At 33.7% G+C, this 288,358-nt stretch overlaps 1 pseudogene across 1 annotated transcript; it reads left to right on the forward strand.

Moving 5' to 3' along the window:
• The first annotated feature begins 13,463 nt into the window (after positions 1–13,463).
• Positions 13,464–179,908, forward strand: LOC149533974 (MADS-box transcription factor 23-like; annotated as a pseudogene). The gene is made up of 7 exons (XR_016356909.1): positions 13,464–13,591; positions 13,967–14,179; positions 84,495–84,552; positions 125,373–125,434; positions 125,534–125,633; positions 179,475–179,519; positions 179,604–179,908. The product of XR_016356909.1 is annotated as an MADS-box transcription factor 23-like (transcript).
• The last annotated feature ends 108,450 nt before the right edge of the window (positions 179,909–288,358 follow it).

Here is a 288,358-nt window from a genome sequence, read left to right on the forward strand (position 1 = left end):
GCTCTTATATTGAATCTCTTAGTGGTCCTAACCCTCCCCCCTTGTCATCCTCATCTCACTTGGAAGATACTTGTATTTTATGATCTAGAGAGCATCTTAGAGCCCTAAAAACACTTACTAACCCTTCCTCTTCAAAGGAACTAGAAGACAATGAAGAATTTTTTGAAGAGTACAACTGAAATATAGTGGATAGAAAGAATAAGAAAAAATATGTAAGATGAACCTTCGATGGGAGTTACAAGAAGTCAAAGGTCCCATTAGTGCTACCTCTAATCTTAATAATAGTAATCTTGAAAGGAATGTCAAGGAGAACAAAAAAGGGACCCACAATGTTAAGATGACACAAGAGATTTTGAAACTTCCTATTAGTATAGTGTTATAGAGGTTGGTTCCAATTATTTCTTCTTTTTTAATGAGTGTATTTTCCTAGAATATGAGAGGCCTAAATAGCACTATGAAGTAGCATATCGTAAAGTGTGTTCTTCAAGAACCTAAAGTTTATATGATACTTTTCCAGGAAACTAAGATGCAACAGGAGGGATTTAGATGTATAGCAAGTTAGGTTTGGCCTCTGCTGAATTGGATATCTATAGATTCTTAAGGGGCATTGAGAAGATTAGATATAATATTGTACACAAATAAAATTATGGGTACTTTGATCTATTATCTTCTGACTCTATAGTCTTGTGTTGTCATTATATTTTATCACGATGGTCTTGGAATTATTTGGTTAACATTTATGCCCCTAAGGACAAAGGCCAAAGGAAACAATTTTGGTCTTCCCTAGCTAACCAAATGGATAATAATCTAAACAATAAATGGATGGTTTTTGGGGATTATAAATCTCCCCTCTACCCTTCCCAGATATTAGGGGGTAATGAGTACTACTCTAATAGTGTGACTGACCTTGGAGAGTTTTTTCTTGATCAAGGTTTCAATTATTTAGATCTTGTTGGTCATAAGTTTACCTAGACAAATAGGAGACATGGAAATAGGCTTATACATGTCAAATTGGATAGATTTTATCTTTCTTTTAACTAGACCAACCTGTATGACTTACTCCTTTCTTCTAAAACCATATCTAGTTTTGATCATAATTTTTTATTATTTAAAAGGAAAATGGGTAAAAGAGTGGTCAGCCCTTTCAAATTTGAAAATATATGGTTCTCCTATCCTAGTCTGAAAGACCACATATAGAATTAGAGAGATACTAGAGTGGTTACCTCCCCTTTGATCAGCCTTTTCACTAAACTCAGTGAGATGAAAAATAAAGAGCTAGAACATAAACTATTTTGGAAATCTATTTGAAAAGAAAAAAGATCTAATAGAAAAAATGGAATTGTTTCAAAATTAGGTGGGAAAAAATATGAAGATGAAGAGAAGTGAAGATTTAAAGGAATCTTAAGATAACATTGGCTAAAGTTTTCTAACAAGAAGAGGTGTTCTAGAAAAAAAAAATCAAGGATCCAATGGCTCATTAAAGAAGATACGACTACTAGAGTTTTTCATCAATCTACTTTGAATCATATATGTAGGAATGAAATTATATCTCTAAATGGATAACATGAAACAATAATAATAGAGGAAGATGATCTAAACATGGAAGGTGTTATTTATTTCATGAATAATGGCTATTCTAACTCTCTCTAAGACGCAAGAAACCTCCAAACTATATTCTAGAGTTGGTGTCAAATGAGGATAATCAAAACCTAATGAGTAAAGTTACTAAAGATGAGTTTAAACTATCTTCTTTCTTATTTAAATCCTTTAAGTCCCCAAGCCTAGATGGGTTCCCTCCAGTCTTCTTCCAAGATTACTGGGATATTATGGAAGATGTGGTTGTCAAGGTTGCATGCCACTTCTTCAAAACTAGTCACCTTACAAAAGACTTAAGCAATACTTGCATAGCCTTAATTCCTAAAAAAGATAACCCATGTCTTCTCTCTTGGGTTATAGGCCTATAAGTCTTGGCAATATTGCCTATAATATAATATCTAAAGTGATGGTTAATAGACTTAAACCCATCCTTCACAAGATGATTTCCAAAGAAAAAAAAGGTATTGTTGCTGGAAGGAAAATTATGCATATGGTTATCACTACTCATGAACTAGTTCATACTATGGATTCTAAAGGGCTACCTATGATGGCACTTAAATTGGATATTTCTAAGGCTTATATGATAGGGTTAGCTTGACCTTTTTGGAAGAATTGCTAAAGGGATTTAAATTTAAGGGGAAGTTCCTCAACATGATCATGTGTTGTGTTAAAACCACGAAGTGTGCTATTTTTGTCAATGGGGCTCCTACAAGATTTTTTCTATGGGTATAAGCCTAAGATAAAGGGACCCGTTATCCTTGTATCTTTTTATTTTGGTGGCTGAGGTTCTTGCTAGGAATACTTCCAAACTAAATGATGAACAAGCTTTGAAAGGTATTAAAGCTTCTCCTGCCCTACCGCCCTTTACTCACCAACAATTTGTGGATGATGCTATCATGTTTGGGGTAGCCCAAAAGAGGGAAACTAAAAGGTGGAAGACTCTTCTAAATGATTATGTTACTATTTTAGGAAAAAAAAATCAACTTCAAAAAAGTAAGACATTTTGGTTTAATACACATACTTCTCTAAAAGATGAGATATTCAATATCCTAAAATGTGACATATCCTTTATTCCAAACATCTATCCTGCCCTCTATTTTTCTCCTAAGAATCCTCCCTTGTCCTTTTGGAACAAGCTTGTAGAGAGATTTTATAAAAACCTTGCAGGTTGGAAAGTAAAAACACTCAGCCAAGGGGGGAAACTTCAACTCCTTAAGGCCTTCCTCCAAAGCATCCCCGTGTACTTCATATGTATGTTAGTTATGCCAATCAAAGTTGAAAAAGCCTTAGAAAAAATACAAAAACATTTTTATGGGCCAGTACTAAGGATAAAAAGAAAATGTCCTGAGTAAATTCAAAAACAATTTCTAAACCCCTAGTTCATTGAAGCATACAAGGCCCCATGCCTTAAAAGAGTAGGACTAATAAAGACATCATTAATGTTGACAAACATGTTAGTGTGGATGAAGAGAGTAAAGGTATAGTTACTTTGGGGAAAATTGGATAACAAGAGGCTACTTTAGTCAAGAGAATATAAAAGAACAAAAGTAATAAATGGATGCAAAGGATACCTTCATGCATTCAAGGAGTACATATTCCTTGAAGCAAAGACTGAAGAAGAAGATGATACTGATAATGAGGACACATAGGATGTAGACTATAAAGAAGAAAAGGATGTTAACTACAATGGGGAAGATGAGGAGGTGAATCATGGCTCAATAGGAGGCACTTATTAAGGTTGACCTTAGAGGGATTACTAAGAAACAAACTAATCCTATTGAGATTAATATGAAGAAAGAGGATGATAAATGCCATAATGTGGAAGATAAGGACAAAACAATAGATAGGGATTCCCTCATCAATAGGGTAATAGAGCTTTAAAGTAATCTTTCAAGTAGACTAGATGCTCTTCAAATCAAAATACAATCCCTAGATAAAATGTACAGAGAAACCATCACTGACCATGAATTGGGGGTCTTCATTGAAACTATCTATAGTATCCAGAGGGAGATAATAGAAAGAATAGTTTTTTGGGGTGGTCACCAATAAGAGAAGGAGGTTGAATAACAAGGATTGGGACTCCACTATGAAGGAAAAAGATCAGGAATAGGAGGCTAGAGATGTCGCAGATTAACATGGGCAGCTTGTCCAGCTAACTAAAGAATGGAATGATGTTTTAAAAGCTTAGTTTTCTTTCCTATTTTAGTTTTTCTATCACCTCTTGTAGAGGAGTGAAAAATTATAAGAAACCTAAGTTAAATATTCTTTTTATTATTTTGAACTTACAAACTTTAAGAGCCATAGGTTTTTTTGATTTAAGTACTTCTATTATTTTAAGACTTATTACTATTACAACATTGTTATCTACAAATAGTTTATGTTGAATCCTATTTTTTAGTTTGATTTATATTATTGCATATTATTTATTAGGTTTACTTTGATGCTATATTTGATCATTTATCAATTCTCTCATGATGTGTATCAATTTGTTTTGCAGTTGGTTTGATTTTTTGATTATTTTGTGGGAGTGATCTCTTTCTTGGTTCTATTTTTTTGGTAACATACTTGGTTGTAATGGCCATGGGCTTTCCGTTCTATATTTTTACCTTTGGGTTTAGGGCATTCTCCTTACCTCCTTTATCAAAACATATATTTTATAGGCAAAAGATGGTGGGAATTGAAACAATCAATTTTTAAAATGTCAAACTTTGAATAGTTGTAACAAACAAAATATATAATTTTTTAAATATTTATATTTTATAGTTCTAGATATTTAATGTAAAAAAAACTTTAAAATTAGATTCAAAAAGATTTTTTAATAATTATTTTTGTGGTGGGAACTACAACTCCTGATTTTCAACATTCTTGAGAAACTAAAATATGGCCATTGAAAATTTAAACAAAAAGTCACTATTTTTACTTTCTAAAAATTAAAAAATATATATAAACATAAAATTCATCCTTTTATACATATTTTATCAATTTACACCATCTTAACATTTGAAACAAAAATATCACTTTCATGTCATTGAACTTTAACACTTTTTATGTTGTTAGTCTTTTCCTTTGTAAAAGGGTGACACATGTTTGTGCTTTTACCAAAAAAAGAGTAAAGGATGATGTCCATTTGACATAGAGTATAGAAATTATGATGATACATGGCACACTTTGTGGGTTATCTCTTCTTTTATGAGGCTTCTTAGCAAGTGAAATTTAGCAAAGAGTATTTTGAGTCTCTTTGTGTTCTAATTATTTGTCTTTTCTCTATATTGTGGGTGAGTAGTATTTTCATCATTAGAGGTAACAAAAAGAGAAAGGGTTGCTTCTTTTATATGTGGGCTATAAGAAGAAAAATAGGGTTTGAGAGATTTTAGACACTAGATGTATGACTCCCTTCATGGAGTGCCTATATGGATCAAACCCAATTATTACTATGTTACTCAAGAGGGAGTAGAAAGAAGGAAAAATGGTAATAGGTAGGAGTAAAATAAAAACTATTGAGGGAATTATTGCAAAATTTATGGGAATATCATGTGAAGGTAAGAAATTCTACAAAGATAGGAAGTTGAGAAACAAGGCTAATAATAAATTGGTGAAGGAGTGGAAGAAAAAGGAAAAACTTTTGAAAATTGATAAAACCTACCATTACCTATCATCTATAAAGAAATTTTAGTGAAGAGTGCTATGAGGTGTCATATTGTATATCACTTTGGATGATAGATACTTGTGTACTTATGGTTAACACTTCATTCTTCTAAAATATTTTTGCCACAATCAAAATGTATCTCTTCCTTTAGTTTTCTCTAGTATTCTAAATGCCAACATTAAATGTTGAGGATAAGGAGGAGAGTAACCTTCTCTCCATGAAGCTTTTTTTTATCTTGATTGTTGATTATTTTGAGGAATTTCTGTAGAGAAGAAAATTTATAATTATATTTCCCTCTAAGGAGGATACTGAGTTGTCTGATGAATCAAAGAAAGAGGGTGATTCTAAACTAAATTTGGGGGAGTATTTGGATTTAAAAGTTTCTCAGAAAAAATCTTTTAAAAGTGAGGGAAAGGGATAGATTTTGAGATTTTGAAGTCAAAAGTCCCCTTAAATACCAATGAAGGAGGGAAGCAAAATTAAGATGGAGAATGGATAGGAGTTGTCAAATGAAGATGATGATGAGGTGGAGGAATAAAAGGATGCATATTTGGAGGATAGTGGTAGAATACCCCCCCTAAAGAAAAGACCCATGACCTTTGAGAAGGATAAAATACATATGAAGATGTAATGTATTCTACTGCATTCAACCCCACCCCACTTGTGCCTTAGAGCCCACATTAAACTAATAATATGAACACTTCTATCTTCATAGAGTTTTTTGCCTTCCTATTCCTTTTATGGATTCTAGTGCTAATAGGGACTCAACTACCCCTTACCAAAACTTGGTTAATAGGAAGAAATTTGTTTAAGCCTATATCCAACATCCATTTTTTATTATATTAGTGTCTCTCTTAACCCTAGTTTCCACCCTACTTTGCTAGTGCTAGATGATTTTAAGAAGGAGATAGGTATTAAGATTATTGAAACTAGAAAAGATGGGGTTGTGAATTTTTATAGTGTTATTGAACAAACATTTCATGAGATAAAGGAAATGGAGCTGAAATAGAGAGCCTTAAATAGAAAGATGGACTTCATGGACATTTCCATTCAAGTAATGATATAATGACCTCACTTAAAGAGAATATTAAAGACGTTGGTTTGTGCTAGAGACCTATATTTCTCAGTTTAAGGAAACTAATGAGAGGATCACAAAAGTGGAAAAAACAAATCTATCTTGGAAAAATCACTTAAGAAGGTTGAGGACTAGAGCTATAAAATCTTAAAGGATTCAAATGAGCATCTACAATCTCTGACTACTACGTTGGACAACTCTAGTAGTGAGAAGGAAATAAGGACAATCTTTGGGAGGCTCCTACTAGTCATAGCAAGAAGACTCAATCTAATACTAAGAAGGTGGAGTAGAGTGCTAACAAAGAGGTCATCAGTATTAAGAAGGATATTGATACTATTGAACAAATTGAGCTTGAAACTACAAAGTTACTCAAGAACCTTATGTAGATTGTGGTGTGTTGTGGTTTTCTCTATTTTGTGTTGTTATGCTGATTTTAGTAGTGGCTTTAGTATGGGTCTAGAATTTGTTAAATTTTTTAGTGTTTTGTCTGTGTTGGGATGTAATGTTTATTGTTTATTGTCCTAGTGCAAAGGGTTTCAAAGTCATATTGTAATAAATGTTCACGTAATAAAATAATAGGAATATTCTTATAGGAAGTAATGTAAGGAATGAGTTCAAGAACAAGGACTATTCTACTTCAAAACATCTAGAGATAATTCATATAAGCCTCTATGGTCATACAAGAGAAAGATGAATGAATGTTGAAAGATATTTTACATTGATTATTGATAATTGCTATAGAATAAACTAGGTTATGTTCTTAAAATAAATTAATAAAATTTCTAGATGGATTTTAACTATTCAAGTATATCATGTTAGAAATTTTATTATATTTTAAGACTGAATATGTTTCAGGTCTAATAGAGGTAGGGAATTTACATCAAATCAAATTTGTTGATTTTATTATGGATATGACATTGGGATTCAATTATTTCTACAGAACTCTTCATAGTATATTAGAGTCATTAAAAGGAATAATATAATTATTTTTGAAATTTCTAGAAAAATTTTGAAATATGCTTTCCTACATAATATTTACTACAAATAATTTATACATAAGACTATGCACATTCTTAGCATATTTCACACATGAGATGTTATTCTTGAAAAAAACACCGTATGAGATGTGGTATGAAAGAATACCTATTGTCAAGTATTCTAGAATCTTTGGAAGATTTCTATATGATGAGAGATTAAAAAAAAGGAGTATAATTAAATAAATAATTTTTATATTTAATAATTGAAAATCTACAAAGAGAAAGCAATTTCAAAACCACAATAGTGGTCTTGCTTGCCTGTAGAGGTTCTCATCTAGGGGGAATTCTCTCCTAAATAAAGTGGATTGTACAAATATTTTTTTTATATAGTACTTATGAAAAATAGAATCAATTTGTTTTGAAACTTGAGATTCAAATTGATGATGCTTCATTTACTATAGAATCACAAAATAATATATGGAAGACAAAAGTGATTAATTAGATGCAGAAGAGAAGGAACTTGAACAAGAATCTAGGCACCTGAAATAAATGTTCATAATAATGAATCATAGGATCATACAATTAGAGATAAAGAAAATGGAGTTCAGAGAAGACATGAAATCATTTTTTTCTTATCTAAGGTGATTAAAAGAAGCTTTCTAGAATCCAAAAAATACGAGGAATAAATAAAATAAATTGAAAAAAATTTAATCAAATAAAACTATATTAAAATATGATTAACATATATTTATTAAAATAAAACTTACAAAATTAAATAGTTTATTAAACGTTTGTTTATTTATTTAAAAGGTAAATATTATACTTAAAATTATATGATTTAAAGAAAGTTATAATTGTCATTCTCAATATTCTAGTATTTAAGTTCTTTCCTTGACAGAAAAAATATAAAGATAACTAAATTGAAAACTAAAATATTATCTTAACAAAGGAATACTTAATGCTTTTGTATTGGATATAGTGAGGTCAAAGGGAAAGGAAGATATAAAACATCAAGAAGACTCGGGAGGCGAGGCCTCACATCAGGTGCACCTAAGAATCAAACTGAGTTTAAAATAATTTAAAGAATATAACATAAGCACCAAATAAATGAAAAAATATAGGATAAATGCCTATCCAATGAAGAATATCGGAGTAAGAATTCATCCAAGTTTTCTACCTTTTCAAGCCTTCCATCCAAACAATGTTAACTCTATCCTGTATATGATCTACCACACAAATCATATCATCTAGTGTATTTTTATTCTTTTTGATCTCCTAGTTCAACTTCCTCATTGCATCTTGAAAGGCAACAAAGTTTTCTATGGTTTTCCTCAAGTCATAGCCATTCTTCATTTCAAAGATAAACATCATTGTGTGTCCCACTTTCAAGAATCTCTTCAAGCTCTCCTAATCAATCATCATGTTTATCATCATCTGCAAGGAAATTTTAAAATATATGAGTCTTTTAAAAGACTTAGTAAGGGTTCTAGGAATTTTTTGATAGCTATCTTTGTCTTTATTTTTTCATATTTGCCACAAAATATAGGAGGAAAGAATATTCCATAAAAGATTACAATCCTTTTTTAAACTAGGAACATATCCCACAATAATTTCAAATATAGTAACATTTTGAGGATAAGTAATGCCAAATAATAACCAAATATATTTAGAAATAGAGAAGTAAAAAAGAATATGTCTACAAGTATCAAGAAGTCTACAAATATCACATATTTTAGTGTAGGTAGGATCCTTTCTCAGAGGTACTTTATCTAGTAGCATAAGCCATTTAAAGAATTTAACTTCGGGATCAATAGAACTTTTCCACAGAAGGTTTAAAAGCTCTTTCCAAGAAGTATTATGGAAATTAGTGTACCACACATTATTAACAAGACTGATGATGAAATTATTATAACCAAGAACACTGTAAATACTTTTAGCTTGAATTTTAGTAACCATAGAGTTGTTTGACCACTTCATATCAAGGAACCTGTTAGAATTCATGTGACAAATAGTAGGAAGATCTTTGCAAGATTTGATAATTATATTGTAAGTTTTCTTCTAAGAGTGGGGGATGTTATACACGTATCTGAGAATATCGCAACTTATAAGTCTACCTTGCTCACTTAGACATATAACTTGGGAGATTTCTAACCCCATGTCAAATATGGCCAAGAAACCTTTAGAGAGGGCAAGGGGCTTACATGAGAGGTAGAGGTTCCACCAAATTGAATTCTTGCCATGAAGAATGGTATTATCATGGAAAGCCCTGGTAGGGAGAAATTCCCTAACATACTTGCAAGCTTTCCAAATAGATTTAAACAGAATGGATCTATGTCACAGGGAAATTCCCTGCTATATGATCCCCCATAGGGAGATTCTTCCAATTTATGCCATTTTTAAAGAAACCTCATTGAATATTAGTCCTAACTAGGACTTTCCATGGTTTAGAGCCTTCTAGAGAGTGAAATATCCATTTGGCAGCAAAGACGATCCCTTGAATTTTAAGGTTTTAAAGCCCCAATCCCCCCCAAAGTTTTATCAGTGTGACATCAATACCATTGGCCAAAATGCTTGTTTTTTTGGCCCTTACCTCAGAACAAAGAAAACTTCTAATGGCCTTTTGAATATAAAAAAATTGGTAGTTGCTAAACATCCAAGCAGAAGAATAGTATATCTTGTAGCAAGAGAGGATCTTCTGAAAAACTTGAACTCTACTAGCTAGAGATAGAAACATGTTATGCCATTTGGATAATTTTTTATTAATTTTCTCTTTTATCCATATCCACATTTCCTTAAGCGAGGGCTCCATAGAAAATGGTATGCCAATGTAGCATACAATTTTCTAAGGATCCTCCCATTGATTTCCAAATTTACCAATCTAGTCCAGAGGCTGGTTATCCCAGAAAAGGATGATTGATTTGGACTAGGACAATTGGGAACTAGAAATAGAGAAAAAATAGATTAAGTTTATTATGAAGGTTTTCAAAGTTGGTTTCATTAACCTCAAAGATCAAAGCAATGTCATAAGAAAATTGGCATTGTAACTGATCAGAGCTATTAGGTAAAGGGATGCATTTAACACAAGGAGACAAAGAATTATCTCTAAGAATGTATGAGAGGGCATCAGAGGAAATCACAAAAAAGGTTAGGGCAAGGAGGTGCCATTGTCTAATAGATCTGCCAAGCAAAAAGGGGGTCGAGAGGGAAACATTCAAATCAATTTGGATAGAGGCATCTTTATTTAACATCATGACTAGCTTGCAAAAGGGTAAGGAATACTTTATTTTTTTTTTTAAAGATCTTTCCTTTTATAAGTTTTACATTTAAGTTTGTTAATTACGCACTACCAAATATTATTTCTAATACATAGGTTGTACCTTCCTACCCAAAAGAAATAATTATGTATACAACCCTATATACTAGCTTAAGAACTAGTACTAAGACTATAGGCTATTTGAGGTATAGTTACCTAGAATGAAAGTTATAAAAATATTTTGTGATATATTATTTTAATGATATATGTAAAAAGATATACATTATTGAAGTAAGAAATCAAAAACATATTTTATGTGAAAAAAAAAGATTTGTTAAAGCAATTAGAAATTAAGAACATGCTTTCACATATATGTGGGAAACACACACACACACACACACACACACACACACACACACAAATATAGATAGATAGATAGATACATACATACATACATACATACATATGTGTGTGTGTGTGTGTGTGTGTATTCAATATATTGTTGATTTATATAGTACAAGATAATTGGATCCTTTCAGATCAATTTAAAAGTATTTATCTTTATTTTATTAATATTTTAATATTTAATTTATTTTTAACATTTTTATATTGTCCTTCTATATTCAAAAATTTAGAAATCATCATTCTATTTGAAATATTTAAATATATAAAAATTAGTATTTTTTCATATAAAAATAATAAGTAATTAATCATATTAATGTTATGCCACTATTATAGCTAATTATGTTGTATCTTAGAGCATTAGTATTTTAAATAAATATTATAGAAAATATTAGTTATAAAAAATATTATTTTTTTATAAATTTTGATTCTTCATATTCATAAAAAATAATTATATAATATTTTCATAACTAAAATATTTAAAGAAAAATATAGTATTAGTATTAGTATTAAAATATAGAAATTTTAATCTTAAATTTTTTTTATCCCAATAACAAAATCTATACTCTTTGACATTATCAAGGTTAATGTGTGTGTGTATACTCTTTAACATTAAAAAATTAATATATTTATTTTTCATTTATCTAGTAATGCATAATATGAGGTAGTGCTTCAAAATACACTGTTATATAATTTTATGAATATTGATTGCCTATATATATAATACTATTAAATTATATTATTAAACTATATCAATACAATTAAAAATATAAATCTCATGATCCCTTTTTGTGAATTGTATCTAAGTATATATTTTATTAATAGAAAATGACTATTCATGAAAAAAAATGAAAAAATGATATAAATATTGTTTAGTGCTTTTTTTACAATAGTTATTTTAATTAAATTTATGTTAGGTTTATTAAAATTGTGGTTATCTTTAAGATTTATATCTTAGTTAAATTATGGATAAGAATTGATCTTTTTATTAAGTTAAGATTTAGGTCACTATTAGAGATAGAGATAAAGTTTGGTTTAGCTTTATGAAAAAAAAAATGATCTGATCTAAAATCTAATTTTTTAAAGTTTTGATTTAAGCACCACAATAAGAATATATTTAAGAAGTGCTTGGTAAGTTATAATCATTTAATTAAGTAGAGTAATAATATTTAGCATAGTGTAATTATGTAGAATATTGATAATATTTAACATAATTTAATAAGTATTTTAATATTTTCTTATAAAATTATAATTTTAAATCTATGATTTAAAATTATTTCATTTTAAATAATTTTTAAAATAACATAATTTTTAATACAAATGATATTTATCATAAACTATAATTTCAAATTTTTCATATAAATATAATATTACTTGTATTTATTGTATTACTATCTTATTTTATTTTATTAAAATTGAGAAATTCTTATTTATAAGAGAATATAATTTTATTGATTTTAGAAATTAAAATTCTCATATATGTACATTAGAAAAATGAAAAATAAACAATCAAAATATAAATACTTAGATGTAATTGGTTGAAATAATAATGATTAATCACATGATTAGAATAATATTAGCAAAATACAATAATACATATTATTTATATCTCATTTACTTTTAGATGTAAAATATAGAAACATTAATATATTCAACCTATTTATTTTAAATATTTATTCTTATGAAAAATTGAACTTTCTCATAATTAATTTTATACAATGTCTTAAATTGATTATAAATTTTGTTCAGATTAGACTTTTTAGTTTAGATTAGTGTTCAGATTAGCTCCAAAGCGCTTACCCCACATTTCTACTCGATGCAAATAGAAAAAGTGAAAAGAGAAAGAAGAAAAAAGTGAACAACACCAAATCATAACCCCACTATCATCATTTTGAAAAGTTCCTCTTCCCTATGACGTTGAACACATACAATGAACCGATGGGACCACAACAAAGATATATTCATTATGTGGTATTTCTTAAGTGGCTCTAAAACCTAATTGGCGGATTCAGTGCACAGGGCAATGGCTATGCAGCCAAGAAAATCAAAAGGAATAGTAAAGTGATATTTTATTTTATACTTCATATTTTAAATCATAAAGCATACTAAGTGGGATATTTAATTTTATACTTGGTTTTTCTTTTTAAAACTCTCCTTAGAGCCGCTCGCAATTCTTCCCCAAATAATGATTTGTTTTTTAAAAACTCTCCCTAGAGCCGCTCGCAATTCTTCCCCAAATAATGATAAAATCAATCTTTTTTGTTGTCTAATTACCGCTGCTCCGGCGGCTACCGATCAATAAGTATAATTTTTAGGGTAACCCCCCCCCGTGCATATCGACTTCTTCCCCGTTAATGGAAACTAGCGGTACAATTCCAAACATGGATGGCGACGATTCGATCCGGACAACTTGGAGTGCATTCCTTACAGCTCAATTTGACATTATTTTGCCGTACATCATTGCCTATGCGAAATTTTGGAGACTTGAGACAGATCCGGAACAATACGTTTCGTATACTACCCTGCGAAAGAGATAAAGCATACCTAAAATAGCATCCACTTTTCGTATCCATCTTTGATGGAATGCGTAACGCTACAGTTTGGAGGTTTCAGGCCATAGTCAGAGCATAGCGCAGTTGCCGGTATGAACATTTTCTTTATTTTAGTTAGGGTTTCTAAAAGTTCTGCTTGTTCTGCACATATTTAAGTATTTTAGAAAGCTCTTTGCAAATATTTACGTAATATAAAAAGCTCTTTGCAAATTTTTGTGTATTTGGAAAGCTCTTTGCAATTATTTGCGTGATATGAAAAGCTCTTTGCAGATTTTTGTGTATTTGAAAAGCTCTTCGCAAATATTTGCAAAATTTGAAAAGCTCTTTGCAAATTTTTGTGTATTTGAAAACCTCTTAACTAATATTTGCAAAATTTGAAAAGCTCTTTCCAATTTTTTGTGTAATTGAAAAGCTCTTAACAAATATTTGCGTAATTTCACAAGGTCTTTGCAAATAGTTGTGCAGGTTCCAAAAAAAAGCTCTTTGGAGGTATAAAATGGGAAAAAAACGAGTAGCACTGAAGAAAATAGACAAAGCCGCGGCGAGACATGTGAGTTTCTCGAAGCGGAGGAAGGGTCTGATAAAGAAGGCGAAGGAGCTTTCTGTTCTATGCGACGCGGAGATCGGTCTCCTCGTTTTTTCCGCAACAGGGAAGCTCTTCGAACACTCCAATACCAGGTATTCTTCTTTCTTCGTGCCTGCTTTTGCTTATTGAGGAAAATATCTAGAGGTTTAACAAGATCTACTTTTAGGAAGATCGTAGAAAGAACGAATTCACGACAAGGCAGCTTTTACAATGTATGAGTTTTCTAAGTGTAGGTTTCGGAGGGTTTACATTTTGAAAATTGTCTCGAAGTATTTTCGTTAAAAAGAAATTGAAATTGTTTGAGTGTCTAAAGCTGTAATCATTTTTTTTCCAAGAGTTCGTGTTTAGTAATTTACTCTCCAGTGGATAAGTTCTTTCAATTACTATTTTATTTGTATTTTATTACTAGTTTTCCTGTTTACTTGATTGTAGATTTATGTTTTTTGTTTTTTTTTGGAAATATTGGTCAATTTATATTGCTTGGGTCAAACTAGTAATTTTTTTTAGAGTGAAGATATTAGATTTTATTTTATCTAAATATAATATTTTTATAAAAACAAAATACTTAATAATATATTTTTAGAAGAGCACTTCTTGTTGGATTTCATTCTTCATTTCAAATTTATTTTTTCCTTTTTGATGATTGAACAATTTTTTTAAATTTTATTTTATTTTAAAGATGAAATGTGAACTTAAAGTGTCAATATTTTTAAAATAATAGATCTTCTTGGATTAACATTTTTATAATATAAAGAAACATAGAGAAAACTAGACATATTCTTTTAGATTTTTTTTGGAAGCATTTGAATTATAGAAAAAATAAAAGAGTTAAGAAATATTTAGAATGTATAGATTGATAGTAGAAGCGTTGTTGAAAATATTATAAGAAAAATCGTAGATTAGGAAATACTCATAATATAAAGAAGGTTGAAGAAATTTCCCCAGCTTCTCCAACATTTTGTTGAAAATGTTTGGGTTAAGAAAAAAAATGAAAGTAAAATATCTTATTATGTCACTTTTTGTTGGCATACTAAAGGAAAGTGTACAACCTATCCTCAAATTTGATTGGAAACATGTGTAGTAAAAAGAAAGTTAGGTCAACTATTACATCACCTTTAAACTCAAATGATATCTAGTAAGGGACTAGAGAATGATCCCAACATTCCACAAATGCAAACCAATTATTCTTATACAATTCTATAGAGAAAAACCTTCAAAATGGATGCAAAACATTAGGCTTATGAATTTTACCTTTACATCTTGACTTTATTGTTAGGTTCGTGTCAATCATAAAATGAGAATATATTTCAAGGTATATGTGTGCTCATAACTATGCAAGAAAGGTAATTGTACATAAAAAGGATATAAAGTCTACATGAAAAAAATTATGTTGAGATTAGTGTGTAAGTATGGACATAATAGCTACATAAATGATGCTACCTAGTTTTAAATACAAATTGGGCCTCAACAATACACTTTGTCATTAAAAGAATATAGTTTTAAAAGGGACCTAAAGCCCTAAATACATACACTATACTACCAAAAAAATAATGGAAAGATACTTAACAATAACTAAATAAATGCTAAATAAAAGTAAACATTAGAATTAATTGTTTAAAACGTTACAAACTTTATTTTCATAAGAGTTATTGCTATTATTCTTGCTATAATTCTTGCTAGAAGGACTAGGAATAAGACTTGTATCCATATCAAAGTGCATAGTTATATCTTTCTTTTCTTAATTGAAGAGCTTCTGCTTGTATAAACAACTATCTAAGCCCATTTATGTTGTTATTGCACCACCATTCGATTTGTCTCCATTATGCAGAATATTTTTGTGTGCACCTTATCAAATTAACATTCCAAATACTTTGATACCTTTGCCTCCCTAATAAGCTTGGCATATTTACCAATATTTTGAATTAGAGGGAGCATTTTACCAGCATTCTATGTAGAAAGAGAATTTCTCACATTGCCTTATTCTTTCTTTGAATTATCAATCAGGGAACTAACTGTCTATTTTAAGGTATAAAGATTTGATACCAACTACATGAAAAGGCTAGATTGGCCATCAATAATATCTTTAAAAATTTTTCTCATATATCTCTTGTAACCATAATAGATAAACTATTTTTATTATTAGTTTTCCTTGGTATTCTGAACCTCTATACCAATATGGTCTTGTTAGAGGTAATTGAACTAAAGAATAAGGTCCATTTGTACCAATATATTATGATGTGTAGATTTTGGAAAAAAATTGAGGGATGGGATTTAGACACAAGTTTTTTCCCTTTTTACTAATTAGATCTCTATAAAGCTAAATGATATTTGACAGATTATAGTGTTGGAAAATTTGTCAATACTCCCCTTGTGATTTGTGACAAGGGACTAACTATGTCAAGTGGATTCTATAAGTCTAATGGTTGTATTGAGCATTGACATTGATCCTTTGATGATGCAACAACCACCACTCTAACAAGTTGCATTAGAGCTTGGTTGCAGGTTCAAATCTTGTCATGTAACACTGTAGGGGAGATTGTGGAAAAATGGTTAGTGCTCCCCTCAACATTCATGAGAAAGGACTATATTCCTCTTGCGAATTATATAAATCTAATAGTTATATCAGGCATTAATAGGTGATACTTTTGGTACAACTAAAAACACCACTCTAACATATACATGTCCACATTATGGGTAAATGCTTAAATAAATTTGTATACCTCAAAGCTAGAAAATATTTGATATATAAATATTAAAATGTAAGAATAACACAATTTGAAGGAGTATATATAATAAGGCATGACTAGTAACCATGATATCCTCTTTTGTCTTAAGTTGATAAAATTATTTGATGTGAAAGAACGAGATGAAAATGAAATACTAAAGGAAAGAAAGTTAGTGCCAATGGATTTAGAGACATGAATATAAAAGAAAGGAATCACTAGGAAGGAAAATATTGAATACTCAAAGGCAATTGTGGATAGGTTGCTAGGTTAAGAGAATTTGTTGGTGGAGGAAATGATGTGATTGCCAATATTATAAAGAGCATATGTAGCTTAGAGGGTGGACACTAATTCACTATGTTAAGTCATGGTGAACTATTCATCAAATTTAGTATGAATAAGTGGGTTGATAAGTAAATCAAGCTTAGCCTATTACTTCTCTATGTTCTTTAATATGATTCTTTGTATGGATTTTATTACCATCATATATGAATGAAATTATGACCATTGGGTGTCTTATATAGCATAAGAAAACCCTAGAATAATAGGTTAAAGTGAGATAGATAAAATTTAATGAAATAAACCACTCTTGGATATAAATAAGAATAAGAATTATCGGATAAAAAGGGGTTTAAGAGTAGAGGATCTCACCAAAATGAAAGAGGGAAGTAAATATTTTATCGGGATGAATCAATTAGCATTCAAGATCTATCAAAAAATAAACAATTGAGATTCAATATATTAACCTTTTTTTTTTGAAATAATAGAAAGAAATATTTTTTCTAGATAAAAAGTAATAATTATCAACTATAACATCCTTATTAGACAACTAGAGAATACATGAATTTTGTTAGTGCATCTTGCATTAATTATAGCTTAAAATAATGATAGATGAACCAACACTTACTAAATAATATTAAATACATGTAGCTATAATTTTTTTCAATATAAAATATCTCAATTCCACTCATTAATAAAACTCATTGGACAAGGAAATATACTAGTAAAAAAAATCCTACCTAAAAAATACAACAATAATATTATGCTACAAAGAAAACAAGTGTCAGTGGTATAGTACTTGTTGCATAAATTATATAATGGAAATAATAAAATTATATGTGTCTTCTTAATATTTAATTTTAGTTATTTTGAAATATAAATATTTAACTTAATTAATTATAGTTTTAATTAATAATATTTATAGTGAGAGAAAAATTTAAGAAAACAAATTTAATTATAACCCTGATAAAAATATAAATTATTACTTCATTTTAATAACAATCATTAATTTGAAGGTGACACAATAGTTTGTGGATTCCTTGAAGAATTGTTGGGTTAGAATTGATGGGCTCTTGTTTGAAGTCACAGGGGATTTGATTGCTGACACCATGAGTTTGGTTATGGAAGGAAAAAGCTGGAGGCAACAACCTAGGGTTGCAGATGAGATGAGTGTGCAAAAAATTTTATAACCCAATGAAGCTCCTATCTATTTATGTGGGGGATTTCCTATCTATTTATGTGGGGGATTTTCTCGTGAAAAGCTTCCTGAACCATGGAACATGGTTTATTATGTTATCATGATGTATATAATGATGGAAGACAAAGTTAAGGTGTGTTACATTACCACTTCCCTGTCCTTAATCACTTTAGGAATAGGGAATGCATCTCTTTTCCTTACTTGTTAATGCACTCTATAGAGGATTTATGTGGAATATCTATAAGAAGAGAGAAGAAGGATTAAGCTATAATGTTTACCACCAAGCCCTTATTTTTTGTCTATTTATATATTTAACAAAGACCTTCACCCATAGATTCCAAGCTTGATCCCTTTCTTGCTAAAAATCATTGAGATTACACAAACCTTGTCCCCCTCTACCAAAACCTAGATTGATAGGGAGCCTTTGACTATTGCCAAAAAGATAAAAATGGAAAAATTTGAGGTCCTAAGTGTTGAAAGTATTGGTACTACTATTAGGAAGGGAAATAGTAGGTCAAGGAAAAGACAGAGAGAAAAGGGACCCTTGGCTACCGTTGGTAAGGAAATACTTGACAATTCTAAGTCCACTGATAATTTGGGAAAGAAAAATGGCACTAGACCTAAAAGGAAAGCCAATAGGAAGAATTATGCAGAATAAGAGGAGGACAAGACTAGCAGTAAAGGGAAGGATGAGGAGGTTATAGGAGGAAAATATGGTAGCCATTTTCTCTCTCGGGTGTCTGATACGTTTAAAATTGAGGCCAATACATCGGAGTATATGAAGGAAGGAGTTGTGGGAGAAGAGGGTATGACCACATATCCTATCAGAATTGGTAATTTTGAGTAGCAAGACTTAAGGGGAGGTCCTTGTGGGATTTGTTGATCAAAAGGAGGAGAATACTAGGGCAGACTAGATATAGTCAAGTTGGAGGAAACCATCACTAGATTTATTAAGAAAAATTAACACCTAGAGGACAAATTTGATAGGCTTTCTAACTTTTTTGTTAGGGTCGTGCATTTGGCTATGACTACTCTTCATTTATGGTAGGTGCACAAGGAGGAAACCATTGAGGATAATGACATAGAAATGACTTGTTCATTGTATGGTTTTTTGGTGATTGATTAGTTATGTCTACTATTGGAGAACCCAAGGAACAAAAGTAAGGAGAGGTAGCTCTTGCCTCTATGCTACTTTTTTGGTATTTTATTATGATTACTAGTTTTTATTTAATCTAGGGGGCTTTCTATGTTGATATTTTCTAGACTTGTTTAATGCCCAATGATAAATTTTGGGCCATTCTTATCTAAATTGATGACAATATTGTAGATATTAGTATAGTAAATTTTTAAAAATTTGAGTTTGAGGGTTTTTGATATCAAGGAAAGGGGTTGGTTAATATGTTGGTAGTGACTCTTTCAGCTAATTTTTTGCATTTCCTTTTTGTTTTGGGTCAGTGCCCATTTTGGTTTCATTCTAATATTAAAAAAAATCAGCTTTTAATTTATTTATTATTTGATCAGTAAATGGCCGAAGCCTAGATTAATTATTATTATTTCTTGGAATTAATTATTATTATATTTTAAGCGAAGGTAGATTCGAACCCAAAACCTCCCACATGAGAGGTTTGCAAGTTACCATTGCATTGTAAGCTTTTGCCTTAGTTTTTAATTTTTAATTACATATATTTAAATAATTAAAAATCACAAATAAGTAATTTTAGGAGAACAAAAGTTTCTGAATTTTTTTAATTTTGTAGTGCTTCCAAACCCATGTATAAGAGGCTAAGTTTTTGTAATAACAATAGGAAAAGTAAAACATCAATGGGGGGGTGTGAAGTGGGGGTGAATCAGTGTTGTAAACTTTAATCCATAAAAACATTCACCACACATCCATCTCACATATTCAATAAGTAAACTGAAATACCATGTAAAGCATATACATCTAAAGCATGTAAGTGAGTAAGCATTCACACATACATGACACAAGATATGCTTACATAGAAACCCTCCAATGAGAAGGTAAAATTGGGATGGGGATGACACCCACAAATCTTCACTATTGTAGTAATAAAGTGTATCCAATGAAGTTTACAATGTTTGATCATGAAACATGATATACCCTATAAAAGGTTTGCCCTGTTAAAGGCTTAGAAAGACTATTAGGTCTTATAGTGGTAAAGGATTTGAGCACCCTATTAGAAGTGTGCCTGGTTAAAGGACTTCAGCTAACAATTAAGTAAGTACCTTGCTAGAGGATTTCAATATAACCTGTTAGGACTACTTTGTTAAGAGATTTAATTGATTCACTTGTTAAAATATCTCAGCAATGATCCTGTAGTTAGCACTCTAATGCTTGATGATAGAACACCTCCATTTTTCTATGTACTTGATCCTTCTTGATTAGATGTCTCTCTACTATTCACTATTTCCTTCCTCTATTCTCCATTAACTTATTATGTAATTCAATTCAGATCATAATACCTTTATCACCATGAATGTCTTGGTTTGCACTCGCAAAAATCTCCTTGATCATTCATTCACTCCCCTACTCACACGTATATGAAGTTTAGGGTTTGTCCTCCTTAAGAAGACCTAGGTGACTTAGGGTCAAGTATGAATCAACGGCCATGATGCATCCATATTACCACTTAAATCTTCACTTTATCTAATTGGGTGCATGTAAGACATAAGGATTCCCACTTAAAACTCATCCTTATCAACAAAATATTGTATTTGAATCCTTAAGTTGGCTCAAAAGCTGTTTGCATAGTAGTTTGTGCCACTACAAACAATTATGAAAAAACTATGTTACTTAGCATCTGAAGTTCCAATGAGGTAAGAGTAAATTAATTTTATTCATTTTTTAATCATAATAAATTTCTATACTAGGTTTTTTTTATCAGTAAAAGGTCGTGGCCATTATATATATATAGATATATATATATATATATATACCCAAGTTTATAATGGGTACTTTCATCTTAACTAAACATTGATCAAGTAATAACTTTTTGATTATCAGCTCAGTCCTTCCAAAAATGAGCAAAATGACAAAGGATATAACTCCCTTTATAATAAGTAAAGATGGGTAGGTTCAGAGGTCCTCATGTCCTTCATGTTGCAATCACTTTTAAACTTATTTAAACACGTTAGCATTGTTAGAAATCTAAACTATGTTACCCTTCTTGGCTACAATATATTTCTATATAGATTGATTTACTTGGTAATATTATTAAGAAAATCATATGTAATTTTTAACTTTAATGGCTGACAATTTTAGTTTATGAACAATAGACATCTTAATTTCTATCAGAATTTAAACAGGAAAAGCTTGAGCTCCATATAACTGGTCTTTAGGAATAAGTTTTATCAATTTTTAAATTCAAAATTACAAGAAAATCCAGCTAGATAATGTTATAAATCATAATATAATTATTGAATTAGAGACACCACAAAAAAAAGGAGAACTAACACCCAAGCTTACCAAAAATAGAAGAGAAAATAAAGTAGCTCCCATTTAGATGGGTTACCTCAAAAGACATAGTCAAAACCATAAGGACAAAGATCAAACAAAGAAAGGAGATGGCAAAACCAAACTAAAGAAAATCCTTATTTACTAGAAGAGAGACCTAGGAAAAACCCCTCTACGTCCTCATTTATAGGTTGGTCTCCAACTTCCAAAATACTAAGATCATCATCCATTAGAGAATTAAACAAATCCAGGACAGAGCCAAAACTATGTTAAAAAACTAGCTTTGATTACTATAATATAAATATATATGTAATTGGGTCTAAATATACCAAGATAATAGGAATCAAGATGAAAGCGGCAATGAAGACATCCTAGAAAACATACTAAACCTTGTAATACAACTAAGGATCACCCTACCACCATATAACCATATACAAATTTTCTTACTAGCCCAAGCCGATCTATAGAAGGATTAAACCAATGATAATTATAAGCCCAAAATAATAAAACCTAGATACAAAAAAGAGGGCCCAATGAGTACAGAGGATTAATTGAGCTCCTCAAACTTATAGAAAACCATGATCAGGTCATCAACTTCTTCCAAATCAGTAGCCATGGCTCCTAGAGCCAAAACCCATGTTTTCTTCTCCCTATTGGGCTTAAGCAAGTTAGGAAGGGAGAAATCTAGTTTGTTAAGGTCCTTGAAGGTTACACCAGGCCCAAAAAAGTAGTAAAAATGTGAAGGTAATGAAAAAACCATCCTTTATCATGAGCTTCAACTATTCCCCTCCAATTCATTAGAAAGTGGATGCTTGCCTCCATTTTATGCCAAAGGCAGATACAAAGATTGACATCCCTGATTGAGAGAATTGGATGCCTAATCACATCAAAATGCTCCAGGCTCCTAGGAGGATTTTTCATATAAGATTTCACAAGGGGAATTTCCATATGCCCATTGATACCCTATACTGCCTTATCTAGCCCTACTGACAAGGTGGTGTCAAAAATGTCATAGCAATGACACACAATTTCCCCATGACCACAATGTGCCCTAAATAAACATGCTATGAAAAAACCTATAACATCACTATTTGAATACCATAAAAAGTTGTAATCAAAGGACCTTTCCCCAAGCCATCTACTGATGGCCACCCTATTCATGTCATCTATAGGATTCAGACTCCTGTTCTATCATTCTAGCTTCACTTGACCCAAAAAAGCCATGGTTCTAACCTCAGATGCATGAAACAAAGTAACGACCAACTCCATAGTGCAGAAAAATAAATCTATAGACTAAACTAATGATGCCTTGGATGAATAGGAGTCTAGAATTAAGACTAGTTATATCATAGCTCTGAAGTGGATGACACAAATTTTTGGAGAGAGATCATGCGAAGTGCCTCGAGACTACATACCTTGGTTAAACATAATGACATTGAGTACAAGACATCAAGGGGTTAATAACTGGGACATCTTTATAACATTTCATTATCTTATTAACTAATCATATAAAAGTGAGGGTATAAGTACTAGACATAGGAGCTAACTAGTTGTATATTTTGTTAAATTTGGGGAAGACACTAGGGACATGCTGCCAAATAAGTGATATTTTCAGCATCTGCACCCTTGTTGGTCAAGTAGTCTACCATTTTATTTCCTTCGCTGTAAATATGTAAAAAAATATTTCTTCAAATTTATCTATGCTATTTAAAATTGTCTCTAATTTCAAATTAATGATCCAATTCAGTGTCCTCTTCCTGAGAGCTTTGACAATGATTTGAGAATCCCCTTCTATGATAAGTTTCTTAATTCCTAATTTTAAACTTTGAAAAATCCCTTCTAATTGGCCATATTATTTCTTGTTGTCCCAATTGGTTTATCTCTCTTGAGTATCTAGTTTTTTTATGAACTAATGACACATCCTATCCCTACCACTTCTGGATTTCCCCTTGTTGTTCCATTGAAGTTTAGTTTTTTCCATCCATTTGGAGGTAGAACCCATCTATACTTCTTTCAAGCTTGAGAATTTTTCTTGGGGTAAATTAAATGTGGATTAATTAAATTTACCTAGTTCTTTTTCATGTCTGCATGCCAATCCAAGAAAGATCCCTCTTCTTTAGCCACCCTTCTTAAATGACTATTCATAACTTTTTTTATGTACTTGTTTCTACTTTATTAAGGAGGGAGTGAATATTTAGTTAAGTATTAGAAAAAATGTGCCTATCTTTTTCTTTCCAAATTTAACATAAAACGATTGAAGGGGAGATATACCATAATTTATCATATACTGAGCTCCTATTTTTAGTAGGCCAGTTCAGTAAGTTTTGATCTAAATTCTTCATTTGTGATGACGAACAATTTAACATCTTACTAAGTCATCTCTGGCATGATTATGCAAAGTGACAAAGATATAATATATGTTGTGAAGTTTCTGAGTTTTTTTTTGCATAACAAACACCAAGATGGTCCTTCGAAACGCATCTTTCTAAATCTTTCCACTACGAGAATCCTTTTTTGAATTTCTGACCATAGAAATAATCTTTTTTTTGGTAAATGTGATGAATAGGTATAGATGTTCTTTCCCAATTTTGGAATGAGGTAATAATATCAGATCCTCTCTTTATCAAAACCATAAGATGAGGGGAACGAACATTCTAATGAGGTTTTGGAAGAAGGGGAGATTGCTACTACCCTTAAGGTAAACAAAAAATTAAATTCTAATCTGAATGGGGAAGAGTAGTGTGGATCAGAGATCTTGAAAGAACTTTGTATTAAGGGTAGTACTAATTCTCGAGTTCCCTTCAATCCAAAGAGTAATCTAATGAAAATTTTTATTTGGGTTCCTAAGAAAACTTTTTTAATGTCCTTGGATAAGGCTAGGGTCCCATGGATGCCAACTTCCTTAAAAATATCGCTGTAATTGCTGAGATTTTTTAGGAAATTCTTAAGCTAAGCGGTCCTATGGATTTTGTTATTTGTTTCACTTTAAAGTTTCAGCTCCTAAGTTTATGGGAAAATTTTCTAAAATTTATTTTATGATAAAGTCTTTTTTAGTTTTATAGTGTCAGTTTTTGACAAATGGCTAGATTTTTCCCTAAACTGGAGGGTATATTTCCAGCCCCACGCCATTTTCATTCGCTTCCTAAAAAGGTGGGGCTCCTATTATGAAGGAAAATATTGTACTTAACCCTATAGCCACACCCCCCCCCCCCCCCCCACCAAAAAAAAAAAAAAAAAAAAAAAAAAATTCTTTTGGGACCTCTTGTACCTAAAATATAGACCTGTAGCCCTCCCTCATGGGACCCCTACCTAAGACCCTTGGAACCCAAAAACATGACATGCATAAGTAAAATCATGATGGTCATGCTAACAATCTACAGGTAATTCCACAGTGAGATTCCCATCTTCACACTCACGTACAAAATTTAAGGGCATGTTCTTTGTTTTGCAAATTATGGAAATCCAAACTTAAACTAAAATTTTGAAGAAAGTGTCTGCATGTGATATGGGAGGGAATTGAGAATGTTTTTTTATATCAATAGTAAATATGGTATTTTTTGTGTTGTTTTAAATTTTTTTGGATCATGAGATAAATTTTATCGTAATAAACATTGATATCTCTATGGCTCTAGATTTCGTGGTAGACCCTAATTGACCAGTAAGATTTTGTGTGATGATGGACACACATGCTAGTATTCTAAACCAAATAAAACTAATCTCAAATATAGGTTCCAAGGATGAAAAAATTTCTTTCAAATGCTCAAAGAAAATCTGTCATATCTCACTTATCAAGCCAAAAATCTTCAAAATTGATTGGATGAAAGAAAATGTTTAGCCATGTGTATTCAAAAAAGGACACCTTGTCTAATGCTATGCAAATTGATTCACCAATTCCCTCTCTAAAGGAAATTAATCCACATCTATGTATTCAAAGTTATCATAGACCCCTTGTCCAAAATGATCTATCTGAAAGAAATATTCATACGGTCAACTTGGTAGGTACTACATCTCTTCATGCTAATCATTAGAGCAACATGAATAAAATTACAATTGCAAAATCTGCATTCCCTCCTATTTTACCCATTGCTATTAGGTGGGATAGTTTATGTGATATGCCAAGGGAAATGATTGTAAAAGAGAGATTTATTTATTTATTTATAAATCCCATTGTCAAGTCTAAGACACACATTTTTTAGAACAACTTGGCTTTTGTTGCCCCTAAATCTACCTTCATCAATTATATGGTATTGGTAAAAGAAAGCCCTTTTAATAATAAGATGTTAGTTGATGGGAAACAAACATCAACTAGATTCTTGTAATTCTCTTCCATATACTTTAATCCCTACTATTTTTTTCAAAGACAATTAGAGAGTTGGAAGTAGGCCTGTAGAATATATAATTACATAGGAGAAGACCAATATAGATAATGATACTAGCTTTCAGTTGTTGCCAAAACTAAAAGACATAGTTTTAAATGAGTGTAACATAGAGGAGATGGAAAATGAGATAACTGAAAATGTTGAATTTACTGGATTAGAAGATGATGATATCTCTATCTTATTAAGGAAGAGGCCCTCTAATCTTCATTATGCTATTTTTGGTAGTATTATTAATGAACATGAAATTGTGGGTTTAGAAGAGGATTATAGATTGAAATTATTAGGGAAGGGGAGTGTAAAGGGATACATTGATCTTACATCTAATCTCGAAGTTCAATTAGAAATAGAGGAATCAAAAGGAATGGATCAAGAAACTCAAGGCCAAGTTGGGGACCTAAACATAAAATTTGATCATACTCAAGTATATTCTCTAAACCAAACCCCATGGGTGATAATGACCTAGTCAAAACCCCAAAAAAAAGGGGTAGAAAGCCCAATGCACAAAAGGTTATGGAAAAAACTGATTCAATAACCCAAACCACTCTTGATGATACATTTACCATAAGAAAAAGGATGAGGAGAGCAAGATGCCCTCCTCTAGGGAAATGAATATTATTTCGTTGAATATAAGAGGCTTAATGACCTCTCAAAAAAGGGATCATGTCACAAAACAACTTGATACAAATGGGTTAGATGTGTGATTTATAAGAAACAAAAATTTAGATCAAGCATGTGAAAATTCATTAAAGAAATAGAGTCTATGGAGATCTTTACATACTCAAGCATAGGGTGCTTCATGTGGGTTGTGCATTTTATCATCTCCAAGTAGATGCAATGTCTCCTTAATCCACAATCATCCAAATTGGCAACAATTAATTAATGTTTGTTATGATTTGGAATTCACTCTCTTTATTGTATATGGTCCCAATTCAACAATTGAGAAAGAATATCTATGGAATTCTTTATCATTTCCAATATCTTCCATGTATGCTAAAATGTTTTTATTAGCTGGAGATTTCAATGCCATCACTTCCCCATTGGAAAATACTGGAGGCATCTCTCTCCCTGCTAAAACAATTGTAGATATTATAAATTTTATTGACAAAAACACTTCAATGAATGTCATATCTTCAAATGGTTCATTTACCTGGACAAACAAGAGAAAGGACCATATGCAAAATGTAGTGATGTTGGACCACATTCTTTTATCTCACAATTGGTTTCTTTCAGACTATCTGATTTCTTCAAAGACTTTGTCGTTGGTAGCATCGAACCATTTTCAATTTCCCTCTATTGAGGATAGGTCAAATGATTTAGATCACAAACTATCTTTCAATTTTGAGAAAATGTGGTTCAGACACCTAGTCTCTTCCACCACCTCAAGTAATGGTGGTTAGATGCACCTTTTGCCAAGGGATCTTGGATATAACAATTTCACATGAAGATGAGTCATCTACAGAAGAAGATCATTATATGGAATAAAACTATGTTTAAAATTAATTTTGAAGAAAAATCAATAATCAAAATAGAGCTAAAACAAACTCAAGAAGTCATCTTTAAACATGGGATGGATCAGTGCGCTTATTTGTGTCAATCTCATATTGGTTTTGAAAATTGAGTGTTAACACAGTTAAGAAATTTAAGTTCATGCCAAGTATAATATAGATGCCAAGTTGCAATGAGTGCCAAGTCACTCATGTGTTGAGTAAATAGTAAGTGCTAAGCAAATAGACAGAGCCGAGCAGGTTTCAAGTGCCGAGTGAACAATAGATGCCGAGCAAGTTCAAGTGCTGAGCCAGAAAAATTATAGTATGTGCCGAGTATTCACAAAAATGACCTAGTTGTAAAGTAAGGCATCATATTAGATCATATTAGATCACTTCAGATAAAGAGTATTAGAATAAAGACAAAGAGTATCAGCAGAGGCAAATCAATCTACTTAGAGAGATTTTGGATACAGAGAAGACATATTAACTTAAGGGGAGTTATAAAATTTTGAGGTATATAGTCCTTTACAAAATTTTGAATAATTTTGAAGTTTTGTATATATGCCAAACAGGATGTACATTATACTCAAGGAGATTAGATTCATCATGTATAGTTAAGTGTTTTTGCCACTCATGTCAAAAGGGGAGATTGTTGATCTCAGATTGGTTTTGACAATTGATTGTCAACACACTTAAGAAATTTTCTAAGTGTATGTCAAGTATGATATAGATGCTGAGTTGCAATGGGTGCCAAGTAAATAGTAAGTGCCAAGAAAATAGACAAATCTGAGCGAGTTTTAAGTGTCAAGTGAACAATAGATGCCAAACAAGTTCAAGTGCCAAGCTAGACAAAATTATAGTATGTGTCGAGCATCAGTATTAACAAGTGTCGAGTAACACAGAAATGACCTAGTTGTTTGTGATGGCACAAACAACTATGTAAACCATTTTTGAGCTTTCATATGGATAGATCTTGAAGCTTTGAACATAGGATCAAATCTATTTGAATTCCCTATGCAGTCAACATGCAATCAATCAGAAAAATGGAGGGAATTGAGCGAGAAAGTTGGATGAATCTCAATCGTAGTTTCATACCTAACCCTAAGCCACCAAAGTGTTTTTTAAAGGGAGACAAAGCCCCTTAATTGATAGGTAGAGAGTATGTATGAGAGAGCATTAGAGAATGCATGGGAGAAGGTGAAAATAACTGTGAAAGGAGTGAATTGATCAACATACATTCAAGGTGACTTAGAAGAAGGACAACATTGCAAAATCAATTAGCAAAATAGAGGATCAAGGTTGCAGCAATTTCATATCACATCAGAGAGGATCGAGATGAACTAAATTGGGATCTAAAATCAGCGATATCAGATTGTAAGTGTATTAGATCAAACATTCTACTGTACTTTCTAACAACTGTGTCAGCAGGATGAAATCCTTGTATCAAGGTTGATTTAACAGTCATAGTGAAATCCTTTAATAGGGTGACATTCCAAGTGACTATTCTAAAGTCCTTTAGCTAGACACACTTCTAATAGGGTGTTAAAATCCTTTAACATGGTAGGATCTAACAATCCTTTGGAAGCCTTTAATAGGGCAGGCCTTTCACAAGGCAGATCATGAGAATGGTTAAAATATGTAACCTTAATAGTTGAACTTTATTGCTGCAGTAGTGAAGAATTGTGGGTGTCATCCCCACCCCAATTTTACCTTCTCATTGGAGGGTTTCGGGGTAATCATATTTAGTGTCAAGTGTTTATGTAGATGTATTTACTTTACATAACATTTCAATTTGTTTATGCATGCAATGTTTTAATGATTAAAAATTTTATTGGTTAGAGTTTAGTACATTTGATTCACCCACCCCACCTTAGAAGTATACATTTCCCATTTGTAATTCCAATAATTTGAGACAAAAATAGTTACAATCTCAATGAGAAGAATTATGTTCCAAAGAAGAAATTTAATGGCAGTAGAAGTCTCATGAAACCTAGCTACAAGCAGGTGACAAGAACACAATTATTTTTCCTCATTCTAGAATTGAGAAATGGGCTAAACAGTCCATTTTATCAATACTACACTTTGAAAATGGTAGCCTCCTAACTAATAAAAAGGGAATGGCTTAGGATGGTAAAGACTTCTTTCAAAATTTATTTTCTCCTTGGCCCATCTTTGATGGTAACTCTATTGAGGGGGAGGAAGAATTATTGGTAAATAGTCATTCCATTATAGAAAGGGATGATGAATTTGGATTTCTTAAACTATTCTCTCTAGATGAGATTAAATGTGTTGTCTTTTTATGCCATTAGATAAAGCTCCAAGCTCAGATGGTTTACTATAATATTTTCTTCAGCGATCTTGGGAATATATTGGTTTGGTCCTTTTATTATCTTGAGAAGAGTCTAGGAAGAGAGGGGCTATGTTGACCCATTTTAATGATACTAATATTGTTTTGATTCGAAAGGTGCAAAACCCAAAATCTTTTGTGGACTTTTGTCCTATTTCCTATGTAATGTTATATATAAGATATTCTCCAAGGCTTTATACCTAAGGGTACAAGGTTCGCTTGCACATGTTACTCCATTACAACAAGGGGGACTTATACCTAGAAGAGAGACCACATATGGTGCTATTGTAGCTCATGAGGTTTTGCATTACATTAAACAAAATTTGTTTCCAGCATGTGTAATCAAATTGCATATGATTAAATAATATGATAAACTCAAGTAGTCATTCTGATCAAGGTTGTGCTTAAATTTGTTTTTTGAAAGAAATAACTTGAAATTAGATTCTATCTTTTCTAAAGGGCTATTTCTTTCTTATTCTTATCAGTGGATCAATATTTGGTAAGTTCAATACTTCTCAAGGAGTAAGATAGGGGAATCCTCTATCAGCTTTCTTATTCATCATCATGGTGGAAGTGATAAGTTGAATGATTATTCTTCAAATCAGGAAGGCTCATGGTTAGGTATCTCAATTGTGTGGATGAAATAGCTTCCATGTATTATTTGTTTGTAGATGACACATTGTTGCTATGTAGAGCTTCTATATTGGAAATCCACCAAGTCAAAAGGGTTCTCTTATTATATAAGAAAGGTTCAAATCAACAAATTAACTAGCTCAAATCATCAATTTTTTTCTTCAATAAATCTCCAAAGATTAAGGCGACAATTTTATCATGTAGTGAATTCTTAGAGGCCAAGTTATCCAGTTCCTATTTGGTTATTCCTCCTTTTCAATGCAGTAATAAGAAACAACATTGGTTCAATATAATTAAGAGGCTCAGATCAAGAATTTTCAATTGGATAGCTAGATGGCTACCATTTTTTGGTGGACTAACTTTGGTAAAATCAATCCTTGCATCAATCCCAAAATTACTTTTTTTGTTATTTGAAAAGCCCACAAGTCAATTATAAAGAAAATTTTGATATTGCTTAGGATATTTTGTGGAATAATAATATGGATGGGAAATAGAGTATTTCTCTAATCTCACTACAGGTGATGACACCATCTAAAAATTGTGGGGGATCAAGATTACATGATATTGGCAAGAGGAATTCAACATTTCGAAAAAAAATAGTATGACACCTATATATCAAACCATACCTATCATGGTGTAGGTTGATGATGTAGGAGCAATTTGGGTTTTCTTGGTGACTACTTTGGAGTTCATGGGAGGAGGCTCAGTAGTTTCTTGGGAGGGTTCTTGGACTAGTACTTGGTAAAAGAAGGATTGGAACTTAGCATGCTCTAGGAGCTCGACATGGTCAATGGAGCTCAGCATGTCTGAGAGCTTAGCATGGTCTTGGATCTCGACATAGTCTTGGAGCTTGGCGTGGTCTTTTGTGCTCAACATGTGTTGGAACTTGGCAATGCTTGTGGGAGCTTGGTGATGCTTGCGAGTTAGCTATCACTTGGCAATTTGTTGGTTATGACTAGAGTTCTTGGTGCATTTAATGCATGTAGCATGTGATCGTGATGTGCATTGATCTAAGAGTTTGTGTGGACCTATTTCAATTCTTGGTTATCTCTCCTATGTGCATTGAAACTTATGTTGTAAACCTGGGGCTTGTCCTAAGTATTTTTGTGTAATTTTTGTGTGTTAACTGCGGGTTAATGTTTTTATATTTTATTTTTTTTGTGAGCTGACTTGTGGCTTAAATATGCATTTAATGCAAGGGGTTTATTTAATTTGTAATTGCTAGGACAACTTATGGCTTAGTTGGGTATAACTAGGGGGTATTGTGGAGTCTTTTTGTCATTCATTAATGGAGTGACTCATTCATTTCAGAGGAGTGAGTCTAGAGAGTAGCTAAAGAGCGAGTTTGCCTAACTCTATGGATAGAGAGCCAAATATGAGGTAGTTTATAGGAGGTTTGTGGTGGAGTTGCGAGTTTGTGAGAAAAGCTAGTAGCTAAGGCTTTAGAACCAAAGAATGGCTTGGTGGACTTGAGGGTACAAGAGTAGATTCTTCTTCGTGTTCTTATCTAGTTGTTGATTTTGACTAGCTAGGGTTTGGATTGAATCTTGTTAGATCTTGTAGAACTATTATTGTAATTGTTGTTGTATTTGGCCCTAACCTAGAAGGCCTTACAGAGAGACATATTTCATGCAAATAGTTATTTTATAAATAAAGAGTTGTAATTTGGTATCAGATCTTGCATTTATCTTGTATTTTTGTTATCTTGTGTTGTGTTTTTACTATGTGGTTATTTGCTAGGGGCTAGGACATCTCCTTTGGGGATTCGCCTGCCTTGCACTATGTCAAGTGGTATCGGAGTGAAGATTATTCCTGAGTGTGTAGGAAGATTGCCAAAGTTGAGCTAATTTGTAATAGGACTTGGGTTGGAGAAGTAGATATGAGAAGATCTTGATTTGGTGGAGGATTTTTCTTTCTAGAGACCTAGATCTCTTGTTTGTGAGGTGGTAGATCATGTTTCTGACTTGCAATTATAGAGGGCTTATAGATGGATTGATGGATGCAAAGTTGGAAGACTAATCTTGTTGAGGCATGATCATAGAGAGTTTGTGTATTGCAGATCCATGTTCTTGGACTCATGATTTGGTTCCTGATTATTTGTGCGAGGTAGTAGGTTGTGATTTGACTTGCAAACAATTCAGTTTATCACAAGGAGCATGGGAAGGATTTGTTGCAGAGAATCTACAAAGATCTTGGGAGATGGCTTCAAGAGGATTAGAGCCTGAGATGATTGTGAATCTCTATGATATGGTAGAGAGTTGGTTTTTTGAGATGTCTGCTCAGTTTGAAGAAAGCTTGGCTGATTAAGTTAAGGATGGGGTGAGGAAGGCATTCCATGGATGTTTGTGGAGTTGGAGTCTACCGATCTGAAAGAGAGTTGTCATGTCAGTGAAGAGACCTGTTCATAAGAGAAGATGGCATGACAAGGTTAAGGTGGAAGAGGTTGGTTTTTTTGATCAGTTTGTGGAGTTTGATACAGAACCTACAGAGAAACTTGAGGTTTTTGCTAAGGATATTCCTAACCTTGTTGATTTTGGGATGGAGATTGGTTTTTGTGACTAGTTGGTTGAGTTTGACATGGAGATTACAGAGAACTTCGTCGTGGATGCTCTAGTTGCTTTTGGTGGTAAGTTATGTGTTGTAGAGAATCTTTTATTGAGCGATGGGATTGCTGGTATTGTGTGTTTGGCATGTGTTGATGGATATCTACATATTGCTACTAATGTGGAGTTTGTTATTGCTGGTGTGGATTCACTAGTTTCTGTTGTGGATGAGGATTTAATGTTGAAGCACTATGTTTAGTTTGTTCCTGGGAGTGAGCATGTTGATTAGATGGTTGAGATTCTAGTGTTTGACAGAATGATGCATATATGGATGATGTGTCAATTGGTTTTCTTGTCCCTGTTGGAATGGAACCCTTTGGTGAAGATGAAGATGGTTATTGATCTTTCTTTGGGCATTAAAGTGTGGACACACTTTTCTATTTACCTGGGGAGTCTGATGCAGGATCATCTTGGGTTTTCTCAGTGACTACTTTGGAGTTCATGGGAGGAGGTTGAGTAGTTGCTTTAGAGGGTGTTTGGACTGGTACGTAGTCAAAAGACTGGCACTCAGCATGCCCTGGGAGCTTGACATGGTCTTGATCTTGGCATGGTCTAGGAGCTCGACATGGTTTTTTGTTCTCAATATGTGTTGAACTTGACAATGCTTGTGGGGTCATGGTGATGCTTGGGAGTTTGCTGACATCACTTAGTAGTCTGTTAGTTTTGACTAAAGTTCTTGGTGTATTTAATGAATGTAGCGTGTGATCATGACATGGATCAATCTGGGAGATTGTGTGGACCTATTTGTGATCTTGGTTATCTCTCCTATGTGCACTTAAATCTATGTTGTAAGCTTGGGGCTTGTCCTAAGTATTTTTATGTAGTTTTTGCATGCTAACTGTGGGTTAACGTGAGGGTTAATATTTTTTGTAGATAATGTTTGTATTGTGATCCGACTTGTGGCTTAAATATGCATTTAATGCATGGGTTTATTTAAATTTGTAATTGCTAGGATGACTTTTGTCTTAGTTGGGTATAAGTAAGGGGTCTTGTGGAGTCTCTTAGTCATTCATTCATGGAGTGTTTCATTCATTTCCAAGGAGTGGTTCTGGAGAGTATCTAAAGAGCAAGTTTTCTTGAGTCTATAGATAGAGTGACGAATGTAAGGCAGTTTATAGTAGGATTGTGATGGGGTTACGAGTTTGTAACTAGAGATAGTAGTTGAGGCTTGAGAACCAAAGAATAGTTTTGTGGATGTGAGGGTATAAGTGTAGATTCTTCTTGGTGTTCTTATCCAGTTGTTGATATGGACTAGCTATTGTTTGGATTGGATCTTTAGAGATCTTATAGAACTATTATTGTAATTGCTATTTTATTTGGCCCTAACCCAGAAGGCCTTACAGTTGGGCATATTGCATTAAAAAAATTATTTTATAAATAAAGAGTTGTGATATGGTATTAGAGCTTGCATTTATCTTGCATTGTTGGTATCTTGTGTTGCATTTCCACTATGTGGTTATTTATTGGGGGCTAGGACATCTCCTTTGGGGATTATCCTGCCTTGCACTGCGTCAATCGATGTGTGCTAAATATCTAGATTCTATGAATCCAACTACAATTTTTACTATTTCCAACCTTCCAAATGGTTCTAAAATGTGCAATTTCATCATTTCCTCTTGCCATCTCATTAGAAATTCTATTTCATGACAAGTTTAGAATGCGGAAAATGTACTATTTTGGTTGGATTCATGGAACAACCATGTTCCATTAATCTAAGATGCTCATTTCCTTGATATATACAAGAGGGTCTCTGAAATACAGATTCCTTATTTGATTGTCTATGTTGACTATGTTGAACTTAATTTAGGGAGGGTTCATTTGAAGGATTTTGGGTCCCTTACTTTCGGTGATGATATTAAATTGTAGCTGTGAAGTGTTTTGGATAAAACAATTAATCTTCCCTCTCCACAATCAGATAAAGTTATCACATGCTCTCTTCATCTTGACAATATTCTATTAAGGTTGGTTACTAGGCCCTTTTGGAATGAGATCTTTAATCTGGTTTACTTTGTGCATACAAGTTTTGTTTGAGTAATGACATATCTCCAAGGGTTAGCACATTTACTTCTCTAACTCTAAAACATCTTGTTTTGACAAGTGACAAATAATGTAAATAAAAAATCTTATCTCCTTTCAAATATGTAATATGTGGGGATTCATTTGAAGATCTAGGTCATCTTTTTCTTGTATTAACTTTTTCTTATGAATGCTAGACTTCTGTGCTTGCTAAGATGCACTTGATGTCTCCTCTTTTAGCTAGGCTTTAGGACCTTTAACAAACATGGTCAACTCTATTTTGAGATACTCTTTTTACAATCCTATGGGTCATTATCCTTGATATTGTTATTTGGTCTATTTGGTAGGAGAGGAACAAATAAGTATTATAAAGCACCCCTTCATCCTTAGAACATGTCATGGGTAGAGTTTAGTCATCAATAATTTAATCATTAAATACATTTTGGTAGATAAAGTTTCAAGTAGTAAATTTTTCTTCATGGGATAATGAAATGATGAAAGTTTGGTTTGGAATTAAGATCCCAATTCCTAGTTCCACTATTCCCAACCCAAAAATGAATAGAAAGGAGATTAGGTGCCATTATCACTCACCTCCTTTGGTTAAGATGAGTTTTGGCAATTCCTCAAGAGGTAATCCAGGCCCTTCAGGGCTAGGTTTTTTCTTTCTTAATTCCAAAGGGCAAGTAACACTGGCTAAAGAAATTCCACTTGTTCAACGTACTAATAATTAAGCAAAGGATTTTTCACTTCTTCAGGGTCTCCAATGTGCAACCCTATTAGGCAGCTATGCAATTCATATCAAGGAGATTCTCAATTTATCATTCAGGCTATGAAATAAAGGACATTGTAGAATTATAAATTACACTATATTCTTCAATAGTATTGGGTTATAATTGAGAAATTTTCTTCTTTTGTGATTTCTCTCTCATATCGAGAAGGTAATTCGCTTGTAGACTACATGGCTAATTTGGTAATTAAAAAAGGTTGATTGGTTATTAAATATAATTTTTAGAACAAAGACTTCTTTTCTGATGCCTTCAAAATTGTGGATAACGAGGCCCTAGTTAATGTTTAGCTTAAACAATGTTTAGGTGAAAAGTATGTCAAGAATGAAAAGAATATTGTTTGGGTTTGAGGTTTCGTGATGAATGACACTATTGGTTTTGGCATCCTCTAGAATTCATTTTTTTGAGGAAGTATTCAGCGGTATATATATATTTCATTACTTGTTCTAGTACCATAAGATATGTCACCTCTTGTAAGTTGGTCTAAGATGGTAGTCTACAGTGACGCTTAGTTGCTTTGCATAGTTTTAGTTGTCAAAATTTTTGAATTTCTTTCATGCTGGAAGTATCAAATTAAATGAAATAGTTATGTTATGTCAAAATATGCTACTTTAGAATGGGTTCTAGGCTCTACTAGGGTTTTCTTGCTACATGCGAACGTTTAGTTTTTTTAACATACGGCCTTTCACTTGCACTCCCCTTCTGTCGGCACTTGTCATACCACATTTACTACGGGAGCTTTAGGTTAGGATATAATGGCTTTGTCCAGTAGTGAACCAGATGTTTCTAGTGTTCACACTACTGCTCCGGACTGCCATTACGCCGCCATCGAACAAATGCCCGCGCAAGTTTGTCCCGAAGGTTTTCCATGAGGTAATCTTGATATTATCTTTCCTTTGCAAGAATTTGATGCTGCATGTGACTAGTTAGAACAACATACCTTGATAGGGTATTTTGTTGGTAGGACTCCTCTTGAAGCTATGCTCAGAGAATGGGTCAACAAATGCTGGACTCCTCATGGAGTCCGCCTTGATGCTGTGGAAAACCTTACCAAAGGTTTCTTTTTATTTCGCTTTGCTAACCCGTCGCAAGCAGACGCGGTCTTTACCATGGCCCTTGGTCTATGCGTTCCTCTCTGCTTGTTTTTCAGAAATGGTCCTGAGACTTCACTGTCTCAGATGATAAAAAGCTTAGGGTTCCTATTTGGGTCGAATTCCTAGGTCTACCCTTGCCCTACTGGCCTTTCATTGAGTCTATTGCCCAAGCCCTTGGCTAAGTTGTTACCAAGGAGCCTGAGAAATTTTTTAATGCTCGCCCTCAGCGGCGTGTTTAAATTGAAGTTGATCTTTCCAAAGATGTCAAGGATTTTTTGGAAATCTAGATTGGAAGTCAAACCTTCTCACAAAAGGTGCTTTACTTGAACCTACCTAACATCTGTTATAGGTGCTAGTCTGCGAAACACAAGATCAGGGATTTCCCTTTGGCTACACCTAGGGTCAAACACTAGCCTAAAGCGGTGCCTGTCAAACAGGCCGAAGGAAAAAAAGAAGAATGGGTTACTGTTGGGTGCAAGAGCAAGCCTGCCTTGAATCCCTTGGCCCGTAAACCATCCTATGCAGCGGTTACTGTGATTCCTCCTACTTCCACAGAAGTGTCAATGCCTACTAGCATGGAGATGCCAGCGGCTTTCATTGCACTTGTTTCGAGGGTTTTGCAGGTTTCAAACCCTGCTGGTTCACAGGGGATCAAGGCAGCCGCCAGGGCCTCGCCCTTGGCTGGGGATCGTACTCCTCTTGCAGTTTCTTCCATAGTACCACCAGAAACAAGGCATTCTTGCAGTCCTCCTAGACGTGCGGGGATATCAGGGGTAAAACGGCAGGCTATAAGTCCAGAGGATTTCCTCTCTAACTTCCACCCGGTTTCTACCTTTCTGTAGAATAGCTACTCCTCTTTGGAGGACGAGGATGATATGGAAGAGTTCTCATGAACTTCCTCTCATGGAATGTTTGAGGTCTTACAGGCCTCCACAGAAAGTTCTATGTCCGGGATACCCGTCAGAGACTTGGTAATTTAGATTTTCTTTGCCTGCAAGAAGTTAAGATTTCTGGTTTCATGCTTTCTGCTGCATTCTGCATCATTTGGCAGGATAGCATTATGTTTTCTTCTCAGCATGAAGCTGGCCAAGGTGGTGTAGTTACTCTCCTGTCACCTCGCCTTCATTTTGCTATTATCTCGCACGGTTCTGACCCCACACACCGTATTATTTGGCTTTTGCTTTCCATTAACAATCATTCTTTTAGAGTCATTAATGTTTATGCCTCCAATGATGCTCTAGAAAGGGCACAAATGTGGGTTTGGCTTGCTGACAACTTGCCGCCAGCTACTTGGGTCCTATGTGAGGACTTCAATATGGTTGAAGTGGCCTTTGACAAAGATGGCATTCTGCCTTTCCGTTGGATAGCTGGGGAAAGAGAAGCCTCATTTTACAGGCGACATAAATTGGGCCTTTTTGATCCCAATACAAACTGCCGCCATGGTAGTGGGGCCTGGCACACTTGGTCCAATTTTTGAGCCGGTCCTGACCGCATTTTGAAACATCTTGATCGTGCTATTATCTCGGCGCAATCTTTTTTCTCCTTTTTTGAAGATCATGATTTACCTATCATTCCCCTGACAGATGTGATGTTGTCAGACCACTATCCCATTTATTTAAGCATTTCTTGGCAAACAACTATCCCCAAGGTGGCCAAGTCTCAATTCTTCCTCAACACGTTTGTGTTGTTTCATGCTTCCACCATCTCCCACATCCAACGTGTCTAGAATTTGGAGCCATGTTCACATTCCCATCGAGGTTGGATTCAATGGTGGAATGACGTCATTACTAGAGCTGCTCAATTTTTGTGCATCTATGGGCGTCAGCTGGCAATCTTCAGAAAACAATCTTATGAAGCCAACACTCTTGCCCTCAAAAAAGCCTCTGAAGCTCTCACCTTCAACCCCTTTGATGTGGATTTACAAATTCAGCTTGCCAAGATTCGCCATGATAAGCAAATTGTTGATAGCTATGCTACCCGAGGAGCCCAAATCAAAGCTTGTCTCCACTGGTTGGAGGTTGGCGACGAAGCCTCGAAGGAGTTCTTCTAGGCTCTCTGAGCTTGTCATACCAATGTTGGGATTAAAATGATAAAATAGGGAACTGATGTTCTTTCCAGTTTGTCGGACATCCTGCAAGCATTTGATCTTCACTATGAGAACATCTTTCCTTCGCAGGGCAATTCGGTTGCTCAGGAGGAGGCTCTTAGAAAGTGTATCGTTGTTACTCCAAACTGCCTTGCGGTTGAGCAATGCGCTTTCTGTGAGCAACTTCTTTCCCACGGAGACCTTAAAGAGGCAGTTTACTCCATGGCGGATGAAAAATCCCCATGGGTGTGATGGATTTCCCTATGAATTTTACAAACATCTTTGGGAGCAAATTGGTCCTGATCTGCACAAAATCTATTTTGAAGCATATCATTCTAAAAGCTTAGGAGCGATCATAAATAAAGGCAATATTAAATTCATACCTAAAGCTGGTGATCCTGAGGACATATGCAACTGGAGGCCCATCACCCTCCTGAATGTGTCTTATAAGATCATTGCCAAGGTGCTCTCTCTCAAAATCTTCCATATGCTACCTTTAATTGTGCGGCCTGAACAAATTGGCTTCATCAAATCCAGATATATTCTTGACAACATCATTGATGTTTGGGAGGGTATGGAATGGGCCTGTAAGTCCAAGCAACAGGCTATCTTTTTAAAGATAGATTTTGCTAAAGCTTATGATTGCATTGAATGGCTTTTCATTTTGGCTATGCTTCAGGCTTTGGGTTTTGGTCCCAATTTCCTTCAGTCTGTGGAGATGCTCTTTGGTGATGCTAATGCTTGCATCACCATCAATAATTCGCAATCTGAAGCTTTTGGACTTTTTCGCTTCATTAGGCAAGGTTGTTCGCTAGCTCCAGTGCTTTATGTCCTTGCTACTGAAGGTTTTGATTATTTACTTGCTCATTCTATGTCTTCAAGCCTGGGCCGTGGCATTTCCTTGCCTGATTCTTCCTCCCAGTTAGTCAATGGTCATTTTGCTGATGATTCTTTTCTTATTCTTCTTGAAGATGAAGAAAACATCAAAAATGCTTTAAATTGTTTGGACACTTTTTGTGAAGCCTCTGGCTCTGCCATTCAATGGCATAAAACGCTCTGTTACTGCCAGTCTTTCTTGCCAGCTCCACCTTGGCTCAGCCAGTTTCAATGAAATGGGTTACTCATGAAGAAATATTTTTCTTTCTTGGCATTTCCTTTGCTTTCCAAGCTTCCCTTGTGGGACTTTGGAATGTTGTGCTTGCAAAGATTAGCAAAAAGATTGATTATTGGATCACTAAGCCGCTTTCTCTTGCTGGTAAATTCTAGATTTGTTCTAAGATTTTGGCTGCCACCCATGTGTACTATTCTTCCTGTTGGTCTCCTTCCAAAGCTTCCTATCTCAAACTAGAACATTTGCTCAGAGATTTTCTTTGGGCCTCTGGTTCTGACCATCATGGGTTTTCACAGAGTTGCTTGGGATTTATGTTGTCTCCCAAGGGAATTTGGGGGTCTCGGTCTACTTTCCACTTGGAAGCAAGGCCTTGCCCTCTGTGCTAAATGGATTATCAGAGCTATTTCTGGAGATGAAACCTAGAAGATACTAGTAAGGCATTGCATTTCTTCTAGCTTCCCTGTTAACAGACCGGCGTGGAAGGGGATTGGTTTTCAGACCCTTCTCACTATGCGTGAACTAGTGGTCATACAGGGCTCTTTTGTTATAAAGAGCATCTAGAAAGCCTGGGAAGCTGTTAAACCTTGGCTTCGTTGGGCTGGTGATGCATTTCGCAATGGGCTATCCTTAAATCAACAGAGCATTTGGTGGTCTCCCCTGTTTTCCATCCAGGGTACTCTTGCCAAGACTCAAGGTGCTATTGCTCTGCGTTTCTTTAAACGTGGCATCCGCACTACCAAGGATATTTTTTCAAGAGTCACCATGAATTTCAGTTAATGGGAGGATATGCAAGTTCAGTACTGCCTTGTTAGTTTCGATCACTAGACTTATGACCTTCTGTTGTCTTCCATCCCTGTGCACTTAGTTTATAAAGTGGGGATTCAGTCTCTTCATCCTTGGTGGCATGATTGGAATTGGTATCCTACCACTCTATTTACCAATTATAAGCCCAATATGGGGTACAGATGGCTTTCACCCCACCTTCCAATGGTGGACACACTTAATCAACGGTGGCATTTGCAATCTTCGCTTTCTCAATGGAGAAAAATTTTTGACACCATTTGGAGTGCCATAACAGAACCTCAGATTGCCCACTTTGCTTGGTGCCTTGCCTTCCAAGGTCTTCCCCTGGGGCCTCAACTCAAGCACATTGGGGTTCCTAATCCCAGATGCCCCTTCTGTGGTCAACCTGATTCCTTTTTGCATATTTTTTAGTTTTGAAAGCGTGCTCAAAATTATTGGGACTGGATTCATGATTTTTTCAAGCCTTTTAGGCCTGAACCTTTTTCATGGCACATGATCCTGCTGGGTGATTCCCCCAAAATTCCTCGAAAGTTCTCCCAGATTTGGCATACCTTCAGGATGGAAATTTTGTTTTCTCCGTGGAAAGATAGGAATGCAGTTTTATTCACTCACAGTTTTTTGGATGTTAACATTGCAATGTACACTAAGGCATGCATTTGTAACAATGTCATTATGTAGATATAGGTGCAAGCTAATAAAGTTGCCCTAGAAGTTGCACACTTACAGGAATTGTTAAATCATTGGGGCAATGCTCCATGTACCATTGCCAGAGTGCCTTCGGATGCCTCGGTCGATGCCTCTTCATCTCGCGGTCGCCGTTCCCAACGCTAGTCCTCTGGCCACCATTCACACATGCCGCGGTCCCAGGGTCCCCGCCACCGCTCTCGCAGTGGTGGACATGGCGATTGGAGGTGCCGTTCTGCTTCCCCGCCGCGTGGTGGTTCTGGCTAGTCCCCAGCTCCTCCCCGTGGGCGGGCTTTCGGTCGGTCCCCGGCTCCTCCCCCTGGACGGGCACACTCTGGCAAGTTAACTCGATTGGCCTTGGCAATTTCTCCTCTGCGGCTAGACAAGAAGGATGTGGAGACTGCGACTACCCCAGATATTGCTGATGCTGCTGATGGCTAGACTATTCCCAGTCCGCCCCACAATCCCACTGATGTGTGGGGATTCCCTAATAAAGATGATCCTCCCTCTGCTGGTACTACCTTGGCAGCCTGAGGTTGTTAAAAGTTTTTTTTTTTTTTGATGAATAGTTAATAGTTTCTAGCTGAGGCCATGCTATTTTTTCCGGCTCCGGCCATCTGAACTCTTTCACGAGGTGATCTTGTATCCCCTAGCCCCTTTTTTGTGAATTGTAATCTTAGTAAATTTTATTAAATGAAAAGGACTATTCATTAAAACAATTATGCTACTTTAAGGTGTATCAATAACTTCTTTAATACAAATCTAGTAGTTTAGATTTTTGAAATCTATTGTGGCTATGACACATTATGGATCATAATGATTTCGTCCTTGATTTGTGTCATACATGGCCATTTCTTTATGATGAAGATGATGAAATTTATTGGGAAGATTTTATTAATGCCTCTCTTTTGTTGGATTTTTTGAATCAACTTAGTTTGTTCCTGGAGCATTCTATTCACCTACCTATCATAAGTTGGGTTCCCCAAGTCTACTTTGACACTATTGCTCCATTAGAGACATTAAATGTGGTATGTAAGTTTCAATTCAATAATAATAGGGAGGTTTTTTTGTGGACAACAAGAGACAAAAGGGGGGAATGTTAGTTCATTCTGAGAGAGATACCGAACATTTTGAGTGATTCAGAAGAGTTTAGTAGAGCAGCTGTAGCAGAAGGTTTTATCAGAGTGCAGCAGCATGGGTGATTGAGTTTCTGAGTTTTGTGAAAAGTGATAGTTTGTTTTGTATGAGTAGTGATTTCTCTAGGCTTATTAAATGCAGCCATATGTTGCTGTTTGATATTATTTTTTCTAGGTTTTTAGTTTTACTCTTTAGATTTCTAATAGTTTGAATCAGTTAAAAGAAAGTAAACAAGGAAACTTTCCCATCTCCAGTATGAAATAACCCTCTCTAATGGTCACCAAAAAAAACAATACTGGATTGGAATAATTTGTTAACGCTTATCTTGTAATCTTCTGTTTGTATTAACTCAGTGAAAAACACAAAGTGATATCAATGTAAATGGGTAATATTAATAATAATAAGAAAGAATTCGTATTGTCATCAAATTCTCAAACATTCATTAACAGTTCAAATATCGAATATCAGAGCCCAAACGGAGGAATAGATCTCAAAGGAACCTAAGTTTGCCATCAACAGGAGATTGTTGAATTCGATCAGAATCTGCCTTCAAGAAATGACGCCGCTATCAACCTTATAACCCATTTTCGGGTCTGTGTGCAACCATTCCCAATGTTGACAATGTCTGCGATTTTTCTCCTTTCAAATGGTGACTGAACGGGTCTTGGAGCATTGTACAGTCAGGCGCTTGTTCTTCACATATGGTTTTCCCCTCGGATCAGCTCACGTTCTCGCTCTTGCAACCACCGCATTCTCTTTGGCGCCAAATGGTGAGAGGATTTGGGTCGGGTTCCGATCTGGAGAGATCTCTTAAACCTGCACTACCCAAGGTGAATGCTGAGACGACGAATTTGCAAAGGGGGTGAACAATTCAATGCTAGACCCAATGTTTCCTTGCCCGCGCAATCCTGTTCTTGGAAATCAGATATTCTGGTTGAAGTATTGGCTCCAGTTAGAAGTTGGGGCGTTCATTCTAAGCTGCTGCTTGCAATGCGGACTTTCTCCTGGTTACAGATCCGCCAATCCTCAAAATTCAAGATATCACCTTATCCTTAAACTTGAATATGCAAATTATTACAACATGAAATGGCTGAGTGCCATCTCCAATAAGCAACCCTTCGGAAGATATCCCACCTCCTCAGTTATGCAGATCTAAGAGAGTTTTCGTTCTCAGAGATCTCATGGGAACTTGCAGACCGATGGCTACAAATTGCCTCAATTGAAAAGGAAATTGAATCCACAAAATTGCTTGCTTCAAAGGGAGCCCTATGTCCTCTATTTATCTCTTTGCCGGGAAGTATCTGGAAATTATCCGGAATCATCTTGCACTACAAATATTAACTTTATAAAATTAAATAATTAACTTTATAAAGTTAGAATACAACCTTTATTTAATATTCGAATGAGTAGGCCCCGCTTACTTAATTGGAAGACAAAATCGACCCTCTTCCCATAATTATTTGCCTACGAGAGTCAATGATAGGCAAATCCCCTGTTATAATTATGTTGCTAAGAGAGGGACATGACAGTCTGCCCTTCCGGATATTGCTTGCCCTCAAGCAATCTCATAGCTGGATGCTGCAAAATGGTCTCATTCTCGCGAGTAGCATCTTCGACTGGTAGATCCTTCTATTTAACCAAATATTCTCTGATTATTCTTCGGCGAAGCTGTTTTTCTCTACTTTCTAAAATGAATTCCGGTACCATGATCAATTTCCCTTCATCATCCAGAGGCAGCAAGACTGCAGAAGGTATCACATTCTGTCCCAATGCCTTTTTGAGACGTGATACATGAAACACATTATATACTTTTCTGTCTGCTGGAAGCTCAAGTTCATAAGCCAATTCCCCTATTCGCCTACTGATCCTGAATGGTCCATAATACCTGGGTTTAAGCTTCTCTGACCCACTCTTTTTGAGAGTAGATTGTCGGAATGGTTGGAGCATTAAGTAAACCATGTCGCCCACCTCAAAGCTTCTCTCCATCCTCTTTTGATCTGCATATTGCTTATACTGATTCTATGCTCGAGCGATGTTATCACGTAGAGAGCTAATGATATCTTTACTTTCTTGCAGTAAATCCCCAGCACGTGGGACCCGAATATCACTCATCAATAAGTTAATGAAACTGGGTGTATCATAGCCGTATAAGGCTCGAAAAGGTGTCATTTGGATAGACATGTGGAAAGTGGTGTTATAGCAATACTCACACAAATAAATCCATCTTACCCAAGCCTTCTGCTGATCAGCTACGTAATTCCTTAAGTAGCCTTCCACCCATTTGTTAACTATTTCCGTCTGACCATCGGTTTGTGGGTGATAACTAGTACTGGGTGTGAGCTCGGTGCCGCATAATCGAAACACCTCTTGCCAAAAATGACTCAAGAATCTACTATCCCTGTCACTGACAATACTGCGGGGTATCCTGTGTAACCTGAAAACGTCCCTGAAGAATACTTCAGCTACCTGTACTGCGGTATGAGTAGTGGTGATGGGAAAGAAATGAGCATATTTTGTTAGCCTATCCACCACCACATAAATGCAATCACGTCCTTGAGCCTTGGGCAACCCGATAATGAAGTCCATGGATATGCATTCCCACTTTTGACATGGAATGGGGAGTGGCTGTAGCAGCCCTGCTGGAAAAGTGTGCTCCTGTTTATTCTGTTGGCAAATGGAACACTCACGAACATACTGCAAAACATCCTTCTTAAGTCCTTTCCATGTAAACCATTCTTGCACCTGTCTATATGTTTTAAAGTACCCGGGGTGACCAGCTGTAGGTGAATCATGAAGAGCTCACATAATGAACTGCCTCACCTTCGATCATGGGACTAAAAATACCCTGCTCTTGTAAATAATCAATTCATCCACAAGTGTATACCTGGTATCAACAAGTTCTCCATCAACTATCTTGGATGCCCATGAATCTTTGGCATATTCTGCAATAATCAAATGCTTCCAATCCTCAGAGTTCTCAATCATTGAACTAAGATGTGGTCTGCGTGACAAGGCATCTGCTACCACATTTTGTGTGCCCTTAACATAAGATATATTGAAGTCATATGCCTGTAACTTACTGACCCATTTCTGCTGCCTATCATTGAGATCCCTTTGTCCAAGGAAGTGTCTTAAACTGTTGTGGTCAGTTTTTATGCAGAATTTGCCACCTACTAAGTACTTCCTGAACTTAGCTAGTGCATGCATGATAGCTAACATCTCCTTGTCGTAAATGCTGAATGATCTCTCGGGCCCACGGAGTTTCCTGCTTTCATATGCAATTGGGTGTTTATCCTGCATTAAAACAGCCCCAATACCATCTCCTGAGGCATCACACTGGAGTTCAAATGGTTTCGAGAAATCAGGCAATGCTAGTACCGGACATGAAGTCATGATCTCCTTGAACCTGTCAAAACAAGCTTGTGCCTTTGCTGTCCAAACGAAAGGTCCCCTCTTAAGAAAATCGGTTATAGGAGTCGCGTGTCGTGAATACCCACAAACAAATCTGCGGTAGAATCCACATAAACCAAGGAATCCCCTTAACTAAGTTAGGTTCTCAGGAGTAGGCCACTCTACAATAGCACGAATTTTATCAGGATCCATCCGTACACCTTCTCGGCTGATAATATGACCTAAGTATAACAACTCAGTCATTCCCAAATCGCATTTGGATTCTTTGGCATACAAGGATTCTTGTTGCAAAGTCTTCAATACTGTTTCTAGATGCGCCATGTGCTCCTGCCATGTTCGACTGTATACCAAGATATCATTAAAGAATACCAACATGAATTTTCTCAGCTGATGATGGAAGACCTTGTTCATGGTAGACTGGAAAGTAGCTGGTGCATTGGTCAATCCAAATGGCATCACTACAAACTCAAAATGCCCACAGTGGCACCTGAATGCCGTCTTCTCAATGTCCTGTTCTCTGACTCTAATCTGGTGGTAACCTGATCTCAAATCAATCTTACTAAAGTAGCATGCCCCATGCAGTTCATCTATTAGCTCATCAATCTGTGGAATAGGATATCTATTCTTAATGGTTTTCTTATTCAGCATCCTGTAATCTATACACATCCGTAACGAACCATCTTTCTTCTTAACCAAAACTACTGAAGAAGCAAAAGGAGACTTACTAGGTCTGATGTGTCCCATTGCGAGAAGCTCCTTGATGGTTTTTTCTATCTCATCTTTAAGCCTTTTGGGATGCCTGTATGGAGTAATCATGACTGGTTTAGCGCCTTCTTCCAATTCGATGATGTGCTCGATCCCTCTATCAGGTGGTGTACCAGGTGGAATATCGCTAAATACCTTACTATACTTTTCCCTCAATATCTATATGTCGGGATGATATTCTGTCTTGGGTTGTTCCTCCTGTGTAGGCATGAGAGTACACATAGCTGCCCATTCAAGATCCTCATGTCTCACCAATCTTTCCAACCGTCTAAGAGAGATCGTTCGGATATCACTATTCCGAATAGCTCTCAATACATGCGGCCTCCCATCCACTTCGAACTTAATCTCCATGTCCCTGAGTCGGAAAGTAACCTCACCCAACAAACGTAACCATGTCATTCCCAAAACGATAGCCAAATCACCCATGTTGACCACGTGGTAATCCGCTTTGAACTCATAATTATTCAGGCGTAAAGGCATGTCTCTGACTATCTTGTTACACTTAAGAGTGTATCCGTCAGCAACCTATACACGAAGGCCTTCAAATTCTTCCGTCTTAATACCACGACGCTCGACCAATCTTGCATCTATGAAGTTATGTGTAGCTCCGGTATCAACCAATGTAATCACCTTTTGCCCTGTTAGGAAACCACGTAATCTGAAAGATTCTTCTTGTTGAATACTAGACAAACGCCCTTGCTGTAGATGCAATTCAGGTTCTTCTTTCTGTTCTGGCTTTCCCGTGTCTTCCTCAGATTCTGAACCAGTGTGTTCATCCTCTTTTGCCCTACCGTCGGAGTCTGATCCTTCGTAATATGCCCACATAACTCTATTGGCTTTTCCTTTTGGTCGCAAGGGACAATCATGATCCCTGTCATATGGACCTTTGCAATAGAAGCATAATTTCTTCCTTCGCAAGTCATTTAATGCTTCTGTATCTAGGGATGTGGTAGGTTTCCCTTTGGTTTCAATGCTTTTCCCTTTATTTTTATCAAACTTCCTATTGTCTTTGAAAGAGGTAGTACTTCTGGGAGCGAACCGGCTAGAAGGGGCTGTAAGTTCCATACTTCGTGCTTTCCTCATGGCTTCCTGCAGTGTTGGTGGGTCAAACGCCTTAATCCATCCCTTGAGGGGTTCAGACAATCCTTCTATAAATAAGATAACTAACCTCCTCTCCGATACATCTGGTACCATGACTGACAACCTCTGAAATTCACTAATATAAACCTCGATATTGCCAGTCTATTTTAATTGTGCAAGGTCGTGAAAATAAATTTCTGGATCCTTCTTATCAAAACGTTCAACTAATCTATCCACGAAGTCCTGATATGATGTTACCTGATTGGGCTGCAAAGTAACCATTCCATGTGACCACCAGTCATGAGCTGCGCCTTCCAGATGCAAGGTAGCATATCTGATGGCATCTATTTTAGACATAGGCCTTAATGCAAGAAAGGTGTCCAACTTATGAATCCAAGCTTGTGCCGTCATCTGACCACTTCCATAAAAAAAGGGTAAAGTAAGTTTACTGACAGCTCGTTGTAACTCGCTATCATAACCTCCTCTAGGTCTCCTATTTTGGCGGCTGTTCCTCATATGTTCCCTTCTTTGGTTTAGATATTGATCAAAGTTTAAGAATTCACGCACATGCGGGGGTAATGCCTGCCATTCTGCTGTAGCAACCCTAAGATCATCCTGGAAATCTTCTGGTGCATCGTCTTCTCCTATCTCCTGAGCCTCTTCCCTTAGGAAGGTGGGACGAGTAGGCCTATTTTCTGTCCATGATCTGCGCCTAGGAGCACCTTGTGATCCGGCCACACTCCTATCATCGTGATCAGATGTGCCTCTTCCTTGATCTTGAATCCTGGGCTGAATAACTCTTTCCATTATGGTAGTCAAAGCCTGTAGTGTCTGAGTTATTTCTTGTTGTCCGGTAGTCATGGTTCTGAAGAATTCTTTGGTTTCATCCTCGTGGACTCTAGGAAATCTTGGCGGACTCTGTCTTTCACCCATATCCCTGTTCTTGAATATGGTTCTCGAGTACAACTCCGAAAATTAAAGTACTTTTACCCAATCAGGATGGCAGGACTACTGCTCTGATACCACTGAAATAACCCTCTCTAATGGTCACTAGAAAAAAACAATACTGGATTGGAATAATTTGTTAACGCTTATCGTGTAATCTTCAGTTTGTATTAACTCAGCGAAAAACACAAAGTGATATCAATGTAAATGGGTAATATTAATAATAATAAGAAAGAATTCGTATTGTCATCAAATTCTCAAACATTCATTAATAGTTCAAATATCAAATATCAGAGCCCAAACGGAGGAATAGATCTCAAAGGAACCTGAGTTTGCCGTCAACAAGAGATTGTTGAATTCGATCAGAATCTGCCTTCAAGAAATGACGCCGCTATCAACCTTATAACCCATTTTCAGGTCTGTTCGCAACCATTCCCAATGTTGACAATGTCTGCGATTTTTCTCCTTTCAAATGGTGACTGAACGGGTCTTGGAGCATTGTACAGTCAGGCGCTTTTTCTTCACATATGGTTTTCCCCTCGGATCGGCTCACATTCTCGCTCTTGCAACCACCGCATTCTCTTTGGCACCAAATGGTGAGAGGATTTGGGTCGGGTTCCGATCTGGAGAGATCTCTTAAACCTGCGCTACCCAAGGTGAATGCTGAGAAGGCGAATTTGCAAAGGGGGTGAACAATTCAATGCTAGACCCAATGTTTCCTTGCCCGTGCGATCCTGTTCTTGGAAATCAGATATTCTGGTTGAAGTATTGGCTCTGGTTAGAAGTTGGGGCGTTCATTCTAAGCTGCTGCTTGCAATGTGGACTTTCTCCTGGTTACAGATCCGCCAATCCTCAAAATTCAAGATATCACCTTATCCTTAAACCTGAATATGCAAATTATTACAACATGAAATGGCTGAGTGCCATCTCCAATAAGCAACCCTTCGGAAGATATCCCACCTCCTCAATTATGCAGATCTAAGAGAGTTTTCGTTCTCAGAGATCTCATGGGAACTTGCAGACCGATGGCTACAAATTGCCTCAATTGAAAAGGAAATTGAATCCACAAAATTGCTTGCTTCAAAGGGAGCCCTATGTCCTCTATTTATCTCTTTGCCGGGAAGTTTCTGGAAATTATCCGGAATCATCTTGCACTACAAATATTAACTTTATAAAATTAAATAATTAACTTTATAAAGTTAGAATACAACCTTTATTTAATATTCGAATGAGTAGGCCCCGCTTACTTAATTGGAAGACAAAATCGACCCTCTTCCCATAATTATTTGCCTACGAGAGTCAATGATAGGCAAATCCCCTGTTATAATTATGTTGCTAAGAGAGGGACATGACACAGTATATTATGTTTTTGATCTTGTCTCCTTTCTTTTATATATTTCATTGTACATTTAGTGGTTTGGAAAAACCAACCAACAAATTCTAGAACGTTTTTCTTCTTTCTCATTAAGGTTAAAACACTCCATTATTGAGTGTTAGTTTATGTTTAGTGTCCATTTTTGAGTGATATTGACTAAGTGACTTGGTCCCTATTGACCAAGAAACTCGACCATAGCACTACTGAGTGATTCGGCTATTACCCATACAAGAATTTGTTTGATGACTGAGTAACTGGGCCTTACCTTGTCAAGTAAGCCTTTGTCGACTGAGTATCTCAACACCTTATGTTGTGGAGTAAACCGATTGACTTCTACCGATTGTCTTCCCCCTCATTTAATATTTTTTGACACAGTATCAAAGGTTTTAGGCCCCACATCCCTGTGAGTTTGGGAATTTTATTTAGGTGTCGAAGTTTGTTGTGTACAAGACATGGTTGGAGATGAAGGAAAGACTTGACAGCAACCATCGTCCTTTAATGAAAAAAATTATGACACTTGGGAAAAGAAGATGAGAATCATTATGGTTTCAAATGACGTGTGGGAGTTTGTAGTTAATGAGTTTGATGATGTAACCGATCTATCACAATATGTAGCTCTCACCAATAATCAAAGGACTCAATTGAAGGAGTTAAGAAGGAAGGATGCTAAAGTGTTAAGGTTGATTGAAGTAGCCATGAAAAAGGTTATTTTTCTGAAGACAATATAAGCTTATTATTCAAAAGAAGCATGGGATATCCCCGAGACAAATTTCAAAGGGTCTAACAAAGTTCAAGTGGTAAAGCCACAATTGATTCGAAGGGAGTTTGAAAACCTTCAAATGAAGGAAAACGAGTCTATTGTAGACTTTAGCTCAAGGATCTTTGGTTTGATAAATCAGTTGAAGTCATATGGAGAAGATTATTTGGAGCAGGGAATAGTGGAAAGATATCAAGAAGTCTACCTCCAAAGTATGATAATCTTGTGATGACCATTGAAGAGGCAAAGGAGCTCACTACTTTGATAGCAGATGAATTGGTGTGTACTCTCCAAACACATGAACACCAGATCAATAGACCAGAAACATCTTCCCAAGAGAAATCTTTAAAAGTTTAGGCAAATGTAAGAGGCAAGGGGAGAGGCTCTAGAGGCAGAGGTTGTGGAAACTCTAGATAAAGAAATGCTAGAGGAGAAAGCACAGGATGAGAAAGAAGTCGAGAGGGAGCAAACAACTCTCAAAATAGCTCTAGAGGAGGCAAGAAAAATTATAACTCAAACAAGAGTAACATTGAGTGTTACTATTGCCACAAATTTGGACATTATGAAAGTGCATGTTGGAAAGAGAAATGTCACTAGTCAAGGCAGAGTGCAAATGTGGTTGATGTGAATGTGGGTGAAGCAAACAATCCCATAGCCTTCATCATGTGCACATTGGTGAAGAAGGCAGCCTTGACATATGGTATTTAGATAGTGGTTGCGGCAACCACATGAGTGGCATTCAAAAATTATTTTCATTTATTGATAAGAACTTCAAATCTGAAATTAAAATGGGAAACAATTGAACCATCCCTATTGTGGGCAAAGGATCTATTATGGTCCACACCAAGTAAGGTGAGATGAGATAGAGATTCAAAATGTTTATTTTACCCCAGGCATGAAGCACAGTTTGATAAGTGTTGGACAACTCATTCAAAATGGTTACAAAGTGTTGAACAAAAATGACTAAATGTGTTATTCATGAGAAAGATGGGATTCTTGCAGAAATCCAAATGACAAGGAACATGATGTTCCTCTTAAGAATAGAGACATGTTTCTCTTCATAAATTGTTATTGCTCCTCCCAAGAATGCATGTTGAGCATGAATAAAGACCCCTCCAAGCTTTGGCATCTCAAGCATGGACATCTTGGTTTTGTTGGTTTAAATTTATTGTGAATGACTTGCCTAATATTGTAGAGTCATGTGACACGTATGAGACTTGTATTTTGGGGAAGCAACATAGGATTCCCTTAAATTTTGGTAACTCTAGAAGAAAAAGGGCACTATTAGAGTTGGTGAATGCTCATTTAGTTGGCCCTATGCAAATCACTTCTATTAGGGGGAGTACATATTTTATGACATTCATAGATGATTTCAGTCATAGGATATGGGTGTATTTTTTGAAACATAAATATGATACATTTGATAGGTTTGTAGTGTTTAAAGACCAAGCTAAAAAGGAATGTGGACATTAGGTAAATTTTCCACAATTAGATAGAGGGGGGAGTATACCTCCAATTATTTTATAATTTTTTTCAAGAAAAATGGCATCAAGAAGGAGCTTACAACTAGTTATACTCTACAGCAAAATGGAGTGGTTGATAGGAAGAATAGGACCATTATTGAGATGGAAAAAGAAAAAGGAATCCCAACTGAATATTAGGGAGAGGCTATAGCAACAACAATAAATTTGATAAATAGGTGTCCAACAAAGGCAGTCTGTGACAATATTCCTCTTGAGGCATGGGCAAGACATAGATGGATAGTTGAGCACTTGAGGGTGTTTGGGTGTGTAGCATATGCATATGTGACAAAGGAGGAAAGACAAAAGTTGGATGACAAGGGTGTGAAGTGCATCCTCACTAGTTATAGTGCAAAATCAAAGGCATATAGATTGTATGACCCTGTCACCAAGAAGATAGTTATCTTAAGAGATGTAGAGTTCATTGAAAATCAATCATGGAATGACTCAATGGATAAATCAGTAAGCACTTCAAGTAAAATGCCAATAATTTATGAAGAAATTGAATTTGGTATTCAACATGTTGAAGGAGGAGAAAATATAGACAGCTCCAAATAGTTCCAGATTGCTCCCAATAGAAATAGGTAGAAAGGCAAGCAGCCATGGATAGTATCAAATTCAGCTCCAAGTGGCTCCAAACAACTTCGGATTGGTGTACAATAGGTATTGAATAGTAGCAGTTGTAGTAGTGAAATTTTAGACCCCACTCTTGCCTCCCTTGTGTCAACAAAGACCAAGAGTCTAAGGGAGATATACCAAGATGAAAGGTAGGATGAAGAGTTTGATGAGTGTTAACTTGGCATTATTTTCTCATAGTGATCCAATTTAGTTTGAGGAAGTTATGCAAGAAAAGAAATGATGTAAGACCATGAATGAGGAAATAGATGCAATAGAGAAAAATGAGACATGGGAGCTAACTAATTTGCCTCCCAAAAAATATGTTATTGGAGCTAAATGGGTCTAAGACCAAGTGCAACTACTAAAGTAAAAATAGATAGGCATAAGGCATAATTGGTGGTCAATGGGTACAAATAGTAGTATGGTAGAGATTATGATGAGACTTATTAGCTGTTTGTAAGAATGGAAACTGTGCATGTTGTCATAGAAATTGCAGCCCAACACAAATGGAAGGTGCTTCAAATGGATATGAAGTCCACCTTCTTGAATGGAGTATTGAAAGAAGAGGTGTATGTGGAGCAGCCACTTGGTTATGAAGTTTTGGGTGAAGAAAACAAGGTGGATATGCTAAAAAGAGCTCTTGATGGGCTGAAGCAAGCTCCATAGGCATGGTATAGTAGGATTGACTCATACTTGATGAGCAATGACTTTAGCAAAAGTGATAGTGAACCCACTCTCTACATCAAGGCATTTGGTAGTAAAATTTTGACTGTTATCTTATATGTAGAGGATTTGATGTTTACTGAAAATGATTTAATTTCCAAATTGATGATTTCAAAGATGCCATGAAAAGTGAGTTTGAGATGATAGATTTGGATATCTTGAAGCACTTTCTAGCCATAGAAGTAAAAAAAATGCATGATGGCATTTTTATCTCTCAATAAAAATATGTAGAATAGATCTTGGAGAGATTTAAAATACAAAATATTAAGGCAACCCCAACACCAATAGCTATAGGTTTGAAGTTCAGCAAGGAAGATTGCAGCAGCAATGTGAATCCAGAATTGTATAAAAGTATGTTTGGAAGCTTAATGTATTTAACAACAACTCAACCTGATATGATGCATGCCGTAAGTTTGATTTCCAGATTTATAGAAACTTCAAAGGATTCCCATTGACAAGTGAGAAAGAGGATCCTAAGGTATGTGAATGGCACCAAGGGATTTGGTATACTGTATACTACAAAAAATAAGTTTGGGCTAGTTAGTTACACATATAATGATTGGACTGAAAGTTTGGATGATTGGAAGAGTATTTTGGGTTATGTATTTCATATGGGTTGGGGAGAAATTTCATGGGCATCTAAGAAGAAGCCAATTGTTAATCAATCTATAGCAAAACTTGAATATATAGCAACAAATGCAATAGCATGTCAAGCTATTTGGCTGAGAAGAATCTAGGCAGATTTGAAAGAAAAATAAGAGGATGACACAACAATCTATTGTGACAATATTTCCTCAATAACATTGACAAAGAATCCAATCTTTCATGAAAGGAAACAGCAGATCGAAATAAGATATCATTGCATTAGAGAGCTAGTTGAGAATGATAAAATTAAGATGAAGTAATGTAAGTTTGAGCAATAGCTAGTGGACATATTCACTAAGCCATTAAACAGAGCTAGTTTTATACACCTAAGTAGATGACTAGGTGTAGTTGATTTGGATCAACAGTGATCCTTGTATTGTTGGCTCGGGACAAAGAGAGTGATGGATTTTTTGAATCGATTCAGTTTGTCCCTAGAGCCTGCTATTCACCTACATGTTTGAAGTTGAGTTCCCCAAGTCTGCTTTGACACTGTAGCTCAATTAGAGACATTAAATGCGGTAGGGAAGTTTGAATTCAAAAATGAGAGGGAAGTTATTGGGTGGACAACAAGAGACAAAAGAGGGGGATGTTAGTTTATTCTGAGAGAGTTCCTAGACATTCTGAGTGATTCATAAGAGTTAAACAAAGCAGCAACAGGAGAAGGTTTTATCAGAGTGCAACAACATGGATGATTGAGATTCTGAGTTTTGTGAAAAGTAATAATTTTTCGTGTGTGAGCAGTGATTGTTCCAGGCTTATTGTATGCAATCATATGTCACTATAAGTTTGTTTAGTGGTTAGATATTTTACTTTTTAGATTTGTAATTTTATTCTTTAAATTTGTAATAGTTTGAATCAGTTAATAGAAAGCACGCACGAAAACGAACTTTCTCATCTCTATTATATTGTGTTTTTGATCTTGTCTCCTTTCTTTTATATATTCCATTGTGCATTTAGTTGTTTGGCAAAACTGATCAACAACTTCTGGAATGTTGTTCTTTTTTCTCGCGCAGGCTAAAACACTTCACTGCTGAGTGTTAGTTTCTGCTCGGTCTCCATTTCCAAGTGATATTGACCGAGCGGTTCGGTCCCTATTAACCGAGGAACTTGGCCATAATATTTGCCGAGTGATTCAACCATTACCCTTGCCGAGCATTTCTTTGATGATCAAGTAATTCAATCTTACCTTGTTGAGTTACCCCTTTGCCAACCGAGTGTCTCGGCACCTTACATAGCCCGACTGCATGTCTTTCCCCTGGTTTAGTTGTTTTTGACATGTTTTTGGTGACATGACACTTAGCTCATATTTGGTAAATCTTTTTACAACTTTCCTCTGTTTTGAAGTATGTTGTTTCCCAAGGCCGTAATTATTCTCACACAAAAGCCTATCCTTATTTTCAGTAATTGCCATGTAGCCTCTTGAAGGTACATTCAAATTGATGATTTATTATCGCATGCTTGGAGTTGGGCATTTCACACATTCTGTGACAGTTACCACTTCTTCTATAATTCATAATTTGGCTTCTTTCAGAATCCAGAAATGAGCTCACCAAATTCATCTGTAGATCCTGAACAAGTGGACGAGAGGGACTCCATGCAATCGTGTGAAGATTGTTGCCTCTGTATTCACTGTCAGACGGAACATCGACCGTTGAACTTGCGGATTTGATTTCAAGCTTTATAAGATAATGAACCATTCATTGAGATGTCTTCGACGAAGAACTTAGCAAGTATTTTGTTGTTTCTTGCCTAACTTTAAAAAATGTTGTCCATGGTATTATTTGTGCGAAGATCGTTACTGCCATTTCATGGCATGCACTCTTTACTTGGAAAATGTTGTCCATTTTCGCTTCAAATGTTTATGATCTAACACAAAACCCATAATATGTTCTTATGGTTTGTATGAAGTGTTTCCTACTAGGGATTGTGTCTGAGGAAGTGATCCGTTCAGAGCTGTTGAAGTAAAATCTCTGGAAGGAGAATGGGTTTGTAGGGGCAATTTTCGCAAGGGACTTCAACTTACAGAAGTTACCATATTTATCTACATTTGATAATATCAAAGTGTCATTCCAGGCTCAGGATATGGAGCATACATATGGCTTCCTTACAAGGAGTTGTCGGACCCACTATCTCATTCAAGTATCCCATAAGTAGCTCATTTTTCTTTCTCAAAACCACGATCTCTAAATCACCTTCATCTAGGTGCGGAAAATTGGAAATACATGCTTAAGGCTTGTGGTGATTAAAACCTTAGATGAATTCATTGCAGGTTTTCTTAGCGTTGTCTCTTTTATTTGATAGTCTTTTGGAGTGAAATATTTTGTATTAGCATGAGTAGGAAAAATGGAAATGTGTGCCAAAAGATTATCATTTTGATTCTTCATGATAAAAGGTAATGTATTGGTATCACCCTTGGGCGATTCAGGCTTTCCGACCACTTTTAATAATTCTATTATACCCTCTTGTTCAGTAAGCTCTACATGTCTTCTTTTATTAATTATAGCTTCCCTTTTCAACCATGTTGGAGTTGTTCCCATGGGTTACATATACTGTGTAGAAGTTGTAGGTTCAGATTCTATTCCTTTCCCTTTTATCACCTCATTCTAGAGTTTTTTCATGTTGAGGGGGACTACAAATTGAGTTGATATAGCTTGTGAGTTGAACACCTGGTATCTATCCTAGGAAGAGTTTGTTCTCCTTAATCTATAATTTTTCCTTCTTCTCATATTTGATTTGTGTGTAATTGGATATATTCCTCTTCCTCTAAGGTCTGACTTTCAGGTTCTACTATCGAAGGAGGTAAGACAACTAATTCTTTCTCCAACTAAAGAGGTACACACAAAAGGTCCTCTGATGGTGTGGAAGGTATACCAAGGGGCCCTAGTTCAGGTAAAGGAGGTAATTTTTTACAATCCTATCCTAATGACTCATTCTGAGGGATCTCATATCCTGTCCCCTACCATCTCCATAACTAGTGGTATGAAATCAAAGTCTTAAATGTTAAAGACATCAATTCCTTTTACTTCCATTTATGTTGTCAATCCCTCTTGTTCTTCTTTTGAGGTCTCTATATGGATGAGATCTCAAGGAATAGAAGGTGTTATCTGAGTCAAACTCCTCCTCCTTTCTTTTTCTATAGTCCTCATTGAGCGGGTCCTCTTGTTAAGTGGGACTTATTCAATTTTCTCTTCACCTTCCTCATCTTGTACCTTAGGGATGGTTTCTTGAACCTAAGGTGATGGAGTGTCTTTCTTATTTAACTTTCTTCTCTTCTCACTTATCATCGTCATCTCAGTTCGAGCTCTTTTAGGCATTGACAGGGATGCCTCTACCAAGGTTATAAGATCTTCTTGTATTGGTACCCCTTCTTATGTGGGTTGAGTCTGTTCTCGCTCTGCTTGAGCTTCTTGTTGTGTGGTCAACCCTTCTTGGGCCTACTCTTGTTGATATCTCACTCGAGTGACCCCCTTTCTCTTCTTGCTCTTCACCCTTTCTATTTGAAATTATTTTACCTCTCATTCATGCTAATGCACCATTTCTAACCTTACCAATGACTTAACATGGTATATAGGAACTATGATCTTTGTTTTGTTTCCTTTCTTTGGTTGATCAGTTGCTTGTAGGGTTGGGGATTGAGATATTGGGTACTAAGAAAAAGGTTTCCTAAACCATTTCCCTTGTTAACTTAATAACATGTTGAGCCCTATTATGAATATCATCATTCTCTTCTTGCCCGATTTCTCCATTCATAATGGGCCACTCATATATCTTATCCTTATTGTATAAGGGATTCAACACCTTAGGGGTAGTCTTGTTCCATTTTTTGAGGGGTCTATTTAGGTTAAGCACCTTTTTCACAAGCTGTAGACTCCTTCTATAAGAGTCCCTGATCTAGACATCATACTCATCTACACAATTTATTCAATGATCTTTAAGAGCCATCTTAGGTACAAAGTTTTTTCGTACCAAATGTTGTATCATTCCAATGTTGTCAAAGTATGGGTGAGGTGATTGATAATCCTCCAAAGGATTTTGGTTCCATTCCTAATCAAAATTAGTAATGTCTTGTTTCTCTTTGACTTTAAAAGCTCCAATGGTGATTGGCTAGATCCATGTCTTCTTATGTTGTTTTCTCACCTTAGCAGAAGTAGAAATCAATTGCCTTCCTATCTCTAATAGTAGTAGTCTATTTGATTGTTATCATGGGAGCTTCTTCAGGTATAGTAGAGTACTAGCTACCCTAATATAATAAAATGTGTTGAATTGAATGAAATAGGCTCTAATCTATACTATCTGTGCTACTACTACTACTAACATTTTCTTGGCATAGTCTCCTTCTATAAACTAATTGATGGCTATGATGAATCCATCATTGACTAGCATATATTTTAGGCTCTTGAAGGGAAGAGTATTTTTCACAAGTTGTAGATAAACTATATATAACCATGCGTTTGCATCCTACATACTCACCTTCCTAACCAAACCTAGGTAATTTTTTCATCTTGCCTCTAGAAGATATACAATATAAAAGGTCATGTAGAAGTGGGGATCATTCTTCACTAAAATTAGTTCCTCATCTATATTGTTCCTAAGGATCATAGTCCATTCAATACGAATCTTCTCTGTTTTGATAGTCTCTATGAAGTGTACCGTCCATGTTTCTAAGTGACTGGCTATAGGGAGGCCCATGACTCTACTCAGAAGGACTATAGAGTAGCTAATCTTATCTATCATGTAACCTTGAGTCATATCAGCCTTTCCTCTTCTCTAGTTCAAACGTGTCCTATCAATGAGGTACTTTCCTTGTACCATTTCTTTCACTTCAGAATCATTTTCTCTATACCACCTAGCCACCATGTCATAAGAGATCTGTAAGTATTGATCTACACAAGGTAGATGGATCTACACAAGATGATTTCTTTAGTCACACTTTTAACCACTTTCTCTTCTGGCACATAGTGGTGTAATAGAGTCATAATCATCCCTGATGATTGGAATGATACTAGATTAGAGGCCATGGTCACTAGTCCGCTATTGATCAATGCAGATACCATAGCTCACCTCTCCTTAGACTTGATGTATAGTAGCAGGAAAGCATTCCATTTGATATGTCCTAGCTCTGTGTCTTGAATTTCTAAGTGGCTGTCTCCAAATTTGGATTTCTTGGGTGCTCCTTGATATTTGAAGGAAACTAGTTTCGATGCAATCTTTGCACTCATAGAGGATGAAGATGATGCCATTTTCTGCACAAAAGATAAAATTCAATATTTATTATTGATGAAAAACTAATTCAACCTTAGAAAGATGACCTAGCTAGAAGAAAACTAACAAAAATGAATAAAATTTCTCGAAAGCCGTAATAGTGTCTAAAGTGTGCACTTATGCACATGCGTATGTCTGTAAGGTGTACAAGTGCATGTATTTTTTATTACTACAAAATAGTTTTAAAATGTAGTGCACATATTATGCATTTAGCGCACATGCACATGTGTGAAACACACACACTTTGATGTGCCTATGGGGGGGTAATTGTCTCTTCACATAATGTGTATGTTATGAGGGTGTGCACATGTGCATGTGCATATATATGTGCACCTTCATTTTACCTTAGATAAAAGGTTAAATTAGTACTATGAAGGTGCTTCTCTAGAGGATCTATGCATATAAGTGAATAGAATGAGGCAAGAGGAGTCATATTTATAGGTGGAGGCTCGAGAGTGTGTGCACCTCTAGAGTTGTGCACTTGCGTATGTGTGCCTCTAGGATTGGAGGTGAGCATGCATGTTGTGCACTCAGTGCACATGCATATGTACACATGTATGTTGGTGCACACTTGCACTTTTGGAATTCGTTAGGCAAAACTTTTCCATTTTTTCCGCTCACTATTGCATTGACCTGAGTGACAAGATATCATAGACTCTAGACTTAGAGGGAGATCATGATCCATCAAGGTGCTTGACTGGGTGCTTTGAAAGAGATCACATTAAAAGAGTGAGTCCCAATAATGAGTCAAAAATAGGGCATGCATTGTGAAACCATAACAATTATTATAATGTATTATTGTAGGTCATGATTAAGGTCAACTTAGTTTATATTGGTGTATTGTAAATAAGGTGAAATCTTTTTTATAATGGTGTGCTCAAGAATACTTATATGGAAGGATCAATTATAAGCTAACATATTTGTTTTTGGTAAATAAAGTATAAAATATGCTTATATCATCATAAATTTATCATAAGTAGAAGACTAAACAACTACGAAGGATTCTCAAACTATCATTACTACGATACATTCATTTACCAACAACATAAATAATATACAAGATTCATTCCAATATCTAGAATTACATGAGTTAAAGCATTCAATTAAAAAATACAATATACAAGTTTCTTAGAAAAATTAACCATACAAATTCATTTTCAGCATTAAGTGTAATTTAAAGAGGGAGATTACCTAACCTTTTCTAGAAGGGTGTGATAAGAAGAATATTTTGAATTGGGAAGATATAATTCCCAAATGGGTATCACAAAACCCAAAATTGAATCTGTAGAAAGGTCTAGAAATTCTCACTAAATAAGGTACAATGAAACAAATAGATTATTATGTGATAAAACTGATCTAGAAGCCATGTGATAAAATATTCTATTGCATGATGCAAGAGTCAAATCCTTCACTAAGATATCACACACTAAATTCATTTATAAATTAGAATAATATTTTTGAGTATGAAGATATAAAAGATTTTGATTAGGTCTAGTTTGTGAAGGACAAATTGATGGTTCATGGAAAAAATTGGTGGTAGGAGAATTAATTGGAGGGAAAAGGAAGATGAAAAAATAAAATCCAAAGGTGAGATCATATGGTGGATAAACTAAATTGATAGTAAATTACCATAAAATATGAATTTGATTTTCTGGAAAAAAAAAATGCAAGGGCTAAAGCAAGCAGGAATATTGATTCAAGAGTATACAAAAGAGTTCTATCAAGTCCTCATAAAAATATACCATACACAAGCTAAAAAGGAGAAAATTAGCTATTATCTTAGTGGGTTTAGGCCAAGAATTCAAGAGGAGATGAGTTTGGATAGAATGACTAGAATTGAAGAGGCATACCAATTTTCTTTAAGAGTAGTGGAAAAGTTGAACAAGAATTTTGAGACTGGGAAAAGTAGAATAGATTATGTTAGCATATCTAGTAGACAATCTTACAAAGGCAAAAATAAACATTAGAAAAAGAAGGATGCGGCTAGTGGTAGTAAGAATTAGAGGGGAAATAATTTCAATTTTTTCCATGATCAAAATAATAAGGATAAAAGAGGAAGAGAAAGATGAGAATGACTAAGAAGAGGAACCCTTCATGGAACATGTTTCCACTGTGAAGAAAAATGTCATTAAGCTTATGCATATCCTCAATTCTAAGGAAGGAAAAATAGGAGAGATGAATTATATTTAAGAGTTGTACATGTAGATGAAAATGCCAAGTCATTATATTCCGAAGATGTTGAATTAGGAGAAGTCCTAGTTAACAAAATAGTCTTGTACAAAGATGCTTCTAAATAAAGGAAGCTAGACAAAGGGGAAATAAGTAGACCCAAAACTGAAGATTTTGTCAAACACTTAAAGAACAATCATGAGGAGGTGAGGAAGCACATTAGTCAAATGAATACATATTACAAGGCTAAGGAAAATGAAAAAAAGAGGTATAAGTAATTTTAGGCTATAGATGAAGTCATGGTTTATTTGAGGAAGGAGTGATATCTAGTAGAAACAAATAAAAAGTTGAAAGAATTTTTTTGGACCATGCAAGATATTGAAGAAGCATGATTTAGGAAATGCCTATGAAGTAAAGTTGTCAAGTGAATATAATATTTCACTAGTATCTAAATTTTCAAATATGATAGAATATCATGAAGGAGGTTTTGTAGGTGGGGACACGTAAGTATAGTGGAGTATTATGACAAGTACTTCAACCACAAAAGACATTGAAGATATACTACATAATCATATTGGTAGAAGTCCAAGGAATAATACATATGAACAATATATGGTCAAATAGAAATGATGACCTATTGAGGATTAATCTTGCCTAGCAAAGGAGGTAGCAACCATATTAGTTTCCCTCAGAACACCCAAGTCATGATAGGGAAACTTGTCAAATTACTCTAGGTATTTGATGTAGGGGAATTCTAGGTGAAAAGGAAATCTTGTATCAGCCAAAAATATTTCTTTTTGTCATTTTCAATAAGGGTTGTATCAGTGCACAATTTCCTTTTTGGAAAATTACTATTTTTAGTAAGTCTATCATTCAAGCTTAGAATATTCTAATTTTATAAGGGGAGGTTCACCTTAGACATATCATCCTATTCGTTTAGTTTCATTGCAATACCATCTATTTTGGTGAAGTATCAATAATTTTTGGTACAAAATATTTCAATTCAATTTTGAAGGCCTTAGAGGCTTTAAAACAAGGTTAATCCTTGGCTAATTTTGGTTATGTTTTAGAGTATTGTAGTTTAGGAGATGCCATTTTCGAAAAGTGGTTATAATAGCTAATCAAAGCTATGACTAAAAAAATTCTTCAAAAGTTGGGCTACCTAAATTTACAAAAAAAAAATTAAAAATTGGGCCAACTCTAATGTAATAAAATTTTAAGATAAAATAATTTAGGTTTGGGAAGCATCAAGGTTAGGGCTAAATTTTTGGAACCTTCTTGGGAATTGGAAAATTTCCTATATAAAGAAGGCATGTAGGGTTGTTTGAAATAGTTATGGGTGATAGGTGGCTTTAGCTTATAGGATATTGTAAGGAGCATACCAATGTGGCTTCACATGTGGTATTTCTAAAATTTGTGTATACATACAATTAGAGATGATAAGAAGTCCATTTTCTAATCTTGCAAATTGTTTCTATTTCTCTATTTCAATTATGTGCTTGTGATATTAAGGGGGAGTTTCCTTAATTTCATATTATTGTTAAACCACATATATATGTATATGTACAAGTAATGAATGATAGTATTATACATCTACCATCTAATCTTGTCACAGACTAATTCAAGTAATACAATTTATCACCATAAGAATAACTTAAATTAAGAAGAGGTTGCACCAAAGTACAAGTAAAAAAGTGAAGTCAAGAGGACAAGAGAAGGTGGGATAGAATCTTTAGGCCCATCCTACCATGCTTATGGAGATAGAAACCAAACCCTAGTTACATAAGACACACATGCAAAATTCTTTGCTAAACAAACTTGAAAAACTCAAGAGAACAAAAATGATCAATAATGAAATGTAGGTTTTTAGGTTACTATTCAAAAATATCTATAGGATACTATATAGGGACTCTAGTGGAGTGTAGTCACTTGTCAAATACTATCCCAAGTAGTATATGGGTTTGGTAACTAAACTCCCTTGGGTGGTCTCACATTGTACACTTGTATTAACTTTTGCATAAAAATGACTATGGTTAAGACATATAGTCCTTGTATCACCTCCCTCAAAAGGCATAACTACCATATGGATTTGTAGATTGTTAGAGTAAATAATTAATTATTAATTATTTATTTTATTTACTTAACTTTACTTAGATTAATGCATTGATTTAATAGTTGTAGTGATGAGTTGTTGACAACACGAGAGTTTGTTCCTTTCTAGCATGTTCCACCTTTTTGTGGAAGAATGCTTAGTTGTCAACCTTATCTTCTACCACTTTCTAGCTGCTTCTACAATCTTCCATGAGGCCTTTATATTCATTCTCTCTCATTGTATTCTCACATCTCATTTTCATTGTAAATACATTTTCATTGTTTTGCAATATGTTCTCTGTCAAGTCTGTTTAGGGTTTTTCCAAGCTCCACCTCTTCCTTCTTGGTTTCCCTTCAACATGTTATTTGCATGCAGGTGAATTTTTGCGAGCTGTGGAGTTGGATTTCATCAACTCCTACATAAATCTTATATCTTAGATTAAGTTTTATTAGCACATCTTTTATTTCATTATCAATTTTTTAAACCTCTCCATGTTACCTTATTAGCTACTTCTAGGATTGGATAATATATTATGAGAATCCACTCGAAAAACCTACCCTACATACCCTTTCTTATTATACATTGACTTCTATAAGGCCATACAAATTCCAAACGAACCTCAAAAAGAATAATTACTCAACTGGTGTATAGCCAGGAGTTTGGATCTCACAAGATCTCACCATAACACACTCATGTACATGTTGGTGGGAACAACGAACTCCAAAAAATATAATAAATAAAAATGTCCAAGGGGCTAGACCTAGGAAATGCAATATCAAAAAAAAAAAAAAAAATCACTTGGGAAAGCAATTGAGAAGAAACAAAAAGGAAGCACAATATCTTAGAGAATACAACTACAATTAGAAAACTCAATCAACCACTATGAAAAGAAAAAAGATTCCCAAGGTGGTATAATATAAATAATCATGGGATGTAAACATCCCTACATGATTTAGAGTAAGGCACACCATTTTTATTAATCCAAAAGGAACTCAAGATCATAAAAGTCATATTTTCACAAAATATAATAGGATTCTAACATCAAAATTCTAACTTAAAAAGGCAATTTCGAGCTCAAATATAAAAATTCCCAAACATTCCTATGACCATTCTAATATATCCATTTTATCCTTCTAGAAAAGACCAATTATAATAAAATCTAATTCCTTCTCAACATGACAAATGTCATGCTCTAGATAGCATGCAAAATGGTTTGGTGAACAAAAAACCCAAAAATCAAACTTGGAACATGGCTATGAAATTACCAGCTCTTGTCTAAAATCTATCCAATAACATACTTTGCAAATAAAATTTGGAATTTGGGAACCTCACAAAAATTTGGTCTCATAACATTGTAAAATATTTCAAACCCCACATGGGCAAACAAGAAATACTCACACCTACCCAACTAGGTAGAGGAAAGTAATTGAAATGTGGGGGAGCACTTGTTTTCATCCCACAAACTAATAAAAAATTACTTCATTTTGATGAAGGGGGATCCCCTTAATACCACAAAAACATAGTTGAAACCAAGGAATAACAAGAATTTGTGAGAACAAAATATGGGCTTCTTATTAGGGTAGAAGCAAGAAGTTAGGTCTCAATTCTGTAGAAGTTTGCAGAGTGAGATCATGATTAGGCTCGGGTGCCCGATCCAAAACTCATAAAATGGGCACCTTCTTTTTTCAAATTGAGCATCCATTTTTATTTTCAAAAAATGGGTTGCCATTTTTCACCCCTTTTTTTGAAAATGGGTGCCCGTTTTTATTTTCAAAAAATAGGTACCCATTTTTGGAAAAATAAAATTTTAAAAAATGGGTTCCCATTTTAAAAATATTCTAATATTCTATTTTTTTGGGGATTTTTAATGCATTTTAAAAATTGATCTTATTTTTTAAAAATGGGCACTCATTTATTACAATATGAGGCGAGACTTTTTTCTCTTGCCTCAAATTTTGGTTCGAGATAGGCTTGGTGAGACCATTCCTATGCCTTGACCTCTCAAGTTTTGGCTAAGGTATTAAATTGACAAATTTATGCCTTAAAATATTTTTTAGAGGGTCTTCCCAATCAAATTATTTTACAAAACAAAAACCCATTAGAGTTCTCATTGGCCTAATTTCAGAAGTATAAATTTTATAGTGTTGTGATTTTATTTACTATTTTTGCATTATTTATAAATCAAAGGTGGTAACTAAATGTAAAATAGATAGAGGTTCACTAAAGCTTTAATAACTTTTGTATTTTATATTTAAAAAAAAATTAATTTAGATGTTATCAATCTACATAAAATTCTTTTGAAGTTAAAATAAAAAATAGATTTTTTTGAAAAAGGTGAAATTTTGATCAAATTATGGTGTCAATACATGAAAGTTTTTAAGATTTACCTTTATAGTGAATTAAAAATTAATAATAAGAAAAATATTTAAGGAAAAGTTTAGGAAAATTATTTTCATCAATCTTCGGTGTGTTAGATAACTTCCTTTAAAAGGATTTACAAAAATTCATTTATTTGTGTCAAATTATATTTTCAAAAAGTAGATTACGAACACTACAATTTTTATTTCTGATTTTTAAAAAAAATTTCAATCTCTAAATGCGTCAAATTTTGACATCAATTGATGAGAAATTTAAAAAATAGGAAAAACACTTTGAGTTTATGCCCAAAAGTGAAACCCAACTTCTTGTACTTACCCATTATTTCCATAAATGTTGAAACACCAAATTTTTAAATATAATATTCAAACCCTCATGAGAACCTTCTTTACAATCATTTACAAGACATAGCTTCAAAGTACCACCGAAAGCTATCCTAGACAATCTAAAAGCTTTCCTTAGACAATCTAAAAGCTTTCCTTATATGTGGAATCACAAAATTTTGAAATACAATATGCAAACCTAGATGGCCACCTTCCTTACAATAATCTACAAGATAGATCTTCAAACTATCACCCAAATCTATCATAGACAATCAAAGATTCTTTCATAAATAGGAAATTTTACATTGTCTCGGAAGTTTCTAGATATCGAACCCCCTCTAGGCTAACCAACCTTAAAATTAATTACAAAGTTGGGTCAATTCAATTATAACAATTATTTTTGGAAATTTTAGTTGGCTGGGCAACTTTAGAAGACCATAATTTGTAAACCACTGACTCAATTGTCTCTTATAATCCCATTCCACAATCATAATTATTGATCTATATGGCCTTAGCTCACACAAGCTCAAGTTAGCCTCACTTGTAAGGGCATTTGGAGCCTGTAAGTCCTCCAAAACTATAGCTAAAGTTTTATACCAAAATTTCACACAAAAAATTCACAATAAGTGCATGAATACTCATGATATAACATTGAGCTCAATAGTGAGGCTAATATATCCAAGAAAAACTTTCATGTCTCAAATTAGGATATTCATAACATGTGTGGCCGACTTACTAAGTAGCAAGGCACCATGGAAAACAACTCTGTATTGAGACAAACCTTATTCACTAAATAGAAAAGAATTTTTTTTGAGTGATGAAAGATTCCTCTAATACCTGAGATGCTCTTACATCTGACACGTGAGGTAATTTGAGAAGTGAACTCATCATGTCTCATGTAGTTAGAGGAAAACCAAGACACTCAATCTCCTCCCAAGAAAGACTTAATTACTATTCTACTATCCTCCCTTTCCATTTTACTAGATACTCTTCATATGTTATGTTCCTTGTACTTTTGCTAACATGACTATCCACTATCACCTAAATCTTCTTTGTAGTTAAATTATTTGCTAGAATACTCTACTACACTTCTGCAACTTAATCTGCAACCCCTCTTTCATTATATTCTCTCATATTTGAAATGATAAATACTAGTAAAATATTTAGTTCAATAGACAACTCTACTTCACATGCACTTCAAGGATCATTATTTTTATTATCTTCCATGAACTCTTTATTTTTAACTTATTATATGTACCCATTAAAAAATGTTCCTTCCTCAAATGAATCACAACCTCATCCCCAACTTGAAATTCCTTATACCTCATTTTTTCATCTTCCTTAGCCTTGTAATGTGTATTCATATTTTTAATGAGCTTCCTCACCTCCTCATTGATGTTCTTCAAATAATCTACAAATCTTTAGCCTTTACACTACTTATATCACATTTATCCAAGTTATTTAATTTAGGATCATTTTTGGGACTTCTCCCATATACAATCTTGAGTGATGATTTATTAGTAATTACTGTTGATAGATTTAGTCTATGAAATTTTTTCCTATGATAAAATGACATCCTAGAGTAAAAGTACAAACCTCTGTGACCTTTTATAAAGAAAAATGATATCATGATACAACTTTTCAACTTTGATGACATAAAAATGGTATTTCTATTTAGAATTTGAAGATGATGTAAACAGATGAAATGTGTAGAATTGGATGATTTTTATTCCTACAATTTTTATAAATTTTTTGAGTAAAAAATTATTCATTTAAAAAAAAATTGAAGTCTCTTTTTCATCTATAAGAAAGGGTGTAGTTCTCATCAAACAAGTATATGAAAATCATATTTTTTTGTTCTGATTTAAAAATATCTTAAAGATGACATGTAACGTTAGGGAACAAAAAATGAAACAATTATTTTTTATGTATGTTTTATTTGTTATAAGTACTCAAGGTCAACCTTACTAGAATCGAAACGTTTTTTCTTCTCATCAAAACTTCCCTATCAAATCTACACCTTTTAAAAAAGAAATTACATAATCCTAAGGAGGACTCTCTCTTTGAGAGGTAAATATATTTTTTATTTTTTGATATGAATTACTATTTTTTCCATTTTTGAGGGAGCATCTATTGAAATGTTAAAATATCAACTTATAATATTTTGAAATTATAAAAAATTATAACTAATCAAACACTTTGAAATTTATGTAATAATGATATTGAATCTAAGATCTATAAAAGGGTGCTTTTAGTTTTTGAAAAAATGAGTTTCGATAGAGAAGTAAGATTTGACCAAAATAGGTTTTGGTATTCTAAAAGGTGATATAGATCTTTGGTTTTATCCCCCATCATTTTGTCTTATCTCAACCAAACATCTCGACAAGTTTCTAAAACTCCAATTCAAAAATTAAATCTATCCATCATTTTATGGATGGTGTTATGAACTAAACTTCAAATTTACCTTTAATTTCTTTGTTAATATATAAATACCCAACAAACATGATAGCTCAATCTGAAACTATGATATTTGGTAGACTATGTAGTCTCACCAGCTCTCTAAAACATAATTCTTCCACATGAATATCACTAGTCTTCTTGTACGGAATGAAATAAGCTACCTTTGAAACACCTGTCAACCACCACAAATATTGAATCATGCCCTCTATGAGTCCTTGGTAATCCAAGAATGAAATCTATGTTGACATCATCCCATGGATTCTTTGGTATAGGTAATGGTTGTAACAACCCCATATTCTACTTAACTCCTTTTTCCATTTGACATAGTTTGCAACATTGAATAAACTTTGTGACATTTTTTTGAAACTATTGCCAACAATAATTATCGACAACCAAATTAAGATTTTTATCTCTACCAAATTCTTCAACCAATCCACTACTATACTTCTCTTTAATGATATTCTCCCTCATTGAGATTTTGGAATGGAACTAGTTTGTCCTATCAAGCACAATAGGTTTTGTACAATCTTTCCAAGCTTTACCAGAATTAGGATCCTCTAAATATAAATTTTCAGTTCCTTAATCATACGACCTAAATATGCATCTCCATGAAGAAAAGTTGTCTTAAATTAAGAGTGTGTACAACTCTATTGGGCTTCCCACTTTTGTGTTCCAAAATAATGTATAACTCTATATAAATTTGACCCATTTGAAATGCCTTTGGTTCAACTTTCATTGACTATTCAAATATTACAAAGATTGATGATTAGTAGACAAAGAAAACTCCCTAGGAAGAAGATGGTGTCTCCACTATTTCAATGCTTGAACTATAGTATAAAATTTATTATGATAAATAAAATAATTTTCTTTTGGCATCATTCAACTTCTTACTTAAATAGTAACAATTCTACCTTCTTGACTCAAAATAGATCTTATTGGTGTACCACTAGCATCACAGTCTACATGAAACGCGTTATTAAAATTCGGAAGTGCTAGAACAGGGTTTTTTTTTTCACTTTCTGTTTCAAAGAATTGAATCTCTTATCTACTACTTTAGTCTGCTTAAACTTTATTCAATCTCCTCTCATTATTTTAGTCAAGAGTCCACAAATACTGCTAAAACCTTAGATAAAGTTTCTATAAAAACTATAGATTCCATGTAAAGATCTCACCCTCGTGGTACTCCTTGGAGTAGGCCATTCAAGGATAGTCTTCACTTTATTAGGGTCCATTTTTGGACCTTCTTTTGAAACTAAAAATCCAACGTATACCAATTCATTCTTCACAAAACTACACTTCTTCAAATTTATTAGCAAGCTTTTCTCCTTCAACTTCTCAAACCCCTTACTGATATGGATGATATGCTGATCTAATGTGTTACTAATGATAAAAATATCATCTAGATAAATAATGATAAAGCTACCCAAAAATTCCTTTTGTACTTCATTCATGAGCTACATGAAAGTGCTTGGTGCATGGCTTAGCCTAAAGGGCATGACTAACCACTTATATAACTCTTCCCTTGTCTTGAAGGTTATCTTCCATTCATATCCTTCTCTTTCCAAATTTAATGATACCAAATCTTCAAATCTATCTTTTGGAAACACAAAGCTCCATTAAAATAGTCCAGAATGTCATCCATCCTTGGCAATAGAATTGTGATCTTGTTGATAGCTCAATAATTTACATATACATTCTCCATGAGCCATTTGTCTTTGCTTCTAGAATACTATTGGTACAACACATGGACTCAGACCCTCTTAAGTCAACATCTTGTTTAATAACTCATGTACTTGTCTATTCAACTCATTGTTTTGTACAAGCATCATTATGTGCATTGCCTTATTTGGAAAACTAGCTCCTAGAATCAAGTCCATTTGGTGACTGACCTACCCCATTGGTGGTAATCCTTCAAAAAAATTATTGGATACAATATATGTAAACTCTTTCTACAAATATTCAACTTATCTAAGTGTCTCTTGTACTTTATTTTTATCATCTTTTGGAATTAGAGAAAATATATATGCTCACACCTTATATGCTCTAAGAACTACTTTTTATCAACAAAACATACTCTGGGAGCACTGTAAATCTTTTCTTCTTTCTTCTTCAATGGATCCATATTATTTTTCACTCAATCCTTTATCATTTGAAGTATAGGTATTGTCATGAACATCATGTACAATATTCCTATTAAACTACCATGGAATACCTAGAAATATATGGCATATGTCCATAGGTATGATATCACAAAGTATATTATCCTTGTAGCTTGCAATCTTTAACTCCACTAGGCCCTACTCATTGATAGTGATATTGTGGTTATCATGGACCCAAACAATATGTTAGGGATACACGTATTCTTGCCTCTTTAGTTTTAACTTTGTGACAATATTTTTTGACATGGGATTGTTGATTCTACGACCATGAATGATCACATAAAAACACTTATCTTCACACTTATACTTTGTACAAATAGAACCCTCCTTTGATCAAGTTCATTCTCAACACTCAACAAATCTCTTTATTTAACTAGGACTTGTCCACTTTCAACATCTTTAGAATGTGATGATTTGGCATCTTCATGGACATCCACAACTTTGGACTAGCCTTTAGGTTCTCCTACCTATCCACCCTTGGTGTTGGGGACATTCAAAGGCCCTATGACCTTTTTCTCCATAGTGAAGATAGGTTCTACAAAAACTCTTCTAAATCCTTTCCCTCTTCCTCTTCCTCGTATATTGAGGAAATTCAAAGATCTAAAGGATTTGGTGCCTTGGATCTTGGGCACTCACTCAAGATATTGATATAGCTATCTACTCCCCATAGCCTCCTTCCACCCCTAGGGCTATGCCATTAGAAGAGTAGGGGCGTAGTTAAGATGAGCTTGATTGCACTCCATATAGGGTCATATATACGACTCCACTGAGGGAATAAAGCAGAACAACTAGCAACATCATAATAATTGGGGGGGGGGGGGGGGGGTAAGAATGATCTTGTTCACCTAGAGCAATGTTGAACTTGAAAAGGAACTTGAGTGGCTTTTAGACCAATCACGACAAAGGAAGCTTCGACGGGGTGGGAATTAACTGCTTCTCTTTAGAATAGTACCTAGCATACCCTATAGAATGGTAGGGCACCTAGATGACCATGCACAATATTGAATGAGTTTGGAATGGTTGCAAGGGGATCTCAAATAATAGACAGGATAATGCAAGCCTTAGTCAATAACTAGATCTAATAATGGAGGTTTGATAATTTGAGTTGGACCATAAATTTCAATGTAAAATTATATTTCTCAAGAACCTAAGTTAAAAAAATCTGACCTTAATGAAAATATGACAATTGTGATTAAAAAGAAAAATGTCAAAGATTCTAGACTAGCAGAAAACATTTTTTATTTAAGGGATTAGCGCAATATTCATTATTGATTATGAAGTTCAAGAAGAAAGTGATAGCCAAAAGGATAACTGAGAAGAACTATATTAAGAAGATAAAGCAATAGTAGTGATAAGATGATGAGGGAGTAAGTGGATCAGCTAGAAGGGATCAAAAGGAAGAAAAGTAAAGAAATAGAAAAGAGATCGAGAGACACAGAGATCTTAAGAAACAAGGTAGTGGTAAAACCTAATAGGTCATTTCATTATTACTCTCTAACTATTGTAGATAAAAATATCTTAACCAAGTGGACCTCATAATATTATTTGTATATCCATTGTATGGTGATATTTTGTTGAATATTTTGTATGACCTTTAAAGTGTGCTACTGTTTAGATATTTTAAGGAGAGATAAGGTTTAGATGTTCTTTGGTAAAAATCCCCTAACAAGGTTACATTAATAATGTATATGTAACCTTTAACGAGGTTGGCTCCTAATAGAGGTTACTTTAGAAGAGTGAAAATTTTGAGTATCTAGTTCCTAGATGGGTTTTTCTCCTTAACATGGTTTATATGTTAAATGCTTGTGTCAAAATTTTGTGCATACTAAATGTGTTGTATGTATATTTCAGGTTTATTATTTATTGTTGCAACTCAGTATAAGCTAGATTTTTTCTCTAATGCTCGATAGAAGTTAAAAGTTATTTGAATGCTTAAGTTGAATGATTGTTTTACTTACTAGGCTAATTATCTTAAATACTAAATATTTTAAGATAATTTAAAAGTGTTTATAAGGTTTGTAGCATAATTGGTTATAACTAATTAACCCCCTCCCCCAAGTTACCTACCGACCCTTTTCTATCTTTGAGTAGTAAGCTCTACATAGTGAGATTAAATGTATCCACATTCCCACAATATCTTTAACAAGATGAATGTGATACTACATTATCTAGTGGGTTTCATTCCCAACATGGTATTTTCTCTAACATAGTTTTGACATTAAAATATTTGGTGTTATAAGTGTTTCTTTGTTGTCTTAAATAATTACTATTACAACTTGGTCATCTTTTGCAAGCTTGACCAATTGAGATCTATGAGGGAAGCCTTTAAGAAGGTCAATCTCATGTTTGATGTAACCAATTATGCATCATAAAATAGAAGGACAATTATTAATTTAATCCAAAAGCAAATAGAGTGTTGGAAAATTATAAAGAAGGATTACTAATGTTGAACCTCCCACTCACATATCTAAATCTATCACCAATGAGAATTAGAAACTTCGAAATAACATGAGATCCTTTAAAGCATTATATAGTGGCTTTTGAGGTCCTAAACACATGAATGCCATGGAATTGGAGAATTCTCATAAGATATGGGTTCAATTAGAATCATTACATGCAAGAGACAATTGTGAAAAGCAAAAAATGATACAACATTTGAAAGAGAAGCTTGAATATTTAAGGATGAGTGAATGTGAGAATTTTAGTAGCTATGTGCAAAAGGGGATAGATAATATTATGGAATTATATGCATTGGTGGAACCATATTCAAAGATTAAATAGTCTAGAAGCTATGCATACCATTTCCATATTCCTGTGGTAAAAATGTTTGTGAACTTGAAGAAGTTAGAACAATGGATAAGGTGACTAAATATTCATTAGTTGGTAAGTACTATTCTTTTTAAATGACTATATAGTATAAAACATGCATGTTATGTACCCTATGTCACCCTTTGCAAAGGAAAAAGGCTAACAAAAGTTTAACTGTTCACCTTCAATGACATAAAACTTGTATTATTATTTAGAATTTGAAAATGAAGTAAACTAATGAAATGTGTGGAAATTGATGAAGTTTTGGATTATAATTTTTAAAAATTACTTTGAATAAAAATTGATATATTTCTCTAATTTTTATAGTTAAATTTTTATCTGTTGAAAAATGCTGAAAATTAGGGGTCTAGTTCGCACCACAAAAGTATATGGAAATAAACTTATTTCCCTTTGATCATAGACTATGTTATAGATGAAATATATAGCTAGAACAATCAAAAATTATAATTGGCTTTAGATCTATATTTTCTCTTTTATAATGATTGAAATTTTAACTCACTTGGAATTGGTAGTTTTCATCTCCCACCACATTTTTCAAAATGAATCTATTCTAACAATAGAAAATGTCACACATTCTTGGAGAGGACTCCCTCCACTAGAATTCCATATAATTTTAAATATTTTTAATATGATTTAATATATGTTTCTTTCTCAAAATCAACATCTATTGAAGTGTTAAAATGTGTGCTTGTAGAATTTTTAATTACAATATACTATATCAAATTAAAACACTATAAAATCTATATCACAATATTCTTAAATTTGAGCTCTATAAAATGGTGTTTATATATTATTAAAAAATATCATAAAAAATAGTAAGAGTTATTGAAATGCCAATTTTTTAGAGTAATTTTATTTCATTAGTAATTGGATACAAACTAGTATAAAACATGCATTTAATAGATATTTTCAATTGTAAAAGTGTGAGACCATATATAACTTAGACAGAATGAATTTATTTATATCATATGTTTGAAAAAGCCTATTTTTTAGATTGAAATACTCAAATTTAGTCATTCTAATAAGTCAACCTGAAACGTGACACAACTTTGTCCTTTTATGCATATTCAGTAGAATTTTTTCTATGGTAGTATCCATATTTAAATATACTCCTTGCAAGCATAAGATAAAGTGTGAATTTAGTGAAATTTCTTCAAATTTTAATTTTAGTCTAGCTATGGATCTAGACATGCTAGGGATTTGGAAGAGATGAAAGAATATTAAATGAAGTTGTAAGAGTTAGAAGCCTTAATTGCAAAGAGAGCATCTAAATATGTAGATAAGTATGAAGGAAAATTTCCATTAAAAAATCTCTTTTTATTTTTTGTAATAAGATTGGTCATTTTTCATGTACATGTACATAGAAAACACCAACACAGAAGCCTACAATGATACTACTTAAATATCATGAAAAATATTACTATTCTAGTGTAGGCGTGACTGATGATGATTTAAAGAAAAGAAAAGACAATATTGTATACATTACTATTGGAGAATTGAGTCTTATATGCCTACATGAGGATATAGGTCTAATTAAACATGTTAAATATAAAGATGAATTTGATAGATAATGCATGATAGGTATGATGGTGGTGTTGTTAGATTTGGTGATAACACTCCTTTGATAAAAGGAAGAGGTTCTATTATAGTTGATGGTAAGAATAAAATTGATGGTGTCTATATGTTAAATGATTAAAGTCATAATCTTTTGAGTGTTTGGAAACTTGTCCATGAAGTTTAAAACTTTCAATACAGGGAAGAAATATGCTCATGTGATAATGCATATTATGTTGAAGGATTGAACTACAACTTGTTGAGTGTATCATAGTTAGGCAATGTAGGTTGCAAAGTTGAATTTGGAAACAAAACTGCTAAGATCTATGACACTGATGGAAAGATGATAGAAAAAGGTGAACAAACTAGGAGTAATCTGTTTTACTTAGATACGGAAGATGCAACATGTCTTGTTGTTAGATTTGATGATGTGTCACTGTGGCATAAAAGGTTGTGTCATGTTAACTTTGATAATCTAATCAACATTAGCAAAAAGAACAAAGTCAGAGGGTTACCAAAGTTGAAGAAACCTAAAAACACAATGTGCAAACAAAGTCAATGACTAAGTCTAGTTTCAAAAGAGTTAGTCCATACAGACTTATGTGGTCCAATAGAAGTGCAAAGCTACCTAGGAGATAGATACATAATGGTATTTGTAGATGGCTATTCCAAGATGATGACTGTTATGTTTTTGAAGCAAAAATCTGATGCATTTCAAATATTTAAGTGGTATTTGGCTAGAATTGAGAAGGAAATAGGAAACAACCTGAAGTGCCTAAGGTCAGATAGAGGAGGTGAGTTCACATCAAAAGAGCTTGAAATATTCTGTAATGACAAAGGTATCAAAAGGAAAACTTGAGCACCAAGAACTCCACCACAGAATGGTATTGCTGAAAGAAGGAATAGGTCAGTGATTGACTATGCTAGAACCTTGATGATGGAGAAAAATGTTGCACTAAAGTATTGGAGAGAAGCTATAAGTACTGTAGTTTACACACTGAATAGAGTTCAAGTCAAGAAAGGTACAAATGCAACACCTTTTGAATTATGGTATGGTCAATCACCTAATGTTAAACATTTCAAAGTATTTGATTGTAAATGCTATATTCTAAAAGATACTAGAAATGGAAAGTTTGATGCAAAAAGTGATGAAGGCATATTTGTTGGATACTACAGTAGAAGTAAGGCATATAAGTGTTTGAGCACTAAGATTAATAAGATTGTGGAAAGTGCAAATGTAAATTTTGATGAGCATACAAAAGTTTAGGTTGATGAGTCCAAACAATCAGAGGATTATAGATCCTTTGTATACTTCTATGAAGGAATGACTATTGAAGACTATGCTACAAATTAAGTTGGAAATCGGCAACAAATTTTAGTATCTTCCGAGTCTTAGTCTATGAATGCTGAGTTGCATTTAGAAGCCGAGTTGCAGAATGTAGAAAATGCACATTCTAGTCCTGAAAATAATATGCATGAGAGGAATGATGAAGTGCCTGATGAAGAAGAACAAAATGACTCTGAAGCTGAAGGATCAAACATGGAAAGAAGAATAGAACCAAGATTAGCCAAGTATGTGAGGAGACATCACCTTGTAGATAAAATCACTAGTGACAAGGATGCTAGACCAATGACAAGGAATAGACTCAAGAATGAATCATGTCTGCTGAGCAAGGTTGAACCTAAAATAGTGAAAGATGCACTACAAGATGATGACCAGTATAAAGCCATGGAAGTGGAGATAGATAAGATTGAGAAGAACAAAACATGGACCCTAGTTCTTAGACCAGCTGATAAGAATGTGATTGGTACCAAATGGGTGTTTAGAAACAAACTTGATGAGAATAGTGGGATAAGAGAAAACAAAGCCAGATTAGTATGCAAAGGCTATACACAAGAAGAAGGACTAGATTATGGGGAAATATTGTCCCCTGTTGCAAGAATGAAAGGAGTAAGAACATTACTCTCATATGGTGCATACAAAGGTTTCAAAGTTTACCAAATGGATGTTAAATCTACTTTTTTGAATGATATACTAGAAGAGGAAGTCCACATAGAAAAACTAGAGGGATTTGTTGATGAGAAGAACGGGGACATGGTCCGAAAACTACACAAAGCACTTTATGGATTGAAGCAAGCACCAAGAGCATGGTATGAGAGGTTGCACAAATATTTTGTGAAGATAGGATTTTAGAGAATATATGACAACAACAATTTGTACATCAAAGCTGAAAAAGGTAAAGATATTTTGATATTAGAAATCTTTGTTGATGATATAATATTTGTAGGAAAAGATGTTCTTTGCAAGGTTTTTTTGATCAAATGAAACATGAATTTGAGATGTCAATGTTTGGCAAAATCAAATTCTTTGTTGGATTACAAGTACATCAATTGAAGCATGGCATATTTGTGACCCAATCAAAATACATCAAGGAGACTCAAAACATTTGGGTTAGAAGACTCAAAACTAGTTAGCACACCAATGGCAATAGGCCATAAGCTATTCAAGAATGATGAGTCTGCTAAAATAAATTGGACATTGTATAGATCAAAGATTGGAAAGCTAAAATATGTTGTACATAGTAGACCAAACATTGCATTAGCTGATGGAATAGTGGCAAGATTTTTTGCAAATCCAAGAGAAAATCACTTAATGGCAGTAAAGAGAATACTGAAATACCTGAAAGGAACTGATGACTTTGACTTGTACTACAAGAGGAGTGAAAAATTTGAACTAAGAGCCTACACTGATGCAAATTGGGGAGGTAACATTGATGATAGAAAAAGCACCAGTGGAGGAGCACTTTTCTTAGCAAAAAGGTTGATTACATGGACTAGCAAAAAGCAAAATTGCACCTCATAGTCCACTACTGAAGCTGAATATGTTGAAGCTGCTATAATTTGCACCAATATTGTATGGATCAAACATTTGCTGCAAGGTATGAAGGAAGAGGTAACTAAGCCTGTGATACTTTATTGTGATAATACAAGTGCTATCAACATATCAAAGAACACTATAATGCATGCTAAAACCAAGCACATTGCAATCAAGTATCACTATGTAAGAGAGTTGGTTGAAGACAAACAAGTGAAGATGGAATATGTTAGCTCAAAGGAACAGATTGCTGACATCTTCACAAAAGCACTACCTAAAGATTCTTTTGAGTATTTTAGAGGCAAGCTAGGGGTGATACCCCTAGCCAAGGCTACTTGAAGTAAAAGACAAGACTGGCCTACATCAAATGAACTGATTATTGAAGATTTTATGGATTGATGTAGAGGATGCTTACTTTGGGATTCATGCCTAAAGTAATAGAAGTAATGAAATTCCAAGCAAGGTGATAGAGGGAGAAATTGAATGAACCTACAAAAGCTACACTTTCATACTAGGATGCTAATATGTCTTTGGCATTGTTGTCAAAGAGGGAGAAATAGCAGAAAACTTATCAACAACTATTGAAGATAAAGAATTAGAAAAGAGGGAGAAGTTGCGAGAGACTAACTACATGCTAATGATCTGGTGATCAAATGAAGATAATCAAAAGTTGATCAGAACAACATAAGATGAACAATACAGAGAGAAAAACAAAGAACAAGGATGCATCAACCAAGAGGGAGAAGTAGAAATGAAGCAATCACAATAGTAGGAGATGTGAAGTTACAATTACTTTTTGGCATTTGACTTACTGTTTTAACCTTGTTAGCGTGTGGTTGAATAGTTTAGTCTGATGGTTGATTAGTTTGGTTTTCCGTCAATGCCAATGAGGGAGATTTTTGGAAATCTGATTGAAAAGATCATTGTTGAAGATCAAAGAGGGAGATTGTTGCAAAGAAGAAAGATTATTGTTAAAAGAATTTTTTCAATCATTTTTTTGTCATTGATGTCAAACCTACTATTTGTAGAAATGACATTTGCTTATAAGATCCAAGTACTATCACTTAGTTGATTGATGAAGATGATTTGGTTAACAAGATGTAACAAGAGCACCTAAGGGAAAGGTTGAGTTATGATGTTGTAATGAAGTACAATGATCAATTAAGACCATGGTTAAATGATGTATTGATAGCATACTCAAACATATAGAGGTTGGTCACACTTAGAAACATTAGAGGAAGAAGTTGTAACAAAGGTGAGTTTAAAGATTAAACTAAGATCATTAGTGGGTGCCAAGCAAGTTAGTTGAAGGCAAGAAAATTCACAGTTGGAGCCGAGTGATCTTCAGGTGTCGACTGAAGTTCAAGTGCCGGGGATCAAAAAAATCTTGGTGCCGAGTGATCTTCAGGTGCCAAGCATTAGGAAAAATATAGTTGATGCCGAGTAACACAGTGTGTGCTGAGCACCAATATTTCAATAGTGTCGAGCTGCTACATTATTTCAAATGATGAAGATTCACCAAATCTGAGCCGACAAAGTGGTTGCCTTGAATTTTTTGAACGAGTTGGAAGATAAGGATGATGAGCTGGTGGCATAGAATTCTATGTAAACCATTTTTGGGCGAATTCTAAAGGATTATTCAAGAAGTTTCTAAAGGAAACAAAATATGGGTTAGATGCAATGAATCCTACCTAATCCATATGAATTGAAATTAAAGAATGGAAGAATCAAGTGGGAAAAGGAACTCAAAGACTTATATTTAAGGAGTCATAGACCAAGAAGCAAAAGTTGCCGATACTGTTGATGTTGAAGAGCCAAATCTGTGAAGTGGTTAGAAGGGTGTCAAGGAGAAGACATCTAGGAGAAGGAAGAGCATACAGGCTCTGCTTCTAGAAGTGGTCATGAAGAGATGATTGCACTGGTACATTGAGTATGGAGACTCAAGGAGACTAAGCTTGAAGGAGGGCAAGCTGTTAGAGTTGCAGTGATTGAAGGCCAAGCAATGGTATGAGCTGAGAAATGATCTGAGATCTGCAAGAAAAGTTGTATGTTGTAATTAGGTTAAAGATTTTCTAATACTCTCTAGCAATTGTATTAGATCTGAAAATCCTATGGACTTAGGTTGGTTTAATAGCCATTTGTAAATCCTTTGATAGGGTGGCATTCCAAGTGAATATTCTAAAGTCCTTTAACTAGGCCCACCTCTAATAGGGTGGATAAATCCTCTAAAAAGGTCACATTTGATAGTGTGTTGTAAGTCTTTAACAGGGCAGGCCTTTCACAGGGCATCACTTCAGAAGAGTGAGAATGGAGTAGAATGTTACTGGTGGTTTTTCCCAAATTGGGTTTCCACATAAATCACTATGTTATGTGTTGATTTCTTATGTGTAATGCTCGCATGTTGATTTATAGTAACTTGCTTGTTAGAAAAGTTAAAGCTTGGATGAGTGAATGGTTGAATGGGCTCACTACAGTTAGTGAAAAGTTTGAATAGGACATTTGGATCTTGAATAACTAATTCAACTGCCCACCCCCCCCTCTCAGTTATTCTAAAGCATTTCTAACAAACTATGATTTTCATTAAGTTATTCAGATTGGTTTGATTTATTTGACTTAGTGCATGTATATGTTCTTTTTTCATTGATTTAAAATAGGTAGAGACATCCTTCTGTAAAAAATAAAATGTTTCAAGTTAGACAATAATGAATTTTTATAGTAACTATGAAAGATATATCATTATTTAATATTTATACACTTCAAATTGAATAAATAGAATTTAATAAAATATAAAAATTAAAATTGAATAAGAACCATAATAGAATAAAGACCATACACTACAAGTTGATAATGAGGTTCACCTTTTAATGGATACAATTTTTAGTCAACTTCAAATGTGTGACAAATCCATTAATATTGATTAAAAAAATACATAAAAATATCTTTCATACACAATGACCTACAATATAATATTTTGTATTCTTCTAAGAATATATAAACTCACTTAGAGTTCATAACATTCTTCCTAAAAATAATCATAATATTAAGAACATTTACTTCTTCAAAACTACTTATAGATAGGAATATGTGTATTTCTCTCCAAAAATAGACAAATGTAGCAATAAAAATACTTATCATCTATATCGGCAAGGTCACAAGCTCACTCCATCGCATTTTCTTTCTCTTTCTAACAAGGACACATTGTGTCTAGTTCCTACCTTTAGTAATTTTTAAAAAAAAAAATATAGTAGGAAAAAGTAATATTAACATGGTTTACTAACTTATGAATATAAAAAATGTCCTCTCAAAATGACCATTATTAATTGAAAATGAAATTAGAATAATGAATATCTTAAGACACAACTTCGGGAAATAGTAATGAAAAATTTGTATTGAATTTATGTCTAAATAGATGATGAAATTTTTTTTTACTTTATGCATTTAATTGCAACCACCTACTATTAATTAATTTTATCGTAATTTTAATAGGAAAAGGCTAAAGTTGAGGAGAAATATATGACTTTTATTTCAAAGTAATTATTAGAAATTGTTGGGACTCATGACAGTTCATTATAGTAACTAATAAGGAATGAAATAAAAGATTCATAATAAATTTTATAAAAGAAATAGAAATTATAACATTACAAAGGTACCAACATTTGTAAAAACTCTATGATTTGATTGGTTAAAGGAAAAAATAAATTGACATTTCATGAATGCTATAATATCCTGCCTATGGCAGGAACTAATAAGGTGTAATTTAAATATGCTTCAACCCATATCGAAACCTATTTTTATGTTTTATGTAAATGATAAGTCTTATTCTCATATAGGTTATTGGGTCAAATACATATGTGAGTACTTTAATCAACATTTTATCGAGCATTGGGTCACACAATAAAGATACATTTCCCCCATATATTTGCACTGTGCACGTGTGTATTTTATTGATAAAGGTATTTAATGGAATGGGGTCTGTTGTGGGGGAAAAATCCTATTGAATGTACCTTTTCATTAAATACAACTTTATGATTAACATCAAATTTAAATGAGTCCATATGCCTATATGTGAAAGCATGTAGATTAGTGATGAAAACATTAAATTACCTTGTTTAGTTTGTGTCACCATTTTTTTCCATATGTCATAAGTTTATAGGACATGCTCATCTCTAGACAAAATGCACTAAAGACGAATCAATGTCAAAAAATTTATTTTTTCCAAATTCATGAAAATATAGTGATTTTTTGCAAAATTTTTGTTGTTTTTGACTACAAACTATATAGATCATGAAGATGAAATGCTAAAGTTTTTAGAAAAAGCCATGATGTTTTTGATTTTTCGAAAATTGGTCAACTATATAAAATGTAGGGAGGATGGCCACATCTTAAGTTTACAATGTCATGTGTCATCAACATCATACAACATGACAGTCTATGAGTACCCCATGTATAAACTGACCTTTACAATGCCTTCAAACTTGTGAGGGCCACAACTTTTGCTCACGACATTCATTTCAATCCAATAAAAATACATTGGAGAGCTCTAGATAATATCTAAAATATTAAGGAATTCTAATCAACTGGTAGGTATGGGGGTCATTAATATTAGTCACACTACTTAATATATTGTTCAATTTTTTCATATATTAAGGGTCCTATAACACCTAATGAAATCAACCAATTATCTTTCACATAAATAATATATATAAGACATTAAAGTAAAAAAATATTATAATAACTTTAAAAATATTTGAAATTATCATAAAAATAGTTCATTCTTATTGGTTGATTGATATTGAACTAATTCACTAGTTCGACAAAGTGAATGCCATAGTACTAGCCTACAATAAGTACAAAAAAAATTATATGGTCTATATGCAGATGTAATCTATGTGCCCGTTAGCGATTATAGTATGATATGATGATATTCTTATTTTCAAGTGTTATGAGATAGACCAATTAATTATATATCAAATGTCTAAAGAACACTAAATAGGAACATGTACAAACATGTGTTATTGTAAGAGCCAGTAAAATAGGATGAGCAATTTAAGAGTTTAATTTAGAAAAGCTAGTTTCACATTAATTCATACTCAACTAAAGATTGAGCTGAGGTGACCTTGAATATATTTCAATCAATGTGAATTAAGAAATAAATAAATATTGACAAGGTATCAATTATGAGAAAAAATCACATAATATCATAACACTTGATGATATGTTATTACAAAAACAATCACAAACACACACACATATTATTGAGCATGTTTTATTAAAAATCTTATAACTCTTACAAAATCATAAATTTTATTTTTGTTTTATCAAAAAAATTATCAAAATATATAACTTACATGTTTAATGATTACAATTATTCTATATTCATACTTATATCATTAGTAAGAGTACATATGCATTTTATATTTGTGTGTTTATTTTTATATTGAAGTGAAATTTTCGTTATAATTTTCAATTTTTAAAGTTTTCTATATTATTTGTAATTGTTTTATGAATTTTGTACATGATACTATTTGATATCTAAACATATTTAGTTAATTATTTTATAAGTAACTTAAATAATATAATTTATTTGTAAATTTTTTTCTCTATATTAATTTGAATTTTTGTTTCCTAAAGCATGAAGATGATCTTCATCAAGTATTGTGAAAGCTTTGGAGAAATTTTAAATATTGAGGTAATTGAATCCTATGCTTTTGCATATGTATAAGATATCATTTACTTGAATAGTTATTGAATGTGTATTATATTTGCAAAGTATCACTAACATATTTAGATAAATTATTTTACATAGGCTTATTCATAGACCTAAACCAATTAAAATATATATAAATTTAATCATATAGATATCAATATCTATTTTATGTTTAGATATTTAAAACATTAATTTTATTTTTGGTTAAATGGAATAAGAGGAAAATGAATGTATGTTGGTTTAGTGCTACTAATTATGCAACGAAATCCTTAATATAGACTTGTGAGGCTATGTGTGATATTGCATTCTACCATTCCTAACTTAGATGCTAAAAATAATTTGATTAATTAGTTTCTATATCAAAGGGGGAATAAAGATAATTGTAACATCATTATCAATAGAAAAAATTACTATTTCTCTTTTGATTAAGTGAAATAGGTTTTTAATGGTGCCTAGAACCCAATGGTTACAAAAGGAATAGACATTAAGTCCAGAACCATTATAAACAACATGAAAACAATGGGCCTAAAAGGATAGGAGAGCCAAAAAAAAAGGGAAAACATCTAAAAGAGTAGGTGAGCATCAAGATTTACATTTTGGTCCCATCTTTTGAGAACATAAAGACATCAAACAAAGGTTTTGATAACTTGACTCTTTTTCCTTTTATTGTTGTCTAACCATCCTCCACCTTCCTAGTGACATTCTACTAGTGAAGGCATTCAGCCTCACAACCATCCCCCAACACCCTTGCTACAAGAGATAAAATAGCTAAAGCAGCACCACCACTTGAAATCTAGACAGTAGCAGAAGAAGGCATAGTAGCATTGTTGTAAGATAGAGCCACAAGAGGGGCATCATTTGAATAAAAAATTTTGGCAACCAAAGAAGGGACAACTACAATATTCTTAGTCACCATGAAAGGGACATCATTTTAATCATTAGAGATAGCAACACAATCCTCCACCAAAGAATGATCTTCTTGAGAAGAGCCATCCAACCCATTCCCAACTATAGAAACTTTCTGAACTGTGTAGTGGCCATCTGAAACCGCCAACCACCAAGAAGGTGATTTCTTCAGTCTAACCTTTTTAGAGGAGCATTGTGTAGCGAGATGGCTGGTCTTATGACATTTTCTACATTTGAAGGGAATACCCTCATAATCAAGAAGTTGAATCCAATAGCTTTTTGGAGAGGCCAACTTGATCATTTCAGGGAGCCACTTGGGGACGTCAATCTCCACAAGAATGTGAGGATACATCATCCTAAAAACATTATAGGATGCTAAATCAACTAGCAAGAAGTCCCCAAGGGCTTCCCCCATAGCCTTGAGGACTCGATCCAACCATAGGTGAAGGGGAAGATTTGGCAACCTTACCCAAAGAGGAATCTAATCAAAGGATTCAGTCGATAGGTCAAAATCCTTATACCAAGGGAACCTCTCCTCTCAAGAGAAACCATGACACAGGATGATACTCCTATCCTCAACATTAGAAAATTTCACTATTAAAAAGACCCTTGCCATATTGTAAATCTAAACTAAATTCAAAATGATAGGTTCCCATTATTTAGATATCCAAGCATGTAGATCTGCTAGAGAGGGCTTCAATCCCCTAAAAAAAAAAATGGAAATTGTAGCAAAGTAGTTGTCCACATATGTGGAAATATCATCAACTATTTTAGAATCCATTTACTTACAGAGATAAGTACATTCGAATGGGGCCCCAACTTCATAGCATGACCCTCGATAGTTGCCTCGTAGATAGCCATGCTAGAATAAGAGATAGCAAATCTTCCCACAACAACCTGAGATTGACCAGCAGGGGAAAGAGCCTCAACACTAGGAGCCATAGAAGTAGAGGCCATAGCGACCCTAGCCACTACAGAGGGACTTAAAGCATCCACCAGCTTAGCCAGAGATCGACTTTAAGCCCCAAAATCATCTAGAGATAAATGGGCAAGAGAAAACCTAGTTTGAAACCTAGCAAGAGTAACACGGGTAGAAGCAGAAACGGGAGGGGACACATGCGCAAGAGACATTTAAAGCACAACTTCAAAGTTCATCATGAATTGATAACTTTGGGGGAAAAGTCTAGTCCTATACCCTAGGCTAGTGGAGCAAGTACTTGGCATGAAAGTCCCATATGGGAAACTGGCGTACAACCATTCTCCACTACAAAGTAAAAGTAAAAAGATTACTATGTCCATTGGTAGCATAGTTCAAACTTTAATTACCGTGTCTTAAAATTTGGTCAAATATATTTCTATATGTACATTAATAAGATCACTTGACAAGATATTAGTTTTGGATGATCAATCAAAAGAGTTAAAGGTGATTTTGTTTACACTTGGAACCTCAATATTATTTTAACTTATTCTTTTATTGATGATTGATTATTGACAACAAAATGAATCTAATCATTTAGCTTCAATATTAGCATACCTTGATATTTGGTTGAATAATTATCGACAAATAAATGAATCTAATGATTTTGGTAGATTCTCCTACATTGTACTATTGGTCCACTCCTAGATGCTTTACCCTTTTAAAGACAATATTTATCACATTTGAGAAGGGTATTAGTCCATCAGTGTTATTATCATTTCTATATAATTTATTTTGGATGATTTAGCACTATAAACCAAGAAATATCATCTTTAGAACTTATTGTGCCTTTACTAGGACTCATAATGTTTCTTAGGCAACACCCAAACCTAGAATTAATTTTTTTCTTAAAATCAAAATATTGTCTGCATTTCTTGAGATACATATCTTTTTTTTCCTTAAAATTAGGACTCTTTATTTATTTCCTTTTTTTGTGCCCCATTATTATGCATTGCATCAAATAGTGGTGCATCCTCTAGAGGTTTTATTTCCTCTTTAAATTACGAGACAATCCAATGATATACTATTTTATTTTAGGTCACGTATCATAAATATTTCTAGAACTATAATAGACTTGTTGATTTAAAATCACGTATTATAGTGGAAAAATAATGAACTATTACATTAAGATCATAAATATTCATTTTTTCTAACCAATTTCTCCAATGAAAACTTCAAATGTATTTTGGAGGGCCTTAGAATCCAAGGTATGGACCAAATAATATAGATTAGATTTCTTCAATATATTTTCATTGATGTATATAAAATTACAAATTTCAATGGTACCTTCCTTTCAATTTTGGAACTATTTGGATGTGATCTTGATACCGCAGTTCCAGTTCTTCGTTAAGAGTTTAGTTGAAAATTGTGGAGTCACCCACTTCTTGAGTGACATCACCATCATTGCTTGAGCTAGCTTCCTTAGTGGATTTAGGAATCCATTGTTGCCTTATCTACTTTCGAATGTTATCTGCTTTTGCTTTCTTTTCATCTTCAATTCTACTCGTATTCATGCAATTCTTAGCTAGGCAACCAAGTTCTGTACAAGTGAAACATCTTATTGTGGTATCTCTCTTACTTGCGTGATGTTCAACACACTTCATGCCAATGTGTCCATATTCTCCATAGTAATGACATCTACATCAAGTGTTATAGTCCCAATTGCTTTCACAGTTTGCTCTACTAGGTTGAATGACTTGGTTCTATAGTTTGATGCCTTGTGACCTTGTTTCTTGCATTTGTGACACTTTCCTTCAAATATTGGTTTCTCTTTGCATTCATTAGCCTTGTGACCATGCTGATTGAAATTGTAGCATTTACCATTGAATTTTTCTTTACCATTACTCCAACATCTATTTGATGTATGACTTATCTTACCACAGTGATTGCAAGTGGGTCTTTGATTCCTTTGAACACCTTGTTCAGAGGATTCACCTTCTCCTTTGTATCCAATTCCTACTTTACCTTTTTGTATATAGAGATTTTTCTCATTTAGCTGATTCAATTTATTCATGTCTGCTTGAGATTTCATCATTCTTTAATTGATTTTCTTTTCAGTGTTTAGGTCATTTTTCAATTTTTCACTGATTTGCTTTTCAGATCTCAGCTCACTTCTTATTTTTTCATTGATATGTCTTTGTAAATTTAGATCATTTCTTAATCTTTCATTGATCTGTCTTTGGCTCATGATCTCCTCATTTGCATTGGTGATTTGATCCATAAGATCTGCATGTTGAAGGCATTGGTTCTAGATCTCATTGTTTCTTTCATCCATTTCTTCTTCCATGTTGTTCGTTTGTTCCAAGATTTCACATAGCCTTACTGACTAAATTTATTATTCTCTTTTGAGCTTTCTTACTTCTTGCAGGAACCATTCTTCTCTAAGAGTTCTTTGATTGCATCATTTACTTCTTTTGAACTGCTTGAAGGGAAAAATTCTTCAATATTTTCTTCAATGTACTGATGATCATTCATTTGATTTCCAGGTTCCTTCCTTCTTTTCAGGGATTCAAAAAGTTTCTCCTCAGCTTTATTGAGTTGTGCAATAGCCATTTCTAGATCTAGCTTTTCATTGTCAATGCCTTATCAAATCTAAATATCTACATCATCCTTGATCTTTGCTCAAGCTATAAAACTTTATCCTGAGAACCACAAAGCTTTGATACCAATTGTTGGAAATATTCAAGACTATGCTAGGTTACTAAGAGGGGAGCATGAATTAGTAACGTTAAAAACTATACCAAATTTAGATCTTAATTACAATAAGCCAATTTCCATTTAATTTATTAAATCTGATCTAATTGCATGCATGAGAAATTGAAAACATAAAGCATTCACAACACCTGAACACAATAATTTGGTGACCTAGAAACCTTCCAAATAGAAAGTAAAACTGGGGTGGGGATGATACCCAAAAAACTTCAATACTATAGCATAAAGTTTTCCTACTAAGGCTTACAATGATCACTTCTGATGATCTGCCCTATTAGGAGCAATTAGGACTGCTAGGTCCACCTTGTTAGAGGTTTTACAAACACACAATGAAGTATGCACTCAGTAAAGAGATTTGACAAAAGACTATTAAGTCTACCTTGTTAATGATTTGGACTAGTTCACCCGTTAGGATGAAACAATTGATCTTTGACTTATAACTAGATTGCTGATAGAGATTCTTTGAAGTACTGATCACCTTTATGTGATAGATATGACTCTCTTGCTCCTTTGTTGATATGGCCTTACAATACAGTTTGTCTTCTGTTGATTAACATTCTCATGCTTTTATTTCACATTATTTTCACTTTCATACTTTTCATACATACATACTACCTTGGATCTAATACAATATATTACATATATATAAATCCAATTTACATAATTACAAATTAAGCCAATATGCAAGTTAACACCAATATTACAAAGTTGGCCCAAATGAAGACTCTCAAGTTCTGAAGATTGACTTTGTGAAGTTTCGATACATGGCATCCACTGTCACTACTTGACATCATCATACATTCAGTAGGCATAGAAGCTTAGTCCATACTAATCATCTCAGAGTATACTTGAACTCAGTCTGCACTGGTGACTTGGTAAATACTGTGTAACTTAGTATAAACTGAATTACATGTTTACCATGACTGCACTCAATAAATACTAATCATCACATAGCTCTGTTAACACTAACTTAACTTCACATGAACTACTAGCTCGGTAAAAATTGCAAAGCTTGGTAACCACTGAAATGCTTGGGTTGAACTACTGGACTTCACATTGCCTGATTCCACTGGGTTTGAACTGTTTCACTTCACACTAATTGAATTCCATTGGTAACCATTGAAATGCTCAGTAGGAACTGTAGAGCTCAGTGGCTACTAAATTACATGGCAAATACTGTAGACTGTTCAATGAGCTTGGTAGCCATACAAAATCTGAATAAGTATTGTCACTAATAATAAACTTGACTAAATGTCAACAAGTCAAACTCTATAACTATAACTATAATTAAAAGGAAAATAATGTTGAAATTAAAAGGGATAACTAACTAAGTGGACCTCTTTGGATAAGTATATCTAGAAGTTAATTACTAACTATAAACTAAAAATGTAACATTGAAATAAACTTTATTTTATTTGGCTAACCTCTCAAGAAGTTCGATATTTATATTGAAAATATTTTTGTAACTAACCATTAAATAATAACCACCTAGAGGAATAGGTGGTTAAAAATTAGTGACAAACCAAGAAAAATAATCTCAATCTATGAAATCAAGAGCAAGTACCTCTCCAATTATATTAGGAGAAAATATAGCTTACCCACTACTTCCTAGATTTATTCATAGTAAAAAGTTACCAATAAAGTCCTTCACTTGTTACATTATTTGTCACCAATTCATCATTTTTCTTCTTCAAATGTTGATCCTTTTTTAATTGATTTGACTTGGTCCCAGAACATAGGCCTTCTTGAGCTTCAATTCTAATTATTTTTCTCCATCAATATAAGATTAACATATATGATTACATATATAATTATACACAAATAACTAACCCACAATTATGATTATTATATATTACTGCATTTATAACTATATAAAAGTGTCTATAATGCATCTATAGGTAATTTAAGATGAATTCCATGATACAAATTTCATAATGCTGGCCAAGGATTCCTATAAACTAAGTCTGTTACACTAACTTCTAATATAACCCATGGCCATAACAGAGGGAATGCAACACCTTGAACAAACATTGATCCATTATTTCAGTCCATCGCCTTCCTTCTAAAAATTCCTTAAATGACCATGTGATTCTTTTCTACAAATCTTTGTATTTTTTTTGTTCTTATGGCCTTTTTTTAATTCTCCTATGATATCTTATTGTTGCTAGTACTTTGGAATAGTCATTTATCTATTTTCTCCATTTATAATATGTGATTGACTTTATGTATTTTCTATTAACATGGAAGATTCATTATTATTTTTCTTGAAATCTATTTTTATAATAACTATCAGTTGTTCCTTATGTCCAATGTCATCATTATGCTAATATTAAAAAAATCATCCTCTTTTTTTTAATATTGTTATCATGAAGAAATAGTCATGTAGATTGCTACCTTTTTTTATTTTCTTTAAGTATCTATCACATAATGTAATTTGTTGACAAGGTATATTTATATATTCTCTAAGTTACTTTGACCGTAATGTACTTTACTTTGTCTAGATTTTCTTATTAAATATGAAGTCTTCCATGTTCATGTTATCCATAGCACTTAAAGGATCTCTATCCTTTCAAAGCTACACAAGAAAATTATTAACTATCTTGTAATCTTTTGTCTTTATCTTTGTATCCTTGAGGTTTCCTTTACAACTACTACACAACTCACATGCTTTATATATCTATTAGTCGCTAACCCTTTCTTTATATTTGGTCTTGTTATACATTGACTGTTAGTTAGATATTCATATGTTTAATTATTCTACTCTCATTGTTTTTGATATTAAAAGCAGACAAAATTTGGGTGACTAACCCAAAGAATACATATTTAGAGACAGAGTCACTATCAATAGACACAAAGCTCATAGACCCATACTAGTAGCTTATACACCCATAGATAATATCAAAAACATAGTAGTAAACCACAAACTTACTATAAAAATTAGTCTTGGATATAGGAAAAAGAGAAACCATCCACTCTAAACTAACAACTAAACTAACCATAAGATAAGGAGGGTCCATAGTTACAATCATTAAAACTAAGAAAGTTACAAATCCATCCATGCAAGGCTTAAGAGTTACAACATAGCAAAATAACATAAGAGAAATAAAAATAAAGAGATATAAAGAGGATAAATGCTCAATATTTTTCCTCCTCGAGGTTAGGCTTAGGTGGCAAGACATCCATCAAGTTGTCAACCAAGAAACAATACAACTTCCTAATGAAGGGTGATCCCCTTAATACCATAAACTCATAACAGACATAAAGAAACAACATTAAATCCAAGAACAAAATATGCACTTCTTATTTGCACCACAAATGTGGTATTTCAAAATTCACTAGTACAATATGCTAATGCACATGGGCGCCTTCATCACAATAATGTACAAGACAAGCTGTGAACTATCACCCAGAGTTGTCTTAGATAATGTTAAAGCCTTTCTTAAATAGGAAATTTTATGTCGCTCGGGAAGGTTCTGGACAATGAAACTTAATACCTAGGGCCGACAGACCCTGACAATACATATAGAGTCGGCTAAATACATCTTTGACAATTATTTTAGATATTTCAAGTAGCCCAACTTCATAAGGCCATATCTATCATACCATTGCTTTGATTATCTATTATGACCACTTTTCAAAAATGCCAATTCCTAATCTATAGACTTGGAATTGCGCAAGCGCCCTTCCATTGAGTTTTTGGACCTCATCCGGGCACTCTAAGGCCTCCAATAGTGAGCCTGAAGATTTTTTTGCAAATTTTTCCATAAAAAATCCACAATAAGTTCTCCAATACTTAACCTAGTGCAATGAGATTTTTATGGTAATCTTATAAGTCTAAAATGAACCTTCCTGTAGAAAATGAGAACATTCCGAGCTCATATAAAAATCTTACTAAAAAGAGAAAGTTCTCGTAAATAGTAACTGTCCTATCTACTAGTCCTTGTTAAAATAGAAAAGACTAAAAATAAAATATTTTTGGGTGATGCAAGATTACTCTTACACCTAGGATGCTCCTACATTAGACACTTGGGGTAATTTGAGAAGTGAACCCGTCACATCTCAGGTGTTTAGAGGAAAATCAAGATGGTTAACCTCCTCCTTTGCTAGCCATGATGAATCCTCAACTAGCCTCCCTTTCCATTTGACTACATATTCCTCATAAGTTTTGTTCCTAGAAAATTTTCCACCATGACTGTCCAGTATCCACTCAATCTCCTTTGTAGCCAAACTAGCTACTGGAATACTCTACTATGCTTCTACAACTTCATCTTCATCACCTCTTTCATAATATTTTTTTAAATCTAAAAGTTTAAATACTGGTGAAATATTCAATTTAGTAGATGACTCTACTTCATACGCATTTCCATAATCGATGACTTCAACTTATGTTTCACTCCATCCTTGGTCAGAGTGTAGGCATTTGCTTGCCCATTATGTACAACATGCCTATCAAATTGTCATGGCCTACCCAATAATATATGATATATGTCCATAGGTATGATATCACAAAGTAGCTCATCCTAGTAGCTTCCAATCTTGAACTTCATTGAGCATTACTAATTGACCATAACCTTGTGGTCATCTTGCGCCCAAGCAATATGGTATAGATGTAAGTGCTTTTGCCTCTTTAGCTTCAACTTGGTGACCATTATTTCTAACACTAGATTGGAAGTACTTCTACCATCAATGATTAAATCACAACACATATCTTTACATCTACACCTTGTGCGAAACAAGCTCCTTCTTTGATAAGATTCATTTTGACCACTTAGTAGGACTCTTCTATTAACTAGGCCTTCTCCTCTTTTAGTATCTTCAAAATGTGATAATCCAACATCTTCATCAATATGTACAACTCTAGCCTAGCCTTTTTTTCTTTGATCTATCCTTTCTTGGTGAAACTTATATTCAAATGCTCCATGCCCTTCTCCGCAGTGAAAACATTTCCCACAGAAACCTCCTCTTCTAGATCCTTGTCCTCTACCTCTTCCTCTCTGATTTCTATTATTCTGATCATGGCAACAATTGGAATTGTTTCTCCTCTAGTTCTTACTTCTACTTCTAGCCTCATCCTTGTTCTTTTTATCATCATTAAGACCACTATAAGTTCATCTGCTAAATCTTTCACAGTGGCATCTTCCAGTATTCTTGTCATCAAATTTATTGTTCAATTTCTCCTCAACTCTTAGGGAAAACTAGTATGCCTCCTCAATACTATTGATTTGAACTAGACTTAGCTCATCCTAAATGCTTGGCCATAACCCATTAAGATTCACAGGAAGCTTTCTCCTTATCAGCTTCTACATGACCATTTCTAATGAGATCTTGGTAGAACTCTTCGGTATACTCTTGAAAAGATTTTTCCGCTTGCTTCAACCCTTGCATTTTCTTCAAAATATCAAGCTCATAATCCATAGGAATGAATTGTTGCTTCATTTTAGCTATCATTCATTCCCATCTGGTGATTTTGTCCTTTCCCTTTCTATTTTACTCCAACTAAAACTCATGCCAGCAGATCTTTGCATGTCCCTTTAGTTTTTCCTTCGCCAACTTGACCCTATTAGGATTGTCAATATCTTCATCCTCAAAGTTCTCCTCCAATTCATTGATCAAATTGATCAACTCCCCTAGGTTAAGATTTCTTGAAATTTTGGGAACTTCAAACTTAGGTCTTTTTCCAATCTTGGAGATGACCATAAAAAGTCTCTCTTCCTTTGGGTTTAGGACTACCTCTTCTTTGGCATTTTCTTCTACTTCATCATCATCCTCACTTTCATCTCTTATAGGAAGATTTATTCCTCTATGCATTTTTTCTTCTAATGGTTGCATTTGTCTTTGGAGGACTCTGAAACCCTGAGGTGTAACACCTACAACTCTTCTACCATGCTCTCTTCATGGGGGCATTTTCACACTTCTACTAAATCCCTAGTGCAAACTACCTCACAATCGGCGATCTGTCTATACACTTAACCTAAACCATGGTTTTGGTGCAAACTACCTCATAGTGGGTTATCTATCCATACAGTGAAAAACTCTAGCTCTGATACCACTTGATGAAGGGTGATTCCCTTCATACCATAAACTCATAATAGAAACAAAGAAACAAATTAAATGCTAGAACAAAATATTGACTTCTTATTTGTGTCGCAAATGTTGTATTACAAAATTCACAAGTATAATATGCTAAATCACATGGGCACCTTCATTACAATAATTTGCAAGACAAGCTACAAACTATCACCTAGAGCTGTCCTAGATAATTTTCGGTTCTTTCTTAAATAGGGAATTTTATGCCAGCTGAGAAGGTTCTAGACAATGAAACTTAATACTTATGGCTAACAAACCCTAACAATACATATAGGGTTAGCCAAATACATCTTTGACAATTATTTTAGATATTTTGGATAGCCCAACTTTGGAAGGCCATAACTCTCGACCGATTGCTCTGATTGGCTATTATAACCACTTTTCAGAAATTCTAGCTCCTAATCTATAGGCTTAGGATTTCACAAGTGCCCTTGAAACAAGTTTTTGAACCTTATTCGGGTACTCTAAGGCCTCCAACAGTGAGCCTAAAGATTTTTTTGTAAATTTTTTCACCACAAATCCGTAATAATTTCTTTGATACTTAAACTGGAGCAATGAAATTTTTATGGTAGGCTTATAATTGTAAAATGAATCTTCCTATAGAAAATGAGAATATTTCGACGTCATATGAAAAACTTACTAAAACTAGCAAGTTCTCATAAATACTAACCACCTAGTCTACTAGTCCTGATTACAATATAAAAGACTAAAAAGAAAATACTTTTGGGTGATGCTCCTCCATCACTTCCCCACATCATCATCATCTTTATGGTTTTCCTTTTCCATCTCTTATTTTACAATCAAGAGGGTAGTATCAATGACATGAATGGTCTGGACCCAAAAATCAACCAATTTCATAAAATAGGAATCCAACTCAATTGTTCCTGTATTCTAGTTTGCTAGCTCAATCCATAGCTTCTTCAACTTTTCTTCTACCTACAAGAAATAATTCATATCCAGACTAGGGTGGGGGTGAGTATTTTGGATAAAAGACTGAGGTCGGTGGACAACCATAGGAGGGACAAGAGTTAAATTGATGTCCATAGCTTCTTTTGTCGTAGTCAAGAGTATGATACCCATGCTAAAAGTGGTAGAGACATGGGAAGGTTCCTGAGAGGATTCTTTAGTGTTATGAAGGGACTTGGCCAAATCATTATCTTCCTCCTTAATGTAGTTATTCCTCTTAGCCTTTTGTTTCTGATGGGCATGTTGCTTTTTTCCTTACTATCATTGGACTCGGTCCAAATAAACCTTCTCTATGCCTTATTTTTTATTCACCTATTTCTTTTCTTTTTGATTGTTAAGCAAGTGGTGCAATCTCCTGCTACCTCCAATAGACTTGGTACTAATATTTGCAAGGAGCACCTCTAGCATAGGGTTAGATTTAAAGAAAAACACCATGTGAGGGCCTTTAACTTTCCTACTGCTAGGTAGAGGGGATGCTTGAGACACAACACATGAATTGGGTACGAAGGTAGCAACAACTAAAGGAGAAGTGTTAGGTATAAGGGGTTGAATTAGCATAATGTTTCTAGATGGGTACATTGCTTTTATGAAATTAAAGAATTTAAAAATCAACCCTTGGTGAAGGATGTTGTAATTTTTCCCTCATTCATATATTTCCTTACATCCATAACCAAAGCTCCTAAATCTAGTAATAGGAAGAAAGAGTAACCAATTTTATCATGATAGTGGAAATAATTTAGTAGAGGGAAGTGATAGTAACAAATGTTGGCACTATGACTAAGGTAGATATTGAATGTTGTCATTTATAGCAACAGATCTTCAGTATGAAGAATGCAATTAAATGAGGCATTGGTTGCATGTGTGCAATTGGGTATAGAAAGAACAAAATGTTAGGATGACGTGTTCAATAGCACGAGTTACTATGGTCAGTTTGGAAGGAGATATAACAGTTTTATTAGTTGCGACAATATATAGAAAGGAACAAAGTATGATAGGAATTATGGATTAAGGAATTTTTTTCTCTACAAAATAATTACCTAATTAATTAGAGATGACATCCTAGATGCTAATCCTAAGATAAAAAGTTGTAATAATATATTTTGTCAAGTGCGTGAAAGCTTGAAGGTCGACTAGACAATATTTTGAGAATTACAAATGTATAAAGGAAATTATGTAAATACAAAGTTAAGTGTGTTTCTATGGAATACTATGTGAAATTTATGTGAGGCATATACTGATGTATGATCAGAGGTATGTGAGTTTCTATGAAGATCAACATAAGTTATATCAAATATTGAAGATATCAGTAGCAAGCAAACATGTTTTTGTATCTATCTTTTTGTATCAAGGATCTACTTTTTATATTGCATGTTAGGGATGTTGGAATTAAAATAGGAAAGGTAAAATTCTAAGAGAGGGGGAGGGGGGGGGTGGTGAATCAGTAGTTTAAACTTGGACCCATAAAGCTTTCACCACTCATCCATCTCTTACATTCAATGAGTAAAATGAAATAACATGTAAAGCATATACATATAGAACATGTAAATGCATAAGGAATCATATGCATATAACACCAAATATGATTACCCAAAAACCCTCCAATGAGAAGGTAAAATTAGGATGGGGATGACACCCACAAATGTTCACTACTACAATAATAAAGTGTATCCAATGAAGGTTACAATGTTTTGACCATGAAACATGATCTACTCTTTGAAAGGTCTACCTTGTTAAAGGCTTACAAAGACTATTAGGTCTCACTTTGTTAGAGGATTTCAACACTGTGTTAGAAGTGTGCCTTGCAAAAGGACTTTAACTTACAAACAAGTAAACAACTCATTAAAGGATTTCATACAGGCTGTTAGGACTACTCTGTTAAGAGATTTTGACTGAAGTCACCTGTTAGAATGTCTCAGCTTTAATCCTGTGGTTAACACTTTCTTTCTTGATAATAGATCACCTCTAAAATTATGTCTTCTTGATCCTTCTTGATTAGATGTCTCTTTTTTGTATCCTTTTGCTTTCCTCTATTCTTCTCTAATTGATTCTACAATGTCATTTCACTTTATAACTTCTAAACCATCATGAATGCTCTGTTTGCGCATGAAATTTTTTCTCTTCACTCCTTCAATTCCTTACACACTCGTTAGAGAGTTTAGGGTTTATCCTCCTTAAGAAGACTTTTTTGACATAGCGTAAGGTATTAATCTACGACTAAGATTCATCTATTTTGTCACTTAGTCCTTCCAATTTTTTGATTAGCTACATGTAATTGCATAGGAAACCAACTAGATTCATCCTTATCTCCAATATATCAAAATTCAATCTTAAGTTAGCTCAAAAATGGTTTACATAGTTTTTTGTGCCTTTACAAAAAAATATGTCAAGACTTTGTTACTTGGCATTTAAAGTCTCTGACGCTTGACATACACTAATCTCTCTACTATTACTAAGCACCTATATTACTCGACATCCACTATGTACTCAACTCCTGTGTCACTTGACATATACTATCTACTTGGCACTTGGGTGACTTGGCACATGAGTGGCTCGACACTCACTATGACTCGACATGGTCTAATATATACATATTGTGCTCGACATGTACTACTAGTTCAACATGAACTAAGTAAATAAATTAAGTTTTTTGACACTCATTTGTCAAAACCAATTTGAGATCAACAATCTTCTGCTTCGACATGAGTGTCAAAAACACTTAAATATACATAAATATCCTTGATCTGAGGAGCATAACATATGTTAACTCAACTTATACAAAAAGCTTTGAAATTTGAAAAAAATTGTAATCACTTAGATACCACAAAATTTGATGACTCCCCCTAAGTTATTATTTCTATTCTATATCCAAATTTTTGTGCTCTTGGTGAGTAAATGTGTCTCTATTGATTCACTTTGACTTCATGTTGTTTTGTTCATACTCTTTCCTCTGATACTTTTGATATGTTTTGATGCTTGCTCTCCTTTAGTTGATTCTGGCTTTTCTTTGTTCCTCTTATTTCTTACTCTCCTTGTATCTCCCCAAAGAAATATCTCCCTCATTCTCTTATGTCATTCTCCCCCTTTGCTCTATTTCTCTCACAAAAATATGTCTCTCTTTTTAACACTTATGTCAATGGGTTATACACTTATTGTGCATTTGTCTAGAAATGATTTATGGACATCTAATATCATCTTAAAAGTTGCATCCCAGTTCTCACATGCTACATCTAACGACTTGATTTGGATTGCTAACTACGCAGAAAGGTGGACTAGACCATCTTGTTAGTTTGTGGTGACCGATCAGGAAAGTACTATACATACTTCATAAATTCTTTTGGGAAAAAAATTGGGCCCTATTTTATCAAGATTTTGTGCCATGCAATTATTAATTATAACCCTAAAGTGATAAAAATACTTGTATAAAATGGGTTAGGGTTAGGAATTCTTTCGTTGTTGTGATGCAAAAATTGGTTCTTGTGGTGGTATTGAGCTATAAATGATTATAGATTGTAATCAGGTTGTAATCATTGGACTGTAATAATATTGGACTTTTTGTTTGTTGGACCCAGCCCAGTGATTGAGTGAACCATGTTAAATCTTTGTGTCTTTTGTTCTTTCTATGTGATCTGTTATTTTTTGATATTGTTTATATTTGCATATAATTGTTATTTCTGTCTGTGGTTTAATTCTAAAAGGTGGTATCAAAGTGAGATTATTTTTCAATTATCCTCTGTAGGAAAGTCTCACAGTTGAGTCAGAGTCTCATGGTTGAGTGGGAGCAATAGAAGATGAGGGTAAGCTGAGGGTTGATAGGTTAAATGGGCTGAAATTTCAGCTATGAAAGATGCAAATGGAAGACTATCTTTATCAGATTGATTTATGGAAGCTATTGGAAGGGAAAACCAAGAATCAGAGATTTATGTCAAATGAAGACTAGGATCTTTTGTACAAAAAGACACTTGGAAACATTTTATTATGCCTAGCACCATTGGTGGCATTTAATATTACAAAAGTGAAGATGACTAAAGAGTTGATGGAAACCCTAGTGAAATTGTATGAAAAACCTTCTACTTCAAACAAGGTATTTCTCATGAAGCATTTATATAATATGAAAATGACAAAAGGTGGATCTATTGCAAATCATTAGATGAGTATAACACAATTACTAGTCATTTATCTTCTATGGGTATCTATTTTGATGAAGAAATTATGGCTCTCTTGATTTTGTGTTCTTTGTCTGAAAGTTAGATTGGCTTGGTAATTGCTGTAAGCAATTCTATTTTCGGATCTAGTACCCTAAAATATGATGATGTGATTGGTGTTATTTTGAGTAAGGAAATTCGTAGGAAATCCTCAGGTGGCTCTACATCAGGAAGTTCTTTGAATGCACAAAGCAGAGGTAGAATGACTAAGAGAGGAAGTAATTCTGGAAATTATGGGAAATCAAGAGGAAAGGCAAAAGGGAGGAGGTCTCAATCAAAAGGATCGAACAACTACTAGAACTACTGGAAACCATAGCATAAAAAGAAAGATTCTTGGACTCAAAAGAAAAATGAAGGAGATAAACCAGATGTAGACAAGGAGGCAAATGTGGTAAGTAAAAAATTTGAAGAGAATGCTTGTTTCTGTCTTCAAAAAGTATTGGTGATTCATGGGTTTTAGATTATGGTGCTTCATTTCATGCTACACCTCATAGAGGTTATTTCATTGATTATGTCCTAGGGGATTTTGGACTTGTTTATTTGGGGGATAATGAATTCTGTTAGATTGTTGGAAAGGGAAAAGTTAAGATTAAGTTGTAGAATGAGAATCATTGGCTACTACATGAGGTAAGACAGGTTTCATGGCTGAGTAGGAATTTAATTTTAGCAAGACAACTTGGTGATGAGGGTTGTGTAGTTACTTTTAATGATAAAAATTGGAAGGTTTCAAAAGGTTCCCTTGTAGTAGCAAAAGGTGTAAAAGTAGGCACCTTGTATCTTTGTAGAGGTCATATTGTTCCCTCTATTTTAATTGTTTTAGAGAAAAATGAATGTTAAAAAATAGTTGGTGGAGTTGAGCAGGGAGAACAAATAGTTGCTGTAAATTCTGATACAACGTTGTGGAACAACTTTGGCACATGAGTGAGAAAGGTATGAAAGTACTTCATTCAAAGAAAATTTTACTAGGTTTGAAATGTGTTAATATGGATTTCAATGAAAGTTGTGTGCATGAAAAACAAAAGAGCATGAGTTTTGTGAAGACTTGGAAGGAAAACAAAAGGGAGAAATTAGAGCTTATGCATACCAATGTATGGGGACCGGCTTAAGTATCTTTGGTTGGTGGCTCTCATTATTATGTTACCTTTATTTATGATGCAACTAGAAAAGTATGAATTTATTTCCTTAGACAGAAATATGATGTATTATGAATTTATTTCCTTAGACAGAAATATGATGTATTTCAAACTTTCAAGAAATGAAAATGCTTGGTTGAAAATGAGACTGGTAAGAAATTAAAATGTCTTAGATCTGATAATGGTGGTGAGTTTTGTAGACATGAATTTGAAGATTATTTCTCCACTAATGATATTCGTAGACAAAAAACAATTCCTAGGACTCCACAAGAAAATAGAGTGGCTGAACGCATGAACAGGACTATAATGGAGTGTGCAATGAGAATGAGGTTGCATGTTGGGTTGCCCTTACACATGTGGGTAGAGGCTGTCAATACTACTATATATTTAATTAATAGAGGTCCCTCTACTCCTTTCGGTTGTGGTATTTAAGAGGAAGCATGAACTGTTAAGAAGGTGAGTTATTCTTTTTTCAAAATAGAACCAAGCTAGAAGCTATGATATTAATGAATTTGGTTATAGGTTTTGGAATTTTGAAAATCATAAAATTATAAGAAGTGGGGATGTCATATTCAATGAGAAAGTGTTGTACAAAGATCTATTGCAGCAACATGAGAAGAAAGAGGATGATTATGTAGTACTGAATGATACTCCAAAAGATGATGTTCCAGCCATTCCTCATGATGTGCACCAACTGCAACAACAAATACCACACACACTAGTGAATGTTAGATGGTGAGCAAGGATGAGTGGACCTCTAGAAATATTTTCTATCTCTTTGTATTCTATTTTACTTACTAATTTTGGTGAACCTAAATATTAGATGAAGCTATGCAGGTGGATACTAAGATTCAGTGGGAGTTTACAATGAAAGAAGAAATGGACTCTTTGCTGAAAAATAGGACATGAGATTTATGGAAGTTTCCTATAGGTAAAAGGGCTTTATAGAATAAATGGATTTATAGGTTAAAAGAAGAGGATGGAGGTAAGAAAATATTTAAAGCCAGGTTAGTTGTAAAAAGATTTACATAGAAAAAAGAAATTGTTTTTGATGAGATATTCTCTCTTGTTGTTAAAATGACTTCTATCTATACTGTTTTATGTATTGTGGCTAGTAAAGATTTGCATTTGGAGTATCTTGATGTTAAAATAGCCTTCCTTGATGGTGATTTAGATGAAGAGATATATATATATATGGCTAATCCATAGGGATTTGAGGTCAAAGATAAGGAGAACTTAGTGTGCAAATTGAAGAAAAGTTTATATGGCATGAAGCAAGCACCTCAACAATGGTATTTGAAATTTAATTTTTTTATGCATGAGCATGGATATAGTAGGTGTCATTCATATCATTGTGTTTAATTTAAGAGGGTGGATGATGATAGCTACATTATTTTATGTTTATATGTGGATGATATGCTTGTAGCTAGGTCTAACATGGATTTGATTAAGAGGTTGAAATGCTAGTTAGCACATGCATTTTCTATGAAGGATTTAGGAGCAACAAAACAAACCCTTGGTATAAAGTTTTGTAGAGATAGGAAGAATAAGAAATTGATGCTATCTCAGGCTGATTATGTTGAGAAGGTGTTGCAATGTTTCTCTATGGAGAATGCTAAATAGTCAGCACACCTTTATTTGGTCATTTGAAGTTGATTAAGAAGATGTGTCCCAAGACACAAAAAGAGGAGGATAAGATGTCCAAGGTACCCTATGCTTCAGCTATAGAAAGCTTGATATATGTTATGGTATGTATAAGGCCAAATATTGCACATGCAGTGGGACTTGTTAGTAGTTATATGAGTCATCTCAGAATCAAGCATTAGAATGCAATCAAAAAGATTCTTTGATAATTGAGAGGAATATCTAGTAAGTGTTTATACTTTGGGAGATCTACTACTAACTTACAAGGCTATGTTGACTCAGATTTGGCAGGGGATATTGATACCAGGCATTGTACTACATGTTATGTATTTACTGTTGGTGGGGCAACCGTGAGCTCGGTGTCTAGGTTACAGAAGGTTAATGCTTTATCCACTACATAGGTAGAGTATGTTTCTATTATAGAGGTAATCAAGGAAATGGTATGGCTTTAGTTCCTCTTGGAAGAATTGGGACGCCCTTAGAGGGATAATTATTTGTTTATAGATAGCCAGAGTGCCATTCATCTTGCAAAGAATTTTTCTCTTCATTCAAAGACAAAACACATATATTTGGGTGTTTCTGCATTAAGGTTTTGGGATAGCCTAGCTCCTTGTGCAAAATTTCCATATGGGGGGTGAGAGTTGCCTGGATGCTAGAAAGTTTGGCCCTTAGGTTTGCCTCATTTTCTGTCAATACAACTAACTAACTATATGTTCAAAGCAATGTCCTGGAATGCTTCTCAATCTGAGCTGGATTCATTGGTAGTTTTGCACTTGATGCTGTAATTTGGCTATCCAGACTCAAAATGTGACTTTTGGTCTCTTGGGTGAAGAGTGAGGGATTGCACAATTTAGTGTACAATGAGAATATATTCTAAAGTACCTTCTTAACATACTCAATCGCAGTTACTAATGCAACTTGTGTTAGTGCTATATCACTTAATATTTTCTCATTGACTTTGCTTTGAAACTTCTTTTTTGACCATTCTAACCATTAATGTATCTAGGTCTTCTTTACTGATCTTTTCCACTATGTCTCTCAGCTATTCCATTAGTGGCTTCATCTCATCAGGAGTTGGTAGACTAAATGTATCTAAAAGGATGTATTTAATATGATGTAGTTCCCACTTCTGCATCTACTCCCTTCTAAGCATATTCTGATGCTTTTTCCTTGCTAGGGCCTATTGCAATATGCCCATTTTTTATATAGTCATGGTATCATAGTCATACTTGGGCAAAATGATCTCTTCATCAATGCTCACATCTCCATATTGAATTACTTCTTCAGCCTTTAATGAACTTAGGATCGACATTGAGATCTGCAGTGGAGTAGCATCTATGCTTGGCTTACTAGGGCTTCGATGGTAGTTTTCTCCTTCAGTTTTGGTGTCATCTCACTCTCTGTAGGCTTTCCTTATTCTACCACAATAACTTGACTTGCTCCTTGTCCTTTTGTTGTAGGTGCAGATAAGTCTATCTAACCTATTTCTTGTTGTTCTACATTAGCAACTTGTGTTTCCACTATGCTATTCTCTATAGTATCAATCTTGGAAATTTTATCAACCTTGTTAGATGTATCTTCTAGCATTCAGAAAAAAGGTTGTACATTAGTGACTGGAGGGATGATAGAAGGTGGTTCTTGTGGATTCACCTTTTCCCTTGCAACATCAGTCACTAACTTTTTTAGCTTATCCATACTGACGAAAACAAGATTATCACAAAGTTTGTCCTACAATGTAGATTGCTCTAATATCGTCTTCAAATGATCTTCAGTAAGTGGATTCATGTTTTGAGCTGATAGATCAGAAACATCCTTGACATTTACTATTTCAGTAGTCTCACTTGTGATATGTGAAGGACTAACACTTGGCAATTGTGTGTCTTACACATTCTCGTCTTATGGCTGCTCTACCTCAGATGTTGCCTTGTTATCTACTTGCATTTCTATTCCTCCTCCAATACTATCAACTTCATCATTATCTTCTTCATCATCCTTCACTTCAATTGCTGCTTGTTCTCCTTCCTTAACTATAGTCAACCCACAAGTGAACTTCCACATCTGTGTGGACTTCTTAGCAATATCCTCAATATTGTTTTGCAACATTCTAAAAGCTTTGTATTTAGGTGTGAACCTTTTTGCATATTTCTTTATAGCCTTAGCAATATATACCTGATTTAGTTCAAGCATCAATTGGGCTAGAGATGTTTCTCTAATTTTTTTCTCCAATTCTAGACAATAGCGCCATTTCTACTCAACTCTGTCATATAGACTCTTTGGCATTGAGTTGGCAAGTGCTAGTGGAGTTGTCTTGAATTTTTCCATCATGGCATATATTCTCTCCTCCACTTGATTTTTCTCTACCTTACACAAATCATCAAAATCTACATGTGTAAATCCTGATAGGTCTACACTATTCTTAACATTTTCACATAAATTTTCAAGATCTAAAAGAGGAATATGACTCACAACCTTAAATTGGCTATTGTCATTTGACTCTATTTTATCCTCATCAGAATCTAGTTGTGCAACATATTTTCTTCTTTCTCTTGACCTCCTTGTTCTGCTTGTTTTGTCTTTTCCTTGGGCTTTTGGGTTATTGAACATGTACTAGCTCTTTTAGTAGGTGCAGTAGGCTTGAGATGGCTCGACTTAGCTACCTTCTTAGCTTTTTCATTGGTTAAGCCTTAGCCTTCATCTTCTTTTGCTTGGTAGGAGTAGGTTCTTCCTTGGCTTCTTCTCTCTTGGCACCTTCAGTCTCCTCCTCTTCTTGTTCTTCTCTCATACCTTGAGTTAGTGCAAGTGATGCTTGTGGTTGGTTTTCTTCTTCCTCTTCATGCTCCTCTTCTTCTTCTTCCTCCTCAATGCCCTCTTCAAAATTAGCTTTTAGTTTCTTTACTATCTTATCCTTTTTCTTCACGGTAGAGGCAGTCTTTAATTCCCTGGTAATTTTGGACTTTACCATCTCATAATTTCCAAATACCTTTGCAATTTTATCTACCTCTTATGCCAGTAAAGTTGTTGTAGCTGCAGAGGCCTCATCCACATTTATTTCATAACCTGAGGGTCTCAACCATCTCACCCTTGGTGTAGTAGCTTGTACAAATGTATAATTAGCATCCACGAGAAAACATACATCATCATAGTGTTTCTCAACTAAGGATAGTGGTATTCTTAATCTTTCCTTCATTGGCTTCTTGAAGTCTTCAAAATAACTTGTCATCAAAGATTCAAAATTCTCTCCTAATTGCCTCAATGTACTCACCAATCTGTATTGCTACTGATTTGTCGGTTTTCCATTCCATAGTGTCAAATGAGGGGAATGTGTTTTGCACATAAAAGAATATAAAAATCAATATAGGGCACACTATCTAATATACTAGATTGATAGAACTTGTGTGATATAACCCTTACAAAAAAATTTATCAGAGGATCAATTATTGTGGAAATTGTCATGCATCTCTTGTTCCAAACAGCTCCAATATTTTTCTCAATCACTTCCTCTGAATCACTTCTCAGTGTCTTAGGCCAATCTAGGGTTTGGTAAATAGTAACCCTATGGATTATTTTCTTAACAATTTTGATAGGTCCATTGTCTAGCCATAATGAACCATCATAGAGATGGCTAAGGACTATCCTAATCCACTCTTTCTTGAATACATTTAGGAAATCTAGGTCTCATGTTAATCACTTCCTCTCAATGATTTTGAACTCTTCCTCCAGAACACCAGTATCACAGAGTTTGTTGTATGCTTCCCTAATCTCCATATGACCAATGCTAGCAATTTTACAATTATATCATTTTCTTACATCTTGTACCATTATCACATTTGGTGGAATTATCGTCAATGCACCGGAAGGGACTTTCTTGTATGCAATATTAGGAATAACTTTGAAAATGGGTTTCTTGACCTCATTACTCACTAATTGAACATTCAAAACTTCCTTTCCCTCTACTTTCTTTGAACTAGATGCCATATAATGTGAAACTAGAGTTTATGAAATTTAAACTACGTAGCTTGGCTCTGGATAAATACCTTATGAAATCTGATGAACTAGTGTAGAATTAGTGCTAAAATCTTTTGCAACTACTTGGAATGGATTTCCAGATCGCCTTCTTCTCTGCTCGCTCTTTCTCGAATTTGAAATCATAAAAATGAGATAAAATTGATCAAATACCCTTTGAAAACCTTGTAATTAATGCTTGAGTGCTTACACAACTGTAAGCTCAATATCAACCAATTTGAGGCTCACTCGGCAACCAGTACGAGCTCGACATCTTCTAGAATTTCACTTGACACACATAGGAAATATTTCATGCTTGGCAACAACATGAAAAACTTAAAGATTTATCTTGCATTTCTAATAACATCCTGCATCTTTATTTAGTTTAATGTAATATTTTTAGTACTAAGTCATTTTGGAACTGATGTATGATATAACCTTTAAGTATCAGTCCCACATACCTCTTGATTTCCTAGTTTGATGAGGTATGATCACTTGGCCCATTGGGTGAAGTGATCCCTTCTCCATTTGATGTACTGCAATCATCCTTTCTCTTCCATTTCTTGTTCATTTCATCTTTGATGTGTTCAAAATCTGCCTTGCCTTTGCCTTTATCAAAGTCACAACTTGGTACTTTTGACCTAGTTGGACAATATCTACTGATGTGACCAATCTTCAAATATCTAAAACATGTAGTTTGACTCAACCACCTTTTTTAGTTACCACAGAAGTGTGTCCTAATACAATTCTCAAGAACATGTCCATATTCCTGACAATAATGATAGCTATATCTTGTATTATAATCCCAGTTATAAGAGTTACCATTGTTCCTTACCTTTGTTTTCCTATTTGATGACCACATGGGTTTGGATTTGCATTCAAAAGCTCTATGTCCATACTTCTGATAGTTGTAACAATATCCTTCAAATTTTTGTGTATGTATGGTCTTGGTTTTTCAGTCATATGCCTGATGACCTTGCTTGTTGCACTTATGGCAGTGAACCATGTTCTTAGGCTTGACATTCTGATTTGTAGACGTGCTCTTGCACACATTTTTAGTATGTCCTTTCTTATGAAAATTATGGCAAGTAGGTTTAGAGTTCTTACCTTTGTTGTTCCTTTCTTTAACACTTTTGGATGACTCTCCTTCTTTAGCTTGTGTATCGCAGTCCAAATGTATCATATTGGATCTTAATAGTTGCTCAAAGTATTTGATGGCTTCATTTTTTTGGTTGAAACTTTTTGAAAAAAATTTCCCCCTCTTTAGGTCACTCTGCAATTGTTCATTCTACAAATTTAATGTAGTTATCTCAATGTCCTTGACATTCAATTGATAATTGACATTCATCATTTTCCTTAGAGTATCCAATTGCATGTTAGAAATCTTGGTTAGTTCTAATGATTTTTATTCCAATCTATTGGCCAAAACTCTTTTATGTTCTTGAATCATAGCTTTGTAGTCCATGGCTTTCTTCTTTTGTTTAATCACCTCACAATGCAGTATAGCTTGTGATTCTTTCTCTAACTTGAGATTTTTTATTTCCTCAACTTGGGCTCTATTCTTTTCCATTAGATCTACAACTACTACATCAAATTTGTTTGAGTCTCCATGTAAAAATAGTTTAGTAGTGTCTATCTCTTTGTATTATGTGTCATTCTCCACAATAGCAGTTTTCTTTCTTCGCTTCAAAGAATTATTTAGCTCTTCTCTTGCATGATTTAGTTGATGTAGATTGAGTTGTATTTCAACTCCCTAATTCTCAGTAGCCTTTCCCAACTTGTAGACTTCCATTTCAAGATCTTTCCTCAAAGTTGCAAAGCTTCTCTTTCAAAGAACCAAGCTCTGATACCAATTGTTGGAATTACAATAGGAAAAATAAAATTCTGGAGGGGGTGAATTAGTAGTTTAAACTTGGACCCATAAAACTTTCACCACACATCTATCTCATACATTCAATGAGTAAACTAAAATATCTTGTAAAGCATATACATCTAAAACATGTAAACACATAAGCAATCATACACATCACACTAGATATGATTACCCAGACAGCCTCCAATGGGAATGTAAGACTAGGGTGAGGACGACACCCACAAATTTTCACTACTATATTAATAAAGTGTATCCAATGAAGGTTACAATTTTTTGACCATTAAACATGATCTACCCTATGGAAGTTCTACCCTGTTAAAGGCTTACAAGACCATGTTAGAAGTGTGCCTTGCACAAGGACTTTAACTTACAACTAAGTAAACACCTTGTTAGAGGATTTCATATAGCCCAATAGCACTACTAGGTTAAGAGATCCCTATGGCTATGGCACTGTTATAGAAGAACCTAGAAGAATCTCTTGTGCAGATTGATATCGTCACTTAGGAGTGACATAATTTGAAAGAATGATATGAAGATGCAAAATACTACATTGATAAGATAAAATGACAAGATTGGCCATCTCAAATCTAGAAAGGTATCTAAAGATCAAATTAAGGATAGTGATGAAGTTTCAAGATTGATGATAGAAAATATGATTCTAAAACATGAGTTGAAGATCACTAAACTAAAGTTAAGTTTCAAGAAAGATGATAGAAAAACTTGTGAAAGGAGACAACCTAGATTAAGAAACAATTAGAAAATTTATGTTCTAGTAGTGAGAAAATTTATGTTAAGACTGGTTTTGGATATTTTATTGGAGAAAATTCAGCCAAGAAATGTGAAGTGAGAAAAGAACTAGATCTACTTGTTGGACATCTTGAATGTAAGAAATATTACTAGAATAAGATTGATAAAGTGAATTTGAAGATGAATCAAAAGAAGTTGAGAAAGAAAATCAACTTGAGAAAACTAATGAACCTAAGAAACTTGAACAAACTAAATCACCCAAGGAAGCAAGGTATGCTTTTAAGGTTATATGCTTTGCATGTAATGAAATTGGTCATATGAAAACAGATTGTATATATAATTCATTCAAACCTATTTCTAATTTCTATTGTTATAATTTTCATGGTTTTGATCATAGAGAAATTGATTGTAAGAAACCTAAATTTGATAGTAATAGTATAATAGTAGAATTTTTAGAGGTACTAACCCTGTAGGAGAAAGGAGATCCAATGAAGGAACTAATGAAGAAAAGAGTAATATTATGTGTTATAGATATTAAAAAATTGGACACATTGCAAGAAATGATAGAGCACCTGTTAACCAGCTTGAAACTAATTACAAAAAAAATGCACTAGTATGTCAGTTAGATAATAGCTTCAGTCATATAGCAAGATTTTGCAAAGTGGATATGAGGAACATCAACAAGGATCCAAATTTCAAAAGGAACACCAACATAAATTTCAAAAGTAATGATAGTAACAATAACACTCAAAAGGAGGAGTTGAGTGACCATGCAAAACAATTCAAAGAAGTATTTGTCAAAGCCAAAGATCCATCCAGTTCATATGTATTATTAAAAGAGAAGTCACTTGATGCGCTTGAAGGAAGACTGAAGTCAACAATTATATAATTACTCATCCCATTAAATTACACATCCTTTATAACTAGAATAGATTTAGAATGACAAAAAATGTAGATGGAAAATTATGAATTGTGTAGTTAGTATGAGGTACTTCATGGTGACTTGAAGGTATGGTTAAGAGGACATGATTTGGAGACCGTATGTTTGAGCGTAAAAGAGAAAAAGTTTACTAGTAATTAGAATTGACTTTTTATAAATTTTTTACTGATGGAAATGTAAGAGGAGTAACTGAGAGGGGAGGGGTGAATAAGTCACCATAAAAAATAAATACAAGTCCCTTAGATGTCAACAAATTTTTTTTACATAACAATCCAAATTCTTGCTTTGCTTAGTTAGAACTAGATATTTATTGTAACTTGGTTAACAAAGCAGTTTTGATATATTATTGTATATTAACCTTTTGTAACTTAGTTGAAAAACAATAAACCATAATAAAAATAGCATGAACACATGAGACACCAGGATTTAATGTAGAAACCCAATTTTAGAAAACCACCAATGCAATTATTTATAATTTTTCACTCTTTTGAAATGATCCCTATTTGGAGCCAACCCTATCAAAGGTTACAAAATACACGGTTAAGTGTGACCCTATTGGAGGTTTTAAATCAACCTATTAGAAGTTGTCCTATTACAAGTCTTTATACACTTCAATCAAGAAATGACACCTTGTTAGAGGATTTACAAAATGATTATTAAGCCAACTATTTTAAGGGATTTCTTCACTACTACAATTGTTAGAGAGTAACAATGGTTCACCTAATTGTTTGAAATAAATGACTTTGTAAATTTAGATCACTATTCTAGCTTGACCTCAAGATCCTTCTTGATAAGATCTTTCTTTACATTTTAACTTTGACACTTCTTGCTCTTCCTTGTTTGTGTTCAAATATCCATCTCTTTCATACTCAACCTTACACTCATCTTGTCCTCATGATTTGACCTTTCTTATATATGATAAGCTAAAAAAATCTGTCTTGAAAATGCTTTCAAAATATTAATAGAAATCTATTTCTTCAGCTTGTATTAACCAAATAATTAACAAAAGTAATTTGTTGCCAGTCAGCTAATACTAGACTAAAGACTTGGTTAATACTAAACTTTCTTTGATGACCAACCAAACTTAGTTAACAATATCTACTTTGATGACTGACCGAGCTCGCTTATCATTCTTTGAAGAAATGAGGAAAGAATTTGAAATGTATATGCCTGGAAAATTTAAATTCTTTTTGGGTCAACAAGTTAATTAGATGATGAATGGGATATTTATCACTCAATCAAAGCATATTAGGGAAACATTGAAAGTAATTTGAATGGAAGAGTCCAAACTAGTTGGTACACCTATGTCTATTGGACATAAGATCTCAAAGGAGGTAAACCAAACTATTTATAGATAAATGATTGGAGAAGTTTAGTATGTGGTTCATAGAAGACTTGATATTGCATTGACAATTGGAATAGTTGAAATATTTTCTAGTAATCCTAAAGAAAATCTCATGATGACAATCAAAAATAATTTTGAGATATCTAAGAGGACTTGGAGATTATAGATTATGGTACAAGAAAGGAGGAAATCTTGAATTAAGAGCCTTCACTGATGTAGATTGGGCATGAATCATTGATGATAGAAAAATTAGTGGAGGAGCATTCTTTCTTGGAAAGAGGCTAGTGTCTTGGACAAGTAAGAAGAAGAATTGTATTTCTCAATCCATAGTACAATCAGAGTATGTTGTTACAACAATAAATTATTCTAACATAATGTGGATCAAGTAGTTAATGTTAGAAATGAAGGACAAAATCAAGGAACTAGTGCTTATCTATTGTGATAACATAAGTGAAATCAGTCTATGCGAAAATCTAGTGATGGAATCCAAGACAAAATACATTACAATCAAATATCATTTCCTAAGGGAATTGGTTCAAGTCAAAGAGGTGAGATTTGAATATGTAAACACCAAGGAGAAGATAGCATAGGTATTCACCGAAGCTTTATCTTAGGATGCATTCATTTATCTTAAAGGTAAACTAGGGTTTATTCCTCTCTCCGTTGCTCACTATAGAAAAAGTTAAGGAGGCATCAAACAACTCTACTGAAGATCAATCAAGTTGATGCAATATAATATAGAGCATATTGCATATGAATCAGTGCTAAAGGTGCATTATAATTTTAGATGTCTGAATCCTTTGGAAATTGATGTCAAAGATGAGATTTTAGTGTCAACAGAGAAAAGTGATAAAATTGAGGGGAAGTCTTAATAATGGAGTCTACAGCTAAGAGGGAGAAAATGATAGGAAAGAAGCAAAGACAAATCCAAGTAGAATCTCAGAGGAAGGTAGTATGGATTATGAATCAGAATCAAAATAAGGATATTACAATTGCTCATACTTTCATCTGTTTATATTGATATATTGTGTAGTTGTCAATGCTAAAGAGGGAGTTTGTTGGAACCAATTATTCAATTGTATATTATTATTGATGGTACACAAATGCCAAGATTTAACTCAGCATAATTAATATAAGCCAAGCTCAACCAAGCACAAAAGAAGATTCTAGTTTCAACCAAATATAATAAAGTTTCAACTTAGTTTGGTTAGTCTACAAAGTTAGTGTTAACCAAACTTGGTTGGTCACCAAAGAATATAGTGTTAATCAAGTTTAGTAGATCATCTGGAGCAAACAAAGGGATGAATAACTAGGGCCAAAGACTCACCTAGCTATTCAAACCACCCTCCAAGAGTTAACAAAATGAAAGAAAACACAAGGAACGACAACCAAAGGAGGAGAAATACTTTTATTGATTCTTCAAATATTCAACATACATGCCCAACTATAAGGCCTTCTGGGTTATGACCAATTACAAATAGATTCACATTCAAAGATCCAACTGGAAACTCACACTTTTAGTTATGCTCTCCCATCTACTCCCCCCAAAAACTTGCCTAACTCTAGGCCTAAACACTCTATATATACTTGCCAAACCGGCTTACAAATTATTCTAGAACATTACATAAGAGGAGGGCTGACCCAACAATGGTCTAGACACCTCCCAAGAAAAGATCTTAACATAAATGACATGATCAAAATAAATCTTGCAAGTCGGCTTATAGAGATCACATCCAAATACTGACACTCGGCATACACTGGATAATTTGGCACATGAAGAGTCACTCACCATACACTAGATAACTCAGCACATGAAGAGTCACTCGTTATACACTAGATAACCTGACACATGAAGAGTCACTCGATATACACTGGGCAACTCGACGCATGAAGGAATTACTATAGTAACTTAGCACATGAAGGAATTGCTACAGTAACTCAGCACATTAAGGAACTGCTAGGAACATGAAGGAACTGAACTGCTAGGCACATGAAGGAACTGATAGGCACATGAAGGAACTGCTAGGCACATGAAGGAACTGCTAGGGAACTACTAGCCACATGAAGGATTTGCTAGATTCTTCATGTAGTACTAAGTGTCTTTTCTTTCCAACCTGCTAATTTCCTTTGGAGCCTTTCAAGTATCATGTTCTATAACTAGTTGCTAAATTCATGCACAATGAGAGGAAGGCCTAGATAAGTATCTGGGAGAGGCTACCTAACGTCGTAGAATATAGGTGACCCAATTTCACAAAAGACCTTTTGTACTAAAGAACTAGAATTTTATTTTCTTATAATTGATATGTTGGCCTCAGGCTTCGGCATACTAGTCAAAGATAACATTCCATTGTCTAGCCTTGATTATAGAGGAGATATGAAACAAGAAGATATAATCAAAAAAAAATTGGATGACCTCTGAGGGGGGAATGCAATCAGCTTAATTCCTTTAAGAGAACCTTCCTCAACTTTTGATGTGAAATTTCTTGCAAGAACCTCCACAACCCTGATGAATATGTAAGATGATAAGAGGTCTCCTTTCCTTAGACCCCTTCCTGAGGAGAAGGGACCCCAAGGAGTTCCATTTTCAATAACAGAGAACTGAACCATGCTGATCATATTTTTGACAAGATTAATAACCTTTCTATTAAACCCAATCTTTTCCATCTCTTTGAGGAGTAAGTCCCAATTTACATAGCAATAGGCTTTTGATATTTCTAGCTTTAGAGCCATCCCAAGTTTCCAACTCTGCTCCATAGAATGAATTATCTCATTAGAGGAGATAGCCTTTTTGAGAAGGGCTTATAAATCTATTAAGTAGTGGTTTGATGTTGTTTGTTAGAGTTTTAGAGAAAACTTTGTAGACCATGTTACACAAGCTTCTTAGTCAGAAGTTTGCAAGAGTCTTAGGTTCTTGAATTTTAGAAACTAAATCAATGAATGTCTTGTTGAAACTATATAGGAATTTCCTCATTCTAACAAAGTCCCTCACATCTTTGGTGAGGTCCATTTCAATAAGCTCTCAAAAACATTGGAAGGAGGGAGCAAGGAAGCCATCTAAACCAAGAGCTTTATAAGCTGTCATAATAAAAACTACTACCCTTAGATCCTGTTCATGAACTAGGGTAATGAGTAGCTCATTTTCAACATTGTTTAAACTAGCAGGTTCTCCCTAACCTCACCAAAAATATTCATATTCTGGTTTCCCAAAGTATCCTTAAAGAATAGTGCATACTACATTCCAACCTCTTCAAGTTTGGAGAGGGGTATTATTGCCATCACTTAGGGTGGTAATAGTATTTCTCTTATGGTAGGCCAACACTGATCTATGGATGATCGAGGTGTTTCTATCTCCTTCCATCTACCACTTAATTTTGAAGTGTTTCTTTGAATAAATTTCCTTCCGCTTTATGTTTTCCTTCCATTTTTTCCTCCATTTTTCTTCCTCCAGGTGGTCTTCAACAGTGGACCTCAGAACAGACTTGGGTTCCATAAAGTCACAATACCTCCTAAGGCACCATTAGCTTCTACATAGTGAAAGTACGCACCTGGCCAAATGTTTTTGACAATGTCAGCAAAATTATTATACCTCATCTTAACCTCCTGCAAGAATAAGATGTCAACTCTATTACTGAGCAATAGTTGTTTCACAATGAACTGCTTCTAGGGGCTATTCAATCCTTGAATGTTCCAGTAGACTTTCATTTATTAGTTCTCCTTTGAGATCTTTCCAAAGTGGAATTCTTTCCTCCAAAAATTTCCATATCTATAGCTTTTATTCTTGTTGATCTTCCATTATGTCTTCTCACCTTGGATTTATTTCCCAAATATGCTTTAGGGTTCCCACGCTTTTTTCTTTTGTGCTACTAAAAAGTAGAGTTATTCTCCTTAAAGAGCAACTCATACTTGGTTATCATAACCGAGTTAGGTCATCCCTACCAGTGGTGTGAACTATAACATTCTCGATGTCGCTGATATCTATAACCATAACCATGGGATGTTACAGAATCCCTTCCTCAACTATTTCTCTTTGTCCCTGGGTAGTTTGTAGTCAAGCATAAATTTCTATTGTTTCATCAGTGTGCCCTATTGTTTTGCATTGTTTTATAGAAATTATTTGATATATTGTATTGGAGCACTTGTAGCAGTCACACCTTTTTCTTTAATTTCGTGCTTGTAAACTATCGTGGCTCTGAATATGCTATAATCATTATCCTCAAAACTGATAATTTTAAGGTAGAAAATAACATTGAAACTCATCTCAACTTAACCCTGTGGTCTTTCTTCAACCTTCTCTTTTGTGCACTCATGCACATGAAATTTTCATTTCTCATTAAACTCCATTGTCTCGGTACATCTCCCTTTGATGTCCATGTTACAACTGTCATAGCTTCTCTATCTATATTGATTCATTTTTTATTACAAGGACACCAACGCATCCTTTTGTATTTCCTATGATAATGCATGTTTTGTTGAAATTTTTAAATTATTAAATGCAAATAGACATTTTCCCTTGGAGCCAAACGCCCACCTACCACCCTAACCATTTCAGAAATATTAATGTTCGGCAGGTGAGTTTCAAATTTGGAAAGGAGGGGGAAACATTTTGAAGGGAGACAAAAGGAATGTTTATTGATTCATTCGCATGGTTCAACAATTGAAGAAGTTAAAAGAGTTGCAGAGTAGAAAAGGAAGAAAAAGAAATCGATCAGCAAATCCAGTCATGAGAGTGCAAAAGATAGAAGGAAGGAAGTTCTCATGTCTGCAGTTGCATGTGTTTCCTTTGATCATTCTGTAAGTTCATTGTTTATTGGTTTTGTCTTGTGAAGTAGTGATTGCTCCAGGCATTGTTGTATGCGGCCATTAGAGCTGCAAGTTTAAAGTTTTAGGTTTTACCAGTTTGAAGATTTTAGGGTTTTCTAGTTGAAGCTGAATGCTCTCAAAATTTTTAATAGTTTTATCATATTTGAATAGAAAGCAAGCAAGCAAGCAGGCATACATATCTTTGTTGTCCTTCTCTTATTCATTATTGCATGCTTTGCATTTGAAAAGTTCTTTGTTGAAATCTTCTTCCTTCAGCTCTCTGCATTTTAATGGCATTTTATCATTTTGCTCACTTGGTCTAGTCTAAGACTGAGTTTCCTCTCTACAGTTGTTACCGAGCTCACTCAGCATCCTCTTCTTTCAAGCACCACTTTGTAGTGGCTACTAAGCTCACCTGGCATTCCTTGCTACCAAGCTCACTCTGCATACTCTTGTGCCAAGTTGCCCATTGTTTGCTAAGTTTAATTGGCTTCCTCTTGTGCCAAGCTTACTTGACACCCTCCTATGACTCGGCATCCATTTGTGTCAAGAAAAACTACCAGTCAGCACCTTCATGTGCCGAGAAAAATTGGCACTCGACAATAGTTGTTGTAGACTGAAATTCTAGGGTTGTGATTTTATTTTTCACATAGTATCAGAGCTTTGAGGCCCCACATCCATAATGAGTTAGGGCATTTGTTTTTATGGGATATTTGACATGGTAGGAGATACAAGAAAGATATGGAAGTAGGCATCGTCCTTTAATGAACAAAATTATGATACATGGGCAAAGAAATTGAAAACCATAATGGTTGCAAATGATTTGTGGGAGTTTGTAATTAATGGGTTTAATGATGTGACAGACCCAACTTAGTATGCTGCCCTTACCAACAACCAAAAGACTTAGTTGAAGGACTGAAGGAGAAAGGATTCAAAGACATTAAGTTTGATTGAGGCAGAAATGATAGAGACAGTCTTCCCCAAGATTGCAGCAAAAAATTATGCAAAGGAAGCATGGGACATTCTTGAGACAAACTTCAAGGGAATTGATGAGGTGAAAGTAGTGAAGCTACAGATGATCAGAAGAGAGTTTGAGAATCGTCAGATGAGGGACAATCAGCCTATTGCAAAGTTTAGTTCATGAATCTCCACTTTGATAAAATAGCTCAAATGAAATGGAGAAGACTATGATGAGCAGAGAATTGTAGAGAAGATACTGAGGACTTTGCCTCAGAAATATGACAATCTTGTCATGACCATAGAGGAAGCAAAGGACCTCACCACATTGACCATGTATGAGTTGAAGAGAACTCTTCAAATCGATGAGCACCAAATAAATAGATCAAATACTACTTCCCAAGAGCAATCTTTCAAGGCTCAAGAAAATTCAAGTTGTACGGGGAGAGGTAGAAATGGCTCTAGTAGAGGCTCAAGAAGTAGAGGTCGTGGAAGAAATGGTCAGAGGAATGCTGGTGCAGAAAGCTCAGAAAGAGAAAGCAACCAAGAGTGAGCAAGCACCTATCAAAATAGATCTAGAGGAGGTAGAAATAATTATAACTCCAACAAAAGCAATGTTGAATGCTATTACTTTCATAAGTATGGGCATTATGCAAGTGAATACAGGAAGAAATAGGGTGATCAGTAAAAAAAAAAAATGCTAATGTGGCTGATGTGGACATGGGAGATGCAAACAATCCCACAGCCCTCATCATGTTTAACATTGGTGAAAAAGGATGCCCTAAGGTATGGTACCTAGACAATAGTTGTAGCGACCACATGAGTGGTAATGAAAGTCTATTCTCTTTCATTGATAAGACTTTTAAGTCTGAAATTAAGATGGGAAATAATGGAACTATTCCCATAGTGGGCAAAGGATATGTCATGGTCCACACCAAGCAAGGTGAGAAGGAGATACAAAATCTATATTTTTCCCCTAGTATGAAGCACAACTTGATGAGTGATGGATAACTCATTCAAAATGGATACAAAGTTCTGATGGAAAATGACAAGTGTGTCATTCATGAGAAGAATGTGATTAATAGATTACTTGCAACAGTCCAAATGACAAAGAGCCGGATGTTCCCATTGAGAATAGAGACATGTTTCTCTTCTCAAGTCAATGCTACACCTCCCAAGCATGCATATAGTAGTACACCAAAAATCAGCTCTTAGAAGCATGATTGAGGACCCCTCCAAGCTTTGGCATCTCAGGTATGGACATCTTGGCTTTGCTAGTTTAAATTTGTTGTCCAAGAAAAGAATGGTAAATGGTTTTCCAAGCATTGTAGATTCATATGACAAGTAAGAGGCTTGCATATTTGGTAAGCAACATAGGCTTCCCTATAATTGTAGAAATTCTAGAATGGCTAGAGCACCATTAGAATTGGTGCATTCTGATTTGGTAGGCTCTATGCAAACTACTCCTATTGGGGGGAGTACTTATTTTATGACATTGATAGATGATTTTAGTTGTAGGACATAGGTGTATTTGTTAAAGAATAAATCTGAAGCATTTAACAAATTTGTAGAATTTAAGCCCTGGCTGAAAAAGAATGTGGACACTATGTTAAGGTCCTTAGATTAGATAGAAGAGAGGAGAATACCTCCAATATGTTTGTAAATTTTGGCAGGAAAAATGGAATAAGAAAAGAGCTTATAGCCTGCTATACTTCGCAGCAGAATGGAGTGGCTGAGAGAAAGAACAAGACCATTGTTGAAATGGCTAGAAGCATGATGAAAGATAAAGGGCTCCCAATTGAATATTAGGGAGAAGTTGTGGCAACAGTAGTATATTTGATCAATAGGTGTCCTACAATATCAGTTCGCGACCAGATACCTCTTGAGGCTTGGTCAAGGAACAAATGGATTGTTGAGCACTTGAGAGTGTTTGGATGTGTAGCATATGCACATGTGCCAAAAGAGAAAAGGAAAACGCTAGATGACAAAGGTTTGAAGTGCATCTTCATAGGGTATAGCTCAAAATCAAAGGCTTATAGATTGTATGATCCAATTAACAAGAAGATAATTATTTCAAGAGATGTGGAATTTCTTGAAAATCAATCATGGAATGGCTCGGTAGATGAATCCTCAAGCACTTCAAGTAAAGTGCCTACTATTTAGGAGGAAGAAGATGACATTGGTGATCAGCAAGAAGATGGAGCAACAAACATGGATTGCAGATAAACGCAAAAAGGGAAGCAACCCTTAACATGTTGAGAAACAACTCCAAGCACATCAAGACAACCTCGAGCTAGTATGTAAAATAGTAGCAGCAACAATACTGAAAATTCAGATCCCACTCTCACCTCCCTATTGCCAAAAAAGACTAGAAGTCTAAGGGAGATATACTAAGAAGAAAGGTATGGAAAATATTATGATGAGAATGTAAATTTTGTACTATTTTCTCATAGTGACCCAATTTATTTTGAGGAAGCTGTGAATGAAGAGAAATGGTGTAATGCCATGGATGAGGAAATAGATGCTATTGAAAGAAATGAGACATGGGAGTTAACTATATTGCCACCCAAGGAACAAGTAATTTGAGTGAAATGGGTGTATAAGACTAAGTGCAATACTGAAGGAAAAATAGATAGGCATAAGTCACGTTTAGTGGTCAAGGGGTACAAGCAGCAGTGTGATAGAGATTATGATGAGACATATGCCCCAGCTGCAAGAATGGAAACCGTGCGTGCTATCATAGCAATTGCAACCTAACACAAATGCTAGGTAAATCAAATGGATGTGAAGTCTGACTTCCTAAATGGTGTATTGAAGGAAGAAGTTTATGTGGAGCAACCACCTAATTATGAAGTTGCAAGTGAAGAACACAAAGTGTATAGATTAAAGAGAGCTCTATATGGGCTCAAACAAGCCCCAAGGGCATTGTACAATAGGATTGACTCATATTTGATGAGCAACAGCTTGAGAAAAAGTAATGGGGAGCCTACACTTTACATCAAGGAAACAAATGGTAATGTGTTGATTGTTTTTTTTTATGTAGATGATTTAATTTTCACTCGAAATGATAATTTCCTAATTGGTGAGTTCAAAGTTGCCATGAAAAATGAATTTGAAATGACAGAGCTAGGTCTCTTGAAGTACTTTCTAGGCATAGAAGTAAAACAAATGCATGATGCCATCTTTATCTTTCAAGAAAAGTATGCAAGGAAGATCTTGGAGAGATTTAAAATGTAGAACAATAAGGTAGCCCGAACACCAATACTAGTAGGTCTGAAGTTGAGCAAGGAAGATTGCAGCAAAAGTATGAATCCAACACTATACAAGAGTATGGTTGGAAGTTTGATGTATTTGACTACAACTTGGCCCAACATAATGCATGCAGTAAGTCTAATTTCTAGATTTATGGAAACGCCAAAGGATTCCCTTTAGCAAGCAGGAAAAGGTATCCTAAGGTCTATGAATGGTACCAAGGGATTTGGAATTTTGTATAATACAGTAAATGATTTCAAGTTGGTGGGTTATATAGATAGTGATTGGGTTGGAAGTTTAGATGATAGGAAGAGCACTTCTGGATACATGTTTCATATGTGATCGGGTACAATTTCATGGGCATCCAAGAAGCAACCTATTGTTGCTCAATTTATAGCAGAGGTTGAATACATAGCAGCAAATTCAACAACATATCAAGCTATTTGGTTAAGGAGAATCTTGGTAGATTTGAATGAAAGGCAAGAGGATGGAAACACAATTTATTGTGACAACATCTCATCAATTGCATTGTCCAAGAATCTAATCTTCCATGGTAGAAGCAAGCATATTGTGATCAGATATCACTTCATCAGAGAGTTGGTGGAGATTGGAGATATCAAAATGGAATTTTGCAAATCTATGCAACAGCTAGCATACATTTTTACTAAGTCATTAGGCATTGGAACTTTTTTACACCTAAGAGAGAGTCTTGGTGTAGTTGATGTGGATCAACAGTGATCCTTGTTTTGTTTGGCTTGGGACAAAGGGGGAGTGTTGAAATATTAAATGCAGATAGATGTTTGCCTCTAGAGCCAAATGGCCATCTACCACCCTAACCACATCATAAATATTAATCCTCGATAGGTGAGTTTCAAATTTGGAAAAGAGGGGAAAATGATTTTAAAGGGAGACAAAATGAATGTTTATTGATTCATTCACATGGTTCACCAGTTGATAGAGTTAAAAGAGTTGCAAAGCAGAGAAGGAAGAAAAAGAAATCGATTATTAGATCTAATCATCAGAGTACAGAAGAGAAAAGGAAGTTTGTTCTCATGTCTACAATTGGATGTGTTTCCTCTTATCATTTTGTAAGTTTGTTGTTTATTGGATTTGTCCTGTGAAGTAGTGATTGCTAGAGGGATTGTTGTATGTAGCCATTAGAGCTACAAATTAAAATTTTAGGTTTTACTAGTTTGAAGATTTTAGAGTTTTCTGGTTGAAGCCGAATGCTCCTAGATTTTGTAATAGTTTTATCATATTTGAATAGAAAGAAAGCAAACAAGAAGACATACATATCTTTGTTGTTCTTCTCTTATTCATTATTTCTTGTTTTACATTTGAGAAGTTCTTTGTTGAAATCTTCTTCCTTCAACTCTCTGCATTTTAATGGCAGTTTGTCATTTTGCTCACTTGGTCTAGTTTTAGATTGAGTTTCCTCTCTATAGTTGTTACCGAGCTCTCTTGGCATCCTCTTCTACCAAGTACCACTTTGTAGTGGCTATCAAGCTCACTCGGCATACTATTTTGCCGAGTTGCCCTTTCTTTGCCAAGTTCACTCGGCTTCCTCTTGTGCCGAGCTTACTTGACACCCTCTTGCAACTTGGCATCCATTAGTGTCGAGAAAAATTGCCTCTTGGCACCTTCATGTGCCAAGAAAAATTTTCACTCGACAGTAGTTGTTGTCGAGGGAAATTCTAGGGTTGTGATTTTATTTTTTCACAAAAATGTAGTGTACTTGCTCATGAAGTGCCCACATGAACACTTGTGAGTTCTTTCTTCTGGGTACATAGCAATCTTCTAAAGTTTGCTTCATTCTCCAAGGTCAAATGGTTCTTTATAATAGTAGTTTAGCATGATGCATCTGTATGTCCATGCTTCACATTGGTTTTATATTCATTCACCATTTTTATTTTGTGTAATTTAAGTTTTCTATCCTTATTTGTGTATATCGAATGTCCCTCATGTTTCAAAGTTTACATTTGATAGGAGGTCCATCTTTCTATTTTGTCTCAATAAGAGCTTTCTAGGTCTCTCATTATTATTGCTTCATTATTATCATGGCAGCCATGTATCTGTCATTTTGTAATATGGATGCAGAATTCTACTGTAAATTGAGAAAGCTGTCATTTTATTTTTTAAATATTAATTGTAGTTGACATTTGCCCCTGGAGCCAAACAGCCACCTACTACCCCTGATGGATTGTAGGTGACTTTTCAAATTTAGAAAAGAGGGGGAAAATATTTTTTCAAAGACAAAAAGTATGTCTCTCTCTCATTCAGTCAGTAGAAGTTGAAGTTCAGCGGAGTAGAGAAGATTAGAAGTTGCAGAGAGAAAAGAAGTGATTAGTAGATCTAGTCGTCAGAGTGCAGAGAGAGAAGGAAGTTCATTTCGTGCCTGCAAATGCACATGTTTCTTCTCTGGTCATTCTATAAGTTTATTGTTTGTTTGATTCGACCTGTTGAGGCAGTGATTGCTCTGGGCATTATTGTATGCAGCCTTTGGAGCTGCAAGTTTAAAGTTTTTAAGTTTGAAGTTGTTTAAAGTTTTAGGGTTATTTTAGGGTTTTCTAGTTGAAGCCAAATGCTCCTAGATTTTGTAATGATTTAATCAAAGTTGAATAGAAATCAGGAGGCATACTTGAATCCATTGCTCTTCCCTAATTTGTTTCATTTAAGAAGGTTATTGTTGATTGTTTCAAGCTTTGGGTGTTTGGTTTTAATGGTGAATATATTCATGTCATAAGTCTTCTCTCGGTCTTGTCTTTGTTTGAAGTTTTTATCTCTGTAGTTTTTGCCGAGTTTACTGGGCACCTTCTTCTACCGAGCTTCACCTTGCAATGGTGACTGAGCTCACTTGGCATCTATTGGTGTCGAGTTGTTCCTCTTCTACCGAGCTCCACCCTTCTGTGGCTACTGAGTTCACTCGGCATCCACACTACCGAGCTCACTCGGTAGCCATTGGTGTTGAGTTGTTCTTCATTTTCCAAGCTCACTCGATACTCTCCAGCCACTTGATTTATTAGGGTTCCGAGTGAAAATTTTAAGTTGTAATTTTATTTTATTTTAATTTATTCACATTTATTACTATGGATACACACATGTTATCAAAAAAATGTCAACATGATTGTCTTTTTATGCTTTTCACTTCAATAATATGCATTGGCACTCAATGCCTGTCATTTGTCTAGTTTGCTAATGGCTTTTGTCGCTTACAAAACTTATCCTTCCATTGACAGTGTGGTTTGTCATAAACATTCTTATAGCAATAAAGATAATAAATTTCAAAACAATATTTAGTCGAACAAAACTCTTGAATGTATGATAAAAAATATTGTATGAAGTGAGAATAAATGGAGCTTCATAAACCCCGCCATGAGCCAAGATGGAGTAGACTAGAAAAAACAAACCAACTACCCAATAAAAGTACAGCACAGACCTGGAAGTTAGAGAATGACTGTTATATTAGGCGTCTGATAACAATTACTTATCTTTGAAACTTCCTACAAATTTGAAGGTTCCAGCCTCTCAACTTCCATGTACATGTGGCCTTAAAATTCTGGAATAGAACATCAACTAGTTTCATCCTGCGATGAAGGCTTTGCAGACTAGTTCAACATTATAACACAAAAAAACTCTCTCATTTCATGCTAAGTGCCCTCAAACTCCAAGATGAACTTTTCAACATAAAGTACGAATTTGACCATGTGATATTTCATTTTCCCAATTATCCCTAATGGAGCCAAGTCTAGAAAAGACCTCTTTAAAAATATTTAGCATAACTGAAAATTAGCCTCATGATTTAAATTATTATTTTTTCCCCAAAACAGCTTTAGTGGCTAAATTTAGTAGAAGCTAAAACAGATCAACAACCCTTGAAAAAAAATTGTTTGATAATCAAGAGTGACACCCCACAAATCCATAGCTTAATAGGACTAAAATTGGGTAAGAATGATTAGTTAATTACATCAAAATAATAAATACAATAAAATTATACATTATACTTATTATAATAATTTATATAAAAAATAATATTTTTTAATATTATCAAATTAAATCTTTTATTCTTCATTATGTAATAGCATAACTTTTTATTATCATGTTATATCAATAATTTAAACTACAATATAATTTTGATTCGTTTTATTTGAATTTAATATCTTTATATTGATATGTAATAGAAATCCTAACATAATATTTCATGTAAAATTACAAAGTATATGAGCCTTTAAGATTTTACTAATTTTTTGAAATTACTTTCAGCTTGATAATCAAGATTTTGGAAGGATGAAACAAGAAAAAGAAAACATCAACTAGATGTTAAGGTAAAGCATAAGAAGACATTATTAAATATCATGAACTTAGCTTTTATCGTATGAAAACAATTTTCTTTAACCTAAGTTTTGTTTGTTGGTTTTACATAGGCATATGGATGGAGAGGACCTCTGAGAGTTAACTCTAAAAGAGTTACAAACACTAGAACAAATGTTGGAAGGTGGTTTGCATAACATTCGATCAACAAAGGTACAATATTATTGTATATTATTCTAAGCTAAATTAATCAATTAATCTAGAGTGGTCAAGTAAATGTGGCTTCACATTGGGTTAATGTCTAGTCATGTAAACTAATAATGTCTCTAACAAACTACTACATACTAGTAGAGAAGGTGGTCAAAAGTGTAAAAAGAGAAATTGTGTTAGGTATGAGGCAACTAAATATCAAGGTGGTCTTAAATCTACCAAGGGTGGATCAATATTTATAAATTACTTATGACATGGAAAACTATTGGTATAGGGAGAATGATTCATATGCAAGAGAACTAGTACAAGGGAAGTACCTCATCGCCAGGTCACCATTGAGCCGAATTGGTGGGAAGTTCAACATGACCTAATGATACATGATCAACGATATTGGCTACCTATCTTGGTATTAAATTATGTCTGTTAGAGAAAAATTTGTTAAGAGGATTAGGCCAAGAGAAGAACCACTAGATGATTACAAGTTCAGTGAAGAATTTGTTTCATTTTGAAGATATCAATGCTTTGAAAAATAGGAAACGATGTGGTAGAGTCTAGATGGATGCTTGAATAGTTTGAGGTACTATAGGAATGGAGAAGCTATACCTTTATAAGGGCTATGAGGCATTTCATGTGGAGATGGTGTGTCCAATAGTTCAGGGAGATCTGAAAGTTTCGAAGCTTGGCATCGTTATGAGAGATTTCATGTGGATATGGTGTATCCAATGGTGTTTCAAAGCTAGATGATAACTGCATAACTATGAGAAAGTCTTACTCATCTATGACATATTCTCAAAATATAACTTCTACATAGTGTTTCCTTTAGTTTTCACATTAAGTGGGAGTGTTAGATTTAATGTTCCAACTAGTCAATAAATAATTGTTGGACATGTGGCAAACCTTGTTGATTTGCTAGCAACACAAGTTAAGTTTAGGTGTGAGTCAAAGAGTTCTAGTTTGAATCAAGCTCTTCTTATAGATGTGTTGAGTTAGGTGTCTATAAGTTTTAGTTAGTGTCAAGTTTATGTGTGTGTTGCCAATCATGAAGTAGTTTGTTGTCAATCTAATCAGTAGTCTTTTAGGAATATTATTGAGTCAAGCTATTGTATAAATAGGAATCTATTATTCAATAGAATAACAAGTTGAATGTTCTTTCTTCTCGTCATTTTTACTACTATTCTATTTTTTCAATACTCCTATGTTGTGAACCTCCTAGCTGCAAGGCCAACACATTATTCTAGTTTGGTTAAAAGAGGGAGTATGCAAGATGAAAATGCATGGTTGTACATAGTCTACCACCAAATTGTCAAGAAGAGGCTTCCTTTTAAAAGGCTCAAATAGATATCAGTTAATGATGGATTCATCTTTTCTATCATTTAGGTTGTCGATGGAGACTATGCTAAGAGAATGTTAGTACAAGTGGAAACTCATCACAAATCGATGCTTACTGCATTTAGTTTAACACATTCTATTATATTCAGGTAGTTAGTACTCTTATGTGCCTGAGAATGCTCCCTCCTTATCCATCAGGAAGATTCTTACTATTGGAGATAGCAGGGCAACTAACCTCAACTTATGAAAAGGTGTAGACATAGCCACTTTCAACTCTAAATGGGATCAATAATCGTTAGATGATTATACATCAGGTAGCCCCTACTTCAACAATATTGGTATGGTACATCTTGTAGGGAAAAAATTCATACCAGAGTGGGTAATTGAAGATCACTAGATGAACTATGTAGATGACTATGATGTGTAGATTAGGGACTATCATAGGATGAGTCTACAACTTGCACAAAAGCTTCTTAATTTGGAGTTACCTCTAAAAGTGTGGAACAAGGACACTCATGATTTATTGGACCCACTATAGAGTAGGGAAAAGACCTATGAGTCAACCATTAGGAATCCAGAGATCTATCGAGAGGAGAATTATGATATCCATCATAGGGCTCGACATGTTATACAATTAACTAGGGAGTGTGTTAGGAAATTAAACCTTTTCTCTTAGATATAATTCCCTAAGCTTTGACTTTACAAGCCATAGCCTAACCAAAGAAGAGTAAAGGAATGAAGGTTATAGTTCTTATATATGTTTCCAAGTCACCCGTAATTCCTGAGATAGTACATCAAGACAAGTGGAAAGTGGAGTACTTCCAGAAAGAGAGGGTAGAGAGAAAAAAGAGGAGAAGCGTTACTCAAGAAAGAACCTAATAAGAACATGCTCATACATAACCAACCCAACAAGAAGGGGCTTAACCTAAGGAGAAAGAAGCCCGAACAACCCCTGTAGAGGACACCCCATTAGTACCAAAGAGACCATGAACTGAGATGATGGTGGTGGGAGAGAAAAGGAGTAAGTTAAAGAAGAAGAGTACTTCAACACCTTAGGTTCTAGAGACCATACCTGAGGCTCAAGATGAGGAAGAGAGGGAGAAGACTAGGTATATCCCACTCAATAGGAGAACCCATTCAAGAAGAGCTACAAAAGAAGAAAGGAGGAAGAGTTTTAACTAAACAACACCTTCCATCCTAGAACAACAAATTTAGATAGAAGCCTTCGATAAGGAACAAGAAATATAGATAGTGGAGATGGGAGGAGAATGGATCGATGTCTTCAATGTTTCAGACTTTGACCTCATGTTATTAGGTGCAGAAATGGTAGGAGAAAATATACAGGATGCCCTTTAGTCACTAGGAGAATATTTGGAATAGGTGCCTCCCTTACCATAAGGGCCACTTGGTATACCTCCCAAACTATCACAAGACCTTCAATCTATCCCTCCTTAGCAAAAACAAGAACTAGTTGTTATACCTCCTCTAGTAATAGAGCCAGAAAGCTAGACCATGGAGGAAGTTGAGTATGCCCAGTTACACATAGATGAAGTATCATAAGAAGGACAAGTTATCAAGGAAGAACAAGTTCCTCCTAGAGTAGAGACTAGGTCCTTGACACAAGTAAAAATAAAAGCTCAATCTGTAGGCCTCCCATGACAAGGGAAGAGGGTAAAAGCACAGATCTGTGCCACCGTTTGTGATACCAAAACCTATTTTGGTCAAATCTCATTTCTCTATCAAAAATCAAATTTTTTCAAAAACTAAAAAGACCCTTTTATAGATCTCAATTTCAACATCATCATTATATAAATTTTTGAGTGTTTTGATTAGTTATAATATGCTATAATCTCAAAGTATTTTAAGTCGATATTTCAACATTTCATAAGATGCTCCCTCAAAAAAGGAAAAAAAATAGTAAATCATATCAAAAAATTTAAAAATTATATTTATCTCTAGAGGAGAGAATCCTCTTCATGAATATGTAATTTTTTTTCTAGAACATATAGATTTGATAAGAAAGTATTGACGGGAGGAAAAAATTGTTGTTTTCTGATAAGGTCAAACTTGAGTACTTATAACAAAGAAAATATACATCAAAGATAATTATATATTTTTTGTGCACTAGCTATACATGTCATCTATAAGATATTTTCAAATGAAAACAAAAAAATATGATTTGCGTATACTTGTTTGACGGGAACTACACCCTATATTTTTTACAGTTAAAAAAGGGACTTCAAAATAAAATAAAATAAAATAATTCCTACTCAAAAAAATTATAAAGATTATAGGCATAAAATTCATCCAATTCTACACATTTCATTAGTCTACATCATCTTCATATTTTAAACACAAATACCATTTTTTTTGTCACTAATGTTGAACTGTCACATTCTGATATCACGTTTCTTTATAAAATGTGACACAGGTTTGTGCTTTTAACCAAGACTCCAAAACAAGGTGATAAAGGGAAAGGACCAGCTTCATAACCTACATCATATTCTTAGTACATGTACCCCATGGGAACTACTTTGGCATGGTTAAAAAGGGAGGCTTTAACATAAAAAGGGAGATATATGGAGTTCACATAAGAGGAGAGTCTAAAGGAGTTGATAAATAAAATCAAGGTACCAAAACACATCAAAAGTGATGCTAAGATATTGGATTTTATTATGAATAATCAGAATTAATATTTGATGGCACACAGTGCCATTCCACCTCATCACACTGATATTGAGGAAGTGTCTCCAAAAGAATATTATATGTAGGAGATAGTGTTAGGAAAGCCCATAGTTGATACAATAAAGGTTCTAATCACCACATGCCTCAAGCAAGTGTTTACACACTAGGATCAAGGTGAGTTAGAGATTTTTCGTACTAAAAAAGAAGAAAGAGCTACTAACATGATATGTAAATAAAATAGTAGGCTCGATTGACTCTAACCATCTAGAGGTTTCTCTAGGGGCTTCTCTAGAGAAGAAAGAGTGAGGTTAAGTCACAAAGGAAAGTGATTCATTTTTGGATGCTTGCAAAAGGTGGTGTCATAGTTTTGAAGGTAGAGAGAGGGGTACATATAATTCAGGATGATTTGAACCTTCTACAGAGCATCCAAAATAATGGCAACAAATTGGTTACAGTAATAAACCATGATTTTGGGTTGACGGATGAAGTACATAGATGAGCCAATGATTTGGAAGAAATGAAGACCATCAAAAGAAAAATGTATTGATGTCGATGGAGATACATACAATAGAGAAATTAGATAAAATAGATGATTGGATAGAAAAGGTATCAACTGACAAAAAAGTTATGGTAGGGTTATATAAGGATATTCATGAAATAAAGAATAAAGCTCAAAGGCATTTGTGGAAGTGGATAATTACTATAATGCCTCTAATTTAGAATTTTTTGTGGATGAGTCAAGAACTCATCTATCTTTGGTAGAAATAGTAGTACAATATTTAAGAGCATTATTTGAGGAAGCTTTATCCAAAGATGATATTAGACAAATCTTCAAAACAAAAGAAGCATTACTAAAGTTAGATTGTAGGTTGGAAAATTTTTTGGATAATAGGTTAGAGATTAGTAATTACCGCCAAGTCATGCATAATAGGTATGAGTCCTTGGATTTTTTGAAAACACAAAATATCACTACTATAATCCAAAAGTTCAGAATATCACATCAAGAAATCATTTTAGTCCAGAGGGAAGAAAATCAAGATGCTAGAAATTGAGTTTCAACACTTGTAGAAATTTTGAGAATTTTTTTCTTGTCATCCAAAGGTGCACTTTTCAAGAGGTGTGCTTTATAAAAAATGCAACAAATTAAGAGGTGCACTAACAATTTTGAATTTCAAGTAGTGGGCTAGGAGTTAACTGTCAATTGCTACTTTTGAGAATTCCATGCACCGAAAACACATTTTAACAATAGTTCAACTCCTAGAAACACCTAGAGAAGGCCAAGCTTCCATTTTAAAAACTTCCAGCGATTCCTAGATCAATTCATCACTTCTATCTTATTATATTCTTATTCTTTTATTGCTTTAAGTCATGTAAAGGCTTTTGCACCAATTAATTGATATAAAAAAGGGTGAATACCTACTTAGCAACATTTAGAGAGTCGGTTTGTATATAATTAGCTTTATTTTATTAGTTTTTAGCATAGTGTTTACATTAGAAGAGATCTCACTCCTAACTCAAAAATAGGAGGGGGTTTCTTATAAATATATGAATATAATATGTACTCTAGGACAATAGTTGGATCCAATAATTAATGCTTTTGGTGCTCTCATTCTGAGTGTCGTAAATCTTGCTAGTGTTATTTTTGTGAATTTAGGCTCATGAATAGTAATGAAGCTAATGGTTTTATTATGTTGTTATAAATGTGGTGATCTTTTAATTCTTATGTTTTCTTTAAGTTAAGAAATTTTATTATTGTGACAAATTCTAGAAAGGATCACTATTGTTCTTACATAGCATTTTCTGTCATGTGCACACACTTCCTATGGATGGATGATTTGATGAATCGTGAAACATATTTCAGTTTTAATTAAAGCTCCAATTGATGATAAGTTAATTCATAGATGTGTTCTTACTTTGCCTTATGTTCATTAGGAATTTTTCTTTTAGGAATTTTCTTTAAATATCTCGTTACTCTATCTTCATTATTTTCTTTTGAATTATGTCATTAAAATAGGAATTCATATAGTTGCATTCATAATAAAATAGAAAATATGTAAAAATATATTTTCTTTATAAAAGTTGTGTAGAATTGGTAGATACCAGAAAAGGCCTCATTGCAAATACAAACACTTATCTTTGATTGAGTTACCAACAGGTTGAAAAAAATTCAACCAGAAACTTGGAGTTGGTCATTGATTAACTTTTGAAGAAAGAAATTTGTTAGAATTTCTATCATTAGCATCATGCAAATGACCACTCAACACATACTTACATTAATTAAATTGGCTTGAGATAGCTTCTTTTCTTTGAGAAATTTTTATTTGGGTGTAGGAGATTTTCTACAATGGAACACTTCACATCACATTGTGAAAAACAACAAGTTGCATGGTTAGTTTAGCATCTTATTGAAAACTGTCCTAGTTGAATTAGGTTGATCTTTAAATGATGTGACAACTAGTCTTGCTCCAACCCTTGCTTCCTCTAGGGTCATCTTAGGCCTTTGTCTAACCTAATAGTGTTTTTAGTTACCCTATTCTTCTTAGGATCCTAAATATGAGGTCTTAAGCTATTCAACTAGTGCACACATATTAGTAGGAATGAAAACTCCCCAATACTAAAATTAAATCCAAATGCTCAAATGAAACTCTAATGGATGAATGGTAATTTAGGAAGGACTTTTGAATCTCTCCAAGGTTCACAACCACAATCACACTTGAAACCTTAATCAATTTCAAAAATTCATGCAAGATTTCACCAAAATACTTCAAACAGGGCTACAAGAAATTAGCCCTACTAATGAGGAATATCCCAGATAACTTGCAAAAGTCCATAAAAAGGGGTCAAATAAACCACTGATATAGATTCTCTTTTTAGAGAAGTCAAATATTTTTTTGTCTAGGATTCTCAACCTGTCCATATAGTATGACCACAAATTAAACCTAAAACCATAGGTTTTAAGGGTTTAACAGGTTATCTGGTAAAAAGATTGTTTTTCCTTCCATACAACTTCCCTCAATGCCTCCCATTGAGTTTGGAGCTTCACCACAACATCTTCCAACACATTCGAAGCTCTGGTTGAAGTATCTCAAACATTCAACCACTCCAAACACCTCTGCTATAGATTGTGATCCCTAGCCATGTAGCTCTAGCTCACCAAGGGCATCACCTTAAAAAAAATTTCTCAAATTTCTAGGGCCTTTCCTTCATTGTCAAACATGCAAAAGGAGTCATATCCCCATTCCCAAGAGTCTATGCAAATCCTAGAGTGGGAGAGGGAGTTATGACTCCATCTTGCTCCAATATTGGATTTAGAACAATAGGCAATAAAAAACCAAAATAATTTGTACAGGCAACTAAAACCTCACAAAAAGACAAAATAGCACTGTACAGAATCAATAATCAATCTCTTCTAACTCTTCAAACAATAGCAATTCCTATTGTAATCCAATAAAGTACCAAGATTTTCAAAAACACAAAACTATGACTAAACACTTGCTGTTCAGTTTGTACACACTAGGATTTCTCAAGCTTCCAACCTTGGCAAAAGGTTGAGGATGACCCTATAAACACATCCCAACCCATCAAACTTGCTCCAAAGGTTTTCAAACCTTTCCAAGAGCATCAAATGGAAGAAAAGCATGTATGAAGCAGCTAAAAACACTCATGACCACTCTACCTACTAAACAAAAAGATGCTCAATTTGACCTTATTGAGCAATTATGAGCAACTTAGACCTTGCTAATGGATTTCTTTCATGGTTTTAGCTAAGTCTTCTTGACTTGATCATGTATTTCTTTCATAGTTTGAGAAAAGTATTTAGAATGTCCACTTCTATGCTCCACTCCTCCAAGATCTCTCAACTCACCTACACCCCTTTGATGCATTTCCTACACAAGTTCAAAGGGACTTTTTCCTGTGGTTCTATTCCTACTATCATTGTAGGCATACTCTACTTGGGGAATGATTACATTCCATGTTTACCCATGCAACTTAGTCAGGCACCTCAAGAGATTGCCTAGCGCCCAATTTACCACCTTAGTCTAACCATCTATTTGGGGATGTTAGGTTGAACCAAAGGAAAGGTTAGTACAAAGTCTACTCCATTAATTCTTTCAAAAGTGACTGATCAATTTTACATCCCTATCTAAAACTATGCTCAATGGAAGTCCACGAATCCTCACAACCTCTTTAAAGAACTAATTTACAATGTGGCTTGCATCATTGGTAGTCTTACATGGAATGAAGTGCCCCATCTTGTTGAACTTGTCAACAACTACATAGACATTGTCATAACCCTATTCTGTCTTGGGTAGTCCTACTATGAAATCCATGCTCACACACTCGCATGGCTTATTTAGGACTGGTAGGGCCTAATCAAGACATGTATTACTCATTCCTCCTTTATCTTTCATACATACCATGTATTTTCCTACATACCTAATCACATCTTTGACTAGTTTAGGCCAATAATAAAACCTTTGGACTAGTTCTAGGGTTTTGCTCACACCAAAGTGTCCACTTAGACTTCCATTTTTCTTTTTTCATATTATGTTCTCCTTTATTAAACCCCTTGATACACATAACTAGTTACCCTTAAATAGAAATCAATTTTGTAAGGTAAATTTAGAGAACTTACTATAGAAATGGTTCTCAAAATCAAAACATACCTTAAATGCCTCTACGAAGTCTTCATCCTCCTTATAGAGAATATTGAAACTCTCTATTCTAATGCTATGCAATTGAATGTCTTGGATTGTTAACAATATCCTATTTAGTACATCTTCCACCTTGTTCATTTGCACTTTGTTATGCTTGATTGTGAAGTTGAAAGCTTGCAAGTACTCCATCCACCTCAAGTGCCTATTACCCAACTTTTCCTTAGTTTTGATATAGCTAAGAACTTTATTGTCTATAAACACAACAAATTCCTTGGGTAACAGGTAGTGTCTCCACTTACTAAGAGACTAAACTAGGGAATAGACTTCTAGATCATAGGATGAATACTTCTTTTTGGGGTCATTAAGTTTTTCACTAAAGAAGGCTACTAGCCTACCTACTAAGCTTAACACTCCCCCTACTGCTATGCCACTTGCATCATATTCTATGATTAAAAGTTTCTCAAAACTAGGCAATTGTAAAATTGGTTGGGAAACTACTTGCTTCTTTAACATTTTGGACGACATATTTGTACTTCTAAAGTCCACTTGAACTTAGAATTGACCCCACCCTTTATGGTATCTAGCAAAGGTTCACATATGCCATTAAAATTCCTAATGAATTTCCTATAAAAATGGGCTAAACCATGAAAAATTCTTACCTCATTGGATTTAGTAGGTGGTGGCCAGTTGAGGATAACAACAACCTTCTCTTGATCCATCTTCAAGGATCTCTTAGACATTGCAAAGTCTTTGTCGAGCCAAGTTACCTTGTGTGGATTCACATGGAGTAACTTATTTGATTTCATAATGTAATGGTGATATTGTAGCTTCTTGTGGTGTATTGAGCTATAAGGGATTGTGGATTTTATTCACTAGATAATGATAATATTGGACTTGATGTTGGTGGATGTAACCTAGGGATTAGGTGAACCACATTAAATCTTGGTGTCTTGTGTTCTCTTTTGTGTGATCTATTATTTTCTGATATCGGTTATATTTGCATGTAACTATTATTTCTATCAGAGGTTAATCCTAACAAGATATTGCATCTAATCCTAAATAGAGCTCTCCTATGCTTAGGCTCATCAAGAGCTGGTTGCTTGACCAATACCCTTCTAAACATAAGATTTAACTTACCCTTCTCCTATCTTCTTCTTCCTTCTTTGCTCCATTGGCGACTTCATCAAACTTTGTCTTAACCTTTTCCAAGGCTACTTCAACGAGTTTTTTCTTCTCCTTTTTCTCATCAACTTCCTTAACTATCTTTGCATTAGTCACCATACTCTACTCACCTACTGAATCTCCAATAGCTACAAACATACACCTTCTTCCCAACTCTTTAACTTACTCTGATACCGCTATGATGTGATAACCAATTTTCCTCCAACCCTAGCTTTCTTAAGGGTCACCTTAGGCCTTTCTCCTACTTAATAGGGTTTCTATTAACCTATTCTTCTTAAGATCCTAAGTAAGAGGTTCTAAGTCATTTAATTAGTGAACACCAATTAGTAGGAATAACAACTGCCCTATACTACAATCAACTCCAAATTCTCAAATTACACCCTAATGGATGAATGATCATCTAGGAAAGCCTTTTCATTCTCTCCAAGGTTCACAACCACAATCACACTTGAAACCCTAATTGATTTCAAAAAATCATGCAAGATTTCACCAAAATGCTTGGAATAGGGCTAAAAGCAATTAACCCTCCTAATGAAGAAAATCCCAAATAACTTGCAAAAGTCCTTAACAAGGGATCAAATAAATCACTGATATAGACACCCATTTTAGAGAACTCAAATATTTTCGTAGTCTAGGATTCTCAACTTGTCCGTATAGTACGACCACAAATTAAGCCTAAAACCAATGGTTTAAGAGTTTAACAGGCTCTCTGAAAAAAATATTGTTTTTCCTTCAATATAAATTCCCTCAATGAATCCTATTGATGTTGGGGCTTCATTACAACATCCTCCAACACATTCCAAGCTCTGGTTGAAGTATCTCAAACATTCAACCACACCAAACACCTCTGTTATAGACTGTGATCCCTAGCCATGCAACATTGGCTCGCCTAGGGCATTACGTTAAAAACACTTCCTCAAATTTCTAGGGGCCATCCTTCACTATACAACATGTACAAGGAGTCATCTCCTCATTCCCAAGAGGCCATATAGATCCTACGATAGGAGAGGAAGTTATGACTCCATCTTCCTCCAATACTGGATTCAGAACAACAGGTAATCAAAAACCAAAGTAATTTGTACAAGCAACTAAAACCTCACAAAAACATAAACTAACACTCTAAAGAATCACAAATCAATCTCTTCTATCTCTTCAAACAATAAAAATTCCAATCTAATCCATTAAAGTACCAAGATCTTAAAAAGCATACAACTATTACTAAACACTTGTTATTCAGTCTGTACACACTAGGATTGCTCAAAATTCTAACCCTTCCAAAATGTCAATGATGACCTTGTAAATGCATCCCAACACTAGTCCCAATTGCTCCAAACAATTACCAAGCTCCAACTGAAAATTTTCTCGAATGCAACAAAAAGTTTTCAATGTTCTCAATGACAACATTGACTAATTTTGAGCAATTTTTGTATTTTTTAGTGTTTGAACCTCAACTTTCCCCCAAGGTTGCCAAACCTTTCCAAGAGAATCAATGGGATGAAAAAAATGTAATAAGGTCCTAAAAACACTCATGTGACCACTCTACCCTACCAAATAAAAAGATGCTCAATTTGACCTCATTGAGCGACTATGAGCAACTTAGACCTTAAGACGCTTTCTCACCTTAATATACCTCACCCTAGGACTAGATTAGTCATATTATTCACCTAGTGGTGTGTCTAGTACCACTGCAAGATAAAATAATCTAGGAGCCCTAGGTCTTACTAGTGATTGTGGATACTAGTTTTTTCATTTTGCCTAGAAACATGTTGAGAAGAGAAACGTTATCATGTGATAATGTTATAATAGTTCCTTCAATGAACTCATATCATGATTTCTCCAAGTAATGTTTGACCTTGGGAAGATTTTGGTTGGAAAAAAAATCTTTCTTATTGCAATTTTGGGATTTTAGTATTTTTAATCTTGTTTGAGGTTTTATTATGTGCTGGAAAAAAAGACTGATAATTAAACTAGATGGTTATTTGATTTTGGATGTTCAATTATATATTTTGATACTTGCAAAATTTATTTTTTGTTAGTTTTATGTTGATTCAAATTTGACTATTCTCTATAGAGTCTTTTTAGTTTTGGTTAATATTGAATAAGTTAATGGTGTATGTCAATTTGAGAGTTCATTATCCTATAACCCTGTTATATTTTTGTGTTAAAATTATTTTTTGTAATGGATCATGTTGAAAACTAGCTCTATCAGTTGAAAGCAGTCAAGGTAAAAATTTGTTGCATGAATGTTAAGTTATGAGAAGTTGATAGATGAATAGGTATCTGTGAATACTTTTTTCCCCCCAAACTTTAAAGATGCATGCACAAAATTTTGTAAAAAATATATTTGTGCATAGGATCTTGTCTCTATAATATTATTTTTAAAATGAAGGGGTGGTGGTGTACTATGCCAAATTATAGCAAAAAAATGCATTTGAAGGTTAAGGTTGTACAATTTATTGAAAATGTTGTAGTAAGTAGGTAAATGATTTGGCACATCACCACTAGTTAATTTTATTTCTTGTTTCGTATGTTACTAGCTATAAGAATTTGCTTTACAGAAAAATCACCCAAGATCAAGAAGCTCAAGCACTAGCACAATATAGACTGGAATAAAGTATGATCAGAATAATAATATGAAAATGAATTTTTGTGCATACACACTAGAAGTGCCTGTATATAAAGGCCTCTAGATTGACTAGGAGTCAGTGAAGTGATAAGACTCACAACCAAGCACATGTCCACTAAGAGTGGATTATCCTCCATTGAGCATAGAAGTTAGTGTGATGATGAGAGGATAAGCTTACATAGGTGTGTCACATAAAAAGATGTTGTAGATACCATGTACTTAATTAGAGTGCAAACAACTATGTTTTCTACATGACAACTCAGATAAATATGCAAGCTCTTATGTTGTAAACACCATGTGCTAAATTAGAGTTGCTAACTCTTGTGTTGACAACAAGATGACTCATATGAGTATGCATACTCCTAGGTGTCTAACTAATAAATAATAAAATAATGCATTAACCTAGGTAAACTTAAGTATAGTGTAAAAATAATAAATTATTTACACTAACACTCCCCCTTAAGTGCAACTTAGGGGAATGCACTTAAGCTTATGAAAGCTAGAATGAAAATGCATGATGTGTCCCAGCTACTAGGCCATGTTAGGTACCCATGTACAAATACAATGCAATCTTTCTGAAAATGGAGAAAGAGGGAAAACCTCATGGGAAAAAACCTCCCCCAAGAAGAGAGATGAAAAAACAAGATGCATGGATGGATGGAGTAATTAAGACCCCCCCATTACACAATACATCATGTATATACAATAGAGAAGTATGAGAAGGACAAAATGCTGCGAGGAAAAAGTCCCCTTGCCCCCCCCTCCCCCCAACATAAGAGAGAAGAAATAAAAGAAGAAAGGAGACAAGTTACCCCCCCTGACCCCAAATATAGAATGTCAATCAGTGATAGCTGCTCAGAGATGAATGTAGAAGCTAATCATGACTTCTAAATAATGTTCCTCCCTTTAGGAAGAAACAATGTTATAGGTACATATCCCAAAGAACCAATTGTCTCCTTGAATCATAAAAAGACCTCTTGCAACTACTATACATAAGGATCCACAATCATATCAACCTTGTAAGACCGATCATGTAGAGAATGGACAAGAGGGTTAGAGTGTTCCCTCGCAACAACTAAAGAAGGATCTTCTTCATCAAATAGAAGATGTATATCATCAATAATGTCTCCCAAATTTGCTAAATACGACTCCACAAACAAGCCTAAAATATCTATTATGTAGTCATCCCCTGATTCTAGAACTAGAAGACAAGGTGTACTCAACTATACTGAATTACATGGACCTATTACTGTAGCAATCTATGCATGTGGAATTTTCTGATGTTGTGACCTCATCCTACATCTACCAATAGGATCCCCCATATCTGAACTTGTTGAATCATTATCACTATTGTCACTACTAGTTTCCAAAATGTATGAAGTATGGAGAGGATAAGAGGATAGGCTAGGTGAACTTTCCTCAAAGTGAAAATTCCTCACTACGAATATCTCATGAGGCTTAGGATCCATAAGTCTATATTCCTTAAGATTTTCATAATATCAAATAAAAGTACAAGGTCATGGTGGTGGTGCCTTGCATTCCCTTGAAGATATATGCCCATAGTAGACAACCAAAAACTTTGAAGTTATTCACAACTAGTTTTCTTCTTCACCATTCCTTAAAAGGAGTCATTCCATCTAAGACATTATAAGGAGACTTATTAAGGATGTGATTGGAACTACTTATACCTTCTACTTCAAGTGATGGATTAAGAGACTTAGCTTGAATCATACAACTTGCCATTGACTTAAGAGTTCTAATCCTCATTGCTGCAACACTTGTCTTTTGTGGACTAAATGTAACTAAATTCTGAAGATTGTTACCCTCAAGTTCACAAAAGTCTCTAAGTCTTGAGTTAACATATCTACTTTCATTGGCCATACAAAGAACCTTGATGACCTTACTTCATTGCTTCTTAACATGACTCTTGAAGGCTAGAAACTTAACAAACACTTCATTCTTGTGATTAAGAAAGTAGACCCATGTGTAGCGTGAAAATTCATCAATGAAAGTGAGAATATAGTTACCCTTGCTAAATAATGTCACTACAAAAGGGCCTACTAAAACAATGTGAACCAACTCAAGAACAACTAATTCTCTCCTAGACTTCACTTTTTCATACTTTTCTTCTAGATGCATATCCATAGAACAAGTTGAACATGCACACATAGAAAAGTTGATTATAGGTAGACCTTTGACCATATTTTTTGAGCTAAGTTGATGAAGATAGTGTAAGGAAAGATGTCCATACCACTCATGCCATAATTTACTTTGTGATTGTGAATGTGTCAACAAGGCATATGAAGGAGACTTAGGCACAAAGTGAGAGAAATAATTAAGCCTTGTGTCATGATTAACTTTACCCACTGCAACCAATGAATCATCCCTAAGATTTCCCACCATTACCAAATTAGGAAGGAAGTCAACTTTATTTCCACCTCCATATTGAGTTATCTATTAAATTGATCTGTTATTTCCACCAATGTTATAGAGTTGGATGACTTGAGAATTCCCATATCTATCAACTTGGATTGTTCCAACATCAACATTTCTGCAAATGCAACAAATGAACACTTAGTGAATGCAGTTCTCATGGTCAACCTGTGAGTGTTGTAACCCAAAACAAAAGATGCATACTCTAAAGGTAGCCTCTTCAAGATGTAATGAATCAATCTATCATCCTTCATGGGATTACCACAATCCTTAAGTAGTGCTCTCAATTCATTGGCTTTGTTGACATAGTCTTGAATTGTGTCAAAATTCTTAGGATCCAATAGAAGTAGATCATACTCAATTTGGAATCCCTTTTCTTCATCCACCTTACCATACATCCCTTCATGTTTCTCCCAAGAACCCTTGGCATCCTTACAGCTAGAAATGTGGAAGAAGAGATCTCTATCAACACAATTCTTAATAATTCCTAAAGCCTGGTTGTCTTTCACTTGCCAATCAACTTGTGCATTAGAATCAGTGGGTCTTACAATTGTACCATAAACATATAGATTTAAATCTTTTTCCATTAGGTAACTCCATACAATATCTTTCCATGTAGTATAATTGTGTGAAGTTAAAAGTGGAGTTTGAGGTGAACCCATGATACAAATAATTAAAAGAGCATAAGAGAGAAAGAGAGGCACAAGACCACAAGACGCACAGCCCCCCCCTAATTCACTCAATCAAAGAACCCCCCTAAAAATGATGCTTTTGACACGTTATATGTAGTGTATTTACAATAGGCCACTTGTCAAAATGAACAAAAGTGGGCTTTTGATTTTTCTGTTTACAACCTCCTTTTGGAGTTAAAATATGGTACTTAGCAATGTAGCTTAGATGTACAACAATTTTTATGTTTTATCAAAACAATACAATGCAAAAAAAGACCTATTTCTGAAAGTGGTATTTCTATCTACACAAGCCTATAATCTAATTATAGATCTAGAAAGTAGACAAAAAATTAAGCACTTTCAGAAAAAACAAAACCTGAAAATGTGTCCAGATGAGCCCGTATGGAGCATTTGAAGTTGCAAAATGTAGGACTGGATAGGTACAATCACCAAAAACTAAAATTGCTTACAAATCCTTGCACCAAAAGTAGAAAATAATATTGACTACTAAAAATGTTAGGAAATTTTAGCCAAAAAAAAAAAAAAAACTACAGCTGATTTGAATTCTGGATGACTGAGATATGGCCTCTTGAAGTTGGAGTGTCAAATCAAAACTATATATGGAGAGGGGTCTGATTAGGCAAACACTATGTTAAATTTGATGTCCAAATGGTCTATATGGAAATGTAATCTAGCTTGTTTATGAGGGTCAAATAGGCATCAAATTTAGGCTCATGAAAAGCTGATGTCAACAAAAAAGGCCAGCCTGGCTGACATGGTAGTACGGTCAATGATTTATCAGGTCATACAGAGGATGTGTCAATCTGTATAGCTGATGTGTCAATCTGTACAATTGACTTGGTAGATGTCGTGGTCGATTATTTGGTAGTACACATGGATAGTGATTGTGTCATAGTTGATGCTGATGTGGCAGGCTGAGTTGTCTTAGTGACTATGTCAACTAGGAAGGGGTGACAAGGTGCCATGTTGGATGCTAGTGTGGAGAATGGTTCTATGGAATCATGGCACTAGAAACTGAACAAATGGTGACTAGAGAATTTTAGTGGCAATTGAGTTTGGGGTTAGTGGAAGCGGTGACACTTGTGGAGGAGAGGCAGAGCACCAACGGTGGGTCTGGGACTTTAGTCCTACATTCATCATGTGGTGAATATTGCGGCAAAATAAATGCCAGAGCTCACACAAATTAAAAATGGCTTAGAGAGCCATTAAAGTTTATGAAGTTTCTACTGTGGGTTTGTTTCACTAGTTTGTGGAAGTTGAAACTACCGATTATAAATAGAATATGCCAGATTATGATTGAATATTCTATGGGTGCCGAAATTTGACCAGCCAGTTTCTGCAAAAAAATGCTTCTAAGTTCTAGAGAAAATAAAAAATTTGCAGAGAAATTTCAAAAATTGCAAAGTCAGAAATTAAATACAGATCTAAAAATGATCATAACAAATTCGCAAATCAGACCTTTGGGTGCTGATATGCAAAAAAAATTGCCTCAAATTTGACTATGGCTTAGGGTAGGCAAATTTATAGTCAAAATTCACTAAATTGATGCTTTGGATGCAATCGTGATGTTTGCTTTGGCTTTAGATTCTCCTAGTAGCTACAGATACTCTAAATGTGAATCAAGGTCCCCCAAGAGGTGAGGCAAAAAATGGTCTCCAATGGCTATGAAATGACACTCCCTCAAGTCTGATACCATGTAAGAATTTTCCTTAGGGAAAAATCACACAAGATCAAGAGGCTCAAGCACTAGCACAATATGGACCAATAAAGTATGATCAAAATAACAATATGAAAATGAATTTTTGTAAATACACACTAGAAATTCTTGTATATAAAGACCACTAGATTGACTAGGAGTCAACAAAGTGATAAGACTCACAACTAAGCACATGTCCACTAAGAGTGGATTATCCTCCATTGAGCACAAAATTTAGTGCAATGATGAGAGGATAAGCTTACATAGGTGTGTCATGTAAAAAGATGTTGTAGACACCATGTGCTTAATTAGAGTGCGAACAACTATGTTGTCTACATGATAACTCAAATAAATATGCAAACTCTTATGTTGTAAACACCATGTGCTAAATTAGAACTGCTAACTCTAGTGTTGTCAACAGGAAAACTTAGATGAGTATGCATACTCCTAGGTGTCTAACTAATAAATAATAAAATAATGCATTAACCTAAATAAACTTAAGTGTAATAATAATTAATTATTTACACTAACACTATCCTCCCTTATTCATACAGAGTTGGCCCAAACTCTTGGAGATTGTTTTGAGTATTGGAAAATTTAATATCATGATAGTTAGACTTGCCCTAAGAGTTGTTACAGTTCTAAATTACAAATCAGCTATTCAGTTTTCTAGATCACCCATCAGAACTATCCATCATTGATTCTAGTTAGATTAAGTAAATGAGTCATAGACCTATCAAAATATCCATAACAACTTGTTATCTAGGATAATTGTTCTCTCTCCTAGGTGCACATTTTAGATATAAGGCTTCATCATGCTCATAAAGTGTAATATTGGCCTCAAATAAAACACCTATTGTTACAATAAACTTTTGAGTTGAAATTCTAGGATCTGAATCATTCCTCCAGCTGCCAATCTCAACTAGGATGCCGTACCCTCTAATTATTCAGAATATTTAGCTAAAATTAATTAACAAGGATGGAAAAAACCCTTGTTGAGCATATCATTGACTTAGCTAATACCTACATGTTACACCATATTATTAAGCATAATATATCCCTTAGATTGCTCATGGCATCTTTAAAATGGAAAGTGTTTCATTAGTATAGATCCCTTCCTCCAAAGATACAACTACTTCACATGACTCGAGTTACTTATTCTACAATCATTTTTGTGAAAAGGGTGATCACTCTTTCAGACTCCACCTATTTATCAATATTATGAGAGCTCCTCAAGAGGTTGTAGTGGATTTTAATTTTAGGCAGACATGTGCTAGATCATGGTCTACCAAAAAGTGGCAATTAGAAAAGTATGTAGTTCTGAAATGCCTTAAAGCATTTCAAAATCTATTCCAACTTTTTTCCCACACATCTTAATACCAAACCCAAAAATTAATACCTTTATAAGGCCTATTATATCTTTGGATACCACCCCTACATGGTCAACTTAAAAGACATCCCAAAAATGTGTTTTTGGCCTATTCTTGTATATATTTTACTTCAAACATGTATCTAATGATTATTATTTTTTACTCAAATTTGATTAAACAAAAAGGGTTTTTTAATAATATTCTTAGCTTTCCATAAATGTAATGTCTATCAAATTATGAGGTTAGTTAGTAATTATTACTTATTTTCTAATGGAGATGTATAAAGTGTTGATTGACACACTGATTGAGAAACAATTATAACTTTCAAATAGTACAACATTTTTGAAATCCAAAAGATGCATCACATTCTACACTTCTTCTACATGAGAGTTTTTTAATTCTAAAAATACTATAGTTGAAAATTCATAATTATTATTTGTCAAGAATAAAATACCCAAAAATATGTGTCACATCTGGGCATGAGTCTACTTCTTATATCTAGAATCTTGTTAGAAAATATTATTGCTCGGTTTTTATTAAGGTGGTTAGACATATGTCTACTTCTTATTTTTGCTCTAAATTCTTTTTACTATTGCATTAAAATTAAAAATTTTGACCAATCAATTTTTAATTTTAATTTTTTTTTTCAGATAATGCCTAGCAGTTTAGAAACCAAATTCAATTTCCTCAAGATTATTTTCTCTCAATTTATTGATAGAAAGTTCATAACAAGTTGAAAATTGCACGTCAAGTTGACATAACCCGGATTTGCTAATTTTTCATTACCACTTAAGGACATAGTTTGGTTGACTATGATCCTACACATACCTAGGATGTATAGGAAATAGAACTCAATTCTCAAATATTCTCACCAACGAGTTCCAATGGTCTTTCCTTCTATTTAAAATATTTCAATGCTGACATAAGTAAACTATACAAACCTAGGAAGTGTAAGTTTCCTAACTGGCTATATATTAGAAATAAGAGATAAGAACAACCTTATTGAGGCATAGGAATTTCTACCTATACTTCTATTACAAGTGTTCCTTGATTTTTCCTTACAAGTGTAAGACAATCCCCAAAGTAAAGCCTATACTAACTCAGTTTGTATCCTATAGTCTACAAACATGTATCTAATTTCTTAGGCTCACCAAGGGAACAATTGCCAAAACAAAAACACAACCAAAAATCCAAGTAGTTAGGTGGTGTTCTCCATCCTACAGTGTCATTATAGTCATTTTCACCAAATTCAAATAGAAAAATAATGGCAAGCTAGAAAAACTTTATAGAGGATTGCTCCATTATAGTGATTGCTCCAAAAAATCGTGAGAGCTCAAAGAATCTTAGTTTGTTTTTGTTTTCTTATTTTTTATATTGTAATCTATAACTAGTATTTCAGTTTTGAATATAAAGGCAAGCAAGATACTTGTACAGATACCTCTTAGTTTATTGTCTCCATTTAAATTTCATTCCACTATAAAGTTGGATAACAAAACAACATTCTCTATGCATCTATTAATCTTCTTGATTTGGGAGCATAAATTTTGTTGTTTTTGACTATGTCATTACTTCTAAAATTATGCCATGGTATTAAAGCTATTAAACCCTTAATCCTAGTGAGCTTGGGAACTTGTATTTGATGGGTATTTGAAGGTATTATGCAAAAGACATGAATGGAGATAAAAGGAAAGTTGGCAGTAGTCACCATCTTTTAGTGGGAAAAAAATTACATTTGGACATGGAAGATGAAGACCATTATGATAGAAAATGGTTGTGGGATCTTTTACAAAATAGTTTGACAAATAATCAAAACCTTCTCTATTTTATTTTCTTACAAATAATCAAAAGACTTGTTTGAGAGAGACAAGAAGAAAAGTTGCTAGGCCGATGGGACTAATTGAAGCACCCTTGACAGAGCCATTATTTCCAGGAATAACAACAACTAATTATTCCAAAGAAGCATGGGGTATTGTTGAAACTACATTCAAAGGGACTGATCAATTTTTTGTTGTGAAGTTGGAGATGCTTCAAAAATAATCTGAGTCTCTTTTTATAAAAGAAAATGAACCTATTTTAGAGTTCATCTCTAGAGTCTTTAGTTTGATAAACTAGTTGAAAAATAATAGAGAAGAGGTTGAAGAATAAATAATAGTGGAGAAATCTTAACAAGAGAAGTTAGTTGTGAGGGATGAAGTTGTTGTCAAAGTAACCCCCAAGGAGGTAGAAGTAATAATAGGTGTAATAAGAGAAATGTTGAATGCTATTATTGTCACATGTTTGGAAATTATGAAAATGAATTCTGGAAGAACAAAAATGATCAACCATTACAAAATGATAATGTAACTAATGTAAATATTGGAGAAATAAATAACAATACAACTTTCATCATGTGTAGTATTTGTAAAGAAGGAAGCCCTAAAATTTGGTATTTGGACAATAGTTGTAGTAACCTCTCATTGATAAGAATTATAAGTCTGAAATTAATATGTGGAACAATGAAACTATTTTTACTATACGAAAAGGTTATATTATGATCCACACCAAGCAAGGTCAAAAGAAAGAAATTCATAATATTTATATTTCCCTTGGTATAAGGCACAATTTTATGACTATTGGATAACTCATTTAGAATGGATAAAAAGTGTTGCTAGAAAATAACAAGTGTATCATTTATGAGAAATATGAGAGTAAGAATGGTGCTATTGTAGGGAAAATGACAAAGAACCGAATATTTTCATTGAAGGTTGAGACATGCTTCTACTCTTAATTTGATGTTACACCATCCAAGAAAGTATGTACAATAGTATAGAAGGAATCAACTTTAAGAAGTGTACGAACATGTTTGCAATGCTGGTGTAAATTTATTATCCAACAAAATAATGGTGGATGGTTTTCCAAGTATTGTTGAGTCTAGTAGCAAACATGAGGATTTTGTTTGGGTAAGCAACATAGGTTGCCCTTAAATTTTGGTAACTCTAGAAGGGAAAGAGTACCAATAGAATTAGTGCATATTGATTTGGTTGGCTCTGTGCAAGTTACTTTCATAGGAGGGAGTAATTATTTTATGATCTTTATTGATGATTTGAGTTGTAGAACTTGAATGTATTTTTTGAAAAATAAATCAGAAGCTTTTTATAAGTTTTTAGAGTTTAAAGCCCAGGTTGAAAAAGAAAGTGGACATTGCATCAAATTCCTAAGGTAAGATAGAGGAGTGTATACCTCCAATATTTTATAGGTATAATGGTATAAGGAAAGAGCTTACAATCACTTACCCTCTATAACAAAATAGAGTAGCCAAAAGAAAGAATAGAACTATCATTGAGGTACAAAGAATTGTGATGAAAGCCAAAGGCCTCCCAACTGAATATTGGGGAGAAGTTGTAACAAAATCAGTTTACTTGACTAAAAAAATTCCACAAAGGTATTCTAGGATAGGATACCTCTTTAGACATGGGCAAAGCATAGATGAAAAATTAAACACTTGAGTGTGTCTGTGTGTAGCATATGCACACATAAAAAAGGATCAAAGATAAAAGTTTGATGATAAGGGTGTGAAAGTGTATCTTCATGAGTTATAGTTTAAAATCTAAGGTATACAAATTGTATAACCCTATTACCAAGAAGATAACCATTTCAAGAGATGTTGAGTTCATACAGAATGAGTCATGGGATGGCTCAATAGATACATCATCTAAAACGTGAAGTAAAGTCCCTATTATTGATGAGGATGATGAGTTGGATGGTCATCAAGATGAAGCAATAGAAGATATGGATGGCTATGGACAACTCTAGATAACTCTTGATAGAAATGGGTAGAAAGCGAACAATCAGAGATATTCAAACACTTCACTCTTGATAGCTCCTGACAACTTTAGATTGATAAACAAAGAGCTCTTGATAATCCCAAATAGCTCAGGACGTAGCCTACACAACACAACAATACTAGTGAAAATTATAGTTCTACTCATGCCTCTCTTTTACCAAGAATGACTAAAGTTCTAAAGGATATATATCAAGATAAAAGGTGTAGTGATATTGATGAGAATAGTAAATTTGTGTAATGACCCTTTCCAATAGGCCACTAAAAAAACCCTAAATTTAATACACTACTGAAAGTATATTGCTTTATAAAGGAAATTGTTGTGCCACAAACCTACTTAAATAACTGATGTAAAATAGTGCCAATGTATTAATTCAATGATAACCAAATGTTTTTACATATGATATCTAATTTTTAGCATCAAAACATTACAACATGGCACATTACAAACAAACCCTAATTGGGTGAATACAACTGAGAATTTGTTGCAACTACAAACTGAAATGAATAACCTGGATTGAGAGAATGCTGGAGACTGAATGCTGAAGATGATATGATGAAAATGCAACCCCACTTGAAACCCCAGAGCAGCAAAGAACTTGGCCCTTGGCCTCCAATTAAGCACAAGTGAAATAACTAAAATATCCTTCCGACAACGGCAATAATTCAGGTGATCTTTTACTGCCTCAAAATTGTGTACCAATTGAGAGTTTTCGTTCTCAATGGCCAATTGTGACTATTGCAGAAACCCTAGGTTCCACAATGCACATCAACAAATATCAACATGAATGACAAATCTAAATTCCAAGAATGAAGCCTAGGATGCCTATTTATTCATTTTGCTCAATAGGTCGGCCTCCCTCTAGAACTTCTCAAGTCACCTTCTAGAAGGAATATTATTTTATTTTATTTTTCCTCTGCTTCTTCCACAAAATCCTAAAACATTATTTTATTCAGTGACTTTATAAAATATTTTATAAATCTAAGTCACTTTATTAATTTCAATTAATTAAATAAAATTACCTTCAAAATGGGGACATTAAAATTTGCAATTCTTTCTTATGGTGATCTAGTTTACTTTGAAGAAGTTGTAAAAGAAGATAAATGGTGTGAGGCCATGGATGAGCAATAGAAATAAATAAGACTTGAGAGTTAAATAATTTTCCTTTGAACAAGCAATTTATTGGTGTGAAATGGGCATGTATAAGACCAAGTGTAATGCTAAAAGAAAAATAGATAAGGATAAAGCACATATGGTGGTCAAGGAATACAACTAACAGTTTCTTAAAGATTATGATGACACAACAAGGATAGATAGTATGCATGTTGTCATAAAAATTGGATCCCAACTCAAGTGGAAGGTATTTCAAATGGATGTGAAGTTTGTCTTCCATTATGGTGTGTTCAAAGCAGAAGTGTATGTGTAGTAGCCACCTAGTTAAGAATTCTTGGGTGAAGAAGGTAAAGTGTATAGGCTAAAGAGAGATCTTCATGGGATGAACAAAGAACCAAGAGAACAATACAATTGGATTGACTTATATTTAATGATAAATGATTTTAGAACAATTGATGGTGAGCCTACTCTTTAGATCAAGGTAGTAGATGGAAAAGTTTTAAATATTTTCTTATATGATGATGATTTGATTTTTACTGGGGATAATGATTTATTTACTATTGATTCCAGAAAAGCTATGAAGTATGAGTTTAAAATGAAAAATTAAGGTTTCTAGGGATACTTTCTAGGCATAGAAGTTAAAAATTGCATGATGATATTTTTATTTATAAAGAGAAATATGCAAATCAGGTTTTGGAAAGATTTAGAATGTTAAACAACAAGGCAACCCCAAAACCAATAGTTGTAGGTCTCAATTTGGCTAAGGAATATTACAACAATAGTTACAATCACATAAGAAATTACAGTCATTGACATCCCCCTTATTTTTTGTTTTTACCAATTAACAAATTTAACTACAAATATAGGATCTTTCATAGTACTTGAGTTGTCCTACTTGATGTTGAGAATGTAGCATGAGGCAAAGTGCATAGTATTGTCACAAATCATGCATAAAATCCATGTAGTTGATGAGCCTATAATAAATTTTTAGTTTTCCCACAATTCCATTTCTAAAGAAGAAGTATATTGCATTAAGATGTAGGATGAAGAGGTTACTACAAACATAATCAAAGAATTTATTATAAATAAGTTCTTCAGAGAAGATCATTTTTGGAAATTCCATGCTACTTGGTTGGGCACCATTGTAATGTTGAATTAGGTCCACCCAATGCAAAGGATCATAGGTGAAGAACATTATTTTACCAACCTTCAAGCCTCTTAAGAATGGATAATATAATTTGATAGGATAACATATTTGATGGGTTCAGGAAGTAATATCTACCCAATCTAATCCTTCAAATAGGAAGTGAAAAACACTTTTCATTTTTAGTTTTATTTGACATATAAAGATGAAGAATATGAAAAAGTAGTTAGAGGGCTAGACTTCACTAAGATAATGGGAATAAAGAAACTAAATAATGTTTAGACAATCATAATTAATATTAAACAAAGTTTGTCGCACCTCTTTGGCCATGAATCGTCATATGAGAACCTATTCACATAGAATATGTGACTTGATCGATAGACTTAATGTTTTTTTATTATTATAGTAATCCCAAAGAAGTATAATACAAATGTTGATCAATTATAAATAATTGGTTCTCATTTTGAACATGTCATTGATTTGTTTACAAATGAATACTAAGTATATGCCATAATAAAACCTTATATACCATATAATCAAAATCATCATCAACTATTTGAGAATGACAAGTCAATTTTTTGTTCTTTTGACACAATGGAAAATTTATAGATCATCAGTAACCAAAAAATAAGAACCTTATGAAGATCATGTCATTCAACTAAGAGGAAATAAACCCCCTCAAATTTTGAGATACATGGATAGTTTAATTATGATGATACACCTAAATATTTTAATTAATTGTGATGAAGTCAAAGGAGATAAGAGTAGGACTATGAAGAGCTAGAAGTCACATATGGTAGGAAGTTAAAAATCAAGAAAGAGATAACCAAACTATAGAGAGAATACCTTGATTCAACATGCTAGATACAAAGTCATCATTGTATTGAATTATTATGACCTAAAATATTTTTAAAAAATTATTATGGAGTATAGCATTGAGTTTGCTGAAGGGATAAAACCAATAATAGAGAAACACATACCAATCAATCCCAATGTAGAACCTCTTTTCACATAAGAGATGAATAAATTGATTTAATCCAAAATCTTCTATCCAATCAAACATATCATGTGGGTTTTCAAATTCATGCCCAGCGTAAAGAGAAATGGCGGGATCTTCTTCATGAATTTTTGAACAATGAACACAAGACAATGTTCACCACCAAATGGGGAATTTTTATTTATGTTGATACGTTATTTGTTGTGTAATATATGAGCCTCTTTCTATAATGGTGTGAACTAATTTTGAAGATATAATCATTTTAATATACTAAGATGAGTCAAAAATATTTTCAAAGAAAAAGGAAGATCATTTCACCAATCTTTAGCAAGGTTTTCAAAAATTCCAACAATTTGCGGACTCATTAATTTTGAATAAATTATGGGTGAAAGCATTTATATGCATTTTTGGTATTGGAAAAAAAATCTTTGAGGGTAAATAGTATCAAAAGAAGGGATTTCTATAGATCCTGAAGGAATAAAAGCTATCTTAGAGATCCCTCTCTTATCCAATAAGAAGGAAATTCAATTTTTCCTTAGAAAGGTAAACTTTACCTTCGACATTTTTTTTTTTTTTTTTTCATGATTGGTGTGTCCTATCACTTTTAAATTGTGAAAGGACAAAAATTTCTTTTGGACCCTAGAAGGGAAGGATCTTTGAAAATATCAAGGAGACAATAGCTATTGTATTAGTGCTACAAGTCCCAAAATTCCTAGAGGATATTGAAATATATGTTTATGAATGTTGAAATAACTTGGTGGTTGTGCTGACTCGGAAGAAAAAAATTCAAATGGAGCATACACTCTAGTAAAGTGCCTTTAATAAATTCAAAAATTTGTTCTTATGTAATAAGACTTTGGTGTACTCAACCCATCCTAGTGTACAAGATTACATTATGGGAGGATAGATCACTTAGAAGAGAGCTTATTAGATCACCAAGATCATGGTGCATAAGTATGACCAAGTAAATTATTACAAGGGAGAGGTCTCTCTGAATATATCATAGAGAGACTGTAGAAAAAAGGTAGAGGAAATCATCATGGTGAATCATCTCAAAGAAGTGAATGAATGTAAAGGTAATTGGATAAATTTTATGTTACCCACAAATATAACCTCTTCACCTTCCCTCCAACAAAGCAAGATATTAGAAATTAAGACCTGAGATACTCTCTGGTTGAAGGTGTAGACTCTTCACCTCCCCTCAAAGGAAAGAAGATACTGCAAATTAAAAGACATTAGATACTTTCTATTTGAATGTTTAGTCTTTGGAAGGAATTTCACTGGATTCATTTTGAGATATCTAAATGAAGCTAAGTGTTAGAATTATTGGAAAGGCCAGAGTTGTCATTGCACCAAATGATCGAGCTATCAATGCTCGATACAACTAGTAGTCTTATACAACCACCAAAGGTAGTTAAGCCATGTCACGAACCCTACGAGGGACAATGGCCCATTGCCAAAATTCCCCCTCCCATCATCACTCACCATGGCTTACAAGATATGAACTTGTGACCAGGCTGTGATACCAATTGTTAGAAAGGCCAAAGTTGTTGTTGCACGAAAAGATCTACTTGTCAATGTTGGATAGAACCAATAATCTTATAGAACAATCGTAAGTCATGGTTGATCTATGTCATAATCACTATGAGGGACGTTGGCCCACTGCCAAGAAGAAGATCTTAGAAGAAATGCATAATGGTACATTTGGTGGCTACTTTTGTACAAAATTTGTGGCTCTCAAGATAATGTGAGTACATTATTATTAGCAAACCATGTTCATTGAATATTCTAAAAAGGTAAAAAATATTGTAAAAAGTGGAACTTCCATAATTGAAGGGAAAATAATTCTTTTGTGCCATTAAATACCATCATGATTGATGAACTTATTCCCCAATGGTGTTTGTAATTCATCAAGATAATTAACCCACTTTGATTATTGGACACGAGTAAATCTTTACATGAATTGACCTGATAGATAGAAGTAGATCCATTGAAGAATGCTACTAAAAATGAGATTGTTAACTTTATCAATGAGTTATTTTCCATGTTTAACCCCCAAAAATTAATAATTTAAAATATTCCAAGGGAATTTATTAAAACTAATATGTTCAATTTTGTGTTAAGAAATGGTATTTTTTTGAGGTCATGTTCTAATTATTTCCCTCGAGGAAATAAATTGATAGAGTCAATATATAAAAATCTACTCTATATCATGAAGAGAATTGACTTAGAGCATGAATGAAAAATACACAACTATCTTTATATTTCTCTACTAGAAGATAGGATTACTTTGAAAAAAAAATTTTAAATGAATTGTCCATTCAATTTATCTTATGGGGAAGAAGGTCTCTCTTCTATTTTAATGAATATTCAAACATTATAGCTTCTAAGTTAATAGAGATTGAAGAGGATAGTTCTATAAATATAAGGTTGGCTACATTTTAAATCGACAAAAGCATTACAAATGGGCCCACAGTTTTTTCATATGATACTAGGGAGTTGTTATAAGGTAATTTAACAAGATAACATCATATCTTAACTTTAAAGAAGGAGACTTAGTCCTAAAATATAATGAAAGGGTATGAAAGATATTTAGCATACCAAATTTAATGGTCTATAGAAATAACATATATGTACTTCAAAAGGAGAAGGTGGAAATAATTTTGAGATAGAGGATATGAAAGGTACCTTGGTTGAGATCTTAGTAAATCAGATTTAGCTCAAAAGTTTCCATTAATAACCCACTATGCCTTCCTGTAAATAGTAAGTTAGTCATGCATTTTATGTCAATAATTACCAATAGGTTCATTTTCTATCCACTTTCTAGACCTCAGTTTTTGTCCCCTTCCCTTTTTCAATGAGGCAACAACTAGTATCATCCTTCCTATCTCAAGGCATGTCCTTTACATTGTTTTGTCATGAACCATTTTTTTTAATGCCTTCTTTTATGGAATGACATTGAGTCCAAATAGTTTGTACTCTCCTTTTTCATCCACATGACACACAAAGACCAAGGAAATACATGGACATGTTTTAGGTAGTTAGGAACCTACTTTCTTTCATGTTGCCAAATCATAAAATTTACATATGTATTGTAAAAAGATTGGAGTCTCTCATTTTTAGGTCATTGAATGATTCTTCATGCAGAATGTCAATTTCAAGCATAGAAACTTGTACCCAATAAATAATCAATGTATTTACATACATTATATATTCTGAAGCACTAATGATTGTGGTATGTAGGCCACAAAATATAGAATTATAAATGGTTGATTCTAGTAGAGTTATGGCTCTAATTTTATACCTAATAGATCAAATTTCAAACAAGTCAATGACCTTTTCAATCATATTTATATATGGATCTTTACTTAAAAATAATAATGAAAAGAATAGGAGAATGTATTATAGGATATGGGGTTCTAGTCTTCCTCAGTACATGATATGCAATTATCATGCTTACCCCAAACTAATTAACAACATGACATGAAATTTTGATAAAGGAAAAAACTCTATATAGTGTAATAGCGTCAAGGTGGTTGATGTTTCTATATGTTTTTATTATTAAGGACCTAGAAAATTTATGCATTTTTGATAGTCTTATTTAGACTACTTATTATTATATTGTTATATGTGTGCACACTTTGACATTTCTAAGATTGAATGAATATGTTGTACATATATGTTATATAGTTCTATGGAATGAAATATAGTATCTTTCTATCTTATATTGATTGGGTAGTTTTTCCATTAGCCATGTGATAAGAGAAAAGCTAATATAAGAAAAAATTATTATGAATTTTTATCTTGGGTATGTATTACATTTTTTGCATGTGCACATCAATCTTTTGCAGAGAAATGGTGAGTTAGCAAGAGAAGAAGAAGTCAACATTAGAGGAAAAAGTAATGATATGAATTTGGTTGATTGTTTCAAGCTCATAATGATTCCATGACTTTTCAGCTATCAATAGTTACCATTGTGGGCTCACCAAAGCGGTTATCAACCATTATGGACTAAATCTAGAAGCCGTGAACTCGTGAATTCATGTGCAACTGAACACAACCTGATCTTGTATTAATTATATAATTTTGTTTTGTATCTTTAGTATTGTCATATCCCTGATGTTGAAGGATCCTAGATTTAGGGAGTTTTGTTTTATGTTGATGTTATAAATCAGCTAGAGTTTAGATTCTTGGGAGAGTTAGTGTTTCTGTGTGCAATTCTCTTGTAACCCAATAGTAGTGATAAATAGAATTTAGTTGCTAAAATATGTACTTGTGTTTTACTTATGAATGAAATGATATTTATAGTTCTTAATCACTGTATTTTTATTCATTCATTCTTTCGTGGGGTCCCATGCATGAGGTGAACTTTGTTCATAGCTAGGTACAAATTAGTTTGTAGTTTTAATAGGATAGAAGTATTTTAGAACTTTGTTGCTCTTGCAGCCATATGGTAACAAAATGGTTGGTTGTTTCTTGCAATGTAAGAAAATAGTTTAGTTTCATGTTTGTAAAATTATTTCAGAGTGTTCAGTTAGACTACTATTTCATTCCATACACTTGTATTTCCATTAGCATTTTAGTTGCATATTTATGATGAGATTTAAGATGAATTAGAGAATATAATTTGTGTGCATCATTTCAATTTTATGTCCCTGGTCAATAATTTATTGAGCTTAGTATGTTATTCTAGTATGATATTTGGCACTATTAAAGATAAATAGCCATTATAAGAAGGATTTCCAATCCTTAGTTACAGATTCATTATACTGACCAACCCTTTTTGGCACCATTTCTGTAAATGGTGTCAATCAAATCCACTCCTAGAGTCATTGCCTTATTTTAGTTTGTGCATTTTTATGCCTAGAAGAAGAGATAATCTTTGGAGATTCCTTTTTCAAAATATTCGAATTGAACCAAAAGATATCTTAATCCTGAGCCTAAGGAACACCAAGTTTAGAACGAAGAAGAAGAACTATATGAAAATCCATTTGCTGATGCACAAGATTAGCTACCTCCACCATCTAAGGAGTCACTTCACTTGGATAATTTTTTTGTTGAACCTAATTATCAACCTACCTTTCCTTTCCCCATTTTTGGTTTGCACAAAAATAGTAATCTAAAGAACATACCTACCTCTGTACTTCTTGTGTTTTATGGCCTTATCATTAAAGACTTTAAAACTATCCTTTTTAATTTGATATCCTATGTAGGAGATATGATTATGGAACAGATGCTCATATGTTGAAATTGTTTCCATCTACTCTTAAAGAGGTTGCTCTAAGATGGTTCATGGGAATAGGTGCCAATGTTGTGAGGGATTGGGATGCAATGAAGAATATATTTCTTTCTCAATATAAGGAGTACTGTAGGGTTAGTGATATGAAGGAAAATGACATCTTCAAAATGTCAAAGAAAGATGATGAGACCCTAGAAGATTATGTCTCAAGCTTTATGTTTAACTTGTAGTGCAATATGCAACATTAGTTGAATGAAGAATTACAAAAATATATTATTACAAAAGGTGTTAATGATGAAAGTATAGAAGCTTTAGACCTTATGGTGGAAGGAGACATTACTCAGAGGAATTAGGTTGATATACAGAGTATATGTCTAAATTACTCAAGAGATACTCTAAAGAAAAGTAAGGGACTCAAGGCCATCCCCACTAACTCTAAGGTTTCCAATCTTTTGTTTGATTTCAAGTAGGACATCATTATAATGTTGCCACTCAGCTAGATAACATGCAAGGAAAAAGGATGAAGGAAGAAACTAAAACTGTACTAGCTGAATATTTTCCACATTGTAGAGAAAGGAAGAAGAACCACAGATGTGAGAATGTTGCAAGTCTGGAACCATAACCAATGCCCACTAAATTCAAAGCTATTCATGAAAATAGAGAGGCACTATATGTTGCTCAACACATGCCATGCGCTTAGAGACTAGGTATGTCACAAGACCCTCTACAAAACTATAGTAACAATAGTCAATGGAAAATTACCAGAATGTAGGCCGTCAAGGTTTTTGTGGGCATAGGAATTGGTCCAAACAATCTCAACAAGGTGGGAAAAAACCTCAACAAGGTTGGCAACAACCCCATCAAGGTTGACAGCAACCCCATCAATAGTTTAACCAATCCAATCAACAGGCCTTAATGCAACCACCCCAATAGTAGGCTATAATGCATCCTACTATAGCCAATAACAATGCATCTTAGCAACCTCAGTTTCCATCTAAACCTAGTCCTAATCCTAACAATAGAAAGCCACTAGCTCAGCAACATAGTTATGTTATCTCTTTGAATGATATCCATTTATGGTCAACAACCAATCTTGCTCCACCTGAAGGTTAAATATCCTCCTACCAAAAAGGAAGATTTGCCCACACCACAAGATTCTCCTACAACAAAATATCCCCCATTTCATCAAAGGCTAGTAGACCCAATTATGCCTAAAGAAAACAAAGATATAATAGATTTTCTCAGTTAGTTGAAGCATATGACTATGAAAATACCATTACTAGATGCTATGAAGGAAATTCTTGTTTACACTAAGGGCATTAAAGAAGCTTTCATTAAAAACCAGGGAGAAAGAGGAAAGATCCTAAACTATTCATGTCTTATGACAATTGTTTGACCTTATGTTAGAAAAGCTTACAGTACCTAAATATTCTAACCATGGAAGTCTTGTAGTCACTATCACTATTCATGGAATTCAAGTATAAAATAATTTGGTTGATTTAGGAGCATCTATAAATGTAATGACAAAGGAATTCTTACCTCACTTGCATATCATTGGCCTTAGAGAAATGCCAACCATTCTACAACTTGATGATAGTTCTACTATTAAACCAGATGGTATGATAAAGGATGTGATAGTCACACTAAACTCTTGGGAGTACACTATCTACTTTGTTTTCCTTTCCCCAAAAGACAATATGGATCAGTATCCTCTCATCCAAGGGAGACCATGGTTAGCTATTGTAGATGCGTACATAGCTTGTAGGTTTGGAAAGATGACATAATCTAATGGGATGCATACTATGAACTTGACCCTATACTCGCCAACCTAGCCTCTATTACAAGATGATGAAGTAGTTTGGCCTGATTAAGGAGATGATAAACTAGAACTCAATTTAATCCGTTAGCTTATGATGATAAGTAGAGATCCATTTGTAGCCCCTCAAGAAGATGATGATGTTATCTCTTCTATTGTCACAAATAAAGATGGAGTAGATTCTCGGTTGTGTTCACAACATGACTGTACCTTGGAAACTATTTTGTCACCACCGAATGCACCTCTATACACAAGAGCCTCCCAATAATTTCATTTATTTCTACTTTATGAGATGCATTCTCCTCCAATTTCTCAAATATCCATGATGGAAAAAGTTATTTAGGATTGAGTTTAGCTCAGGACAAGAACTAAATGTTAGTAGTACCTTATCACAAAGACATCAAAAAGATATATTGTAGCTATTGTAAGAGAATCAAGAATTTTCTAGGGATTATAACGATATGAAGGGATTGGATCCTAAGATTTTTATTGAGAGGATTTACATTACTATAGAATATAAGCTCATGAGACAACCTCAAAGAAGAGTTAATCCTATCTTGAGAGACATAGTTAAGTTTGAATTGTAAAAATTGTTAAATTTTGGTTTTATCTACCCAATCTCTGATAGTCAATGGGTTTCACCATTAGTCATATTATCAAAGAAAGGAGGGAGATAGAGGACTTGTGTAGACTATAGAGAAATGAATTTAGCCACTAAGAAATACCATTTTCAATTGTGATTTATAGATCAAGTTCTTGATAATTTAGTTGGCAATCAATTTTTCTCTTTCCTAGATGGTTTTAGTGCCTATAATTAGATCCAAATAGCTCTAGAAGACTAGGAGAAAGCCACCTTCACATGCCCATGGGGAACCTTTGCATATCTAGTCTTACCTTTTTGATTGTGTAATGCGCTAGCTACATTCCAAAGAGTTGTTATTAGTATTTTTTCTAACATATTTGCTGAATGTATGGAAATATATATGGATGATTGTAGTACTTATGGGACCACTTTTGAAGAAGCTAAAATCAATTTGGAGAAGGTTCTTAAAAGATTCTAAGACTACAATCTTTCTCTAAATAGTGAGAAATGTTTCATGCCAATGAAGGAAGGGGTGTTGTATGGATCATTTCATTTCATCACAAGGTATTTAGGTAGATATAACAAAAATTGAGGTAATTAGCACTTTGCCTACTCCTAAAAAGCATAAGGATGTGAGAAGCTTTCTTGGAAATCCTGGTTATTATAGAAAAATAATCAAGAATTTCTATCAAATTGAAGCACCTCTCTACAACTTATTGAAAAAGGATTTTGAATTCTCTTGGGATTCTAATTTTGATAACTCTTTCCTAAAGCTTAAGGAGGTTCTAACAAAAGCACTAGAATTGAGAGGTCCCAATTAGGGATTTCCATTTCATATTCATGTAGATGCTTTTGACTATGCCATAGGAGAAGTGCGAAGCTAGAAGGAGTAGTAGAAAATGAAATTTATTTCATTAGTAAAAATCTACAAGAAGCACAATTTAATTAGACTATGACAGAAAAGGAATTTCTTGTAGATATTTATGCGTTGAATAATTTCAAATATTATATTACTGGTTATCAAATATTTTTCCATACTAATCATTCATCTATTAAATACTTGATGAATAAACCTATCATATTAGGGAGACTAGCTAGATGGTTGCTACTTATGCAAGAATTTGATATCACCATTGTGGACAAACTTGGAAAAGCCAATGTAGTAGCTAACTTTCTATCTCGGTTACATGTTCCTAATGATCCTATAGTCATTGATGACATCTTTCTAGATGATCATCCTGTTAGCATGATTGTTGTTCATACTACATTGGGGGAGTATCCTAAGCATTGAAGAGTATTGATATGTTGCATTCATGACTGTATTTGTCATTGATGTCAACACAATAGTAATTCTATTAATAATGAAGGAATAACAGCTAGTAATCTTAGTATGCATAGGAGCTGAGTACATTTTAGATGATGTGTAGTGGAGGACATGTGCCTAAGATTTTCTAGATGATGTGGTTCAAAGCACTAAGTGTAATTTGATGTTGTACGAAAGTTAGACCTATTTTACTAGAAGTAGTGCAGAAACAAAGCATTGGAAAATAGAGTTCTGATGATCTATCACTATCTTTCATCTGAGATGTAATGAAGGTAATGTGCAATTAACAATGATAGAGGACGATTGTATGGTAATACCAGCATGTGCGCGAGACATGGTTTCACATGTGTAATGTTTTGAATAGACTGTGTGCTAACAGTGTTGTTGTAATTGTGAATTAATTAATTATCTTACTTTAATTAATTGAGAAAGCCTCATGGCCAACTGAAGGAATTATTATGAAGATATGGTATAAATGAAAGTTTTTTTCCTTGTTTATAGGAAGACTTGAAGAGAGGGGATCAAGTGGGATGCGAAGTATTAGTACGTAGCTCGAGAAGGAGTGGAATACATACTAAATGTGTTTAAGTGATCCAAAGAATCATTGGATGCGCAATATGAGATCTGCTTACAAGATCTAAAGGAGTAGAAGTCTGGTTGATAGGGTAGAGATAGAGGAAGAAGTACATTTTAGTTCTATTATTCTACAAGCAATAATAGAGAGGTCATTTGTATAGTGGATTCTTTGATCTTAACCTTGAAAATGTTTGTGTAGTGGGTTCAACTGTCTTCCACAATTCCTAACAAGGTTGGAATCTCCTAACAGAGATTCAAAGTCTCCAAATAGGGACTCACATGTATTGATTGTTGTAACAAACTCCTAATAGGGTGTATCCTCTAACAAAGAATATTTATATTAGTACACCATCTTGTGAGTACCATCCCCATTGGGGTTTTCTATCTAATAAAGGGTTTCCCTTGTTAACATATTTGGTGTTAATTGTGCATGAGTATCTTATTGTGGTTTCATTTTATATTGCTCACATGGTTATGTTTTTTTAAGGTTAAAGTTTGCAATGATAGTTGTAAAACTGGTTGACCCCCCTGTAGTTATATCAGTAGAATACATGTTCTAATACATCTTTTCCTATAATGAGAAAAAAGTCCATGGTATCCTAACATTTCAATTTACCTCACCACAGGTAGGACACCAAATCACTTTTCTCCCAAGAAAAGAAAATTGTTAACAGAGAAATTTCTTAACTTGTCTTGGATTGTTGGATTTATTTTTAAAATGGCCTTGATCAAGTGATGTGTAGATGTGTAAGAGAAGATGAAACTTATGATATCCTTCGGGAATGTCATGATGAACCATGTAGAGGTCATTTTTTTGCCAAAAGAGAAATACTCAAAATATTGACCATAGGATACTATTGGTCAACTCTCCACAAGGATGTAGCTAAGAAATCTAACAGATGCCAAAGAATGGGAAGGCCTACTAAATCAGATGAGATGCCCCTACAGCCATAGGTTGTAACACCCTTTGATAAATGGGGAATTGACTTTGTTGGGCCTATTGACCCTACTTCACAAGGTAAATCTTATATTCTGGTTTATACCGATTATCTCACTAAGTGGGCAGAAGTCAAGCCTAGAAAATATCCTAGGGATAACAATGTTGCTAAATTTTTATATGAATCCATTTTTACAATATTTGGTGTCCCTAGAGAATAAGTATCTGACCAAGGTGCTCAATTCACTTCAAATCTCATAACTGCCTTGATGGTGGAATATAAAATTAGGCATGAAAATTATTCTTCCTACCGTCCACAAGCCAATGTCCAAGTAGAGGTAACTAATCGAGAGCTTGAGGAAATCCTTACCAAAACAATGTCAGTTAATAAAAAAAATTGGGCAAAAAAACTTATTGAAGCATTGTGGGTTATAGGACTACATGGAAAACCACCACTAGCTTCACACCTTTTCAACTTATCTATGGTATCTTAGCTATGATGCCTGAGGAATTTGAACACAAGACTTTAAGGAAAACACTGCAACAACAAAAGAAATAATGGCATGATAAATTTATAAAGGATAAATAGTTTTCAGTTGGTGACTAGGCTCTTCTCTATGATTGCAGATATCAACATATCCCTGAGAAATTTCAAACTAGGTGGTTGGGACTCATGAAATTCTTGTTTTTTTCCCAATGGTTTCGTTCAATTATTAGTAATTGATTATGTGTGTTTTAAATTTCTAGTAAATGGAAAAAGGCTTAACCTATATCATAATCCTCTAAGAATAGAGAAGTTCCTCCAGCAGTTTGAATTTAAACCTGAAGAAGGTCCTCCTATCGCATTTGGACTTGAGCCTTCCACTCATGTCAATTATATTGAAATAAAGGAGATTGTTGAAGTATAGAAATGAGGAGATTGATGTAAGCTATCGTGGAACAATCATTATTTTTTCATTGATATCAAACATGCTACATGCTAGTGAGACAATTGATAATTTGGTCTAAATGCTATCATTTGATTGATTGATGAAGGTGATTTGAAAAGAAAGGATAACAAGAGTACTTAGAGAATGGTTGAGTTATATCATATATAAAAGAATCACTAAGACTAGGTAATAATTTGATGATATAATATATTGTTTATCTACTTAAGGCTACATGGAAAGGATACTTGAGCAAAGACAAGAAGAAGGATAAGAAACCAAATGTCTATACTAAGCCTGACTGAGAAAATAGTGGAAGCCAAGAAAATTAGTGCAAGTCAAGTAGAACGTTAGTTGTGCCCGAGAAAATTTAGTATGTGTTGAGAAAAGTAAAATCTAGTAGGTGTTAAGCGAAGGAATTTTAGTGTGTGTTGAGCACCATTTAAACTTAGTGTATGCTGAGCAACCTAGTGTTGAAGGAGCATCAAAAAATAGTTATTTCCAAGGAAAAAACATGTTATTGTCAAGTGCTAGTAAAATTGATTTGATCAAAGATTTGACAAATCAAAGCCAACAAAGTTGATTTTTTGAATTGTGTGAAGTGTGTGGAAGATAAGTATGATGAGGTGGTTGCACAGAATTCAAGATAAACTTTTTTGAGATGAATTTGAAGAGGATTGTAAGGGAAGTTCCTAAGAGGAACAAAATGGAGAAGAGGGTATATTTGATGAATCTAACCTAACCCTAAGATGGACAATTATGGTGAAGCAAAAAAAGAGCTAAATTCTCTATATAGAGAGATAAAGGCCAGAAGCAAAGTGTCATAGTGTGAACCAAAGAGAGATAAGGAGTCTTGAGATGTTGCTTTATTTTATGGATAAGAGAATGAATGTATAGCTGGCATACTAAGAAAGAAGGCTTAAGGAGGGGAAATCTTAAAGGGTGAACAAGCAATTAGAGATGAATGAGATTGAATGCCAAGTGGAATGAAGGGCTGAATAAGAGATTTGTAATTTGCAAGTGAGTTATTTTGTTATTAGATCAAGTCCTATCATTACTTTCTAACATCTATATCAGTCTAGATAAATCCTTTAGATTAAGGTTGACCTAGTGGTCATGTGTAAATTCTTTCATAGGGTAACATTCTAATAGAATATTCTAAAGTCCTCTAAAAAAGGCTCACTCTTGATAGGGTGATTGAAATACTTTAATCAAGGTCACATTTATCCATGTGTATTGTAACCTTTAACAGGGTTGACTCTTCACAAATCTCAATTCAAAAGAGTGAAAATTGGTAGCATATTGCTGGTGGTTTTTTACCAAATTGGGTTTCCACATAAAATTCTTGTGTTAAATTGTGTGAATGATTTTGTGGTATTTCATGTTTACATTTGTGCAAATTTCATTTGGCCTAGGATAGTAATATACTATGGTTTGAGATATTGGATGATCAATGCATGCACATGAATTTTTTAAGTACTGAAAATTTGTATCTGTACATTTGTTTCTTGGATAACTAATTCACCCCCCTCTCAATTATTCTAAAGCATTCAAACAACTGGTATCAGAACATTTGGTGCTTGTGAAGGAAACAGTTTGAAGGTACTTGAAGCTAAAGATCAATATGTATAGAAAGGAGGTGGCAAAGTTAAACAAGAAAAAATTTCTTGAGTAGAAATTTTTGATGAAGTTGCATCTAGGAGGACTTGGAGATTATGCATCAGAAACTATCACCACTAAATATGTTGTATTATTTGGAGGCCCAATCGCTGAACAACTAAAATAAAAGAAAGAGAATAATCAAAAAATGTTGGAGATTGCATCTACCCTAAGCTATTTAGAGTGTGAAGATATAAAAACATGTACTACTTCTAAAGGAATGTGGGATAACCTATAGAAGATCTATGGAGGAGAAAAGAATGTGCTAAGAGCAAAAGCAAAAAGTCTACGAGGAAAATTTGATAAAATGAAAATGTAAGAAGGTGAGACTACAGTTCATTATTGTGCAAGAATCAAAGATGATGTAAATGAAATCAAAGGAGCAAATGGAATTATTGAATATGAGACTGTGATCGAAAGTTTTTAAAAAACCCTACTACCTATCTGTGATATTGGAGTCTCTATTATACAAGAATTGAGGTGTACTCCTGGTTGTGATCTAACCATTAAAGGACTGGTTGGTATACTCACTACTTTTGATCTTTCAAATTTTGATAATTTCAAATATGAGAATATTCATTATACTTTCAAAGTTAAGCTAAGATTGAAAAAACCTAAAGGAAATAGAAAGGTCAAGCATGTTCCTAGTGGAAATGAAATAGGTGACAAAGATTTAGAAGAACTGGAACCACTATTGCCTAGGAGATTTCACAGAGACAAATAAAAATGCAAAGGTAAGTTACCCATCATATGTTTTAATTGTAATGAATTTGGCAACAAAGGCTATAAAGATAAGGGAAAGAAAGCTTGTTACATTGTTTAAGAGGAATCTAATGATGAATTAGATTATATTATGATGATGAAGTTGTGTATGTTTCTATGAAAGATGATTCAAATGAAAATGAGGCAACTACATTAGTATCTTATGTGACCAAAGGTGAAAGAGGGATCATTGACATTGGATGTTCTCATCACATGACTAGTGAAAAAATTAAGTTCATTACCCTTGAGCAATACAATGGAAATAGTGTTAGATTTGGTAATGATCCACCTTGTCCAGTGAAAGATAAAGGATCAATAAGATTGACAAACAAGATCATGTGTGGCAATGCTTACTATATAGAAGGACTTAACTTTAATATGTTGAGTGTGTCACTATTGAATAGTTTAGGATATAAAGTTAAATTTGAACACAAGAAAGTGAAGAACTATGATGTTGATGGAGAACTCATTAGAATTGGAGATCAGACAAGAGGTAGTTTTTTTTATCTTGGCATGAATCAAGCTACTTGTCTTGTTGCACAATTTGATTATGTGTGGGTATTGCACAAAAGATTATGTCATGTAAATTTTGATAACTTGTTTAGTAGAAATAAGATGAAAAGAGCTAGAGGTTTACCAAAACTGAAGAAACTTGATAATGTGATTTACAAACAATGTCAATTAGGCAAGATAACAAAGTCTAGTTTTAAGAGTAAGACTCATAGTTCAAAATAAAATTTCAAATCAGTTCATATTGATCTGTGTGGACCAATTAATGTGAAAAGCTACAGAGGTGATAGGTATTTTATTCTATTTGTTGATGATTACTCAAGAATGTTGACAGTTATATTTTTGAGAGAAAAATATGATGCTTTTCAAAATTTGAAGTGTTATTTAGAAAAAGTTGAAAAGGAAACTAGTACAAGCTTGAAATGTCTAAGATCTGACAGAGGTGGAGAGTTTACATTAAATGAATTCAATAACTTCTGCAATGATGAAAGAATCAAAAGAAAAACTTCTACACCTAGGACCCCTCGACAAAATTGGATAGCTGAAAGGAGAAACAAATTTCTGATGAATTGTGCCAGAGCATTGATGATGAAGAAGAATGTTTCTTTAAAATACTAGAGAGAAGCTGTCAGTATAGCTATATATACCTTGAACTGAGCATAAGTGAAGAAAGGTACAAATTTCACACCTTGTGAATTATGGTATGAATACTCACACAATGTGAAATATTTTAAGGTATTTGGAAGCAAGAGTTACACTCTTAAGGACAACATAAATAGTAAACTTGATGCAAAAAATGAAGAAGGTATATTCCTAGGTTATTTCATAAGAAGTAGAGCTTATAAGTGTTTAAATATTAACTCTAATAAAGTTGTAGATAATGCAACTGTAGAATTTGATGGAGATACAAAAATAAATGAAGATGAAGAAAAGAAGGAACCTAAGAATTACAAAACCTTTATGTACTACTATGAAGGAATGTCGGCTAAAGAAAATGATATTGTAGCTACTAATCAACAAGAATCAATGAATGTTGAGTCATATACAATGGATGTCAACTTGAATTCAAGAGTTGAGTTACAATCAAAAGTTGAGGTGCATTCTGATGCCGAGATCAATTTACAAGAAAGGAATATCAATTTGTTGATGTTATGGTCAAATAATTTGTTAGTTAATGACTCAACACTTAATAAATTGATTGATTACATTACTAAAAATCTTTACAATTGCTATCGAGCTTCACATTTAGATATAAGAGTCTTTCAAGCTTCACATGGTCTATGGAGCTCTTAGTGCAAGCCATGTAGGAAGTACTATTAACTAAGCTCTATAGTGCTAACTAATCTTATCAGTATCTACCAAGCTAGTAGTGTTAATGAAGTAGAATGAAGGAAATGTTGACTAAGTTGTAGTCTCAACCGAGCCCTTCAGTGTCTACTGAGTTTTTTTGTATTTATCGAGTCACACAATGCTAACCAAATTCATGCTACTCCAGAGTGATCAATGTGTACCATGCATCAGTATCAACCAAATGCCAAATCTTGCTAGGTTGACAATGTTTCCGAGTGTTAGAATATCACCCAAGTGGTCTTCAAAAGCTGAGTTACAACAGTAAGCTGACTTAGTGAAGATTATTTGAATTTGGTGTTGTAGCCGACTTCAAAAGGTAATTAATTAGATTTGTATATATATAACACATCTTATCATATCCAAGCATGAGTGAGTAATAAGTAAGAAGCAAAATGAATGTGAATTAGAAGACAAAGGATACAAGTAGTATAAGGGAAAGCAAAATCTCATCTATCATAGCAAAGTGATTAGTTTTCATCAAAGGAATATCATATAACAAATCAAGTTGCAAATTAGAGATCAACTACTTGTTCATCCTAATGAGTGCATTAGTAGAATCCTCTAACAAGGTGGACTTAACAATCTTATGCTAAATCTCCTAATAGAGTGCATATGTCATTGTATTTTATAAATCATTTCACAAGGTAGACCTAATAGTCATTACTGCTCCTAACAGGGTAGATCACCAAAAGTGATCATTGTAGCCTTAACAGGCCAACTTTATATTGCTGTCATAAAGCTTTTCGATATCATCCCTACCATAGTTTTTCTTTCTATTTGGAAGGTTTCCAGGTTACCAAATATTGTGTCAAGTGTTATGAATGTTTTATTGCTTGTAGTATTTCATGCATGCAATTAGATCAAAATAAATTATGAAGGATTAATTAGTGAATAGATGTTAAAGTTTTATTGGTTCCTAATTCACCCCCCCTCCCCTCTCAGTTACCTAGGCCCACATAAATTTCCAATACTTGGTATAAGAGCTTTTGGCTCTCACATCAAAAGTTTAGTAGCTTGAGAAAAGATCAGAGGCAATGGAAGTGTATAGACTAGAGAAAACTATTGAGAATGAAAAGTTGGAATTGTGATTGGCCATGGAACAATTCAAGAAAATGAAGGAGTAGCTCTCTCAATCCTTGAAAAGAAGAAAAGACCTAGCACAATAGATGAATGAAAATTTCTATATTGAAGAAAGAATTAAAGACATTTGTCAAGATAGGAGTTTAGTTGAAGCTAATGCAACAACCAGAGATCTACTTGAAAATAATCTTACTTTTAATGAAGAACATAGAAAACTAAAAAGAGAACAAGAAATTCATTTAGTTAGAATGTGTGAAGAAATCAAACAAAAGGACCAAGAAAATGAAGAGAAAATATTGCCAACTTAAAAGGTAGAAGAAAAGGACAATGGAATTCATCACTTGTCTCTTCAACAAGGAGATTTGATCAATCAAATCAATTATGCAAATCAAGAGCTTATCAACTTGAGGATAGAGAATGAAGGATTTAAGAAGGATCCCAACATAGAAAAGAAAAAAAATGAGAGGACAATTAAATCTCAATAAAGCATGAATCAATTGGAGAAGCAAACTCAATTTAGACACAAAGGTAAAGAAGGTTTAGGCTATAAAGATGAAGGTGAATCATCTCAACAAGGAGCTAAAAAGAACAAATGACCTACTCATAATCATTGTGGAACGATAGGGCATACATCAGACAAGTGGTTGAGCAATGGGAAATAAAAATTCAGTAAAAAATGTTAAAGTTGTAGCAGGCCAGGACATAGAGCAAGTGAATGCATAGAGAAACCTAAGTTTGAAGGAAAGTGTTTCAATTGCAACAAACAAGGGCACAAATCTTTAGAATGCAAGACTAAGAAATGGAATCTAGTAGAACATATTGTGAAAGCTATATTTGGTTAGGATTATAACACATGGTGTAGATGTCTCTATTATGGTGAGTATGGGCGCACTGGACCAAATTGCATAAGAACTCGCATGAGGAAGAGAGACCCTAAAATGTGATGTTATTTATGTTCAGAACTTGGACTTCTAGCTGGAAACTATATGAACTGAGGTAATGTTGAAGATTAGAAGAAAGAAAATGCTGACAAAATCAAAAGTCAAATGAGGCAGCAATGCATAAAGAAATCTCTAGAGAATACAAATCAAAGTATTGAAAATGTTGACACCAAAGTCAATGAGCTAGGTAACTCAACCATTTCAAACTAGCTAACCATGGAGATCAGTAGAACTATGATTCAAAGGATGCATCTCATATCAGTTCCATCCAACAAGCAAGAAAATCCAAATTAGTATTTCATATACACTAGGATTGCCGAGTTAGATAATATTTGAAGTAATGTATCAAGACCTTATAGAGCAAGGTTGGGTTGCTAGATCTAACTGAGCTTGGATACAAATGGCGAGTTCAAACATTTAATTGAGTTTTGATAGTGCATATCGTGTTGATGAACTTGATTGAGCATCTTATGACTGCCAAGCTCAATATGTTGCCACCCAGCTATCTATCATACGATGCATTAATGGCGAATTGAAGAAAAATTTTGGTTAAAAGATGAAACCAAAAGGTTTATTCTTCACCACACATTTCAAAGAAAATAGAGTAGAGAATTTGTAAGCCCCCGAGAAATTTAGAGTGATTTTGGTGTGAAGTTTTTGATGGTTTTATCAATCATTCACTGAGCGTAATGACATCTTCATCTAGAAGCAATGTCAAAAAGGTTTCAAGATATTGATCAAAGGTGTTGAACCAAGAACCACAGTGTTGAAACTATGTCCAGCGATTGTGGAGGAAATTGATCCATCAGAGCTCATTCGCAAATACCTCCCAAGGTACTTTTAATTCATGACATTAGGTCATTCTACCATTGTTTAATTTTAGAATTGGGTACTTTTGAGATAAATCAAGAATATGAGGGGATATGTGTGGATGGAAGTATGAAACCTGAGCATAAGCATTTGGAGACAAAGGGATTAACTCACATTTTACATATGCCGAGGGGTTTCCAAATCAAATAAATCATATTTATCATGAGTTTTGTCCACAATATGAGATTTTGGCTTGACCAACCTATTTAGATAACAATGAAAATGATTCATAGGGTTACTAGGGGTTCGAAGCTCAGCAAAGCAAAAACAACAAAAACCCTAGGTCAAGCTAAACTAGTAAAAAAGACTCTTTTCGAATGGGATGGAAGAGGTGTGAATTTGAATGGAGCCACAAATATGGAGATCAAGTTTGGGATACATGTAATTATACATAAAATCTATAGTTCGAGAAAATTGAACAATGTTACTTGTGAAGCTGTTGACCTAGCATTCAAGGTGGTCAAAAATAGGCTATCATTTGACCTTGCCAAGTTATAGCATAATCAACTAAGAAAAAATATGGAGAGCATCTAGACATCAAATACAAATCCTTGTAAGTTTGGATCACTCTTAACCTATCTATGTTTTTTATGTTTAGAAGTTTTTCCTTTTGAAAGGCACTGTGGCATGGAAGAAGGATATACCTATTGTATATGATATAAATAACTATATAACTTAAATGGCCAACAATTTTGAGGGCATCATGGCTACATACTTTGAGACATTTAAGGAGAGAATCTAGAGCAGATTTAGAATTCCCAAACAACTAGTTGATGACTATGAGCAAGATATATCTTTCCTTGTGGACTGTGACAAGGTGCATATACAAGCAGTGACGCTAAGGGTGGCATTGGTGAAACCTCTTGGATATGAGGTGAATATTGATGATACAAGAGACATAATTGAGGTTCTTGTAAATGAGCTAGTGGACCCTAAAGCACCATACTTTGGTACCTATGAAGAAGCTAAGGCCAAGATTTCTTTGGAAATCAAGCTTCCTCAAGCCCTAAAGAGAGGAAGAAAGAAGGTGGAGAATATTTTGAAGGAGAGAAAGAAATCTAGTTTCCCTCTTCTATTGTCAAAAGGCAAGGGAAATGACTTAGAAGAAGAAGGAGAAGAACATGAAGAAGAAGAAGAACTAGAAGAAGAAGAACCTCCTAAGAAAATGGGAAGGTTACAATCTTAAGGGCTACAAGGTCCTCTCCAACAGTATTCACAAGAAGACTTGCAAAATTTAGAAAGAAACTAAAATTGTAGGATGGTGAAGAAGAAGATGAAGAGTAGAAAGCTACATTCAAAAGGTCTGCCCCCACCTTTGAACAAATACTGAAAAGACTACAAGATGGTGGAGGTCTGTTTGATTTCAAGTTTTTAAAGTATGAATCAAGAACTAAGGAAGCAAAAAAGAAAATTGAAGAAGCTTTAGTGGCTAAAATGGCTAAGTGGAAGTACTCACCAGAGGAACTAAAAAATTAAGTTTCTAATATCTTGCTAAAGGTTGTTACACATCAATAGGAAAATTCTCTAAATATTGCCAGGGATATCAGAAAAGAGACCTTAAGAAAGACAATGCCAAATCTTTCTAACAAGGAAGTGAAGGAGGCATTGAAAAAGAATGAACAAAAACTAATTCCTAGGTTCAATGCATTCTTGATTTTGTCAAATGATATTGAATTAGTTGTCAAATCAAATACAATTACATGGAATATATATATATGGATTGCATAAGCCTATTGAGGAGGTTATATGAATTGACGATGAAAAGGATGATGAGAAAGACGATGTGGAGAAAGATGATGAGAAAATAGATAATGTAGAAGGAAATGACGAAGAAGATGAGGAGGATCAACAAGCAAGTGTAGATTTTCCTGAAATATAGAGCATTCAAGACTTAGATCCTGAGAAGATAGTAGTTGAGGTAATGGCGTCCCTCCCTCTCTCTCCGAGAAAAGCCTTACTACCATCTAGCCCAAAGATGATTGCTACCAATTTGATTGAGGTAAACATTATTCCAACAAGCACCCAATTGATTGTTGGAGACATTCTACCAAGTACAATGATGGGTACAGATTCCAGCAGTCCATCAACTGAACAACAGGCTCCACTCATCTCAGTAATAGGCTAGACTGAGTCTCAGCAAGGAATAGTAAGTTCTCCTACTAATACTACTATTTATCCATTGAGCAATGTTGTTTCTACTGCTATTAGTTCAACTATTGCAAGTGCAATGACAATTGATGTTAAGCCTCAACTGAGCATTGAAGATTTGAGCAAAGAAAAGGAGAGTATTCCTTCTACTACTCAAAAAGAAAATGGTAAAGAGGTAGAAGCCTCTAATAAAGAATTTGATCTAGAGGAAGACATTGTTATACTAGATTGGGGTCTCTCTAATCTAACTCTGGATCAAATGGATACCCTTGGTGAGCTATAGAAGAAAAGAGTTAGACAATAGAAGCTTAGAGAAGAAAGGAAGAATAAAAATCAAGTGCTTGAAGACATTAAAAGCATATTTGTTGATGCACTTAGTATAGAGGTTGATGAGAATCAACCTATTTTGGACCAACTTGTTAATATTGTTCATGAGTTTAATGAAGAATTGAGTGGACTGGACAAAATTTTGCAGAGGGTAGAGAGGAAATTTGAAAACAAAGTTTTGAAGAAAGTGGGCCACAAAAGATTGCCATTGATTAAGTGAAATTATCCACTATTCTTGTAAATTTTGAAAATTGTGTTAATAATGTTGTTTCTTTATTTTTTAAGTTGAGTGATATATCAAATTTCACCAAGGAAATAAAGGATAAGTTGTCACAGATAGACATTGATTCGAAGGCAAGTGCACAACAATTGTCACTTGATCCTAGCACTAGTTCTGCAGATTTTGTGAAAACTAGGTATCTGATAGACTTACATGTAGAATTATTAAGGGAAGGAGCCAAAATAATGGTTACACTAGCAATATTTAGAGTTTGATAATTCCCTACATGGATGTAATACAAAAAAACATATTGTGCATGCAAAAACATTAATCCATGAAATCAATTTTTCAATTGCTGATCACATGATGGAAGTATCAGTTGAAGTATAGATAACATTGCAAACTTCAAAAGTTTTGCAAGAGAATTGGGACAAAACTATGTCCATGATTTTGAAGGTAAATAGTGTTTTCCTTTCACATTTTAGTATAACCTCATAAATATGCATTCTTATTTTTTGGCATTTGTGTCAAAACCAAGAGGAAAATAGTTATTATCATACTATATAGTGCATATGTATATATGGAAGGGAATCCAAAGGGAAATATAGAAAAGGGTAATGCAATTATATATGGATATATATACATATCTATAAGAAATTGTCAAAATTGATATGCAGATCATAGCATATTGATAGGGGGAGTTTTAACTAATATTTTGAGTATTCAAAATTTTGGTATGATAAGTGTTTTTGTCACTAATGTCAAAGGGAGAGATTGTTGACCTTATGGTCAAATCATTTGTCAGTTAGTGACTAAGCACTTAATCAGGTCGATTAATTGCATTGCTATCGAGTTTTATAGTTGTTATCAAGTGTCACATTCATATAGAAGATTTTGTCGAGCTTTAGATAGTCTATCAAGCTTCACTGAGTCTACTTAGCTCATTAGTGCAAACCATGCAAGAAGTAGTGTTGACCAATCTTATTAGTGTCTATCGAACTGACAGTGTTAATGAAGAAGAATAAAGGTAGTGTTGACCAAGTTGCAGTGTCATTCGAGCCCTTTAGTGTTTGAGTTCTTCAGTATTCACCGAGTCATCCAATGCTAATCGAGTTCATGCTACTCTCGAGTCATCAATGTGGACCGTGCACTAGTGTCAACTAAATGGTAGAGCTTTTTGAGTTGACAATGTTACTAAGTTTCATAATATCACTTGAGTGGTCTTTAGAAACTGAGTGAATACTTTATTGCATTGTATAAATCATTTCACAAGGTGGACCTAACAACCCATATTGATCCTAATAGGGCAAATCACTAGAAGTGATCATTATAAGCCTTAATAGGACAACTTTATACTACACTCATAAAGCATGCGGGTATCATCCCCACCTTTGTTTTACATTCTATTTGGAAAGTTTTTGGGTTACCAAATATTGTGTCGAGTGTTATGAATTTTTTATTGCTTTTAGTCTTTCATACAAGCAATTAGATTGGAATAGCTTATGAAGGATTAAATGTTGAATAGAAGTTAAAGTTTTATTGGTTCTTGATTCACACCCCCCCCCCGGTCACCTAGGCCCACATACATTTCCAACATTAGTTACCTGATAGAGAAGTACACAGTGAACCTAAGATTGAACTTCATGAATGACCTATTGTTGAAGAAAGAACACAACCAAGATTATCAAAATATGTTAAAAGATATCATTCTGCTGAACAAATCATTGGAGAGAAAGAGATTCGACCAATGAAAAGGAATAGATTAAGGAATGAGACATGTTTTTTAAGCATACATAAAACTAAATCAGTGAAGGATGCATTAGAGAATGAAGTTTGGAGTGAAGCCATGAAAGAAGAAATTGATTTGATTGAGAAGAATAAAACATGGACACTAAAACCAAGACTAGAGGACAAGAATTGTATTGGAACCAAGTGGTTGTACAGAAGAAAATTGTATAAAAATGGTGAAGTAACAATGAATAAGGAAAGGTTAGTCTGCAAAGGTTATGCACAAGAAGAGGGAATTGACTATGGAGAGGCATTTTCCCTAGTTGCAAAATTGGAAAGAGTAAGAACTTTGCTTTCTTATTCTGCCTATAATAGATTAAAAATTTATCAAATGGATGTTAAGTCAGCATTTTTGAATGGTCTATTGGAAGAGGAGATTTACATTGAACAACTTGAAGGATTTGTTGATCCAAACAATAAGAACCTAGTGTGTAGACTACACAAAGCTTTATGTCATTTAAAATAAGCTCCTAGAGTATGGTATGAAAGATTGCACAACTATCTTGTGAAGATTAGTTTTGATAAGACTAATGACAACAAAAATCTTTACTAGAAGACAAAAGGAGGTAAACTAATTTCACTAGTTGAAATATTCATTGATGATATCATATTTGGAGGACAAAATGCATTGTGTAAGACATTTGCAAATGATATGATGAAAGAATTTGAGATGTCTATGTTTGGAGAAATAAAGTTCTTTGTTGGATTACAAGTTTATCAAATGAAATATGGTATTTACATTAAATAGTCCAAGTATCTAAAGGACATCTTGAAAACTTTTGGTATGGAGGATTCAAGACCAGTTAGTACTCCCATGGTGACAGGACATAAACTATCCAAAACTGATAATTTTACTGAAGTAAATCAAACATTGTACAGGTCTATGATTGGAAAATTACAATATGTAGTTCATGTTCCTATTCAAAAGATGAAAAAGTCAGATGCAAAATTCTAACTTTGTATCTTTGTGGGATATTTAGATTCCACCAAAGGATATAAATTTTATGAACTTGACACAGAGCAATGGATTATTAGTCGAGATGTGGTGTTTGATGAATGGGGAGTATGGAAATAGAAGAAAGAAGTTCAACAATCTACACCATTCATCATGGGTAATGAAGATGTTCAAGTCCCTCCTCTCCCCACAAGCTCAAGTGGAAGCTCAAGTCCAAGTCTACCAAGCTCAACAAGTTCCTCTGCAGGTAAAAGTTCAAACTCAAAATCTAGTCCAAGTTCCTCACAAAAGGTATAAAGTTTAAATGAAATATATCAGAGGAGTTCTACTATGGCTTTATTTGCTAACTTTGCATTGTTAAGTTCCATTAAAGTTGAACCTTTTGTGTATGAAGAAGTTGTGATGGAACCAATGCAGATTGATGCTATGAATGAAGAGATGCATGCTATTGAGAAAAATGATACATGGGAATTAGTTCCACTTCCAAAAGACAAACAGGTGATTGGTGTCAAATGGATTTACAAGGTGAAATATCATGCTGATGGTTCTGTGGAAAGACACAAAGCTAGACTAGTTGCTAAAGGAATCGCACAAACACCTGGAGTAAATTTTTTAGAGACTTTTTCTTTAGTTGCTAGGTTTGATACAGTTAAAATTATATTGTCTATTGCTACTCAAAACAAGTGGCCAATCTATTAGATGGATGTAAAATCAACTTTCCTAAATGGTTATATTGATGAATAGATTTATGTGCATCAGCCTATTGGCTATAAAATTTTAGGAAAAAAGCAATTGGTTACAAGTTGAGAAAATAACTCTATGAGTTGAAGTAAGCACCACATGCTTGGAATGCACAAATTGATAGTTATTTCTTGAAGAAAGGATTCATTTGAAGTCCTTTACAGCCAACCCTTTATATCCAACATGTTGGTAATGACATTTTAATTATTTTTCTTTATGTTTTAGATCTCATTTTTACATGTAATAGCCCATGAGCCTCATCTCTCAGTTTATGCAAGATCCACGAGTCTCATTAGTGAGCTGCCAAAAGAATCTTAAGGTGTGTGAGTGGTACACACAATTTTGATATTCTTTGTTCTCCCAATGATATGTTTGAGTTGGTTGGTTACATGAATTCTAATTGAGTTGGTTCAATGGATGATCAAAAATCAACCCCCGGTTATGTTTTCTTGCTTGGTTCTAGATTTGTTTCATGGAGTAGTAAGAAGCAGGCAACCATGGCTCTCTCTTCAATAGAAGTAGAATATATTGTAGCAGCAACAACCAGTTGTCAAGCAATTTGGATTTGAAGGATTCTAGAAGATTTGTATTTGGTTCAAGAACATCCTACAACTATTTTTTGTGATAATAGTATTGCCATTGCAACAACAAAGAATCAAGTGTTTCATGCTAGATCGAAGCCCATTGAAATCTACCATCACTTCATTCAAGATTTGGTTCAGAATGGTACCATGGAGTTAAATTTTTGTCCAACTTCTGAGCAAGTTGCTAATATCTTCACCAAAGCGTTCACTACATCCAATTTTACTACCTTGAGAACTCAACTCAGTCTCATTCCCATTGTTCATGCAGGAGAAGATTGAAGACATGCACTTACACTGCTTGCATGCAGCACTCTATTGCATGTGCATGTAGTGGTGATGCATTTCAATGCATTCAAAATGTATTAATTGAGATTAATTAATTTAATTTTATGTTTAATAAAACTGAATGTTGCAGATAGCTTCATAAGGATCATTTATTATTATTTTTAATTATTTGTTAATTAGTTTGCATATAATGCAAAATTCTGATTTTCATGCAATCTCTTTACATGCTATTGTTTAGGAATTTTTATTATCTTCATTGATCAACAATCAAGGTTAAGTGCTTTAGTTGAATTCTTTATAATGTATTCTGTATTTTCAGAATTGTAACACGGTTTTTATTATAATTTCTGTTGTTGTTTACGCTTTGTTTATTATTTCTTTGAGCATCAGTATATCATAAGAACTTTTATTTTTAGATCTTCAACCTCTTAAGGGTGCACCTTATTTTTTATTTCTCCTCTCTTTCAATATAATCCACCTCCCTTTTGTGCCTGTAGACCCTCTTCGACCTGACTGGAGACTTCTCTTTGTATGTAGGAATAGTAACCTTAGTCCTCGTTCCTTTCTTCAGCTTGGAAGGTTCTTGCAGTGTAGTGATATGAGGTAGAGACTCCATATAGAAATGCTTGCGAACCTATTCTTTAGTTAGGTCAATCACATGCCGAGCCCTATGCAAGATGTCATTCTCTTCCCTATTTACCTCAGCAAGAGGTTGGATGATGTTATTCCAAGATGAGATGAAGAAATTCATCGAGAATAGCGACGAGAAAATCCATATGTTCGTGGAGAAGTTAATAACTGATAAAAGCAAGATTCTATATCATTATCTATTATCTATTATTAGGGAAAGTTTTTCCCACAATTCTTCTGAAATCTTCTCTGCTGAAAGAGTGAATAGTATACTTGTGGACAAGGAGAGGAAAATCATCTCGCTTGCCTTTTGATTGAGTTTCTTCCAATGTAGTTGGCTTCTTCACTTTCCCTTCAAGCGCGAATGATAGATCCTACTCTTATCAGTAGTGAATACATTTCCACCTTACACGAAACTCTGACCTGTGAATTTCTCTAAAGTGACACCAATTTTCCAACTAGCAAAACCACCTATGAGCTATTATACCAATTGCAAATTATAGTAGAGCAAATGAAATGAAGAAAATAGAATAAAGAAAAGAAGACAAAGAAGACAAAATGCGCATTAAATTTACAGTGTTCTACCAATTAACTACATCCACTTTGAAACATGAAATGTGTGAAATATTAAAAATTTCTCACAAAAACAACCTAACCCTAAAACTTGCTCGGGAACAACTATTACCGAGTGATAAATTTTGCTCGGTAACCAAAGAGAATAAGCAGCAGGAGAGTTTACCGAGTTAGCTCGGTAAATGAAGGACACACAATTCGGTAACCAAAGGATACCGAGTGAGCTCGGTAGACAAAGAGATTACGGAGTGAGCTCGGTAGACAATGTGATTACCGAGCGAACTCGGTAGACAAAGAAATTACCGAGTGAACTCGGTAGACAATGTGATTGCCGAGTGAACTCGGTAGCCACTGGAGAGAGGAACCCAGTAGAAGAAGGCACCGAGTGTACTCGGTAGCCACTGCAGAGAATGACTTCTACCAAAGACAATACCGAGTGGAAACTTATAAAATGAATATTTCCACCATTAAAACCTGATATCCAAAGCTTCAAACTTTCAAATAAACTTTCCAAAATGCAATGAATAGAAGGACAATAATGGATTCAAGTATGCCTGCTAGCTTTCTATTCAACTTGAATTCAAACTATTACAAAACTGGGAGCATTCGGGTTCAACCAGAAAACCCTAATATAACCCTAAAATTTTAAACTGATAAAACTTCAAACTTGCATCTCTAATGGCTGCATACAATAACGCCTCGAGCAATCACTATTTCAACAAGACAAATGAAAACAATAAACTATGAACTATGAACTTACAGAATGACAGGTAGAACCATGTGCAACTGCAGGCACGACAATGATTCTTTCTGTCTCTGCAATGAATGATCTACTAATCACTTTTCTCTCTGCCTTCTCTGCTCTGCAACTTCTGAGCTCTTCAACTTCTCCTACTGACTGATCGAATGAATGATAAAACATTCCTTTTGTTGTCAGCAAAATTATTTTCCCTCTTATTTTCGATTTCAAAATCTCACCTGCCTTTGGCTCCAAGGGCAAACAACAACCGTATTAAATATTCCAACATGAAAAATCTTATTATTCATCTGAGATTTGCAAAACCCATTTGTAACAGAAAATGCATTGATCTGAATAGATATCAGCCTTAGCAGTATGTGAACAGATTAGAGACTTGACCATTGGGCATCGTCTCTCAGCAATATCAGCTGTTGAAGCTTGACGATGGACTTGAAGAGAAGCTTTCTTTTAGCGCAAATTATTTCTGTATTAGAAGATACATTGATTTTTTTGGTTGGCTCAATTGTATTGTAAGCAGCGAAGCCGAATTGAGGAGGAGAATGCTAGACTTCACTTGAAGGTATCAATGTTTTCTCGTCTTTGGCATTTGTATTTCTTCGTCCTGTATTCTTCTGATTTATTAAAACAAAAGGTTAGTCTGCAGGTTGAACAGTTGAAACTGCGCTCCAATTCGGAGAACAATACTGCAGCGGAATTCTTGTTGATTGAGCCTTCGGAGGCTCATGATCATCCTCAGTCATCTGGTAGTATACATAATTCTTGCACTTCAATGAGCCGACACAAAACAAGCACTATTCAGCACAATGAAGTTTCAGACACTTCCTTGCAATTGGGGTTGGTTAATTCGGCGTTTTATATTCTGTTTGATTGGAATTATTGGTTATTTTTCACTGTTGATAAGATAATTACGAAAAAAATTGTTTTCTGTTTCAGTTTGTCTATCTGAAACCTGGTTTAATATTCGTCATCAGTTCTTCTGATTATGGAGCTTATGACCTGAATTACGATGATAATCGTTCTCTATACTTGTTTTCGAGATGAAAGATACACATTATGTCAAGAACATTAGAATTAGAAAATTATTTGCCGCAGATACTAAAATTAAAATATAGTCAGGGATTACAGATTTGAAGTTGACTTTGAACTGTAATTTAATTCTGATTTTATTGTGTGATAGAACTTGGATAACTATTCGTTGGCAAGGATTCTCATATTTTTCTGATATTTCATATGCTTTATCCGCAGAGTGAAATTATTATATATATGTGATGTCATAATAAATGCGACTGTTGTCTGCAACAAATGGCAGATGGCTGGCCTCTATCTTTCAGAATCAGCTATGCTTTAAAAGCTGTTCTATTTTTTTGTGCTTTCTCTGTACTCATTCCTGGACAATTGTATTTACTGAGTTTAAAAGAAAAAAAATTGATGCCGTGATGGTGTTCCTTGAATTTTAAGGTATACTTAAGGATGATGGATATAAGTCCCTCCATTCAAATGGGCAGGATATAAGTCAGCTGTGATTCAACACTAATATAATATATTGAATTTCTGATTTCCTTAGGATTTTTCTATTTAGAAAATTGCATTACATTTTTTTAGAGAGCATTTAAAATTAAAGATCCACTACTGCCACTGAATTCGGATGTGCTGATGCAAAGTCTACTTGGCCATAAAATTGTCTAAGAGCAAAATTCCTAACCCTTCTTGGTGAATATAGATAATAATTGCTTGATAATCTTTGTTTCTCTGTGAGAACGATCCGTTGGTGTCTCTTATTTTTCCGGTAGATCTCTTATAGGCATAAGCAAAATAACTTAGCCGAATTATTGCGAAATTTAAAATATTTATAATTTTATTTCCCTGTGTTTACGCTGAATTGTTAATGGAGTCAAGCTTCCACAGTTCTGGGTTAAAGAGCTGAGTTTTCAACATTTATAGGGTTGAGGATACTAGTTTAGAATAACTCTTTTAGTATTTTTGTGAAATTTTATGTGCAAAACAAAAATATTCAATTAGAAATATGATTTATCTTTTTATCTTCTTAGAAATATAAAAACTATTAATTTTTTAATCTTTAAAGATTTTGATAATTTCAATCTGGAAATATGAACTATATGAAATTTATCATACATCAATTTTAAAAATACAGATGACTTGTATTACTTGTTTAAAATTTAAAACATAGTTAATATGACATGATTTCTAATAATTATTAATTGTCTTTCTAATTGCAAGAAATTTCACACCTCTCAAACTTCTATCTTAGAACATGTTCTCATCTGCTGCTATTTTTAGGAGTAATATGTGGAGTTGGTGACCCCATTAAAATAAAATTTTGTGCTTATTTTTAATCATTACTCTCAAATTTTTTTAAAGAATCAATTAATATTATTTGTTGTAAATAAAATATAGATGCAAAATGTTATCCCAATGAAAAATAAGATATTTGTTTATGAAGATACTTCTAGCTTTCTTCATTAAGCCCCCATTTTCTCCCATAGCTTTTTCTAAACACTTCAGCTGCCTAAATTTAAGCAGAGATGGCACTTAAGCAATCACATGAAAACACGAAGTTATTCTACACTCTACAGCTCCCTTTTATCCTCAAGTCAATCTTAAAATGATTCCATTTATAATGAAAAAGCATGATCAAAAGCTTGCTTTTTCCCTAAAGTCAATCTTAAAATGATTCCAATTGTAATGAAGGAGTATGATCAAAAGTTAGCTCTAATATTTTGGATTTGTTTTATTGTGAATTCCTGTTTACCCTACAATATATTACTAGAAAAGAAATGTTCGTCTATATCCATCATATTCACTTAATATGGTATGTTCTACGCCATTATATTCAATTTTATTATTCGACATTAGAAAAGAAATGTTCGTCTATATCCATCATATTCACTTAATATGGTATGTTCTACGCCATTATATTCAATTTTATTATTCGACATTATTATCGAATTCATTGAAGTGATTAGGACAAGTGTCTCTCACTGTATTTTCGGTATATGCATTCTTTGTATTAGTCATCTTACATTTGACTCGTCAAATTTTAGGTTAATGGTATAATGGTGGAGCTAAAACTTGAGATTGAAAATGATTCATGAAGTAGTGTATCATCATTCAATTCTTTTTTAACTTTAAATTTAGTAAAGATAATGTTTGTTTATTTAAATCTAAATTTTGTGATTGAAATGAAAATAATAATTATATAGTAATAGATGAATTGTTTCGAAGCTTGAAATCTCACAATTATAATGAAAGACAAGTGACAAAATTTAAATACATTGTCCTGTTTTACTCCTTGCAAATACTTGATGAATGACAAACAACTTCAGCTATCATCTTTTATATAGAGTGTGCTCATGCTAATTATAGATCCTCCTTATAATAAGTCATATTCTAAACAAGTTAGTACTTCCTTCGTTTTAGCTTTAGTATAAATTTAGTTTTCATTTAATAAATTTATTATAGTATAAAAAATATTAATATTAATAAAAATATTATATAGTATTTTTATAATAATAATATATATATATATAATAGTATTCTTATAAGATTTGATAATATAAGTATATATAATATTTTTAAATGAATGAAAAAATTAATTTGTAAAATATAATATTAAAAATCTTAAAAAGAATCAAAGGCTAATAATTTGATTTAAAATAATTTAAATCATAGTTTTTTAAAATTAAAAAATATCATGTTTTACAATTCATGTAATTGATCCATATAAAAGTCAAAATGATTCATCCAAGAAAAATGTTTTATAGAAATTATTAAGTTAAAAATCTTGTATCTAACTATACACTTATTTTTATAATTAAATTGAAAAATGATAAACTTAGACTAGTTGAAATGAAAATGTTTAATCATGAGTTAAGACATGAAATGCAAAAAGTATGACAATAGTAGCAAGAAGTACTAATAACAAGAATGTTGAATGATGTACTCATGGTATCTAAATGCATTATATTTCTCCTTCAAAAGAGGTTATGCTATGACCGGAAATAAATTTATTTCAATAAAGATGTCTCAATGAATACATCATTCCATATAGTCATGTATGATCCAATGTAAATAGTTATCCATCTCAAAATAATTTTGCGATTCTAATTGAAGGTTTCAATTTTATTTATTTTTCTTACAAGTTTAATGTATATAGAGAAATATTAATTGTATTTAAAAAATTAGTACGAATAGTTGGATATGTTATAAAAAAATAGTTGGAATCAATTTAATGAAATATTGTTTCAATTATATAAGTACTTTTTTGTTACTATACTAAAGAAAGGATTGGGTTACTTACATATTAAAACGAAAGTACATGACAACATCATACATTTATTTTAATTTTTAGGGTAGAGGCTATTAAACTTTTTAAAAGGGTCCTTGACTAAAACTATGAGATTATTCAGCTGCTGATCTGTGAAATGTGTGTTGTTAGGGTTTGTACAATTTTTGTCTAAGCCCTCTCTACTATGCCACTTGTCATTCCTCATTTAGTGTCGGAATTCCTTTTAGGATATAATGGCCTCGACCCTCTCCAGCCTAGTAGTTTTTGTTGGTGCTAGAGTTTTTGTTGTATGTGAGAATGGCCTTGCCGAGAAAACACGAGTGCAAGTTTGTGCCCAAGGTGTTCCATGAGGTAATTCCTCTCTTGGCCTAGTTTTAAATATCTCTTCTTTTGAATCTTCTTGTTAATAGCTAGAAACCCAAACCCTTATTAGGTATTTTGTGGGTCGCACTCCATCTAAAAGCACACTACTTGAATGGGTCACCGAGGCTTGGACCCCCCAAGGGATTCACCTTCAAGGATTCAAACCTTACTAAGGGCTTTCTTTTGTTTCACTTTGGTAACCTCTTCTAGGCCAAGAATATTTTGAGTCATGGGTGGTGGATAGTTTGCTCGTCTCTGCTTGTTTTTCAGAGATGGTCTTGAGACTTTTGTATCTTGGATGACCATAGACTTAGGGTTCCAGTTTGGGTAGAGTTCCCTAGGTTTCCCATCCCTTGCTAGTCTTTCGTCCCATAAATTTGTCAAACATCGAGCAAAGTGATTTGTGTGGAACCAAATAAAATTTTCAATGCCCACCTTTAGTGGAAGGTTTGGACCTCTCTAGGGACCTTAAAAGAATCAATGGAAATTTAGATTGGTGCTACCATCTTTACCGAAAGGGTGCTTTACCTGAATGTCCTAAATATTTTCTTTTGCTATCAATCTACTAGCCAGAAGATAAAGGATTGTCCTCTTCTTGAGCACAATCACTCTCCGGTCCAGGAAACTAAGCTTTCTTTGGCCATTAAGGAAGTTTAATGGATAATAGTCATCAATAAAGGCAAGGGTGTTACTAAACAAGGCCTCATTTCTCAAGAAGCCAGTCGTCCCAACTCTAGTGCGGCTCCTCTTATTCCTATGGCTCTCAAGGTTCTCATGGCTATGCTGCCACCTATTTCAAACCTTGCATCGCAGGGGACAGAATTGCCGAAGTTCCAAGTTGCTTGGGTTCGTGCGCCTCAAGTAGCGTCTACGATTTCCTCTTAGCCTCTCCATCACTCTCACAACCCTAAAGGTTGGAATGTGGTCTTTATCAATGGGGATAAACGGAGAGCCATCTCTTTGGGTGACCCCTTGTTTGAGTCCTCTGCTTTCTTGCATAACAACTTTTCCTATCTTGGGGATAAGGAGAATATGTAAGCTGGTTTATAATGAATTTTATCTCATGGAATGTGTGGGAGCTAGAAGACCTCTCTAGAAAATATTATGTTTGTGATACCAAGTGTAGGCTTGGCAATATTGATGTATTGTGCCTGCAAGAAGTCAAAGTCTCTGGGTTTCTTCTCAACTCAGCCTGTCATGTTATATGGCCAGATGGTGTTAGTTTAGCTTCTCAACATGAAACTAGTCAAGGTGGTGTGGTCACTCTCCTCTCCCCTCTGCTTTTTCCTTTTGTTATTTCTGATGGTTCTGACCCCATGCAGAGTGTTGTATGGATATTGTTGTCTTTTCAAAATCATTCTTTTGGCATTGTCAATGTCTATGCCCCTAATGATATAGTCAAGTGCTCACACTTGTGGAGGTGGCTAGTTTATCATTTGTTTCCTGCTACCTAGGTATTATATAGAGATTTCAATATGATTTAGCTAGCTATTGATAAAGTGGGCCTTCTGTCTTTTCAATGTTTAACTAGAGAGAGGGAAACCTAGTTTAATATATAGAACAAGCTGGGTCTTTTTTATCCTAATGTTCACCACCAGCAGCCTAATGGTGTTTGGTACACTTGGTCCAACTTTTCAGAGGGATCTGATAGGGTCCTTAAAAGGCTAGACCATGCTATCATTTTTTCTCAACCCTTTTTTTTCCTTTTCTCACATGAGTATACTACCTGTCACTCCACTCCCTGATGTGACTCTTTCTGACCATTTTCCCATTTGAACTTCTCCATTAGTTAGCATTTTGCCCCTCCTTGTAATTATAAAACTCAATTTTACCTTAATACCTCCTTACTGTCACATCTTCCTACTACCTCTCTTATTTTAAAAACTTGGAATCTTGAACCTAGGACCTAATTCTCCTCTAGATGGATTTAGTGGTGAAATGATGCCATCACTCGTACTATGAGGTTTGTTTACATTTACGGGAGACGGTCGGCCACTTACTGCAAGAGATCATATGAGGCCACTACCAAAGATTTTTGTACAACTAGTAAAGCTTTAGCTATGAATTTTTTTGACACGGATCTCTAGATTTGGCTTACTAACCTCCACGACTAGAAGTAGGTTGTAGACAATTATACTACTTAGGGACCTAAGCTCAAACCCTACCTACATTGGCTGGAGGTTGGAGATCAAGCTTGTAAGGAATTTTTTAATGCATTGAGGGCTCATCATTCTAAGATGGGGATTAAACACATTCAGGAGGGTCAACACTTCTTCTGTGAGCTTCTCAACATTCTCAAAGCTTTAGTTTGCCACTATGAAAAAGTTTTCATAGTTCATGGCCCTTTGAAAGCCTGAAATCAAGCCTTGTAGGCTTGTTTGGATGTCACTCCTAAAAGACTCGCTCTAGAACAATATGTGTTCTAAAAGAAGAAGCTCGCTTTAGCGAACCTCAAGGAAGCTATTTTCTTCATGGCAGATGATAAGGAACCTTCATGAAGTTTACCTTGAAGCCTACAATTCTTGCTCTTTAGGAAATATTATTTATAAGGGGTATATCAAATTCATGCTTAAGGTGGGTGACCCTAAAAATATATGCAATTGGAGGCCCATCACCTTGTTGAATGTATCTTGCAAGATCATTACCAAGGATCTCTCTCTCTTAAAATCCTCTTCTTCCTTAGATTATCTCCCTTGAACAAATAGGTTTTATCAAATCTTGTTATATCCTGGATAATATAATTGTTATGTGGGAAGGGATGGAATGGACTTAACACTCCAAGCAATAGGTCATCTTTCTCAAGATTTATTTTTCCAAAGCTTATGATCAAATAGAGTGGCCTTTGATTCTTGTAGTGCTTCAGGCGCTTGGGTTTGTCTCTACTTTTCTATAGCCAATCTAGATGCTTTTTGGGGATGCCTCTACTTGCATCTCCATCAATGGCTACCAGTCTCAAGCCTTTGGGCTTTATCATTCAATTCGACAAGGCTATCCTCTAGCGCCCTCTCTATATGTGTTGGTTGCTAAAGGTTTTGGGTACTTGCTCACAAATGCCATCTCATAAGGGAGGGTCCATGTTATTTCCCTTTCGGACTCCTTCCTCACTCTCATTGAGGATGAGGAGAATGTTGCATCTACTTTGTAATGTCTTGACAACTTCTATCTTGCTTTAGGGTCTATTATATAGTGGCATAAAACCCTCTACTACAAGTAGTCTTCCCTTGCCCTGTCTGCTTGGCTTGGACAATATCAATGGAAATGGGTCCAACATGGTGAATTTTTCATTTTTTGGGCATCCCTTTTGCCTTCCAAGCTTCTGTTGTTGAGCTCTAAAATGTGGTCATTGTACGCATAGAGAAGAAGCTACAGTATTGGATCACCAAACCTCTCTCCCTTGTGGGTAAATTCCATATTTGTTCTAAAGTGTTGACCACCATCCACGTGTACTACTCCTCTTGTTGGGCTCCTTCAAAGGCTTCTTAACTCAAACTTGAGTGCTTATTATGCAACTTTCTTTGGGCTTCAGATGCTTCTCACTAGGGTTTCCAACTTTTCAGAGGGATCTGATAGGGTCCTTAAAAGGCTAGACCATGCTATAATTTTTTCTCAACCCTTTTTTTTCCTTTTCTCACATGAGTATACTACCTGTCACTCCACTCCCTGATGTGACTCTTTCTGACCATTTTCCCATTTGAACTTCTCCATTAGTTAGCATTCTGCCCCTCCTTGTAATTATAAAACTCAATTTTACCTTAATACCTCCTTACTGTCACATCTTCCTACTGCCTCTCTTATTTTAAAAACTTGGAATCTTGAACCTAGGACCTATTCCTCCTCTAGATGGATTCAATGGTGAAATGATGCCATCACTCGTACTATGAGGTTTGTTTACATTTACGGGAGACGGTCGGCCACTTACTGCAAGAGATCATATGAGGCCACTACCAAAGATTTTTGTACAACTAGTAAAGCTTTAGCTATGAATTTTTTTGACACGGATCTCTAGATTTGGCTTACTAACCTCCACGACTAGAAGTAGGTTGTAGACAATTATACTACTTAGGGACCTAAGCTCAAACCCTACCTACATTGGCTGGAGGTTGGAGATCAAGCTTGTAAGGAATTTTTTAATGCATTGAGGGCTCATCATTCTAAGATGGGGATTAAACACATTCAGGAGGGTCAACACTTCTTCTGTGAGCTTCTCAACATTCTCAAAGCTTTAGTTTGCCACTATGAAAAAGTTTTCATAGTGCATGGCCCTTTGAAAGCCTGAAATCAAGCCTTGTAGGCTTGTTTGGATGTCACTCCTAAAAGACTCGCTCTAGAACAATATGTGTTCTAAAAGAAGAAGCTCGCTTTAGCAAACCTCAAGGAAGCTATTTTCTTCATGGCAGATGATAAGGCCCCTGCTTGTGATGGTTTCCCTTTTGAATTTTACAAAGCCTTTCGGGAAGAGATTGGACCAAACCTTCATGAAGTTTACGTTGAAGCCTACAATTCTTGCTCTTTAGGAAATATTATTTATAAGGGGTATATCAAATTCATGCCTAAGGTGGGTGACCCTAAAAATATATGCAATTGGAGGCCCATCACCTTGTTGAATGTATCTTGCAAGATCATTACCAAGGATCTCTCTCTTAAAATCCTCTTCTTCCTTAGATTATCTCCCTTGAACAAATAGGTTTTATCAAATCTTGTTATATCCTGGATAATATAATTGTTATGTGGGAAGGGATGGAATGGACTTAACACTCCAAGCAATAGGTCATCTTTCTCAAGATTGATTTTTCCAAAGCTTATTATCAAATAGAGTGGCCTTTGATTCTTGTAGTGCTTCAGGCGCTTGGGTTTGTCTCTACTTTTCTGTAGCCAATCTAGATGCTTTTTGGGGATGCCTCTACTTGCATCTCCATCAATGGCTACCAGTCTCAAGCCTTTGGGCTTTATCATTCAATTCGACAAGGCTATCCTCTAGCGCCCTCTCTATATGTGTTGGTTGCTAAAGGTTTTGGGTACTTGCTCACAAATGCCATCTCATAAGGGAGGGTCCATGTTATTTCCCTTTCGGACTCCTTCCTCACTCTCATTGAGGATGAGGAGAATGTTGCATCTACTTTGTAATGTCTTGACAACTTCTATCTTGCTTTAGGGTCTATTATATAGTGGCATAAAACCCTCTACTACAAGTAGTCTTCCCTTGCCCTGTCTGCTTGGCTTGGAAAATATCAATTGAAATGGGTCCAACATGGTGAATTTTTCATTTTTTGGGCATCCCTTTTGCCTTCCAAGCTTCTGTTGTCGAGCTCTAAAATGTGGTCATTGTATGCATAGAGAAGAAGCTACAGTATTGGATCACCAAACCTCTCTCCCTTGTGGGTAAATTCCATATTTGTTCTAAAGTGTTGACCACCATCCACGTGTACTACTCCTCTTATTGGGCTCCTTCAAAGGCTTCTTAACTCAAACTTGAGTGCCTATTATGCAACTTTATTTGGGCTTCAGATGCTTCTCACTAGGGATTCCATGGAGTTACCTGGGATCTTTGTTGTCTTCCCAAAGAGTTTGGGGGCCTAGGCTTATTGTCTACCCGGCCGAAAGATATTGCTCTTTGTGCCAAATGGGTTATCTGAGCTCTTTCTTGCAATGAAGCATGGAATATTTTATTGTGGCATTGCATTTATTTAGGCTTTCTTGTTCACTAACTAGCCTAGAAGGGGATTGGTTTTAGACCCTTCTTGTGACCACTAAACCTATTCAAATTTAGGGCACTTTTGTTGCTAAGAGTATTTGGAAATCCTGGGAAGCAATTAAGCCCTAGCTTCATTGGGTTAGTGATGGGTTTAGATATGGGGTTTCCATGAACCAACACAACCTCTAGTAGTCACCATTATTTTCTATTCAAGGTGTTCTCTTGGCCAAAGTATATGGCGCTAGTGCTCTACATTTTTTTAAGTGCAACATAAGAACCCCTAATGATCTTTTCTCTACAGTAACTACGAGCATACAGTTATAGGAGGACATGAAAGTGCAATTTTGGCTCACTCATCTAGATCACCAGACTTTTGATCTTCTAGTTTCTATGGTGCCTCCACATTTGTTACATAAAATTGGTATTCAGTCCTCTCACCCTTGGTGGTAAGACTGGAAGTGGTATCCGGACACCTTGATAACTAGCTACAAGCCTAGGTTGGGTTACTGATGGCTAGTTCCTTACCTACCCATGGTTGAAGTTCTCAACCAAAGATTGCATTTGCAATCTTCTCGCCATACTTGGAGTCATAGGTACTCTACTATGTGGAAAATCATTATTGAGCCTAAAATTGTGCATTTTGCCTAGTGTATTCTTTTCTAGGGCTTGCCTTTAAGCCTCCGGCTATGGCATCTGGGTGTTCCGAACCCCCATTTCCCTTTCTATCATCAACCAGAGTTTTTTTTGCATATTTTTTGGTTCTATTGATGGGCTCAGATTTATGGGTGATGGATCCATGATCTCTTTTGCCCCTTTTGTCCAAAACCTTTGTCTTGGCATATGGTTGTCTTTGATGACAACACTCATATTCCCTTCAAGTACTCGAAGATATGGTATGTTTTTAGATTAGAGATCTTATTTACCATTTTGAAAGATCACAATGTAGTTATTTATGCTAATAACACACTTGGCATTAATGTTTCTATGTACGCTAAAGCATATATTTATAACAATGTCATGTTACAGATTCAAGTACAAACATATAAAGTGGCTCGTGAGGTGGCTCACCTATAGGAGCTAATGGCATATTGGGGAAATGCCCCCTATATGGTACCTCGTGTTCCATTAGATTTGGCCTCTAGTGACCATACTCCTTGTGATTTTCATTGAGGACATAGCAGTTCTGCTCGCCTCTCATACATGCTTTGCTCTCAATTGTGCCACTCTCCCAACGATGGTGATTTTGGTCAATGTTGCTCTTCTAGAGGCTCTGGTGGTTAGCACTACTCTGCCTCGCCCCCTTGGAGGTCTAGCTTAGGGTGGTCCCCAATGGCTCCTCCTGATACTCCTACTACTGGTTGGCCCTCTATTCATTCAGGCCCCAAGTGGGTGTTTCCTTGGCTAGATTTAGCCATTTCTCCTCCTAGGCCTGAGGGAGAAAAATAAGAAGATAATATTGCTACTGATGATAGATGGGCTCCCCGTAAATTGTCTTCAACCCCACCACTAGGTGGGGATCTGGTGATAAGGATCCTCCTCCCTTGACTGGTGTTGCATTGGAAGCATGAGGCTTTTTATGTTTTTTGAATTTTTTTTAATGATGAATAGTTGATATCCAACCTTAGGCCATATGAACTCATGGGGTGATCTTGTTTCCCCCAGTACCTTTTTTGTGAATATGTAACTTTATTGTAATTTTTTAATATAAGGAAGGGACAATTCATCAAACTATAAAATTATTCTAGGAATTAATTAACAACTAAATTTCAAATCATAGACTTATTTTGGTTTTCCTATTGTAAATTCAAGGCTTTCAGTGTTCTATCTAATAGCAAGAACACAAAAATTACCAGATGTTAGGATGACATATCCAAGCTCTTATTTGAACATGATAGCACATGCTTGCTGGGTGACTTGGGGTTAGTGGTAAAACAATAATTTTGCAAAAATAGTTTATGGAGAAGCCATATCTATTCAACCAAACAAAAAAAATAAAATGTAAAAAAAACATCTAATAAAGGATAACTCAATTTTGCCTCCACTAAAAGGTATGGCATTTGAGTGATAGCCAAGAATTTGAATAGAATGAAACATTGGCCTTATCAAATCATAGAGGAAAATAACAAAATTCAATTAATTTATGTCACTTTCCAAATATTTTAAACATAAAATAATTTTACTATTTTTTTAGTCTTATATATTCATTTTTTTTTTAAGTCTCTTATATATATCCATAAGGTATGGACTCCAACTTCAATTCTTCCATCTCTTGTTTCAAATAGGAAATGGATAGTGGTTGGTGTTAGCTATAGAAAGGTGTTCCTTGTTCTTTTGCATTATATATTTTTCATTTCAAAGTCTTAAATATGTTGGAATTGTAATCATAAATCAAATATTAGATTTGTGTGTCTATATAAATTTGTATTTGCATGGATGAGTGCAGGATGGTTACATTCAATAAGCATTAGTTGTAGAAGAGTTGAGTTGAAGAATTTAATATTATTACATTAGATGACTAAAATATATTAATTATTGGATATGTTTTAAATGTTCTTACTTATTATGCACTTTAACAATTGTATATCACAAATTTTAACAGTCCCTTTGTGAGGGTTTTTGGGTGAAAAAGAAGGATTGTTACTTGAGTTACTCCACAAAGTTGTGAAGCTTGAACTATCGTGACAGGCACTGATAAGTTTATATTTAGTTTTCTTTTATACATAAGTTTACCTATATTGATAATACACATATCTATTTTATTCACTTATAGTTAAATATATTTGAGTTTTGATACAAACAAACAACTTAAAATGGATTCTTTTGAATTGAACAAATCTTTAAAGTTTGTATGAATAACTAATAGTTGAAATTAATTGTCCCAACTTCTTGAATAGAGTTTAGTAGAAGACACTGAGGTTTTAGAAAGACAAAGTATGTTAATCCTATTATAAAATATCAAGGAATTTGTTAGCAAATTGTGTGTTTGTTTTAAGTCTTAAAGAGTTTAAATAGTTATTGACAATATAATTGTTAAAAAGATCTTATTGCCCTTTCATTACATTCTTGTGTAAAATATTGCATGAAGTCTTCATACTACTTTGAATGCTTAAGGAACATAAATAATTGTTAAGTAACTAAGTTATCCTAAATAATAAACATTGTTTCATTATATGATCAGGTTTGTGATATCACTAATACGATATTGGATTGTACTATTATTTTTGGAAAATCTAATCTTATTACTAAAAATTTACATTAAGCTAATGAGAGCACACATACTTCAATTCCCTATTTAATTAATAATGAATATCCTTTGATGCATAACTTCTTCTACATGTGATACATATTTATGTGTTGCTAGCCTCAAGCCTTTCTATGTCAACATAAATAAATAAGTGAAAAAATCCAATTTGACTCCAAATTCTTGATCTTTTAAAATATTTAAATCAATTAGAGAGGCTACAATAATGCACCATTCCATCTTGCTAATAAAATGCCAAAGGCTACTATTAAATGACTTTGGTATTTGTGCACTTCTCTTTCTAGACTAATTTTACTCGATGTTATTATTTTCTATAAAATGGTTTTTATATATTAATAGAAGATTGACTATACTTCCAAATTATTTCTTGTTATATTTACTACCACAGTTGTATTGGGTATTTGAAAATGTGATAGCATTTTAACATATATTTGATGTTTTCAAATTAAAAGCATAAAAAATTGGGGGTTGGCCTAGAGTAACAATATGCAATAGAACAACTACAAATTAGATATACATTTGAACCTAGCCTCCTTTATTTTGAAAACCCCCACATTTAGTCTGTCCCAAAATATAACCACCATTTAAAAACTACGAGCAATGTGAACCATATACATATATAAATATAAACTCCTTTAAGCTCTTGTTAATGTCTACTAACCCATCCACATTTTTTCTAGTTTTCACCTATAGAGGTTCTTGTGGGGTCCTTATTGAGGGTTTGATTTCCTTATCCCTACTAATGAGGCAGGGAGGTAAGAGACCAACCTTTTTCACCTCCCTTTCTAGATGTTGTGTAATTATTTTGGGTGTCTGAGACATAGAAAGGAATATGGCTTAAATGACTTCTTTCTTCTCTTTTTCCCTCGCTAGTGGTATCCTCATGCTCATCCACAATGTATTTCTTTAAGTTACTTTTCATCATTTTCTGGGGGGCTCACATTTTCCACTACTACTGGAGCCTGAGATAAGAGGGCTTTGAAGTTTGGGCCTAAGTTCCACATTCACACATTTTTTCTTGTTTCTAAGGGATCTTGTCCTACCACCTTCCATTTCCACATCTAAGACCACAATCTGGATATTCTTCTCCATATTAATTTTTTTAAGGATGTGGTGTGGAGAGGACTTAGGAATTCTGGTTTCAATAGTAAACATCACCTCAGAATAGATTTTTTCAATTGAGTTAGAAATAATCAGGTTAGGAAGGATAACTTAAATATTGATAGGCTAGGCAAGGAAATTTTTTTTGTGAAAATTGAAAAGTTTAAACATAAAATCTTGGTTGAGGATATTATAAGATTTACCTTTACCTTTACCTTAATAACATTATCTTCCATGAAATGAATTGTGTGGTAGTGAAATGAAATGAGATCATGATTCAAAAAGTGGTTTAAAATGGGGAAATGATAGTAGTAAAAAATTTGGAACCTACCCTCTAAGATGAGATAGTGCATGATATCATAACATACCTCTTTCTAGGGATATGGAAATGTCATCTTGACAAATCCATCATGATCACAAGTTGAATTTTTACCCAGGAAGAAGAATTGGTTGAGGTAAGCTTTGTCTCCAACATGAGTTTTCTTTTTCCATTTTCAACCTTCCAAGGAGATACCAGCAACTTTAGTGATTACTTCCTATGAGATCCCATTCACAATCATGCACTTTTTGTTCCAGGTATTGACAAACTACATAGAGAAAGACTCATCATAGCCCTTATGTATTACATTAATGACACTGGACTAGCCTTCTTTAGATAAGTCCAGGTGGACTCATTATATTTCACATTGAATTCATGGTATATGTGTTGAATAGTCACTTCCTAAAATCTAAGGATGAGGATATTGGCATCCTTAATGACTTGGGTAACATTTCAAGTAACATTATTTTTTCCTTTAATTTCTTTGATAATAAGCTACAAATATCCATCCACCACCAAGTTTTGAATACCAATTAAATTGGCATGCTAGATCTCCCAAAATATATCCATAGCTTCAACAATGTTGCTACTATGTTCACTACAATTTTCATCATAGGCCATCACTAGATTGCCTCTATCATTGCTCATACCATAGTAGCATAGCCCTGCTTTGTGGACCCATCAAAATTAATTTTGAACTAGGAGGAGGGAGTGGTTTCCATCTCATCCATTGCCTAGCAAAATTTTTGGAATTATCAAATTCATTATTCCCAAGTTATTTGAAATAAGACATTCTTGCGGTGTCAAGGGATGAAGCAAGGGGATGGGAAGTCCACCTCTAGTTGGGAATGTATTCACACAATAGGTTAACAATAATTTGGAGAGTGACAAAGGGGAGAGATGATATATCCCTAAAAATGAAATTATTTCTTTCCTTCAATATCTATGAACACACATATGGGTTTAAAACCTTGCATAGTATTCTAATAAGGGGTGGAAGGTAGGAGGCTCCCATCCTAGATTAAATTGTTGAAGGTTGCCATTAAAACCCCACTAAACTCTAAATATGTGCATGATGTCAATCTAAATTTCCCTGGTATAGGTCCAATGGATCAATAGATGGGTGTTGTTCTCCTCCTTATGAAGCAACACACACCTATTAACAAATTCAAACCCTCTCCTCTTAAGGTTTTTAATTGTAAGAACTCTTTCATATAGGGCCTCCACCAAAAGAAATTCACCTTTGAGATTTTTATTGGTTCTATATATATTTGTAGTCCCTACACTACTCGTGACCAATAATGATATTATAAGTAGATTTAACTCTCAACTCCCCCAAGGCATTAGAATTCTAGAGCACCACATTTTCTAAAGGGAAGGTTAAAACTCTAAATTTTTCTATCATTATCTAAAGATCCTTGCATAAAATATGGTGTGGGAACAAGTGGTCAAGCTTTATCCACTTCCCATTGTTATCTACGTAGTTACTCAACCATATCCCAAGCTAGTTTACATAGGCATTCCTTGGAAGAATTTAAATTATAATTAGAAAAGTGAGGACCCAATCAAATTGTCTCCCAAAATATAAACTTAATTGCATCCTCAATCACCCATATTAAATTATTTTTTAGGAGTTTACATCTATGAATAATATTAGTCTAAATTCTTGAGCCTAGTGGGAGGTCATTTTTTCCAAGATTGTACTAAAAAAAATTTCCCCTCAAATATTAAGCCTTCATAATTCTATATAATCATGCCTCATGCTTGATTAATCTCCAACCAATCTTAGCCATAATTTTCCTTTTTAGTTTAGTTATTCTCCTAAGATTTAGTCACCCATATGATTTTGGTTTGCAAACCTTATCCCAGGCCACAAGAAGCATGTTGGACTTCTCCTTAGTTTCAAACCACAAAAAAATATGGTGAATCTTCTCAACAGTATCCCCATCTTTCACAAAGATTTTAAATTCAGATAACAAATAAACCTAGATACCTTGTAACGAGGTCATCCAAATAGATTTTGTTGCATATGTTCCACAATCGAGTTTTAAAACTAGGGAATGACCTCAATAATGGTAAGGGGTAATCCCAAGGTATGCATTAGCAAGGTTAACTTGTTTTGCACTTTGATTATCTAGTTATCCTATCTTGGAGGAATATGTTGACCTTAAACATTAGCATTGTCATTTAGGAGTGTCTTCCAAAATCTAGCTTCAGTGATAAAAGCAATCCCATAGATAGAGATGTCATCCACAAACAATTTGATCACCTCCTAGGGGAGAGTGGTGGCTAACCTGATACCTTATATCTTTACGTGATCCATCATGGTCAAAAAATTTCTTCTGAGCACCTCCACCACAATGATGAACAAGTATGGGGAGAGGGGATCCCCTTGTCTCAATCCCATAGTAGACTTAAATAATTTCCACAAGGATCCATTAAGGAGAACATAAAATTGAACAAAATTGATAACCTACTTAATTAGTGAGATAAATTTCTCCCTAAAACCCATCCTTTCCAAAATATTAAAATGGAAATCACATCTTACTTTGTCATAGGCTTTGGAAATATTAAGTTTCCTTCTCATACCTAGATTTTTCTCTTCTCCATTAAATGAATAACTTCATGGGAGGTAATAGAAACATCTATGATTTTCCCACTTATGATGAAGCTATTTTGAGATGAACTAATAAACTTATCAAATAGGAGTTTCAGTAGATTCACTAGAATCTTTTATTGGGTTTTGTAAATCATGTTGCAAATACTGATGAGCCTAAAATCATCCATCTTGGTGGGCTCACCAACTTTCAAAACCAAGAAAATATAAATCTAGTTAAGATCTTTGAGGAATCTTCCTTATGAAATCTCACACAACATGGGTGAGGTCATATTTGATGATTTCTGAAAACTCCTAGAAGAAATCATGTGAGAAGCCATCAGAGCCTAGTACCTTATAGGCTTCCATGGAGAAAAAAACTATCTTCACCTCCTCAATGTCCACCTTCCTCACCAAGTCATTATTCATCTCCATGTCTACCACCGAGGTGATTATTCTAAACCAAGTCATATTTATTATGATCCCAAGGAAGCATAGTCTGATTGTAGATGTCATGGAAACAATTGGAACCCCAGTTTCCAAAGTCAATCTCCTCCATAAGTTCTGAATTCATATTTTAAGTTTTATCATAATAATATTTTTTTTATTCCTTATTATTTTGATTTATGCTATTTATAATATTGTGTTCGGTCGAAGCCCTCAAATTGTATATTATGGGCCTATAAACCCTTCTTTTTTGATTGCATAGGCTTTCTTATTATTATTGAAAAAGAAATGCCTACCCAAAATATTTAAAAGAATAATGAATCATTATATCACAATAATAATACCCAAGTATTGTGGTCTTATTTTCTATTAAGGTGTTCCAATCTAGACTATCATCTTGTTAGGAAAGATTTACAATAGAAGATACAACATCAAGAAGAGTAGGGAGAGCATTTATAAATTTTATTATTTGATTTCTTACAGATTTAGTATCGTAGATATCATCTTTATTTCATTACATTGAACATAGAATGCCAACCATCAGGTAAAATAGTTTGTATGATGTACTATATCTTATTAGGAAACTTCATGTTGATGTATTGATGCATCTTATATATACCATTATATTGATATGTTGATATTGTATTGTAATTTCTTTGAAGAGATGGATGTACAATTTATACACATAAATTTGTATTAGTGATTAATTGTGTTTGTTAAAGTAAACATGCATCAATAATTATTTTAGTATAGTATTTAAATTGGATGAGTAATGTTTTAACTTGGGATATATCATTGCATGTATATATGTTATATTGGTTACATATCTTATGGAGGCAACTCGTACTATTTCTTATTCATGAATTCTTAGTTGTGTACTTGAATTAGTCTTAGTTTTTCTCATTATTAGTAGTCATCTAAGGGACTTTAGAGGGTTTTTGTCAAGTTTGGATAGGAATCACATCTAAATTTAGTGGTGTATCACTATGAGTGAACATTCTATGCTATTTTAATTGAAATGTTAATCATTTATCTATCTTAAGATTCTTGTATCATGTAGTTGTACATTGTATTAGTTATAATTAATCCTATTGTTCTTTGAGACTCCCTAGGGGGGCATTACATCTTCTATTACAGTGAGGTTTCTAAACTAGATATGGTGATCTCATTGTATATTCTTCATGTGTAAATTCAGTTATGTTTTATCTCTTCATTTCCCCCCTAAGAATGCCTAATGCTTGTAATGAGTCATGTCTTAATATTTCAAAATTTTGTAATTGTTATCTAACCTTGTTATTTATGTAACTAGACAAATGTTTTGTCTTTTACATTAGGTGGCTAGGTTCTACTCATGCAAGAATGTAATATTATATTTTTCTTTGACAACTATTGAATATTAGTATTAGAAAGGTACCTTAGGTATTATAGTTTATAAATAATTATTTGTTGATAAATATATGTAATGTTACATCCTTAAGACTATGGTTTCATCCAAGTAAACTTTGATTAAAAAATTGATGTTCCAAGGTGAATTAGATATTTTCTATTGCTACATTATTTGGAAATTGATGAAATGAAGGTATAACCATGTATTATTTTGCATGTTCGTCTATTTTGCATATATGTAGTCATGGAAAGAAGGATGCCATTTGTTTTAAAGGATGGGTTGTGTTGTAACACCTAACAAGGTAACCCAAGAGGAATTAACCTATTAAGTTGCAATATTTACTAAACAATTTTTTTCATAAAATTGTATACAACGTCAAAATAAGAATGTGTAAGCAATATAGCACATGCACATCAACTACACATAATCAATGCAAATACAATTTTCGTTTTGTGAGGATTCCTTTATGTTGTGTCACATTATTGAATTTTTTTGAAAATAAATTTAATATTAGGCACAATTTTTGTAACCATTATGAAATGATAAATACATAATCTCATAAATACTATGTAAGTAGATGTCATGTACACTCAAGTAGATAAGAATTTATCACATTCAATGCAGATGTCTTATGGTATGTAATAATAATTCAAGTACAATAGAATAAAATACATGACCCCATAGGATCTTAGGATATATGGTGTAAAATACATGAATACATAGGTATATAAATTGAATATAAACTCTCTAAGACATACAATTAAGAATGGTGTAACTACATCAACATGATGATACAATAAATAGCATGTAAAGACATATAATATGACATTATCATTATAGTTACTATAATCACTAAATAAAAAGATAAAAACTATCATTGTTTCAATTAAGTAATCATAACTATCCAATATAATCATCTACTGTACCTATCAAGGTATTTCATTTCAAAGATCACTAATAGTTAACATGTTTATAGAAGGGCTTGATAGGGTTTATAGAGAAATATAAAATTATAGAAAAAAGGATGGGTATTACATCCTCCTCCTCTTCAAATAGGCTTACTCCTAAAAGTCAACTACTACAACTAAGGTAACTAAATGTCAATTGTACTACCCACATATCATACATCTAGTCACTAAGATAAATGTGGTTGTGGTTTTAGCCTAAAACAAAAACCACATTGATCAAGCATTTATCTTTTACCAATTTCCTTTTAAATATATCTAATTCTTACTCATTTAACATCAAAAAAAATCCAAAATTTATAGTTATATTGAATAATACGTTGAAAGTCTCATGCGATCCTAATTAATGCAATATTTTTACAATCATGAGTAATGTGGAACTCATGCAACCTATGTGATCCAAAATCTTATAGTGTCCTTCCTTATACATACTATCATAACGCTCCTACAATTAATCCTAATGAAATATTATAGTGTCATCCTTTACATACTATCAAAGGTCTTTCAAGGAAATGATAGAAAAAAAAAACTTTTTACATAATAGGGCCAGCCATACCAAACATTCACATTGTCGCAATAGAATTCAAAAGAAAAAACCCCAAGTGGGTGAATTACAAGTTTAATAGTGAAACACAAAATGTCTTGCAAAAATTCAAAATCAAATCAAATGTGATTAGTATCAAAAAATAGATAGAAAAGAGTGTAAGGTGACTAATCCACATATGAGAAAGTTTAAATTTTAAAGCAAGCCCACTCACAAAATGATCAAATAATAATTAAAAAATAAAGAATTTATTAATCATCACACATTTGACATAACAAGGTGGCTGGTGGTAGACATTCTCAGTGGAGTAATCCCATCATGACATCCATGGATCCAAATTACTAGATACATTAGAAAGTTTTACGAAAAAAAATAGATAGAAAAAATAATTTATTCTTATTACAATTATCTTTCACATTATGATATGCAATTACAAGTTCTATCTACTTCAAAATATTCTATAGTTTATTATAATGCTTTGAGTTGTTAATACATAAAAATTCACATGGTGCATCTAATGCAATGTTTCAATCTTAATTCTCTAAAATAATACTAATATATCATAAATCAAATGGTTCTTTTATGAAAGTAATACATAATCCAATGGGGGACTTAGGTACTTCACCCAATTGACTTATTATGGTAAGAAACAAACATAGTTATATAAATTTATAACTCATAAAAGAAAAATATTTCAAAATAACCCATGATACATTTTAATTTAAATGAAAATACTCTGAATTAATTCCATATTTCCAATTAACTCTATATTTTCATATTTTATTATAAAACCCACACAAAATAGTATGCAATACTCAAATAAGATCTAATCAAGATGCAAAAGTGTAAGCATCAACGAAAAATTGATGTCACATTAACAAGTGTATAACCAATAGAGTCTAGCATACTAACTCAACAAGATAAAATCAAGTGCGATAAGACATAGTTATTGGAAATATAGTATAGACTAGGTGATTGAGAGGGGGAGAGGGTGAATCTAGAACCAATATAACTTGTACTTTAATTCACCAATTAAACTTTCACAAAATAATCTAATCTAATTTTATGCATGAATGATTGAAAGTAATAAAAGATTCATAACACTTAACATAATATTTAGCAACCTAGAAACATTCCAAATAGAAAGTAAAAATTGGGTGGGGATGATACCCACAAGCTTTATTATTGAAGTATAAAGTTAGCCTATTAAAGCATATAATTGATGACTTCTAGTGATCTAACCTATTAGGAGCAATAAGGACTATTAGATCCACGTTGTGAAAGGATTTGCAACATATAATGTAGTATGCACTCAATTAGGAGATTCATAAAATAATGTTAAGTCCACCTTGTTAAAAAATTTGACTGATGCACCTATTAAAATGAATCAGTCATTGGTCTTTAATCTACATCTTGGTTTGCTAAATGAGATTTATTTGAAATATAATGATCACCTTGCTGTGATAGATAAGACTCTACTTTTCCTTATCCTTCTTGTAGCTTTCTTAATTCAAACTCATATAACTTCATTTTTAATTTTCTTCGATGCAATGAATATGAAAATATGTATTACATATATACCAATCCAATAATTACCTTATGGAGTTGACTACAATACCTTTAATTCAAACAATGTTCAGTAAGTTGGCTTACTATTGTAACTCAGATTTTGAAGACTGCCCGGGTGATATTCTGACACTCAGTAACACTATCAACTTTGCAAACTCTGGCTATCATTTGACACTGGTGCTCGGTCTACACTGACCTCTCCAAAGTAGTAGGAACTCCGTTAGTATTGGGTGACTTAGAGAATACTAAAGAACAAGGTTGACACTAAAGAGCTTGGTAGACACTACAAAGCTCGGTTAACACTAAAATTGTCATTGATTACACTAATGTGCTCGATAAACTATATGAAGCTTGGTAGAAACTAATATCTACTTCTGGAGATTGGTAGACTTTGCTAAGCTCAATTTACACTACATAGTGCATGTGATGCTTGGTAGCAACTGTGACCAACTTACTAAGTGTTAAGTCACTAATTAACAAATTATTTGATCTCAATGTAAACAATCTCCCCCTTTAGCATTAGTGACAGAAACACTTATCATACCAAAATTGTGAATACTAAAAATATAATTCAAAACTTCCCCTATCAACATGCCTGCATCTGTAACTCATTTTTTACTTTTGTTTGCTCTTCAGTAAACTTTGACTCTATATTTTTATTTTTCAAAATCATTTTTGTAAACATATTTTTAGCTAATGTACATACATCTCTCTTACTATGCATATGTTTCCTCCTTGTATATATACACTCCCCTTGATTTTATTTATGATATATATATGTATATTATATACATTCCCCCTTTATTTTGACACAAATGCCAAAATTAAAGAACTACAAGGTAATGGAAAAATGCGAAAGGAAATCACTATGCACCTACAAAATTATGTACCTAGATTTGTCCCAATTCTCTTCCAAAATTTTTGAAGTTTGCAATGTTATTTACACTTTTGCTGATAGTTTCATCATGTGATCAACAATTGAGAAATTATTGTCATGGATCAATGTTTTGTCATATGCAATATGTTTTTGCATTACATACATGTTGGGAAGTATCATGCCCTAAATTACTACTAGTTTTCCTATTATCCTTGCTTGTTCCCTCAATAATTATGCCTAAAGATCAATTAGATGCCTAATTTTCACAAAATGTGTAGAACTACTACTAGGATCAAGTGACAACTAACGTGCACTTGCCTTCATATCAGCCTCTGTATTAGATAAATTATTCTTTATTTCCTAAGTAAAATTTGATGTGACACTCAACTTCACAAATAAAGTAACACCATTCTTTAGAGAATTTTAAAAAGAAACAAGAATGGTGGACAATTCCACTTCATCAAAGGCTATTTTTTGAGCCACTTTCTCCAAAAATTTATTTTCAATTTTCCTTTCTACCCTCTGCAAAAGTTCTTGTCAACTAGCTCATTTATAATAGCTTCAATTATATCTTTTATATAATCAATGTTTACCTCATATCCAAGAGGTTTCACCCATGCTATACTTGGCCTTACTAACTATATATGTACTTTTTCACTATCCACAAGGAAACAGATATCTTGCTCATAGTCTTCCGCTAGCTTATTGGGAATTCTATATCTACTCTACATTTTCTCCTTAAAAGTCTCAAAGTATGCATCCATTATGCCATCAAAATTCTCCCCCATTTCTAGTATGAACTTATTGATTGATATACAATGTGTGTATCTTGCTTCCATGCCACATTGCCTTTGGAAGAGAAAGAAATTTTAACATAAAAGAATAAGCATGCCAAAAGAGATCCAAACTTATAAGGATTATTCTTTGATGACCAGATGCTCTCAATGTTTTTTCTAAGTTGATTGAGATGCAACTTTGTAAGCTAGGTCAATAGTTTCGCATGAAATGTTGTTTGGTCTACTCAAACTATAAATCTTATGAGAAATCATATGTATGTAAAATTTTATCTCCATTTCTATATTTTTGTTCAATTTGATACCTCTGTCATCTCACTTAGAAAGAGTTTTCTTCACAAGATCAACCCAACCAAGGGTTTTGGTAGTTTTTGCTTTGTTTAGAATAGGTAACCTTTTGATTCTATAAATCATCTTCTTAATGATCTAAATGGGTTGATCCATCCATAAATGTATGTCATGAACTTGACTTAGATTTAATCTAATCCACTTCCCTTGAAAATATCTCAACATGTGTAGGATATGCATGATACCCTTAATTTCCAAATGCTTGTGCTTGAGTTTCAAATTGCCATCCACACACATCTCATTTTATGCCTAGTTCAACTCTAGGGTTCCTAATTCTTGAATAGATCACTGATAGAATGAATAAATATCATGAATTAGAAGTACATTAAGAGGAATTTTTTATTTAACTCCACCTTGGTCAAGCTCATATGCAATCACTAGACTCAATTTGATTGCTAGGGTTTTGCAATTGACACCTTGAACCAACATTTCCAAAATTATTCTTGGTTTTGCTACTAGAAGATGTCATTATGCTCAATGATACTTCAAATGAAGGAATGAACTTTGAAAAATCTGCTCTGAATCACTTGGTGGCTTAAAGATACTTTTCACTCTTCTCTCTAAAAATTTACGATGAAACAATAACCTTTGATTTCTTCCTTTTATCAAAATTCATTCTTAAAATTATCATTAATGTGTCATACAATAGTTAGCTTAGTGACATGATGTCCAACTTGGTAGATACCTTCAACTTTGTAAAGTCTCCAACTCAGAAGGTTCTTCACCTTGGCAAGAGCTCTAATCTCACCACCTACATCCAAGATCGGTTAGGTCTTGCAACTTGACCTTTCTTGGTAAGGTCTTAGAAATTACTTCAATTTTCATCTAACTTAGTGATCCTAGTGTATCCAAAATATTGATTTGGATCTTCTTGTGTGTTGACTAGAACTAATATGAGAAGTCTCCTTCTGAATCATAGCTCTAGTAAAATCTATGGCTGACTAGTTTTAAATGGTTGAGCTACCCAACTCATTGACTTGAGTATCTGCACTTTCACAACTTTAATTTGAATTCTCTAGAGATTTCTTTATCCATTGTTGCCTTATTTGACTTCTAATATTTTCATCCTTTTCCTTCTTTTCATCTTCAACTCTTTCTCAATTCATATAGTTCTTGGAAGGACGTCAAAGTTTTATACATATAAAACATCTCTTTGTAGGGTTTCTCTTCCTTATGTGATATTTTATGTAATTTATCCAATGTGCCCACACTCACTACAATACTAACATATGCAGCATGTGTTGTAATTGCAACCAAACATATCTTTGACAATTTTTTCTGATGCGTTCCATTCCTTGGTCTTGCATTTTGAGGACTTGTGCACTTGTTTTTTGCAATTGAAACACTTTTCTTCAAACTTGGTTTTCTCTTTGCATTTACTTGCTCTATGTCCTAGTTTGTTGCAACTATAATACTTTCCACTAAACTTTGATTTACCATTGCTCCAACACTTGTTTGATGTTTGTCCTATCTTTCCACAATGATTACAAGTAGGTGTTTTATTCTTTTGAGCTCCTTCCTAAGATGATTCACCTTATTTTGTGTATCCTAATCCTTCTTTACCTTTGTGTCTAAATTGAGTTTACTTAACTAGTTGATTCATTCTTTCTTGAGATTTTTTTATCCTCTTATCAAGGTTTTCTTCTATATGTTGAGGTCATTCTATAATAGATTACATTCTCTTTCCTCAAATTGATAAGCTCTTGATTTGGATTATTAATTTGATCAATCAAATCTACTTGCTAAAGAGATAGTGGATGAATTTCATTGTCCTTTTCTTCTATCTTTTTAGTTAGCAATCTTTTCTCTTCTTTGGTTTTATCCTTTTGTTCCATGTCTTCACAAACTTTGAATGATTGAATTTCTTGTTCTCTTCTTAGCTTTTTGACTTCTTCATTAAGAGTATGATTATTTTCAAGTAAATATTTGATTGCTACATTAGCTTCATCTAAATATATATCTTGACAAATGTCTTCAATTCTCTCTTCAACGTAGAGATTGTCATTCATCTGTACGACAAGGTCTTTTCTTCTTTTCATGGATTTGAGAGAGATGCTTCATTTTCTTGAATTGTTTCATGGCCAATTTCATATCAAACTTTTATTTTTTTATATCTTTCTCTAGTCTATATACTTCCCTTTCCTTTGATCTTTTCTCAAGCTGCTAAACTTCTAATGTGAGAGCCGATACTCCAATACCAATTGTTGGAAATGTAATATAGTCTAAATGACTGAGAGGGAGAGGGGTGAATCAGGAGCCAATATAACTTGTACTTTAGTTCACTAATTAAACCTTCATAATGTAATTTGATCTAATTACATCCATGAAAGAATGAAAGAACTAAAACATTCATAACACTTGCATAATATTTGGTAACCCAAACACCTTCCAAATAGAAAGTAAAATTTGGGTCTAGATGATACCCACAAGATTTATTACTATAGTATAGCTAGCATGTTAAAGGTAACAATTGATCACTTTTGGTGATCTACACTATTAGGAGCAATAAGAACAATTAGTTCCACCTTGTGAAAGGATTTACAACATACAATGAAGTATGCACTCAATTAGGAGATTTAGAAAAGATGACTAAGTCCACCTTGTTAGAGGATTTGATTGATGCACTTGTTAGGATGAATCAGTGGGTGATCTTTGATCTACATCTCAGATTGGTATATGAGATTCCTTTGAAATACAATGATCACCTTACTGTGATAGATAAGACTCTTATTTTCATTATATTGCTTGTATCCTTATTAATCCACACTCATACTACTTCTTGCTTAATTTTCTTTGATGCATTGGATATGAAAATATGTATTACATATATACCAATACAATAAATTACCCTTTGGAGTTGGCTATAATACCTAATTCAAACAATATTCACTAAGTCAACTTACCACTGTAACTTGGGTTTTGAAGACTAGTCGGGTGATATTCTGACACTCGGCAACACTATCAAATTGGAAAACTCTAGAATTCATTTGACACTAGTGTTTTCTCCACATTGATTAGTCTAGAGTAGTAGGAACTCAATTATCATTGGGTCACTTAGTGAATATTGAAGAACTCAGTAGACACTATAGAGATTGGTTGATACTATAGCTTGGTCAACACTTTCTTCCTTCATCTTGGTTAATACAATGTAGCTTGGTAGACATTGATAAACTTGATAGATAGTACAGATCTCAGTTAACACTAAAAACTTCATTGATTACAATAATGAGATTGGTAAACTCTATAAAGCTTGGTAGCAAATAATATCTACTTCTTGAGTTTGGTAGATTTTGCTAAGCTCAGTTTACACTACATACTACCTAGCATGCTTGGTGGGAACTATGAACAACTGACTAAGAGTTAATTCACTAATTTACAAATGTTTTGACCTAATTGTGAACAATAAAAAAGAGTATGAAACACCAAGTACTAAGAATCCAAGTTTCATTTTTAAATGTTCTATTATTTTCAATTTTGAAGTCTAAACTTTTTTGTCTAAGTTTTGTGATGATAAGTCTTATTGTTCAATCATGTTGAAAATTGACTACTTGTTAACTAATGGGTGCACAATATTCCTAGAGTTTATAGTGTAGAAATTTGGGAACTGATACTTGATGTAACACCCAATAAGTGAACCCAAGATAAATTAACCTATCAAGTTACTGTATTTACTAAACCATTTTTTCCTTAAATTTTTATACAACATCAAGATAAATATATAATAAATGTAACACATTAACATCAAATACACATTTAAGTAATGTAAATACATTTTCCATTTCTTAAGGGTTCTTTCACATTGTTTCACATATATAAAAATTTATTAATTATATTCAATCTTAAGTACACTATCCATAATCATGATAAAATTACAAATATATTATCTAATAAACACTACATAAGTACAACTAATATCATGAAGCACATCAAAATATATTGAATCTATTGCAAATGTCACATAGTATGTAACAATGTCATGAATCCATAATGACATATGGATAATGGAAATTTAAATATATTAAATTCATTCTAAATAAATTATTGTGACCCATCAATCAATTTTGTGTCAATTATGTACACAATATGATATTGTATTGATTTATTATCAAGACTTTATAATAGAAAATTACTTAAAATAACAAACATATTTAATATGATATGGAAATAATACTCATTTTACATATAATAATTATATTGGTCTTATGTTGGTTTTGACAATCGAGTGTTAACACACTTAAGAAAATTATAAGGTTCATGCCGAGTATAATATAGACACTGAGCTATAATATGTGTTGAGCTAGAAATCCAATAGGTACCGAGTAAACTTTAGGTGCCAAGAAAGTTTCAAGTGTCGAGTCACTATAGGTGCTAAGCAAAGTATAGGAGTTGAGCGAGATAGAGTTACTATAGGATCCGAGCAAGACAAAAATGCTATATGTGTTGAGCATAAATAATCAGTAAGTGTCGAGTAACATAGAATCAACATATGAGTTTGTCCCTTCATAAACTCAGATGTAAATCATTTTTGGGATGACTCAAGATGAATCTCAAAGGATCTAAAAGATAAGATCAAATATATTACATTCCCTATGCAATCAGCATGCAACCAATCAGAAAAATGGAGAAAGCATGCAACCAATTAGAAAATATGAAAGAATTGAGATGGGTGAATCTCGATCATAGATTCATACCTAACCCTAAGTCTTGAAGCCTTTATAAGGAGCTTGATACCCCATAATTTAATGAGAGAGAGTTGAATGGAAGAGTAAGAAGTCATGTGGGAATGCATGAAAGAATGCTAGTGAAGTATAGAAGGAAACAAAAGGGGTGTAAGGACTCAAAGGAGGAGAAACATTATAGAATCAAGTTGATTAGAATAGGGTATTAGCACTACGAATAGAGTTATATCAGATTAGGAAGGATCAAATTAGATTGCATAGAACAAGGGTCTGGAATCAGCAATTAAAGATTGTAAGTCATCAGATCAAGACATTCTACTATACTTTCTAACCATTATATTAGGAGAATTAAAATCCTATGATGTGTTGGAATGTCTTAATAGGAAGAGATCTTCTTAGAGGGGGGGTGAATTGGAAGTATTGGCCTTTTTACCACATATAACTGAAATTAACATGCATGCATATAAACATTAAACAGTCATGAGAAACAAACATGCATCACCACATAACACTTGAAATTTTGGTGACCTAGAAACCCTCCAAGAATAAGAAGGTAAAATTGGGGTGGGGATGATACCCATGAAATTACTATAGCAATTGATTTCAACCACTTCTGATGGTTTGCCTTATTCAAGGCCTGTACTATTAAAGGCTACAACACACTGTTAATATGTGACCATGTTAAAGGATTTTTGCACCCTATTAGGAGTGTGCCTTGTTAGAGTACATAAGAACATTCAACTTAGAATTACACCCTGTTAAAGGATTTACATAAGGCTGTTAAACCTACCTAACTCAATAGGATTTCCAAATTCCTAATACAATTGTGAGAGAGTATTAGAATAATACACCTGAACTAATGCAATCTCTAATGCTAATCTCATGCTCTTAATCTGCTTCTCTATCCCTGATCTCTACTAGATCTGATCTACTGATTGTGTTCCTTGTTTTATTTTGATCAAGTAGATGTGTAAATGTTGTCCTTTCCACAAAATCCTTGACACTAATTCTCTACAATGACCTAAATAAAAGACTTTGCTATTCCTTCTTCTCACCAACTCTCATTCAATGGTGTTAGGACTCCCTTATAAAGATTAGTGGATCATCATGCATCCTTGGATAAATGTTCCTGCTTAAACTTTTGAAATTCACCCATTGGCTCCATGCAATTCCAATTTTCTAATTGGTTGCATGAGGATCGCATAGGTGGATGGGAGGATTTGATCTTATCTCCTTATCCTATCATGAGTCATGCATAATCATTTTACATCTTGGTTTGTATTGGCACAAACTCTTATGCTAATCCTATGTTGCTCAGCACATCAAGTAATACTAATGCTCGGCACCATCTATTCTAGATTTCCTTGCATCCAATGTGTTTCCTGCATTACTCAGCTCCTATAGAATTCTTGCATCACTTAGCTTCTACTAATTCCTAGATCACTCAGCTCCTATTAACTTCACAATGCTTGGAGCACACTATCTTCTGATCTACTTGGTAAATGTTGAATTTTGTATAGCTCGGCATATACTGTAATGTGTTCTACTCGATATCAACTATAGTTTTCTTAGCACTATCTATGACTCAGCACATAAAGAAATTCTAGCTCAGCTTCCATTGTGTACTCAGTATGTATAGTAAAAATGGTTAAGTGTGTTGACACTCATTTTTCAATCTTATTTATTTGATCAACAATCTCCCCCTTTGAAATGAGTGTCAAAAACACTTAACTAATCATTCATGATCTAAACCTTATGTGTACATTCTTCACTTTCAAAATTTCCAAAAAATATTTTGAACAACAATATACCTTGTGGCTCCCCCTGAGTTGATTATGCCTTGTCATGTTGTGAATTCTGATATCTTATGCCATTGTGCTTACTGTTCTCTGTTTATGATCCTGTTAACTTTTTATCTCCTCTTTTAATATATCTCTCCCCTTATAGTATTATCTACCCCTTAGAATATTAAGAATTATCTCCCCCTTTTTGACACTAATGTCAGAGGGTCCTAAATGGTAATGCCATGCTTGGCCAAACATGTCTTATTTACCACAAGGAGTATTTTGATAGCTGCATCCCAGTTATTTAATGCAATATCCAATGACTTGTGTTGGATTGCAAGCTCTACTGGTAGAGCAACAAGTCCTTCATGAGTAGAAATATTTAGATCTTTCTTCATGACTGTTTCTACATAAATTTTCTCCTTATGTAATATCTCCAAGTGAGAATTGATAGAGGCTTGTATTTGCATCAGCTTTTCTTTAATATTGGCCTCTTCTGCTGATAATGCAGCTAATTCCCTTTGAGTGTGAAGTGTTTGAGAAAATTGCTTTGCACTCTATGTAGGATTTAAGGGTAGTTTCATGCTAGAGAGCTTAAGTTTTCTTTCAAGGTTCAAAACTTTCACATGTATTTCTTGTGTGAACCTAGAAAAATCACACAATTTTCTATAAAGGGAAAAGATATTCCCTAGTACAATCTTTACATTATCTAGTTTCTTAGCTAGGTCAACCTGTCCCAAAATTATGTTATTAGCTATCTTCTGGTTGACCTTGCCTTCAAACTTCTTTTCTAAACATTCCATAAGTTCTGCATTTGTATCATGGTCTTCATTATTCACTTGATCAACTATATCAGATAGTTGCTCAAGGATTGGCCTACTTGAATCTAGAGGTTAAAGGCTAAAGCCATCCATGAATATATCTTTGATCTCATTCATTTCCTGCTTGTATTTGTGGTCTTTCCTCATTGCCTCTTGCCTCCTTCTCTTATCCAATGCACTTTGTATCTCATTCATCTTTTCTTCAATTAAAGTGCTTGAATCATAATAGGGTATTTTAATTTCTTCATCAAGCTTAGGAATGCCATAATGAATGGTCTTGGCTACCCTAGTAGAACTTGAGCTTGGTGTATTGACATGTAAGGTCATCTTTCAGTACTTGGCTTCTAAATGGATTTGGTAGGAGTACCTATTTTTGGCATTTCAACCAAATTTTGTATTGCTGACTCCTTATCATGTGTTTCTTCCCTATCTTCTTCTTGTACCACTATTGCTAGAGGTGTACTTGTAGTCTGTGTTGTTATACCTATGACTTCCTCTATTGTTGCACTCAGCTCCTAATGAGATTGTATGGCTATTCTTGGTGGTGATGGAGGTGGTAGAAATGAAAGCCCAGTAGTTTGAGTGATTTGTGGTGGTTCTTGTGGTGGCACCTTGGCTTCTTTGAGTTTATCTACTGACTTTTGAAGATCATCTACACTAACCATTATGAGACTTGTACACAATTGTGCTCGAAGAGTTGTTTGGTCAAGGATCTTAGTGAGATCCTCTATAGTTAATGGATTGATGTTTTGACATGAGGTGTCAAAAACATCCTTAATCTTTATGATTTCTACAGGTGTCGTAGTAGAGTGAGGAGGACTAGGAGGTGGAAGTTGTGTGTCTTGCACACTTTTTTGCTCATCAATACCCATGTTTTCATCTTTTCCTTCCTCCTCTCTTTCTTCCTTGTTTTCCTCTTCTTCAACCTTTTTCTCTACTTCTGTGTTCTCTTCTCTCCTCATCCTTCTTTCCTCTGGTTTAGCAATATCTTCTTATTTGTATTCCTCTTCAAGGACATCTTCAATTTTCTTACACAAGCTCTTCCATGCTCTTGTGGTTCTCTATACAACTTCTTCAATTTTGTTTTGGAGAATGAAGAATGCCCTATACTTAGGTGTAAACCTAGTGTTATGCCTTTTGACTACTTGAGTTACCTGTTCCTTTGTCAAATTAGGTAGTATGCTTGCTAGGGTTGATTCCCTCATCTCCTTTTCCATTTTCAAACAGAAATGCCATTTGTCTTCTACAATTTTAGACAATTCCTTTGGCAATTGTCCATCTAGTTCAAGAGGTGTGTACTTGAACTGTACCATTAATGCATAGACTGATTCTTCTATGCTATTCTGTTCCTCTTTACTAAACTTATTGAAATCAATCTTTTTCATTTCACTCAAGTCTCCATTCCTAATCTTTTCACATAATATATCAACTGAAGACTTAGGAGGATGACTTAACTTTTTAGTCTGATCTTCCTCATTAGTATCAGGTTAAGCCACATATCTTTTTTTTTTCCTTGGCTCTTCTTGTGCCTTCTTGACTGTCTTGTTCTTCTTTGTAGCTTCCTCTTTGGCCTTTTGTATAGAGGCCCTTGTTGTAGCTCTGGTTGTTGGCTTCTTGGATGTTGGTGTGATAGCTTTCTTTGGTGAAGCTTGAGAAGCAGGAGGTTTCTTTGCCTTCCTTTTGATGACTTTGCCTTTGATGGGTGCTTCCTTGGCACTCTCATCTTTGTCTTCACCTTAACCTTGTGACAACTCAAGTGGCCCTTGTTCAAGCTCATCCTCATCTTTCTCCTCATCACCTTCTTCTTCTCCTTCACTAATCTCCTCTGCTTCACATACTGCACTTGTTTCTTCAACACCAAACTTCTTCTTTATTTTCTTTACTAACTTTTCCTTTTTCTTTACTACTGTGGCTGTCTTGAGTTTTGTAACAATTCTTGATTTGATAGTATCATATGTTCCAAATTCCTTTTTAGTTTTGTCCTTTTCCTTTGCAAGTAATGTTGTGATGGCTACAAAAGCTTGGTCAACATCAAGCTCATATCCCAATGGTCTAAGCCATCTTGCTTTTGGAAGAACTACTTGAATGTAAGTATAATCAATGTCAACCAGAAAGCATATGTCATTTACATGCTTTTCCACCAGTAAAACTGGTATCCTCATTATTTTCTTCATTGCATTCTTGAAATCATCAAAATAGATAGACATTTTATCATCAAAGATATCTCCCATTTGTGCAATGAAATTGTTTATTTGATCATCAATGGTTTTATTTTGACTCCAGTTGACTTTGCCAAATGAAGGGAACTCTTTCATCACATAGAAGAACATACAAACTAGCACTGACCCAAATTTACATTGTGCTCCCTTGGAATTTCTAATAGCTCCAAGACTTTCATTAATATACTGCAACATGAGCTCTGCAAGGTCATAGGTGTGGTCTTTCTTTATAAGCTTATATGCCACATCCACTGCTATGCAAGGTACACTATTCAACCTACTGGATTGATAAAACTTATGTGATATGATCCTTACAGCAAAGTCTAGAAGCGGATCTTTTACTGTGTCAATTGTCATTCCCTTGTTATTCCATTTTGCACCTGTGTTCTTCTCTATTGTTTCCTTCTTTTCACTTCTCTATGTCTTGGGCCGATCTAGGGTTTGAAATTTCTTATAACCCTATGAACCATCTTCTTGGTAATCTTGACTTGTCCTCACTCTAGCCAGAATGATCCATCATGGATCTGCTAAGTATTATGCATATCCACTCAGTTTTGAATATGATTGGAAAAATTAGGGCTTTGATTAAACCCTTCTTCTCTATGATAGAAAATTCATCTTTCAATATACCATTATCATAGAGTTTATCAAAGGCTTTAAATATTTCCAAGTCTCCTATGGATCCTATTTTCTAGTTATAACACTTTCACACATCCTAAACCATAATAAATTTTTTAGGTATGGCGAATAGGGCACCAATGGGATCATTTTTATATGCAACTTTTGGTATGAGCCTAAACTCAAGTTGCTTAACCTCATTGCTGACAATTTGAATCTCATGGCTCTCTTTCCCTTGGGTCATCTTTGAACTAGATTCTATTTTTAACTGAACTAGGGTTTGACGATTAAAGAAAATTTCACAAACTGTAAAACTTGACACCAGAAGGAAACACCTAGTTAAATGCTTAGATCGCTTGGGTAGATGCCAAATCATTATAAATCATTGGTTGAAAGCTTGAAAATTTCTTAGTCGTGCTCTTGGTAATCGCTCTTCATTTGAATGGCTCAAAAATGAATCAATTTTCACCTTTAAGCAACTCAAAAACCTTGCATTTAATGCATTTTTATACCTTTACTTGTCACTCAGCTTCCAAAGGTTTATCAACTCGGCATCCACTTGGTAGCTATTCTTACTCAGCATCTACTAACTTTGCTAATAACTCAGCCATCACTGTAGTTTCACTTGATTTCCACTTGACTTCTTAACTTGGTATCCAAAGCAATTTCACTCGATGTCCAAAGATAGCTCGACATCATCATTCAAATTCTTGTCTTAGCATCTTGTCTCATGCAGATTTTTTCTTTGCAGTGCTTCTTCATGGTTTAGGGCTGATGTATGATACTTCCTTATATGTATCAGCCTTGTAGGATCATCTTGTGATTAATTGGATGAGAAATGATCACTTGACCTCGTGGGTGAAGAGACCCTTCCATTGGATGTACTTGATCCATCCTTTTTCTGCCATGTCTTCTTCATGTCTATTTTGATGTGTTCCACATCAATCTTTTCTTTTCCCTTATTTACTTCAGTCTTGGGTGCCTTGGCTTTTGTTGGACAATTCCTGCTGACATGTCCAATTTTCAAGCAACTGAAGTAAGGAGTTTGGTTCAACCATCTTTTATAGTTTCCCTTGAAATGTGTTCTTATGCAGTTTTGGGGTATATGTCCATACTCTTAACAATAATGACAACTTTTCCTTGTATTGTAGTCCCAATTGTAATGGTGTTCATAGTTGTCCCTTCTTGCATGCTGATTTGGTGTCCACATAGGCTTTGATTTGCATTCAAAGGCTCTATGTCCATACTTCTTGCAATTATGGAAATGTCCATCAAATCTTTGTGTCCTTGTGACTTTAGACCTGCAGTCTTGTGTCATTTTTCCTTGCATTTTGCACTTGTGATAGTAACCCTTGCTTTTGGGTGTGTTTGGCTGATTAATCCTTCTACTCCTACAAACATTAGTAGTATGCCCCTTTTTATTATAGTAATGACAAGTGGGTTTAGAATCCTTACCTTTGTCACTCCTTTTCTCAAAAATCTTTGATGATTCCCAAACTTCAATGCTGTTGTATCCAAGTCCTGATGTATCATGGCCTGATCTTGGGGATTTTAGTAACTACTCAAAGTACTTGATGGCTTCACTTGACTTGTTGAGATTCTCTACTATTTCTTTTTCTCTGTTCAATTCATTCTGCATCCTCAAAGTAGAGATCTCAATTTATTTCATATTGAGTTCATGATGAAGGTTCATCATTTGGGCAAGTGTATCCATCTGCATGTTTGAGATCCTTGTTAATTCAGTACATTTTTCTTCAAGTTTGTTTGCAAGATTTCTTCTATCATCTTCCTTCATGACTCTATCCTCAACTACTCTTTTCTTTTGTTCAGTGATTTCACAAAGCATCATGGCCTGTGATTCATGCTCTATCTTAAGAGTTCTTATCTCTTTTGCTTGAGCTCTATTTTTCTCTATTAGTTTTGCTATTGCCACATCAAATTCTTTGGAATCTCCTTTTGAAAATACTTCTGTGCTGTCAATCTCCTCGTAGTGAATATCATTTTCAGCTATATCTATTTCCTTCCTTCTTTTTAAGGATTTTCTTAATTCCTCTCTAGCTTCCTCTACCTTGTGTAGAGCGAGATGCACATCTATCACCTGGTTCTCAATGATCTTCCTAAGTTTGAAGACTTCCATCTTTAGATCTTTTCCTCCAAGCTGTTAGGCTTCTCCTTGAGAGAACTTGGCTTTGATACCAATTGTTGGAATGTCTTAATAGGAAGAGATCATCTGAGGGGGGTGGTGAATTAGAAGTACTAGCCTTTTAACCACATTTAACTAAAATTAACATGCATGCATATAAACATTAAACAATCATGAGAAACAAACATGCATCACCACATAATACTTGAGATTTTGGTGACCCAGAAACCCTCTAGGAATAAGAAGGTAAAACTAGGGTAGGGATGATACCCATGAAATTATTGCAGCAATTGATTTCAACTAATTCTAATGGTTTGCCTTGTTAAAGGCCTGCCCTACTAAAGGCTACAACACACTGTTAATATGTGACCCCGTTAAAGGATTTCTGCACTCTGTTAGGAGTCTGCCTTGTTAGAGGACTTAAGAACATTCAACTTAGAATGCCACCCTGTTAAAGGATTTACATAAGGCTGTTAAACCTACCTAACTCAATAGGATTTCCAAATTCCTAATACAATTGTGAGAGAGTATTAGAATAATACACTTGAACTAATGCGATCTCTAGTAATGCTGATCTCAGGCTCTTGATCTACTTGTCTATCCCTAATCTCTGCTAGATCTAAACTGCTGATTGTGTTCACTATTCTATTCTGATAAACTAGATGTGTAAATGATGTCCTTTCCACAAAATATTTGACACCAATGCTCCACAACAACCTCAATAAAAGGCTATGTTGTTCCTTCTTCTCACCAACTCCCATTCAATGGCATCAAGACTCATTTTTAAATATTAATGGATTTTCATTCATCCTTGGATAAAATGTTCCCACTCAAACCCTTGAAATTCACCCATCGGCTGCAAGCAATTCCAATTTTCTGATTGGCTGCATGAGGATCACATAGGTAGATGGGAGGATTTGATCTTATCTCCTTATCCTATCATGAGTCATGCATAATTGTTTTACATTTTGGTTTTTATTGGCACAAACTCTTATGCTAATCCTATGTTGCTTAGCACATGAAGTAATACTGATGCTCGGCACCATCTATTCTAGATTTCTCAGCATCCTCTATGTTTCCTGTGTTACTCAACTCCTATAGAATTTCTATATTGCTTGGCTTCTACTGATTCCTAAATCACTTGGCTCCTATTAACTTTGTAATGCTCGGTGCACACTATCTTTTGATCTACTTGGTACATGTTGAATTATGCATAGCTTGACATATACTGTAATGTGTTTTGCTCGACATCAACTGTAGTTTTCTCGGCACTATCTGTTACTCAACACATAAAGAAATTCTAGCTCAACTTCCATTGTGTACTCAGTATATATAGTAAAAATGGTTAAGTGTGTTGACACTCATTTATCAATCTTATTTATTTGATCAACATGATGATAGGTTGGTTTAGTAGCCATATTGTAAATCCTTTAACAGGGTAACATTCCAAGTGAATGTTTGTAAATTTTCTAATTAGGCCACTTTTAATAGGGTGTAAAGCCTTTAACATGGTAGGCATTTTCCAAGGAAAACCATTGTTGATGTTCAAACTTTGTAACCTTAACCAATTACATATTGCTACAATGATAAGTTGTTGGTTTCGTCCCCCCCCCCCCCCCCCCAAGTTTTACTTTCTCATTTTGGAGTGTTTCTGGGTGACCAAAATCTTGTGTTATCTTTTTCATGCATGAATTTACTGTCATGTTAAGTGGATGTGTTAGATGCATGTGAATAATTTAAGTTAAAAGTTCTAGAGGATAAAGTTTGTTACTTCTGATTCACTCCCCCCCCCCTCCCCCACCCCCCCTTCCCCTCTTAGAAGTAAATCTTCCCACTTGTAAATTCCAACAATTGGTATTATAGCTGAGTTCTCACAAGGAGAAGCCTTACAACTTGGAGAGAAAGAGCTAGAAATGGAAGTCTACAAACTTGGGAAGATCATAGAGAACCAAGAGATTGAGATACACCTCATTCTACATTCTCTAGAAGAATTCAAGGAAGATTTGAGGAAATCCTTAAAAAAAGAGAGAGAGATTGTCATAGCTGAGAATGATACATAGTATGAGGAGATTGACTCCACAAAAGTGTTTTCAAATAGAGATTCCAAAGAGTTTGATGTAGCAATAGTATATTTGATGGAGAAGAATAGAGCTTAAGTAGAAGAGATCAGAACTCTCAAGATTGAACAAGAATCACAAGCCATGATGCTTTGTGAAGTGATTGAACATAAGAAAAGAGCCATTGAAGATAAGGATATGATAGAAGATGACAAGAGAAACCTTGCCAATAGATTGGAGGAGAACTCAATTTAGCTTGCAAGAATTTCCAAAATGTAGCTAGACACCCTAAGCCAGATGATGAATGCACATCATGAAGTAAATGTTAAGGACATTGAGATCTCTGGATTGAAGATGCAAAATGAAAAACTATAAAATGACCTAAAAGGAGAGAAGGAAATTGTAGAGAGCTTCAACAAACCTAATGAAGCCAACAAGTACTTTGAATAGCTAGCAAAATAACCAAGAGCCAATAATGATGCTTTAGGACTAGGATATACTAGCACTAAAAAAGGAGAGTCATCCAAGACTGAAGAAGAAAGAAGTGACAAATGTAGGAATACTTGACCTACTTTTCATTTTTATGGTAAAAAGGGACATACCTCTAATGTTTGCAGTAGTAAGAATGCCCATCAGCATGACAAAACTAAGAACATGGGTCACTATTACAAGTGCAAAAAGAAAGGACATCAAGCACATGATTATAGGACTAGAACTACTAGAACACCAAGATTTGAAGGTCACTGTTACAATTGTAAGAAGTATGGACGTAGAGATTTTGACTGTAGATCAAAGCCTATGTGGACACCTAATCAGCTCGCAAGGGGAAATAATCATGGATATCACTATAATTGGGACTACAACACTAGGCATAGTTGTCACTACTGTCAAGAATATGGACACATCCCTGAAAATTGCATAAGAACACATTTTAGTGGAAACTATAGTAGATGGTTGAGTCAAATTAGATGCTTTAGTTCTTTGAAGATTGGTCATATCAGCAAAAATTGTCCACCAAGGTCAAAGGCACCCAACTCAGAGTTCAACAAAGAAAAAGAGAAGATATATGTTGAACACATCAAAGTAGAGATGAATAAAACATGGAAGAAGAAAGATGGAGACAACACATCTAGTGGAGGGATCACATCACCTAAAATGTTAAGTGGTCAAACTTCATCCAACTAAGAAAAAGAAGGTATGTGGGATTGATATTTAATGTATTATCATACATTAGTTCTATGACAAGTGAGTACTAAAAAGGAGAGATCAACATGAATTGAGATGCAAAGTTAAAACTTCAAGTTTTCAAAAGTGTTGCCAAGTTGTCTTTAGATGTCGAGCAAAATCCTAGTACATGTTGAGATGTCTTTCAAAGTTAGTAGAAGTTAAGTGATTAGTTGCAGCCAAGTTGAAGTTGAGTAAGGAAAACTCCAATATATGCCAAGTAGTGGAAAGACAATGGAAGCTGAGTAAAGCAAAATTGCTTAAGAAGCTAAGTGTACAAGTGTAAATGTACTAAGAATTTAATGTTATGAAATAAGGGTCTATGATCACATTTTAAATCATTTTTTACCATTGTGAATAAAAGAGAAAGATGAGAAGAGAGAAGAATGGTTTCCAAGCTGAGTTTGAAGCATTTAAGTAGATTTCTACAAAGATTCAGCATAGTTTCTTCAAATCCAAGGTATTTATACTAGTGTCGAGCTATGCTGTTTCAAATTTTCTTCGTGTTTAAACCCTATTTTGAAGAAATCCCCTCTATTTCTAGGAAACCTCAAGAGAAAGAGCCATTTGAAGTTTAGTTAGTGTGAAATGAAGTTAATCAACCTGATTTTTGACCTATCTCTGAAGTTGCCTACAAGAGTGACCCAGTTGGAGCCCTATCCATAATTGATCCTCAGGTAGTAATGGTGCAAGAAGTTAGGATATGCTATAACTACAAGATAGGTGCTATAGGAGATATGGAGATCAACAAAAAGAATATGATAGATTATGTGAAAATAGAGTCATGACGAAAGAGTTCCAAATCATTGAGAGGAAGGGCTTAACCTATGCCCTAGAGTTCCCTACTATTTTTAAGATGGAATGGATCAAAATTATGTTGAGGAAGATACATGATGGCAGTTTATGGTTAGAAGACGGCCCAGTCAAAATATCAAAAAGGATTTTTCACTAGGTAATAGGGTATCCAACCCTAGGTCAACCTAAGACCCTAAGAAGTTACTCCAAGGAAGCTATTGAGAAGAAGATTCGAGCCAAATGGAACAAGAGAGGCATGACCATAGATACTATTACAAATCCTCTTGTTGATTTTTCTATCAGAGTCATTTCCCACAAGTTTTACCAATCTAGTACACTCAACAATGTTCAATGAATTGTAGTATATGTTGGCTACAAACTTATTAAAAAGGATCATACTTATGATCTAGCTAAACTGCAATTGCAGCAAATCAATGAAATTCTTGGAGCTATAAGAAGAACAAAGGGATCCCATTGTAAATTTGGTGCAATTTTGATTTGTATATTTTTCTATGTATAGAATGAATTCCCATCTTTTGGAAAAGTTATTTAGAAAAAAAATAGGTCTATAGTAGTCTAGGTGAATGAATATATTGAACAAATGGGGGCAAATTTTGAGACATTAATGACTAGCTATTTTGAAAATTTCAAGAATTCTATGAAACAAAGACTAAGGATACATGTTTCAGTAGTGGAGCAGTATACAAATGACATTTGCTTTCTTGTTGACATTGACTATACCTACATCCAAGAAACCATACCAAGGGCAAGATGGTTTAGACCTCTTGGATATGAGATAAATATTGATGAGGCATTTGCAATAATAACAATTTTGTTAGCAAAGGAAGTAGATAAGAGTTTTCCACACTTTGGCACATATGACATTGTCAGGGAAAAAGTAGATATGGAGTTAAAGATAAATTAGTGAAGAAGTTCAAAGAAAAATTTGGAGAAGGGGTTGCAGAGAGGTAGAGGATGATGAAGAGTAATAGGGGCAAGGGCCACTAGCATTAACCCAAGGAATGGGTGAAGATGCCAAAGAAGAAGAAGGTGTCAAGCAGGAAGAGGAAGTACCTAAGGTTGAGCCCAAAAAGAGGAAAGAACAAAAGCAACCTGCTACATAGCCTAAAGGCAAGAAGAAAACAACCAAACCAAGTCCAACAAAACCTACGACAAGGGAAGATACAAGAGCTACAACTAAGGTGGCCAAGGAACATGAAAAGAAGAAAGCTACAAAACAAGGAGGGCTAGTAGAGAGAAAAAGGAGAAAATATGTGGCACCTCTAGTAATAGATAAAGAGATAACAGAGTCTGATGATAATGAACAATTCAAAGTAGTAAGTTACACCACTAAATTTGACTTAGAAAATATTTGTGACAATATTAGGGATAATGCAGACTTTTTTGGATTGAAAACAATTGATTTCAATAACTTAAGTAGAAAGGAGAGAAGCATAGTGGAAGAATTAGTCTATACTATGATGGCCAAGTTCAAGTATACTCCACTTGAACTAGATAATACAATGCCTAAGGAGCTATACTCCATTATAGAGAATAAATGACATTATTGCCTAAACATGGAGAAATAAATAAGAGTCAACTTTGGCTTGTGTGATGCATGACCTCACAAAAGGTAAAATAAGCAAGGCACGTAAGAAACATGGGAGAAAATTCATACCCAAATATAGAGCCTTTAGCATTTTACAAAATAAAATTGAAGATGTTGTAAAGAAGTCCACACAAATGTGGAAGTTGATTCATGGGTTGACTATAGTGCAGGAAGGAAAATAAGATCCCTTTGAGGGAAGAAATAATGATGAGGAAGAAGAGGAAAATAAAAAGGAGGAAGAAGGAGAAAAAGAAAAGGAAGAAGTTGTAGTGGAGAAGAAAATAGAGAAAGGTGATATGGCAATAGCTAAAGAGCAACAACAGGAATAGAGTGTGCAAGACACACAACTTCCACCACCTAGTCCTCCACATGCAACACCTACATCTACAGAGACAATTATTGTGAAGGATGTTCCTGAAACCTCTAGTCAAAACATTAACCCATTGACTACATAGGATTTCAAAATGATCCTTCACCAAACTACTTTACAAACACAATTGTGTACCAATCCAATCTTGGTGAATGTAGAGGAACTTCAGAAGGTAGTAGCTAAGATAACCAAGTAGAAGGTGAATTCACAAGAACCACCTTCACAAACTCCAATAGCTACAAGTGGAAATCCACAAGAGCAAGTAGCACAATATGCATCTCCTAAGGATGGTTCCACAGTTACAATCACAATAACTTCAACTACCAAGGAGAAAGCAAAGGAGAAAAAAGATAGAAGGATACCTCTACTCCTATAGCACAAAGTCAAGGTGTACCTCCTCTGATTACAATCATTGATCGAGGAAAAACTAAAGAAGACAAGGAGGAGAGCCCTAAGGAGAAGGAACAAGAGGCAATCCAAACATTAGTCAACTTGCCTACTACAGGGATTCCTACTGGAACAACACAACAACTAAGCACTAATGCAGTATTATTAAGCACCAGGCTAAAGCTCTACCAAGGTAGCAAGGGTACTTCACTATGGAGACCCTACACTTAATGAGGAGATAGTCATACCGAGCTATGGCTATAAAACAATGAACATAGAATAGATCAATGAAGTGCAAGAGACACTAGAGAAGAAGAAAAAGTAGGAGATACTCAAGAATGAGTATAGGAAAAGGTAAGCATTGATAGAAATCAAAAATATCTTTCTAGATGCTTTCAGCCTACAAGTACCTAATGAGACAAAGCCAATCATTGAAAAATTATCCAACATAGTGGACCAGGTACAAAATGAAGACCTAGATACCAATGCTAAATTTCTTGAATGGTCTTAGAAGAAATTCCAGATCAAGGTAAATGAGAAAATATCTAGTGAAATAACACTATCACAAGTAGAACTAGAAAAGAAGGTAGAGAAGGTGAAAGAAATACTTGAGAATATATTCTCACTATACTCCAAATTGTGTGATTCTTCATACTTCACACAAGAAACAAGCTAGAGGATAATGAGCTTCAAGAGGAACCTGAAAGTATATAGCATGCAGCTACCAAAGGATCTAGCTCAAAGTGAGAAGCATTTTTCTAAAACACTTCACACACAAAAGGAATTAGTTGTACTCACAGAAAATGAGGCTAACACCAAGGACAAATTGATATAGATACCGTCTACCATAACCCCTCACATGGAAGTCTTGCATAAAGAAATGGCCTATGAAGAGAATGTTTTGAAGAAAGATCCTAATCTTTCTACATTGGAAGGCCTGGTACACCTTGTAGCAGAGACAACCATCTATCTTAAAGCACTAGAACTTACATTAGACAATTGGGATGCTTCTCTAAAAATCATTATGGAGGTAAATCAATCTTTTTTGGCTAAATTTTAATTCATTCATAGAACCCTTTGACATAAGTGTCAAAAAGGGGGAGATATAAAATAAATTGAGGGGATATTTAATAAACTAGGGGGGATAATACATTATGGAGATAATAAATGATACCCAAAAGGGGGAGATACACAAAGGGAAGATAATTAAATTTTGAGTTTTGAGGAGAGATACAGAAATAAAGCCAAAAAGGATATAAAAACTGCAAGGAAAGATGTGTGAAAGGGGGAGTAACAATAGAGAAAACAAGGAAAGAAATGACAAGGCAAAGATTAAAAAAATCACAATATTTAGCATGATTCAAATCCAGCATAAGGAATTTTGGATACAGAAATGGCACAATCAACTCGGGGAGTTGCAAGTTTTGAGGTATATAGTCTTCTACAAAATTTTGAACAAGTTTTTGAAGTTTTGTACATATGCCGAACAAGTTGTATATTATACTCATAAAGATTAGATTCATAATGCTTAGTTACGTGTTTTTGACACTCGTGTCAAAGAGGGAGATCATTGGTCTCAAATTGGTTTTAACAATCAAGTGTCAACACACTTAAGAAAATTCTAAGGTTGATGTTGAGTATAATATAGATGCCAAGCTATAGTATGTGTTGAGCTAGAAATCCAATAGGTGCTGAGTAAACTTTAGGTGTTGAGCAAGTTTCAAGTGCCGACTCACTATAGGTGCTGACCAAAGTATAGGAGTTGAGTGAGATAGAGTTACTATAGTAGCTAAGCTATATACAAATGTTATATGTGCCAAGCATCAGTAATCAATAAGTGTCAAGTAACACAAAATCAGCATATGAGTTTGTGCTTCCACAAACTCAAATGTAAACGATTTTTGAGCCAACTAAGGATAAATCTTGAAGGATCTAGAAGATAAGATAAAATCTATTACATTCCCTATGCAATTAGCATGCAACCAATCAGAAAAATGGAGAAATCATGCAACAATCAAGAAATATGAAAGAATTAAGAAAGAAAAGATGAATGAATCTTGATCGTAGATTCATACCTAACCCTAAGTCTTGAAGCCTTTATAAGGAGGTCGATACCCCATAATTCAGTGAGAAAGAGTTGAATGGAAGAGTAAGAAGTTGTGTGGGAATGCATGAAAGAATGCTAGTAAAGTTTTGAAGGAAGAAAAAGGGGTGTAAGGACTTAGACGAGGAGCAAAATTGTAGAATCAAGTTGATCAGAATAGAGTATCAACACTATGAACAGAGTTATATCAGATCAGATTGGACATAATAGAGGTCTGGAATCAAAAATTGAAGATTGTAAGCCATCAAATCAAGACATTCTACTATACTTTCTACCTATCATATTAGGATAATGAAAATCCTATGATGATAGGTTAGTTTAGAAGCCATATTGTAAATCCTTAATAGGGTTGTAAATCCTTTAACAAGGTAACATTCCAAGTAAATATTTGTAAATCCTCTAACTAGGTCACTTTTAATAGGGTGTAAAGCCTTTAACAAGGTAGGACTTTCATAGGGTAGACCATTGTTGATGGTCAAACTTTGTAACATTAACCAGTTACATATTGCTATAGTGATAAGTTGTGGGTGTCATCCCCACCCCAGTTTTACCTTCTCATTTTGGAGGGTTTCTGGGTCACCAAAATCTTGTGTTATATTTTTCGTGCATGAATTTACTTTCATGTTAATTAGATGTGTTAGATGCATGTGAATAATTTTAGTGAAAAGTTTTAGAGGATAAAGTTTGTTACTTCTGATTCACCCCCCCCCCCCAAGAAGTAAATCTTCCCACTTGTAAATTCTAGCAAATTATTCTTTGAAAAATAGAATATATCCATAGAATAATTCACAACACTATCATTACTTAGTCCAATGTGCATAAAAAACTATAAAATAAACAACCAAATTCTAAATAAAATGTTGCATTTAATCAACATAAACATAAAAATTAAATCCCTTGGGGGTACCAACTTCAAAGTATTGAGATTAAAAAAACTAAGAGAAAAAAAAACTAGAACGAGGGCGAGCTTTCCTCTTCCTACCCTTGCTTGTCCTCATTATTTTCCTTAGGAACATCCTTTTTTGCATCCTCCCCTCCACCTTGACCAAATTATCCATGATGGTCTTTAGGAAGTCCTCCACTAGGAACCCATAGATGGATCGAGTGGTCTCAAGTAGCTTTTAACACGACCTTCTCCTCCTTGTTAACTTGCAAGAAGTATAAACTTGTGGTCATGGAGTGCATGAACTTGGTGGAGAAATCCACAAAAGTATCAAACCTCTGGCATACACCAATTTGATTGTCATCCAAGTCCTTCATAGACTGCTCCGGCCTTTCTATTCTTGCCTTGCTATGACTCTGCTTCCCTTTCTTCATAGTATCTTTATTGGTTTCTTTCCTAGGGGAAGTGATATCCTCCCCCCACCCCCCACCCCACCCCCCCCACTCCTAGCTGGGGTAGCCTCTAGGGTTTCAAAGATGTGGAAAGGGCTAAGAGGGCTAGGGGCTAGCTTGTTAACCTGAGGCAATCTCTTCTTTCTCACTGGTTTGATATCATTGTATGAAGAATCAAAGGTGGAATCCTTCTTGGGGGTGCACACAAGTTTTTCTAATTGGAGACATTTACTAGTTCTCCTAGTGCTCTATGAACCCTTCATAGTATCTGAATCTGAATCTATGAGGCTAATTTTGACCTCAGGGTCAATTTTGACTTCTAGGCTAGGGGTTTTTTTGAACTTCTTGTTGCTAGGGTCAGGGCCTGTGTCTAAGGAGACTTGAGGGGTGACCGAGGCCTGAGGGTTAACCAAAAGAGGTAGGTTTTGGGCTAGGCGCTTGGTATATAGTTTGTTCATAAGCCCCTAGTGGATTAGGTAGAAATTTTTACCCTCCCCATATTTCCTTATGACCTTAAAAATATAATCTTTTAGTGAATGCAATAACAATAGAAGAAGGAAATGTGGTCAAGATTCCTAAAGTGATTCAAAATAGGGAAGTGGTAATAATAGATTACCTAAATGTAGTCCTCTAGGGTGATATATTGTATGATCAAATAGCAGATGGTGTCCCAAGGCTTACAGAGGGCTTCCCGTGAAAACTCTCTACACATTTGTGTTAGCTCCTCCTTGAGTTTGAAAAACTTCCACAAACTGGCTTCTCCATTGACCTTACCCTATCTCTTCCATTTCCTTCCTTCCATAGAAAATTTGTTGACCCTCATAGATTTCAAATCCCATTCCATTGATAGTTACCTTTCTATCCTTCCATGTCTAGAAGAATTGCATCAAGATAATCTCACTGTGCTTCCCCATACCCTGCATATATGGCAAGCATCCAAGTTCCTACACTTGTACACCATCACTACCTCACTATTGTGGATTCCTTCCTCCATGACCACCAGTTCAATGTGATTACTAACACCCATGCCTTCTCCAAGTTTGATCACCAATTATTTATATGACATATCATTGTTGTAGGTATGGTAGTTACCGAATATAAAATGAAAAGGAATTGGATACTCATTATAACTCTACAATATTTTCTAAAAAACAAAAATCCACCCTCCATGACATGTGTGAGTGATCTCTTTCCATATGTAAATGGCTAACACCAACTATGATTTGCATGAGAATTTTGCAACTTGTCATTTTGATTATTTGTTCATTCTCTATATCTTACTAAATCCCCCCTCTGCATCATTTTTCGATAGTAATCAATACTCACAGTAGTTGAACATTAATGCATATCATCATACAATCTTTCCAAACAAGCCCTTTATGAAGTGCCTTGTCCTTACACTTACAAATAAAAATAGAAGCTTACCACCTATTTTAATTATTCATGTGGCATTATTTAAAATACACTCCCTTTCCATCACCACTTGTGTTGATGATTGCAATAATCTAATGTCCTCCCATTCCACTAATCTCATGGCACCATGGCCAAATTTGGCCAACTCATCTACCACTCCATTCCATTCCTAATATATGTGTGCCACATGGATGTCATATTAATCTTCCATCAACCTTCAAATTTCATCAATTATAATTTTAATTTACTAGTTTCTCTTACCCTCTCCCTTAGAAGCATTAATAATAAGCATAGAGTCCCCCTCAATGACTAGCTTATTGATTCCTTGAGCTCTCACAATTCTGAATCCCCACAAGAGCACCAAAGCTTTAGCTTCATTGTTAGAGCCTCCTCCATAGTTTCTAGAATAGAAAATCACCATATTTCCCATATTGTTACAGAGGACAACTCCCATTGCAGTGCTACCCATCATAGTGAAGCCATCGAAGTTTAGTTTAAAACAAGATAGAGGGGGTGGGTGCCACACTATCTTCTTCCTTGCCAAGACTTTTGAATTATAAAATTGTGGCATGATTGGTTAACATTCCATGTTGAGGCCCATTTCATATCTATACCAATTAGGGGATTTGGGGGGAGGTGGGGTGGGGGGGCTTCATATGCCATATCCCACTGCATTCTTTTATAAGCCTGATAATCTATTAAGGCACTCCAAATGTACTAGTGGCTTGTTCCCTAAAGATCCTATTGTTCCTTTCCTTCTAGATATGCCAAGTAATATAAGGGGGGATAATTGACCATAATTTTTTGAGATATGGGTGAGAAGCTAGAGTGTTCTAATGAATACATTGCTTTAATTCACTCTCCATACACCACTAGATCTCCCATAGTGCAAGAAATTCCCTCCACACAACTATGGAAAAAGGATAGTGGATAAGTAGGTGTGGAATATACTTAGCATCTTGGAGACATAAAATATAATAGTTAGTGAGTTGACACCCTCTACACTTGAGTTTATCAATAGTGAGGATTGACCCATGCAAAGTTGTCCACCAAAAGGAATTTATCTTTGGTAAGATCCAAGGGTGCCAAGATCTTCTCCAATCATCCTAGGCCACCTCCTCCTAGCCCCCACAATACAACAAAGGTTGGAAGAATTAACTATAAAATCTCCTAATGGTGTGAGTTTCCACACCAAGGAGGCCTCAAATAGATGGGCTCCTATACTGCTACTTGATCTACATATTGTTTTGCATAAGTTGCATTATGAGAGCTTCCAACTTTTTTTCAATAGCCTCCCATTGGTTCCTTCCACCATCATGCAATACATTCTCTAAAATTAATATGTGAGTGCCACATGATCTCATACCTAAAAGACCTCCTTCTAGTTTCCTATTTGTTTATAGGAGAGAAGTAGCATCCAATGATCTAGGATGGTCCTTGGATACACTTTAAGTGAGGTATGTTGGAGAATGTCCATCCAAAGGAGATTAGAGCCTTGTCAAGCCTAGCTTGAATCAAGTTTTTCCCCAATCTGTTATTAGATCAAGTAAATGAAGAACCCTAGAGATCAATATCAATCAAATTATTTCTTCTCAAAAAATCCTCCAAGTCTCGTATGCTCCCCGAAAAGTCCTCTAAGCCCCCCAATTTCTCTAAAGGGTACAATAGGGTTTGGAAGTCTCCCATACACAAAATGTTTCCTTCTCTCATGGAATCAGTCATAATGGTAGCCTCATTAGAAATAGATAGCCTACCATTATGAGTGTTATAGGTATTGAAATTAAAAGCAGTCTAGCTACCAAATTGGGGGTGAAATTTGTGGCAACAAAATGGGTGTTGAAAGAAATATCCACACCCATATCCCTATCGGGATTCCACATCATAATAATGCCACCAAAAGCTCCATTAGCATCACTATAGGTATTTTTAGTGCCTGGCCACATATAATTAGCTACTCTCACAAAGACTTGCATAGTCATTTTCACTTCCTACAAAAGAATCATATTAGTGTTAAGTTTAGTGATCTTCTATTTGATTTCATACAACTTCCTCGGGCTATTCATCCCTCTCACATTCCAAGATACGATCTTCATCTTTTATGGTTTTGGGTTTCCTTCAAGGTTTTTTGTTTCCCCTATGCAAAGTCCTTTCTTGTTTCCTTTTGACAAATGTTCCTAGTCAGAGGTATCCCTATCCTCATAGTTGAACCAACATCCACCTTGCTCCCCCCTCTAATCTTTCTCTTTAGGACCGTCCATTCCACTTCATTTCTTACGAACTCAAGGCTTGGGCCCTTAGAAGTAGGGGAAATGACTTCCACTATACTAGGAAGGGAAACCACAAGGGTTCCATTAGAAAGTGGAGGGTCAACCCCCAAGTTGAGGGGTGGGGTGTAGTAGCTCCCAGCCTCCACAGGAACCATTTCTTTTTCCAGCAACCCATCACCCAAATCTAGCTTTTCTAGGGTCTACATGTCCACAACCCCCCCCTCTTAATGAGTAGAAAGATTCCTCTCTTCACCTTACATAACAACAAACTCTTTTATTAGGGTTCTTGTGATCCCACTCATGCAAGGGGTTCCATTCAACTAAGGCTCCCCCACACTAGTTTTGATGGAACCACTTGTTTCATGTTTTCCTAGGTTTTTGGTACAATAGTCATTTCCACAATTTTTGAGCTTTCAACCACCTCCATACCTACGAATGAGACCTTGTTCTTGAGTTTCTCACTCATCCAACATTCCACAAAAATATGGCCAAATTTGTTACATTTCTATCAAAAAAGGAGCAACATTCTCATACACCAATGGTTGTGACCATGTTCCCCATTTAGACTTTAGGTCTACCATGGTTGGTACAAGTTTGTTCATTCCCATATTCACACAAATCCTAGTGAAACCTAGTTTGATATTTGAGCTAGTCATTGAGACCATTTTTATGAAGTACCCAAAGGAGTTGCAAATCCATCCTAAAACACACTCATCCCAAAATTCCAAGGGGAGCTTGGGTAAGGATATCTAGACTAGGGCATATCTACTCTCCAAGTTAAAACCCAATTTCCATTTTTCCAACATTAATTAATGTTTTCTAAAGTTCCAAGACCTACCCATGATCGCATCCCTATCTTGGGGGCCCACTCATCATAGAGATGGAAATAGAGCTTATAAGTTTCTACTTTGTCAAGCATAATTTTTTGACCATATCCAACATAGGTTAGAAAGATACAAACTTTTATACAAGGCACAAGGTAAACACTAAGGAAATTGAGTCCACCATAGAATTAGGAAGTGAGATCTGGGGTCCCGTAGGACCTAAAGAGAACATAGGTTTAGGCCCAAAATCAACAGGAGTCTTGGATCCAAAAATAGTGCCCAACTAATTTTACTTTGGGTCTAATGTTAATGTGGGACCACCCAAGGGTTTGTGGCCCAAACAAGCATTATCATTAGGAACAATAACAAGTTCCATCAAAAGAGAAGTGTCCTCCTAAAGAAGGATGCAACCATTCTAGGATTTAGCAACCAATTCAAAATCTAGGCAAATGGGGGCTGGTTCCAATAAGGGGGAGGGGGGGAGGTAAAGGGGGGATCCATCCCTCGAAAGAATGAGAGGGCATGGATCTGGGAAGGAGGTCAAGGGTGGAAAAATTGTTGGGCGATGGAGTTGCGAAGTGAAATCTTTTCTCACACAATGTGATTTTTGAGAACCTTTGTTAAGAATGTTAATTATTTCAATTTAGTTAACTAATTCAAGATATGAAATATTTTTAGATTTTTTTTTTAATTTACCAATTTGTATGTAGTCATTATGGTCTAAAAGTAATCCTAATAGTGGGGAAATTATAGTGATTTTAGAGCATAATCCTGCTATCTTGTGAAAAGTTTACTCTAAGGAACTATGGCCAAATAATTAGCCCAGGAACTAAGGAACTTTATAGAACAAAGCAATGAGATATTTGAAAAGTCTAAAAAAATTGAATAATCGACTATTGAAAGTTATACAAATATTAAGAAATAATAATAATTGGGATGAAAGACCAAACCCACAAAGAGACCATCATTCTACTCGTTAGGAAAATGAGCCCTCTTCACAAAATTTAGTTCAAGAAGAAAATTTCCTCTCATTCATTTCAGGAAAAGAATCAGTTGTAGAGGAGGGAAAAACCACTAATATAATGAAATAAATTATACAAATGTATGGTAGTTTGGATACCAATATTTGATAGCTTATTCTCTTTAAACAATACTATGAATCTAAACTAATGTAAAATAGAAAAAAACATCATGTAGATTAACACCTTAAGGAGAAAGTAAGTAAGGTAAAATTTCCATATTCTAACAATTTAGGAGAATAAACTACTCAAGCATGGTTCCAAAAATTAGAAATATATCTATCCTATAGTCCTATGATAGAAAAAGGCACTAACAATTTTTCCACAGTTAATTTGAGAGGATCGACCCACAAATGGTGGCACTAGGGAAAAATTCCCCAAGACTCAAGAAAATCACCTCCTATAGTGAAGTCACTTAAAAAATGATATTAAAGATCCTAAATGATATTATCAAGAACTAACTCATCTCAAACAAATAGATCTTGTATAAGAATTTTCCAATTAATTTCAAGACCTAGCTGTAATGGTCCCAAACTTATCCCAAAGATAAATTACATACATATCATAGAAGGACTTAAAGAATACATTAAAATACAAGTAAAACCCTTTGAACCTCAAAAAATTGAAGAACCTATTAAAAGGGTATAGTAGGTTGAATATAATGGGCCCAAGAATCCTAGAACATCTTTCAGACATAAAAAGACATGAAAGGAAGACCAAGAAAAGAAATGTTGCTTGTGTTACAAACTGTGGAATGTTGGTCATAAGTGCCCAAGGAGAGATGATCTGATAAAGAAAGGATTATATTTTAAATGTAAAGAGCCTTGTGAGAATATTCATCAATGTAAGAGAGGACAAATTAATAAAATAACATATAATGAAAAAAATATAGAATAGTAAGGGAAGATTTGATGAACAAGAATATGGGATGCTAGGAGTCATTACTCAAGAGAATGGTTATGATCATTTTCGAATCAAGAGTCCATTCTAAAATTATTAAATCTACATTACAATAATTTGTATTTCTTTAGGACAAGAAAAATTTAAAAGGGGTGGACTGCCATGAACCCATAATGGCATATGGCTAATGTAAATAAAAACACTAATTTATTTATATAAATATACACAGTTCATTCTAAATAAATTATTTTGACCCATGGTTAATTATTATATTGTAAACTATTTACACCATATCATATTGAATTGATTTATTATCAATAATTTATAATAGAAAATTAATTATAACAGGAAAATGTTCAACATGATAAGAAAATGATAATCATGTTACATATAATAATATTTCATACAGTAATCATATTTAATTTCCACTTATAAAATGGCTTACTCATAATAATGAGTTAAGTGTCGTGACCCTAAGATCACTAAGATTAAATTATCACCTCTTTACATTAACGAAATAAATTTTTGAATTAGGTACTCTATTGTGAGCATTGTAGGAAGGTGAAAAGAAGAAACCACAGACATCCATGTGAATTATTTGAGAAATACAAATCCACAAAGCTTGAAGAATACCTACATGCAAGAACCTATCATATAGAAGAAAAAGAAAAGAAGAGGCAAGAGCTTTTCTCTGAGAATATGCAAATTGTATTATCAGATTAAAAGGAACATGAGATATTTAGAAAAGATCAATCCTTATAGGAGATCAAACACCTGAAAGGGAAATAATTCCTAATTAATTATTAAATAGAAATGAAAAGTGCATAAAGTGAAATCCTAAGAAGGGAGTAAAGGTAATTTAATAAATTAAATTAAATTAATTCTTTACTCTAACACCTCCGCCCCACCCCACACCGCCCCCCCCCCCCCCCCCCCTCCGCCCTCTTAAGATGAGAAACAATGTAGAAGAAAGAAAAGAAGCTACAATACAATGTTGAAAGAAAACTTGGGTCTCAAAAACAAGGCTTGAAGAGGTAACCAATCATAACCAAATCTCTATGAAATGGAGAAATAGGTAAATCTCTGTGGCAAAAACCCCTACTCCAAAAAGAGATAGAAAGAAAATAAGGAAGGAAGAACTCATCACTGAGACCCCCCAAGGATAACTTCCTTCACCCAGAGCATAGAACATAGTTTAAGATACCATGGAGATGAAAAAGGTTTAGTGAAGATGTCTACAACCTACTCACTAGTGGGAATGTAGTCCAAGCTCAAAGCACCATCTTGAATCATATGTTTGAAGAAGTGCATGTGAATATCAATCTGCTTGGTCCATTGATGCTCAACTAGGTTTTGGGAAATGTGTATGGCACTTTGATTGTCACACCAAAAAAAGATGGGAGTTTTAGGAGGAAATCTAGACTCTATCATCAACTGTCAAAGCCACAAAACCTCTTGACTAGCTAGCACAACTATCTTGTACTCTACCTCTATAGATATTAATGTATGTGCATGCTACTTCTTGCAAGACCATGTGATAGGACCAAAACCAAGATAGAAGAAAAATCCAAAAGTACACTTGTGATAATCAATATCACTAGCCCAAGCTTAGTATGTATAACCAATAATATAAGAATCATCTAATGTATAGTGAGTTTCATAACATATAATATGCCTAATGTACCTCAAGATACATTTGGAAGCCTACCAATTACTCTCATGTGGATCATGGGAGAATCAAGAGATAAGTCCAACCATAATTAAAATATCAGGACGCGTGTGTGTGTTAGGTACAACAAACTATCCACAAGTTGTCTATATAAATTGGAATCCACTATAGGAATAGTGAAGGTGGTAGATAAAACAATACTCAAATGAAAAGGTGTGGGAGAAGGCTTGTAATAAAGCATGTTGAATCTTTGACACATATCAAGAACATACTTCTGATGGAAAATACCTATCCCATTTGAAGATTGTACAACCTATAGGCCAAAAAAATAGGCCAAAAGTCCAAGGTCTATTAAACACTGTTTCATGGAGGATGAGATACCTATAATGAAAAGATCATCTACATAAAGCACAAGTATCAAAAATTCAGCCCCATGATGTTGAATGTAAACTGTAGGATTAGATGACACCAAGTGAACTATGAAGTAAGCAAGAAGGAATCCATCTTCTAATATCTAGCCCAAGGGACCTGTTTAGGATCATATAAAGACCTCTGAAGCCTACATACCAATGAAGAGTCCTACACAAAACCATGATACTGATCCATATAGATCTCCTCATCAAGGTCTCCATGTGAAAAGGCACTCTTCACATCCATCTGAAAAATTGTCCACCCTTGTGAAGCTACAAGACAGAGTACAAGGAAAATAGAATTCATCTCGGCAATAAGAGAAAAGGTCTTAGAGTAATCAATACCATCAATCTATGAAAATTCATTTGCAACAAGATGTACCTTGTACCTATCAATAGAACCATCTATATCATACTTGGTACAATACACCCACCAACACCAAACCATCTTTGTTCCTTTTAGAAAAGGATATAGATCTCATGTATAGTTCTTCATTAAAGAAGAGAACTCCTCATCCATAGCCTTATCCCACTCTATGTATCCTGTCACCTATGAAATAATATATGGATCATCTGGAATGGCATGACTTAAGAGGCTAGTACTAGAAGTTTGAGTATGAGTTGGACAAGAATCTATAGGATCACCTACCATAGGTCATGTTGCATCAACAGTATCATGAGCCCACTTGGCAACTCGTTGAAAAACTAATGGAGGTGATGAAGGGGTATCAATATTAAGATCTTCCTTGAAGGATGCATAATCATATGGAAGAGTAGAGGAGGTATTGGTGATGGTGGCTCGATCTAAGGATAATGCTCATCAAACGAAACATCTCATCAAAATAAGACATCTTTAGATTTAGGATAAAACAACATGTGCACCTTCATATCCTCATAGTCAACAACAAAGATGAGTGGTCAACTCTTCTTCTCCATGGATTTTTGCTAAGCATTAGAAATAAATTCCCAAGCCTCACTACCCAAAATGTAAAAAGTAAAAACAGTTGGCTTGACATGAGTCCAAGCCTCCTCAGGACTCATGTGTCACAATACCTTGTGAGACATCTAATTCTAAATATAATTGGCATAATTGAAAGCCTCAGCCCAAAATAATATCATGTTCTTTTTCTTTGCAACCACATTATGCTAAGGGGTATGGGGAATAGTGAACTGATGTTGTAAACCATGCTTAGTGCAAAAATCTCTGAAATATTGATTCACTTATTCCGCCCAATTTTAGTGTGTATAAACCTAAAAGAAAGACTAGGTTGATTCTCCACAAATGTCTTACAGATTTGAAATTAATCAAAGACATCATAGTTGTACTTGAAAAAGTACACCCATGTGTGTTTGGAGAAGTCATCTATGAAGGTGAGCACATATCAAGCATCTAAAAATGATGGAGTGGGAAATGACACAAGATCACTGTGTATCAACTCCAATGGTGCCTTAGCATGTGTGGATTTACTTGCTAGAAATGGATCTCTATGATGTTTTCCAAGTGCACAACCTTGACATGGACAATCAATAGCTCCTATTACTCATCTACTATAGGTATCCATAGTTGACATGGAGAAAATACCCATGCCAAAGCTTACTCATTATGTCTTCATGAGCAATGAGAGAAACACCTGTTGAATCAGATCTCTCAAAACTATCAAACTGATATAAGTGAGACTGAAGATCAAAAATCCTAGTAGCAACAACTAAGTCAAGATCATAGAGGTCTCAAATACCCACATCATGTGGTGAGAACTCAACTATCTTTCTGGAGATAGAATGAAAAATCTGAAAGATAGACATGAGGTTCATAGAAATGATAGGAACCAAGAGAACATCTTGTAGTCAACCACCATTAAAGAGAGTTATTGAGCCTGTGATTAAAAGTTGTGTAGAACCACCAACTATAATCTATGTAGTAACACTCTAAGAAAGTGAGGTAACCAAATCAGGTGAGTTTTTCATATGGTATGAAGCCCCTAAATCATGAATCCAAGTTGTTATAGAAGACAATGCCCATGTAGAAAGAGCATGTCCCTTCCTTGAAGGAGGATGTGGTGGCTTTAGAGAAGGAACACTATGCTGCTACATGGCCTCCTCTATAGCCTCAATATGTTTCCAAAGCCTAGAAACTAGATGTCCTTCCTTGCCACAAAAACTACAAGGATCATCTACACATGCTTCTTAGTCTTGGAGGAAGACTCACCACACTTAGAAGATTTACCCTTCTGAGAGGGTTTTTGAGTATTTGATTTAGGAGTAGGTTTGGAGGAACTCTCATTGCCTATTCAATTTTCCTTTTTCTTTGCTTTCTACTTTGACTTCCTTATAGATATCTAAGAAACCAATGTCTGTGTCTTTGAACTAGTAATAGTATTCAAGTGCTTAGGCTTTGACTTCTCTCTAGTCAAGTGATCACAAAAGACTTCAAAAGTGGATTAGAAAAATTTGGGACCGAAGGCATCAATAGTGGAATAGAAGGTAGAAGAGAAAATTTGAAAGTTTCCTCAAAGCTTTGAGAGAATTAGATAGATGCACTCCTTATCTATCTTCTTTTTCTTGGATCCCTATAACAAAGTCATTTGTTGTTTGAACCTCATAAGAAAGACCTCAATAGAGTGGAATCCATTAGGTATAAGAGAAAGAAGCTCTATCTCATTCTAAAGTTCTCTAAACTTGTTGATGGTACCAAACAAGTCATTAAACCAAGCTCATATTTATTGAGGAGTGGAACACTCATCAAGATGGAACTGTAAATTGTCTAAAACACTCAAAAAAATCACACCCGTGGCTTCATCCATCTTAATCTTATGCTATAAAGTATGGTATTGACTCTAAAATTTTGGTTCTACTATATCTACACAAGACTAAAAACTATTTGAACGGAGAGGCTGCTGCACATGAGACATTCATGTGTGATAGTTGTGTGGGTTTACAAGTAGTAGACAAGAAGACGTCTTGCCCATTTTTTTAAGAATATTTTTGAAGTTTTTTGATATGTTGATATTATAATAGAAAGTAATATATAAAAACCCCGCACAATGGAAAAAATTGAACCCCAACTTGTAGAAGGAATGCATAAACTAGAAAAGAGAAAAAAAAGATTCAAATGCACATACCACACATACTTGGTAAAAAGTACTAGTGAGATGGTAGGTAATATGGAAATTTATCAAGACGATCTTTTCGACACTTTTCCCAAATGAAAGAATGTTTCTGAATAAAAGAATGGATCTATAATGAACAAGTTGCACCCCTAGAAGATGGAAGACTTCATTGGACTTCAAGTGAAAAATAAATAAGAAACTAGAAAAATTTCAAACAATACCTAAACTATTATCTTTGTCTTTGAATCATCTTTCTAGCACTTCTTTTGGACCAAAAAAAAAAACCCCCATATTCTCAAGTTATTGGCAAAAAAGTAATAGGGCCCCCATTTGGCAAAAAAACTAAAAAATTTGCAAATATTTTGAAAAATTCACGAGGGCTTAAAAAAAGCACCCCCAGCCCCCACATGACTACAGGGAAGGGTTGGGAGGAGCAGAGATGGCTTGACAGTGGTGGAATCAAGCAAAGGTGGCCCTTGAGAAGAGGAACCAGGTAGAGGAGGGTCATGAGCGGAAGCACTAAGCGAAGGTGATCCATGAGTAGAGGCACCAGGTAGATGGGACCCGTGAGCGATTGCACTTCATCTTTGGAAAAGAATGTTGAAGAAAGACTACTAATGGCTACCAAAACAAACTATTGGTGGCTATTTGAACAAACCGCAATGGTGTTGGAAATATATTGTGCAGTTTAAAGGAAACCGCATGTGCCCACTACATGTTTTTTTAATGATTTTCATGCCAGATGTTGTACAACCTTTTTTTTCCCTCCTAGGTCAAAGCTCTCCAAAATTGATAAAGTTTATATGAAAATGGGTGTTTTTATGCCTTTTGAATCCAATTGTGAGGTTTGTTTGGCCACAAAGTTCTCCAAAAATTAGAGACCCCCCACTTTCATAGAAAATACCCAAAAAACATCAGATCTGTTATGTCAAACCTCTTTCTTTTTCACTAAATACTAAACAAGGTATATTAAATCTGACCCTAATACCATGAAGGATTTGAGAAATATAAATCCACAAAGCCTAAAGAATACTTGCATGCAAGAACCTATCACAGAGAAGAAAAAGCAAAGAAGAGGCAATGATTTTTCTCTAAGAATATGCCAACTATATTATAAATTCTAAAATAATACAAGATATTTATGAAAGATCAATCCTTATAGAAGGAGATCATAAACCTAAAAGGGAAACCCTAAGAGGTAAATGCATTTAATAAAATTATTAATTATTTATTAAATAGAGATGAAAAGTGCATAAAGTGAAATATTAAGAAGGGAATAAAGGTAATTTAATAAATTAAATTTAAATTAATGCTTTACTCTAACACCATGTGGATAACAAACTTGACAAGTAGTACAAGCTGAACCCCATTGAGTTGCATAGAGAAGGTATGGGTTGTATACATAGTCAACACAATGCTTACACCATATCGAACACAGTAGGTCAATTAATAAGGTGGCATCATAGTGAAAAAATGATGTGGGTAAGAAAAGACTCCCATCCATGTGTGTCGACAATGAATGATAACATGATGATACAATTGGGGCAAGGCACTATTTAAGGAGATTAACCATGGTGGGTCCTCAAGTATATTAAAGGCACTAGGTCTTATAAGGGTATGTAATATATATTATGAATTATTATGAATATTAATTCATTAAAGACATATGATATATAATTAAATTATTAATTAAGATTTTTTGTCCTAATGAGATTATAAATGTGGCATATTATATATATATATATATATAGAAGATTGAAATGATTATAAGTTGTAAACGGATAATGAATTTAATATCTTTGATCCAAGTATAATTTGGTCCAAGATGTTCATTGTGAATATCATAAAATGATCAAAATATAACTTGGTAAACAAAATTCATTATGAATGTCGTATAATGATCCAAGTGTAACTTGGAGGAGGGAATTCATTTTAAATGTCATGGAATGATCCAAGTATGACTTGGTAGAGGTCATTCATTGTGAATGTCATGAAACAATCCAAGTATGACTTGGTGGAGAATGTTTGTTATGAATGTTGATTATTTCAATTTAGTTAATTGGTTAAAGATACAAAATATTTTTAGATTTGTTATGAACTTACCAATTTATTTTTAGTCATTATGGTAACCCTAATAGTGAGGACATGAAAAATAATAATATAATTATAATAGAATTAAAAAATCATCTTGTAGGATCTCAACATATAAGATACAATATTTATGAATACATAGATACACAAATTGAATATAAAGTCTCAAAGAGATAAAATTAAGAATTGTACATCTCTATCACCATGAAGATACAATAATCCTAATTTAAAGACACATAATATGACATAATCATGAAAGTAAATATAATCACTTACTAGGAAGATATAAAGTATCATCATTGCAATTAAACAATCATCACTATCTTATATAATTAATTACTCTACATATCAAGATATTGCATTTCAAAGGTCATTAAGAGTTAACAAGTTCACAGGAGGGCCTGATAGAGATTATATATATATATAGAAAAAAGGATAGGCATTACATGGCATGCACTTTAAAGGAAGGTAAAATAAAAATTTAACTAAATTATTATCATAACTAATGAAAATGGATGTGATAGTATGTTGATGTCTAGTATGTCCATAGGCAATTTTTACACTATAGAGTATGAGGAAATTTGTTCTTCTTGTTTACTTTAAATGGAAGTTTCTATATACAATGATAAATAAATAATTTTTTCTCAAGATTAGGTTGCATAGATGATCTTCTAATGTGATGTATGAGATTTAGGATAAATAGTTATCCATTCTATTAAATTATATTTGATGTACACTTTTTTTCAATGCATTGCTTATGAAAATTATTGATATTATTAATATTATATTAATGCCTAGATATATTGATATCAATGTTTACATTCTTTACTGATATACATCTATGATTATGATTGGCATGTATGCATAAAATGGAATGAGTTGATAGTCACTCCTCTAGGAGATCTAAATGGCTTTTTTGTTTCTCTTCATCATTTTTCACTATCTACAATGATATAGACGTATGTATATGGGTGAACCCACAATAATGGGTTCCATTTTCATGGCACGAAGGAAATCAAAAAATGTTGCAAAATCTGCAAATCAAAATTAAAGTATGTTCACACAAACATAAAAAGTACATGTTCACACAAACATATTTCACATATATAAGGTACATTAGGGTAAACTTACCTCATTAGTATGTTCTACCAAATATTTTTAATGGCAAATTTGTGTTGAAACCCTGTTATCCCCATTTTCCTGTTTATTTTTTTGACAAGGTGAATTCAATCTAGATAGTGGAGCGAACATATTGGATTGGTAAGTGTGTCACGCTAGTTTCCATCATTCTCCTCCAAATTTTTGTCATTGCGCTATTTCGAGTATGTTTATATGTTATCATTTGAATGTTTATTATGTTTTCTATGTTTTCAAAGCATATTTTCATGTTAATTTAATATTTTTATTATTTATTTATGTTAGTTAATTCTATTAATTTAACTTTTATATTTTTTTGTATTTGTTAGTTATATATTAGAAAAATATTAATTTAGCATTAGAAAACAAATTTAGAAAAAAATTGGTGTTAAATTAGATAAATATTAAAAAATATTAGAAAAATAATGGTTTAGAATATTAGGAAAAAATTATAAAATATTAGAAAATGCTAATCTAGAATATTAGAAAAATATTAGTATAACATTAGGAAACAAATTTAGAAAAATATTAGTTTTATTAGAAAAACATTAGGAAAAAGATTACATTTATACTAGAAAGTATTAGAAAATATTTTAAAAAAACATTACTCTAGAAAATATTAGAAAAATATTAGAAAAATTAAGAAAATAATAGTGTACTAGTAACATAGAATATTAGAAAAAAATTATAAAAACATTAGTTTTATTAGAAAAACATTAGTTTAATTACAAAATTATTTAGAAAAATACTAGTTTTATTATAAAAACATTAGAATAAAAATTAGAAAAAAATTAGTTTTATTAGAAAAAAATTAGAAAAAACATTAGATTTATATATTACAAAATATATTTAAAAATATTAGTTTGGAAAATATTAGAAAAATATGAGAAAATATTAGAAAATATTAGAAAAAAATTGTAAAATATTAAAAAAACAATAGTGTAGAATTATTAGAAAAATATTATTGAGTGGAATATTAAAAAAATGTTAATCTAAAATATTAGAAAAATAAATTAGTATTATAATATTGGAAATATTAGAAAAAAATTATAAAATATTACAGAAACATTATAAAATATTTGAAAAAAAATTACAAAATATTAGAGAAAACATTTAACTTGAAATATTAGAAAAATATTAGGAAAAAAAAAAAAAACAAAAATTATTGTTGAAAATTAGAAAATATTAGAACAAGCTATCTCCAACCCTTTAACATTAACCATAACCCTAATCGTAAGTCTAACTCTAACCCTAATTTCTAACGCTAAGTCAAACTCTAACCCTAACTTGAAAACTCTTTAACCCTAATCTAACCCTAGAGTTCTTTAATTGAAATAGGCTAATGTAACCCTAAAACTATAACCCTAATCTAATTAAAAACTCTCATCTAATCATAAGCCTAGAAATCAAACCATAAGAAAAACCTAATCTAACTCAAACACTTTAATCTTTAAATGAAACCCTATCTAAACCAAACCCTAGAATGTAACTTGAAAACCCTAATCTAATAGTAACCCTAGAAATCAAAACCTAACCAAACCTTAACTCAAACCATAATCTAATTGCAACTGAAATCTAAAACCCTTTAATCTAATCCTAAATGAAAACTCAAACCCTAATCTAAATGAAATCCTAGAATCAAACCCTAATTTAACACAAACCCTAGAATCTAATCGTAACCCTATAAATCAAACCCTAACCAAACCCTAATCTAAATGAAACCCTAATCATGTATTTACCCTAATATTTAACTCGAACCCTAATCTAGAAATCAAACTATAATCAAACCCTAATCTAATTTCCTAACTAAAAACTTAGACCCTAATATTTACTCAAATCCTAATTTCTTTAAATCAAGCCCTAGAATCATGAACCCTAATATGATCTTAACCCTAGAAATCAAACCCTAACCAAACCCTAATCTAAATCAAACCCTAATCTAAATCAAACCCTATAAATCAAACCCTAACTCAAACCTTAAGTAATGTACAACTATTACCCTAACCAAACCCTTCAATCTAGAACTCAAACCCTAATCTATAACTGAGATCCTAATCTTAATTGTAACCCTAATCTAACTAGATAACCCTAACCTAACCCTAACTGTAAATAAAACCCTAATCTTTAAACCATAACTCAAATTGAAACCCTAATCTAGCTCAAGTTACCCTAACTGTAACCCTAAAAAAATCACAATCCAGCTCTAATCTAACACAAACCCTAATCTAACCACATAAGTTCCCTATAAATCAAACCCTTAGATCTATTTATCAAACCCTAGAATCATGTGTACCCTAATGTTTGACTTGAAAACCCTTTAATCTAAATAATTTAAACCATAATCAAACCCTTTATCTAATCCTAACTGAAAACTCAAACCCTAATATAATTCTTGAACTAGGTAATCCTTAAATCAAACGCGAATCATGAACCCTAATCTAGTATCATAGTTCTCTAGAAATCAAACCCTAAGCAAATCAGGTAATCTAACTCAAACCCTAATATAAATCAAAACCTATAACTCAAACCTTAAGTAGTGTATAATCATAACCCTAACCAAACCCAAATAATCTAGAACTCAAATCCTAATCTAAATTATTTGGACCCTAATAAAACCCTAATCTTTAACTCAAATCCTAATCTAACCGTAACCCTAATCTAACTAGATAACCCTAGCCTAAACCTAAATATAATTAAAAACCTAATCTTTAAATCCTAACTCAAATTGAAACCCTAGGTAATCTAACTCAAACCCTAATGTAATCCTAACTTCAAACTCAAGTTACCCTTTAATCTAACTTAAACCCTAGAATTTATATAATCCTAACTAAAAACTAAAATCCTAGAATCTATCTCAAACTCTAATGTAATCCTAGGAATTGAAAACTCAAAACCTAATCTAATTCAAATCCTAATTTAAATAAAATCCTAATCAAACCCTAATCTAACACAAACTTGAATCTAATCATAACACAATATCCCTAAGCAAACCCTAATCTATTTATCAAACCCTTTAATCATGTACCCTAATCTTTAACTCTTGAACCTTTTAATCTAAATCAAACCATGTAATCCAACCCTTTATCTAATCCTAACACTAAAAACTCAAACCCTAATATAAAATAAACCCTAATCTAATCATAACCCTAGAAATCAAACCCTAACTAAACTAGGTAATCAGAACTCAAACCATAATCTAAATCAAACCCTTTAAATCAAACACTAACTCAAATCTTAAGTAATGTACAACCACAACCCTAATCAAACCCTTTAATCCATAACTCATACCCTAATCTAAATCATTTGAACCCTAATCAAACCCTAATCTTTAAGTCAAATCTTAATCTAGAATCGTAACCCTACTAATTTCTAACGAGATAACCCTAACCTAATCCTAGAACCGTAACAAAAACCCTAATCTAACCCTTTAGAACTCAAATTGAAACCCTAATGAGTAACCCTTATATAATCCTAAATTCAAACTCAAACCCTGATCTAAGTTCTCAAACTAGATAATGTAATCCTAACTAAAAACTCAAACCCTTAGATCTAGAAATGAAACCCTAATTAAACCATTTAACCTAACTCAAACTCTAATGTAAGATTTTAGATAACTAAAAAATCAAAACCTAATCTTTAACTCAAACTTTAATGTTTAATCCTAACTAAAAACTCAAACCCTAATCAAACCCTAATCTAACTCAAGTTCCCTAAGTCAAACCTAGGTAATCTTTAATCCTAAAGTTCTGAAAACTCAAGTTCCCTAACTCTAACTCTAACTCTCATGTGTGATCATATAAATTTTATTGATACATGTTACAGATTATCTAGACATGATGTACGTGTTACTACACTAAACATGTACAATTATATGTGGAAATTTACAATATATATTAGCTCCATCATTGTACAAATATGACTTTACATGATCAACTTGCTCATCATCCTGAGGGCACTAATGAGGCTCCTACTATGACTCATTCTATTGTGCCTCCTATTCTAGCTCATGATGTGATTCCTACTACGACACTTGATGTGGTTCCTGTTGTGACTCCTCATGTAGTTCGCCATATTTCTCATGGTGGGACTCGTGATGTAGCTTGTAGTGGGGCTCATGTTGTGGCTCATTATAGGGCTTGTGGTGGGGCTCATGTTGTGGCTCCTGGTGTGGCTCCTAGTGCGGCTCCAGGTGGTGTAGGTCCTAGCATGGCTCTTAGTGTGACTGTTGTTGGAGGTCCTACACCTGTAACTCCTGCTAGAGGTCTAGTTGTGGCTCCTATTGTGCCACCTCCATGCACTGATATCAATGCATTATTTACATTTGTAGAGAAAGATGTTGTTAGATTAGAACAATCTACATTGTGCTCTGATGATGGTCTATATAGAAACATATGTGCTAGCATATGTATGAGTTTACAAGATCTAACTACTAGATTTAGAGCTCATAATTCATTTACCCTTGACTATATTAGCTACCATATCTAGTGATCTTAGAGCCAAGATTTTAGGAGATGCATATTTTGATGATGTCAAGAGGGTGGCCCTAAAAGATGTCATCAAATGAGATCTCTTTCCATCATGTGAGGGTACATAATGTAGGGTGAGAGGCTATTGAGTGACACAATGTAAATATCCTATTATTTCTAGTATGATCTATCCTCATTTATTGGCTACACATGGTCATTATCCTAATAATGATTAGATATCTCTTTATTTTGTGCAATAGTTGTATGCTAAGTTCCACATGGGGCTCAATGTCAACTACTTAGACATTCCATATTATTGTGAATAGGGGCGTGGTCTAATCACAGATCATGACTAGTATAGCAATGCACAATGTTTGCCACCTCCAAATATGAGACATTTTGTTGGACAGAGACTTCCTCCAATGACTCCAACACTAGCACCTATTGTAGATAGAGTTGTCATTGCTTCCAAGAGGGGAGCAATTAACAATATTGGACACATTGCATCTATGACTGCTAGTATCACATCTGATTATCTTGGTTGTTATATTCACACTCATAGAGTCATCTAGGTCAACCATCTTTAGAGGCATTCAGTAGCACTTCAGGGACCTCCCCTGTTGAGGCATATAGAGCTACTAGACTACCAGTACCAGGTGATGTTCATGCTCTTTAAGGACAACAAACATATATGGATTTAGCACTATATTTTTTGGAGGATCTATTATAGAGTATCAGTTATATTTCTGATACATAGGGGATTCCAGCTCATTTAATGATGGATGCCATTAGACACCATTAGTGCCCCATAGTTCCATAGACATGGACCACACTAGTGATATTCACCATACAACATAGCTCACAACATTCTACACCAGGCTCACAAAACTCTATAAATGTCTTAGCTGAGGGCCTTGATGATTTTGGTGAGCAGTTACAAGGGCTATCTAAGATTGATACTAGTCTAAGCATGGGATTTTCATCGTACATGGACATTTTATTCTGACCCAACACTGATTCTACACCATTACCTAGCCAATTACACACTCCACTTAACTCATCATTACTAGTAGTTGGAGATATTGGCATTGAGGGTAGTTTAGTATTTTTTGGAGTATTAGGACTTACTAATGTTTCAGATAGTAGAGGTGCATCGATAGATGATATGATGCATTTTGATAATCATCCTCCACCTCCTAAGACCTACGTGTATGTATATATATATAATAATTTTAAATTTAAATATATTAAATTTTTAAAAAAAATTCAGATAGATATTGAATTTAAGTTATATTAAATCATGTAGGCATAGGTCACCAAGCACATGATTACATCTAGTGTTGGGTCAGGGCATGTATGTTAGAGAAATGATTCTATTGAAACACCCAATAGTGCTCAGGTACAAGTTTAAAATAGTTTGTAAAGTTATTTATGTTTCAAACTAGATATGCACTCATATAATTCATGTACACACACACACATGTGTGCGCACGCGTAGGGCTTAGTTGATGCACCCTAGTTACAGGATGTACAAGAGACTGAATCAGAGGGTCATTCTATTCATATGCGGCTTGAGGGGTCCCTCTAGTAGTAGAAAATTTATATATTTTCTGATGCATTTATATATTGGATACTTTGAACATTTCGGAGACTTACACACACGTGTATTTTAGTACCTTGATGACATGTACATTTCACTATTTATTTGAGTATTTAGTAGTTTAGTAGTTGAATGGTCACATGTATATGACATTTTATATTTTTCTACATTCATGTTTATTCAAGACTTATAGTTTGCATATGTATGTATGTGTATTTTTTTGTATTCTAATTGAACATTCTTCATGAATTAGATTATAGATTTTAAACTTTAGATTTCTTTGTGATCATTACAAAATAATCAAATTAACTTCTCTTTACCTACTTCAATAGTCAAATATTCAAAGAAGTTCCAAATTGATCTATGAACCTAATTTATAATTTTGGAAAATAATAATCATTTATAGCATGATTGAATTGAATTAATATAAGTGCTTAAAATTACTAAATTAACCCAAATGATTTAGATTACAAATTTAAAACATTATAGTTATTTGTAATTAGTATAAAATAAACAATTAGTAGGACTAACTTGTATTGCCTATTTAGATCAAGTTGTTATTATTAAATTCATCCCTAGTAATTAATATTATAAATTTATATAGTTTTTTAATAAACTAATGATAACTAAGAGTATGATCGTACAATTAAAAACACATTGAATTCAAGATGAAATTCAGTAGTTTGAAAAGAAGTTGATAAAAGAATTTAGATATAACATATTAAGTTATCTTTGATATATATCTATCTTTAAATGATTGTGTAAATTCCAACTATCTTGTATTGCCTATTTAGATAAAGTTGTTATTATTAAATTCATCCATGGTAATTATATTATTAATTTATATAGTTTTTTAATAAACTAATGATAACTAAGAGTATGATCGTATAATTAAAAACACATTTAATTCAAGATGAAATTCAATAGTTTGAATTGAAGTTGATAAAATAATTTAGATAATATATTAAATTATCTTTGATACATATCTATGTAATGATTGTGTAAGTTCCAACTAACTTGTATTGCCTATTTCGACTGAGTTGTTATTATTAAATTCATCCATGGTAATTAATATTATTAAAATATATACATTTAAAAACACATTAATAAACTAATAAACTAAGAGTTATGACCATTCAATAAACCAATGTTTATATATAGTTTTTTAATAAACTAATGATAATATAATCTTTAGTTTAGGATGGTAATTAATATTATTAAAATGACACATTTATAAATTCCAATTATTCATTACTAGGACTAAAGATACATATTTATTTTATGTGGATAAAAATATGCTAGTAGATAAGCCAATATACTATTTTTAAAAACTTTTACAAAAATATAATATTCTTAATAACCTTCATCCATGGTAATTAATATTATTAAAATGTATACATTTAAACATTCTTAAATTTGATATATCAAGGAAAAAAACTTTAAATTAATTCAAATTATTATAAAATAAATCTCAAAGGTCAGTTCAACCATGATGTACACTTATAACATGTAATATCTTCTCATGATCTTCATTGTCTAGTCTCCACTTGTGATGTACATGCTTAAATTTGGCTAGATGTAGATAAAGCCTGGTAACAATGACTAGCTGGTTGTATCGTAAAACCTTGTTGTCAAGTTGATAATTAGCAAAGTGTATTCCATGTTGGACTATTTTGTCTTGCTTCAAATATTTTCCCTATATCACAATAGAACCTATACCACAAATTTAAATATTTTGAAATTTGATAGATATAAAGTTACCTAGATATATATAAATTCATATATGTACGTGCACACATGTATGTCTAATACCTATGGGGAACAACATTTCATCACTTTCTTTATGATCATATAACTTTGTCCTCTCTATAGTACATCGCAATAAATAACAACTGACACCTTCATGATTTCCAAGCTCAGCAATCACTATAAAGATATCTCCTGTATAACAAGTATACATACATGTGTACAATATATATAAGATAGTTCATTGATAATTAAATAACAAGTTGAGATTAATTTTTATGATACTTACCAACTTTTACTAATCTAGAGATATGATTATAATCATAAGAAATCAATGGAATATCATCAAAATTTTCATCATCTTGATCAAATGTATTTGTAACATCAAGTGGTACTGAAATCCATGCACATGTATATCCACATGTTTGATTGATGCATTCTTCATAGTCTTCATCAATGCAATTATCATAAAAACATGAGTATTCTCTTGTCTACAATGTCCAATTGCAATTATCTGTATTGATGATTGAATGTAAGGAACGCGTGTTTTCTATCCTTTTGCAACCATGCATGTTTTTTCTATTAACACCTAAAAGTTCATTACATTGAAAATATGGATTTTAAATTAAATTTAAACTTCAACGAATTGAAAGATAAAACTTAAAAATAAAATTTTAATTGCATAAAATTTAAACAAGTGTACACATCCATACCTATTATCTCCCAAAAGACTCTATATGGTACCTATCGACTCATTGTTGATGATGTTTCGGCCTATTCTGATACAAAATGTGTCTTACACTATTCTATAACATCATGTGCATCATTTATATGAACTCCCTAATAATTCATTTGATACTTTGACATAGCACATTTGATGCAAGCTCCAACACCATCATGTTCACCTTTTCAATGCCCACTCTCAAAAAAATTCAATATGTGTTTTATATTCTCATTGTGATAATATCTACATAATGCATAAAATGGTGTAGATGATTTGAACTATGTGGCACATCCATCAGACCAAACATAATGGTTATCAACATTTATGTCTCTTTCTTTCAAATAATAAAATAATATATTGAAGCAATGTTCTACATAGTGAATGTCATGTTCTTTATCATCACTTATATAAAAATGATATTCTTTTTTAATGACCCGTGTTTCAACTGTACTCTAAACACCATCTAAATCTAACTATGCATGTCTATAAAAAACATGTACCATAATAATGACCTCAGAAAACAAGTAATCTAATTGAATTGCTTTTTGATGAACAAAGGAATAGTTGTTTGCAAAACCAATGACTGATACAATCATTCCAAGCAGGAATTATCTCTCAAAGTTTGAAACTATTGTGCTTGCCACTTTACAAAAATTGCATGACAAATATAAGGTTGAATCAAATTCTTAAATCTGTCCATAAATGTTACAATAGGTAATTCCTCTTCAACGTATTCCAACCTTTTTGTCTCTTTCCCCAACTTTGTTTCATTCTTCACATACTTGTAACCTTTACAATTCAATATTTTTGTTACATCAATATTTTCAATTTCCAATGGAAATAGAGCCAATTCACACACATGTTTCACATAATTCTTTGATGTAATTTATTTGACTAGCTGGATCATCTATTTTGTCACATAGAATGGATTATATAAACTCACTTCTCCTACTAGGAGAAGTAGCATGAAAACCATATGTGTCTTATAAAAACTTTTGAAATACCTAATAGTGGAGATCAAACTCAATATGATGATGACAACAACATGTTTCAAACACTTTTTTTGACCCCACAAAGTATGGCCTCAATTTTTCAAACAACATTTGCCAAACTTTTACATTAGAATGTTCACTAAAAAATGACACGTATAACTCATGTTGTGTTGTGTCCAACCAATGCTTTTTATGATGTTCATATTGACAAAATGCAATCCTATGCCTGATAATATCTGTACTATTTGATGAAGGATGAGTTTTATCAATTCAAAATGATATGAATAAATTTTTGAATCCCTCATCAATCATATCAGCACAAGGTGCTCTACACATGATTGCCCAATTGCCTTCCATAGTACTACAATCCAAAATTAATCTTCTCTTAACATATTGTCTTATTGTTTTCCTACTAAAACACATTTCAAATGAAATTGAAGATATTTGTCTATTTTGGGTCATATTCTTATTTACAATAGAAATCAACATCACTTTTCTTGCCATGGACTTATCTTTTGTTTGAGACTATTTTCCTATATTTCTTAAACCTTGTTTAACATTTTCAATCACATCAATTTGCATGTTAGAAAATCTACTCTTCTTTGATGTTGTGTCTACACCTAACAATTTCAATGCCTCTTGCAACTTCCTTTGTGTAAGAAAAAGTGAAAGCAACTAAGCTTGTTCAAGTGTTTCAATGTTATCAAATTTAGTCATTATTTCTTTGATCTTCTTATTTATTGACCTTTTCTTTCACAAACTTAAGGGTTGAACAGTAGCTACAAGTGTTCTCAATTTATCCACAACCATTTTAAGTAAATTATCTAATTTTTTATGAGAAATTCCATTCTTTATAAATTAATAAATATTTATGAGTTCATCCATATGAGTTCGTGCACCTAATCTCAACCCTTCTCTGAGATTCTACAAGGAAAGATTCTAAACCTTCTCTGACTTTTGTTATTTGAAACTCTTTAGGGAGTGATCTTGAACCTTCTTCAACATTCACTATTTGAGATTCTATAGGTAGTGTTCCTGACCCTTCTCCCATCTGCACTTTGTAGTGCTTGCCCTAGGTTACATTTTTCTAGTTAAATTGTTGCTATCATTGCCAAAATATGTTAGGCCAATTTTTTATGTTGATGGTTAGTAGATTGTTTAGAGACTATCAGATATAGTGTTACAGATTTAGCTGATATATGATGTGATTACTTAGACTCTACATTTCATGTATGCGTGATGATTATTACATTATTCTTAGTTTTGATGATGTTTAGCTAAATGGATTATTATATGTGTGTGTTGTCTTATGGATACTTACCCCATATTGCATGTGTATGGTCTGCATGTTTGTTCTCTTTATGTATGGCATTTCTGATGTGGTTAAGGAAGGGAGTTGCAGTCACCTACTAGTCGGGATCTACACGATGCACCACTTCCTGCCATTGCCTATTTAGCTTAGCATATATATATTATATGTACATGCATGAATTTTATGCAGGTTGCAAGTACCGGGTATCGACTTCCCTGAATTGCCAGGATGAGCGTACCCTATTGCACTATCTCAATGGTAAGAGAGGGGAGATAAATTCTCAAGTCCAAATCCTAAACCCTTAAATCATTTTCCCTAGAAAGGTAGGACAAGTATCTGAGATGTTTTACCTTTCGAATGCATCAGATGACGTAATTCATGATTTTAACCCCTTAGACTAATTTTGTGTGGATTTTTCTATGATGGGTTTTCATATTTTATCTTGGAGGTCTTTGGTGAATTTTCTATTAATTAAGTCTAAAATTAAAAGATTTAATTACTTTGGGGAAAATTAATATAATGTTATGATATTTTGATATTTTGTTTTTAATTAATTAAATGGGAAATTAATTGAATAAAAGAATTAAATAATAGAAATTAAAAATAATAATAATAAAAATAATAATAATAAAAATAATAATAATAAAATAAAAAATAAAAAATAATAACGAAAATAAAAGTTATAAGTCTACCTAGGAGTAAGTGGACCTCTTGAATGCGCATGTGTCTACAATACAGGAGTTAGCACACAAATTAAGCACATGGTGTCTACGACTTTGTGACTCATCTAGAAGGTTGGAAAAGGCTCGTGCTTAGTTTTCAACTCTTATCTTATCTTCTAGTTGATTCTAGAAACATTCTAGGTGCTTCTTGAGAGGTTCTTATATTTACGCACTCCTAGTAGCTTGGGGAGCATTTTTGGGGGTGGATCCACGAACATTAGAGAAGGAAGGAGCTTGCTCTACAGATTCTGAGGAGAAATGAAATAGCATCAGTGTCTAGGAAGACACTTGTGATTTTGCATACATTATTTTTGCTTCTTCCACTTCCTGTCTTCTTCATGTCTTTTGAATGTTTTATGAGGATTCCATTTTTCAGTTATATGCATTCTTGTCATGGGTAGTTAAATTTTTGTATGAGAAAACCACATTATGCATAGATCTAAGGAATTTATGGGACTAGGGTTTAAATGCTTAAGGATAAACCTATTAGAAGGATTAAATAGGTGAATGTAAAGAACAATCATTATAGGGGAATTCTCATTTTACAAAAATTGGAAAAGCCTTTTCGTATATATTCGTAGACATTATTGAAAACATTTTAAAGAAACTATGTACATAGTTACAATCTAAAAAAGTTTTATTAAAATCGTTAAAAAAAAATTTATATATGAAAACGCTTCAATTTAAAAAGAAAAATTAAGTGCATTTGGAAAAACGTTATTTAAACATTTAATTAAAAAAATTACAAATTTTAAAGGGGTGGGAAGGGATGAACCCATACCCCCACCCACTTTTTAAAGGCATGACGTTGGCGGCTGTGTTGCCGTAGGCACTGTGATAGTAGTATCATTGCAGGCCTGCGTCAGTAGGTTACCACGACTCGGCCTCTTAAAAAATAGTAATGTAAATGAAAGTCGTAGAGAAGCTACTACATACAGCAGGGGGTATGCATTTATTATTATGTGTATAAAATTTGTTTTTTAATATTAATTATTATATATTAATAATTAGTTATACAATTTATTAATGATATTTAATTATTAAGTTAATATATGACAGTTAAGATGTAGTTATATTAATTTTGTTTAATATAAATTGAATTAATTAAGTGTTAAGAGGATGTCTTTTAGAAATTAATTAATATTGTAAATAGAATTATTTAGAAACAATAAATGATAATTTCTCCTAAAGTAATTTAGAGAAATTGATCTTTCAAAAGAAGGGATCATTTTTTTTCAATATAGTGATTAAGTAAAATATTCTTAAAACATTTTAGAGAATTGTTTTAAAGAGCTATGGAGGAAAATTTAACCTATCAAAAAAAATACTTGGGATAAGGAAACACGCATGAACGTTCCTTCACTTGACTCTTAATGAAAATTGAGAACCCCATATTTAACTCAACTAATTTGTTTTAGCAAACCCAAACATGTGCTTGCATTTTGTGTTTTCTCTATGATATCTGTTTTGGGTTTTTGGGTCGACTAGATTGTTGACCAGTTATAGCACATCTACTAGAGGCTCAGGGGTTATGATTTGTGATGTCATGATGATGTTTTTTGATCTCAATATTTTTAACCCAACCATGGTTATGTGATGGCATGCTCTATGGCATGTGTGGTTTACTGATTGATATTATTTCCAGTCTTCTTGTGTAAGCTATGATTTATGTAACCATTTATGAGTTATCGATTAGTTGTATTTGGATTACTTTGCAGTTGCCTTGATGGGACTGAAGTGTTTATTTGATCTTGATGATGTCATGATGAGAAATGTATTACTTGACCATTTTTGGAAGTCTTTGAACAGTTTTATTTTGCGATATTTTTCAGTTGCTTGATGAGAACTGATGGACACTATGATTTGTCATTGTTTCTTTTTAGTTGCTCATAGAGAACTAATATTTTATTATGATCATTATGATGCTTTCCTATCACTTGTATAGGATTGAGGTGATTTTGTGATTTCATGAGCTTAGGGTAGGATATCTACATGTAGTGTATATAGAAAAAAGGATAGGCATTACATGGCTGAGTTTGAGGAGGTTAACTTGAGATAGATGATGCACACCATTCTTTATCACCTACCTTCTATTCATGATTAGCATAGAGCACATCAATCAGAACATGAGCATAGATCTAGGTCTAGGAGCCCTTGGAGGGACCGAAATAGATTTATTATATTTACTTAGATGAAGGACCTTTCGACATCCAAGGTCAAGCCCTTTAATGGGCAGGGTTCTGGATATGTGATCGAATAGTGGCTTATTGTCCTTGACAAGATTTTTTCCATGCAGGACTTTGGCAGTAATGTTAAGGCAAGATTTTCCATTACCAATCTAGAGAATTTTGGGGCCACTTGGTGGAGAATTGAGGAAAAGAAGTTGGGCATAGATATGAACAATGTCACTTGGGAGCTCTTTTTAGAGAGTTTTTGCAAGTGATTCCTACCAGAGGAATGGAAGCAACAAAGAGTAGATGAGTTTCATAACCTCAGGTAGTATTCTATGACTATAATAGAGTATGAGCACAAATTCTATGAGCTCATGTCCTTTTTCAGAATTTAGTGACAACTCAACTTAGTTGACATAGCACTTCATTAGAGGTTTGAACTATCATATAATTGGAGGTGTCAAGGTATTTGAACGTAAAACCCTCAAGGATGTTGTATGATGAGCCATCCTTGTTGAAAAAAGTGTCAACCTTGGACAGGGAGGTTTTATGGGAGCGACTATAGCATTAGGATCTAAGAGCAACCATAACTCAGGTGGAAATTGAAAGCCTCGTTTTCCTAAGGGGAAATAGTATCAGCAGTAGTCTCAGTAGACACAGTAGTAGAAGGGAGCATACCCTCAGGCTCAAGGTGGTGGTAGAGGTTTTAACTCCAAGAACAATCGCAATGCTTGATGCAATAAATGAAATCAGCACACTCAGCCCAGTCAAAGTAGTTAGTCCTTTTTTATCAAGGATAGCCACCAATTGTCAAATGCACCACCTATAGAGAGAGGATCTAACATAAGTATAGGATGTTTTACATGTGGGTAGGTTGGACATTTTGCAGCACATTGTCCATAGCGAGCACCTTAGTATTCAAGCCCTAGGCCAATAGCATTAGAGCCCATAGTTGGAGATGCAGGTAGAGCTCATAGAGTGTTTGCAGTTGTAGATCATTGTCAGGTAGACCATCAAGGAATAGTGATTGAAACCATAAGAGCTATTTGAGGTACACCTCTTTCAGTTTTGGTTGATTCAGGTGCTACAAATTCATTTATTTCTCCATCTTTAGTTGCTAAGTGTAAGTTGGAAGTGGTGAAGCAAGATCATGGTTGGCAAGTGGAACTAGCCTTAGGCATTAAGGTCTCCACAGATTTTGTAGTTCATAAGTGTGGGCTTAGCACAGGAGGATTTGATACTGTAGTTGACCTTTGGGTTATACCTCTTGGTTCCTATGATGTGGTTTTAGGAATGGATTGGCTTGGCTCTCATAGAGCTAGAATAGGCTATAGGAAGAAGATTATTATGTGTTAGGATGACCAAGGGAAGGATGTGAAGATTGTTGGGATACCAAGGCCTATATCTTTACGAATGATTTTAGCTATGAAATTGAAGTGAAGTTTTCGTAAGGGCTGTTAGATATTTGTTGTTACGGTAAATGAGCTTGATGAGGAAGATCCTATGAGAAAGACTTTAGATCACAAGATTTTATATGAGTATGCAGATGTTTTTTCGAGTGAGATTCTAGGAATGCCCCAAAAGAGGGACATCGATTTCAGCATTGACCTCATTCCAGAAGCAGAGCCTATCTCTAAAACTCCTTATCGTATGACTACATAAGAATTGGGTGAGTTACATTTGTAGCTAGAGGAAATTTTGGCCAAAGGGAGCATTCGACTTAGTGTGTCACCATGGGGAGCTCTAGTGCTCTTTTTGAAAAAGAAAGATGGTTCTTTGTGCCTATGTATTGATTATAGACAACTGAATAAGGTGACAATAAAGAACAGGTATCCTCTACCAAGGATTGATGACTTATTTGATCAGATCAAGGGAGCTACATTAATCTCTAAGATCGACCTTAAGTTAGGATACCATCAACTTCACATAAAGGAAGCCGACATTCACAAGATCACCTTCTAAACTCGCTATGGGCACTATGAGTTCACAGTGGTACCTTTTGGGCTAACAAATGCTCCATCAGTTTTCATGAGCTTGATGAATAGGGTGTTTCGATCTTATCTTGGCAGGTTTGTACTTGTGTTCCTTGATGATATATTGGTATATTCTAAGTCTCAGAAGGAGCATGAGGAACACTTGCGATTGGTTTTATAGTGCTTGAGAGACAATCAACTTTATGCCAATGAGGCTAAGTGTGAATTCTTCAAATCTGAGATTCAGTATTTAGGGCATGTCGTATCAGGTAATGGTATTTTTGTAGACCCTGCAAAGGTCTAGGCAATAGTAGATTGGCCTACACCCACTAATGTGTTAGAGATTCATAGTTTCATGGGTCTAGCTGGTTATTATCATAGAATTGTCCAAAACTTCTCCAGAATAGTGCATCCTATCACTTTCCTTCAGAGGAAAGGAAAGAAGTTTATATGGACGGAGAAATGTGAGGAAGCATTTCAAAAGCTCAAGGAGCTTTTGACTAGTGCACTGATCTTAGCAATACTTAATCTGGAAGGTGATTTCATTGTATGTATATATGCTTCCCTTGAAAGGATTGGAGTTTTTTTGATGCAGAATGGATAGGTGATTGCATATGAATTGCGCAAACTCAAGGATCATGAGATGAATTATCCTACACATGATCTTGAGTTAGCAGTGGTAGTTCATGCTTTGACAAGATGGAGACATTTCTTTTTGGGGCACAAATTTGAATTACATAGTGATCATTGCAATCTTCAGTACATTTTCACTCAACCTAATTTGAATGCTCACCAAAGGCAATGGATAGAATTTTTATGTGAGTATAACTTCAAGTTAAATTAAATTCATGTGAGTATAACTTCAAGTTAAATTAAATTCAAGGAAAGGAGAATGTGGAGTAGATGCTTTGAGTCACAAGAGACATGTGATATCATCTATGACTCTTAGTGTTGATTTGAGGAGTCAGATTCTTTAGGCACTTCCTACAGATTCTTGGTACCAAGAGGTGTGTAGAGAAATAGATTCAGGGAGACCTTTGGAGGGTAAGTTTTTAGGCTATGTCCTAGAGTTAGATGGTGTTTTGAGACATTTAGGAAGGATTTATGTGCCACTACTGGATGAGCTTGGCACCTTGATTCTAGCAGAGGCCCATCATACACCTTACTCGACACATCCAGATGTCAAGAAGATGCATGTTGATTTGTGACATTTATTCTATTGGTTCGAGATGAAGTGAGATATTGTTGATTATGTGGCTAGGTGTCTTGAGTGTCAGAGAGTCAAGGTAGAACACCAGCATTCGGCAAGACTCTTGCAACCAAATCTCATTCCTTCATGGAAGTGGGACATCATCTCTATTGACTTCATAGTAGGATTACCTATGACTTCTCATCATCATGATGCTGTCATGGTCACTATTGATCAGTTGACTAAGGTGGCACATTTTTCACTGATCAGGTCTTCCTACATGGTAGCTTATGTAGCTAATGTCTTCATGCATGATATCGTGAGACTACATGGTATTCCCCAAAAGATCATTTTAGATAGGGATCCTGTATTCACATTCGCATTTTGCACATTTCAATTTCAGTTTGGCATATCACCTAGAGACAGATGGTCAGATAGAGAGAGTGAATCAAGTTGTGAAAGATATGTTATGGATGTATGTGATGGATAGGTAGACACATTGGGAGGACTATCTCTACCTAGTGGAGTTTTCTTACAACAATGGGTATCACAGTTCTATTGGCATGGTACCATTCTAGGCTTTATATGGATGTCCTTGTCATACACCTTTGAGTTGGGACAACCTTGAGGATTGCATCCTATTGGGTCCTGAGATGCTTTGCAATATGGAGCAATAGGTAGTGCATATCCGTGAGCACTTGACTATGGCACAGGATAGGTAGAAAAAGTACGCTGATGCACATAGGATAGATAAGCAATTTTCTATGGGAGATAATGTATTCTTGAGAGTGCATCCATGGAAGAGTCTGATCTGATATGGAAAGGGTTCAAAGCTAGCACCTCACTTTGTGGGACTATTCGAGATTCTTGAGAGGATTGGCATAGTTGCTTATTGCCTTGCTTTAATACCCAACCTAGCTCACATTCATGCTGTTTTCCATGTTTTAGTACTTAGCCAGTATATCCCTAATGTAGCACATGTTCTTGATTGGAATGTGTTGCAGGTAGAGGACAGTCAACTGACTTTGGAGCTGGTTCATATTTTGGAGCGACGGGAGTTAACCCTCATGGGTCGAACCATAAAGCAGGTAAGGGTCCAATGGAACCCTACTGATGACTGTTCAGCTACATGGGAGGATGCAGCTAGATTATGGGATTTACATCCCTACTTGTTTGTAGGCTTCCAAGAGTAAGCCTAATCCTAAGGGGGTGGATGTAGTGCCTGCCCTAGTTTACATTTTTTCTAGTTACATTGTTGCTATCATTGTCGAACTTTGTTAGGCCAGTTTTTTATATTGATGGTTAGTAGCATTGTTTTGAGACTATCGGATATTGTGTTACAAATTTAGCTGATATATGATGTGATTACTTAGACTCTACATTTCATGTAAGCATGATGATTATTACATTATTCTCAATTTTGATGATGTTTAGCTAAATGGATTATTATATGTGTGTGTTTTCTTATGGATACTTACCCCATATTGCATGTGTATGGTGTGCGTGTTTGTTCTCTTTATGTATGGCATTTCTGATGTGGTTAAGGAAGGGAGTCGTAGTCACCTACTAGTTGGGATCTACATGATGCACCACTTCCTACCATTGCCTATTTAGCTTAGGATATATATTGTATGTACATGCATGGATTTTATGCAGGTTGTAGGTACCAGGTATCGACTTCCTTGAATTGCCAAGATGAGCGTACCCTATCACAATATCTCAATGGTAAGATAGGGGAGATAAATTCTCAAGTCCAAATCCTAAACTCTTAAACCATTTGTCCTAGAAATGTAGGACAAGTATCTGAGATGTTTTACCTTCTGAATGCGTTGGATGAGGTAATTCATGATTTTAACCCCTTAGACTGATTTTGTGTGGATTGTTCTATGACAAGTTTTCATATTTTATCTTAGAGATCTTTGGTGAATTTTCTATTAATTAAGTCTAAAATTAAAATATTTAATTAATAATTTTATTATTTTGGAGAAAATTAATATAATGTTATGAGATAATGATATTCTTTTTTTAGTTAATTAAATGGGAAATTAATTGAGTAAAAGAATTAAATAAAAGAAATTAAAATTAATAAAATAATAATAAAATAAAAAATAAAAAATAATAACAAAAATAGTAAAAAAATTAAAATAAAAGTTATAATGCTACCTAGGAGTAAGCGCACCTCTTGAATGAACATGTGTCTACAACACAGGAGTTAGCACACAAATTAAGCACATGATGTTGACGACTTTGTGACTCATCTAGAAGGTTGGAAAAGGCTCATGTTTAGTTGTCAATGCTTATCTTATCTTCTGGTTGATTCTAGAGACATTCTAGGTGCTTCTTGAGAGGTTCTTATATTCAGGCACTCCTAGTAGCTCAGGGAGCATTTTTGGGAGTGGATCCATGAAAATTGGAGAAGGAATGAGCTTTCTCTACAGATTCTGAGGAGAAGTGAATTAGCATCAGTGTCTAGGAAGACACTTGTGATTTTGCATACGTTATTTTTGCTTCTTCCACTTCCTGTCTTCTTCATGTCTTCTAAATATTTTTTGAGGATTCCATATTTCAGTTATATGCATTCTTGTCATGGGTAGTTAAATTTTTGTATGAGAAAACCACATTATGCATAGATTTGAGGAATTTATGGGACTAGGGTTTAAATGTTTAAGGATGAACCTATTAGAAGGATTAAATAGGTGAATCTAAAGAACAATCATTATAGGGGAATTCTTATTTTACAAAAATTGGAAAAGCCTTTTTGTATATATTTGCAGACATTATTGAAAACATTTTAAAGAAAATATGTACATAGTTACAGTCTGAAAATGTTTTATTAAAATCGTTTATAAAAAATTTATATATGAACACGCTTCAATTTTTAAAAAATAATTAAGTGCATTTGGAAAAATGTTATTGAAACGTTTAATAATAATAAAAAAATTTCAAATTTTAAAGGGGCAGGGAGGGACAAACCTGTAACCCTACCCCATTTTTAAAGGCATGACACCGGCAGCTCTACTGCTGCAGGCACTATGACAGCAATACCATCACAGGCCTACATGAGTAGGCTACCACGGCGCAACCTCTTAAAAAACAACGATGTCAAGGATAGTTGCAGAGAAGGTACTACGTACCGTAGGGGGTATGCATTTATTATTATGTGTATAAAATTTGTTTGTTAATATTAATTATTATATATTAATAATTTATAATTATTTATTATTTATATATTTTATTAATGATATTTAATAATTAAGTTAAAAGATGACAGTTACGATGTAGTTATGTTGAAAAAAATTAATATAAATTGAATTAATTAAGTGTTAGGAGGATGTCTTTTAGAAATTAATTAATATTGTAAATAGAATTATTTGGAAACAATAAATGATAATTATTCCTAGAGTAATTTAGAGAAATTGACCTTTTGAAAGAAGGGATCATTTTTTTCAATATAGTGATTAAGTAAAATATTCTTAAAACATTTTAGTGAATTGTTTTAAAGAGCTATGGAGGAAAATTTAACCTATCAAAACAATACTTGGGATCAGGAAAAATGCATGAATGTTCCTCCACTTGACTCTTAACAAAAACTGAGAACCCCATATTTAACTCAACTAAGTTGTTTTAGCAAACCCAAACATGTGCTTGCATTTTGTATTTTCTCTATGATATCTATTTTGGGTGTTTGGGTTGACTAGATTGTTGACCAGTTATAGGATGTCTACCAAAGGCTCATGGGTTATGATTTTTGATGTCATGATGATGTCTTTTGATCTCAATATTTTTAACCCAACCATGGTTATGTGATGGCCTGCTCTATGGTGTGTGTGGTTTACTGATTGATATTTTTTCTAGTCTTCTTGTGTAAGCTGTGATTTATGTAACTATTTATGAGTTATTGATTAGTTGTATTTGGATTACTTTCTAGTCACCTTAATGGGACTAAATTGTTTATCTGATCTTGATGATGTCATGATGAGACCTATATGACTTGACCAGTTTTGGAAGTCTTTGAATAGTGTTATTTTGAGATATTTTTTGGTCGCTTGATGAGAATCGATGGAAACTATGATTTGTCATTGTTACCTTTTAGTTGCTCATAGAGAACTGATATGTTATTATGATCATTATGATGTTTTCTTGTCACTTGTATAAGACTGAGGTGATTTTGTGATTTCATGAGCTTAGGGTACGATATCTACATGTAGTGTCAAGAAGTGGCTTGCAATGGGGGCTGGGGCCCTAAGTGGCTGCCAGGGTAACTCATTGTAAGTTGTTTAATAAGTGAAAACATTACACTAAATATTGACTTAAATGAATCTAATAAGATAATTTTTTGTTCTTTCCCATGCCTCAAGTGCTAGTATAGACTAGGATGGGAGTAGAGAGAATGTTTGGTTGCAACCTTGCATTCTATAGCATGCCTCATTAGTACAAGAGGATACTAGTTGTTGGAATATTCAAATATGGAAAGAGTACTTATGAGAGGGGGGGTGAATCATAAGTATCATACTTTAGCCAATAAAAATTTTAGATGGAAGTAAATTACATACATGTAAATACATCAAATAAACATGAAACTAAAAACATGCATCAACAACTCATAACACTAAAATTTGGTAACCCAAAAACCCTCCAGGAATAAGAAGGTAAAACTGGGGTGGCAATGATACCCACAAAAATTACTGTAGCAATATTGTTCAACCACTTCTGATGGTCTGCCCTGTTAAAGGCTTTACACTGTATCAATAGTGACTTGGTTAGAGGATTTACAAACACTTAACATGAAGTGTCACCCTGTTAAAGGATTAAATCACCTATTTAAAGGATCTACGAAATAGCTGCTAAGCTAACCTATCACCATAGGATTTTCATTCTAATACAATTGCTAGAGAGTATTAGGTACAATGAACCTGATAGATTACAATCCTTGATTGCTGAATGCAGGCACCTTTTCCACTTTCTCTGATCTTGATCCTTTTGTGATCTGATAACCCTCACTTCTGAAAATAGATTTCCTTGTGCACCCTTGTATTTCCACTCATACATTTACAATGAAATTTCATCTTCCCTATAAAGATATTTGAGGATTTAGGGTTAGGTATGGATCTATGATCCATATTCAATCTTCATTTTCCGCTTATTATTTGCACTTCTTCTATTGGTTGCATGCCTTCATCATTTTTCTTATTGGCTGCATGTAGATTGCATAGGAAAAGTAAAAGATTCGATCTTTTCATTAAATCCTTCGAGATTTACCTTATGTCGGCTGTAAAAACTATTTGCATCATAGTTTGTGCAATTACAAAATCTTATGATGATATTCTGAGTTACTCTACTCCTGAAGTATTGCTAATACTCAGCACATGTTGTTTCCTAGATAGCTCAGCACCTAAACAAAATTGTATCACTTGGCACCTTATGTTAATCAACACTTGTTAATACTCGGTATCTGATCTTCACTCAACATTTGAAAACTACTCGGCACATGAAGATCACTCAGCACCTGAAGTCTTTCCTAACTCGGCATGCATGGTGTACTTGGCACCAATATAGAGTGGGTAAGTGTATTGGCACTCAAGTGTCAAAAACCATTATGAGGTTAACAATCTCCCCCTTTGACATGAGTGACAAAAACACTTAACTAATCTTATAAATACATTTACTAATCTGATTGGTATATACAGAGTTTAAAGAAAACTTGATCAAAATTTGTAGCTTACAATATATATATACCTTAAAAAAATTGTAACTCCCCCTAAATTGATTGTGCCTTGTCTGTATATCATGCTCCTCCTTTGTATCTTTTCTCCCCCACTAATTTATCTCATAATATCTGTATCCCCCCCTATTATGTCTCTTTTCTCCCCCTTTTTGACACTTATGTCAAAGAATGTTTAAGGGTTAAGACCATATTTAGCCAAAAATGTGTTGTTTACTTCCATAATCATCCTAAGAGTTGCATCTCAATTGTTCAAAGCAATTTCCAGCGACTTATGTTGGATGACAGTCTCGACAACAAGATGAATAAGTCCATCTAATGTAGAAAGATTTGGGTCTTCCTTGAGAATAGTTTCAGCATACACTTTCTCTTTATGGAGTATCTCTAAATGTGGGGTAATGGAGGCTTGGATCTGTATTAATTTGGCCTTGATATTAGCCTCATCTACTATTAATACAGCTATTTCTTTGTGAGTGTGAAGCAATTAAGCAAAATGCTTCTCACTTTGAGCTGGATCTTTAGGTAGTTGTATGCTTGAAATGTTTAAATTTCTTTCCAAGCTCAGTATCTTTTGGCTTGTCTCTTGTGTGAAGTATGAAAAATCACATAGCTTCTTGTACAATGAGAATATATTCTCAAGTACCTTTTTCACTTTGTCAATAAGCTTTTCCAATTCAACTTGTGAAAGTGCAATTTCACTTGATATTTTCTCATTCACTTTCCCCTGAAATTTTCTCTCCGACCATTCCATAAGTTTTGCATTTATTTCTAGGTTTTTATTTGTCACCTGGTCAATAATATAGTGTCCTTAATCTCATATAGTGTTTGCTTATGTTTATACTCCTTGAGTATCTCTTGTCTTTTCCTCCTATTTAGTGCATCCTGCACCTCATTTATTTGATCAATGATTATTTATTTTGAGTCATAGCTCGGTATGACTATCTCCTCATCTAATTCAGGGTCTCCATAGTGAAGTACCCTTGCAACTCTGGTAGTACTAGATGTTGGTATAGATATTTGCAATGGCTAGTGTGAAGGAGTTCCCGAGGTAGGCAAACCTATTAATGTTTGTATTGCCTCCTGTTCTTTAGGGGTTTTCACTGTTTCCTCCTCCTTCTGTCTACCATGATCAATTATTGTAATCTTGGGAAGTGCACCTTGTGTTTGTGCTATAGGATCAGATGTAATAGTTTGTCCTGTTTGTTCTATTCCTTTTTCTATAGTTACACTTGGCTTCTGTATTGCAGCATCAACTATGCTTGTTGGCATTTGAAATTGACTACTAGTAGTTGTAGAGATGATAGAAGGTGGTTCTTGTGGATTCACCTTATCTCTGACTGTACTATCTACTAGTTTTTGCAATTCATCTATATTGACCAATACTGGATCTGGACATAATATTGCTTGTTGTGTAGATTGGTCAAGAATTCTTTTAAGATCTTCTATAATTAATGGATTGATATTCTGACCAGAAGTATCAGGAACATCAGTAATAGTTACAGTGTCTGCAGGTAAGATGAATGCTTGACGAGGGCTAGGGGGTGACAATTGTGTGTCTTGCACACTCTGATCTAGTTGCTGCTCTTGCTCAGTTGTTCCCGTTATATCCTATTTTTGTGTCTTTTCCTCCTCTCCATCTTTCATTTCTTCTTCCTTCTTCTCTTCTTCTCTTTTCTCTTGTTCTTCTTCTTTCCTTTCTTCTTCTCTTTTCCTTTCTTCATCTTCTTTCCTTTTTCTCCTCTCCTCTATTGGTACGATAGCTTCTTCCTTGTATTCTTCTTCAAGAAAATCTTCAATCTTTTTGTACAAGTTCTTCCATGATTTCATTGTTCTTTGAAAAATCTCTTCCATCCTATTTTGGAGTATAAAGAATGCCTTGTATTTAGGTTTAAACCTATTATTGTTCCTTTTGACTGCATTCTTTACTTGTTCCTTAGTCAAATCCAACAATACACTTGCTAAGGTTGATTCCCTCATCTCCTTCTCCATTTTCAAACAGAAATGTCATCCGTCTTCTACAATTTTTGACACTTCTTTTGGCAATTGTCCATCTAATTCAAGTGGAGTGTACTTGAACTGTGCCATCATTCCATAAACTATTTCTTCTATCTTATTTTGTTCTTCTTTAGTAAATTTACTAAAATCAACTTTATTTAAATTACTTAAGTCACCATTTCCAATCTTTCTACATAAGGTATCAACTGAAGAATAGCTTACCTTTTCAGATTGGTCTTCTTCATCAGTGTCAGGTTGAGCCACATATCTTCTTCTTTTCCTTGGCTCGTCCTGTGTTTCCTTGATTTGTTCCTTCTTTGTAACTTCTTCTTTAGCCTTTTGAGTGGAGGCCCTTGTTAGTGCTCGTGTTGTTGGCTTTTGAGGTGATGGTGTGGCAACTTTTTTTGATCTGGGCTTAGCTAAAGGCTATTATGTTTCCTTTCTCTTCTTTGGCTCAGCTTCAGTTGGTGCTTCCTTGGCTTCTTCTTCCTCTGAACCTTCCTCCTTATCTTCTCCAAGACCTTGAGTTAATTCCATTGGCCCTTGTTCTTGCTCATCTTCATCATCACTATCATCTTCTTCTTCTTCTTCTTCTGCTTCAGCCTCAATTTCTTTACCAAATTTCTTCTTAACCTTCTTTAGTAATTTGTCTTTATTCTTCAATGTGGAAGCAATTTTTAATTCCATGTTTATCTTTGATCTTACTATATCATAAATGCCAAAATGTGGAGCACTTTTATCTGTTTCTTTTGCCAATAATGCAGTTATTGTTGCAGATGCCTCATCAATATTAATTTCATATCCAAATGGCCTTAGCCATCTTACCCTTGGTATTACTGCTTGAATATAGGTAAAATCAATGTCAACTAAGAAACATATATCATTAGTATGTTTTTCTACTAAGGAAACTGGTATCCTTGATCTTTGCTTCATGGATTTCTTGAAATCTTCAAAATAGCTTGTCATCAAGGAATCAAAATTTTCTCCCATTTGTTCTATGTATTCATTGATTTGGGCAATGATGGTTCTGTCATTCCCCCATGCCACTTTTCTAAAAGAAGGAAACTCATTCTGAACATAAAAGAATATGCAAACTAGGATTGCTCCAAATTTGCATTGAGTTCCCTTTGTTCTTCTTATGGCAGCTAGGTTTTCATTGATCTGTTGTAGTTGCAGTTCTGCAAGATCATAAGTATGATCCTTTTTCACCAATTTGTAGCCTACATCTACTGCAATACATGGTACACTATTGAGTCTATTGGATTGGTAGAATTTATGGGTGATGACTCTAATAGCAAAATCAACTAGAGGATCCTGTATGGTGTGAATTGTCATTCTTCTTTTGTTCCACTGGGCACCAGTGTTCTTTTCAATAACCTCCTTTGATTCACTTCTCAGGGTTTTGTACCGATCTAGGGTTGGGTACCCTATTACTCTATGTATGATTTCTTTGGTCAATTTGATGGAAATATCCGCTAACCACAAATTTCCACCATGATTTTTGCTCAGCACAAGTCTAACCTATTCTGTTTTGAATATGGTGGGAAAGCTCAAAACTTGGGTCAAACCCTTTCTTTCAACGATTTTGAATTCATCTTTCAAGACTCCATCTACACATAGTTTCTCATAGGCTTGTCTTATTTCCATGTCTCCTAGGGCTCCTATCTTACAATTGTAACATTTTCTCACGTCGTGGACCATTACAACTTTTGGAGGAATATGGGAGAGAGCTTCGGCTGAGTCATTTTTGTAGGCAACTTTGGGTATAGGACGGAAATCAGGTTGCTTGACTTCATTTGAATCTAACTGCACTTCAAAAGAATCTTTTACCTTGGTTTTCTTTGAGCTTGATGCCATTTATGCAAACTAAGGTTTTCACAACAAAAGGATATGAAACTACGTAGCTCGGCACAACTGAAAATACCTCAAGATTGATGAAAAACGTGTTGAATGCGGTTGCAATCTACTTGATACGCTGGATTCTTGCTATGAATTCACTCAGCTCTCTTTCTTCTTCTTTGCTTCTTGATCGCGATGAGTAAAACTGATTGAAATCATGATAATATACCCTATTTCCATCGCATTAAATGCTCAACTGCCAACTCGGCTTATGAAGAAATTTTAACCTAACTCAACTTGCACTATATTTCCACTTTACTCGACTTCCATTCAAGTTAACCAACTCGGCATCAGTTATTAGCTCGGTCGCTGTTGGGAGCTCGACATCTATTGGAGTTTAACTCGACATCCAAAGATAGCTCGGCATCAACATTTAGTTTTTGTCTTGACATCTTGTTTCATGTAGGTTTATATTTTGCTTATCTTCTTTGTCTTGGGACTAATGTGTGATATAGCTTTGTATATCAGTCCTATGTACTTCTCATGCTTAGTTTGATGAAGTGTGATCACTTGACCTATTGGGTGAAGTGATCCCTCCACTTGATGTGTTGCACTCATCTTTCTTTTTCCAAGTCTTGTTCATTTGTCCCCTTATCTTTTTGACATCAATCTTTTCTTTTCCTTAGTTTTCTTCAGTCTTGGGTGCCTTTGATATTGTAGGATAGTTTCTACTGATATGACCACTTTTCAAACAAGTGAAACATGTAGTTTGATTCAACCATCTTTTGTAGTTTCCTCTGAAATGTGTTCTTATGCAGTTCTGTGGTATATGTCCATATTCTTGATAATAATGATAGCTATATCTAGTGTTGTAATCCCAATGATAATGACTTTCATTCCCTTCTATTTTTACTGGTTGATTTGATGTCCACATAGGTTTTGATCTGCATTCAAATGCCCTATGTCCATACTTTTTGCAATTATAACAATGTCCATCAAATCTTTGTGTCCTTATGACATTGGATCTGCAATTTCGTGGCATATGTCCTTGCATGTTGCACTTGTGATAGAAACTTTTATTTCTCAGTGTGTTTGATTGATTGAATCTTCTACTCTTGCACACATTAGCTGTATGCCCCTTCTTATTACAGTGATGACAAGTGGGTTTTCAATTCTTAACTTTGTCACTTCTTTGTTCAAAATTCTTTGATGATTCCCCAACTTCAGTGCTATTGTATCCTAGTCCTGATGTATCATGGGAAAATTTTGGGGATTTCAGCTACTGGTCAAAATACTTGATGGCTTCACTTGACTTGTTGAGATTCTCTGCTACCTCTTTTTCTGTATTCAATTCATTCTACATTTGTTCATTCTACATCAGATCTCAATATCTTTCACATTGAGTTCATGATGAAGGTTCATCATTTGGGCAAGTGTATCCATCTGCATGTTTCAGATCCTTGTCAATTCAGTACATCTCTTCCAGTCTGTTTGCAAGATTTCTTTTGTCATTTTCCATCATCGCTTTATCTCAACTGCTCTTTTCTTGTGTTCAGTAATTTCACATATCATTATGGCCTGTGATTCATGTTCCATCTTTAGAGTTCTTATCTCCTCTACTTGAATTTTATTTTTCTCCTTCAGTTCTGCTATTGCTGCATCAAACTCTTTAGTGTCTCCATTGGAAAATATGTTGGTGGTATCAATCTCCTTGTAGTTTATCTCATTTTCGGCTATGGCTAGATCCTTCCTTTTTTTTAATAAATTTCTCAACTTGTTTCTAAATTCCTCCAAGCTATGCAGAGCAAGTTGCACATCTATCACCTAATTTTCAATGATCTTTCCAAGTTTGAAAGCTTCCATCTTTAGATCTTTTCCTCCAAGCTGTTAGACTTTTCCTTGTGAGAACCTGGATTCTCTCTAATACCAATTGTTGGAATATTCAAATATGGAAAGAGTACTTATGAGAGGGGGGGTGAATCATAAGTATCACACTTTAGCCAATAAAACTTTTAGATGGAAGCAAATTACATACAAGTAAATACATCAAATAAACATGAAACTAAACACATGCATCAACAACTCATAACACTGGAATTTGGTAACCCAGAAACCCTGCAAGAATAAGAAGGTAAAACTAGGGTGGGGATGATACCCACAAAAATTACTGTAGCAATATTGTTCAACCACTTCTGATGGTTTGCCCTATTAAAGGCTTGCCCTTTTAAAGGCTTTACACTGTATCAATAGTGACCTAGTTAGAGGATTTACAAACACTTAACATGAAGTGTCACCCTGTTAAAGGATTTAATCACCTATTTAAAGGATCTACGAAATAGTTGTTAAGCTAACCTATCACCATAGGATTTTCATTCTAATATAATTGCTAGAGAGTATTAGGTACAATGAACCTGATAGATTACAATCCTTGATTGTTGAATGCAGACACCTTTTCTGCTTTCTCTGATCTTGATCCTTTTGTGATCTGATAACCCTCGCTTCTGAAAATAGATTTCCTTGTGCACCCTTGTATGTCCACTCATACATTTACAATGAAATTTCGTCTTCCTTACAAAGACATTTGAGGATTTCAGGTTAGGTATGGATCTACGATCCATATTCAATCTTCATTTTCCACTTATTATTTGCACTTCTATTGGTTGCATGCCTTGATCATTTTTCTTATTGGCTGCATGTAGATTACATAGGAAAAAGTAAAAGATTCGATCTCATCATTAAATCCTTCGAGATTTATCTTATGTTAGCTGTAAAAACTATTTACATCATAGTTTGTGCAATTACAAACTCTTATGCTGATATTCTAAGTTACTCAGCTCCTGAAGTATTGCTGATACTCAGCACATGCTATTTCCTGGATAGCTCAGCACCTAAACAAAACTGTATCACTCGGGACCTTATGTTACTCGGCACTTGTTAACACTCGGTATCTAATCTTCACTCAGCATCTAAAAACTACTCGACACCTTATGTTGCTCGGCACTTGTTAACACTCGACATCTGAAAAATACTTGGCACATGAAGATCACTCGGCACCTGAAGTCTTTCCTAACTCGGCATGCATGGTGTACTTGGCACCAATATAGATTGGGTAAGTGTATTGGCACTCAAGTGTCAAAAACCATTATGAGGTTAACACTAGTGGCCGCATAGGGATCAGTAGGGGGTCAAGGTCTACTAAGAGACTACCAAGGTAACTCTAGCATGATCCTTGTGATGACACTTTCCTGCTTACATAGTAGGTTCCTACGTGTCTTATGTGCCTCTAGGATTAGATGTCGATTTATGTTGGAACCTTTGAGTTAGTATACTTTTAGGTTTCCTAGAATTAGAGAGTATTTGTGTTATTTGATTTGATATTTTTTTTGGAACTTGAGACTATCTCCTTATTATCGTGGGAGTGGGCCATTTAGGTCCCACGCGGTCATGTGGTATTTCTTTTTCACTCTTACCATTTGAGATCTATCTGAGACACCGTGGTTGGAGCAATCTTTGATGGCATCTATCTTCATTCTGTTCTAGGATTATGATGATGGACATGTATCCTTATATTGATGATTAGCATATGATAGACGATGTTATCTTATGCCTTATTTTGCATGATTAGATTTCTTATGCATATGTTGTAGCATGTTAGATTTATTTCTGCATATGATGTAGTATTTTTTAGGAGTGACATTCCTACTATGATAATACCGATGATCTCTTCGGTGACTTGGGATGTTATGCATGGAGGGATGGCTAGGGCCCACGATGGTCTAATGATGCTATTTACGATTGGGATGAACCGTGTACCTAGATAATTATGTTTATGATTTATGGTTATCTTTTATGATGGATGTTTATATCTTCGATGATGTATGGAGTATGTTTTTATTTACTTTATTGCACTTGCATCATGGATTAGAATAATATGATGTACTTTATTTTCACACATGTATATTCTTTTATGTCTTTCATATCCTGTGACATGTACAGTGGATGCTTGAGCATTTTAAAATGTAATATACTAAAGGACATTTGGAACAAAAGTATATTGTTTAAGAATGTTGTACTTTTCATTATTATTTCATGTGGATGTGGTGATAGTTGGAATTAATATTAGTTAATTTAAGTGTGATTCAACATTAAGGGATCCTTAAAGAATGTAAGTTGTTATGTATGATTATGTATACTTTCAGTTGAGTGATGTTATTGCTTCCGCTACTATGTCTATGTTGTGAATGGTTTTACTTTCATCTTTCAAAAAAAAAATGCTACCAAACTTAGTGAAACTTTAGGTTAATTCTTTTGGATCCCTTGGCAGGGTGTTACACACTTCTTCTACTTTTATTTAGCCTCTTTCAACATTTCCTTCACCTTGTTGATTGTTTGCAACAAATTTATAAATAAATCGAATTATATAGAAAATAATATTGATACATAATTAAATTCAAGTCCATAAAAATAAATAAATTTAATATATATACAATTACAGACATAGGTTAATTCGATGATAATTTGCCATAGTCTTTTGAAGATTTCTTTGTTTTGCTTCATTAGATCTCTTGCTTGCATATTTGTTTTTCCTTCATTCCTTGTTTCCCACGAAAAAATTATAAAAATAAAAAAATTTCCCCTAATTTAATAAATTCACAACCTAACTTTATAAAATATTGCAGTAACTTTTAAACATTTATCTTCACTATCAATTTTTTGTCCTCATTGCAAGTGACATCACCCTTTTAGCTTCTTTTTGTCATCACTTTAGGTGATGTCATGCATTTTTCTTTTTCTTAATGTTTGTGCAAAAAAAAATTATTTGACATGTTCACATGAACATGTCAAATCAAATTTCCAGCCTGGATTGTTTTTGCTCATACATTCATGTGAACATGTTTAATATATTAGCGTAAATGTGTCAATTTACAAATTTTTTGTGCAATTTTCTGTAAAAAATTAAATTGGCTCTTTTGACCCCCAAAATTAAGATTGAATGATCTCCTACTACAAAATTAAAAATGTCAATTTGTGCTACTTGGAGCAAGCTTTCCAACAACTATAATTGTAATACTTATTATATTCATTAAGACTTTCAAATATGAGTTTAACTCATTATAGGTTCATTAATGGTTGAATATCAACTAACTTCGATAGTTCAAGAAAAATTGTAAATTAGGTCACTTTTTCTTGAAAAATATCTAGGAAATAGGTCGTCGAGATAACTTTCTATTGAAAACAATAGATTTATGATCAATTGAGTTCAACTTATCTATGTCAAAAAGAATGTATGTCTGAATTATGATTGATGTCACTTCAAAACTTCATAAACTATACAATATTCAACCAAATTGAATTGCACCAAATGCATCCTCTGAATATTGTTGTTACAAATCTAACATCAAAATAATTACCTCGTTATCATTTCTAGAAAAAAAAGTGATGTGTATCAAACAGACAGTCACTCTTTAAAAATATTAATTTTTCATATGTACGACTTTTTAGAGGAGAGGAAAAATTGACTTAAATATTTTTTAAAAAATAAATTAAAAGATATGGTTACAGAGTAGGAAAAGAGTACTAGAAATCACTAGTTTATGTCATCTTGAAATTATTCATAGTTTTAGAGATATAGTCACTCAAGTGTGAGGTTTGTTTCAAAAATATTAATTTTAGTGTCAAAATTGGTCAAAAAGTGGAACCCATTATTGTGGGATCACCCATATATGCTTGTCTTTGTGATGTAGATTTGCAAGTAGTAGACATTAGATCTCCTAAATTAGCATGATTGCTAGTGCCTTTACTCAATGGAATATTGTCAATAAGAAAAATAGTATAAGGACCCAAACCTAATCGAGTCTTTTTCAATTAGGAATAATGCATGTAGTTTTTCACTATGAAATTTGATTAAGGCAATAAGCTTTTCATAAGAGTTACAATCGTTATATCAATTTTTTAGAAATTTCTATTTAAAATATATGAGAACTATATTTCTAAATATTTATTCCAAGGAAGAGTGGAAATAATTTCACTTTTAGAATTATGGAAAAGGGTCAACATTCTAAATAGAGAAATATTTATAGTAATATGATTGTTTTTTATAACTATAATTATGTGTAGATAATGTTTATGTTGAAGGTATTTTATTATTTGAGATGAATAATTAGATATTTGAGAGTTGAACGTATTTATAGTTCCAATCAATATTTTATAATTTCAATTATATTGAGTTTAATTTTTATTAATTATTATTTATATCTAGTATATTAAATTTTAAGTTTTATTAAATTTATATTTATGATAAAGGTTTTAATTTTTTTTTCAATTAGTAGACATTTATATCAAAATTAGATTCAAATTTGAATTTGAATTAATTATATTTACTGCAATATCATTTTTTTACAATATAAATATCAAATTTATATTTAATTTTAGATAGTAATAAAATATTTTCAAAAATATATTTGTTGTTTAATTATATTTTTGGATTGTAATACATTTGATTTGGAAGAAAAACATGACTTATTGAAAATCATAAATAGAACTTAAGAGTGTCTAGGTTCTTGTCTTAATTAGGGCTAAGGTTGTGTTAAGTATTTATTTATGATTATTTAGGATTAGGGTTTTAGTTAATGTTAGAATTAGAGTTACATGAATCTAGGGTATGGAGTTAAAATTATGGTTTAAGGCAAGTGAGCACATTATGCGTAGTATTATGTTTAGGGTTTAGATTTTTATAGTACAGTTATAGTTAGGTTAAGGTTAGACTTAGGAATATAGTTAGTTTTATGGTTGAAGTTACAATTTTTAATAGGGTTAGGTTTAGGATGATGCTTTAGGTCTATATCACGATTAGTATTAAGATTTTGTACCTTGTTTACTATTATGATTTAATACTTGTGATAGGGTTTGATAAGGTTAACGTTTATGGTAATAAAGTATGATTAGATCTTCCTAATTTTAGAATTTTTTTTTTTAATCTATTAGTTGTACAAATGAATGCAAAAGAATATAGCAATGTTTTTTCTTCTAACTGACCTTCAATATCTATCTTGCATACCTATTGCACCCTAAGGTGTGATTTCTAGTCTTATTCCCAACTAATTTAATTTCACCTTTCAATAAAACTTTCATGTTAGATATTTAGTATATATTTATGTTAAAAAGATATTTTTAATTGTTATATTACACATAAAATATAGATGATAAAATTAACTTGTGACATTAGAAAAACCTTAAAAAAATTAAAGGTTTGTGGATCTATATTGTCTTACCAAGTCCTAGGGGACTATTCAAGGTGATAGAGGAAATTTTCAAGTTTAATATATTGAATATGAACTGATTTGTTGTTGTGATATACATAGCCTAAGAACATTTGATATAAAGGTAAATTACTTTTATCTATTATTTGATATATTGTTTAGAATTTATTTTAATACATAAAGATTGATTATTTATTATTTAAAAATTGAAATAAATTCTAACTTGATTTTTCATATAATGTTATCAATTCATACATGTGAACATATGTGAATAATTGAGATATTGCAACACTTACATATTTATAAATTTAATACATCTACATAAAATATTAAACTTACATTCAATTCAAACATACATACATCACCTTAAACTACAAGATTATTGTTACGTGGGTAAGTTTTAGAAATAACATTTTATGGGATGAGTTCATAAAACTTGGTTAGGTTTAGTGTTAGTGTATTGATATGGGTAGCTAACATCATGTTTGACATTTACATTTAGAATTTAGTGTCTAGATGGTAGGGTTAGGAATATAAGGTTTGAAACTTAACTTATTATCTAGAGCTAGGCATTTAAGGTTTAGATTTAGTTGTAGGATTGATGTAAGGGTTTCAGATTATATGCATTACATAGGATTCAGTTAGGATGTATATAAATTAAGTTCAATGTTACTATGACTCCTTTTAAAATTGGATTACATGGTTAGCATTCAAATTAGGATTATAATTACCTAAGATTTGCATTATATAGTTGAATTAGGGATACAAATAGGACAATATGTTAAAATATTTCATAAACATGTATTTTATATGTACAAAAAACTAATTTAAAATTACTATTTAGTTGAAATAAATCTAAAACATAAATGTAAATATATGTTTAAACCCTACAATTCACTTCTCGTAATCTCGGTTTCTAGTTGACTGAGGAGGTGAAGAAAATTACTTTTGCTCTCATTGACATTTTGGGAATTCCAATTTTTGATGCATGAGAAAAAGTTGCTCAAATGAAGACACCCTCAGCCACCTATATTCATTCAGTCAGTGAACCCAATGCTTGTCTATTCTCAACTTCCAAAGAACCTAGTCTTAGTCACCTTGCCTATGTAGAAAACACCCAACCTCTACACCCAGATGTCACTATACCTAGTGGTTGGGATGTGCCTTCATCCATCGGTTTCTCTACTAGCACCTCAAATGCTATTGCTGAGGGCCCAAGTTTGGGCTAGGATGTTGTTGTTGCTGAGGGCTCGAGCTCGAGTTGGGATGTTGCCGCTGTATCACGTCTAGATTTGGGATGGAACTTCTCTACAATGGCTGCTCCTAGTGAATATAGGGATGAAAGATAGAATGGTGGTATCTTTCTATCTTGTTGGACTTTCTTCTCCTCACTTCTGGCATTTTTTTTAGAATGCTGAAATTCTTGTTTTGACTGATTTTGAGTTCATCATACCTACTATGTGATGACATTTTGTTAAATTCAATTTTTTTTGAAGTTTGTTAGGTTGTTCATCGATATATTAGGATTGTAAGTATCGATGTCAAGTTAATTGTAAATATCATGATGATACCGGGTTTTCTTTCTAGTTCTTTCCCAATTGAGCTCTTGAACTAGTTTATACTTAATATATTAAATATATCCAATGGCTCATCCAATTTTTCCAATGTGTGTGTGTGTGTGTGTGTGTGTGTGTGTGTGTGTGTTTAAACAATCTAAACATATAATGTATCTATCTAATTAGCCATCACTTTAACTTTAATTATGTATCATATAAATTAAATACATAAAAACATCTAAAATAATAATTTTCAAATGAACATCTAACTATAAAAGAAGATGACATTTTAATTTGTAGAGATTTTAAATTAACAATAATCTAAATATAAAACTATTAACAATGGAAATGTAGAATTTTACATATACAAAACTATTAAAGGTGAAAAAAAGCAATAAATTGACTGAGTTATAAAGACAAAAACTAAAAGAAATGAAATAAAATAATATAAAACAAAGTAAAGTACTTGGTAGAGTGAAAAATGATAGCTGAGGGTTAGTAGAAAACACAAAACGGGCTCCTATTTCCAAGCATAAATCAAGCTCCTATTCAACAATGAGCATGAAAATAGCAAAAAACCCCACAAAAATGGGTTATAAGTTTTTTGCAAATTGGGTGCCTAATTTTTAAATTATAGTTTGGGTACCCAATCTGTAATAAAAAATTGGGTGCTCAATTTTTGAATATGGATCAAGCACCTGAACCATAACAGGTACCCATTTCTAAAAAGGTCTAATTCCACATAATTGACTTATGAAAAATTGTGACCTGACTTCTTAGAATTGCCCATAATATGTCCAATTTTTTTTTATAGATATACACATTAAGTACATCAAATGTTTTCTTTCAAAACCATATGTGTAGATAAATACATTAAGAACATCATGTCCAATTTTTTTTGAAGGTTTTCACTCTAATGTCAATGTGTATGTTGAAATGGTTATCAATGATAGATCTAGCAAGTAAAACTAATTCAATAAGGGCACAAGAAAAGTTATTCTTTGGAAGAAGGATCATATCAGATAATACAAGGGAATTTGATCGAAATAGGGAGACAATTGCCAGATTGTTGTCTAATTTTCAAAAAGAAGGAAATGACAAATGTTATTATCCTTGCAAGAGTTGTAATGGCTTAAAGAAAAGAAGAATCAAAATCAAAATAACTAAGATACATTAAATAGGGAGAATGGTCACATTGAAGGGGGATTTTATTATCATCCATTGGTAAGTTTGTTATATTATTTTTACAATTAATATACATGTGAACCATGCAAGGGGGTTTGATTATCATTATTTTCTACATAGGTCGACCTCCCTAGGATATTATGTGATATGGACCACCACATCTTAGAGGAACATGGAGGTGTGAATTTGGAGGAAAATGGAGGTGTGATTAATGAAGATGGATATCATGATCCCATAGAAGATGACGATCATGCACTAGAAAACACATTTGAAGATGATGGTACGAATCTATTGATCTAGGACACATTTGGTACTGGTGGTGCTACCATTGTTGTTGCTACTAATGATGATGATGATAATGATGATGAGGATGACATTGAGGTCATCCATGATATACCTCTACTTGAGAAGGAAAATACAACGTTTTATGTAGGGTCTCCATCAATTCTTTTCTCTAATGTATTATTATTGATGAATTTCAAGCTTATGATTGATTTATCCAACATAACAATGTCACGTATGCTAAGGTTTGTCATATTTACATCATTATAATCTATAAAAGGTAAAACATGCACTATTAACATTGTTCATATTAACAACTTACATTTTATGTTGTAGATTGATAGGTTACTTTTTGCTACCACCATCAAATGTTCTCCCTTGCTCATACTGAGAATTATGTGCCACTATAAAACATATTGGAATGGAGTAACAAGCAATAGATGCTTATCTTGAAGATCATGTTATTTATCATAAAGAACACAAAAATGCAACAAAATTCCTCAAATTCCATACAAGAAAATTTTAAGATGATCAAGTGATGAAAAATGGTTCCTTACAAGGTTCTTCATTACATTCCCATTATTCCATGTATTAAATGATTATTTAGGTGCAATAGCTTGGCACAATTTATAGATTACCATGCATGTAATAGAAGTCTAGATGAAATTATTCAAATTCCTACGGATGGTTAAACATTTATGGACATAGAGGAAAAGTAGCCACACTTTATAGAAGAACTTCAAAATCTCATGCTTTATTTGGCAACTGATGATGTCAATCCATTTGGAGAGATGATATTTATTTACTCAGTGTGGCTTATTTTTTTATCAACAATAACCTTCCTCAATAGATTTTAATAAAGAGGAAGCACATTATATTGGCAAAGATTGTTTCAGGTATTTTATTATTTTATTGTTATCTACATGTAATTATAAGTTTTGGAGTGAAATGACCACAATAATTATCTGGTTTTGTTCATTCAACTAGGTAAATACCATGTGAAAGATATTAATGTATATATTGCGCTTATTATCGATGAGTTGTTGGTGTAATGTAATGGTTTCATTATGTATGATATCTCTAGACCAATTGGACAAAAATAATTTCAATTCCATGCAATGCTTGTGTGGATATTTCATGATGCCCAAGGGTTGACACATTTATGTGACATGTTATGTCAAAATCTAGTTGTACATCATAATACTAATTCTAAAAATTAACATATTTAATCCAATTTAATCATTATCTTGTAGGTCTTCAAACAAAGGGAAAATTTTCATTGTCTAATGTGTGGCCCAGAAATGAAGTTATGTCATTCCAAAGGTTTAATAAAGTAGGTGTTTGATGAGTATAGGCACTTCTTCCACATAAATCATAAGTATCAAAGAGCCAAAAAACATCTTTTCAATGTGAAAGAAGAGACTATATCAAAGCCACAATGAATGACACATCATCTATGGAAGTTGGAATATAATAGAATTATAGGTAGTATCACTCCACCTAATTAAGTTTGGAAATTATATATTTTGATTGTGTTTTTTTGGCTAATTATATAAATAATGATCATGAAGGTCATGAAGCCATCACTGAACACCTTCCAAAGAGACTAAAATGTTATCCTAGAAAATTTAATAGGTTTCCCTACTATGAGCAGCTACAAATTATGCATTTATTTGATACTATGCATATTGGAAAGAATGTAATAGAGACACTATGGAAAATACTAGATGGAAGGTGTGACACAGAAAAACTTGCCAAAATTTGTAGTGACATTCATGATTCAAATCATGCAATGAAAAATATCATTGAATCAAATGAAAATAGAGATTGGATTAATGCAAGTTCCCTTCCTTGATTATTTATGGACCAAAAAAGTGATGTCATAAAAGAAGTGAAATGAAAAATTTGTTTTCCTATAGGATCTGTTGTGAATATAAGCAATCTCGTATCAAAGAAAAGTGAATTTGAGTTGGTGTTGAAAATGCATGATTGACATACCTTCATCAAGGTAAATTAAAATATTTTGTATTTATAATATATTTGTGAAACTACATTAAATTTTCACTGTATTACTTTAGAAAATAATGAAATGATCATTTGACAATTGTTATAGTATGTGCTACCCCTATCACTCCTAGAAAAAATTGACAATAATATCAAACAAGTGATATGTGATGTTGGAAAATACATTACCTAAGAAGTGATATATTTTAAAGTCTCATCTTTATAAAAATTTTTGTCTTGAATCCCTTGTAGATGGTTGTCATCTAAAGAAATCCATAAAGAAGATATAAAATATTAGAAGAAAAGAATTCATTGACTAATGTGTGAAATGAAAAATTGTTTACCTTCAATTTTTTTCAATGCACACTTGAAAACTACCTCATACACCAAGTTGAGGACATTGAATTGTGTGGACCTATACCACCTAGGTTAGTGTGGTAGTTGAGAGACACTTGAAATTTTTGAAGGATTTGGTTCGACAAAGACAATGTCCTAAGGGTTCTATTGTTGAGGGATGTATGGTATACTAGATGATGGTGTACATTACTCAATATCTTCTTAATCTTTCAACAAAGACCCATATAGATTGCATTTGAGATCTTGATTCCATTAAAAAATTTGAAGGGGAGTACTTGGTAGGGAATGGTAAATATAGGAAATTGAAAGCTAATTAATTATGAGATTTTATTGTATTTAATTAATTCTTAATCTTCAAAATAAATATGTTGTAAGTCATTTATTTACTTTTGTACAGTTTCTAAAGAGTGGGATGCAATACATTTGTTTATTTCAAAGAATCAGGATTGGATGATGGTATGGATTGATTGATGTCAACATTCTAGTCAAAGACTAAAATGGGAACATGTGCCTTCATTGGTTATACAAGCTCATTGTAATGGAGATAACAATGTTACACAAAAGGAAATAGATTTAGAGAGATGTCTTGGTACTTATAAGTTTGTTAATTAACCATATATTTTTGAGCTCATGATGTAATAATTTATACATGTTTGACATTATTATGGATGAAACACCACTAGGCTATGTTAAGAAATGGTTATAAATTTTTTATCAAAAAGTTTGATGACACAAAGAGAACTTGTGATTCTCAGATAAGTGCAATCTTCCAGGTGACCAATATTTCATCTAGAAATGACTCACATCCTTGAGAGTCTCAAAATCAATACAATGGATTTTTTGTTGATATACTTGATTGTGATTTATTCAAATTAGTTCTATTCATCATGAAATGGTACAGACTATGACTCAATCAAAATGATCCAAATAGAACTATTATTGAGCATGAGAATGGATTTCCAATGATTAATACAAGGTTGTTTGAGCCAATTGGGGATGAGCATTATATTTTTCAAAGCCAATGTGAGTAGGTATTTTACTTAGAGGTTCCACATAAACTAGGTTGGTCATTTTTTCTTAGACATGATCCAAGAGGAAGGATAATAAAGTATAATGTGATGGAAGAAGAAGATACCAAGGAAGAGAAAGAAGTTGATCATGATCGAGAGTTAGATGATGATGCTTTTGATGTAAATGATGATGCTTCTATTGATCATGATGCTATTGCTGATGATGCTATTGCTGATAATGATGATGATGATAATGATGATGATGATGATGATGATGAAAATGACAACAACGATGATGATGATGATGACAATGACAATGATCATGATACTGGTGGTGATGAAGTCAATAATGATGATGATCCTAATGATGAGATGGATGAAGAATAATATCAATTATGGGGGTTTTTATTATCAATGACATGAATGAAATGTAAAATTATATGATTAATTCCTATGCTATTCAATATTGAGTTCTTCATAAATCAATGATTAATTTGATTAACTTGGCATGTACCTTTTATTGTTTAAAATTATTATGTGATGCTAATATCCAATATAATTTTGAATATATGTATCATGAATTTTTAGGTAACATAAGACAATTAATTTACATTTGCAGAAACTTGAAGGTCTTTCACGAGCATCCCACACAGTCTCATGGATCATCAAGTATAAGTTAGTACATCCCATAGAGATTAATGTCTTTAACCATTTATAAATTAACTCTCTCATTGCCACCTATCTCTCTTATTTTGTGGAGTGCAAGTACCAATGGATAGGTATTTGTCAAATTTGTCTTCCTTGAGAAAGGAAAATGTAGGAATGGAAGAAGAAAGTGAGACATTTAGTATGTCTAAATCATGGAGATTAACTCAAGGTCATGTTCTTATGATGATGAGAGTGAAGGAGACTTTGATGTTCCCTTTAGGTGCAAACATATACAGAAACAATGGGTCATTGATGTACATCATTGAATAAAAATTGATCTTTTTGTTGGAGAGAGGCTGTATAAAATAACACCATCCTCATTACATGGTTTGGGCCTATTTTCCATGGATTAAAAAAAGGTCTCTTACAACAAGGTTTTTGAATTGATGGAGTATTCTAGACCTTTCTATGATTAAAATAGTTGGATGTAGATTGTTAGATTAAAAAAAAATTATATGTAAGTATGCACTCGTGGAAAATTATATACAACAAAAATTTAGTGAACAAAGTAAGACAATAGCTATATACATTGATGGAAGGCCAAAATCATTAGAGAATATTGTATATATTTTATAAATGGTACATGACATGTGTCAACTAAGAAGTGACCCAATTTCATATTCAAGGTACTTGAGAAAAATCCTGTATTTGTGTGTGATAAAATTAATATGTAGAGGTGAAGAGCTTCTTATTAATTATAATTTGAATTGCATAGATACAATAAAACCTACTATCATGGGCGAGGTGGTATGTACTATTTACATTTGAAACAAAATCCAATCAATGAATCCAACACAACATCAATTTTTTTTATTTTTTCACTTAGAATAATAACACACGTTCTTTAACATGTCTCAATGATTTTTTTTTGAAAGATAGGTCTATATTATGGATCAAAAACTACATGATAGGCATGATGGTGATGGTTCTCACAAGACTTCTTCTTCGTGATAGGTAAAACTCATTGTTATTGTACAAATTAGATACAAGAGATATGTTAATGCATGCTTTTTATTATGTTTTATTCTTCACTACTATTTTAGATTGCTTTTAATTATAGTTCTAATACTATTGTTCTCAAAAATGAGCATTGATCAAGAAAAGGGAAAGGAAAAAGTAGTCCATGAGGAGCCACATGATTAATAGGATCCACTTATTGTTGAGTTTGTGTTTGTCGTTGATCCTATGTCTACATTGCAAAAGGTCCTTCATGTACTATAAAGAGAGTTAACTTGATTGGCATTAATTCGACCTTAGAGTACTCAAATACAGATGAGAGAGGAAGAGTTGATATACCTAGTTCAAACTGATAGAGTAAGTATTAATGTATTTTTAATTATAACCAAAGTTCAATAATGGTTTTTATAGTATACTCTTACATTTATGTCATTAAATAAAATAAATATGTTTTATTTTTATAGAGGACACATAATAGGTTAAAGGATCATGTCCCAAATGTAGATACTTCAGGTGGTTCAAGTACATTGCATGTTCTATCCTACACTTGTGTTTTGGTTGAACAATATTTTTTTAATAGCTCTAACAATTGAGTATTCTTATGCTCTAATAATCTTATTTTCAACTCCTAGAATTGATCCTATGTTTAGTAAACCACCTACTATAAGGAATAGAGTAGCAAAAGTAATGCCAACTGCAATGTCAACAACATGTAGCATGGCTGCAAATATGACATCAACACCTATTGGTAAATAGATTCCTCTTTTTCTCTCTCATTTTTTATGAATTTATTTCACTTGAACTATTATTTCTTAGGGGAAATTTTGTAATATTGGATTCATTTTATGCAGGAGGTGATGAGGACATTCCTAGATGTACTCATGTTACATGTACATTAACACTAAATAATTGTGATTAATTTCTCGTGAGCAATGAATATGGACCTTTCTTTAGAGTAACCCAACCTCTATGTACTTTAAAGATTTATCTTTTCTTTTAATATACAATCTTATACTCATAATCAAATGCACTAACCTCTAATGCAGTCCCTTGCAATAACTACTAGTCTCATTATTAATTTGCAAGGAATAATCTATTTTATGAAAAACTTAATAATGAATGCTTGTGCATATTTGGGTTGACCATACGCATAGGGTATCATATTTTTATTTCATTGCTAGATCATATTTCCTTTAATCAATTTTTGAAGTAAATTAAAAGGTATCTTGAACTAATTTATGAATCTAACATTTTTTTCCTTTTCTTAAAAGGTGGAATTTACAAACTAAAGAGTTAAAGGATAAACTCATTGATACCATGACAACACTTTTTGGACCCAATGTCTTTCAAAAGCATAGGATCCTTGAGAAACTAGGCCAAGCTTTGAAATATATTATGTACAAATATAGGACCCAAATGGAACACAACCCTTATTATGATTGGTTTCCCTATATTCCTATTATTAAGTGGGAGAATCCTAAAAAGGATGCCACTGAGAAAAGTGCAAGACATGGTGGATAAATAGTACCACCCAAGGAAAGAAGGTATGTCATAATATTAAGAATGAAAGTATGTAGTAATTACTCTTAATACTTATCTAATCTAACATTTTTCAAAATTTAGATAGGTTTCCTAACACATCAATGGCACCCGAAGCAAGAAAATAGAAGTGTAGACAACACAAGCTTGGGTCGAGTGGATATTCAAAACTTTTTTGCACAAATTGTAAGTATAATTAAATGAAAAATTAAATGAAAATATTTATAAATTGTAAACAATTTGGCCTTGATGAAATTTATTAAAAAAATAAATTATGATAGGAAGTGAAGATGTAGGCATTGGAGTTTAAAAAACAACTTCAAAAGAGGACAAGAATATAACCTGCAGACAAGGCTATACAGTCTTGGCTAAAAGACTCCAAGCAATGACTGTGCAAGGCTCTTCTGTTGGATCTATCAATGAGGTAAATTAGTCAATTGATTTTTATTTGAAATTGAATACTTTAGCAATTACTAAATTTCATATTAAGTTCCAAAAATATAAGTCATTGTATTTGTTTTAAGTAAGGAAACAATGATAATATATTTGTTTAAAAATTTAAAATTAAAGAAATTTATATGTATTAAAATGAATGATTAACATTTCTCAGTATTTATCTTGTATTTATATGTATATATTGTTGATAAATGCACTAATTATTTACATTGGATTGCAAACTACCATTCATGATACACCATCCGAGCACCATGGAAGCATTGATTGAAATGTGCATTATAGTACTCAAGCCATATATTCTCTATTCAAATTTTGATTTCTAAATTATTGATACAAGTAAACATTTTAATTTTAATTTGGTTTAGTAATACAAATTTAACTACAATATGTGTTGGGATTAAGAAAAGATCTTGTATTGTAGTTGCAAGGGACATAAAGGTTGTTGCTAATGAGTGTGTTGAGGGCCAGGACATTGTGCAAGATGGTGTGCTTGGACAAGGTAGAGCACTATGCTTATGCTCTTTAAAGTCTTGATTTTTTAAAATTTAACCCTTTTATTTTTTATTGTAGAGGACCTACCTTTGCAAAGGACAACAAGATTATGTCCATGTGTGAGAAGAAATATCGATTACAACACAGATATGTCTTTGCAACAATATAGGGTAGGGCAAAAAATGAAAAAGACAAAAAAAAAAATGATTCTTATTTATGTAACATATTTGATAATGACTAATGTTTATGTCTCAATGTTTTAATTATATTCTATTGAATGTTCATGTGAATGTTGTAATGAATCTTATGTTTTAATGTTCAAGTGAATGTTCTAATGAAACTTATGTATTAATGAATTTTACCATGTGATAGTTCATGAATGTTACATTTTATTAATATAATGAGGGGAATTTAGATGTGGGGGGGGGGGGGGGGGGGGGGGGTTCAGGTTGGGGGGGGCGAATGACCTTCCACCTGCATGTGGTTGGCCCTCATTAGTAGAGACTACTAAACTATTCTTGAAACCAAGTGAAGCTCAATATTACTCTATGATTGCATGACAACTAACTATGTCAATCTCTTGGTTTCAAAAAATATAGAAGGAGGCCATAGTCTAATATGCAATGTCAATTCATATGGATAGGACATCACATGGAGTTGTAAAATGCAACATGTTTGCATTTTTGTTAGAGGTCTTTAATTAATTTTTTTAAGTTATAGACCATCACGAACATTGTGACTTTGACTCATATAGGCAAGGGTAATGTCCTCAGCATGCAAGAAAATCAAGACTTTCTATGTACTAGCATGCTAAGGACATTCTCTTGGTCATAGCAATTAGAGTTATAACATTCATAATGGTCTATAATTTTAAAAACTTAATGGACCTATTAAATAAATGTAAACATTGTGTCTTTTTTCAGCACCACCTATTGTCCATGCATATAGAATGTAGTTGAATGTATATTCTCAATTCAGAGTAGCAGAATCTTATTTTGGATGCAAGGGGAAAATGACATGCACCAGAAGATGGGAAAATGATGTCACTTTTATAGGTTTGGAACCTTTTTAGTTATTATTTTTCATAGGTATAATAATTAATATGAATATTTTATTACACATATCATGTAAAAACATTGTTTTCTTCATATTTCAAGTTGAAATGGGTGTATTTTTTCCATTGATAATCTTGCAAGCCCAAGATAATTGATATGGCCCACTTCACCAAATGACATGTGTTACAAGGTACATGTTCTAGAGTATATTTTTTCCATGGATGATGTAGTAATTTTTAGAGATGTATGATCTAAAAGAACCAAATTATCAATGTTGTATTATTTGGTTTATTTTTTCATGTATAATTTCATCATTTGATGTGATATGGGAAAGACAAACAATCTCTATATACATATCATTTATTTTTAAGTGGAGAAGTAGACTCATTAAACATCAAAATATTCAAATATTGGTACAAAAATAATGATGTGGTTACTGACAGAGTAGTAGACTCATCAAACATCAAACCTAACAAACCCATCTTCAATCTCTCTAGTTGTATTTAGGGTAATAAGGAAAATGTCAATGTATTATCAAATTTATGGTCTCATTGCAATGCATGATCATTATCCAAATTTGAAACTCCTTCCATTGTGTAGATGATAGAATATTGTGTTTATGCAAAACTCTAAGGAAATGCATTGGAAGTTTTTGACCTTTATTGTTCTATTTCTAGGTCAATGTTAGCACATCATAAAATTGAATTCCTTATGAGACAAACATAAAATATTCTCTAGTTTTACATTGAAATTACTTTGATTTTTCTTACATTCTAATTTGTAGAAAGACGTCAAAGATGAATTAAAAACTAGTGAACACTTGGAGAGAATCAAGTACCAACTTCTTCAACTTCATAGTTATGGTACTTTATGTTTAAAATAGTATCAACAAATTTTTTGATTAAGTAAAATAGGTTTTTTTATAGGGGTTCCTGAAACCCACCAGTTAATAACAAAATACTACTTAAAGTTAAATTCTAGCATCAAAGTAACAAAAAGCCAATAGGCCATACCCGACCATCAGAAGTAGACAAAATACAAATAGCCAAAAGGCAAGGTGAAAAAAAAAAACTAGGAGCACTGACAGGGCACCATTTCTTTGACCAACTCCACATTCTTGAGCTCCATCTCTCCCATGGCCTCAGCTTTGTCAGTCTTTAATCAACTACCATCTGTAGATACCTCATCTTCCCTCTTCCTCTTTTCTAATCTCCTTCTTTTTCTCTGGCTCTACACCTACAAAGAATTACCTTCATCAGTAGCCCTAGTTTCCTCTTTGTCCTTTTCCTCCCCCTTTTTTCTTCGCTCCATCATCAAGTGTAGCTAATTTATATTACCATTAAGATATTTTTATAATATCAATGCTCTGGTTTGTTGAGCTATGTAGAGAGACCTCGATTATTTCCATTCTTTTTTCAATCTCAGAAACCCTCGCATCTAGCTTGAAAATTATGACATTCCCATCCTCCCTTCTATCCTTTCCTGCCCTTATATCCTAAACTTAATCTCTTCAATTTCATTAAAGATCCATTTAATGGACTAGATATTTTCCACCAAACTGTTGCGAGCATTGTTTAGGAGGTTCATCCCCATTTCCCTCATATTATCATTTAGAATCACCAAAGCTAGGTCTATGAGCTCCTCCAACTAAATTTTTTCCATTGCTTTTGTCCAAAACCTCTAGGTGGATATGCTCTCTAATAAGACCCATTTTCATAGTGCTAGAATGAAAGTTTCTCCATACAACTTTCCATCCCTTAGAATCAAGAGTAATAGTGGTTTTAGTTGAACCATCTCACTCTTTTCTCTCTTCCTAACCTTTGATATTTATCTCCTTAACCTTACCAAGTGCCTTCTCTGCTTCCTTCTCCTTTTGACAAGGTTGTCATCATTCCTACTTACCTAAGGCTTACTGGTGCCCACCTCTTTCACACTTCCCTCCTTATCCATTTCCATCCCCTCTTCCTCTTCATTGTAATCCTCTGTAGATTTTACCTCTTTCTTTATCCTTCTCTTCATTCCTTTCACAAACTTATTTTTCTTCTTCCTGCCCATGTCATTCATAATTTTTAGCTACCTCCTCTTTGTCATCCAAATGTAGACCTACACTATCCTCTGTATTTGAAGGGTGGTAAGCACTCTCTATTTTCTCTAAGGATTCTGCCTTATAGGCAATAGCTCTTCTGTGGGTTTGATCTTTAAAATGATCATATATGAGTAATGACAAAACCTCATGGAAGGCAGGATTAGCATATGCTTTCTTCTTAAAACTCATGATACACTTATTTGTAGAGAAAAATAGGTAGAAGAGGATGGAGATTTTTTTTCCATATCTAAAGTGGTTTAAGATAATGAAATGTTGGGTTCTAATCCTATCAAACCTAGTGTCAATTGTAATGTAGGATATAACCACCCTTAAGAGAAACCTCCATAGTTTCTTAATTAACATAGGTTCATAGTAGGCACCAATCTTTACTAATTCCTTCATCTCCTTAGCATCCTTTGCAAAGTATTTCACCACATTTAGGTATATTT

The sequence above is a fragment of the Cupressus sempervirens genome, chromosome 10 (assembly GCF_028749045.1).
Source record: "Cupressus sempervirens isolate cs-2001-9-10 chromosome 10, ASM2874904v1, whole genome shotgun sequence".
Classification (NCBI taxonomy): Eukaryota; Viridiplantae; Streptophyta; class Pinopsida; order Cupressales; family Cupressaceae; genus Cupressus; species Cupressus sempervirens.